The 247711-nt window shown below is 38.6% G+C and overlaps 1 long non-coding RNA gene and 1 other non-coding gene across 3 annotated transcripts; one reads left to right on the top strand and one right to left on the bottom strand.

Annotated features, from left to right (window-relative positions):
- Positions 1 to 17274: 17274 nt before the first annotated feature.
- LOC139186946 (uncharacterized) lies at positions 17275 to 240723 on the bottom strand. 2 transcript variants are annotated; one of them, XR_011570635.1, is made up of 7 exons: positions 240622 to 240723; positions 214459 to 214616; positions 78227 to 78467; positions 75322 to 77330; positions 63867 to 63978; positions 60967 to 61115; positions 17275 to 26253 (listed from the first exon to the last, which is right to left on the bottom strand). It is a non-coding gene; the product is annotated as an uncharacterized lncRNA (long non-coding RNA). The 2 variants fall into 2 exon arrangements; XR_011570634.1 differs by lacking the exons at positions 214459 to 214616; positions 240622 to 240723 and adding an exon at positions 95963 to 96101.
- On the top strand, positions 43433 to 43505 carry TRNAF-AAA (transfer RNA phenylalanine (anticodon AAA)). Its single transcript has one exon. It is a non-coding gene; the product is annotated as a tRNA-Phe (tRNA).
- Positions 240724 to 247711: the final 6988 nt, after the last annotated feature.

Below are 247711 nucleotides of genomic sequence, written 5' to 3' on the forward strand. Positions count from 1 at the left end.
CTTTAAACATGAAACACTGCAAATTCCCTAGCTCCTCTTGAGAATGTCACTCATGTGTTGGGATTTCTTTTCTATACTGAGGATATGGCAACAAATTCCAAGAGGAATCTTGACACTATTCAGTTCAGTTCAGTTCAGTTCTGTTGCTCAGTTGTGTCCGACTCTTTGTGATCCAATGAACCGCAGCACAACAGGCCTCCCTGTCCATCACCAATTCTCAGAGTTTACTCAAACTCATGTCCATTGAGTCAGTGATGCCATCCAACCATCTCATCTTCTGTCGTCCCCTTCTCCTCCTGCCTTCAATCTTTCCCAGCATCAGAGTCTTTTCAAATGAGTCAGTTCTTCACATCAGAGGGCCAAAGTATTGGAGTTTCAGTTTCAGCATCAGTCCTTCCAATGAATATTCATGACTGACTTCCTTTAGGATGGACTAGTTGGATCTCCTTGCAGTCCAAGGGACTCTCAAGAGTCTCCTCCAACACCAGAGTTCAAAAGCATCAATCCTTCAGCGCTCAGCTTTTTTCACAGTCCAACTCTCACATCCATACATGACCACAGGAAAAACCATAGCCTTGACTAGATGCACCTTTGTTGTCTCTGCTTTTTAATATGTAGTCTAGATTGGTCATGACTTTCCTTCCAAGAGTAAGTGTCTTTTAATTTCATGGCTGTATTCACCATCTGCAGTGATTTTGGAGCCCCCCCCCCCCCCCCCCGCCAAAATAAAGTCTGCTACCATTTCCCCATTTATTTGCCATGACGTGATGGGACCACATGCCATGATCTTAGTTTTCTGAATATTGATCGTTAAGCCAACATTTTTACTCTCTTTCACTTTCATCAAGAGGCTCTTTAGTTCTTCTTCACTTTCTGCCATAAGGGTGGTGTCATCTGCGTATCTGAGGTTATTGATATTTCTCCTGGCAATCTTGATTCCAGCTTGTACTTCATGTAGCCCAGCGCCTCTCATGATGTACTCTGCATATAAGTTAAATAAGCAGGGTGACAATATACAGCCTTGACGTACTCCTTTTCCTATTTGGAACCAGTCTGTTGTTCCATGTCCAGTTCTAACTGTTGCTTCCTGATCTGCATACAGATTTCTCAAGAGGCAGGTCAGGTGATCTGGTATTCCCACCTCTTTCAGAATTTTCCACAGTTTATTATGCATGTGAAAAGAAAAAGAAAAATCAATTTTCAAACTAAAATAACATTTTAGAGAATAGTTAACAGTGCTGCATATGAAAAGGTTCAAAACAGAAAACAATTTTATGATGAAAAGTGACCCCATGATAAAGTCAGTTTATTTCTTTTTATGACTAAAATAGTCCATTGTATATATGTACCACAACTTCTTATCCATAAAAAGGAACACATTTAGGTCAGTTCTAGTGAAGAGGATGGAACTAGAGCCAGTTATCCAGAGGGAAGTGAAGCAGAGAAAGAAAACCAAATAGCATATATTAATGCATATTTATGGACTCTAGAAAAATGGTACTGATGAACCTATCTGCCTGGCAGGAATAGAGCTACAGACAGAAAATGAACTTTGGATACAGAGGGGGAAGAAGGTGGGACGAATTGAGAGAGCAGCACTGAAACATATGCATTACCATATTTAAAATAGAATGCTAATGGGAAGTTGTTGTATAACACGGGGAGCTCAACCTAATGCTCTGTGACAACCTAGAGGGGTGGGATAGGGTGGGGGGTCAGGGGGAAGTTCAAGAGGGAGAGGATATATGTATGCTTACGGCTGATTCACTTTGTTGTATTGCAGAAGCCAATACAATATTGTAAAGCAATTTCCTTCCAATTAAAAGTTAATTTAAAAAATCAGTTTATTTCAATTTATTCCAAATGTTAAAACCACTTATAGTTTCCTTCCCAAGATATATACCCTGGCCCATTTCTCCTGTACTTAACACTGAAAATTAGTTACAACATTCCTCTTGGGCTTCTATTTCTCAGAGATTTTCAGTAGTCTTTATTTTGTATTAGCAATTTATCTCTAGTACTTCTTAAGAATATTTATCATTATATTAAATATCAATTAATTAGATTATATATGTATTTACAAATATATCTGAAATTTGAACCGTCTAAGTATACCAACATCTTTATGATTTTGCACAAATTTTATGTTTAATTACAAACATAAAGCTCTTCTGCTTCTAATACTCTTCTGGCAGCTAGCTTAGTATTTCACTTACTTGGAGTTAAATTTTCACTAAACAGATTTTTTTAAAAAATCCCAAACAACATCATTGTAATCTCTGTTATATGCTTACTTAGCAATGTGTCTGAGAGGTGGGACCGACTTTCAACAGCTGCATCAAGAGAACAATGCATTAAATCAGGTCTCTCTCTTTCTGAGGATGGCAGTGAGAGCTCAGCTGGGGCCCCGGTCCTCAACCCAGCCCTCGGCAGAAGCAGTGAATTCAGCCATAACTACAGCAGAGTCTGATCATTCTCCTGATGAAATTACACTGATCTAATTTGCACGCTGTGAAGACATTTGGCACTGGCTGGATCTGAGCCTTGACATCTTCATTGGAACTAAAAGTACACGAAGAAGTGACATTACATTTCACATTCTCTACTGCCAGGTTGCAGCATTTCATCCTCTTTAAAGGCATTATTTCAAGAACATTTAATTTGGCTTTGATATGCCTGCCATTTTGCTGGGTGGAACACACTGCACCAGAAAAGCTCAGCTGTAATAAAGCTTGGCACCAACAACCCACCATATACCTGCACCATCCTGTGCAATTTAATTGGCATTCAGTGGGTTGATAAATGGATTGGCTTAATGAGACAATATACTTGACATATGCAGGACTCTCCTGAGGAATGGGATTCATTTTTTCACTTCACACATCAACATGTTACAGATACCAACACAGTCACCTCTAGCGGTTGTGCTGGAGCCAGAGGCTGCCATCCACTGGGCTGACCAGTAACGCTGTCCTCTTCCAGCCATCTCACTCCTTTCTCCCCGAGCACCAAGCAAAGTATGGCTGTTCAATTTTATTGTCTTTTGTATTTTCCCAGACACAAGAAGAAGACGGCCTCCAAGCTTTATTTGTGTAAATCTGTATTTTCCAGGAGATCAAAGAGCCTTGTAGTCTACACAGATTAGTTTCACCTATGGCAGTACTATAAAAGACAAGTAATAATGGATTCTAGGTATAACCACTGGAGGCATCAACCACGTACAGGAGAAAATGGGTACCATGCTGTCTTCAGAAATTTTGGTTTCAAGAATGAATTAATTATAACAACGAAGAGACACCATTTTTCACTACTCAGATTAGCAATTATTAAAAAGAACCATAATGCTGAGTACTGGCAGGGGAACAGGGAAACAAGTACCTCATGCTCTGTTGGTGGGATTCTAAAGTAATGCAACTTTTCTGGAGGGCAAATGACAATATGTATCAAAAGCCTTGAAATGGCTATGGCCTTTTGCTAAGCATTTCTATTTCTGAAAATATATCCCAAGGAAATAAAGATATATCTAAGATGAATAGCCAACAATGCTGCTGCTGCTGCTAAGTTGCTTCAGTCATGTCCGACTCTGTGTGACCCCATAGACGGCAGCCCACCAGGCTCTCCCGTCCCTGGGATTCTGCAGGCAAGAACACTGGAGTGGGTTGCCATTTCCTTCTCCAATGCATGAAAGTGAACAGTGAAAGTGAAGTCACTCAGTCGTGTCCGACTCTTAGCGACCCCATGGACTGCAGCCTCCCAGGCTCCTCCGTCCATGGGATTTTCCAGGCAAGAGTACTGGAGTGGGTTGCCATTGCCTTCTCGAGTCAACAATGATTATCACATTAATTATAATGAGAAAAAATTTAAAACAATCCAGATATCTAAAGAAAATGAGATTGCCTAAATGAAATATAGAATGCCTATATGCTATAAAACTATAAAGCCGTTAAAATGATGTAGTAGAAATATTTGCCCTGAAAAAATGTTCTTGATGCCTTTTATGTCAGAAAAATATTGTAAAATATTAGATGTGTTATTAGTCATCTTTTTACCTGATGGCTCAGCGAGTAAAGAATCTGCCTGTAATGCAGGAGACACAGGAGGTTCGGGTTTGATCCCTGGCTCAGGAAGATCTCCTGGAGGAGGAAATGGCAACCCACTCCAGTATTTTGCCTAGAAATTCTCCATGGACAGAGGAGCCTGGCAAGCTATAGTTCAAAGGGTCATGGTGAGTTGGACACGACTGAGCACACATATACATCAATAGTCTTAATTAAAAAAGTCAAAGGATAAATGTCAAGACAGTAATGATGCTTGCCTTGTGAGGTAGGATCAATTAGAGTTTCTTTTTAATTTTTTCATGATGCTTATCCTTATTTTTAAGTAAGTGATTTATTTAAAGGATTTAATTAAGATGGCATTTTAAACTTCCCAAGGAATTGCTTTCTGACAACAATGTAGTTTTTGGAAATTCTTTTATTGTGTCATAAGTCAAACCATGCCCATGTAATTCAGTTCTTCTTATGGTTTCAGGTCTTTTAAGAATTCACCCCAGACAAATGGAGTTTCTTTCTACCTCCAGCTTCCTAGAATTTCTCAGTTTACTGGTAACAGCTCAGTAGTAGAAAGTAGCAAATTTTTAGAACAAAATTGACATTCAAAAGAGTTCTGGAATTTACATCTTCTAGTCACAGTCCTCATCAAATGAAAACTGCTTGGTTTATTCTGGTTCTGTATTTGGGTTTTTTTACAATGCTGAAGATCTCTAAAAAGATAGAGGGATACAGAGATGAAAAGTTTATATATTCAGATTTGCTAAAGACCCATGGGAATCAAGTTGCACCTGGCAACAGGAAAGTTAGGGTTTCTGCCTTTAAGTCTGCCCAGAAAAATAGAAAAGGAAAGATAATTCAGATGAGATGAAAGTGCTTTAAAAGGGAGATCAGCTTAGGGGAGCCAAAGTGCTCCGTGAAGACCAATTGGAGGGCTTGGTCAGCATTCGAACCAGGCAGGATGAGGCGCCATATGGACCGTAGCCAGGGCAGCTGCACCACTTGCCACTTAGCTGTCTTCTGCGCCTCGACAATACCTGCCTCTGGCTTCCTTCCTGCCTCCGAGGTGGGGAGGACGCCCACCAGCCGCTGCTCCTCATTTCACCTGGGTGCCAGTTTCATGCCCTCCATTTTGCTCCAAAGGAAGTTCCAACATGCAAATAAGCCCAAGGAAATGAAAAAATGAAACGGTGTGTGACAGTTTCTAATTACTGCATAAAAACAACATATGGAAACTTCATTGTCCATTTCATCTCCCAACATGTACTGTCAAGTCAGACTTCCCTTACTTTATCACACCCTTGAGCATTTGGACCTGATTTACTTCAATAAAAAGGTTTAAAAAAAAAACACTTTCTGATGAGGTAATAGTATTTAAAAGATTTTTTTTTTTTTTAATACCTTCATCACTGAGAGGTTTCCATAACCTTGCTCTATTTTCCATTAGAGTTTTCTCACTGTATTCTAGTTAATTCTAGTCCCTAGGGTTGTTTAAAACCTGGATTGGAGTTGTCCATGCTTCAAAAGTTTAAATTAACTATCCCTAAGTACCTTTTGGAGAAGGCAATGGCACCCCACTCCAGTACTTTTGCCTAGAAGATCCCATGGACGGAGGAGCCTGGTAGGCTGCAGTCCATGGGGTCGCTAGAGTCGGACACGACTGAGCGACTTCACTTTCACTTTTCACTTTCATGCACTGGAGAAGGAAATGGCAACCCACTCCAGTGTTCTTGCCTGCAGAATCCCAGGGACAGGGAAGCCTGGTGGGCTGCCATCCATGGAGTCGCACAGTCGGACACGATTGAAATGACTTAGCAGTAGCAGCAAGTACCTTTTATCAATGCTTGAATGGGTCCCTCATCACTTATTAAAGGAGACAGAACAGATTCAGCACTTATAGTCTGCTTGAAATGTTCTAAAGGCATTTGAACAAGAGGTCAAAAAAGAAACACCAAGCAATGTTTGATGAACTAAAAACAACAGTAAAGGCAAATAGAAAAGCAAAAATTAATAAAAGCAATGGGTTGAGGTAAAAAGATTGGACTGAGGTTCAAGAGACCTGGAGTCTGTCTCCCTTCTTGCCACTACTATACTTGCGTGATCCTGAGCAAATTCTTCACTTCCCCCATCCTCCACTTTAAAATAGGATTTAAGCTATTTTCTAAGATTCCTTTCCTCTTGGCTGCATTCCTGCATTCTCACAGTATACAGACCTAATTAAATACTATATATTTTATGTATGGGACAATATACTGTTCACCAAAGGTTGCTTGCATTTAAATGCTAACCTTAGGGTAAAGTTTAAAACTTGAGGCAAGTCCTGGGAAGCAAGGCATACATCAAGTGCCCATTTGCTGAAAGCAAAATCGTCCAGTTTCTCCTCTCATCCCTCCTGGCCACAGAAGCAGAGTCAGTTAATGAATCAGAAAAAAGCTGGTTACCAGATGTCCTGGCTTATTAACACACACATCGCATTCTGTAATGGCATTCATGGAGCAAGCTGTGTGGAACTGAGAGATGGCAAAGGAAAAGTCCACCTCTCAGATGAGCTGCAAAATGTGGGTGTGCTTTGGTAAATTTTAGGAACGGTGGTTGCACAAGTTCATTTAAGCCCTTGTCAGGCATTTTTTCAGGTGGAAACTTGCCTGGATTACAAAGAACCCTTTCTCCAAGGTCACAGGGTATCAAGCCCCTCTCAGGGCCTTCCTCTTTTTGCTGCTGCTGCTGCTAAGTCGCTTCAGTTGTGTCCGACTCTGTGCGACCCCAGAGACGGCAGCTCACCAGGCTCTCCCGTCCCTGGGATTCTCCAGGCAAGAACACTGGAGTGGGTTGCCATTTCCTTCTCCAATGAATGAAAGTGAAAAGTGAAAGTGAAGTCGCTCAGTCGTGTCCAACTCTTAGCGACCCCATGGACTGCAGCCTCCCAGGCTCCTCCGTCCATGGGATTTTCCAGGCAAGAATACTGGAGTGGGATGTCATTTCCTTCTCCCCTCTTTTCGCTAATCTTTGCAGAATTGCCGACATGAACTCTTACATGCAGAAAGAAAGACAACAATAATAAACTTAGCAGCAATGTAAAGGAAAAACCAATTCTGTTTGGTTTTCACCACAGCTAATTTTAAAGCCACCCATTGTTCAGCTCTGCAGTCTAATTTTATGTTAATATCCTGAAAGTTGTCAAATCTTGGCAAAACCTATGCATAAATTACACAGAAAGTAGCTCACAGGAGGGGGAAAAGTAATGACTGTCATGGTTAGCCAAACCCATTAATAGTCTGACAAGCAATAACCCAGGAGCTCTGGTCAACTGCTGCAGACATCTGTGAAACTTTTGCAATTAATATCATTTTTTCCCTTATTTTTGTTGTTGTTGGAAGAGGTATCAGCTGCCAAATAGCATGCAACTGACTGATCATTATCAGCTCTGCTGGTAAAGACTGGGTTTATCATCTTTCTTGGTTGACCACTGCTCTGCTTTCGGAAAAAAGCTACTTTTTTTTTTTTTTAAGTAATGACACATTTCTCAGCACTGAGATTGATAGTATTTAGAAGATGGATATCAGTGGTGTGTGGCTACTCAAAAATTAAAGAAATAATTTGCTTTGTGACAACTTAGAAGGGTGAGATGGGGAGAGAGGTGGGAGGAAGGTTCAAGTGGGTGGGGACATATGTATAGTTATGGATGATTCATATTGATGTATGGCAGAAACCATCACTATATTGTAAAGTAATTATCTTCCAATTAAAAAAAATTTAACAGAAAAAATTAAAGAAATAAGATGCTTCAATATCTAATTCACTACTGATTTTTCTCCCGGTGAGACTGGGAAGAAATACAGATGGAAAGACTTAAAATCTCTCTTCAAACCTTCACCGTCAGTCCTAGGCTTGTTGGCAGATCATTTCACTGTGTTTCCTCCTGCCTTTCTCCAGGCCATTCAAGCATACTTTTTTTGTGGGTAAGGACTTCAAGAGGAAAATAAATATACCCACCTGCTTGGTTAGTGTCTGTGCCCTGCTGGTGGTAAAATTTTTTTGAATATCACTTCATATATATATCAGATCAGATCAGATCAGATCAGTCGCTCAGTCGTGTCCGACTCTTTGCGACCCCATAAATGGCAGCACGCCAGGCTTCCCTGTCCATCACCAACTCCCAGAGTTCACTCAGACTCACGTCCATCGAGTCAGTGATGCCATCCAGCCATCTCATCCTCTGTTGTCCCCTTCTCCTGTACAGAGAGAGAGAGAGAAATGTATATGTGTATTATACAGACAGGCTACCCTGGGGGCTCAGTGGTAAAGAATTCACCTGCCATGCAGGAAACATGAGTTTGATCCCTGGGTCAGGCCGGGAGAAGGAAATGGCAACCCATTCCAGTATTCTTGCTTGAAAAATCCCATGGACAGGGGAGGCTGGTGGGTTACAGTTCACAGGGTTGCAAAAAGAGCCGGACACAACTTAGTGACTAAACAAAACAAACACAAAAATATACAGGCATACGTCATTTACTGCTCATTTCCTAAGGAATAGTGCTGGGAGAATTATTAATAGCTGAGTTTCCTGGTATGCCTGTAAAGGCTACTCTGTCTCTCCCCACAGTTGCTTAGCTGAGGCATCCAGAGTAGTACCCGGCACAGAGTAGATTCTCAAAAATGTTTGTTGAATGAATGGATAGATGAATGTTAGTAGGGTATGATCCCATTTGAAACCTTGCTGTCGGACAGAGGAGTGTAGTGGGACACAATCCCTGGTGTCACAAAGAGATGGGCATGACTTGGCAATTAAACAACAATGGTAGCTTCATTTGTTGATTTCGTGCAGAACTTCCTTGCTGCTAAAATTCATTGCCCACGTATAATGGTTTTCTCAGAGAACACTGACAGACAACTTACTCTTCTTAAAGCTTACAGCAGTCTGAAATGCCTGCCTTACAGAATCGTTTGGTAAACAAACTTTTCAAGCTCTTGCTTTGCACCAGGTCCTATGCTTGGAAATAGGAATCAGAAGATGAATAAAACTCCGTTTTTGCTGTCACAGAGCTCTCAGAATATCTATAGGCAGCCATGCAGAAAGGCGATTCCAACAAAATATGGCACACACTATAACACAGATTTCAACAGACTTCAAGAAGGAGCACACTCTACCTGATGTTGCAGAAACAGGTGCCATGGGAAAGAGACACTTGGGCTGAATTGCAGTGAAAAATGGACTGGCAGAGAATGAGGAAGGGATTTCAAGGCACAAGGAATGCATGTGTGAAGATACAGAATAGTTAAAGGCATAGAACTTTAGAGAACAGTGCCTAGAAGTACAGGGCATGGGACAATGGGACAATGCCTGCATGTGGCAGGAAATGAGGCTGGAAAGAGGAACAGAGGTAGGAAAAGAAGTCGCCTTGGTGCCTTCCAAGGGATTGTGGAGGTCACCCTCCATGCAACTGGGATAAATGGAAGCCTTTCACCAGACAAACAGCTCTGTAGGAATAGCCTATGATGGCTAATAGGAAAAGGGAAGGGGTGGATGGGGAAGAAGAAAGGGACTGCTGGGTCATGGCAGAAGGTCATTTCAGGGTATACTCCAGATGTATGCCCAGGAGTGGGGTTGCTGAATCATGCATAATTCAAAAGGACACACGCACCCCAAAGTTCACTGCAGCACTGTTTACCATAACCAGGACATAGAAGCAACCTAAATGTCTATCAACGGAGGAGTGGATAAAGAAGATGTGGTGCATATATACAGTGGAATATTACTCCACTACAAAAAAGAATGAAATAATGCCATTTGCAGAGATATGGATGGACATGGAGATTGTTACACTGAGGTAAGTCAGACAGAGAATGACAAATATCATATGGTATCAGTTATACGTGGAATCTAAAGAAATGGTACAAATGAATGTATTTACAAAATAGAAGTTGAGTCACAGACATAGAAAACAAATATGGAAAGGGTAGGGGGAAGAATAAATTGGGAGATTGGGATTGACATATACACGCTACTGTAAATAGAATAGATAACTAATGAGAACCTACTGAATAGCTCAGGGAACTCTATTCAATATCTTATAATGGCCTATATGGGAGCAGAATCTAAAAATGAGTAGATATGTGTACAACTGACTCACTTTGCTGTAGAGGGGAAACTAACACAACATTGTAAATCAACTATACTTCAACAAAAAAAAATTAAAGTCATTGCAGGAGCCTTATGGAGACAATCCAAAAGGAGAAGAAGCAACAGATTTTAAGACATCTCTGCAGCAGAACTGTCAAGGCTGGGTGATTGATTGCAGGTGGGTTAAAATAGCGATGATAGAGGATGACTCCTAGCTTTGCATAAATGGTAAAGACATTAATTAAGACAGGGACACAGAAAACAGCTGGCTGGGGTAGGTGTAGGAATGATGGGATTGCAAGGGGAAAACAACATGTAATAATAGAGACCAGTCTTTAGGAAATGATGAGTAGCTCCACAGCAAACCATTTCCAGCTACCACTGATTAAGTCAATGAATCAAAAGAGAACACATCTAAATCTTTGATGCTTATCAAAAGCAAACACAATTGAAAAAGATCTTCATTTTAAGGAACAATCAGGATGAAAAATAACTAAAACACACAAATAATAAATTAGTCCTTTGAACTTAAAGAAAAGAGCTCATTAACAGGAAGTTATTTATAGGTTATGAGTTCTGAGGTTTCTGAACTGATGACTGGACAGAATGCTCCACATGACCTATTTCTTCCTTTCCTAAATATTATAGTAACATTTATCAAATGAAAATGATAATCATAAAATACAAAACCCCCCAAAGAGTCATAGTCTTCAGTTTAGCAACACATGCGGATTTCTCTCCAGCCTTGTCAGAGCAGAACATATTCTGGACAATTCAAGAAAGAAGGAAGTCCTGGAGCAATCACAGAAATGAATGCCAATTGTCTGAAAAACAAGTTTGCTGTCATCTTGGGACACATCATTTTTAGAAACAATGACCCATTTGGCAGCTTCACACATGTTCCCATCTCTGAAAGCTTTCCAACATTCCAGGTCCTACTTTATTTAGGTTTGGGAATTTCTTCAGTATAAATCTTTGGTGAAGCAAGTGCAGAATCTTAATTCCATATAGTATTACTCATTCCATTCACACCTTTTTTCCCCCTCATTGTGTTACTGATCCTTGTTTCATTGTTGCAGAGACCTTGTCTGGGCACTGGATATCAAATGACAGCGCTGTGAATGTCTGAGTCGCTGCTGAACTTGGACAGCTGTCCTAGATGATCTGTTAACTAATGCTGCTCCTCTGACTTCTGAAAACAGCCTTTGTTACAGGAAGGGTTTGGCTTTGCTCATTAGAAAAAGTTTCATTTTGGATCAGTCAAAATCTGAAAGGCCCTTAGTTAGCATTATTCAAAATAACAAGTGCTACGTTTTTGGTTTCCATTGAGTTTTGATTGATTACTTAGATTACAAAGGGTAGGGATTTAGGTGTCCCTGAAATCAGGAAATACTCCACCTGTCTCCAAGCATCTGACATCATACCATGTTGAATTTTCAGACTTTAAATGGTTCTCTTACAATACAGTGGGGTTTCCAGAATATATGAACTCTAAGTCAAAAGAAATTTCCTGGAGAATTTCTAACCTATAGACCTAGGTTGAGAGAGATTCTGGGGAGCTAAGTGTCTTCCCTTTTGAAAGGGAGGCCAGACTGTTTGAAGGGAAGGATGTCAGGTCACAGAAGGAGAGTGCTGATGCAGTCAAAGGACAGCCTTTGTCGGGGGAGCAGAAAGTGGTGATGCTTTCAGAAGCAAAGAGCTCCTGTCTGTAGTGAAGGCCTCTGACTTCTGAATTCACAATCTCTTCATCCTTTATGAGCTTCCCTGGTGGCACAGAGGTTAAAGCTTCTGCCTGCAATGTGGGAGACCTGGGTTTGATCCCTGTGTCGGGAAGATCCCTGGAAGATCCCCTGGAGAAGGAAATGGCAACCCACTCCAGTATTCTTGCCTGGAGAATCCCATGGACGGAGGAGCTTGGTGGGCTACAGTCCATGGGTCACAAAGAGTCGGGCACAACTGAGCGACTTCATTTTCACTTTCGTCCTTTATGAGGTTTTCTTCAGTGTCAACTGCTCTTTTGTTCATGTTTGCCTCTTAACCTGACTTCCATCATAGGGTCACAATTTTTCCCCTCCCCATCTTTTGGATCTTCAGATACAAATAGTCAAAACAATGTCTTCAAGTTCTTTGTAGAAATAGGCCATTTTGGTTTTTCTATTGCTTTCAGACTCACAGCTTGAGTTCTAATTGTGTTGCTATGAAATGAATGCAATGTTTTCGCACATTATTATAATCAGAAGTAGCTGAGAATATGCACATTGTTCCTCATCTCATAAATACTACATTCACATCTCATTTATTAATTCATAATTCTTGAATAATTGTTAGCATGACACCACCAGAAGTAACAAATTAAAAAATCTGAATTACCCTTTCTCAGAAGAGCATGTAGGTATGTACTCAGGACAAATAAAAAGAATAAAATGTTAAAAGTCCTTTCTTATAATTAAATTAAAAAATCTACTGCTTGCTCCTGGTCCCAAATATCCTTGAGAAAAAAGGTAGAAATAAAATCTGTTTTCAGATTATATGTTTAAATGAAAACGAAGCAAACATTTTGCTTATGTTTATTTAATAAGAATTGAGCTAAATTTTTAACACATAAATATTTAGGAAAAAAATGATTGTTGATGGTATTTTGTAATTCCATCAGTTAATGTATATTCTTAATGTTGTGGATACTTTTAATATGCTGACAACCTAAACTGTGTGAATAAACATATTCTTTTTAAACATTATTGCTTTTCAGATAAAAAAATACATGGAATGTACTACATTCAAGTGACTATCACTTTTTCCTCCATAGGATGAATAGGCTAATTTATAACTCACTAAGGGTCAACAAGGCCAAATGCTCCGTACAATAGAGAGAAAAAAACCCACCATGACATAGCTGAAGAGTACAAAGGGGTCATTGATTTATAAAGTGCCCAATCCTCTGGTTCCCTGCTTTATATTGTGGTCATTCCTCTATAACCCTTTTATTCCTAGATCACTTAAGTCAGTAAAAGTGGTGGCAAGTAAAGAAAGCCTCAGATCACATTTGGGCCAAGGATCAGCTCTTGATTAGCTCAAGGTTGTACATCTGTGCTCAGACAGAACGTCTGACCCCTCCCACCGACCCTGAAGCAGGACTGAAGACCGTGAGATACCATCCGATATCTATTTTCTCCTTCCAGGGACACATTTTCACTTGGAATAGGAATGCAAGCTTCCTCCCTTGCAGTTAGGTGGCCAAATGATCAGGTTCTGATCCATGAGATAAAACAGATCTCTGGGTAGATTACTTTAAGGGAACTTACTTAGCAGGCATGTTTAACTTTTGTATTTTCTTCCTGATATTTGGACTGCAGATGTGAGGAAAGGAGTTCTGGTTCCCATCTGGAATTATGAGGTAAACCTGAGGATGGAACAGGAGTCAAAAAATGAAAGGATTGTGGATTCCTGATGACTGTGTTGCACTTATACCAGCTGGGCTGCTTAACTCCAGACTTCTATATGAGAGGGAAGTCAACTCTTATCTTTTCAAAGGAACTATTGTTATGGGTTCTCTATTAAATGGATCCAGTCCAAGGTGATAAGAGGAAAAGCATTACTTCAGTTCTGCTATTACTGGGAAAGACTGTATGACCTTCAGTTTCTCATTATACGTGGGATTACATATGACGGGACATAATGATAATAATGATATTATCACTGTTTAATAAAATCTTTACTCCAGTCACTGTTCAAAGTTCTTTTTTATGACTTTTATAAATATACATACTTTTATAGGCCTTTAACTTAATTTTATACATATGTATATAAATATATAGAGTGTAGGTCTAAGATGTATATATATAGGAAGAGTAGGTGCTATTATTATCTCTGCTTCATGAATAAGGAAACTTTTAAAGGGCAGAGCTAGGAACTGAGCCCTGCACCACAAAGTCTATGGTCTTAATCACGAAGTTATACTGTCTCCCAGTGAAGGAACTAGCCATCTCCTGAGCATTTTTCTCTTCTGAAAATATTGTATTTCCATCTTTTATTCCTCCACCATAGATGTTCCTTTGCTATGAAGCAGAAACTCCACATCCTAGAATATGTATGTATTGACTCTTAGTCCTGTCTTAACAGATTTAGTCACAGAGCCCTAGGGAACTAACATCTTAGCAAAATAGACCCCACCCCCAGACTCAACACTGCCAGTCATAGCTGAGGGTAAGGGGAGGAAAGGCCGAGTGGGCAACGCTCAGTAACACACTTACTCAGAAGAGTAAATCTCTTCTGAACTAGACTTTTTTTTTTTTAATTTTATTTTATTTTTAACCTTACATAATTGTATTAGTTTTGCCAAATATCAAAATGAATCCACCACAGACTTTTAACTGTAAAGTATAAGAGGGCGTGCTCTGATTCTTTTCTTTAAAATAAAAGCATAATTAATGCCATTTGCAACAATAGTTTCTCTTCTACTGTTGTTTTCACTTCAGTTCAGTTCAGTTACTCAGTTGTGTCCAACTCTTTGTGACCCCATGGGCTGCAGCGTGCCAGGCTTCTCTGTCCATCACCAACTCCCAGAGGTTACTCAAACTCATCTCCATTGAGTCAGTGATGCCATCCAACCATCTCATCCTCTGTCATCCCCTTTTCCTCCTGCCTTCAATCTTTCCCAGCATCAGAGTCTTTTCAAATGAGTCAGTTCTTCGCATCAGGTGGGCAAAGTATTGGAGTTTCAGCTTCAGCATCAGTCCTTCCAATGATATTCAGGACTGATTTCCTTTAGGATGGACTGGTTGGATCTCCTTACAGTCCAAGGGACTCTCAAGATTCTCCTCCAACACCACAGTTCAAAAGCATCAATTCTTCGGTGCTCAGCTTTCTTTATAGTCCAACTCTCACATCCATATGTGACTACTGGAAAAACCATAGCCTTGACTAGATGGACCTTTGTTTTCTGCTTTTTAATATGCTGCCTAGGTTGGTCATAACTTTACTTCCAAGGAGCAAGTGTCTTTTAATTTTGTGGCTGCAGTCACCATCTGCAGTGATTTTGGAGCCCCCCAAAATAAAGTCTGACACTGTGTCCACTGTTTCCCCATCTATTTGCCATGAAGTGATGGGACTAGGAAAGTTATGACCAACCTAGATAGCATATTCAAAAGCAGAGACATTACTTTGCCAACAAAGGTCCATCTAGTCAAGGCTATGGTTTTTCCTGTGGTCATGTATGGATGTGAGAGTTGGACTATGAAGAAAGCTGAGCGCTGAAGAATTGATGTTTTTGAACTGTGGTGTTGGAGAAGACTCTTGAGAGTCCCTTGGACTGCAAGGAGATCAAACCAGTCCATTCTGAAGGAGATCAGCCCTGGGATTTCTTTGGAAGGAATGATGCTAAAGCTGAAACTCCAGTACTTTGGCCACCTCATGCGAAGAGTTGACTCATTGGTAAAGACTCTGATGCTGGGAGGGATTGGGGGCAAGAGGAGAAGGGGACAACAGAGGATGACATGGCTGGATGGCATCACTTACTCGACGGACGTGAGTCTCAGTGAACTCCGGGAGTTGGTGATGGACAGGGAGGCCTGGCGTGCTGTGACTCATGGGGTCGCAAAGAGTCGGACACAACTGAGCAACTGATCTGATCTGATCTGATGGGACTAGATGCCATGATCTTAGTTTTCTGAATGTTTAGCTTTAAGCCAACTTTTTCACTCTCCTCTTTCATTTTCATTAAGAGGCTCTTTAGATCTTCTTCGCTTTCTGCCATAAGGGTGGTCTTATCTGCATATCAGAGGTTATTGTTATTTCTCCCAGCAATCTTGATTCCAGCTTGTGCTTTATCCAGTTCAGCATTTCTCATGATGTACTCTGCATATAAATTATATAAGCAGGGTGACAATATACAGCTTTGACATACTCCTTTCCTGATTTGGAACCAGTCTGTTGTTCCATGTCCAGTTCTAACTGTTGCTTTCTGACCTGCATACAGATTTCCTAAGAGGAAGGTCAGGTGGTCTGGTATTCCCATCTCTTTAAGAATCTTCCCATTTGTTGTGATCCACATAGTCAAAGGCTTTGGCATACTGTTGTTTTACTTTTTGTTATTGTTGCTGCTATTTCTTTGGCATGGAACACCATCAGAATATACACAGAATAACAGACCACCAAAACTGGATCAGTCCTCTTTATCAGTCAGGATATTGTAGGTTAGATACAGAAAAAAAAAAAAGAAGAAGAAAAAGGTAATGATCTGCAAATCTCAGAAGCCCCAGCTACGGATAAGAACTGCTGATGAAAATAATCAGACATTACACGTTAGTCAATGTTGCTTTTTGAATCAATTTGTATCAGTAACAGTCAAGTCTAAAGTCCTTTGGCCTCATATGCAGATAAAGTGAAACCAGAGAAAATGCTCATATTCCATGAAGCCCTCAAATATCAACTTAAAAATGTCTGCTGAGAGAAGCCTGGTTTAACTCCAAGAGACTAACCATTTCTGGCAACCGGATTTCAAAAGGGAGAAGGACATAAGAAGGAAGTCCTTCAGAGCAGATTATGGCTGAAATCCTTGCCCAGGAAAAGGAAGGTCACTGCCTCATTGTTTTTTGGCATGTGGAGAGCACAGCATCAACAACATCTCGAGTATGCAGAGAATGCTTTATGAGGATCTGAGACACATAAATAGAGAAAAAAGAATGTCAAAGCCTGACTAAAGCTTGAATGGCAAAATTAGACAAACACGTGAGTTGTGACCTGCTTCCTTCCACCTTCTTCATATACTATAATATAAACAGAATGAGAATGGCATTTGCCCTGATCACACTTTTTGATCAGCAATGTTTTCCTTTTTCTGTCTCAATAATTCTTTTTATGATATCTTATCACAATGTCTAGTATCCAAATATTTCAAAATATCCAGGTACCTGATGAAAGTGTGCATTCATCACACTAGGAAGAATAATCTAGGATATATGATTTCTTCCAGGATCAAATATAAACAAACATAATTGCTACTTTAATGAATCCACCTGCAATGCAGGAGACCTGGGTTCAAGCCCTGGGTTGGGAAGATCCCCCGAAGAAGGGCATGGCAACCCATTCCATTATTCTTGCCTGGAGAATCCCCATGGACAGAGGAGCCTGACAGGCTACAGTCCATGAGGTCGCAAAGAATCAGATATGGCTAAAACTAAACACACATAATTTTTAAAAATTATTTTTGTTACTTTTATACTTTTAAATATGGAGCATTTCAGAGACAGCTAGAGGTCATTTTTAGCTAGTTAGTTGTTCTAGACCTAGAAAATCCCATGGACGGAGAAGCCTGGTAGGCTGCAGTCCATGGGGTTGCTGAGGGTCAGACACAACTGAGCGACTTCACTTTCACTTTTCACTTTCATGCATTGGAGAAGGAAATGGCAACACACTCCAGTGTTCTTGCCTGGAGAATCCCAGGGACAGGGGAGCCTGGTGGGCTGCCATCTATGGGGTCACACAGAGCTAGACACGACTGAAGTGACTTAGCAGCTTGGCAGCAGTTGTTCTGGGCAGGTATAATGGCCCTGATGTTTAAAGTCTTATTGCTGATATATCTGTTTTCACTATTAGGATCATTTCTATCTGGCCAAGTTACTCATTCCTACCTTTGAGATGCCATAATACAGGCATGCTTGTCTGTTCCTCTTGAAGGCGGCATGGGACTGGAGCCAGCTTGGGACAGTGGTATGAAAGTGGAAGGAGTAACAGAGTTAAATTCTCTGCATCTCTGTAAATCTCTCAAAGGTTTTCAACCTTTGTTACCAGTTACTAGGGATTAACGTGATTATTAGAAACTACCACTGATAGCACAGAACTTTTACTCGTAGTCCTTTGTTTACACTTCATTTGTTCAAAGTTTATTATCCTAGGATTGTCTTCTTATGTCCTGTTAGAAGTTCTGATTATTTCTGACCCAGTTCAGTTCAGTCGCTCAGTCATTTCCAACTCTTTGTGACCCCAAGGACTGCAGCACACCAGGCTTCCCTGTCCATCACCAACTCCCAGAGTTTACTCAAACTCATCTCCATTGAGTCGGTGATGCCATCCAACCATCTCATCCTCTGTTGTCCCCTTTTCCTCCTGCCTTCAATCTTTCCCAGCATCAGGGTCTTTTCAAATGAGTTAGTTCCTCGCACCAGGGAGCCAAAGTATTGGAATTTCAGCTTCAGCATCAGTCCTTCCAATGAATATTCAGGACTGATCTTTAGGATGGACTGGTTGGATCTCCTGCAGTCCAAGGGACTCTCAAGAGTCTTCTCCAACACTACAGTTCAAAAGCAGCAATTCTTTGGCGCTCAGCTTTCTTTATAGTCCAATTCTCACATTCATACATGACTACTGGAAAAACCATAGCCTTGACTAGACGGACCTTTGTTGGCAAAGTAATGTCTCTGCTTTTCAGTATGCTATCTAGGTTGGTCATAACTTTCCTTCCAAGGAGTAAGTGTCTTTTAATTTCGTGGCTGCAGTTACCATCGGCAGTGATTTTGGAGCCCAGAAAAATAAAGTCTGACACTGTTTCCACTGTTTCCCCATCTATTTCCCATGAAGTGATGGGACCAGATGCTGTGATCTTAGTTTTCTGAATGTTGAGTCTTAAGCCAACTGTTTCACTCTCCTCTTTCACTTTCTTCAAGAGGTGTTTTTAGTTCTTCTTTGCTTTCTTCCATAAGGGTGGTCTTATCTGCATATCTGAGGTTATTGATATTTCTCCCAGCAATCTTGATTACAGCTTGTGCTTCATCCAGTTCAGCATTTCTCATGATGTACTCTGCATATAAGTTAAATGAGTAGGGTGACAATATACAGCCTTGACGTACTCCTTTCCCAATTTGGAACCAGTCTGTTTTTCCATGTCCAGTTCTAACTATTGCTTCCTGATCTGCATACAGATTTCTCAGGAGGCAGGTTAGATGGTCTGGTATTACCATCTCTTTCAGAATTTTCCACAGCTTGTTGTGATCCACACAGTCAAAGGCTTTGGCATAGTCAATAAAGCAGAAGTAGATGTTTTTCTGGAACTCTCTTGCTTTTTTGATGATCCAATGTATGTTGGCAATTTGATCTCTGGTTCCCCTGCCTTTTCTAAATCCAGCTTGAACATCTAGAAGTTCACGGTTCATGTACTGTTGAAGCCTGGCTTGGAGAATTTTGAGCATTACTTTGCTAGTGTGTGAGATGAGTTGCGATTGTGTGGTAGTTTGAGCATTCTTTGGCATTGCCTTTCTTTGGGATTGGAATGAAAACTGCCCTTTTCCAGTCCTGTGGCCACTGCTGTTTTCCAAATGCTGGCATATTGAGTGCAGCACTGTCACAGCATCATCTTCTAGGATTTGAAATAGCTCAACTGGAATTCTTTCACCTCCACTAGCTTTGTTCGTGGTGATGCTTCCTAAGGCCCACTTGACTTTGCCTTCCGGGATATCTGGCTCTAGGTGAGTGATCACACCATTGTGATTATCTGGCCCAAGAGAAAACTTATTTGGGGGTGGGGAGGTGGTGGGAATGGTTAACAGTATCCTTTTGTGATTTTATATGGTTTCAGTTAGAGTTCTTCAGTAATGACAGTAAAAAGGGAATTTTATGGAAGGATGGAGAGAGCTCATGGATTTGAGAGGTAACTAGTGAATCAGGTTTGAAACAACCAGGTCCCTGGTCCCTTTACCCAGAAGGAAATGAACCTTTACCATTTCTTCTGTGCGTGCAAAACTCTGACCAAAATTCACAGTCCTAGGAGAGAGATTTTTACTGATCAAACTCAGTTTAAAGCCTAATGGAATCAGGTGAAAGGAATTGAAGAGCAGGACCTAACTGTACCAACCACTAGAACTGCACACAGAGGAGAAAACACAGTTCCCCAGATGAAAGAATGATAAGAACAGAGAATGAAGGCTGGCTGACTAAGAAGCAATAAATGTCCACCTCCCTATTTTTGGTTTTGTGGGACAGAAGACAAGACTTGCTGACTGTCAGTAGGAACACACCACTAAAGAAAAGAAAAAGTATTAATAAAAACTGTAGCTGAAGAACGTGGGTATCCTCGTGCTAAAACAAAAGAAAAAAAACTAGTAAAAACAGACCAACCTCTGCCTCTGTGATGGAATAAGGCTGTTAAATGTTAGAAATGTGAATATTTCCCTATTTCTTTCCACTATGGTAAAAACAGATTTTTACCGTGAGATTCTGGAACTTGGCAGGGAGTGCCAGATGGTTTTTTTTTTTTTTTTTTTTGCTTACAACTTTTACACATCTATTTTATAAACATACACATTTTTAATGTATGCTATCAACAAATGGTTTTGAACCACTACACAGAGAAACTGTCTAGTGGGTGAGTTATATGAATTGTTAAATAGTGACTCACACTAACTACAGCCCATTATTTATTATTATCAATCGGCAGGAATCAATATGAATGAACAGTTATGTTAATAATTTAGTGAATATACAATTAGCTGTATATTAATGATTAATAGTCCTGTTTTCATCAACTAAAATATGAATATGATTTTATCCCCTTTGTTTTACCACTTTTCTCCAAGTTATAAAAATAGTATTTTTATGTTCAATAATATGAGAAAAATGTGACAAGTGAAAGATCGTTCTAAAGGTGCTATTAGTCTGCTTGTCCAGTTCAGCCACTGCCATTTCATCCATTGTTATTAGTACTTATTTATCTCTATCTCCAAGGCATGAGGATATAGTTTGGAAGATTGACTAGATTTCAGTTAAGTAGAAGACAGACAAGACTGGGTTTGGAAGACCCTTTGAGTTGCAGAAAGTTGGCACAGTTAAAAGGCATGGAGTAATTCCCAAAGTAATTTCAATTACTTTGAAATCAAGTAGTTCTTGATATCAAACTGACATGTGACCAAAGAAAGTAAAAGCACATGGAATCATCAGGGAAAAGGTATCATAAAATCATAAAATTTTACACTCATCACAGAATTTGGAATGCCAAATACTTCACTTATAAACTCACCTGATCTCACTCTATACTCAAGATATATATCACCCATCACTCAAAACACTCTGTTACTGATCAGCAGCAGTTACAAACTGCTTTGTCTCTTCCAAACCCATCTACTATAACTCTGCTCTCATTATCTTGCTAAAATTTCACGCTGGATCCCTAAGGCTCCTAATAGTCTTGATCCAAAAACATTCATTCCCCAAACCACACCCTCTATATCAAGCCACAGCGATCTTCTTACCATTTTCTCAGACACATTTCCATCTTTCACTATTTCATGACTTTATATATGCAGTTTTGTTTTTCTCAAACATGCTGACCTTCTAACACACTGATGAACTTCTCATCCTTCAAAACATTTCAGCCCTTTTTTATCTTTGACAACTTTTTGAATTCCACCAAACTGAGTTATTCTTATCTTCCGTATTCCTATAGCACTTTGCATTTCTCTCTCCTGTAAAATAAATATCATTTTGTTTTTTAGTGTTTATATGTCTAGGTCCCTCAGGCCTCATGTCACCTAAAGGTAGACCTCCATCTTATTCTTCTTTGGATCTATCCTAAACTTAAGAAAAATTTGGCCCATTGTCTATGCTCAACAAATAATTATTGACTGGGTAAATGAATGTCAACTGAATTTCTGGTATCCTGACATAATCCCTGAGAAAGGAGGGGTCTTTAACGTGTGTTATATCTTCCTTGTTACTAAAAGGTGTGTCTTTTGAGATTTGTGCATATACTGTATGATCTACCTTCACTTTAAACACTAAAATGAAATTTATAGTTTTCCATGTTTCATCTTGCTTTAGCTTAATTTGTGTACTGGTCTTTATAAGTGTAAATTAAAGTCTTATGCTATTTAGGGAAACTGAGATAATCAAAACCCCTGTGCTTTAAAAAGAATATCAATATTATTTGAATTCTATACTATTCTGTTTATTTTAACATTTTTCTGGATATATTTTTGAATCTCATTGACTAGATGTCCATTTTCAACACCATCACATCATATACTATTCACAGGAGTGTTTTGTTTAAAAATGCACAAAGGTATCTTATTAAATAATGTCACAAACATGAAGTTCATTATTATGCAAATGCCATCCTTGGAACAGATTTGTTAATTGAAACTCATTTGCATAATTAATGAACTCCCAAATGAATTATGCCTTTGCAGATTTGTGCAGCATTGTTTTAAAATAAATTATAAAATACATGTCAAAGGAAGAGTGCTTTCTGGGTTCCCATAGCATTGTTTGAAAATTAATTACCAAATGCTTGTCAAATTAAAATGAGTTTGTAGTTTTTACAATGTTATTTTAAAATTAATCACAAAATAAAATGTCACTGCATTAAAGTAAACAACTTGTTATTTTCTGCAAAAAGAACCACAGAAAATAGCATTTTAACTTCAATTATATTGTTTAGTATAGTGATTCTAGTGTTTTATTCATTTCATCTTTACACTGTGACTTAAAATTGGTAGTTGTTAGCATGTTAATGTTTTGATAAATTGAGATTTAATTTAATTTTATTAGGTGGCTTATTTTATACAGTTGATGATTAATGCATTGCATACGAACCAAGTATGGGTTTGTTCATGATAAGCTGGAGTTTAAAGAACATTCAAGGTCACTTAAGTCTGTTTTATGAATGGTATTTTTAAGGTTCATTTTATTGGAATTTGACAGCTGTCAGTAAGAATGATTAAAAGCATTTAGCATGGATATTTTTCTACCTATTCAACAAATATGGTGGTATGATGCCTTTCCTTGGTGCAGTAAAGGCTTTGGACCTCCCCACGACCTCCTTCACTCTCTAGGAATTCTCTATTTTATACAAAAACCATAGCTACTGCCAATCCTGGACTCCCCAGTCCACAGGGAACCTCCATCTACCATGAATTTAAGTGGGAAACACCAGTATATCTAAACAATGATTTGGCCAAAACGACTTTTGAAACAATATATTTGGTAAAGAGTTCCCAGGAATTAAGGTTGCCAATCAAATACCTTTTTAAAAACATTAAAATATAACAATAATAATCCTTTCCTAGATCTATGACAATATGTAACAGTGAAACACTCACTCAACAAATTTGTTTTAATAATAGTATCTCCTCTTTGCTTGTTTCCTGATCCTCCAAACTAAACCTACTGCTATGGTTTATATTCCTATTTTGTCAGTTCTTGACCATAGAATATAATTCCATGGTGAAAGTGCTTTGATGATCGCAACCATGCAAACCAGTCCATCCTAAAGGAAATCAACAATGAATATTCATTGGAAGGACTGATGCTGAAGTTCTAATACTTTGGCCACCTGATGCAAAGAGCTGATTCATTGGAAAAGACCCTGATGCTGGGAAAGATTGAGGGCAGGTGGAAAAGGGGACGACAGAGGATGAGATGTTTGGGTGGCATCACTGACACAATGGACCTGAGTTTCAGCAAACTCAGGGAGATAGTGAAGGACAGGGCAGCCTGGTGTGCTGCAGTTCATGGGGTCTCAGGGAGTGGGACATGACTTAGTGACCAAACAAGAAGACAATTAATTCTTAAGCAAACAGATAAAACATTTTACTTCTATTTTTATTGTATGAACAGCTGCCTATCTAAACCCCATGAACTATTCGATGTCGCCCTTTCTATAAAGCAGTAAACATAACAACCCTTTCTAAGAGGCAATATTCCTTCTACTTCATACCCGGTGTGTGAATAAGAACTCAAGAGGCTCATGCAGATACATGAATTTGACTTCTTGCCATTTCCTCTTCAATTCTGACACATACATTGCTCTTAAAATACTTTTTTTGGTAAACAATCAAGCCAAATATAACCACTACTGTCTAAGATATGATGCTACAATGTACGTATCTCTTTGCTTCAATACCTCGAAATACTTTAACTTGACATCCTTTTCTGAAATTCTCGATCACTATGCCCATACATACATGACAATAAAACATCCAGTGGAGACAAACGATCTCATTTGGACTAATAACCACATGCTGAAATTATAAGTTAATGTCTATAGAGGCAGGAACTTTCATGAGGATTATAATTTACTTTGAGAGAGCTTCCAATGAACTAAAGCAGACATGCTCTAAGTGGAAGAATTTGATCCATTTGTTTTTTTTAATGGACTGTAGTTGGCAAAGCAGTTGTAGACTTTCCAGTCTTTGGGAAAATGCTCATTTTGATGAGAACAAGAGTAAACAAAGACAATTTTTATTGATTGAATGTCAACCTTCTCTGAAGCTTTATAAGATAACTCGTCTACTTGACATAATCTTTTTTTTTTTAACACTGGATTCATTTTGTTATATGAATTTCAGAATCATGGGTAAGACGGCTATTCTATGAATTCGATCAGAATTCAAATTTTCTTTATTAAAACTATGACTTGTTTAAGCTGAGTTTTTATGTTGACTTTTACAGAATGTCTTATATATTGGGCTTGGAGAGGAAAGTGGAGGGTTTTTTTTTAAGTTCTCTTAGAGGCTCTTTCAGATTTGTACTGTTTTTTTTCAGGAGCCTTTGCCAGGCAGTTTTGTTGTCCAGATCAAGATCAGAACCAAATAACCCCAAAATACATACCCTTTATTTCTAAGAGTTTACCAAAGAGAAATTGATTTAATGCTATTTTGTAAGCTCAAGCTACTTCCGAGGCTGCAACATCTATGATGTTAGTTTCCTATGATTTCTGTTCTACCTATCTAAAATCCATTTCTATTCTGATATTATTTCTAGGCATTATATCTATGTTCTTCCAAATCTGCAAGCTAACAAAATATCTAAACTACAAGTTGGAAATTTCTCCCCAAATAAATGATGGATTATTTTGTATTAGCCCTCGGCATAAATAGAACATTTTCTTCATAAACAGTTTTGAAGAGTAAAATATCTTATTTCTAATCACAGAAACACTATCTCACATTAGACTTTTATAAAATATTGCATATATGTTAGTCATATATATGCAATATATAGAATGTTCAAACTACCACACAACTGCACTCATCTCACATGCTAGCAAAGTAATGCCCCAAATTCTCCAAGCCAGGCTTCAGTAGTACATGAACCGAGAACTTCCAGATGTTCAAGCTGGATTTAGAAAAGGCAGAGGAACCAGAGATCAAATTGTCAATATCCATTGGATCACAGAAAAAGCAACAGAATTTCAGAAAAACATCTACATCTACTTTATGGATTATACCAAAACCTTTGACTGTGTAGACCACAACAAACTGCAGAAAATTCTTCAAGAGATGGGAAATACCAGGTCACCTAACCTGCCTCCTGAGAAGTCTGTACGCAGGTCAAGAAGCAACAGTTAGAACTGCACTTGGACTATCTCATGGAAAAATGGACTATTTCCAAATTGGGAAAGGAGTACATCAAGGCTGTATATTGTCTGTATATTGTATATTATTTATTTAACTGGTATGCAGAGTACATCATGCAAAATGCTGGGCTGGATGAAGCACAAGCTGGAATCAAGAATGCTGGGAGAAATATCAATACGCTTAGATATGCAAATGATACCACCCTTAAACCCTTATGGCAGAAAGCAAAGAGGAACTAAAGAACCTCTTGATGAAAGTGAAATAGAAGAATGAAAAAATTGGCTTAAAACTCAACATTCAAAAAATGAACATCATGGCATTCTCTCCCATCACTTCATAGCAAATAGATGAGGAAACAATGGAAACAGTGAGAGACTTTATTTTCTTGGGCTCCAAAATCACTGCAGATGGTGAATGCAGCCATGAAATTAAAAGATGCTTGCTCCTTGGAAAAAAAAGCTATGACCAACCTAGAAGGCAATGGCAACTCACTCCAGTACTTTTGCCTGGAAAATCCCATGGACTGAGCAGCCTGGTAGGCTGCAGTCCATGTGGTCACTAGGAGTTGGACACGTCTGAACGACTTCACTTTCACTTTTCACTTTCATGCATTGGAGAAGGAAATAGCAACCCACTCCAGTGTTCTTGCCTGGAAGATCCCAGGGATAGGGGAGCCTGATGGGCTGCCATCTATGGAGTCGCACAGAGTCGGACACAACTGAAGCAACTTAGCAGCAACCTAGAGAGCATATTAAAAAGTAGAGACATTACTTTGCTGACAGAGGTCTGTTTAGTCAAAGCTATGGTTTTTCCAGTAGTCATATATGGATGTGAGAGTTGGACTATAAAGAAAGCTGAACACTGAAGAATTGATGCTTTTGAACTGTGGTGTTCGAGAAGACTCTTGAGAGTCCCTTGGAATGTAAGGAGATCCAACCAGTCCATCCTAAAGGAAATTGGTCCTGAATATTCATTGGAAGGACTGATGCTGAAGCTGAAACTCCAACACTTTGGCCACATGACGAGAAAAATGGGCTCCTTTGAAAAGACCCTGATGCTGGGGAAGACTGAAGGCAGGAGGAGAAGGGAATGACAGAGGATGAAATGGTTGGATGGCATCACTGACTCTATGGACATGAGTTTGAGCAAGCTCCAGGAATTGGGGATGGACAGGGAAGCCTGGTGTGCTGCAGTCCATGGTGTCTCAAAGTCAGACACGACTGAGTGACTGAATTGAACTCAACTGATGTTAATCCTGACATGTCTTCTTTTACTGCACTTTATCATGCTTCATGATATTGTGTTTTTTTACAAATTGAAGATCTGAAACAATCCTTTATCAAGAAAATCTACTGGTGCCATTTTTCTAACAGCATTTGCTCACTTCATGTCTCTGTGTCACATTCTGATAATTGTCACAATATTTAAAATATTTTCATTTTATTATATTTATAAGAGTGATCAGTGATTCTGATGTTACTATTGTAATTGGGGGTGGTGGTGGTTGCCATAAACTATGTCCACATAAGACAGCTTAATCAATAAATCTTGTTTGGGTTCTGACTGCTCCACCAATTGACCATTCCTGGTCTCTTCCCTTTTCCTCAGACACAGTAATAATGAAATTAGACCAATTAATAAGCACACAACACCTCTAAGTGTTCATGTGAATGGAAGAGTCAATGGAGGTAGCAAACTTCATTGCTGTCTTAAGAAATGACCATACCCACCCCAACTTTCTGCAACTACCACCCTGCTCAGTGAGCAGCTATCAGCATCAAGACAAGAACCTCCACCAGCAAAGAGATTACAACTCACTCAAGGCCCAGATGACTGCAAGCATTTTTCAACAGTACAATAGTTATTAAAGGTAATGTACTGATACATTATTATTTTGGCTACAACACTTTTACATACTTAATAGACTACAGTATAGTATAAACATGACTTTCATATGTACCGGTAAACCAAAAAGTTCTATGACTCACTTTATTGCAGCATTTGTTTTATTGCAGGGGTCTGGAACTGAACCCAGAATATCTTTGAGGTATGTATATAACTATAAACTTCTTTTTGATGAAGGAAATTTTCTAAAAACTGCTCAATATTATATGGGTAAAATCACTGAATTTTAATTTTCATTTTTTCAGTTAGATGTTTAGGTTTTATAGATTCATAGCCAGAAAGAAAAATAGGCATGCTATTACTTTGACAGTAACACAGAATTTCATTTTATTTTCTTATTCATCTGAGTACCTATCCATCTTTCTAAACCTTAACCTGTGATTGAATGATTCATAGACTTATTGCATATGCATGCATATAATTGGAGATCGTTCTTCCCTAGAGTTCAAGTTGAACATCACTGTTGATCTATGTCCACCATGGCATTATAGGTCATTTTTTTGCAGCTATTTATAATTGGACATAAAATATTAATCCATCTGAGTTTCTGTATAGAATGTACCTGGAGGAGGTAGGAACTTAGAGAGGAGGCATACAGAGACAGAATCTTAATTCATTTATTTTGAAGAGAAGTCACTTTATCTTGAAGGGCAGAAGGTCTGTCTCTAGTAGTCCCCTTTGTGATCTAGAGGAGAGAATTCACAATGACTACAGCTTACAGAGAAAACTGAAATCCCTTTATGGGTTTGACTTTTCTTACTAACCCCAAATGGGTAAAGGGTTTGTTTTATCCCAGGTTTGAAAAGCAAGAAGGTCAACATGTGACTCTCCTTTGGATCAGAGATTTCTGCTGGTAGAATTGCCACTGGGTACTGAGTTTTGGTGAAGAGAATGTAAAGCATTTAAAGAAATTCTTGATAGTTGATCCCTTGTTATTCATTTTCAGGTTCCCTAGTGAAAATAGGTCTAATTTTTTGAATTTACACGGGTATACCTGTGGCGGATTCATTTCGATGTTGGGCAAAACTAATACAATATTGTAAAGTTTAAAAATAAAAAAAAAAGAATTTGTCAAGATTCTCTGCTGAAAGAATGAAACTGGAACACTTTCTAACACAATACACAAAAATAAACTCAAAATGGATTAAAGATCTAAACATAAGACCAGAAACTATAAAACTCTTAGAGAAGAACATAGGCAAAACACTCTCCCTCATACATCACAGCAGGATCCTCTATGACCCACCTCCCAGAATATTGGAAATAAGAGCAAAAATAAACAAATGGGAAATGGAATCTAATTAAAATTAAAAGCTTCTGTACAACAAAAGAAAATATAAGCAAGGTGAAAAGACAGCCTTCAGAATGGGAGAAAATAATAGCAAATGAAGCAACTGACAAACAACTAATCTCAAAAATATACAAGCAACTCCTACAGCTCAATTCCAGAAAAATAAACTAACCAATCAAAAAATGGGCCAAAGAACTAAATAGACATTTCTCCAAAGAAGACATACAGATGGCTAACAAACACATGAAAAGATGCTCAACATCACTCATTATCAGGGAAATGCAAATCAAAACCACTATGAGGTACCATTTCACGCCAGTCAGAATGGCTGCGATCCAAAAGTCTACAAGCAATAAATGCTGGAGAGGATGTGGAGAAAAGGGAACCCGCTTACACTGTTGGTGGGAATGTAAACTAGTACAGCCACTATGGAGAACAGTGTGGAGATTCCTTAAAAAACTGGAAATAGAACTGCCTTATGACCCAGCAATCCCAGTACTGGGCATACACACCGAGGAAACCAGAATTGAAAGAGACACGTGTACCCCAATGTTCATTGCAGCACTGTTTATAATAGCCAGGACATGGAAGCAACCTAGATGCCCATCAGCAGATGAATGGATAAGAAAGCTGAGGTACATATATACAATGGAGTATTACTCAGCCATTAAAAAGAATACATTTGAATCAGTTCTAATGAGGTGGATGAAACTGGAGCCTATTATACAGAGTGAAGTAAGCCAGAAAGGAAAACACCAATACAGTATACTAATGCATATATATGGAATTTAGAAAGATGGTAATGATAACCCTGTATGTGAGACAGCAAAAGAGACACAGATGTATAGAACAGTCTTTTGGACTCTGTGGGAGAGGAAAGGGGGGGTGATTTGGGAGAATGCATTGAAACATGTTAATATTATATATGAAATGAATCGCCAGTCCAGGTTTGATGCAGTGTACAGGATGCTTGGGGCTGGTGCACTGGGATGACCCAGAGGGATGGTATGGGGAGGGAGGAGGGAGGGGGGTTCAGGATTGGGAAAACGTGTACACCCGTGGAGGATTCATGTTGATGTATGGCAAAACTAATGCAATATTGTAAAGTAATTAGCCTCTAATTAAAATAAATAAATTTAAATTAAAAAAAAAAGATAAAAAAAAGATTCTCTGCTGAGATTATTAGATGACTAATATTAAGGGGGAAAAGTGACTTCTACCTCAATGGCATTTAAGAAATGTGATTATTTAGAATCCTATTTTATCAGTATTGTTGCCTTCTTAGATCACTGAGGAGCATCCAGAAGTACTAATCTGACAATATATATACTATGAAGACTGTACTTATAAAGTAGCAGTGAAAGTTGATTCATATAATCTGGATCTTAAGGTTTTTTAGATTCTTCAGTTTGGTTCTACCAACTAAAAGGGCAGCGAGTGGAAGGAGCAGATGACAAATCGTTTCTTTCTTAGAGAAGCAGATAACTTGCCCCTAAATCTACATCCTTGTACTTGAATCTTTCTTGATTGGTCTTGATTGGTCTCACAGTTTCAAAATGGTTCACTGTTAAAAGTGAACTTAGAGACATCTTAGACAGTTCTCTAGCTGCTTACACTTTATGAATCTTAGAGCATTTAATTCAGTTCAGCTGCAGTTCAGCTCAACAATGGAGCCCGTACTCTGGGCCAGGTACTGTGCCAAGCACTGAGGTATCCATATGAGTAACACCTCCTTGTTGTCCTCAAGGAGCTGACAGTCTATGTCCCTCAACAGAAACAGGCAATTATCATTTCATCCAGAAAGTTCAATAGTGGTGTTGTATAGAAAGCCTGCTCAAACAGCCTGGAGGGAAATGGATCAGAGAAAAGAATGCTTCCAACTGTTCCAGAATCATTGGAATTTGCAGCTGCTTAATCCTTAGACATTATCGGACCCACCTGATCTCATATGGAAGGATAATAGCAGAAAGTTGATGCAAAATTGGGATTGCCCCATGCTACACCCCAGCATCTGGCTTGGTCAATATGAAATATCAATATCGTAGGTCAATATGGAAACAGGGTTATAGAATGTTACACTAGTTCATTAAAGACAAACTCAAAAATTCTCTACTAATCAAACTCTTAGGCGATCATATGTGCTGTATACTTTCATGCATGCTGAGTTGCTAAAGTTGTACCTGATCCTTCGTGACCCCATGCATTGCAGTCCACCAGGCTTCTCTGTCTATGAGATTCCCCAGGCAAGAATACTGGATCTTCCATGACCCAGTGATTGAACCTGCATCTCCTGCATTGGCAAATGGGTTCTTTACCACTGATAAACTAGGGAAGCCTGCTCTATACTTAAAGATCCTTAAATCATCCTGAGTGTAGTTTTATGGAGATTCCTGTAAATTACATCACTGACTTGTTTTTTACTATTTGGTCATCATTCCCACTTCTCCCCTCATCAAATGCTGAAATTTTTTCTCCTTTCACAAAATCAAGTAAATGCAGAGTTATATACTATTAGTGTTTAACTGAATCTCCACGACCAGAAAAACATAAATGCCACGTCATAAAACAATGAAGAGATAAAAATCTTTCTCCTTTAGTTCCTAAGAGTAAATGATAAATGCCTCACAAAATAACTGTTTGGTAATTATAATTACACCCAATTTAGAAAGGAAGAATCTGGTCTCAGAAAGGTAAATCATGACCAGAGTCATCAGTCAGTCTTACATCAGTGCTCTAGTTCTTTATCTATGATTTTAAATGTTGTGCTATGTTGGTTATACAAAATAGCCACATCAGACTGTGAAAACTTCTATGTCAGTACATGCTTCCCAGAGTTCTTTTTAGCCTGACCATTTTTTAGAATTTAATAATAGTAGAAGGATCCCCTTTATGGATCACAGTCTTGTCGTGGTGAAGGGGCTTGTGTAATTCAGTGAAGCTATGAGCCATTCCCTGCAGGGCCACCTAAGATGGATGGGTCATAGTGGAGACTTCTGACAAAATGTGGTCCACTGGAGGAGAGAATGGCAAACCACTCCAGTTTTCTTGCCATAAGAACACCATGAACAAAATGAAAAGGCAAAAAGATATGACACCAGAAGATGAGCCTCCCAGGTCAGTAGGTGTCCAATGTGCTTCTGGAGAAGAGCAGAGGGCAAATACTAATAGCTCCGGAAAGAACGAAGTGTCTGGGCCAAAGCAGAGATGATGCTCAGTTGCGGGTGTGTCTGGTGGTGAAGGTAAAGTTTGATGATGTAAAGAACAATACTGCATAGGAACCTGGAATGTCAGGTCCATGAATCAAGGTAAATTGGACATGGTCAAGCAGAAGATGCAAAAGTGAACATAGACATCTTAGGAATGGGTGAACTAAAATGGACGGGAATGGGCAAAGGTAATTTAGATGACCATTATATCTACTACTGTGGGCAAGAATCCCTTAGAAGAAATGGAGTTGCCCTCATAGTCAACAAAAGAATCTGCAATGCAGTACTTGGGTGCAATTTCAAAAACAACAGAATGATCTCAGTTCATTTCCAAGGCAAAACATTCAGCGTCACAGTAATCTAAGTCTATGCCCAAACCATTATTGCTGAAGAAACTGAAGTTAACTGGTTCTATGAAGACCTACAAGATCTTCTAGAACTAATACTAGAAAAAGACATCCTTTTCATCATAGGGGACTGGAATATAAAAGAAAGAAGTCAAAGAGATACCTGGAAAAACAGGCAAGCTTGGTCTTGGAGTATAAAATAAAGCAGGGACAAGGCTAGCAGTTTTGTCAAGAGAACTAACCAGTCATAGCTAACACCCGTTTTCAACAACACAAGAAATGACTCTACACATGGACATCACCAAATGTTCAAAACCAAAATCAGACTGATTATATTCTTTGGAGTCAAAGATAAAGAAGTTTTATAGAGTCCGAAAGAACAAGACCTGGAGCTGACTATAGCTCAGATCATGAACTCCTTATTGCAAAATTCAGGCTTGAATTGAAGAAAGTACGACCTAAATCAAACCCCTTCAGTTCAGTTCAGTTCAGTTCAGTTGCTCAGTCATGTCCGACTCTTTGCAACCCCATGAATTGCAGCATGCCAGGCCTCCCTGTCCATCACCAACTCCCGGAGTTCACTCAGACTCACGTCCATCGAGTCGGTGATGCCATCAAGCCATCTCAGCCTCTGTCGTCCCCTTCTCCTCCTGCCCCCGATCCCTCCCAGCATCAGAGTCTTTTCCAATGAGTCAACTCTTAGCATGAGGTGGCCAAAGTACTGGAGTTTCAGCTTTAGCATCATTCCTTCCAAAGAAATCCCAGGGCTGATCTCCTTCAGAATGGACTGGTTGGATCTCCTTGCAGTCCAAGGGACTCTCAAGAGTCTTCTCCAACACCACAGTTCAAAAGCATCAATTCTTCAGTGCTCAGCTTTCTTCACAGTCAAACTCTCACATCCATACATGACCACTGGAAAAACCATAGCCTTGACTAGATGGACCTTTGTTGGTAAAGTAATGCCTCTGCTTTTGAATATGCTATCTAGGTTGGTCATAACTTTTCTTCCAAGGAGTAAGCGTCTTTTAATTTCATGGCTGCAGTCACCATCTGCAGTGATTTTGGAGCCCAAAAACATAAAGTCTGACACTGTTTCTACTGTTTCCCCATCTATTTCCCATAAAGTGATTGGGACCAGATGCCATGATCTTCGTTTTCTGAATGTCGAGTTTTAAGCCAACTTTTTCACTCTCCTCTTTCACCTTCATCAAGAGGCTTTTTAGTTCCTCTTCACTTTCTGCCATAAGGGTGGTGTCATCTGCATATCTGAGGTTATTGATATTTCTCCCAGCAATCTTGATTCCAGCTTGTGCTTCTTCTAGTCCAGCATTTCTCATGATGTACTGCATAGAAGTTAAATAAGCAGGGTGACAATACATAGCCTTGACGTACTCCTTTTCCTATTTGGAACCAGTCTGTTGTTCCATGTCCAGTTCTAACTGTTGCTTCCTGACCTGCATACAGATTTCTCTAGAGGCAGGTCAGGTGGTCTGGTATTCCCATCTCTTACAGAATTTTCCACAGTTTATTGTGATCCACACAGTCAAAGGCTTTGGCATAGTCAATAAAGCAGAAATAGATGTTTTTCTGGAACTCTCTTGCTTTTTCCATGATCCAGCAGATGTTGGCAATTTGGTCTCTGGTTCCTCTGCCTTTTCTAAAACCAGCTTGAACATCTGGAAGTTCACGGTTCACATATTGCTGAAGCCTGGCTTGGAGAATTTTGAGCATTACTTTACTAGCATGTGAGATGAGTGCAATTGTGCGGTAGTTTGAACATTCTTTGGCATTGCCTTTCTTTGGGATTGGAATGAAAACTGCCCTTTTCCAGTCCTGTGGCCACTGCTGAGTTTTCCAAATTTTCTGGCATATTGAGTGCAGCACTTTCACAGCATCATCTTTCAGGATTTGAAATAGCTCAAATGGAATGCCATCACCTCCACTAGCTTTGTTCATAGTGATGCTCTCTAAGGCCCACTAGACTTCACATTCCAGGATGTCTGGCTCTAGGTGAGTGATCACACCATCGTGATTACCTTGGTCGTGAAGATCTTTTTTGTACAGTTCTTCTGTGTATTCTTGCCACCTCTTCTTAATATCTTCTGCTTCTGTTAGGTCCATACCATTTCTGTCCTTTATTGTGCCCATTTTTGCATGAAATGTTCCCTTGGTATCTCTAATTTTCTTGAAGAGATCTCTAGTCTTTCCCATTCTGTTGTTTTCCTCTATTTCTTTGCATTGATCCTGAGGGAGGCTTTCTTATCTCTTCTTGCTATTCTTTGGAACTCTGCATTCAGATGCTTATATCTTTCCTTTTCTCCTTTGCTTTTTGCTTCTCTTCTTTTCACAGCTATTTGTAAGGCCTCCTCAGACAGCCATTTTGCTTTTTTGCATTTCTTTTCCATGGTGATGGTCTTGATCCCTGTCTCCTGTACAATGTCATGAACCTCAGTCCATAGTTCATCAGGCAGTCTATCAAACCCCTTATGATTATCCAATAGAGTGATGAATTGGTTCAAGGGATTAGGTCTGGTAGACAGAGTGCCTGAAGAACTACGGACAGAGGTTCGTAACACTGTACAGGAGGCATTGACCAAAACCATCCAATAGAAAAAGAAATGCAAGTAGGCAAAGTGGTTGTCTGAGGAGGTTTTACAAATAACTGGGGAAAGAAGAGAAGCAAAAAGCAAGGTAGAAAGGGATAGATATGCCCACCTAAATGCAGAGTTCCAAAGAAAAGCAAGGAGCATTAAGAAAGGTTTCTTAAATCAACAATGCAAAGATATAGAGAAAAATGAAAGAATGGGAAAGACCAGAGATCTCTTCAAGAAAATTGGAGATAGCAAGGGAACATTTCATGCAAGGATGGGCACAATAAAGGACAGTAATAGTAAGGACCTAACAGAAGCAGAAGAGATTAAGAGGATGTGGCAAAATACACAAAAGAACTATACAAAAAAGTTTCTAATGACCCAGATAACCACTGTGTGGTTACTCTCCTAGAGCCAGATATCCTGGAATGTGAAGTCATGTGGGCCTTAGGAAGTATTACTGCAAACAAAGCTAGTGGAGGGATGGAATTCCAGCTGAGTTATTTCAAATTCTAAAAGATGATGCTATTAAAGTGCTACACTCAATAGGTTAGCAAATTTGGAAAACTCAGCAGTAGCCACAGAACTAGAAAAGGTCAGTTTTCATTCAAATCCCAAAGAAAGGCAATGCCAAAGAGTACTCCAACTACCAGACAATTGCACTTATTTTACATGCTAGCAAGATTATGCTCAAAATTCTTCAAGCTAGGCTTCAACAGTATGTGAACTGAGAACTTCCAGATGTACAAGGTGGGTTTAGAAAACACAGAGGAACCAGAGATCAAATTGCCAGCATCTGTTGGATTATAGAAAAAAACAATGAAATTCTAGAAAAGCATCTAGTTCTGCTTCAATGACTACACTAAAGCCTTTGACTGTTTGGATCACAACAAACTGTGGAAAATTCTTAAAGAGGTGGAAATACCAGACCACATTACCTGCCTCCTGAGAAATCTGTATGCAGGTCAAGAAGCAACAGTTAGAACTGGACATGGAACAACAGACTGGTTCCAAATAGGAAAAGGAGTACATCAAGGCTTTGTATTGTTGCCCTGCTTATTTAACTTCTATGCAGAGTACATCATGCAAAATGCCAGGATGGATGAAGTACAAGCTGGAATCAAGGCTGCCAGGAGAAATACCAATAACTTCAGATATGCAGATGACACCACCCTTATGGCTGAAAGTGAAAAGGAACTAAAGAGCCTCTTGATGAAGGTGAAAGAGGAGAGTGAAAAAGCTGGCTTAAAACTCAACATTCAGAGAAATAAGATCATGGCGTCCTCTCCCATCACTTCATGGCAAATAGATGGGGAAACAATGGAAACAGTGACAGACTTTATTTTCTTGAGCTCCAAAATCACTGCAGATGGTGACTGCAGCCACGAAATTAAAAGACGCCTGCTCATGGAAGGAAAACTATGAGAAACACAGACAGTATATTAAAAACCAGAGATGTCACTTTGTAGACAAATGTCCATATAGTACAAGCTAGCTTTCCAGTAGTCATCTGTAGATGCTGACCATAAAGAAGAGTGAGTGCAAAAAGAATTGATGTTTTTGAATTATGGTGCTGGAGAAGATTCTTGAGAGTCCCTTGGCCTGCAAGGAGAGAAAACCAGTAAATCCTAAAGGAAATCATCCCTGAATATCCACTGGATGCTGAAGCTAAAACTCCTATACTCTGGACACCTGATGAGAAGAGCCAAGAAATTAGAAAAGACCCTGATGCTGTGAAAGGTTGAAGGTAAAAGGAAAAGAGGGTGGCAGAGGATGCGATGGTTGGATGGCATCATTGACTCATGGACATGAATTTGAGCAAATTCCAGGAGATAGTGAAGGACAGGGAAGCCTGGTGTGCAGCAGTCCGTGGGGTCACAAAGAGCTGGACACAACTTAACGACTACCCTACAACAACAACAGAAGGACATGTCAAAATATTAAAGAAATTGAAATTCCTATAGTAAAACTGTATGATCTGACATATACCTCTGATAGAACTTCACTAGACAGGCTAGTCACTCATTTTTATGCTCAGTGAGAACAATAGCAACAAAAAATAAAATTGAAATCTCCAGCATCAGCACATTTTTCCCAGTAATTGGGCAAGATCTCTCCGTACAGTTTTCTTTGTGAGCCCCAGCCAGGACCCCAAGGGATAGCATGAGTAATGATTCATCACATACTCAGCACATACTTGTTAAGTAGCTATTGAGCATGTGATTTCACCAATGAACAGATGGTCCCTGCCTTCATGATCCTAGAGACTAGAAGAGAAGAGAGATATGAACAATGGGTATATAAACTACAGTATTTCAGTGGCAAAGCACACAAAACTGTGGTTGGTCTGGGCTTCCCTGGAGAAATAAAACATAAAAGTAGAGATCTCAGAAACGATTAGGAGTTAGGTACTGAAGATGGGAGTGATGTAGGAAAAAGTAGAAACTGTATTGAGAAAACTGGACTTTTGAAGACTCCACAGAGGGAAAAACAAAGATGCAACTATAGTCTAGAGTAGGTATGGTGTGGCTGGAACTAGGACATCCTACTAAGAAAGAGATTGGAGAAATATAATAATGATAAAGTTGATATTCATCTGGCACCTACCACAGTCAGATGCATTATCTTTAGCATATTATAATGTCCAGTTCATACAATATTCATAAAAACCCTAAGAAGGAGATATTATTATTATACCAATTTTACAAGTTCAGTAATGTTGTCATGGTTACACAGTGGTTAAATGAGTAGATGGCAAAACTTTGAACCTCTGGGTTTTGATTCCAGAGCTCACACTCATAATCAGTGATCTCTGCTGCCTCTGGACTATGATAAACCTGTTAGGACAAGAGAATTTTAGTCGTCATCTTATAGTCCAGGAATTAACGTATGCTCCTCATCCTAGAATGACTGAATTAGGAACTCTGTAGCAGGCCCAGCAATCCATAATTTCACAAGCTCTCTAGGTGATTCTAATGATCAATAAAATGTGAGAACCTCTGATGTAGACAGTGAGAACTGCTGCAACATTTTAAGCAGAGAAGTGACTTAGATGATGCTCCCTGAGAGTTGGTCATTCTTATCCACACAACCAAAGGGGAAACCATAAGTTTGGGTTTGATAGTTCTCACTTCAGAGGGAAGTAAGACTCAAACTCTCTCATTTTCTCCTTTGCACCTGCAAAGTCACATGCCTACTCCCCCTACTCACAGAGAATGAAGTTAAAAACAAAGGCTACTAAAAGTGGCAGGAGTAACGGAGCCTCCTTAACCCGATGGGTGAATCGAGAAAAATAAAAGTAACCTTTGTGATCTTATTGCAGGAAAAATGCCACTAATAAGGCATGACTTAGATAAATTTTAATCTATTAGAATTGCTTAGCTTTATGAGTAAAAATAGTGTACATGTAACAATTAAAGATATTTCTCATTCTTTTGACCAAAAAAAATTTTTCATTAGGAATAGCTGTAGTAATAACTATATTTATATTTTTTGCAAAATACACATCATAGTATTAGAGTAACATGAAATTTTCACTCATTTAGAAAGGGGTGGATAGGAATTAAAAAATACCTTTAGAAAGTCAAATTTAATGTCTACTAGAAGGATTACAATAGAACAGTAATCTTCAATTGGTATTTTATTTCTTTTCAACTAAGTTACATCCATTTCATTAACCTGCAGTAAACTTCTTCCACTACCAATTTTTACATTTAATGCTTTTAATGCCCTTTAATCTGATTTTCAAGGACTATACTTAGACTACTATGATTTACTTACTGAAACTCAATCAACCTAGAAATCAGAAACTGTTAAAAATTTTGTAAAAAATATGAAAATGACTAATAATATACATATTTTTGAGGAGAGAACAAATATTTGAAAAAACTAATAAAGCAACTAACTTGACCTTGAAATACTCTTAAGGATGAAAAAAAAAAAAAGGATTTAATCTGGTGCCCATTCTCACCTCAAATTCATGTGTGAGTAAAGAAAAAGAAATATCATATTTATTTGTGTGGCTAGGATTCAACATGTTGTGCTTGAAATCCAGGGAAGAAAATGCAGGATTTAAAATAAATATACAGTTTTATATAATCGTGCCGCTGTGTTTCTTGAGTCCCGTATCTTCAAGGTAACCTAGAAGGCAGTGGCACTCCACTCCGGTACTCCTGCCTGGAAAATCCCATGGACGGAGAAACCTGGTGGACCTCAGTCCATGGGGTTGCTGAGGGTCGGACACGATTGAGTGACTTCACTTTCACTTTTCACTTTCATGCATTGGAGAAGGAAATGGCAAACCACTCCAGTGTTCTTGCCTGGAGAATCCCAGGGACGGGGGAGCCTGGTGGGCTGCCGTCTATGGGGTCGCACAGAATCAGACACGACTGAAGCGACTTAGCAGCAGCAGTACTTTGATTAAAAGTTTTTTCATTCTTATTAACTGACAGACACACAGCAGCAGGGAGAAGAGAAGTGGCCACCCCCCTCCCTCTCTTTTCCTCCCCCTTTCCACGTTTCCTCTTTCTAGTGTGTGAGATGAGTGCAATTATGCAGTAGTTCGAACATTCTTTGGCATTGCCTTTCTTTGGGATTGGAATGAAAACTGACATTTTCCAGTCCTGTGGCCACTGCTGAGTTTTCCAAATTTGCTGGCATATTGATTGCAGCACTTTCACAGTGTCGTCTTTTAGAATTTGAAATAGCTCAACTGAAATTCCATCACTTCCACTAGCTTTGTTCATAGTGATGCTTCCTAAGGCCCATTCATATCCCAGGATGTCCGGCTGTAGGTGAGTGATCACACCACCATGGTTATCTGGGTCATGAAGATCGTTTTTGTATAGTTCTGTGTATTCTTGGCACCTGTTCTTAATATCTTCTGCTACTGTTAGGTCCATACCATTGCTGTCCTTTATTGAGCCCATTTTTGCATGAAGTGTTCCCTTGGTATCTCTAATTTTCTTGAAGAGATCTCTAGTCTTTCCCATTCTATTAGTTTCCTCTATTTCTTTGCATTGATCACTGAGGAAAGCTTTCTTATCTCTCCTTGCTATTCTTTGGAACTTTGAAATTCCCCAGGCCAGAATATTGGAGTGGGTAGCCTTTCCCTTCTCCAGCAGATCTTCCCAACCCAGGGATTGAACCCAGGACTCCTGCATTGCAGGTGGATTCTTTACCACCTTAGCCACAAGGGAAATCCAAGAATACTGGAGTTGGTAGCCTATCTCTTCTCCAGGGGATCTTCCCAACCCAGGAATCAAATTGGTATCTCCTTCACTGCAGGCAGATTCTTTACCAACTGAGCTATCAGGGCCATGTGAGAAGGCAACAATTATTTGGCAGTTCACTAAAACCTTCACTAGCTTCAGAGTAAATTATGTCCGCATCTGTGTATGTCCACAGTGGCAGGACATCTGACACCCAGAGCCAAAGGGGGAGGGATTGAGTCTGGACTGAGCAGAGGTTCGGAGGAGGGGAGAGGCGCTAATTACCTGGGTCCCTCTGCCTCCTCATAGGCCCCCATCCTGCACAGTGGACCAGGAAAGCCTGGAGAAGAATGAATGGAGGAAACACAGGGTTCCCCACTCTTCTGTTCACCTACTCTTTAGTTAGAACAACCCTGGTGGCTTAGAGGTTAAAGCGTCTGCCTGCAATGCAGGAGACCTGGGTTCGATCCCTGGGTTGGAAGATTCCCTGGAGAAGGAAGTGGCAACCCACTCCAATATTCTTGCCTGGAGAAACCCATGGACAGAGGAGCGTGGTGGGCTACAGTCCATGGTGTCGCAAAGAGTCGGACACAACTGAGCGACTTCACTTTCACTTTCTTTCACTCGTTAACAACTATGCATCAACCATCTACCTGTACTAAATACATAGTGTAAGTTAAACTTTACCATGAATCTTGACCGCTTGTGGTTTATAATCAAGTGATGGTAACAAACTTGAAATGATTATATGAGTTATTACATCACTACAACTGTGACAAAAGCTACAAGGTGAGAGAGCAGAGTGCTTTTAGGGAGAATGACTGGAGCACCATGCTGTAGCCATGCCCATCTCCAGAAAAGAAAAGAGAGCCAATATTGTGTAACAATCATTATCAGAATGAATTTCTATTTCTCAGGGCAACAGTGGTATAGGTGATAGCATTAATACAATAATGTCAAGGAATTTAGAAAATGCTGGCTACATGATAAGCCATATAATGAACTATGTATAAAATTTTGTTATTGTAAAGATGAAAAGAAATCCCTGGAATCTTCCCCTCCCCACCAGATTTTAATAATACACATTCCTCACAAAAAGAAGGAAACACATTTTCAATCTTATGCACCTGTGTGGCTAGTCAATTATTCACAAAGCATCATGGATCTGATACATAGTTTCTCTACCTAATTCTGTTGGACAGCCAATTTGTAATGCTAACCAAAATGTGCACAGGAACCTTAAAGGAACCATCACAGATATTTTCTGAGGATCCATTTAGTGGTAAATTGAGGGATATTTGGAAGAGTCAGATGTGGACAGATATCATCTTAGCACATGTTTATCTATCATCTGGAATTGCCAATAAATATAGTGTTTAAATTGCAGTGGTTAAGAATAAAGACCCTGATAATGAGAGAATCTAGCAGTAGATCATATAAATGATTACAGGGCTGTATAAAAATGACTACCAGACCAGCCACAAAAAGTATAACAGGAACAACCTTTGATTATTTGTTAATCATTCAGGCCAGTGGTTCTCAAAATTTAGGTGGGGGGCATAAGAATTGCTGGATGAACCTATTAAAATAAATACAGATCAGAGGCTCTGATTAGAGATTCTAAGCATCTAATAAAGGGGGAAATTCCAGAATCTGCTTGTTTAACAAGCATCCCAGGCAATCTAAACACTTCTCTTAGACAGTATTCTGACAAACAAAACTTTGAATAATTTTCAAGTTATCATCCAGGATCATCCCCCTCTTTTGACTCCAGTGGTCCTAGACTACCTTCAGTTCCTGAAACAAACTGTGATCAATCTCTCCCAGGACTTTTACATTAACAGCTGCCTTTCTAGGAATGATTTTCTGATACTTCTTGGGCCAACTCCAACTTCAAGTGTAAACATCACCTCCCCAGGGGAATTCCCTGCTTCTGCAGATCAGATTAGCAACTCTGGCCATACACTCCAATATGCCCTTTACCTCTCCTTCTCACACATGTATTTCTCCTGTTCAGTGTCTATCTCTTCCCATATGCCCCCACCTCCAAGTCAAGAGCTCCATGGAGGAAGAAATCACGTTTATCTTGGTCACCATTACATCCCCAACACTTCTCACAGTGCTGGGCAGAATGGCCACTCAGCACAATTTAATGAACAAAAAAATGAATGAATGTTAATATACAAACCTCCTCATGAGAGGCAGTACTACCTGCAATTTCTCCTTTATCTGTCATTTAGATCCATTTTTAAGAACAGCACTTAATAGGGAAAAAGATAAAGATATTTTCTTTGGGGTAAAAACAGGAGAATGTGAGATTAAAAATAGCTCCCTCTTCAGTCTGCCTGGACGTGAGTCTCGGTGAACTCCGGGAGTTGGTGATGGACAGGGAGGCCTGGCGTGCTGCGATTCATGGGGTCGCAAAGAGTCAGACAGGACTGAGTGACTGATCTGATCTGATCTGATCAGTCTGCTTGAAGTAAAATGCTACTGCCCATGTTGATCTGGGGTATAAAAAATGCTGCATGCACTGCTCATTTATGATCTGCAGATCATTGAGATGGCTACTTATCCTTGTCAGCACAACCTCTTACTATTAAGAGCTATTAAATATCAAGTATGTCAGGGACTGAGAGAGGCTCATGTAAATTATCCCTGGAGATCTTGGGAGGAAAAAAATGTGATGATTGATTACAGATTAGTAACTGAATGGACCTCTGCATTAGATTTTGTGACATTCAATTGTAGCTATTAGCATGATCTCTCAGAATATCAACACAAAAATTTGAGAAAAATTATTTTCAACTGATGGTTACTGATGAAGTCATGGGCTTTCCAGGTGGTGCTAGTGGTAAAGAACCCAGCTGCCAGTGTAGGAAACATGAGTTATGGGTTTGATCTCTAGGGTTGCAGATTGTACACAACTGAAGCGACTTAGCTAGCACACACCCACAAAGTCATTTAGGTGTATATTAGATAAGCCTTTACTGAGTGCTAGGCAAAATGAATAAAACAAAGGTTTTGTACCCATAAAAGATTTTTAACCTGGTTGGTGATTATATCAGCTTTTTTCTAAACATACCTATGGAACAATGACAAATCTCAATATTCATAGCAATAAACATCTGTTCTGTGTCTGCAAGATTCAGTTTATCTACACTGGGTTCATTCATGCATCTGAGGGTAAACTAATCTAGACTGATTTTAGCTGGGTCAGTTGGGTTCTGCTTCATATGTTTATTACCCTTATTCTGGAACCAGCAACCTAGTCTGAGGCTGGCATTTCATGGCAATGGCTGAAGCACAGGAGAATAAACACAGTTTGGAAGCTCTCCTTCAAGTCTCTGTTTGCATCACAGTTATGGACTTCCCTGGTGGCTGAGATGGTAAAGCGTCTGCCTAAAATGCAGGAGACCCAGGTTCGATCCCTGGGTCAGGAAGATCTTCTGGAGAAGGAAATGGCAACTCATTCCAGTACTCTTGCCTGGAAAATCCCATGGATGGAGGAACCTGGCAGGCTACAGCCCATGAGGTCTCAAAGAGTCGGATATGACTGAGCAACTTCACTTCATGGATATCTTATTGGCTTAAGCTAGTCACATGCCTAAACTCAGAATAAAAAGGCAGGGAAAATACTTCACCTCTTGATGGAATACTTCAAAACAAAGCACAGGGTGTGGATAAAAAGAGGGGAGGAAGAATCAGCAAGTAATGCAATCGATTATAGTAATATGAAGATGGGAACAAGAGAATAAGAGCCAGTAACAGTAAAGAATCTGCCTGCAATGCAGGAGACCTGGGTTCAATCCCTGAGTTGGAAGATGCCCTGGAGGAGGAAATGATAAACTTCTCCAGCATTCTCTTGCTTGGAGAATTCCATGTACAGAGGAGCCTGGCCAGCTACAGTCCATGGGGTCACACACAGTTGGACACAACTGAGGGACTAACAAACTTTGAGAAATGTCAGAACTGAGCAAATAAAATTTATTCCTTTATTTTCACTACAACTCTGGTGACTTATGTTAAAACCTTAGCAGCAAGCCAATATGTTTGCTTAAGTGTTTCTAGTTAGTGAAATTTAAGATTTATCTGAAGGATCAAGAACTCTCCATAAGTCCTTGAATCTAAAGTTTGCTCAACATTAGAAAAACATCAAGTAGCAATAGCCAGGACATGGAAGCAACCTAGATGCCCATCAGCAGATGAATGGATAAGAATGCTGTGGTACATAAACACAATGGAGTATTACTCAGCCATTAAAAAGAATACATTTGAATCAGTTCTAATGAGGTGGATGAAACTGGAGCCTATTATACAGAGTGAAGTAAGCCAGAAAGGAAAACACCAACACAGTATACTAATGCATATATATGGAATTTAGAAAGATGGTAATGGTAACCCTGTATGCAAGACAGCAAAAGAGACACAGATGTATAAAACAGTCTTTTGGACTCTGTGGGAGAGGGAGAGGAGGGGATGATTTGGGAGAATGCATTGAAATATGTATAATATCATATATGAAATGAATCGCCAGTCCAGGTTCGATGCAGGATACAGGATGCTTGGGGCTGGTGCACTGGGATGACCCAGAGGGATGGTATGGGGAGGGAGAGGGGAGGGGGGGTTCAGGATGGGGAACACGTGTACACCCATGGTGGATTCATGTTGATGTATGGCAAAACCAATACGATATTGTAAAGTAATTAGCCTCCAATTAAAATAAATAAATTTAAATTAAAAAACTATAAAAAAGTAAATAAATAAAGTTTGCTCAACATTAGAAAAACATCAAGTAGCAAGAGTTTTAATAGCATGGGATAATAGATATAGAATAAAAGTTCCTTAATGCTATTTGAAAGCCACTAAGTATTAGAATACTACAAGGAGGAAGTTCTGAATTGTGTTTCTATTCTTTATTAAGATGCTTTGTGTAATTAGCAATGTTTCTATCAGAATAAATAGTAATTTGGAATTCATCCAAATTAAAAGCCCAAATGAAACAGAAACATTAGTGGTCAGTAGAATGTTAAAAGAGTCAAACTTCTCTAGGGTAGATATGTCTGTGCAAGTCGGTGCAATTTATATCAAATCTATAGAATCCATGTGGAATAACACAGAATAAATAGAGAGGAAATTTGTGGGAGGAGGAACTAACAACCCAACAGATATCCAACCAGAAGAGAAATTCATTTCCAGTTTTCTGAAAACTCTAAAAATCAAATTAAGTTCTATACATACCATCATGAAATCTGCTTTGGCATCTTAAAAAATAAAAAAGGCAAATATATGTTTAAAAAGTCATCATTCATCCTTTGTTACTCAGTATCTTATGGTTCTGGTAAAGAAAAATGTTACCAAGTGGAAAGCATGACTTATTACAATACTACAATACTAGGACTATGGATGGTGCTCATGCTCAATTCCAACTGACCCTTTGAGCCCCCATGGACTGATAGTTCACCAGCTCCTCTGTCCATGGAATTTTCTAGGCAAGAATCCTACAGAAGGTTGCCATTTCCTTTCCCAGGGAAGACTAAGGATACCACCTTCTATAGAGAAGGTTTGAAAGCATATCCAACATGATTTACCATTAGTACTTAAGAGAAGCGACCAGGTCACGTCACCTGGATCTAATTTGTCATTGTGCCACCAGCATCATCTGCTTCAGTGTTCACTGTTCATATGACAGAGATGTGGCATGCACAGATGCAGTCAAGTTGAGTCTAGATAACTATAACTAGAGACATTCCAGATTAGTTACTTACAATGTCTAGGAGAGTCAAACAAGACAGTTCTGGTCTATGCCTACCATGGAAGCAAATGTTTTCTTGGGATAATATAAATAAGCATAGATATTAAGACCTTATCAGCTCCTACAAAACAGAGAAGATCCAGGTGTAGTGATGACCTGCAAAAAATGAACCTCTTAAGCAAAAATATTCATTTCTAGCATTATCTCAACACCTAAAATTATAAAACTTGTAGGAGTAAACATAGGAGAACATCTTCATGACCTCAGGTTGGGTTTCTGTTTTGTTTTGGGTGTGACTCCAGGCTTGTGAGATCTTAATTCCCTGGCCAAGGGTTGAATGTGAGCTCTCAGCAGAGAGAGTCTGGAGTCCTAACCTCTGGACACCAGGGAATTCCCACAACCTCAGTTTAATTAAGGTTTCTTACATAGGATAATAATAAATTGGATTTCACTATAATTAGAAAGTACTCTTTAAAGGACACTGTTAGGAAAGGAAATCAGCCAAAGTCTTGTTAGCAAAACACATACCTCCTCTTAAAGTAACTGATTCAGCATATATAAATAATTCATACAATTCAAAAAAAAGAAAAAAAGATAAATACCACATTCTTTAAAACAAATTATAAAATATTTGAACTGATACTTTACAAAAGAAATACAGGTGGAGAAATAAGCACATGTGAAATTTCTCAACGTATTGGTTACTAGTTAAAAGCACAATGATACACTACTGTCCATGTACTAATATCAGTTAACGTTAAAGAAAAGCAACCTGAAAATACCAAGTGTTGGGAAGAGGCAGCGCAAGTGAAACAATCATACACTGCTAGTGAGATTGCACGATGATACAGCAACTTTGGGACACAGCAGTTTCTGGCAGAAGTCGACATACACCTAACAAATAATCCAGAAATTCCACTGCTAGATGTTCACTCAAACGAAAAAAAAAAAAATCTGTCTCTACAAAGACGTGTATGAGAACGTTAAAGAAACTTTTTTATAAATAGTTATTTATTCTAGAAATAACCCAGATGTCTATTAACTGCTTAAGAGATAAACTGTGGTATATCCATAAAACATTATTCAGCACTGACAGGAACAAAATACCGCTACCTGCACCAAGACAAAAGGCTAGACACTTTAATATTTCACTTCTATAAAAATCTTAAAAAGGCAAAACTGTAGAGAAAGAGAACAGATCAGATATTAGCACTGATGGGGAGGGGGTGGGGGACTGACCACAAAGGGCCATGAGGAAACGTCTGGGGTCACAGAAATGTTCTGTGTCTCAGTTGTGGTGGTTGTTACACAGTTATTTACACTTGCCGAAACTTACCAAACTGCAAAACTAAATGTGAGAATTTTGTGCTATGTAAATTACATTTCAGTACATTAGACCTTTTAAAAAAGAGACAAACAATGGTAGCTTAAACCAGCTTAAGAGAGAAAATGGGAAGGTGAAGAAGCGTAAGTGGAAGCCTGACCAAAATGGTGATACAGGAGACTCCTGAGCATCCCTCCTTTTCACGGACATAAGTGTATAGCTATACACAGAGCAGTTACCTCTGAGAAAATTCCAGAAAGTAGCTGAACAACTCCTACACATAATATAAATGAAAAAAATACCTACAATGAAATGGAAAGTCTGAGACTCTTGCCGTAAAGCCCAACACACTAACATACAGTCAGTAGCAAACTCCCAACTGCCAGCTTCTCCCTGAGGACCTAAGAGTTTGGACCCCCCAGTTAGTGGTCCCAGCTTTTATGATTTCCATCCTGGGGGTGGATTCCCCAAACACCTAGCCCTGAAAGTCAGTGAGGCTTTCATCAAGAGACCCACGAGAATATAGCAAACAAGTGAGCAACTGTTAACATGTCCGTAAGCCCTCACCATGGCTCTTCTTCCTCTGCCAGCACAGACGGAGCAGAGAAAAATCACTCATTCCCCAGGCTTTCCCTAAAAGGAGCCCATCTGCATACTCTGGAAGCTGCTGCCTGGAGGTCAGGCTGCTAATTTAGCACATATCTAGGGACTTGCTGTGGTCATCACTGAAAACCAGGGGAGCCTGCAGACACTTCCCTTTCCTTCTAGCTGAAGCTGGCTCTAAGTCACCAGTATTTCCCTGAAAGGAGTTTGTACACATGTCTGCATCGCAGCTTTTGTGGCTGCTGCCCCATAGACCAGTCCCCAAAGTTCCTGGTTCTGCTGGCTAATAAGGCTACCATGTACAAGTCTCACACATGGGGTAATAAGCTGCTCAACACTGGTCTAATGGTTTGGGGGATATGATGCCAAAAGAAAAAGCAACAAAAGCAAAAACAAGTGGGATATATCAAACTAAAAAGCTTTTGATCATCAAGGGAAACCATGAACAAAAAGAAAAGGTAATGTGGAGAAGGAGAAAATATTTGTAAACCACACATCTAATAAGGGGTTAATATCCAAAACAAGGAACTGATAGAACTCAAGAGCAAAAAACCAAATAGTCCCCCCAAAATGGGCCAAGGATCTGAATAGACATTTTTCCAAAGAAGACCTGCAGATGGCCACCAGACACGTGAAAAGATGCCCAATATTATTAATCATCAGGAAATGCAAATCAACTCACACCTGTTCGGATGGCTATTATCAGAAAGATAAGAGACAACAGATGTTACTGAAGATGTGGAGAAAAGGGAACGACTGTACAGTGTTGGTGGAAATCTAAGTTGGTACAGTCACTAGAGAACACAGTATTAAGGCTCCTCAAGAAATTACAAAACAAACTCCCCTATGATCCAGTAATCTACTTCCAGGTATGTATCCAAAGAACAAAATCATGATCACAAAGAGATATCTTTACTCCAAGACTCACAACATTATTTACAATAGCCAAGGTATGGAAATAACCTAAGTACCCATCAATAGATGAATGGACAAATAAAGCGTGGCCTATGTATACAATGGAGTATTATTCAGTCTTTAAAGAAAAAGGCAATTGTTCCATTTGTGACCACACAGATGAACCTGGAGAGCATTACACTAAGTGAAACAAGCTTAACAAAGAAAAATACTACATGGTATCACTTATATGTGGAATCTTATTAAACAACTGAATGGAGAGAAACAAAGAGTAAAATAGTGCAGGCCAGGACCCAGGAGTTGGGGACTTAGGGGGAGGCTGGTCAAAAGACACAAACTCAGCTATACAGTAAATAAGCTTTGAGGATCTAATGTGTAGTTCAATGTTCTCAGCAAAAAAGGAGAGTACATATATGAGGTGATAGGTGTGTTAATTAACTAAGTAGGAGGAATCTTTTTCATAACACGCACATATATCAAATCCTCATGATATATTGTTTAAATATCTTACAATCTTGTCAATTATACCCCCCAATAAAACTGGAGAAAGAGGATTGGATGCCATGTTTTTCAACAGAGTAACTGAAATTAAATAGTGTTTGTAAAGAATGTAACACATTTGTAAAGAAAGTACCTGACAGATTGTAAGGACTTAATGAATGTTAGCAGTCAACATTTTTAGCTTGCCTGTTAAAGATTGTGAGCAAAGAAAGTCAAGTATGAATAATACCACAGAACTATCTACAAATAGTGTTAGGGAAGCTTAGCTGTATCTCTAGATATTAGCAGAGTTTTTGCTTTCTTTTTAACAAAGCTTTGTAGAAGAAAATGTCTATTATTAACTAACTCCTCCAAAAGATATTCACTGAGTGCCAGACCACATGCCACATGTTGGGATATAATCTAATGGTAAATAAGATACCATTTCGACTCTCAATAATGAACTTGTGAGACTTACAAGTAAATATACAATAACAATAGAAGGGGCACCTACTCTAATAAACCCTCCAATAAACCAAAGACTTAAGAACAGAAGTCAAGAAAAAGCATATTATGGAAAGTCTAAGTAAACCGAGGACCTGGTAGGAAATTATGACTATAGTGGGAAGGGCAGTGTGGGAAGACAGGGGGGAAGAACATTTTGTGCAAAAGGCAGAATTTGCTTGAGAACCCAGACTGCGGTGGAGGAAGGAAGAGGGCTGGAGCACCCAGAAAGGCAGGTGAGGCCAGAGAGGCAAACAGGTTCCGGGTTAGACTGGGCTTGGGAAAGCAACCTACGGATTTTAAACTTTATCCTTAAGATCATGAAAGTGAAAGTGAAGGTCGCTCAGCTGTGTCTGACTCTTTGTGACCCCACGGGCTATACAGTCAATGGAATTCTCCAGGCCAGAATACTGGAGTGGGTAGCCCTTCCCTTCTCCAGGGGATCTTCCCAACCCAGGGACTGAACCCAGGTCTCCTGCATTGCAGGTGGATTCTTTACCAGCTGAGCCACCAGGGAAGCCTGACAGAGTGGTAATAATTAAGAATGATGCCCACATTTCTGACTTAGGCAATGATGCCAATTATTAGAGCTAGGAAATACTGGACAGGGAGCATGATGGAAGGGAAGATGATGAACATATATATTTAGTCATAATATGAAAATGTTAAGTCATATAATATAGCTAGCTCTTTTTATAAATATTTGTTATATCTTGAACTATAATTCTTACAAAGTTAAAAGCCTTTACATTTTTCACTTTATGGATTATTTTCTTTCTATCACACATTTTTATTATTATAAATAGATATATAAAGAACAATGGAAACTAAAACTGCTTTTTGCAAAAATGATTAGTTAGTGACTCATTATTTTCCTTTTTGTGCTCAGGAAAGAAATCAAGCACATTTCTGAGCTTTAGGAGAAATTAAGTTTTACCTTCTTGTAAATTGCCCTTTTTCTTTCTTACCCAACTTTACCCAGGACTTTGTTTCCTTTCTGCATAGCTGTGTACTTACGTGTTTATATTATCTAATACCATGTCCTTCTATCTTGAGGACAGAGACTATGCTTAGTTATTTCAAAGTACCCAACTATCTTGGAAAATTTTGGGAATTATTTGAGTACTTAATTGATGAATTTGCTGAATGACTAGAGAGTACGAATCCATTAGTCCAAGTGACTAAAGAATCCTAACTCGCTTATCTAATAATATGACTTCAGAAGTCATTTCTTTTTCTCTACACTTTTTGCTAAATCCTTTAGCACCAAATTCTATTATTAGAACAGATGCTGAAGTCTTATTCTAAAAATCAATCTTTATTTAATCTGTTTGACCTTATTCCTTTAATTTTCTTTCTAATTGCTTAACCTTAGTCCTTTTAAAACTTTATGAGAAAAGATGATTTATCCTTCAAACTGCTTACTCACTCAGCCGTTGAAACACTTAGGCTAGAGTTTGTCCAGGGTGTAAATATATGGGTATCTTTTTTGACTGATGAGACCACAATATATTTTAGCACTTGTAAAAGCCCCACCAAACACATAAACCATAAAAACCAAAGCATTTGACCTTCCTCAACTGTCACATATCTATCATAAACAGTTAATACGCTCGATGCAGCCACAGTCTGGTGTTACCAGAACTGTACAAGAATGTTGTAATCGGAACTTGAACTCTGTGTTGGCATTGGCAATGAATGTGACTTGTGGTATAGTTCAAACTGGTTAATTTTAGATTCACTGCACCTGTATACTTTTCTGGTACCTAAAAGATTCTTGTTTCTTTTCTTTTTTTTTTAAATACAATTTTGCTATCTGATTAAGAAAGTTGTGCTTTGTGGTTTGGATTCTAGTAAAGAATTTATTCTCTTACTATACATGCTATCTGAGAAAAATCCGTATCCTCTCTCTTTGATGAAAGGTATAAAAGGCAAAAGGAAGGACACTGAAATGGTGTTCACCTTGAGTAACACGTGACACAGCACAGAAAAAGGCTGCAGAAGCAGCAAGATCATCAATGTTATCTGATCGGATCTTACTCGATGGCGGCATGGCAGAGCTCTCTACTCATGGAGGATTTCATTATGTGCTTGGGGGGAAAAAAGGAAATACATTCTTGAACTTCTACCTATCAGTATTTGTTTTAGAAGGGTAAGGTAGTCTAGGAATTAAGAACCTATGGGTAAAATTTGTTATAAAATGCCAATGAACATCTTCTTGTCTGGAAGCATCTCTTTTCAATATCACATAATTTTCTCTTATAACTTATTTGCCTCTGCATAGAAAAACATCAAGCATCACTTGACAGTATAATAGCAGTTATGAATATGGTCAGTTGGTATATGTGCTTTCTTCTCTAAAGTGTGTACATGCACAAAGAGGAACCCTGAGAAAAGTCTAATTCATGCCTTGAATCTCAAATAATTAAAAATTTGGTCCTATATCAAGCCCTTTTCTTTTGTAAAAATTGAATGTCCTCCAAACATTTCACATACTGGAATTTTTATACAATGAGATGTGTCCACTAATAAATGTTTTCATATTTTATAAATTATATATTTTAAATATGTGATTTAAAAGCACTGGTCTCCATCTGCAGATGAATGGATAAGAAAGTTGTGGTACATATACACAATGGAATATTACTCAGATATTAAAAAGAATGTGTTTGAGTCAGTTCTAATGAGGTGGATGAAACTGAAGCTTATTATACAGAGTGAAGTAAATCAGAAAGAAAAACACCAATGTAGTATATTAATGCATATATATGGAATTTAGAAAGATGGTAACTACGACTATCTGTGAGACAGCAAAAGACACAGATGTAAGGAATAGACTTTTGGACTCTGTGGGAGAAACCAAGGGTAGGATGATTTGAGAGAATAGCATTGAAACATGTATGTTACCATATGTGAAATAGATGACCAGTCCAAGTTCGATGCATGAAACAGGGCACTCAAAGCTGTGCACTGGGACAACCCAGAGGGATGGGATGGGGTGGGGGAGTGGGGATTGGGACGCGGGGACACACGCACACCCATGGCTGATTCATGTTAATGTATGGCAAAAACCACCACAATATTGTAAAGTAATTGGCCTCCAATTAAAATAAATTAATAATTTAAAAAAGCACTGGTCAACAATTGACTCAGGAATAAATTCCTTCAGATTTAACAGATGGAGGAAGCCTCTGAAGTAGGCCAAGGAGGGACAAAGATCTGGGTGGGAACTGTGTTCTCCTCAATGGCAACACTCCCAACAAGAATAAGAAGGGCACAGGAGACATGCTCCTTTGTGAAATAAATTAGGTGTTTACCTACCTCTCACTTGGCTGTCTATGAAACAGAGAACGTATGTCTATTATTTTCCTGTATCATTAATTATCCTCTGATAAAAAATTCAGGTTTCTGAAAATATGAAGTTTTGAAATGGCTCTGTGCCTGGGAAAATGAAATCTTTAGTATTAAAGTGAGCATGGAATAGACAGAAATACTTTCTTGATGATTATATGGAATGTGGGCTAATTGACAGGGTACTTTGTAGAGTAAAAGAATTATTTGATTGTGATATCTAAATATGCTGGACAGGTAATACAAAAAGCACGAACTTCTGGATTAGTTGGTATAAGTGCAAACAAGATGAGAAAGAGTAAAAACAAGGAGAAAATAAAACCCACAAATTATAGCAGTTGTGCAGTCTGAGGGACTCAGCCACTATTTGCATCAATACCAAGTCAGCAGCTCTTTAAGGTACAAAGAATCTCCACTGTGAGCGTGACTGTGTGTTGACACAGAAGCCTATCCCATAGCCTACATATATATATAAGTGATAGCAAAGACAAAACAATTAAGACAAACGTTTCAGCACATCAAGGGTAATAAAGTATGGGGTCTCATAAAGGTCAGCCACTTATCCTCAAGAGCTCTCAAGAGCTCTCAAGATAGTCTATATTTAACTGTATTTTTACTTCACTTGGGCTTCCCTAGTAGCTCAATTGGTAAAGAATCTGCCTGCAGTGCAGGAGACCCCAGTTCAATTCCTGGGTCAGGAAAATTCCCTGGAGAATGGATAGGCTACCCACTCTAGTCTTTTTGGGTTTCCCTGATGGCTCAGCTGGTAAAGATTCCACCTGCAATGTGGGAGACATGGGTTCAATCCCTGAGTTGGGAAGATCCCCTGGAGAAGGGAATAACTACCCATTCCAGTATTCTGGCCTGGAGAACTCCATGGACTATCCATGGGGTCACAGAGTCGGACATGACTGAGCTCACTTCACTTTAACTGGATTCAAACATTATATATATTTGAAATTCTGTTCAATTAAAATCATATGCAAAATATAACAACTAAAACTAGTAATAAAAGTGAGAGGTACGATTGGTGGCCCAAGGTCCCACCCACTAACAACCTTTTATTCCTGCCTTCCTTGGATGCTAGGTACCCAGGAAAGTTCTGTGGAATCTCTACGGTTCTGAGGAGTCATGTGACTGAAACACTTAAAAAGGCATTTCAATCATATAGACTGGAAATACTTTCTGTGCAAATTAGACCTACTGTTTGTTGACTCCCAGATCCCTGACAAAAAGACAAGATTTGACAAATGTCAACACCTAGTTAGCATGGCAGCCTCAACAAATCTGTTATCCCGGCTCTAGTCCTTCACACTGCTAAAGGGATGGTCAATCACCAACATCATCACTACCCAAAAAGACCAAAAGAAGAAAAATCCACAGCGTAACACTAATGTCAACACATTTTAAAGAAGAAAGGTGAAATCTGTAGGCTCCAGGAAAATGAATTGATTTGTGCCACAAAACCCCAGAAAGGCTAGGGAACTGGACACACCAGGTTCTGAAGATAAGAGTCAGAAGAGGGGCTATAAACAAGAAGATTTGAGTTAAGCAACTATTAACTTTCAATTATCTTTTTTTAAACTAACTTTCAATTACCCCTCAATTATCTTTCCAGGAAATAGAAGGTTTAATCTCTAGTAAGGCCTCTGATTCAAAGACAAATTTTGTAAGGAAAAGTAACAGAAAGTCGTACTTGGGGGCTGGGAGATTAAGTGGGAGATTAGGATTGACAGACATACACTTCTGATACTAGAGGTGGGAGGGGGGTTCAGGATGGGGAGCACGTGTACACCGTGGCGGACTCATGATGATGTATGCCGAAACCAATACACTATTATAAAGTAATTAGCCTCCAATTAAAATAAATAAATTTATATTAAAAAAATAAAAAATAAATAGATAACTAATGAGAACCAACTGCAGAGCACAGGAAACACTACTCAGTGCTCTGCGGTGACCTAAATGAGAAGGAAATCCAAAAAAGAGGCGATATGTGTATACACATAGCTGATTCACTTTGCTGTACAGTAGAAGCCAACACAACACTGTAAAGAAGCTATATTCCCATGAAAGGTAATTTAACAAAAAAGAAGGCTGTACTTTCTTTTAGCCCTCTGTCTCTATTTAGTTTTCAGAACCCTGGAAATGGGTGACTCCTCAGAGGTCAGAGGCAACAGGAAATGCTAAGGTGATGGCTCAGCACCACTCCTGGAGGGTCGGCAATCTAGAACGCAAGAGAGAGCAGAGGGCTACCGGAAAGGTTTCTCCAGGAAGCACGCTTCTCCTTATTAGCTTTACAGTACTTAAAAGAATTGTGTATTGGTGTTTGCATGACAACAATAAATGAAAAATGAATAAATAATAAATAAAGAATACTCAGTGCTTGATTACAATTCAAGTGGAGAGCAACAAACATAACTTTTGAAAAATAGATTTCTAAAAATAGTTTCTTCTTGCTTTGAAAAAATAGTTACCTTTTCAATTTGTATCCTATTTAAATTAATAAAAAAAAGTCATCCTCTGTTTTTAATGATTACTTTGGGAAGAGAGAAGTGATATGAAATCTTACAAGGAAAGTCAGGACTAGTAAGACATTGCCGCGGTTACGGATACTTTGTGCATACATACTCGGTCGTTTAGTTGTGTCCCACTCTGAGAATGCAGGGACTGTAGCCTGCTAGACTCCTCTGTCCATGGGATTCTCCAGGCAAGAATACTGGAGTGGGCTGCCATGTCCTCCTCCAGGGTATCTTCCTGACCCAGGGACTGAACCCATGTCTCCTCCATCGCAGGTGGATTCTTTACTACTGTTCCACCAGGGAAACCCCCAGAAATAATCCAGATCATCTTCATTATTCAAATATAATTCCTTTGATCATATATTGCCCAAATTGAATTTCTGGACACATTACACCCTTTTAGAGTATACTGTTTTAAAAAAAGGAAAAAAAGAAAGTCAAATTATTTTTCTTCATAAACAAAATCTGCCCTCTGTAAAGTCTAGAGTCATTACGAACTTTCTGGCATAACCTTCTGTAAAAATTTCCAACTGGAAATGTATTTTGCGTGATAACAGGTTGAAGTCATGAATCACTTGGTAACTCATTAGAGTGACGAGCATCAAAGCATCCCTCAGGAATTCAGGGGAAAGGTAGTTAAGCAATTAATGAAGTTATTTAAAATCCTGATATGGTTGAGGCTGCTTTGAAGACTGCTAGGGATTAATATTTATTTAATAGATTGTCAGTTTCCATGCCAAAGAAAGAAATGTGACAGAAGTCACCCTAGTCTAAATGCAAAAAAAGGTACCCCATTTGAAGCATATTTTATGGCTGTGGTTGACACCATTATATCACCATACAAAAATCATCATTCTCAAGCTGAAATTAACATTGCTATTGTTTTCGATTAGAAGAATTGGCTCTAAATCCAGCAATTCTCTGCAGTGATTTATATTTTAGAAGCTGCAATTTTGCACCAGGAGGGAACATGTCAGAGTATAACTGCTCTCTGATGAGATATAAGGTATTAAAATTGATATTAGATGACAAAATGGGAGAATACCAATGTAGGGTAAAGTTTTCACTTGAGAACAGTCTCTGTTATGGCTTCTTTCATGAGACTCTCTGCTAATCTTTATGGTCGATTCAGAACCTAGTTTTTCCCATGAAAATGTATAGGATGTGAGCCTGATGTTATGTAATTAGCTCTTATCTCTTGCATAAAATACTGAAAATACAATTGGTGCTAGAAAGATGTCTCATTTGTAAATATATGATGACTGAGTTTATTGACAGAATAAAAAGCTCCCAAAGACATTTTAGGATTTTCTTAATTATATCAAGACTTATTTTCATATGTGATAACCTCACTTACTTTTATCACTAACTTATTTACAGATTTCAGCCTGAAGTCCAGAACTATGGTTTCATAAAAAATCATTATTTTTACCATATTATTTAATTTTTAAAACTACCTTTATCCCTGAAAACAGAGGCCTCTAAAATCTCTATTTTGGTTTTCTTTTGCTCACCCATGAAGCACTCTGAAATAGGGCCACTGTTAGGAGATAAAATTATATGAGTTTAAATTTTGGAGAGCAAGAACTGCTTGCTCTTCATTTTCATACCCTTTATACAGTACTAGACACCTGAATTCATGAATAAAGTTCTTTAAGTGTTAAAACTTAAGGTAACATTATTATTATTATTGGGGCTTTCCTAGCAGCTCAGACTGCAAAGAACCTGCCTGCAAGGCAGGAGACCTGAGTTCAATCCTTGGGACAGGAAGGTCCTCTGGAGAAGGGCATGGCAACCCACTCCAGTATTCTTGCCTGGAGAATTCCCATGGACAGAGGAGCCTGGTGGGCTACAGTCCATGGGGTTGCAAAGAGTTGGACATGACTGAACAACTAACACTATTATTATACACAATTACTAAAAAGCAATAATTAGAGCTCTTAGATTTGATTTCTATATCTAGGTCTTAAAATGTCTTGTAGGGCTGGGATGCTCTGTATACCCTACTTCCAGGATGCCTTTTTACTCAAAGTGCTCATGCTTGCTCTCAAGGACTGGTTTCCTCTTCTCTAGTCTCTGACAGAATGAAGTTGCAACCAAAGGATCGTTAACTGTGTCATCCTACCTTCAGCTTGAACATCCCTTTTTTTCCAAGCAAAACAGGTTAAAAAATAAAAATGAAACCATCACCTTCTAACTTTGGAACAGTGGCATGGTGGCAGCCATGGTGAAGTAGAATGGTAAGGTTGGAGACAGGAGAATAGAATGCTTTTTTCATCAAAGACATTAGTCAAGTGATTGAGAAGGGGGTGAGACACAGAAACAAAACCTCTGGAAACAGAAGCTAAGCCCCAGTAAACCAGCTTGAATGCCTACATAAGGTCAGGATCTTGAAGTGCACGGTTAACGCCCTGTGAAATGTCATATATAATAATTTAAGTCAGACAAATACAGCATGTGAGCAAGGGGTCTTAGTTAAAACTTAATCAAAAGAAAGCATTTCAGTCCATAGCATCAATTTATAGCTTGGCGTCTAAGAATAATCCAATGCCCAAATGCCAAAAGAATGCCACTGGTTAATAAGTTAGCAACCTATTAGGTTCATTGCACAGCGATCACTTTTCTCACATGGAACATCAAAAACAACGAAGACGTGGGTAAGCCTGTGTATTCCATTCCCTTTCCCCCACTTCTCACCTCCTCCTTCCCAATCTGCTATTTAACAACAGATGAACCAAGAGCCTCATGCTATTGGGCTTGGAAGGTTGTTTTGTGCTAGAGTAAAAGTCATTATGTACAAAAATTATAGTATTACTGTATTCAAGAGAGAAGTTCTGAGTAGGATCTTCACCACACAATTCAGAGACCCTCTTCACATGCCTAGAAGCTTGATACTTCTCATCAGTGACTCTATAGGAAACATTTGAACCTTTCTCCCAGATATTTGAATGTCCAGGTCTTTTGGAGGTATATTTCCCTCTTGTTTATGGTTATTCCTCCCCTGATCATATCAACAGTGATCTGCTATATAACTTAGTCTGCTTTGAAGACCACCTGATATGCTTTTCCCACTCTCATTAGCCATACCTTGTCTCTTTATACAAAGCCAGTGTTTCTACTCAACTTCTGTGTCAGCTTGGAATTTTATGTCTGTGACTTCTTTCTGATGTTAGACATAATGACTCTGACATTAGAAATGTTGGACATTTTAAATCATGGTTTCTAAACTATTCTCAAGCTTACATGATCTCTTTCCTTCTGTGATTCTAATACTCTTCTGAAGAGCATCTTGGATTCTAGTCTTTCTTCTGCTCCCAACAATCTCTATGAACTCTCAGTACAATCTTTTCAAATTAATCTCTTGGTTATTTTACTCTTTGCATACCATAGCAGATACAATACGTGATGCTGTTTGTCACACCAGTCACGGAGAAGGACCACAAGTCACTAGATTGGAACCACATGGCTGTATTCCAGCACACGGAATATGATCTGACACAATCATCACATCTGGTGAAGGTACACGACAGCCACTATGCCTCAGCCGTCTCTCTTTTCCCTTCCATGGTGATTTGGGAAGCTGTGTCATCAGAGGGCAACACCATCGGATTAAGGGAGTCTGGATACCCAGCTGACTGCAGAGAAGAAAGACATAACTACTTCACAGCAGGTTTTTATGAGGAAGAAATAAATGCTCTTATACCTAGTCATTGGCTTTTCAGGATCTGCCTGTTGCAGAACTTGTGTGATATTCTTAATATTCTCTGAACCTTTTTAAACTTAATTTCCAGAAAACAACCTTTTACTTAGACAATTAAGGTTCTTCCTGATCTGCTTCTAACCAAGGCAAGTGCGGATCAGATGCCAGACCTTGAGTTTAGCATTATACTTTACATGCAACCTCTCATTCACCTTTATAACAACCTAACGCGGGAAACCTAATGAAAAAGTTGACTTAAAGCTCAACATTCAGAAAATGAAGATCATGGCATCTGGTCCCATCACTTCATGGGAAATAGATGGGGAAACAGTAGAAACAGTGTCAGACTTTATCTTTTTGGGCTCCAAAATCACTGCAGATGGTGACTGCAGCCATGAAATTAAAAGACGCTTACTCCTTGGAAGGAAAGTGATGACCAACCTAGATAGCATATTCAAAAGCAGAGACTTACTTTGCCAACAAAGGTCTGTCTAATCAAGGCTATGGTTTTTCAGTGGTCATGTATGGATGTGACAGTTGGACTGTGAAGAAAGCTGGGCGCCGAAGAATTGATGCTTTTGAACTGTGGTGTTGGAGAAGACTCTTGAGAGTCTCTTGGACTGCAAGGACATCCAACCAGTCCATTCTGAAGGAGATCAGCCCTCGGATTTCTTTGGAAGGACTGATGTTAAAGCTGAAACTCCAGTACTTTGGCCACCTCATGCGAAAAGTTGACTCATTGGAAAAGACTCTGATGCTGGGAGAGATTGGGGGCAGGAGGAGAGGGGGACGACAGAGGATGAGATGGCTGGATGTCATCACTGACTCGATGGACATGAGTCTGAGTGAACTGTGGGAGTTGGTGATGGACAGGGAGGCCTGGCATGCTGTGATTCATGGGGTTGCAAAGAGTTAGACATGACTAAGTGACTGAACTGAACTGAACTGAACTGAATGAGGGAAAATGAGCTTCTGAGAGGTTAAATAATGTACACCAACTCACAAAACTAACCCCAAAGCCTACACTCTTTGAACTACATCTAATTTTTCTATCTCTTTGCAAGTTTCTCTCCTGGAGATGTTTGAAAAACATGTCACCCAATACTTAAGACTGCTGCACCACCATACATGCTGTCTTTAGCTGTGGGTCTAGTTAGGAATAAGGCCTGGGTTGCCTGGGAGTGATTGCAAGCACTGAAGAAGTTCTTTCCCATTGTAAGGGTAGCTATTTTGCCACAGTAATTAAAGAACTGTAGTGCACCATGGAAAGGGAGGCAGGAGAATGCACCCATGCTAGTCTGGACAGGAGGTTTTCTGCAACAGTTCCTGGGGCTATAGCACATCTGTAAGCAGCAAATTCTACTGCTCTGTGAAAGGCCATTGAGAGTCAATGCACGTGAAGGAGCCTTGACAAGTTAGGTAGCCCTATGGCTCCCCAGGTGTCTCAGCAGTAAAGAATCCACCTGCAGCGTGAGAGCCGCAGGAGATGTGGGTTCAATCTCTGGGTCAGGAAATCCCCTACTAGGAGGAAATGGCAACCCACTCCAGTACTCTTGCCTGGGAAACTCAATGGACAGAGGAGCCTGGTGGGATACAGTCTACGGGGTCACAGAGAGTCAGACACGACTGAGCACGCATGCAAACATGCGATCAAGCTGCATGTTTACTTTCTCCCTAAGTCTGGGAGTGACATCAACTGGCCACTGCGGCAACAAGCATTAGGAGGCTTCCATCCTGACTTTCAAACTCACCTCATAGTATTTCTATTAATAGCTGGCAGAGCTCGGCTGAGAGCTGTCATAATCCCACGGGGCCGTGCGAGCCGTTCTGAAGAACACGTGTTAGTTCAGAAACAAAGCAGAAGCGAAAGCTCATCAACAGTCCTGGGCAGACCGAGCTCCTAGGGCAGAAATGAGCTTTGTGTTCAAAGACTTCTATCAGGTTAAAACGTTCTATTTTACTTAAACAGAAAACCTCTGTTGGTAGCCACACAACTTTGACCAGACAAAGATTTTCTGTGTGTTACTTGGCATAAGGACATGCAAAAGTTTCCTATTACAATAGTCTTATAACTTGGAAAAATTAGTAACTCCCACCATGCAACCCTTGAAGGATCATGTGCTAATGAAGAAGATGCTCTAATAATTAGGCCTAGAGCCCACTGAATGTAACACCTTCCAATTAGCACTCCCCAGCATGAATACTGCCATTATCATTAAACAACAAAGACAAAAATGGGTATCAATCCACATAATAGAAAATAATTGATGAAGTTGGAGGGCGTGATTATTTGTGATTACTTTACAGTCATGCACAGAAAGTAGGAGAACCACAGCTAGTGGTTAATCTCTGGCTACCTCTTTGAAGATAATGAAATTGGCTTCCTACTGATGATTATTCATTAACAATTAATTCTTTCTCAGTGATCTGCCTCATTTTCAGCTTCTCACTACAAACATGCAATGGAATAATTACAAGTGGAAATGAAAAAGCAATTAGTGGCAGATAATGCCAACATCTGATTAAAAAACAGTAGAACAGATTAGCAGTTCCGTAACTGCAAGTCTGCTGCCTTCGGTGGGGAGGTGTAAGTCACCCGGTTATACTGCACTTCAAGCTGTGCTTTCTCTTTTATTGCTTCCCCTCCATCATGGTCTGCCACATTAAATGCTCCCTTTTATTCTAGGGGGCATTAGCTTGTTGTAAATACTTTCTACAGATTAAGCAGCTTTGGGGATGATTTGTGATCCTACATGCTGAAATTCTAAAAGGCACTGTCTCATAATACAATGCTAAAATCCATATCTGTATACCATTCTTTGGGGATCACAGAAAATACCATATATTTCTTTGCTTTCCTTTCAGCTTAACTCTTGTTAAATGTTTCCAGAAGAAGAGCATCACTAAATCAAAAACAAGCACCTTCTTTAAGCACCCATGGATGCCTTGGTCTTACAGGTTGGTTTCTCTCCTTGCAATAAGGCGGGCCACAAACTGATGGTGGATTTTCACTTATCATTTACTAAGGAGTAAGATAGTTCTGGCTGCTGTAGAAATAATTCCTCAATAAAAGGCTTATAATTTCACTGTTCTCAGTGATCCAACTGGTGTGTCAGTGCTTCATATGATGTAGAACTATATAGGGAGTGTCAAAACCAACAATTCATAAGGCAAACAAAATGCAGTTCTCTTAAATAACTTGGCAGATGCTTTAATATGAAGATCTAATAAGATCCTGTCACTGAATTTGACACAGTAGGAGTGTAGACCATAGCTGTTTTAGGAAAACAGATTTTTTTTTGGGGAAAAAAAAAGCTATGTACTTAGCTATTGAATTATTGGCTGTATATTATCTTACCAGATCCATAAAGATCAAAATAATAAGAAGGTGTGAAATGGAAATAAAGCAAAATTTGATGAGCTGATATTTAGCTGATATGCACCAGTATTATAACTTAAATATCTGTTAAGATTGGTCATTTCTCATTCAGTAGGGCTGCTGAAGATTCTGGATATCATCTTTGCATATAATAAAATGCTACTAAGCATCTTCTATTACATTGAACAGTGTAGGGACATTGATATTAATTAGACACACCAGCTCAAAATCTAGTGTGAGAGAAGGACATGTAAAGAAAAGAGTGGAGTAAAAGATGATGATTGTTATGTTAGGGGCATTTACAGGGTTTGAAAGGGAGTTTGACAGGGTACAAGGAAGAGCAATAGTGACTGGAAAGACTTCCTAAGCGGATGATGTTTGGATTAAATCTTGGAAGGTGTTGTTCTTGCAGGGACCAACAGAGCAAAGAGCATTACAAGTGGGGAACATATGGATCAAGGCACAGAGGTAGGAGACAGTCTGGCATGTTAGGAGAACGCTGCTGATTAAGTACACAGCCAGACAGCAGGGTGTGAGGATGAGACCTGCAAAGAGAGAAGCTGGAGAGACAGGTAGCCTGCCCATGGAAGGTGTATATGCTGTGCTAATGAATTCAACCGTATGAAGTGAAAAACCCTTCCGTTCCTCAGGCAGGTATTTATCAAGATAAAATGTTTATGTCTCTATAGAGTTCAAAATTCGAAAGTCACATACATTCATGATGGAAAGTTCTCTACAAAGCCTAAGTGTCTTGACTTGAAACACGGCTGTGAATTTCTTAGAGTAACATAAATTAAGTCATAAAGACAACAACAGTACCTTGGTACTATCTTTTTAGTATCTTTATCCAGAAAACTAAAATTCTGTCACATCAACAGAAAAATATCTGAAGAGTAGGGATAGAACTATTATGCTTTTTATAAATTAATCACATACTTTGATTTTGTAGCATGCAAAGTCTAACAAAGTCTCCTTCACTGGCTATGTGATCTTAATGAAAGTTGTTTACCATCTAATGCCTCGGTTTTCTTACAAGTGGGATGTATCTATTAAGGAGTTTAACTAGAAAACAGGATTAATAAACCACAACTCTCATCTGCTTATGAAGTCTCTTCAAAATTAATGTGTCACAAACCTCCCTTTAGGAATTATACTTAAATATAGCAAAGACAGAAACAAACAGAATAAAACATCAATGCTCTTCTTAACAGAATGAGGGATTGTGGGTGAAAAGAAAGAAATACATTTTCATAAACTCTATTAAGTACTCACAGACATGCCTTGATTTGGAGGGGTGAGAGGTGAGACGAGGGCAGGCCATGGGAGAGATAGGGGCCGACAACACTGAAGAAACTTGCTCTCATTCTTAAACACCCCATCGGAGCTGGAAGGAGAGAAATGCATAGCCTTATCAAACTCCAAGTCAGGAGTGTCATGTACTGGGAAGGGTGCAGTTGACACTAGGAAGCTTTTTATGAATCATAAAGTAGCCTCTAATCTGGAGTACTAGCGACTATCAAGAAAGGCTCTGAAAGAAATGATGACCAAACTCCACTTAAAGACGAGTTTTCTGTCACAATACCAATATGAATCATAGCTGGCTGCCACACACACACACACACACACACACACACACACATCCCTTCCCACCCTCACACACACACACACACACACACATATAAGCAGTCCAATTTTCTTTCTTTCTTTCTTTTTACCAATTTTCTTTGCTCAGAGCTTGCGCTTCTCATCTGTAATTTACACTGGTCCCTCAAGTGGTTTTAAAGCTCATACCTATGCTGATGACTTTCAAATTTGTATCTGCAGTTCTGACCTCTACCCTGAACTTGATTTGTGAATCCCCTTGCCAACTCAAGTAGCTGATGTCTAATATGCATCTCATAGCATCACGTTTTAAACTCAACTCCTGATTCCAGTTGCTCTGCACCTTTGCCCTTCTCCAAATTTTCTTCATCAGAAAATGACAACAAAAACACAGAACTTGTACTGGATTCTTCTCTTTATCTTATTTTCTAAATCTAATCCATCAACACATGCCTGCATGCTTCAGTCACATCCAACCCTTTGTGACCGTATAGACTGTAGCCTGCCAGACTCTTCTGTCTGTGGGATTTCCCAGGCAAGAATACTGGAGCCCATTGCCATGCCCTCCTCCAAGAGATCTTCCTGACCCAGGGATCAAACCTGCTTCTCTTGGGTCTCCTGCATCAGCAGGTGTGTTCTTTACCACTAGCACCACCTGGGAAGCCAAATCCATCAACATATTGTTTAATTTACCTTGAAAGAGTATCAGAAATCTGACCACATTTGGTCTCTTCCACTGCTACCTCCTCTTACGGGCCTCTGCCAATCACCCAAACCTCTGCAACAGGCTTCTACCTGGTCTTCCTGTTCTGCTCTTGCCAACCCCCTCCATTGACAGAGGAATTCTTAAAAATACAAATCTTAATACTTCCCTATTTAAAACTCTGAGATGGCTTTGCATCTCAAAGTAAAATCCAAACACTGTGACCTCCAAGCCTGCTGGTGATTGGGCCCCAGACACAATCTCATTTCTTCCCATTCATTCTAGGTTCTCTCAAGGCTCTCTTTGTTGAGGGGACAAGAGCCTAAGTTGGTTCAGGGAGGACAGTCAAGAGTTCAGTTGTAGAGATACTGATTTTAATGTACTTGTGACATGTCCTAGAGACATGAAGAAGGCAGTTTCATCATGGATCTGGAATCCAAGCAGAAATGTCTGAAACTAGAGATATATATCTGCAAGTCATCTGCGCATGTGTCATTTGGAACTCTTGGCGTGGATGTCCTAGAAAGAGGAGATAAGGAACCTAGAACCACAGGAATATAACTTTATAAAAAAGACAGATAAGCAGCCACCAAGAGGAAAGAGGAAAATTGGGAGAGTGATTTGGTAGAAGCCCAGGAGATGAGATGGAGAAGGCAATGGCACCCCACTCCAGTACTCTTGCCTGGAAAATCCCATGGACGGAGGAGCCTGGTAGGCTGCAGTCCCTGGGGTCGCTAGGAGTCAGACACGACTGGGCGACTTCACTTTCACTTTTCACTTTCATGCATTGGAGAAGGAAATGGCAACCCACTCCAGTGTTCTTCCCTGGAGAATCCCAGGGATGGGGGAGCCTGGTGGGCTGCCGTCTATGGGGTCGCACAGAGTTGGACACGACTGAAGTGACTTAGCAGCAGCAGTAGCAGCAGGTGGTGAGAAATGGGAGTTGGTATCAACAGCTATCTTTTAAGAAGTTTGATAGTGAGGAAAGGAGAGGATGCAGTTGCAGGGAGAGATGTGCAGTCATGGAAAAAAGATTCCTTTTTATAGGTGAGATATGAACATGCTTAAAAGCAGTTAAGAATTATACATTTGAGGGGAGAATGATAATAAGTAAAACTTTTTTAAAGGAGGAAGGAAATAAAAGCATCACAAGTCTGAGAAGGTGGGATGCCATGATATCAGAAACACAGCTGATTAATTTTTGAAGTCAGTAACTTAGAAAATAAACATTTACAGAGTTTTTCAAGAAGCATTTAACAGATGTCTAAATGCAAATCTTATACATTAAAATTGCAAGAGAGAAATAAATGAAAGAAATCTTAGATAATACAGCTAAAGGAAAATAAACAAAAAACACTGAGAAGCAAAAAATTAAAAGATGAAACTAAAGTAAAAGAGAAAGAATGAGTGGGAAGGAGAGTCAGCCTAAAAATGACAAGATGAATAGGATAAATATATTACTGAAATAAAGAGATTTCCAATATTTGGTCAAAAAATTAAAATTTATATGCTACATACAAAATATCTATAAGCGATACACATAATGAAACTCAGTGAATAAAAGGAAAATGTTGGATAATCTTACTATTTATTTATTTAGCAGTTCAACTTGCTTTAAAGACAACCAAAGCCTAATATGACAGTATAATTGCTGTAATCATAAAATGCTGAATAATTTAGTATCAAAGTATTTATGAAGTAAAACTAAAGAAAAAACACAGAAAAGTAATGGGAAACTTTAGCTCACAGGTTTTTTTTTAAAGAACATCAGATAAAAATGATTAAGGTTATAGAGGACATGAATGATACCATTCCTAAAGTTTATTTAACAGTTATATCATGAGTTCTGTACCTTATAAGGAGGGAGTCTCCATTTTTCAACTGTCTTTGAAAAATTTACCAAAAAATGATCATATGTAATAACCTCAAAACAACCAATACAAGTATAACAGACCAATATAAGCCATATTCATAGATCATAGTGCAATAAAATTTCGTAAGTAACTTTAGGTCAGCACGCTTTTAGAAAGACCCATTTGCAGAATGTATGTTAACAGAATATGTCATGGTTGTGAAACTGTGGATTTACTTACTTACCAGTCATTTTCCATGGACAAGTGTTTATGGCGCTATTTATCAAAAGACTATTTCATAATTTTCAGAATATTTTCAGTGACTTCTTTTAATGAATGTTTACAAGGTTATTCAGATTAATATAATAATTTAGCTTACTCCAACTAGTAGTTATGTACAGACGTGAGAGTTAGACCAGAAAGAAGGCTGAGTACCAAAGAATTGATGCTTTTGAACTGTGGTGCTGGAGAAGACTCTTAAGAGTCCTGGGACTGCAAGGAGATCAAAGTAGTCCATCCTAAAGGAAATCAACCCTGAATATTCATTGTAAGGACTGATGCTGAAGCTGAAGCTCCGATACTTTGGCCACCTATGCGAACAGCCAACACATTGGAAAAGACCCTAATTCTGAGAAAGATTGAAGGTAAAAGGAGAAAGGGCAGCAGAAGATGAGATGGTTGGATGGCATCACTGACTCAACAGATATGAATCTGAGCAAATTCTGGGAAAATGTGAAAGACAAAGGATCCTGGTGTGCTGCAGTCCATGGGTCACAAAGAGGTGGGCACGACTTAGCAACTGAGCAACAACAACAACTCCAACCAAGGCATGTGTTCCATATCCAGATCTGCAACTGTCACATTCAGTACTGATTTCATGTGGAATAATAATAAATTTTGTTTACCTTGAAAGAATAAATTTAGTCTATTCAAAGGAGAGAAAATATATCACTGACGTGCTGATCTGCAAAGTCAATCTAAATTATGCATATGTTCCTACTCACTGTGTAGATCTTATCATGAAAGACATGAAATTTTTCTCCAAATTATCACAGAAAACAGTAATTGTTTGTCATCATTGCTAATACTTTCTCACAGCTGAGACAAAAATAGAGCATTCAATCTGTCTGTCCTTAGCACAATTGACAATCATTATAGCTTCATTTGGTTCTTTCCCTTAAATTTTAAAAACATCTCTGGTAGGGAGAGCTTCTGGGATGCACGACATAGCTAGTAGATCTTATTTTCAGAACAGCACCTTAAACATATGGAACAAGTTGTTCTCATTAGGTACCACTGCCTTAGCACCATCTATGCATAACCCAGTACATCACTTGTGTGCTATTGTTCACCTTGAAGTTATCAATAATTTTAAAATTTCTTTCCCAGTTCTAAGAGTTAATAAAGAATAGCCAAACAATATTTCTTCTTGGACTGCTTTATCCAAATTATGTTTCACAAACACCAAAAGATCAGCTGAGTGGCTATATCAGAGAATTCATCTTAGAGACTCCGGGGAGTATTATGGACTCTTTTGTAATCAACACAACAAATGGGTCCCCATATTTGGACTACCTCTGTCATTGTTTGATAAATTATTACATTTGACAGAGTTGCTCCACAGGACTTTTTTTTCCTTCGCTTTGTTCCAGAGAGCATTATTTGCATTTTATGGCAGCCAAACAGTAATGGGTGTCTCATCAATAACTCGAATAACTCTAACTTTGACGTTGAACACACTGTAAACAAGACTGCCGCAACTTCTGCAGTTTCATCTACCACCCTGCGTTGATGTTTCTGTCTATCCAATGCCTTCCTGCTTTGTTTTAAAAAGCTCAACATTTCCCATAGTAGTCCTTGTACATTTCAAAATTGATGTTTCAGATAGAATGCTTCCTTGCCACAACTGTGAATGTCCCTAAACATGCTTATTCTACTGGAAGAATTTATGTTCATTTTCAATCCACTAAAATCCAAATATAAAACAATTTTCACTATATGTCCATATTTCTTATTTACAGCTGGGGTTTTTACAACAGTAACAGGTGGTATCAGATGGTTCATCAATTTGACCTTCCTACTATTCTGAAAGCATATGACTCATTTCATTACAAACACCATTGCACCCATATTTCCATCAACCTCTTCAGGTATAATGCTTTAAAAGACTTATATATAAAGCCCAGAACTGTGTGTGATAGGTTCAAGGGAAAAAAAGGAAATCAAAGAATCCACAATCCCAAATACAGTTAATATTTACTGTTTAAAATGATAGGTAGGTGCCATCAATGAAAAAATGCCATAAAAACACAAAAATTCAGTATATGAGGATCCATTTTAGTGATCAAACAAGCTATTTCATACTAACATCCTAGGAGTTTCACTTCAAAGGGTCTTAATAGGTGTGCCTGAACACCATCACAAGACACACGAGGCCTAGGTACACAGTTGCCCCTTGGGCTAACTACATTAGCCACATCCCATGTGAAAATATTTTGAGAACACTGATTTCTCAGTGTTCTCAAAACAAAATAAGTTCTCAAAATAAGTCAAAATCTTAAAATACATATTTAAATAACTACGTAAATTATTTTAAATCCTGTAACATACATATTATACATTTAGAAATACTGTATGTTTACACTATAATGTAATGTATGATTTTCTGTGATTAACTTTCAGTTCTAATTAGTATTTCATACTGATAAACTTCAGGCCTTGGGGCAAGTTTATATAACTTCTCTAGTCTTCAGATCTTTGACCCATAAAAGGAAAAATAATAGTATACTTCTATCATTGAGTTATTGTGAAGATTAAATGAAATTACCCATATGGAGTGTCTAGAAGAGAGTAAATTTTTATAAATCTTGACTACTATGATGATATAAACACTAGATTCATACAGACGCTTTTGTTGTTAACTAAGAATATTAGGATTTGCATTTGTATATCAGCCCATTAACTCTATGCCCTCAGTGATTAAGCAGCAATCACTTCAGAGAACAAAAAACAAGTTAGCCCTGCTGTACTAATGTGATTTTTTAGCTGAAGAAATTAATGACTAAAGCTGGACTTTCTACTATTGTGAAGGGTAGTGCACAGTTCTGCTTGCACAAACAGTTATATAACTTCATATGGTCATGTAACCAATAATATTGATAGTGAATATTATATTAAATTGAATATTGGCTATATAAGTTCAGTTCAGTTGCTCAGTCATGTCCAACTCTTTGAGATACCATGGACTGACTGCAGCATGCCAGGCCTCCCTGTCCATCACCAGCTCCCAGAGTTTACTCAAACTCATCTCTACTTAAGAGTTGGTGATCCCATCGAACCATCTCATCCTCTGTCGCCCCCTTCTCCTCCCACCTCAACCTTTCCCAGCATCAGGGTCTTTTCTAAGGAGTCAGCTCTTCACATCAGGTGGCCAAAGTATTAGAATTTCAGCTTCAGTATCAGTCCTTTCAATGAATATTCAGGAGTGATTTCCTTTAGGATGGACTGGTTGGATCTCCTTGCAATCCAAAGGACTCTCAAGAGTCTTCTCCAACACCACAGTTCAAAAGCATCAATTCTTCGATGCTCAGCTTTCTTTATAGTCCAACTCTCACATCCATACATGACTACTGGAAAAACCATAGCCTTGACGAGATGGACCTTTGTTGGCAAAGTAATATCTCTGCTTTTTAATATGCTGTCTATGTTGGTTATAATTTTTCTTCCAAGGAGTAAGCATCTTTTAATTCCATGGCTGCAGTTACCATCTGCAGTAATTTTGGAGCCCCAAAAATAAAGCCTGCTACTGTGTTCACTGTTCCTCCATCTATTCGCCATGAAGTGATGGAACCAGATGCCATGATCTTTGTTTTCTGAATGTTGAGCTTTAAGCCAACTTTTTCACTCTCCTCTTTCACTTTAATCAAGGCTATATAGGAACTGCTTTATAGCTGTTACCTAAGTCATTTCTTACCACATCCCTACAACACTGTGTATCATTACTTTTCCTATTTTATTAAGGAGGGGTCTGAGATGCAGAGAAGTTATGTAACCATATAGCTATACAGCTAGTAACTATTGCTACTGCTAAGTCACTTCAGTCGTGTCCGACTCTGTGCGACCCCATAGATGGCAGCCCACCAGGCTTCCCCGTCCCCGGGATTCTCCAGGCAAGAACACTGGAGTGGGTTGCCATTTCCTTCTCCAATGCATGAAAGTGAAAAGTGAAAGTGAAGTCGCTCAGTCATGTCCAACCCTCAGTGACCCCATGGACTGCAGCCTTCCAGGCTCCTCCGTCCATGGGATTTTCCAGGCAAGAGTACTGGAGTGGGGTGCCATTGCCTTTTCTGTGGTTTCAGACCATAAATTTTAAATCATTATAACTAGGCTCAAAGATATCTTTATTAATCAAAATAGGAACCATTACAATCAACACATTTTTGCCAATGAGAAATAAGTTTATTCCTGTAGCATAAAAATACATGCTTTGGGATTCCATGAACTCTTGGAATGCATTTTCTGTCTTCTGCTGTTTGCAGAAGCGTTTTCCATGCAAAAAGTTGTCAAGATGCTTGAAGTAGTGGTGGTCAGTTGGCCAGAGGTCAGGTAAATATGGTGGATGAGGCAAAACTTCTCAGCCCAATTTGTTCAACTACTGAAGTGCTGGCTGTGTGAGGTGTGCTTGGGTGTTGTCATGATGAAGAATTGGGCCCTTTCTGTTGACCAATGCCAGCTGCACACACTGTAGTTTTCGGCGCATGTCATCAATTTGCTGAGCATACTTCTCAAATGTAATGGTTTCGCTGGGATTCAGAAAGCTCTAGTGGATGAGATGGGCAGCACACCACCAGTGACCATGACCTTTTATGGTGCAACATTGGCTTTGGAAAGTGCTTTGGAGCTTCTCCTCGGTCCAACCACTGAGCTGGTCATTGCTGGTTGTTGTATAAAATCCACTTTTCATCGCATGTCACAATCTGATGGAGAAATGGTTCATTGTTGTTGTATACAGTAAGAGAAGATGACATGTCAGAATGACCAGCTTCTTGATTTTCAGTCAGCTCATGAGGCACTCACTTATCAAGATTTTTAACCTTTCCAATTTGCTTCAAATGCCAAAGGATCATAGAATGTTCGACATTGAGTTCTTTCGTAACTTCTCACATAGTTGTAAGAGGATTAGCTTCAATGATTGCTCTCAATTGATTGTTGTCAACTTCTGATAGCCGGCCACTGAGCTCCTCATTTTCAAGGCTCTCGTCTCCTTTGCAAAACTTCTTGAGCCACCACTGCACTGTATGTTCGTTAGCAATTCCTGGGCCAAATGCATTGTTGATGTTGCAAGTTGTCTGCTGCTTTACAACTCATTTTGAACTCGAATAAAAAAATCATATGAATATACTTTTTGGCTACCATCATTTCTATAGTCTAAAATAAACATAAAATAAACATCAAGGAATAAGTTATTAACAAAAAACATAAAGTGAGAAGTGCACATTAAAATGATATATAGCATAATCACATTTAAGAATGTATTCTAATATCAAACAGCATAGTTCAACAATGCAAAACGGCTATTACTTTTGCACCAACCTAACAGAACAACCATGATTCAAAGAGAATTCATTTAGAATCCTGGCAAATGAGTTTATGACTTTTATATTTTGTTGCCATTTAACAGGATGCTGCATAACATAATCCTATTGTGCAGAACTTGTCTGCATAACAATATTTCCTAGGGATAATCTAGTAGAATCATATTTCCAGAATATTTGGGCTCTTGAAAAATTAAATATCGCACAATTGATAGAGATTAATTTTAGATTGTTTTAAAGTTAATATATGTATGAATTTTTATTTGCTGCTAGTTTTATTAACTTTTAAGCACATCTTTAAAATATATTAATGACAGATTAGAGAGAGGCCTGAAAAATTCTCAGAATCATTAGGATCATTTTGTTAAGGGTTTTGTACTTCTGGTAGGAGTTCTCTCTACAACATTTAACAAGGTTTCAGAAATGGTGAAGGTGCAAAATTCAGTGGTTAAATTACAACTTTACTCCATTCTTGTATCATAATGGGGTTATATTGTACCTTGAAATACTCCATCACAAATTTTTCGTTTTTCTTTTATTTAAAAATGCATGTGATAGTTATTCTTACTGGACTCTGGGGAGATGCACTGACTGAACAAGGTAGATAGATAGGTGCCTGGCATCAAGGAATTTATATTCTAGCTTGTCAATATAGCCAATTCGAAAAAGAATTTCAGAAATTTGGGAAAAAATAATCATACTGACAACTTCTCCAGTGGCTCAGCTGGGAAAGAACCCAGCTGCAAGATAAGACACAGTTTCGATCCCTGGGTCAGGAAGATCCCCTGGAGTAGGAAATGGCAAACCACTCCAGTATTCTTGCCTCGACAATCCGGTGGACAGAGGAGTCTGGCAGGCTACAGTCCATGGCGTTGCAGAGTCAGGCATAGTTGAGTGCACACACACATGCACATGTGCACACACACAATCATTCTGAAGGTTACTTTCGAACAGCTTGAATACTAATAAAACTTTGAGTCTTAGTTCTAGTATAAAGGTTCAGGTTCTGGTATATTACAAACAGAAAACAATTATGTAGCTAATACCAAAGAGGCCAGGAAAAAAAATCCAAGATCTTGTAAGTAATTTCTCTCTCCCTGAAAATAGATTTTTTTAAAAGTCACAATTTAATTTTCCTTCAGTTTCTTTTTTCAATCAGCAGGGTTTCATCACCACAACCCAATAAGCAATGGGAGTCAAAATATGGAGCAGAACACCGTGGCAGAAAAGGCAATCAGCTGTGAAAATGATATAAAAACTGAGAGGCTGAATACTGGTCCCATTGATGCATGATAAAGAATCGTCTTTCAGTGGCACTTATAAAACTCGGGTTTATCCAGAAGGGTACAAAAAATTCTATTTAGTATGTTTACCACAGTCTGTTTATATGACACTGAGAATGTTAGGGGACAGAAAACTCTGTTCTGTGATTTGTAAAGACATAATCTTTGACCCTGGAGAAGGAAATGGCAACCCACCTCAGTGTTCTTGCCTGGAGAATCCCAGGAACGGGGGAGCCTGGTGGGCTGCCGTCTATGGGGTCACACAGAGTCAGACACGACTGAAGCGACTTAGCAGCAGCAGCAGCAATCTTTGACGCAACACTGTTGGTCACATTTTGTTTTCGTGGTCACAATACAAACAGGTTTGCAACTTTTATTTGCTCTGTTTAAAGTGCTTTACCCTCCTGCACTGTTGGTGGGAATGTAAATTTGTATAACCACTTTGGACAACAACATGGAAGTTCCTTAACAATCTAAAAATAGAGCTATCATATGATCCTGCAGTCCCATTCCTGGGCATACAGTGAAAGAAAGTAAAAGTGTTAGTTGCTCAGTTGTGTCTGACTCTTTGCAACCCCATGGACTGTATCCCACCAGACTCCTCTGTCCATGGAATTCTTCAGGCAAGAATACTGGAGTGGGTAGCCTTTCCCTTCTCCAGGGGATCTTCCCAACCAGGGATCAAATCCAGGTCTCCCGCACTGAAGGCAGAGTCTTTACTGTGTGAGTCACCAGGGAAGCCCTCCTGGGCATATACCTGGAGAAAAGCATAGTCTGAAAGGACACATATATGCCAATGTTCATTGCAGCACTATTTAGAATAGCAAGAGATGGAAGAAACCTAAATATCTATTGACAAGGAAATGGATAAACAGGCGTGGTACATATGTACGATAAAATATTACTCATCCATTTAAAAGAATTAAATAATGTCATTTGCAGCAACACAGATAAACCTCTAGAGATTGTCATACTGAGTGAAGTAAGTAAGAGAGAGAGACAAATATTATAGGATATCACTTATATGTGTAATCTAAAAAATTAATATTAATGAACTTATTTACAGAACAAACAGACTCACAAACTTATGGTTACCAGAGGGGAAGGATGGGGGAAGTGACATTTAAGGAGTCTGGTATTGACATGTACACACTGCTATATTTAAAATAGATAACCAACAAGGATCTACTGTATAGTACAGAGAACTCTGCTCAGTATTGTGTAATAACATAAATAGGAAAATAAAAAAGGATAAACACATGTGTATGTATAACTGAATCACTGTGCTGTATTTCAGTATGTTTCAGTATATTTCAACTATACTTCAGTATAAAATACAAGTTAAACTATTAAAAAAAAATAAAAAAACATTAAAAAAACATAAAACATTAAAAAAAATGAAGGGCTTTAAAAACACTTAGTTTTCCTTAGGAAAGTTTGTAGAACAAACAGCAATATGGATCAGGCCTCTTTGTTTTACCAATAATTAAACAAATTTAATTAACCAAGACTCAAGAACATTTCTGAATATTTCTTTACTTGAAAATCTCCTATACTTTGACATGTTCAAAAAAATAAAAATCCCTACCTAGTTAAGAAAATGCAAACTTTAACTTTTCAAGCATTACTTGAAAAAAATTAAGTCCCTTGTATACTCTATAGGCACAGAGGGATAAAGCAGTAGTTCCTTACCTTGGTTTCATATTAGAATGCAAATCTTAAAAAGGGTGAGGATGCCGGCACCCCAGCCCAGAATAGCTAATCCTGAACCCCTGGGGCGGGGGTGGGGGGCAGGTGTGTTTTAAAGTTTCTCAGGTGATTCTAATGTACAAGAGTTGATAATCATTGTGCTAGAGAAATAATGCTGGAGGGGAAGTAAGTGAAGTACAATAAAACTTGATTGTATTTGATTACTGGTATTTAATAGAAATATAACTCAGTTCAGTTCAGTTAAGTCGCTCAGTCATGTTTGACTCTTTGCGACCCCATGAATCGCAGCACACCAGGCCTCCCTGTCCATCACCAACTTCCGGAGTTCACCCAAACTCATGTGCATCGAGTCAGTGATGCCATCTAGCCATCTCATCCTCTGTCGTCCCCTTCTCCTCTTGCCCCAAATCCCTCCCAGCATCAGGGTCTTTTCTAATGAGTCAACTCTTCGCATGAGGTGGCCAAAGTATTGGAGTTTCAGCCTCAGCATCAGTCCTTCCAATGAGCACCCAGGACTGATTTCCTTTAGGATGGACAGGTTGGATCTCCTTGCTTTCCAAGGGACTCTCAAGTCTTCTCCAACACCACAGTTCAAAAGCATCAATTCTTTGGCACTCAGCTTTCTCTATAGTCCAACTCTCACATCCATATATGACCACTGGAAAAACCATAGCCTTGACTAGATGGACCTTTGCTGGCAAAGTAATGTCTCTGCTTTTTAATATGCTGTCTGAAAGTGAAAGTGAAGTCGCTCAGTCATGTACGACTCTTTGCAACCCCATGGACTGTAGCCTACCAGGCTCCTCCCTCCATGGGATTCTCCAGTCAAGAGTACTGGAGTGGGTTGCCATTTCCTTCTCCAGGGGATCTTCCCGACCCAGGGATCGAACCCGGGTCTCCTGCATTCTAGTCAGATGCTATAACCTCTGAGCGACCAGGGAAGTCCTTTGGCTGTCTAGGTTGGTCATAACTTTTCTTCCAAGGAGTAAGCATCTTTTAATTTAATGGCTGCATTCACCATCTACATTGACTTTGGAGCCCCAAAAAATTAAGTCTGACACTGTTTCCACTGTTTCCCCATCTATTTCCCATGAAGTGATGGGATTGGATGCCATGATCTTCATTTTCTGAATGTTGAGCTTTAAGCCAACTTTTTCACTCTCCTCTTTCACTTTCATCAAGAGGCTTTTGAGTTCCTCTTCACTTTCTGCCATAAGGGTGGTGTCATCTGCATATCTGAGGTTATTGATATTTCTCCTGACAATCTTGATTCCAGCTTGTGTTTCTTTCAGTCCAGCGTTTCTCATGATGTACTCTGCATATAATTTAAATAAGCAGGGCGACAATATACAGCCTTGATGTGCTGCTTTTCCTATTTGGAACCGGTCTGTTGTTTCATGTCCAGTTCTAACTATTGCTTCCTGACCTGCATATAGGTTTCTCAAAAGGCAGGTTGGGTCGTCTGGTATTCCCATCTCTTTCAGAATTGTCCACATTTTATTGTGATTCACACAGTCAAAGGCTTTGGCATAGTCAATAAAGCAGAAATAGATGTTTTTCTGGAACTCTCTTGCTTTTTCCATGATCCAGCAGATGTTGGCAATTTGATCTCTGGTTCCTCTGCCTTTTCTAAAACCAGCTTGAACATCTGGAAGTTCACGGTTCACGTATTGCAGAAGCCTGGCTTGGAGAATTTTGAGCATTACTTTACTAGTGTGTGAGATGAGTGCAATTGTGCGGTAGTTTGAGCATTCTTTGGCATTGACTTTCTTTGGGATTAGAATGAAAACTACCCTTTTCCAGTCCTGTGGCCACTGCTGAGTTTTCCAAATTTGCTGGCATATTGAGTGCAGCACTTTCACAGCATCATCTTTCTGGATTTGAAATAGCTCAGCTGGAATTCCATCACCTCCACGAGCTTTGTTTGCAGTGATGCTTTCTAAGGACCACTTGACTTCACGTTCCAGGATGTCTGGCTCTAGGTGAATGACCTACAGTAACAAAATTATCTAATGGTTATATTATAAAGTTTTTAAAAGATAAATTTTATTTTAAGAATATATTTTATTTAACCTAGTTTAATTAAAATATTACTTCATAACATAATCAATGAAGTTATTAATAAGATATTTTATATTTTTTGGTGCTAAACCTTCAAAATCTGATGAATATTTCATATTTATAGCATATTTCAATTTGGAATAGCCATATATCAAATATTCGAGAGCTACATGTTGCTAAAGCTGTCTATTACATACTGCAGCACATACACTGCAATGTATGATGTATAAAACCTTTACCTTCATTGAAAAATATTTAGTTTCTAATATATAACAAATTATTATGTGCATTAACAAATAATATAATATTATAAAAAAGTATTTGTAAAGAATCATATTCTTTAGATAAATGAAGACTGTAGATTCTCTCCTTTCCCTTCTTTCCTTCCTTTCTAAATATGTATTTCTCTTACAAAAGGGTGCACACTCTATATACTTTTATAATTGTTTATGTAGTATAACAGTATAGAATTGGCTGGGTTTGTATAGTAGTCACACTACATTCTATCTTGGTCGTTAAAGGAAACTTTTCCACACTTCAGTTTGTTTTTTTTTTTAATCTGTAAATTACAGTATAAACATCATAGGGATATTATAAGGATTAAATGAATTCATACAAATGAACTGTTCAACAAATGATAAGCATTATTATGACTTTAATGGCTTCTTCATTTTATTTCATGTACTATTTTAATACTTCTTTGTCATCCCACACAATGAATGTAGCAAAACCTTTTTACCAGTTCTCTATTAAAGACTTGGCTTGTTTCTAATCATCATTATTGTACAAATGCTCCAGTGCATATCATGGTAGAAGTGTTACTCACTCAGTCATGTCCAAATTTTGCAAACCCATGGACTGTAGCCCTCTGGGCTCCTCTGTCCATAGGATTCTCCAGGCAAGAATCTTGGAGTGGGTTGTCATTCCCTTCTCCAGGGGATCTTCCCCACCCAGAGACTGAACCGGGTCTTCTTCACTGCAGGCAGATTCTTTGTCATCATTCTTTGTTGTTCTTTGAGCCATCAGCAAAGCCATATCATGGTACATGCAGCATTTTGCATATGAATCTGTATGTACAGAGGATAAATATCTAGAAATGGAACTTATAGATCAAGTATTACACACTTTAAAAATTTTAATGTATGTTGCCAAATTGTTCCTCACAGAGACTCTACCAATTTACTACCTAATAATAATGTACAACAATGTCCATTTTTCCTTTTATAGGATGTTAAGAATTTAAGGTATTTTTTAAATGACACCTCAAATGCAACCTAAGATATATATTTTGTGCTTTCTTTAAATATGCTTTAAAAAAAGCATATTTAACTGATTTGAATGAAAAATCAAAGTTTATTTCAGAAATTTTAAACATATATCTTAGAACTCTTAGAGAATTCAGAAGAGATGTGATATAGGAGAAAAATAAGAAGAGATATAATCACTTAATTTCTCCCATATTTTTCCTATCTGATTGGAGAGTACTAATATTTCAATGTCTCACAATAATTAACAAGTTAATTTCACTAATTTATCACTTTTAAAAGTTTAATTATTTCTATATATCATTTTGGATCACTTTACATTCAATTAGGAAATAAAAGTAGTGAACTGTGTTATTATAATTTAATTTATACAACATTATGGCTTTATAACTAACTCATATTATTAAAATAACGTCTCAAGATTGGACTTTTTGATTGCTGATCTGTAAATTCCTACAGACTATGATTATAAAGTACTAATGATGAAGGTCCTGGGAAGCACTTCTGTCCTTATTCTGGTTAGGCCCATCACCCCTGAGTCAGGGCATGAGCTGTGTCAAAGCAGTGTCCTGTCTGGGGCTCCTGTCTCATTAGTAAGAACAGGAAAAATTAGGATGTCCCAGAAATTTTCTGGCAAGGCTATAGCATGCAGTCACAAGTTAAGCAAATTGAATAAATCTGACAATATTATACTGAGGAAGGCAAATTGCAATATATACATATGCTTTAGACAGACTGAGGATAAATATGTATTTTTTCAATTTTCCTACTTGTGGTCACTGAAGCTTTTTCAAAACTGGGTTTCTCTCCTGGCTTTGTTACTCTCGGTAAAGAAAGAGGTTCTTGTTGAAGCTGAGTGAGAGGTTAAGTGCCCAGAAGTAATGCACCAAACACGATATTGCAAAGGGAGAATCTGCAACAACATGGGTGACTTTGAGGATATTATGCTAAATGAAATAAGTCAGACAAAGACAAATACTGTATGATCTCACCTCTATGTAGAATTAAAAAAGCAGTAACAAAAACAATCCTCATAGAAATAGAGTTCAGCCCTGTGGTTTCTAGAGGCAGAGGGTGGGGAAAGGAGGAATTGGAGAAAGGTGGTCAAAAGGTACAAACTGCCAGCTACCAGATAAAGGAGGACTGTGGGTGTAATGTACAGCAGGATGGTTGTAGTTAACACTGCAGTAAATCATTAAGAGACTAAACAAATCCTAAGAGCTCTCATCACAAGAATATCTTTCGAGTTCTTTCTATCTATATGGGAAGATGGATGTTAGCTGAACCTATGGTGGTAATTATTTTACAATATATGTAAATCAAACTGCCATGCTGTATGCCTTAAACTTATACAGTAATTATTTCAATTATTTCTCAAAAAAAAAAAAAAAAACTGGGGAGAGGGGGGAAAATGAACTATAAAATAGCTTCACTTTAGGAAGCAACAGTTTAGAAGAGATTTCATTCTGTACGTTTTCTAAATATTGTCTTTAATGGAAAAATAAAGAGGCAAAGATTCAACAATGTGGCTGGAAGCCTTCTTTCAGAATCCTCTTTATTATGATTAATATGAGCCTTATCATCTTATGAGTCCTTCCTGAATAAGATAGATAAATAAGAATAGATAGGTGGGATATATATTTTTTAAATACATATAAATATGGAAATATAAATATGTGTGAATGAGAGGGGAGAGGGTGCCAAAAATAAAAGACAAGGAGCTTCCCAGTGGCCCAGTAGCTAGGATTCCATGCTCCCAATGCAGGGGCCCAGGGTTGATCCCTAGTCAGGGAACTAGATCATCCCACAGGCCACAGTTAAAAAAAAGATCCTGATTGCCCAACTAAGACAGGCACAGCCAAACAAATAAGTTTATAAATAAATAAAAATAAAAGAGAAGCTCTGGCAACAAGATATGAAGAGAAAGGGAAATCTTCTGTGTGTTCATCTACAGAGTGATACCACTGAACAATATTCTATTTTCTGGGGAAAATGTTAATAGACAAACAAAGAAAGGGATATATATGACAGAGAATATGTACCATGACAAACTCCATTCAAAAGAAATAACATCTATTAGACTGCTCAGTCGCTCAGTCGTGGTGGACTCTTTATGACCTCAAGGACTGTAGCCTGCCAGACTCCTTTCTTCATGGGGAGAATACTGGTGTGGGTTGCCACGCCCATATACAGGTATCTTCCCAGCCCAGGGATTGAACCCAGGTTTCCCACATTGCAGGCGGATTCTCTACTGTCTAAGCCACCAGGGAAGACATAGAACACTTGAGTGGGTAGCCTATCCCTTCTCCAGAGGAACTTCTCAACCCAGGAATCAAACTGGGGTCTCCTGCATTTCAGGCAGATTCTTTACAGCTGAGCTACCTGGGAAGCCAGATATTTTTATATTTTACATTTTAGTCTTAATATGAGTATCCATATTCTCTAAGCCTATATTCATTTCTATAAGAATAGGAAAACATACTCTTGTTATGCTCTAAAATTGGATAAAATATTAGTTATGTATTATTTTCTTCATCATATATGTTGTTATTGTTCAGTTGCTCAGTTCATATCTGACTCTTTGCGACCCCATGAACTGCAGCACACCATGCTTTCCTGTCCTTCACTGTCTCCTGGAGTTTGCTCAAACTCATGTGCATTGAGTCGATAATGCCATCAAATCATTTCATACTGTGTCACTCCCTTTTCCTCCTTTCCTCAATTTTCCTCAGCATCAGGGTCTTTTCTAACAAGTAAGCTCTTTGCATCAGGTGGCCAAAGTATTGGAGCTTCAGCATCAGTCCTTTCAATGAGTATTCAGGGTTGATTTCCTTTAGGATTGACTGATTTGATCTCCTTGCAGTCCAAGGGACTCTCAAGAGTCTTTTTCAGCACCACAGTTCAAAAGCATCGATTCTTCGGTGCTCAGCTTTCTTTATGGTCCAACTCTCACATCCGTACATGACTACTGGAAGAACCATAACCTTGACTAGACAGACCTTTGTTGGCAAAGTAATGTCTTTGCTTTTGAATGCTGTCTAGGTTTGTCATAGCTTTTCTTCCAAAGAACAGGTGTCTTAATTTCATGATTGCAGTCACCATCTGCAGTAATTTTGGAGCCTAGAAAATAAAGTCTGTCACTGTTTCCATTTTTTTCCCCCATCATGAAGTGATAAGACTGGATGCCATGATCTTAGTTTTTTGATTGCTGAGTTTTAAGCCAACTTTTTCACTCTCCTCCTTCACTTTCATCAAGAGGCTTTTTAGTTCCTCTTCACTTTCTGCCATTAGGGTGGTATCAACTGCATATATGAGGTTACTGATATTTCTCCCAGCAATCTTGATTATAGCCTGTGATTTATTCAGCGTGTCATTTCACACAATGTACTCTGCATATAAGTTAAGTAAGCAGGGTGACAATATACAGCCTTGACGTACTCCTTTCCCAATTGTGAACCAGTGCATTGTTTCATTTGTGGTTCTATCTATGCTTCTTGTCCTGCACACACGTTTCTCAGGACACAGGTAAGGTGGTCTGGTATTCCCATCTCTTTCGGAACTGTCCGCAGTTTGTTGTGATACACACAGTCAAAGGCTTTTTCAATGGAGCAGAAGTAGATGTTTTTTCTGGAATTCTTTTGCTTTTTCTATCATCCAATAGATGTTGGCAATTTGATCTCTGCTTCCTCTGCCTTTTCTAAATCCAGCTTGTACATCTGGAAGTTCTCAGTTCATGTACTGTTGAAGCCTAGCTTGAAGGATTTTGAGCATTACCTTGCTAGCATGTGAAATGAACACAATTGTGCAGTAGTTTGAATAGTCTTTGGCATTGCCCTTATTTGGGATTGGACTAAAATTGTAGTTAAGGTAAAAAATTCTGTATGAGAAAATCAACTAACACAAAAAAGTTTTGTATGTGTTTACCTATGTGAAACTAAATACCTAAATTAGGAAACATGGGAAATGTGTTTTATAGTTGCTGTAAACCAAAAGCATAGTCAATGCTGAAAAATACAAATTCCCCCACTCTGCTACTTTCAGGAATTTTCCTACAAGCAAATACCTGATCTGTGCATTGATGCTGCACGACACACTGAGCTGTCAAATACCAGTTCTCATAACTGGCATCGCTCAAGTGCTCTTTGTTTCTCATGTGTAATTTCACTGGTCCTTTATCACAGTTAGACATTTCCCTGCCCTGTCTTACAGTCACCAAAAGATAAGACAGTGAAGCCAGAGTTTTTTTTTTTTTTTAATAAAAATTGTGTGTTAAAATTCAGGAGATGCCAAAGCACATTAGAAGGGAGAAAAGTGTAGAAGAATTTGACCACTGATAGCAAAGAACTTGCCCTCCTACTAGATAAAATAATGTTGAGGCAGTTATTTCATATTTTTATTTATACGTATGTATTTATTTAATTATATTGTGATGGGTTCTACCATACATCAACAGGAATCAGCATTAGGTATACATGTTTCCTTTTTTATTTTGTATTTAATGTGACTGTAACTAAAGGCTCAAATAGAGAAACTTAATGGAGGAGGGCATGGCAATGTACTCCAGTATTCTTGCCTGGAGAATCCCATGGACAGAGGAGCCTGGTGGGATACAGTCCCTAGGGTCAAAAAGAGTCAGATGTGACTGAAGCGACTTTAGCACAGCACAACTGCTCTGGTAATACTTTTAATAAAGTAAAGAAAAAAGCAAACATTGAAAATCAGTGTGAGAAAGAACTTAAAACATGCAGGCACATGTTTGCGTCTCTGAATCTTCAGCAGTGAGTACTGATTGCAAAGGTGGTGGCACAGAGCATGGAGCAGGTGTGATGCTGAGGGCATCTGCCATCTCCTCTTTTAGAGTCTGCAGCTGGTATCACTTTTGCTTTCCTATAACCCATATTCAATTTCCAGATTTATAAAGAGAAGGTATTTGATTGGGTATTTCCTAGAATCTTCTCCAGCTCTCACCCTCTTAACTCAACACAACAACATTTTGGAGGTAGTGTCAGTGTGTGGGAGGAGAGTTGAGTAGAGGAAAATATACCTCTGATGAGCATTTACTTAGATTAGTTCATTCCATACCCCAAACCACATTTGCACAATACAATCCTTCTTCTCTTTTTGCCAGATAAAGAATTGGTACTGAGAAGCTGAATAGATGTCATCACACAGCTAAAGGGAACAGGAAAGCTGAAAGTCAAATGATCAGTGACATTAAGCCCTAGCTCTTTCCTCACCAGCATGCTACTTAACACTTTATTTTACTTTGCTCCAAATTGTCTGGGAAGATCTGATTTGAACAATCTTTAGGTTAACAGAAACTCCTTTTCAAAATTCTAATCTTCCCCTTCTGTGGCTGTTGAGCCCTCCATCTGATGTTTTGCTCTTCTGAGACCAGTGTTTATGTAAACCGTTGACTGCATATGTTTCCTCAAAGACAAATTTCTCTATGAGCAGAGCTGAAAATATTACTTTAAGGAAGCTGTAGTTTCCTTAAAGCAGGTGAATAAATATACTTACATCTGCTTTTGTTTTTCATTCACTATCACATAAAAACAAGACCGAGTTTCCTGCAAATTAAAGTGAATCTTTCAAGCCTGTATGTTTAAGGATAAGCTAGTTTCTGATCAGCAAAGAGAAAAAACACTCAAGAAGCACCTATTACAGCTGAAGATCTCCTCCCTGACTGTGTACCATGATGGAGCTGAACATCAGGGTGCACCCGGATCTCTTGTCAAATATTTGTCATGGAATTAATATCGATTGGAAAAATAAAATCCAGTCAGCCCTCAGGAACCATGTTAGACACTAGTGTGAACTAAACAGATGTGAATCTGTCCTCAAAGAGCTTAGAATCTAAAGCGTGATCATTCAGTAGAGTTTCCACTAACCTCATGTAGCCTTTCAAATATAAATTAAAATTAAATAGACTTTTAAAGTAAGTCGGTTGCACTAGCCATATTTCAAGGGTTCAATAGCCAACTTATTGGACAGTCCAGATTTTATACCATTTCTATCAATACAGAAAGATACACAGTCCTGGTGTAGAATGAAATCAACATCTAGAAGTATGGTGTGCAATCAAAGTACACCTGCCAGGATGGCAACCCCACGCAGTGCCAGAGCGGAGTCAGAGAAATGGCAGACTTTCAGGTTGGGCAGAAGACTTGGAAATAGATATAAATATACAGATACGCACATAAACGCTGAAGTTCTATTTGTACCTGGGACTATTTTTGCTTCATCCAATCATTCCACTGGTCCATCTCTCTATGGTGCACCAATACCACACTTTTCAATTATTCACAACTTACCGTAAGGTTTTAACATCTTTTAGAGATAGTTCCCATTTAATGTTTCCTTTTTGCCCATGTCTTTGTTTTTCTGCTTATTTCTTTTTTAAATTGAAATTTAACTGACAGAAAATGTTGTATTAGTTTTAGGTGTATAGCATAATCATTTGACATATGTGTACATTGCAAAACTATTACTCCAACAAGTTTAGCTAACATCCATCACCACATGCAGTTACATTTTTTTCTTGTGATGAAGACTTTTAAAATCTACTTTCTTAGCAACTTTCAAACATGCAGTACAATATTAATTAGTATAGTTAACAACTATAGTCACTGTGTTGTTCACTACATTGCCAGATTTACTTACCTTACCTTGTACTCACCAATCTGTTCTCTGTATCTATGAATTCAGGTTTTTTTTTTTTTCTTTCAGATTTCATATACAAATGAAGTCATATGGTATTTGTCACTGTCTGATTTATTTCACGCAACATAATGCTGTCAAGGTCTACCCATGTTTTATATATGTAACATACATGTAAACATACAAACATATACTTTACCTATTCATCTATTACACTTGGGTTTTTTCCATGTTCTGGCTACTGTAAATCATGCTGCATTATTATAATGTTGTTGTTGTTGTTCAGTTGCCAAGTCATGTCTGACTCTTTGCAATCCCATGGACTGCAGCACACCAGGCCTCCCTGTTGCTCACCATCTCCTGGAGTTTGCCCAAGTTCATGTCCATTGAAGCAGTGATGTCATCCAACCATCTCATCCTCTGTCACCCCTTTCTTCTGCCTTCAATCTTTCCCAGCATCAGGGTCTTCTCCAGGCTCTTCACATCAGGTGGCCAAAGTATTAGAGCTTCAGCATCAGTCCTTCCAATGAGTATGCAGGGTTTATTTCCTTTAGGATTGACTGATTTGACCTCCTTTTGTCCAAGGGACTCTTGAGAGTCTTCCAGCACCACAGTTCAAAAGCATCAATTCTTTAGTGCTCTGCCTTCTTGGTCCAACTCTCACATCCATACATGGCTACTGGAAAGACCATAGCCTTCACTATATGGACCTTTGCTGGCAAAGGTTATGTCTTTGCTTTTTAATACATTGTCTAGGTTTGTCATAGCTTTCCTGCCAAGAAGCAGTCATCTCCTAATTTCATGGCTACAGTCACCATCTGCAGTGATTTTAGAGCCCAAGAAGAGGAAATCTGTTACTGCTTCCACCTCTTCCCCTTCTATTTGCCATGAAGTGATGGGACTGGATGCATGATCTTAGTTTTTTTAATATTGGGTTTTAAGCTGGTTTTTTCATGCTCCTCTTTCACCCTCATCTGGAGAAGAGCATGGGAACCCACTCCAATATTCTTGCTTGGAGAACCCCATGGACAGAGCAGCCTGGCAGGCTACAGTTGATAGAGTCACAAAGAGTTGGGCACAACTGAAGTGACTTAGCATCCACCCTCATCAAGAAGCTCTTTAGTTACTCTTTGCTTTCTGCCATTAGAGTGATACATCATCCACATATCTGAGGTTGTTGATTTTTCTTCCAGCAATCTTGATTCCAGCTTGTAACTCATCCAGCCCAGCATTTTGCATGATGTGCTCATGTATAAGTTAAACAGGATGACAATAAACATCCTTGTTGTACTCCTTTCTAAATCCTGAACCAGTCAGTTGTTTCATAAAGGGTTCTGACTGCTGCTTCTTGACCAGCATACAGGTTTCTCAGGAAACAGGTAAGGTGGTCTGGTATCCCCATTTCTTTAAAGAGTTTTCCACAGTTTGTTGTGATCTACACAGTCAAAGGCTTTAGCATAGTCAATGAAACAGAGGTATGTTTTTCTAGAATTCTTTTGATTTCTCTATGATTCATGGAATCTTGGCAATTTGATCTCTGGTTCTGCCTTTTCTAAACCTAGCTTGAACATCTGGAAGTTCTCGATTCATGAACTGTTGAAGCCAAGCTTGAAGAATTTTCAGCATAACCTTATTAGCATGGGAGATAAGTGCAATTGTCCAGTAGTTTGAACATTCTTTAGTACTACCCTTCTTGGGAATTGGGATGAAGATTGACCTTTTTCAGTCCTGTGGCCACTGTTGGGTTTTCCAAATTTGCTGACATATTGAGTACAGCACTTTGATAGCATCATCTTTTAGGATTTTAAATAGCTCTGCTGGAATTCCATCACATCCACTAGCTTTACTGGCAGCAGTGCTTCTAAAGGTCCACTTAACTTCATGCTGCAGAATTTCTGGCTCTGGGTGAGTGACCACACCATCATGGTTATCTGGGTCATTAAAATCTTTTTTGTGCAGTTCTGTGTATTCTTGCTATCTCTTCAGCTTCTTTTAGGTCTTTACCATTTCTGTCCTTTATTGTGCCCATCTTTGGCTGACACGTTTCTTTGATATTTTCAGTTTTCTTGAAGAGATTGCTGATCTTTCACCTTCTGTTGTTTTCCACTATTTCTTTGCATCATTCATTGAAGAAGGCCTTCTTGTCCCTCTTTGCTATTATCTGGAACTCTGCATTCAGTTAGGTATACCTTTCCCTTTCTTCCTTGTTTTTGCTTCTCTTATTTCCTGCGCTATGCTTAAAGACTCCTCAAATAACCCCTAATATGATTTTGTTTCTTTGGCATAAATGCTCACAGTGGGAATGCTGGATCATATGGTAGTTCTATTTTTAATTTTTTGAGGAACTTCCATACTATTTCCTGTAGTAGCTGCATCAGTTTACAGCAACTACAGGAACCCAAAAGGATGCAGGTTTCTTTTTCTCCACGTCCTCATCATCAGTTTTTATTTTTGATAACAACCATTCTGACAGGTATGTGGTGATATCTCACTATGGCTTTAATTTGCATTTTACCTAATGACTAGTGATGTTGAGGATGTTCAGCACCTTTCTGTGTACCTGCTGGGCCATTTGTATGTTTTCTTTGGGAAAATGTCTACAGAGGTCTACTAATTTGTAAATAAGACTGTTTTTGCTATTGAGTTAATCAGTTCTTTACATATTTGGGATATTATCCCTTATCAGAATCATGATTTTAAAATATTTTCTCCCATTCAGTAGGTTGCCTTTTCATTTTGTTGATGATTTCCTTTGGTATGCAGAAACTTTTTAGTTTGATGTAATCCCACTTGTTTATTTTTGCTTTTGCTGCCTCTTGGGGTCAAATTCAAAAAAATCATTGCCAAGACTAATGGTCAAGGAGCTTACCCACTGTCTTCTTCTAGGAGTTTTACAGTTTCAGGTCTTATGTTCAAGTTTTAAATCCATGAGTTGATTTTTTTGTTTGGTGTAAGATAGCAGTCTATTTCATTCTTTTGCATATGGCTGTCCACATAGCCTTTCTTTCTAGTGTTCTCTTTGCTATTCCTGTACGTTTATTTTTATGCATGATTTGGTGGCTCAGATAGTAAAGCATCTGCCTGCAATGTGGGAGACCCAGGTTCGATCCCTGGGTTGGGAAGATCCCCTGGAGAAGGAAATGGCAAACCACTCCAATACTCTTGCCTGGAAAATTCCATGGACAGAGGAGCCTTGTAGGCTACAGTCCATGGGGTCGCAAAGAGTCAGACATGAGTCAGACATGGGGTCGCAAAGAGTCAGAGTGACTTTCACTTTCACCTTGCTTTATAAAAATGTCTTTTGATACTTTTATCATACCTTTCATATTTATGTATTTTAAAAATATTTTGCATATTTTAACCTGAATTCTTTTTCAAACTATCTTCAATTTTAACAGAGACCATGGTTTCTTTAAAAAGTACAATTTTTGTAATAATAAATTAATGAGACCTATTTATACCTTTATGAAACAGTTATTTCAACTTCAGAATTATGTAAATAGCCTGTATTAAGCCTACCGTGTGTTAAGAATATTACATGCATTCTTACTTGATAAGATTCTTACACATATAAAGTACAAATTATTATCTAGTTTACATATGAGAAGTCTGAGGCATATAGAGATAATGAAAATTCTTCTAGGATTTTAAGCTGGGTCTACCTAAAATCAAAGCCTGCTGAAAATCATACTGAAAATATGAAACATTGCTTCCTTTAAAAACTAACATTAGTCAGAGTTCAAGTAATATGTAATTTGAAAAAGTGAATATACTTGCTTTCATTTGTGTTATATCAGGCTGACTAGAGTTTGTGATTTTAAAAGGTCAGTAACCACTGGAATGAATATGTTAGTATAAAATGAGATGTCACACAGAAACTCAAGAAGTTGTGTTCTAGCCTGGTCATTATGATTGCTTACTGAGGCAAGCCCCTCTTTGAAACTCGCCTTCTTCTATGTACAGTGGGATACCATATCCATCTCTCAGAGTTTGTATGGCAACAAAGTAAGCAAACATGAATAATAATACTTGGAGATAACAGAAATATTTAGGCCAATGATATCTAGAAGACATTTCAAAAGTCCATGTGCAAAACTAATACAATAGCTTCAGATTAAAAAGACAATATAAATACAGGTCAACTCTTCGCTAGATCACTCTGCCTCATTTAACACATTTTTTTCTTTTTAAACAAAAATGATGGTCATTCAATATGTTTCTAGGCAATCACATTTCTTTAATTTAGAAATAGCAGTATTAATATGTGCCTCCACATAGATATTATTCATCAGAAGGTCTAACAATTTCAATTACTTTATGTAGAAAAAAATCTACAGAAAGAATATGGAAGGTCAAATTCTTACAAAATGTATGTGGCTTTCATTTTCAATACTTCCTATTTTCATTTAGCGTTTTCTCACGGGACTTAAATACTTCTGCTTCTAATGTGAACATTTGAAACAGTAAGTAAACTTTCAAGAGGGTTATTTCTTATTTTGCCCAACCTGTTGTGCACAGCTCTAGTTTCATTTCTGAGTTGGTATAACCAGTTTTGAGAGGGAATTTATAGTGAGCAACTATGAGGAGGGAATTTACTTTGTTCCATAAAACAGAGATTTTCTGATCCACCATATATTGTACTTGGAGAGTTTTGGAAAGACAAATTTCTCTATTTATGAAGCCTTACAAATTCAAGAAGTATGTGACTTATTTTTGTTCCCTTTTTGGCCCCTTCCATTTTCCTGCCTGGCCATGACACACGGTTTTCCCAGTAACTTAATTTACTTAACTTAGTTCTTCCTTTCACTACATCCTTTCCACCTGCGCAGGGGATTTAAGTTGGGCCTGAAGTCAAAGCCCATGCATATGAGAAAGTCACATATCTGTCACTTCTATGTCGTCCATCCCCATGGAGGATGCTGTTACCTTAAACTAAGCTAGTCTAGCCTCAGCGCAACTCCCTTCTGTGTCACTGCACATCTTTTCACAGTCCTACACACAAATGCCGCCACACTACCATCTCTCTCCACGTCAGGCCTGCCCAAATGATATTTTCTGTGTTTTTGATCATTTATACCAGTGAGTCCCACCTTGACTGAATATTAGAATCATCTCAATAGCTTTTTTTTTGAAAAATATTTGCTAACTGTATATGTTGATATCAGATGCCTTCATATCAGATGCCTCAGTAGCTTTTAAACCATATAAATGCCTCCTGGGCTTCACATAAGTCAAATAAGATTTTCTTGGGATGGCTATGGATATTCACTATTTCAGTGTGCAACTAAGGTTGAAAAAGTGAAAAATGAAAGTGTTAGTCAGTGGTGTCCGACTCTTTGTGACTCCATGGACTGTAGCCTACTAGGCTTCTCTGTCCTTGGGATTCTCCAGGCAAGAATACTAGAGTATACCTCCAGGGGACCCTCCCATTGAACCTAGGTCCCCTGCATTGCAGGCAGATTCTTTACCATCTGAGGCCACCAGGGAAGCCCCAGGCTTGAAAATGACAAGCTTAAAATACACATTCTTTAAATATCTGCCTGAATCCTACTTTCAGAACTACATCAACTCATTTGGGTCTTATGATTGCCAGACTACCTATGTTATAATTCCTTATATTTCTGTTATCATTTAGAATTATTTCATATTTTCCCATTCATTCATTGAGTGAGTTCTTGAGTACTTACTGAGTGCTTACTACTTGCAAAGGCTTATCTTTTTTTTTTTTTTTAATTTTTCTAAAAATTTATTTAAAAATTAATTGTGATAGAAATATAGTTGATGTATAACATTATATGTTACAGCTGTACAATATACTGATTCACAATTTTGAAAGGTTATATTCCATTTATGGTTATTATAAAATATTGGCTGTATATTCTGTGTCATGCAGTATATCCTTGTAGCTTATTTTTTTTTCTTTTTTTTTTTTTTTTCTCTAAATTTTTAAAAGAAAATCCATCCTGAACCCTCCTCCCTCCTCCCTCCCCATATCATCCCTCTGGGTCGTCCCAGTGCACCAGTCCCAAGCATCCAGCATCGTGCATTGAACCTGGACTGGCATCTCGTTTCATACATGACACTTCACATGTTTCAATGCCACAATGTTCATCGCAGCACTGTTTATAATAGCCAGGACATGGAAGCAACCTAGATGTCCATCAGCAGATGAATGGATAAGAAAGCTGTGGTACATATACACAATGGAGTATTACTCAGCCATTAAAAAGAATACATTTGAATCAGTTCTAATGAGGTGGATGAAACTGGAGCCTATTATACAGAGTGAAGTAAGCCAGAAGGACAAACACCAATACAGTATACTAATGCATATATATGGAATTTAGAAAGATGGTAACGATAACCCTCTATACGAGACAGCAAAGGCTTATCTTATGTCTGTCATACATATATGTAATCTCTCTGCAACCAGCTGAAACAACCTTGAAGATATGTTATATCATATTTTCCCACTAACTAAAGTAGATCCAATATAGTTATAAGTGTGTATGAGATCTCAATAAATACTTCTGATGAGTACCTCCAGTTTCACATTTTATTCTCTTAACCACTCATCTTTTCAGTACATATTTATTAAACTGCTAACTATGTGGAAGATACTTTGATAGATTTTTTTTTAAAGAATAATAGTCACCTTGCATGACTACCAAACATATTTACTTCTTTTGTGGCTTTCTGTTTATATGTTGATGTGATTTTTTTTCTTTTCTATTGAACAACGCATCCTGATACCTTAAATTTATTGGATACTTCTTATACGTCAGACATTCTTCTGAGTTATTTGCACTTAATTATCCAATAGCCCAGCCTCATGAGACATCACCTGTACCTTCTGAGAGGAGAAATGACTGTTCCAAGTTACCCGGACAGTAAGAGACAAAGCTGGGTCTACAGCCCAGACAGCCTGGGCTCAGAGCCTACCACTGTGTCTTCAGCAAAGAGACAGTTTTCTAAAGAGAGTTTTTAAGATGATGTCTCTTAAATTCAAGGAATATAGTCACAGTTTCCTAACAGCTATTGGGTTATGTGTGTTTACTGACTTAATATAAAAATTCTAAAATAATTGTATAGCAAAAATGGCCATTTGTTGTTGTTGCTCAGTCGCTATGTCATGTCCCATGGACTGTAGCACGCCAGGCTCCTCTGTCCTCCACTGTCCTGGAGTTTGCTCAAATGCTTGTCCACTGAGTCAGTACAAAACTGTCACTACTGTGCTTAAATTGATTCTCAAGCAATGCCACTGATATCACTCTAATATTTTGCAGAAAAAAAAGTTCTAAGAACTTCAATAACCAAGAGAAATAGCCTGAGCATTTTAACAGTTTATCACTTTTATTATTAAAGTATATTTTGACTCTTTACAACTGCCCGTAGATGAGGTTTCCATTTCTAAGTGATTGGGAACAAACTTCTCCCTCTAACTTCATGATTTTTTTTTTTTTTTTGAAGAGAAAAAAAGCAAAGGTTCCAGTTACTAAGTAAACAATCTATAAATGTACATCCTGTGTAAAGAAGCAGAGACTATGAAACCAGAGGATTTTCAAGACTGAAGAGCAGAGGACTCACAGCTATTTTATAAATACCTTTGTTCTTCTAGACATTTTCTTTCACCATCTATGTATCATTTTTCTCCCTCCCACTCCCCCCCTTTCCCATTTTTCAATATCTTTTCTATGTTTCATTTCTGAATCTCTTTTGCAGCTGTGAACAACATTCTCTTAAATATTATCTTAAGTAAAGATATCACAGAAATTTTTCAAAATGTTCTTTTCCTTTCCTCATTTATCTGCCTTCTTTAGCAGTCGCTGTCTGCCCATCGACTCTCTTTTGTCCATCTTTGTGCCTTGGTAAATTCTCCACATCTCACTCTCCAAGTACGTGAGATCACAAAACAACTTTTTGCAATAAAAAACAACTCTTTATTAGAAACACTCAGTTTAGGAGTTAGGAATTAAGTTCTCCTTCCTTGGTTAGTTGTAAATACTTTTCAAAACTCAGTATTTACTGAATAATTTCAGTATCAAGCTTCTAACCATATTTAAGCACAAATTAAGAACAGTTTTTGAAGTCTGATATTTAGGCAGAACTGAGAATTAAATCAATACTGAAAGGGAAAAAGACAAATAATATGAAAACTCTCAGATATGTTTACAAACTATGTATTAAACAAGCAGGAACATTTTGACTGAATTTTCTGTAAGGGACTAGATATATCTTTCAGGTCTAATTAATCCTGCTCAGGAAATACTAAAATAGTTGATACTGGCAAAGAAAATTCAGGGTAGCTTCTTCTTAGACTCTATGAACTTGGCATTTAGGACAACCCTTTCAAAAGGTGGCTTGCTTATGGAAACTCAAACTATCTAGAAACACCACTGACGGTTTGTTCATCAGGCTCAGTAGTGAACATCCGTGGTAAACAAGACTTTTCCTACTCTTGTGGTCAAAGGCAGAAGATGTTGATTGCTAAGTCACAGGAAAAACAAGTATTCTTACCTTCCCAAATATGCAAGAGGTTCCTGGTTAGTGCCTCTGTGTGTGTGTGTGTGTGTGTGTGTGTGTGTGTGTGTGTGTGTGTGTGACTGGTATAACAAACAGTATGGTCACTTTGTCTGAAGTACTCAAGATCCTTGAAAGACAAACCTAAAACTATCAGAGATAAATATGTCCACTTCACACAGAGAAATGGAGATACAACTGAGAAGTGAGAACTCTCAGCAAGAATTGTATTTATGTATACTTACTTTTGGGGGGGGCCTTTAATATATGATTTGCAACACACCCTCAGGATCTAAAATCATGTTATCTTGAGTTTCCCTATTCAGTACTATGAACTGTTAAATTAATAAGATTAGCAAGTTTTTGCAACATTAGCTTAATAGTCTCTTTTCAGGGTGAAGTTATATTTGTATTTTATTTGTCCAGGGAAGTAATAAACTTGCTATACTATAATGGAACTTTAGAATAGCCTTGCTCACAGCTGTCAAGAGATAGAGAAAACCAGAAATAGTCCTATCCATAATTGATCATCTTTTAACTGATATCTTCTCATCTCCAACGGGCACTAATGCTGTCCTTTATCGACACTCACACTACCAACTGAACACTAACTATGAAGTGAGGAAATATCAAGACTTGATCTTTCCTTACAGACCCCATTTTGTCAACATACATCAACTGTTGTAACACATGCTCCTCAAGATAAGAAAGCATACCGCATTGCAGACGTATATATATATACACACACTCTGAATTGGTGAAACAGCTTCAACTGTCACCATGCTTTCCAAACCACAAACAGTGCCTCCACTCTGCAGGGAGAGCAACGGACATGTTTTAAGCAATTCTCTTGTACGATAGCTTCTTTTCTATTGGCAGTTACTCCGAGCCTCTGGCCTGCACTGACGGTAAAGGACACTGTTAGCAGTCACCTTTCATGCTTCTTACCTGCTGACTCCCCTGTAATCCCTCTGAGCAATCAGTAAGAAGACTCTGAGGAGCACACAACTACAACAAGTATGCGTTGGGTCCACAAGGAATCTCTTGTTTCCAAAGAGGCATTTAACTAAGTCCACCAGCACCTGTCAATTTAAACCAGGGCACTTACCAAGGTAAATCAGACTTCATATTCAGCATGATTTCTGCCTCCAATGATAACAGTAAATAGCTCACACTTTTTCTAGAAATGCACTCCTTCTTTAAGGTGCACTGTTGATACTGATGATTAATTTAAAGGTGAAAATAACCAGTATTTTTTAAATTCCCAATTCAAAGTAAATTGTAATGAACAAAGAACAATTTCTGCGGTCATGATAACTCTAGTTTGTATTCCATGGAAGACCCATTGTGGCCTTAGACTATTCATCTAATATCTCTGAGAGTTATTCTTTCAATAAAAACGGGAAGAAAGATACCCACTTCATACCTTTGGTGTGGGGTTTAAGTGAGGTCAAGCGTCTGCCGTACTGTGAATACACAGTAAATGTTGGCCCTTCTCCCTCATGTGGAAAAACAATACTAAGTTTACAAGCTGTATTTACCTTTGAACAACTTTTTTTTTTTAATTATTGAGGAAAACTACCAAGTTTAAATTATAAGGAAATAAAATTTTTGAGGCAATTTTGAGGGCTTTTTACTTTCTGAAATAAGACATATGATGATTTTACTGTGTTTGAACTATAATTTAAGACACAGGAATAATTTAAATCCAAACAACTACTTAAGTTCTATTATTCAAGGTTCAGTGGTAAAATGGGAAAAAGTTACATATTAAGTATAGTTGTCACTTAAAACCTTATTTTCTTTTCTAGTATAAGGAACCTACATTTAAAGTCACCCAAGCTCGTGAAAAAGAATCTAAAACTCATCATCACTACCCAAACAGAAAAGAGATTTTTTAAACTTTTAATTAAATTCTAGAAGACAGTGAAAAACATCCTATAGTAATAAAGAGCAGTCCTCAATATCTTGTTGAAGGAGCAAGCTTAAGCTGCAGTATGTAAAGATCTATAGCTAGATAAACTCACAAATTTATGTCACTAACAAGGGAAATGATATAAAGACTCAAATCTCTAGTTCTAGCAAAGGCTTCAAAGAATTACAAAAGTCAAACTTACCACAAAACCCAGTTCGTAACCATGGCTAACCGAATACTATAGCAGCTGTGGAGTCAGTAAAAGATAACAAGAGGTCATTTTTGTGTCACCTAAAGAGAAGGGCTACTACAGATGCCAGCTTTCCCTTTTTGCTGCCAGGGTGCTCTGCAGAGGAAGGCAGGTAAGACGTGGCTCTAACTCTTGGGTAACACACAGGCTGGCAACAGAAAGCTGAGACTCCAGGTATTTGGATGTCTTGCCACCAAGCTACCAAGGGTTGGGTAGAATTGTCTGTGCCCTTGGTGTCAAACCAATATCTGAGCACACAATGCTCAGATACAACTGTCAATCCTTTTCAAACTGACAGGTGGACTCTGGAGTACTTTTGTTGTTGTTGTTTTAATTTTAACTGTTGTGTTAGTTTCAGGTATACCTCCACTACTTTTTTAAGATTCTTTTCCCATATAGGCATTACAGAGTGGTGAGCAGAATGTAATAGGTTCTTATTAGTTATCTATTTCATAAATAGCAGTGTCTGTATATTAGTCCCAATCTCCCAATTTACCCCTCCCCGTTTTATTCCCTGGTAACCATGTTTGTTTTCTACATCTGTGACTCTCTTCTGTTTTATGACTAAGTTCATTTGTATCCTTTTTTTTTTTTTTTTTCGGTTCCACATTGAAGCAATATCATAAGGACTCTGAAGTAATTTTAAATTCTGATTCTGCCAATCAGCTGTCTGGCCTATAGTAGGTTACTTAACTTTCTTATCTACAAACTGGGCACTAGAGTAGTTTCTGCTGCTGTTCCCAGCATTGTCAGGAGGGTTAACTGAATTAGTATCTGTAGAGCGGCTGGAACGCTGGTGGCTTCAGGAGGCTCTTTGATAGAGTTTCTTAAATAAAAATAGTCTACCCCCCTCATGGACAGCACCAAGATATTCAGAAAAACAACATAAGATTTAGATCAAAATCTCAAGTTCAACTAGGTAAGAAGTCAGAAAGTTTTTTAATGATTGAAATATTATGTCACTTATATTAATAAGCATTAATTAATACATGTATATAAATAGTATATATTTTAATATTTAAATATATAAACCACATTCAATACACTATTTATTTTACTTAATATGTTAATGTACAGGGTTCTGCTTTTAAATGTGTTCAATTTCAAGATCAGATTAAAGAAGTATTTACTGTGAATATATATGTACACTATATAAACAATGCTTTTGTATAGTTCATAACATTTTTATCCTATAATGTATCAGTTAAGGTTATAATTGGCTCTTATCAACATGCCATGCATTATTGTTAAGTAGTAAAAAAATCAGATCTCAGAAAGTTGGCTGTGCAAAGTACAGTCATTGACTATACAACCTCTATATACAGAAATAAAATTATGATCCAGTCATAACTTGAAATAATGATATTTGTCATCTTCAATTTTTTTTTTTTACATTTTGTTTTTATGACAAAGCTTAGTGGTAAAGAATCCGCTTGCCAATGCATAAAACATGGGTTCAATCCCTTGGTTGGGAAGATCCACTGGAGAAGGGAATGTCAACCCACTCCAGTATTCTTGCCTGGGAAATCCCATCGGCAGAGGAGCCTCACTGACTGCAGTGCTTAGAGTCACAAAAGAGTCAGACACGATTCAGCGACTAGACAGAAACAATAATAGCTCTCTTATTCATTAAGAATATCATAAGAGTATGAATTATAATTAAACACAGGATATAGGCACTCTCATAATTTACACTAGAATTTGTAGCATGTCTTGCACATGTAAATTTCACAATTCTTCACTCTTGTCTGCAATTAGGAGTAGTGAAGAGCTGACAAGTGGATCCACTATTTCTCCTCTGTGAATGAGCATCATGTTTCTGTCGATGGACCTATGCTGGTGAATAGTGGAATATATATATATGTAAACCATCATGGGTAATATTTTATGTTTTTTAATATTATATTTGCATTTAGACTATGCCTAGAAAGAGAAAAATATATAGCCATAATCTAACAACCAATTGAACAAAAAGAATATAAAGTCAATGATTATTTTACTCAAAACTATTACCAACTAACCAGCTTAAATGATTATTTATGCTTTATTCACTGAATTTATTACAAATATAAAGTCAATGATTATTTTACTCAAAACTATTACCAACTAACCAGCTTAAATGATTATTCATGCTTTATTCACTGAATTTATTACACAGTTGATCAAACAGACCAAACAAACATAAGATGTTTATAATTTATAAAGCTATATGCTTCAAAAGCAATAGTTTTTCCTATGGCTTATGGTAATATTTACAGAAGTGAAAAGCACTGAAGAGCTGTGTTCTCATGTTGGTACTGAATGAAATCAACCAACCCAGAGGTTTGATTTCCTTCACATTAGAGGGCACATACTGCTAACTTACTCTTATTTGAAATCAATTTTTAGTTTCTTCCAGAGTAGGAGCCAAGTTTGGTTCATCTTCGATCTCTCCAGAGTGTTTATCATACATTACATGTGAGAAAAGTAACTCAAACGGGTCAAGCTGAGAGGCCACACATGCCGCTCACAATAGGACGAACTGAACCACACGGATGTGCTTAAGTTCTGATCCCATTATTTGAGATACAGGTGCATGATACTGAACATCTCTTTTTAATTACTGGAAATGAACAATTACGTTAAGAAAAGTAATGTTTTCTAATGCGGGGATACAAATTCTACTCTTACAAAATTATAGTGTTATTTTTCTATCTTCTCCAATAAGAAGTAGTTTTTTAAAATTATTATGACCCTCAGCTTGAGTAGACCCTTAGTAGCTCTTCACTACTTCACTACTCCTAATTGCAAACAAGAGTGAAGAATTTTGAAATTTACATGTGAGCATGTTCCTTAAAACATGCTCACACAAGGTGTTTCCTACCTATTTCCCTCTTGGTCTGGCATTCCTAGCATAAGCTGAAATGATTCTCCAGCTATCAAAGCAGCCTAATACTGGGTGAGAACTGAAGTTAAAATCAAAACTCTCAAATGGCGTATCTTGGGAACCATCAATAAGCTGACCTCACAGTTCAGATGAGGGAATCACTGAAGGGTAATAACTACAAATTACACATACACAGGTTTAGTCATATGCAGGGATAAGATCTTTATGCCCAAATTAGTCATTCACACTAAAGCCCAATGCCAAACTTTTGTTAATAACCACCACATAGGATGGGCTTCCCTGGTGGCTAAGTGGTAAAGAATTTGCCTGCCAATGCAGGAGATGTAGGTTTGATCTCTGGATCAGAAGATGCCCTGGAGAAGGAGTGGCAACCCACTCCAGTATTCTAGCCTGAAAAATCCCATGGATACAGGAGCCTGGTGGGCTATAATCCATGAGATTGCAAAGGCATCAGACATGCTGCTGCTACTGCTAAGTCACTTCAGTTGTGTCCAACTCTGTGCGACCCCATAGATGGCAGCCTACCAGGCTCTGCCATCCCTGGGATTCTCCAGGCAAGAACACTGGAGTGGGTTGCCATTTCCATGACTTAGCAACTAAACAACAAAGACATAGGATACAATCTGCTTAAGTATAATAAATATTATAATAATACCTGCTTCATTATAAGGACATCCTGAAAAAATTGTGCATAAGTGGTATTTTCAATAATTAGAAAACTGCTGCAGTAATCTAGAAGAAATTGAATGAGAGCCCGAACTACTATAATAGTACTGAGATTGGAGAGAAGTGGATAGTCTTTAGATACAGGTCATAGAATTGACAGGCCTTGGTGGTTCATTAGATGTAGGAAAAAGATAGGAATCAGGATAATGATGAAGTTTCATGTGCAACAGCATTTGTAGTTAGTGGTACTATTTACTGAGATCAGAGCACAGAAGGAGAAACAGATTTGTAGCTTGAAAGGAAGGAGAAGACCGAGAAGATAAGTGTACTTTGAGATGTGTTTGAGGTTTGCATGGGCCATCCAACTGAGGATATTCAGTAAGAAGGATGTCATGGATATGATAAAGGAACTAGACCAGGGCAATCACTGAAGCCCTGATTGTGTAAGATCAATCCAAGAGATAAGGTAGAGAAATGCTAAAGCTGAAACTCCAGTACTTTGGCCACCTCGTGCAAAGAGTTGATTCATTGGAAAAGACTCTGATGCTGGGAGGGATTGGGGGCAGGAGGAAAAGGGGACGACAGAGGATGAGATGGCTGGATGGCATCACTGACTCGATGCACGTGAGTCTCGGTGAACTCCAGGAGATGGTGATGGACAGGGAGGCCTGGCGTGCTGCGATTCATGGGGTTGCAAAGAGTTGGACACGACTGAGTGACTGAACTGAACTGAACTGAAGAAGAGGGAAGAGCAGAGGAACGTGGATCTCCAGACCATTAAACTGGTCACTGAGAGATATTGCCTTATTGAAAAACTGAAATACTGAAAATGCGTGATTTGATGGCATGAAGCGATGTTGTTTAACAACAGCATAGCAGTGGCAAGGATGTAAATTGATTTTGCTTTCTAACCTTTTCAACATCCTTTTGTTTCACAGTGTGGTTTCCTCAAGTTACCACACACTACTCTCTGGGCCAGTCAGTTTCACTTTATGCCATGCAAACAGCATGAGATATGAGGTTAAATCCTAACCACACATTTTGTTATTTACTTGTGATTCGAAAAAACAGATCTGCAGAACCAAGTTATTCAACTGAAATTATAAAAATCTAATTTCCTACAGATAAAATTACCTGTCAAGATGACTATGATTATTCATTTCACAATGGCCCATTTTTCAAGTTCCTCACCAAACAGTTTTTCTACACCAGCCAATAAAAAAAGAGATTACTGACTTGAGCTTTTGGTTTGTTTCTAACCTTTGGCAAGCCCTTTAAGGGCAAACAAGACCTCAATAACTGCAGTATGTCTGATCTTTGTATGGCTGTATCAGTTACAAAGGACATTCTGCAATCTTTAGACTCTGAATTGAACCTTACCAAAATAATAAGATTCCATGCATGTTTTGTGAATTAAATGTTAAACTAAAATAATATACCACTAAGAAAATAATCCCAGGCCATATATATTATTATACACAATTCTTCAAGTATTTTCCGAAACATGAGCACTTGTCACATTTGCTATATAACATTATGAAATTGGCCTACTTAATTGTGGTAAAATTTTCTAATAGTTCAAGAAATATGAGTTGCTTATTCATGTCTAATTTATCAACCATTCCTATCCCTTTTCACTGAAGCCAGGATTCCAAGTTAACTTTTTAAATTAACTTTTAAACCTGGTGTCCTTATGAAAATATCTAATCCCCATCAGCTTTGCACACACAGAATTAATCTTCATTTATGTTGGAATACCACTGAATCCAAAACTTCCTCAGACAAAATATCATTTACTTCTATGATGTAAAATATGTCTATTATAAAGTCAGATTGTTTCTGCATGAAGTCTGTGAGGGCATAATACTCATTATGACACAATAGACATAATGCACTTCTGTGATCTTTGGTGTCTTAAGGTATTTTTTACTTTCCCTGATGTAAAAAGGAACCAAAATGACATGCCCTTTCAGAATATTCAAGGTGGGAACAGACTCTCAAAGTCTTAGGTTACTCTAGAGTTAAGAAACCACATAAAGTTGGATCATTTGAAATTTACTCCTGGCCGTATTTCCAATACAGGGTAAAGCTAGTGGGAAATTTTCAGGAATTGTCTTTTTTCCCCTTAATATAGTAATATTCAGTCTCAGAAAAATGATAGAGAAATTAATACCTTTGTTGATCTCAATTTAAAAAAAAAAGTCAAATTGATCCTCCAAGAGAAATATTTCGCCTTGAATAAAAATAAGAGAAAAGCACATTAGCTATGTCCCATGCACCCCAATTGGCTTGACTTGTCTTCATTAGTCACTTTTCTGTACTGGAATGAGATGTGACCAGATAAACAATGATGATGAGTATGATCAAGTCTGATGCTCCAATATTTCCTATTAGGTCTGGTCTTAGTAGTTTCTTATTTTCTATTCAGTTCAAATTAAAGATAACATTTGCTCCATTCTATGTGTAAAATAATAAAAAGTACTTTAATATCTTTACATTCTATTTACTTTAACCTTGAACACTGATGGGCTAACGTGTCATAAATATTCAACCTCTATGTTACTGTAGGACTGTTTGTACTGCACTTGCTATACTGTAATTTAATAGTTTACTTGTCTACTTTCCTTTGAACTAGGAGTTCTTCAAGGATTAGAATGTATGCAGAGACCATGTCTTATTCATCTGTATAAACTCAACATCTAGAAAAGTACCTCACTCATAAAAAGCAATAACAGTAAGTGCTTCCAGATAAATGTACTGGACAGTCAAACTAAATGGATAACGATATGATACTAATTTAGAAAGGGAATAGAGCAGTATGTAGAGTTATTAGAATATACTTTCCAGCACAATCAACTATAGGTTTAGCTTTCAAATCTGTTACTTACTAGCTGTATTAATTGGACAAATTATCTGGCTTTCCTAACTTCAGTTTCCCTTCTTTAAGAGGGAAATGGTCATGCCTATTTTTGAAGATTAGTGAAAGTGAAGTCGCTCAATCATGTCAGACTCTTTGTGACCCCACGGACTGTAGCCTACCAGGCTCCTCCGTCCATGGGATTTTCCAGGCAATAGTACTGGAGTGGGTTGCCATGAGAATGTGTATAAAACATCTATCAATGAGTAGAGTTCACAGTAAAGCTTTCAAAATGACAACAAAAACTAAATAAACAAATATTTCTGAAAGAACTGTTTCTTTTCTCATACTCCCTGTTGTTAAAAAGAAACTAGAGGTGACAAGATGGCGGAGGAGTAGGTGGATGTGGAGTACATCTCTCTCCATGGATATATCAGGAAGATACCTTCAGAAACAGAAATGTATGCAGAACACCAGCTGAAACTGGACAGGAGTACCTGACCAGTGGAGAAGAATATACAGAACCAAGCAAAACTCAGTAGGACAAAGGAACTAGGGGAAAAAAAAGGAGTCTTAATAGGGCCGGACCTGCCCTTGGCCGGTGAGGGAAACGAAGCAAGGGTCCGATCCCCACATCAGGGCAATTGTCTGAGTCAGAGGGGAAACATTTAAGGTTGAGAGTGAAAGAGCTGATCTGTGGCAGCCTAAATGGGATGAGAATCAGACAGTCCTTGCCACAGCCATACACATCCCGGACAGGAAAGCTGGTCCCCTGGAAGGCACAGCAGCTGGGAACTGAAGTTTAGGGATTGTGAAGAAATCCCAGGGTGACACCCTGCTTTAGTTTTGTTTTCCAGTGTGTGTTTTACTTAGTTTTGTTCTTAACTGGTAAGTATAAGTTTTTATTTCCTTTGTTCATCAGGTCAGTCTACTCACTTTATTTTTGTTACACTGCTTTGACTTTGCTCATGGGTGTATATTCCATTATTTTAATTATTATTTGCCTGATGTTGTAACTGCCATTTGTCTGGGGTTCACCTTTCATTTCTCATTTTTGGATATTTGCTTTAATCTCTCTTAATGCCATAACAAACCACTTGTGAAATCTTCATTCTTGACCAGAGATCAAACTCTGAGCCTTTGGAGTGGGAGCACAGACTCCAATACCCTAGACTACCAGAGAACTAACTCTCAGTTCAGTTCAGTTTAGTCGCTTAGTCGTGTCCGACTCTTTTCGACCCCATGAATCGCAGCACGCCATGGTTCCCTGTCCATCACCAACTCCCGGAGTTCGCTCAGACTCACATCCATCGAGTCGGTGATGCCATCCAGCCATCTCATCCTCTGTCATCCCCCTCTCCTCCTACCCCCAATCCCTCCCAGCATCAGAGTCTTTTCCAATGAGTCAACTGTTCACATGAGGTGGCCAAAGTACTGGAGTTTCAGCTTTAACATCATTCTTTCCAAAGAAATCCCAGGGCTGATCTCCTTTAGAATGGACTGGTTGGATCTGCTTGCAGTCCAAGGGAGTCTAAGGAGTCTTCTCCAACACCACAGTTCAAAAGCATCAATTCTTCAGTGCTCAGCTTTCTTCACAGTCCAACTCTCACATCCATACATAACTACTGGAAAAACCAAAGCCTTGACTAGACAGAACTTTGTTGGCAAAGTAATGTCTCTGCTTTTGAATGTGCTATCTAGGTTGGTCATAACTTTCCTTCCAAGGAGCAAGCATATTTTAATTTCATGGCTGCAATCACCATCTGCAGTGATTTTGGAGCCCCAGAAAATAAAGTCTGACACTGTTTCCACTGTTTCCCCATCTATTTCCCATGAAGTGATGGGACCAGATGCCATGATCTTCATTTTCTGAATGTTGAGCTTTAAGCCAACTTTTTCACTCTCCTCTTTCACTTTCATCAAGAGGTGTTTTAGTTCCGCTTCACTTTCTGCCATTCAGACATTAAAAAGAAGGAAACTTGCTATGTGCAACAACATGGACAGACCTTGAGGTCATTAGGCTAAGTGAAATAGGAAAGACAAATACTAAAGGGTATCACTTATATGTGGAATCTAGAAAACAAAACAAAGAACAAAATAAGCTCATAGATAGAGAAAAGATGGGTGGTTGACAGAGGTTCAATGTGGGGGTGGGATAAATGAGTGAAGAAGGTCAAATGGTACAAACTTATGGTTATAAGTGAGCTGTGGGGAGGTAATTACAGCATGGCAACTATAGTTAACAGTACCATATTGCATATATAAAGTTGTTAAAAGAGTGGATCGTAAATTTACCATCACAAGGAAAAAATATTATGTAACTATGTATGGTGACAGATGTTAACTAGACTTACTATGGTAATTGTGTTATAATATATGGACTATAAAGAAAGCTGAGCACATCACAGAGAATTGATGCTTTTGAACTGTGGTGTTGGAGAAGACTCTTGAGAGTCCCTTGGACTGCAAGGAGATCCAACCAGTCCATCCTAAAGGAAATCAGTCCTGAATATTCATTGGAAGGACTGATGCTAAAGCTGAAACTCCAATACCCTGGCCACCTGATAGAAAGAAATGACTCATTTGAAAATACCCTAATGATGGGAAAGATTGAAGGTGGGAGGAGAAGGGGACAACAAAGGATGAGATGGTTGGATGGCATCACCGACTCTATGGACATGAGTTTGAGTCAACTCCAGGTTGGATAGGGAGGTCTGATGTGTTGCAGTCCATGGGGTTACAAAGAGTTGGACATGACTGAGCAACTGAACTGAACTGATATATAAAAATCAAATCATTATATTGTACACATGAATTAATACAATGTCTGTCAGTTATCCCTCAATAAAAAAAGGACTTGACTAATGAATTAATATATAACAATAAGATGAATGCTAAATATTCATTAAAACTTATAAGAGAAATCTATGACAATATAAACTGTATAAGAAACTACTGCTACGTTATAGGGTTAAATACATAAACTACAAATAAAATTTATAAAACCAAATATGCAATTATAATTTAGCTCACATCTATCGTATGCTTACCACATGACAAGCACTATGATACACACCAAGTGCTACAGGTTCCAGTACACACTCATGTAAGTACATATTCACAAATACATGTGAACATACGCCTCAACCTTTTATTATCCTGGGGGAGTGGGAGTACTGGAAAAGAATGGGAGAATAGAAGGAGGAGGTTTACAGGCAGGGGAGATCAAGAAGGATAAGATATTCTTTCTACTCCACAAAACAGTATTTGTTTGACTTGTTTTTATTATGGATGCTTTTTGCTTTATTATCAGGAAAATAACAATAATAAAGCAAAAAAAGTCCATAAGTTAATACAGAACTGTACAAAAGGTCTTAATGACCCAGATAACTATGATGATGTGATTACTCACCTAGAGCCAGACATTCTGGAGTGTGAAGTCAAGTGGGCCTTAGGAAGCATTACATGAATAAAGCTAGTGGAGGGAATGGAATTCCAGCTGAGCTGTTTAAAATCCTAGAAGATATTGCTATTAAAGTGCTGCACTCAGTATGTCAGCAAGTTTGGAAAATTCAGCAGTGGCCACAGGACTGAAAAAGGTCAGTTTCCACTCCAATTCCAAAGAAGGGCAATGCCAAAGAATGTTCTAACTACAATACAATTATGCCTATTACTCTCAAAATCCTTCAAGCTAGGCTTCAGTGGTATCTGAACCAAGAACTTCCAGATGTACAAGCTGGGTTTTGAAGAAGCAGAGGAACTAGAGATCAAATTGCAATGTTTGTTGGCTCATGGAGACAGCAGGGGAGTTCCAGAAAAACATTTACTTCTGCTTCACTGGCTATATTAAAGCCTTTGACTGTGTGGATCACAATAAACTGTGGAAAATTCTTCAAAAGATGGGAATACCAGACCACCTTAACTTTACCTGTCTCCTGAGAAACCTGTATGTGGGTCAAGAAGCAACAGTTAGACCTAGGCATGGAACAACTGATGGGTTCAAAATTGGGAAAAGAGTATGATACAGCTGTATATTTTCACCCTGATTACTTAATTTATATGCAGAGTACGTCAAGCTAAATGCCAGGCTTGATAAATCACAAGCAGGAATCAAGATTGCCAGGAGAAATATCTATAACCCCAGATACACAGATGACACCACTCATGGTAGAAAGTGAAGAGGAACCAAAGAGCCTCTTGATGAAGGTGAAAGAGGAGAGTGAAAAAGCTGGCTTAAAACTCTACATTCAAAAAACAAAGATCATGGCATCCAGTCCCATCATGGCAAATAGATGGGGAAAAATGGAAACAGTGACAGATTTTATTTTCTTGGACTCCAATATCATTGTGGATGGTTACTGCAGCCATGAAATTAAAAGACTCTTGCTCCTTGGAAGCAAAGCTATGACCAATTTAGACAGCATATTAAAAAGCAGAGACATCACTTTACTGACAAAGGTCTGTCTAATCAAAGCTATGATTTTTCCAGTAGTCATGTATAGATGTGAGAGTTGGACCACAAAGATGATTGAGCACTGAATAATTGATACTTTTGAACTGTGGTGTTGGAGAAGACACTTGAGAGTCTCTTGAACATCAAGGAGTTCAACCAGTCAAAACTAAAGGAAATCAACCCTGAATATTCACTGGAAAGACTGATGCTGAAGCTGAGGCTCGAATACTTTGGCCACCTGATGCAAAGATTTGACTCACTGGAAAAATCCTCATGCTGGAAAATATTAAGAGCAGGAAGAGAAGGGGTGACAGAGGACAGATGGTTGGATGGCATCATCAACTCAATGGACATGAGTCTGTGCAAACTCCAAGAGATAGTGAAGGACAGGGAAGCCTGGTGTGCTGCACTCCATGGTATCACAAAGAATTCCACATGACTGAGTGATTGAACAACAACAATCAGGGAAAAATCAAAGAGTTTCATTTGCAAGAAAAAGAAATAGAAAACATGGTATTTTGTTAAGTCTCAGAAAAATTATTCATTTATTTTAAAAAAGATTACAGTCTTACGTGTGCTACTTTCCAAATACAGTGCCCTGTTCATCTTTGTATCCCATATAGTTTCTTCATATGAATAGTATTAGTAAATGGTGGCTCCCCTGAATGACAGATTACTTTTATTGGAAAGTCTTGGGAATGATAAAGTTTTACAGAGCAGCTCCCACCACATTATGAACTTAATGCTATGAAATATGCAGTTTTAAAAATTAAGTGCTTCTCTATAACATACTTATTTCAAATAATAAAAGCACAGTTTTAGTTCTTGTGAGTAATGTCATCTCTTTGAACATTTAATATTTTCAAAGATAAACATAGCTCCTTTTGGTGAAGGAATGTTCAAGCAATTTATGAACTACATAATATAAACAAACATGTATGCATACACATAATTTGGGTATCTTTAACATATATATTCTGAAACTGGTGTGTTTTAAGATCATGTAAGAAAAATCATTTGTTTTACAAGAATGCCTCCAGCAAATGTTATACCATCACTTCTTTCTCCTATTTGAGGATATACGTGGGCTCACAAACACTATTAAAATGCTTGTCAAATAAAATATTTTGGCCCTCAGGGCAGAGTTATTCACCAAGATTGAAAATATAGAAAATGACCAAAAAAAGGGGTCTTAAATTCAACTTTAAACTTCAAAAAGAGTCGCAGCCACAAGAAACACTTATAACTGAAGATCTGACTTTCTGATTTTTGGTATTGCTACCTTTTGTACCCGTTATGCTGTAAAATATGACCACATCAACTCTGAGGTAGATTATTCCATTCTAACGAAATCAAACAACGTGAAAAGTTCTCACTCCTGCGGAGTGGAGAATTGTCCCCGAACTGTCAAGTGGCTATGTTTCAAGGATCCTCTTGATGAAGGCCTCCAGCAGCATTTGAAAAGAAATGTCAAAAACAAAATAGTACTGCACTACTGCCACATACAGAAATACGTGGATTTGAAAATCACAAATACAGCAGACTGAAGTTTCCATTATTCAACACCAAGTCAACCTTCTCAAAACAGTGACCTTGCTGTGGAAGTATGTGTTAAATAATAAATAGCAAAGTTTCCTTTGCAAATCCATGCATTCTTTCCCAGGAATATGCTGCTAAAATGATTCGGACTGAGCATTCAAGGATCTTAGGAGTCTGGTTTATAACAGGACTTTTATAAGAGCTTATTGTACTCCTAGGCTACAAGACAATTTCTAAATGAGTCCTCAAAAAGTGCCATTCTGACTCAGAATTCACATATTCAGTAAATATATCATGGAAAATTACATGAAATATAATCTTTCATCAATAAAAACTGTTATATCACAAGGTAAGAAGATACTGAGTAACTATTTAGCTATGTCCATCTTACTTAATATTAAATACAAGTATTCAAAAAAAGAATGAGTTCGGAGGCTTTCAGTTCAAGATGGTGGAATAGAAGGATGTGTGCTCATCTCCTCCTTCAAGAGACCAAAATTGCAACTAGCTATTGAGCAACCATCAAGAAGAGGATGTGGGATAGGTGTTAGCTCTTCTCTAAATTTTTGGTAGAATTCAGCTGTGAAGCCATCTTGACCTGGTCTTTTGTTTGCTGGAAAATTTCTTTCTTTTTTTAAGTTTTTCCTTTTTCTTTTTTTTTATTTTTTATTTTTAAACTTTACAAAATTGTATGTTTTGCCAAATATCAAAATGAATCCGCCACAGGTATACATGTGTTCCCCACCCTGAACCCTCCTCTGGTTACAGTTTCAATTCCCGTGCTTGTGGTGGGTCTGTTAAGATTTTCTATTTCTTCCTTGTCCAGTTTCGGAAAGTTGTACTTTTCTAAGAATTTGTCCATTTCTTCCACGTTGTCCATTTTATTGGCATATAATTGCTGATAGTAGTCTCTTATGAGCCTTTGTATATGAAATGAATCGCCAGTCCAGGTTCGATGCACAATACTGGATGCTTGGGGCCGGTGCACTGGGACGACCCAGAGAGATGGTACGGGGAGGGAGGAGGGAAGAGGGTTCAGGATGGGGAACACGTGTATACCTATGGCAGATTCATGTTGATACATGGCAAAACCAATACAATATTGTAAAGTTAAAAAATAAAATAAAATAAAAAGAAGAGGATGTGGGGACCCACCAAATAAAGATACCCCACGTCAAAAGACAAAGAGGCAACTGCAGTGAGTTGGTAGGAGGGGTGCAATCACAATTATATCAAATCCCAGAAATGCCAGGTGGGTGACCCACAGATGGGAAAATGACAATACCAAAGAAGTTCTTGCACTATTGTGAAGGTTCTGAACCCCATGTCAGGCTTCCCAGCCTGGGGATCCAACAGAGACTGGGAATACCCAGGGAATCTGGCCTTAAGGGCAGCAGGATTTGATCATTGACCTTCCCGAGGACTAAGGTAACCAGAGAGTCCAGTCTTAGAGGGCACAAACAAAATTCTGCATCCACCAAGACCCAGAGGAGAGAAGCCGTGACCCCACAGGAAGCTGATCCAAAACTACCCGCTAGTGTTGGAGGACCTCCTGTGGAGGCATGGCTTGGGCAGGGGCTCACCACAGGAATGGGGGCACTGGAAGGTCCCCCTTGGTGTAAACCCTCCAGTTCACCATTAACCCTACCATAGAGCCTGTAGACCCCTCAGGCCAAACAACTACCAGGGAGGGAGTGCAATCCCACCCATCAGTAGATAATTGGATTAAAGCGGTACTAAGCAAGGCCCTGCCCACCAGAGCAAGACCCAGTTTTTTCCATTACTGGTCCTTCCCATCAAGAAGTTTACACAGGCCTCTTAGCTTCATCTAGAAGGCAGAGAGCAGACAGAAGGAGCAAGAAGCACAGTCTCACAGCAGCTAAAACAAAAACCATATTATAGAAAGTTAATCACCATGAAAAAGAAGAAAGTTATGTCCCAGATGAAGGGACAAGATACAATCCCAGGAAAACAACTAAAGGAAGTGGAGATAGGCAACCTTCCAGAAAAAGAATTCAGAATAATGATAGTGAAAATGGTCCAGAATCTCGGGAAAAGAATGGAGGCAAAGATTGGGAAGATGCAAGAAATGTTTACCAAAGAACTAAAGAACAAACAAACAGAGATGAATAATACACTAGAAGGTATCAATAACAGAATAACTGAGGCAGAAGACAGATATATGACCTGGAGGACAGAATGGTGGAAATCTCTGTCCCAGAACAAAGAATGAAAAGAAATGAAGACAGACTCAGAGACCTCTGGAACATTAAATGCACCAACATTTGCATTATAAGGGTCCCAGAAGGACAAGAGAGAAAGGACATGAGAAAATATTTGAAGAGATAATAGATTAAAAATTCCAGAACATGAGAAAGGAAATAGTCAACCAAGTCCAGGAAGCACAGAGAGTTCCAGGAAGGATAAACTCAAGGAGGAACACACTGAGACACATAGTAATCAAGCAGACAAAAACTAAAGACAGAGGTAAAATATTAAAAGCAACAAGGGAAAAAGGACAAATAACATACAAGGGAAGTCCCATCAGGGTATCAACTGATTTCTCAACAGAAACTCTACAAGCCTGAAGGGAATGGCATGACATATTTAAAGTGATGAAAGGGAAGAACCTACAACCAAGAATACTCTACCCAGCAAGACTCTCCTTAGATTTGATGGAGAAATCAAAACCTTTCCAGAAAGGCAAAAGTTGAGAGAATTCAGCACAACCAAACCAGCTTTATAACAAATGCTAAAGGAACTTCTTTAGGCGGGAAACACACAAGAAGGGAAAGACCTACAGAAAAAAAACAAGACAATTTAGAAAATGGTAATAGGATCATGCTGCTGCTGCTGCTAAGTCGCTTCAGTCGTGTCAGACTCTGTGCGACCCCATAGATGGCAGCCCACCAGGCTTCCCCGTCCCTGGCATTCTCCAGGCAAGAACACTGGAGTGGGTTGCCATTTCCTTCTCCAATGCATGAAAGTGAAAAGTGAAAGTGAAGTCGCTCAGTCGTGTCCGACTCTAGTGACCCCATGGACTGCAGCCTACTAGGCTCCTCCGTCCATGGGATTTTCTAGGCAAAAGTACTGGAGTGGGGTGCCATTGCCTTAAATGTAAATGGATTAAATGCACCAACCAAAAGACATAGACTGACTGGGTGGATGAAAACAAGTGCATGTATGCACTTCCTCTTACCACATCACTCTGCTTGATCCCCTCCAAATTGTATGTGATTATTTTATATTGTTAGGTTAATCATGTTCCCATTATGGCTTGCAATTGTAATTATTTTTATCTTTTATTTTTCATCTGGCTATCAAGTATGAAAACTGATAAACATCTTTTACTATTGTGATTATGTAACTATTACTCACTTAATACCACTGTATCATGATTGGTCAACAGAAAAAAATAATAGAACTCTATATCACCAAAACTGGGACCTAATAGAAAAACCTGTAATTACTTTTAAAATCCAGATGCATATCAGAATTATCTTGAAATATTTTGAAAAATACAAATGCTCAACTATTGCTTTTTTCTCCAGAGCTTCAGATGTTTCTAATGAGCAGTCTTGTTTAAAAGCAATTGGACTACATGACGATCTTTTACTTTTATCTAGTTTGTTTCACTGGAGAAGGCAATGGCACCCCACTCCAGTACTCTTGCCTGGAAAATCCCATGGATGGAGGAGCCTGGTAGGCTGCCGTCTATGGGGTCGCACAGAGTCAGACACAACTGAAGCGACTTAGCAGCAGCAGTCTGTTTCATTTTTTCTATTTCATAATCAGTGCTCCCATTTCTTTTAGTTTATGTTCTCCAATTTCTCCAACTCTTTTTTTTCTTTGATGTTCTTTATCAAGCCTTTATCAAGTGTAGTGATAAAGCTTTTGTATACATGTATAAAAATATATATCAGTTCAGTTCAGTTCAGTCATGTCCGACTCTTTGTGACCCCACGAATCGCAGCACGCCAGGCCTCCCTGTCCATCATCAACTCCCAGAGCTCACTCAAACTCATGTCCATCGAGTTGGTGATGCCATCCAGCCATCTCATCCTCTGTCGTCCCCTTCTCTTCCTGCCCCCAATCCCTCCCAGCATCAGGGTCTTTTCCAATGAGTCAACTCTTCACATGAAGTGGCCAAAGTATTGGAGTTTCAGCTTCAGCATCAGTCCCAGGACTCATCTCCTTTAGAATGGACTGGTTAGATATGTATAATATATATATTTTTTAGAAAACTTATGAATTTTTGCCTAACTAAAATTCTATGACATTTTGATTTCACTTGTTGGACTTAGTATTAACAGAATGCTAGATTTTTAATTAAAAAATGGATATGCAACAAGCAAAAAGTTTTACTGTGTAGCATGGGGAACCATAGTCAATATCTTATAATAACTTATGATGGAAAATAATTTCAAAAATAATATATGTGTATTTGTATGACTGAATCACCTTGCTGTGCACCTGAACACTGTAAGTCACCTATACTTCAATAAAATATATATATATATATATATATATATTATAAAAAGAATGAGTTCATCCTCATTATTAAATAGGAAAAATTAATAACTGAGCACATCTACATTAAAAGATGCTATGGGGTAGAAATAGGTTTTGTTCTCCTGATATTATTTTGCAAAGCATTTTACAAGAATTTGTAAAAAGTAAATCTTGTTTTTTGTATGGTCAAAGATTACTTATGATTAAAGGCAGATCTTTAAAAGGAAACATCACTTTGAAAAAGAAAATGCTTCAGTGTTTATGCAAATACCTTGTTTGTGAATTTGAGTGATGAGACTTTACCATTTCTACATTGCTTGCTAACTGAGCCCACTGAAACATCATACTGGATTGGTAGTTGGTCTAAATGAAAGACCTAATAATGAACTTTACAATGTCATATTAAAATATTATCATATCTTTAAGAAACTTTAAAATGTGCAAGATTAACTAGAAGCCAAGAAGTAACTGTTTGATACTGGTAGTACTTAGAAAGATAAGAAAAATAAGACAGTTTGGGCAATTATTCTAATATCTTATGACCTATATCCATCTATTAAGGGGGAGAAATAATGGATATGCCTCAATGTGGAAAGTCAGAGTTACCCAGATTTTAATTTTCTACATTTTCTTAAAACTAAATGTAGAGTGTCAGCAACATGAATTCTAGACCATAGGAACTCTGAATGAAAAATGTTGTCACAAAATCCTGCTGCTGCTAAGTCACTTCAGTCGTGTCTGATTCTGTGCGACCCCATAGACAGCAGCCCACAAGGCTTCCCCATCCCTGGGATTCTCCAGGCAAGAACACTGGAGTGGGTTGCCATTTCCTTCTCCAAAAACCCTGCTGCTGCTACTGCTGCTAAGTTGCTTCAGTCGTGTCTGACTCTTTGTGACCCCATGGACTGCAGCCTACCAGGCTCCTCTGTCCATGGGATTTTCCAGGCAAGAGTACTCGAGTGGGGTGCCATTGCCTTCACTAGTATGACCAAAAAATAGCAGTTCAGTTCAGTCGCTCAGTTGTGTCTGACTCTTTGCAACCTCATGGACCACAGCACACCAGAATTCCCTGTCCCTCACCAATTCCTGGAGCTTGCTCAAACTCATGTCCATTGAGTTGGTGATGCCACCCAGCCATCTCATCCTCTGTCATCCCCTTCTACTCCTGCCTTCAATCTTTCCCAGCATCAGGATATTTTCAAATAAGTCAGTTCTTCACATCAGGTAACCAAAGTATTGGAGTTTCAGCTTCAGCATCAGTCCTTCCAGTGAATATTCAGGACTGATTTCTTTTAGGATGGACTGGTTGGATCTCCTTGCAATCCAAGAGACTTTGAAGAGTCTTCTCCAACATCACAGTTCAAAAGCATCAATTCTTTGGTGCTCAGCTTTCTTTATAGTACTACTCTCACATCCATACATGACTACTGGAACAACCATAGCTTGGACTAGATGAAGGTTTGTCAGCAAAGTAATGTCTCTGCTTTTTAATATGCTGTCTAGGTTGGTCATAGCTTTTCTTCCAAGGACCAAGCATTTTTTAATTTCAAAAACAGCAGAGACTTACACATAGTGTAATCTGATAAAATCTGTGAACAGAGAGAAAAGTAGCCCAGATGTTAGCAATGAGGTTTCAATGGAGAATATTTGGATTGTTTTGTGGTTCTGAAGGCTAAAGCAGTGGGGATGGAGAAAACAAATTTCTAAAGCAAAGTTCATCTCCAGAATGCTTCTGAGAAGGACTGGCTTCATCTGTTGTTTCAAGACTTGTCTGACGTAAGAATCATGTAGTATATTTGTTGCGCTTCCCAGGTAGGGTAGTGGTAAAGAATCAATTGCCAGTGCAGGAAACTCAAGAGACACAAGTTTGATTCCTGGGTCAGGAAGATTCTCTGGAGTAGGAAATGGCAACCCACTCCAGTTTTCTTGCCTGGAAAATTCCATGGACAGACGAGCTTGGAAGGCTACAGTCCATGGGGGTCACAAAAGAGTTGGATATGACTGAGCATATACACACAGAAATCTTGTTAAAAATATAAATTCCCAACAAGGTACCCCATTTCCTCACCTCACCCTAATTCTTATCCAATAGGACTGGAATGATATCACAATCTGCATTTTTTTGAAGAGACCCCAGGTTAGCCTTGAAAGTGAAGTCGCTCAGTCATGTCTTACTCTTTGTGACCCCATGGACTGTAGCCTATCAGGGTCCTCTGTCCATGGGATTCACCAGGCAAGAATACTGGAGTGGGTTGCCATTTCCTTCTCCAGGAGATCTTCGCAACCCAGGGATCAAACCCGGGTCTCCCACATTGCGAGCAGACGCTTTACCATTTGACCAGGGAAGCCCCCAGTCTCCTTAATTGTTCAGCCTTAAACATGACCAACATGCTTGATTATTAATCATTCAGCATTGAATAGAGAAAACTACCCTCATTCAAGTAAATGAGATCTAAGAGAGAACAAATTTCACTTTACTTTAATAGCACTAGTCAAAAACTAGAATGTTTATGTCTTGCTCCCTCAATTATTATCATCATCATTTTGTTAATGATAATGCTAGTAAAAGTTGATTACTAAAGTCATGGCATGTTTTCATACTGTTGTTATTTGAGATGACTGTGTTTTCATTTAAATAAAAGAATTAAAGAAATACATTTGCTTATTCTGTCTTTATTCCATTTTCCAAAATTGTTGCCAAAACAGCAATTTTAATAATCCTCAACACGCAGTACTGCCATTTATGTAGTTTTTCATCATGTGGCCCAGTTGTCTCATACTAAGATTCTGAAGCCACATATTCAGTTTAATAAAATATCCCATGCATCAGAAAAAGTTAGAAAGCAGTATTTCATAATTTTAAACATTTTTTAAAGAAAAGCAACTTCCAATACAAGCAGCTCTTCTTTCACATAATTATTAACAGTATTTTTCACTGAGGATTTTGGTTGACCTCCTTACATTATCACAAGGATGCATATCTACGTAATTTTTCCTTTATTCCTTAAGTGCGTGAATCTATTCCTAGTTCAGAGGATGAGCTCAGATTTTCTGCTCCCATTAGAAAGCCAACTGAAAGAATTGTCTGAAATAAGATGGTTGCATCTATCACTTCAGTTGCTCCAGGTTCTTCATTGGATTAATAAACTAGACCACAAAAAGGCTACATAATTAAACTGTATGAATTTTGTCCTTCATGTATTTGGCTTCATTTAATTGTCTTTTAGACTTCCCTGGTGGCTCAGACAGTAAAGCATCTGCCTACAATGCAGGCAACCCAGGGTTCGATCCCTGGGCTGGGAAGATCCCCTAGGAAGGAAATGGCAACCCACTCCAGTACTCTTGGCTGGAAAATCCCATGAATGGAGGAGCGTGGTAGGCTACAGGCCACAGGGTCGCAAAGAGTTGGACATGACTGAGCATGTCTTTTAATGATAAGATTTTTATTTTTGTCAAAAGATCAAACATGAGACCATACATTACTATTTTTGTGTCAGGCATACATTTTTGAAAATATGACCTACCCTTATCCTGAAATGCCCTCTTATAAATCCTAACAGAAGAAATCCCTTGAACAAATTACTGTTCAAGAAAAACTTGGCTTGATCTGAATAGTTACTATGCTTTTTCCATATAGATTATGGAAAATTACATAGCTGGACATATTCCTCTTTCAAATGGCAGATATCAATCTTAAAGCTGAATTTGAAGCTCAGATTAGAAAGGTCAAATGAAGTAATGTTAGTCCTAATGATATACAAAGACATAGCCCCCATATAAACCCACACAGATATATACACACCACACACATACTGACTTTGGCTTTCCTGTTTTTTCTTTTACATGTTAAAAATAAAGTCTGATTCTTTCCTTTTACTTATCATTTTTTAAAGTTTTTAAAATAATTAATCTAAAGTATTTTGTGGGACAAAGAAGGATACTCTACTTTTTGTTGTTCAGTCGCTCAGTCGCGTCTGACTCCTTGTGATCCCATGGACTGTGGCACACCAGGCTTTCCCGTCCTTCACCATCTCCTGGAGTTTGCTCAAACTTGTGTCCATTAAGTCAGTGATTGCCATGCAACCATCTGTTCTCTGTCATCCCTTTCTTCTCCTCTTCAATCTTTCCCCTTATCAAGGTCTTTTGTAATGAATCTGCTCTTCACATCAAGTGGCCAAAGTATTGGAGCTTCAGCATCAATCCTTCCAATAAATATTTAGGGTTGATTTCTTTTAGGATAGACTGGTTTGATCTCCTTGCAGTTCAAGGGACTCTCAACACTTTACTTTTATTCTAATTCAAACAGTACTTCCACTACTCTTGGTTTGTTATTAACCAATAATGATTTACTGAGCATTTACCTTGCATTCAATTATTGGGTGAGTTAGCTATGGTCATTTCTGTATTAAAAATGAAGCAAAGGGAGTTTAGAGGGGTTAAATAATTGATCCACAGAATCACCACTAGGAATTACCATCTGCAGGTTTTAAAGCTTGGTCCTAGGTCTAATTTAATCCTGTATACAAACCACTGTGGTATGTTGTAAACCTCAAACATTGTAATATTAAAGAAGCTAGAAAATTCTATCAATGCTAACAGTATGATTATTTGATATCATCAACAAATACTTGTTATAGGTCAGTCTTTACTTTCCATTTTCAGTCAGCGACATTTGTTTCTTATAAACACAGATTAATACTCATTGCACTGATTAGAGGCCATGCCCTTTTCTATGTTTTTACTTTATAACATAATAATTCAGGAGTTCAGTTCATAGTTGGGAGAAAGGAAATTGCTAAAATAACCATCAACCTTAAAAAAAATACACATTAAACAAAATACATTACTCACATATTACATACCTATTCTGAAACACAATACTCCAAGTCTCATTACTAACTAGGTCACACTGCTTTAGACTCCAAAGTCAAATGGCTGAGGGAGACGTTAGAAGATAGCTATAGTAAGTCTACCCTATGTGATTCCCCTCGGATCCTAACGCCTAACTCCAAGCTCCCATGTATAAGGAGTGCACTCTATTATATTTGCCTTAATGTACAGTTAGTTTCTTTGCAATGCCCTCCTTTGAAAAATGAAACTATGAGTGGCAAGTAGAAGGTAGCCATCTATATTTCCTGCTAGTGTTAAGCATAAATTAGCCAGTGGATTCTTGGAATACTGCCATGGAGACAGGTGGTCCTCTACATTTTTATTCAGGGCTCATATTTCTAAGTGCTGAGAAACTACAATGATAGATGACATAAAATGCATGGTTAGATATTCAAGGAATTCGTTTCAGTCAAGTATTCATCAATTCTATCTTCTAACACTTGCTCTCTGGAATTAGACACCAAATTTTCAGATTTCCTGGTCTATCAAGTTATGTCATGTTAGACCTCAAGGCTTTCTGTGGAATTTTCTTTAAGGTCTGTTCTTCATTTTCATAGGGAATGTTCATTCATTTGTAAGCTCTGTTCTTACAAATATGAACCAGAAAGACTGGCAATTTAGACCTGTTTTCTCATACTATTTATTTAGCAAAATTGAAACAATAGAAACCAGTTTTTAACCTTGCTTGCCCTACACATGTAGTAAGAAAATGTACTTTGTTGTCTTATATGTATTATTTGATAACAATTTTCTTCAACAGTCACTTTCAGTGTTATAAAAGTGAACAGAGGTTAGAAAGTTCCATAAATGCTCAGTTTGTATAAACCAGAAATCACTATCAATCACTCTATCATTCTATCAATCACCATTGAGTCATGCCTTTTTCTTAGCTTCCATATCTAATCAATCATATATGCTATTGATTTAACCTCCTAATGATATTTCAAGCCTACCCCTTTTCATCATTTTTCTCCTGGCCATTGTTCAGGCTACCACCACCTCCAGTCCAGTCAACTGCCATTATCTCCTCATTGGGTCCAGATCTTTCCTCTTTCCATCCATCCTATATACTACCATCATATTATTATTTCTAAGAAGCAGGCCTTAGAAATGCCTATCTTTTTAAACATAGTCTTTATTACAATCAAACTAACATTATGTGTAGAAATACTTGATAGTAACACTTGTTGCACGGCATATGGGATCCTAATTCCCTAACCAGGGTTTAAACCCATGCTCCATGCACTGGAAGTGCAGAATCTAAACCACTGGACTGCCAGGGAAGTCCCCAAAATGCCTGTGTCTTGATTAGAATCCTTCAGTGACACCTAACAGACTAAAAGGGATCTGGCCTAACTACTTAGAATGTCACAAAAGTCCCTTTACAAACTAGCATCTTCATACCCTGCCAGCCTCACCCTCATCACTGACACCACTCCTCCATAAAATGCTTTAGGATTAGTAATCAGTGTTTGTTGAATTCATAATTGAGTGGTCTAAAGATACTCATGCACAGTCACTAGTTTGCTATCAATACAAGCTGCTGTGGCTACCAAACATTTTTTTCCCCACTCTCTATATTCATCAAACCATAAAGGAGGTATGCAATTGCATTGCTGTTTACATAATCCATCTATTAACTCACTTTAAGGAGGCAAGTGCTTGCGGCCTTGAGTAACTTCTTCCTCTCTTCAATGAGACAGATGATAAAAAGTGGAGGAAAATGGGGCCAGGCTCTGAATCAAGTTAAGAAGTGATTCCTGTACTCAAATTCTCCACTAAAATTTTCCTCAATTTTGCATTTCACTGTAAGGGCACGTCTATTCAAACCACGTGCTGGGAGCTGCCTTTCATATGCTTCCCCTATGGGCTATTTCAGGAAAATTACCAGCTTTCAAGTGAGGTCTTGTAGTAATATGTGGGCTCCAAGCAACTGTGTGCTACTTTACTACGATCCCTTATGTCTTTGACAATTTGCAATTCTATAAATCACAACATAAACATAATTTTAAAATAATTTTATTCACATGTTCTAACTCTCATAGGAAATTTCACTGTGCTTAATGCATTTAATAAATCTTTAAATAAACCAAATGAAAGCAGGATGTGATATAAATAGACATGAAAGGCTTTCCCTGGATAAAATTTAAGTTTACAAATGAGTCAGGAGACTTGACCAATGGGAAGGCAGCCAGAATGTCTCTGGGGGGAGAAAAGGGAATATACAAACAATTGCATATGGTTTGACGTGAAAATATCTCTGGCTTATTTCCCCTGACATATTGATACAACTATTTAGCCTAATAAGTTTATGTTTCATTTACCCTGAATCTTAGAACATTTCCTTTGTCAAGGATCTTCATACAGTGAATTCATGTAAATTCAAAATAGTGAGTTATGATTCTCTCTGCCTGAGTATTTTAAAGCTCTCACTGCTTTCCTTCTGTTCTTGCCAGCATCCCCAATATTTCAAGCCATGTACAGTAAATTAAATATGATTTCTGCCCTTGGTATTCAGTGACAATACATGTTGAAAATTCAGGTTTGTCTTTAATCTTTTCTTCAACCTTGAAATTGCTAATTCTGGTTTTGAAAAAGTTAAAGATACAGCTAATTATGTCAGTAGGTATTGAGAGTATCCTTAAGGATATCACTTTGAATTAATTTTATCAAAAAGCATACACTATGCAGCACTTTGTGGTAAAAATAGAGTCACTGTAAACAAATGATAGAGTAATTTTCTCTAATTCTACAAACAGAGGAGAGTCAAGCCAATTTTCTCTTTCACATCATTAAATACTGTAATCATACTTATTATTACTGAGTGGACAATAATGCTTAATGAAGAGAGAGAGAGAATATGGAGAAAAGTTCTCATTTTCCTGAAATACTTTTTAAGTCAAGATTTTGCTATTTTGGTTGTATTTGGGATTGCAAGGCCCAGTCCTAGTTTAAATACAAACTATTTCTCAGAAAGCTACCTAATCTCCACTAATCTTTAACTTCTGAATCTGAAAATTTAAAAAGTTGGACTGGACCATTTAATCTCTGAGTATTGTCTAAAGTCCCTTCTACAGGATCTTTAGCATTTTGCAATTTCATTATTCTTCTTGAACAGTATAATTTCTCAATCCCACTGTGCTAATTTTTATGCTAGCTCAAGAGTGTCTTATTTATTTTATTTATGGTTCAATGTTAAAAGGAATATTTGCTTTGCATGAACACTGAGGGAATATAACATCTTCCTATTATTCAGGAGGATGAAACACAACCCCAGAGAGACAAGATGCATCAAAAAAAAAAAAAACCTCTTAAAATTATTGTCACATATTTATTATGCCCATCCATGTCTTGAGAATGAGGGATCTGAATATTCAATATTTTTAGATTGATTATTTTAATTGGAGGATAATTACTTTACAATATTGTGATGGCTTTTGCCATACATTGACATGAGTCAGCCACAGGTGCACATGTGCCCCCCCCATCCTAAAACCCCCTTCTACCTTATTCCCCACCCATCCCTCTTGGTTGTCCCAGAGCACCATCTTTGAGTGCCCTGCTTCATGTATCGAACTTGCACTGGTCATCTATTTTACATATGGTAATATACATGTTTCAATGTTATTCTCTCAAATCATCCCATCCTTACCTTTACCCATACAGTTCAAAAGTCTGTTCTTTACATCTGTGTCTCTTTTACTGCCTTGCATATAGGATTGTCATTATCATTTTTCTACATCTATATACATTAATATACTGTACTGGTGTTTCTCTATCTGACTTACTTCTCTCTGTATAATAGGCTCCAGTTTCATCCATCTCATTAGAACTGACTCAAATGTGTTTCTTTTTATAGCTGAGTAATATTCCATTGTGTATATGAACCACAACTTCCTTATCCATTTGTCTGCCGATGGACATCGAGGTTGCTTCCAGGTCCTAGCTATTGTAAACAGTGCTGCAATGAACATTGGGGTACATGTTCTCTTTCAATTTTGGTTTCCTCTGTGTGATTGCGGGGTCATATGGCAGTTCTATTTCCAGTTTCTTAAGGAATCTCCTTAAAAAGAGGCTTCCCTGGTGGCTCAGAGGATAAAGCATCTGCCTGCAATGCAGGGGACCCAGGTTCAATCCCTGGGTTGGGAAGATCCCCTGGAGAAGGAAATGGCAATCCACTCCAGTATTCTTGCCTGGAGAATCCCATGGACAGAGGAGCCTGGCAGGCTACAGTCCACGGGGTCGCAAAGAGTCGGACACGACTGAGCGACTTCACACACACACACACAAGGAATCTCCACACTGCTCTCTGTAGTGGTGGTACCAGCTTGCATTCCCACCAACAGTGTAAGAGGGTTCCCTCTTCTCCACACCCTCTCCAGCATTTACTGTTTAAGGACTTTTTGATAGCAGCCACTCTGATTGGCATGAGATGGTACCTCATTGTGGTTTTGATTTGCATTCCTCTAATTATGAGTGATGTTGAGCATATTTTCATGTGTTTATTAGCCATCTGTATGTCTTTGGAGAAATGTCTGTTTAGTTCTTTGGCCCACTTTTTGACTGGGTTGTTCATTTTTCTGGTATTGAGTTGCATGAGCTGCTTGTATATTTTGAAGATTAATTCTTTGTCAGTTGTTTCAGTTGCTATTATTTTCTCCCACTCTGAAGGCTGCCTTTTCACCTTGCTTATAGTTTCCTTCATTGTGCAAAAGCTTTTCAATTTAATTAGGTCCCATTTGTTTATTTTTGTTTTTATTTCCATTACTCTGGGAGATGGGTCATAAAGGATCTTGCTGTGATTTATATCCGAGAGTGTTCTGCCTGTTTTCCTCTAAGAGTTTTAAAATTTCTGGTATTACATTTAGATCTTAAATCCATTTTGAGTTTATTTTTGTGCATGGTGTTAGAAAGTGCTCTAGTTTTATTCTTTTACACGTGGTTGACCAGTTTTCCCAGCACCACTTGTTAAAGACATTGTCTTTTCTCCATTGTATATTTTTGCCTTCTTTGTCAAAGACAAGGTGTCCATGGGTATGTGGATTTATCTCTGGGCTTTCTATTTTGTTCCATTGATCTATATTTCTGTCTTCGTGCAGCACCATACTGTCTTGATGACTGTGGCTTTGTAGTAGAGCCTGAAGTCAGGAAGGTTGATTCCTCCAGTTCCATTCTTCTTTCTCAAGATCGCTTTGGCTATTTGAGATTTTCTGTGTTTCCATACAAATTGTGAAATTACCTGTTCTAGTTCTGCGAAAAATACCATTGGTAGCTTGATAGGAATTGCATTAAATCTATAGATTGCTTTGGGTATTATACAGATCTGAATACTCTATTAGTGATTGATAAGGAGACCAACTTTCCAAAGATTATTTTTTAAATTAGCCTTTCAAGACAGTAAAAAATTTGAAAGACTTACAATGGCCAAATATTTATGCAGTATTTATTACCAAAAGATTCAGTACTTTCAAAAAATATGACCTAAGTAATCTTTATATCTAGAGTAGGAATAGGTTTCTTATATATATGGATATGATAGCACTAAAGCACAGAGAGAGCTACTGATTCAACTGATTCAATGCTTAAAAACAGTAATTGAATCCAACTGCTTTTTACTGGGTAATAAAGAGAATACTGTCTAGTAGAAACTATTCAAGATGTCTGCCCAACCCAAATCTTCTTCGAAAAGACTCTCTACTATCACTTGGCAGCCATTTTTGTATTTGGCTCCCTGCCCACAGCTGATTGGATCAATACTGGAAACCCTCACATAGCATAGTAAATCCACTGGCTGAGCTGTTACAATCAATACTCCCAATAACTAGGTCAAAAAAGACACTAGGTCAAGACACTAACCATTTGGTCAGTGACATTCGAGCTGAAAGGACATATAACTTAGGAGTGAGTGCCAAATGCACCCTAATGTATCAAGAGATAAAGCCGGGAAGGAATGCTATATTTCTATTTCTACCCTTTAGGTTGTTTTAAATAAATAAATAAAACTACCATCACCAATAAATTCTCTTTAACTCAGTCAAATTTGAGTTAATCATTACTTCTAACAAATCCTTCCCTAAGACCTACTGACTCTCAACTTATTCCATGATTCTTTCCTTAAACTCTCTATTACTGGTATCTAGTGACTCCTATCAGAGAAGGCAATGGCAACCCACTCCAGTACTCTAGTATGGAAAATCCCATGGATGGAGGAGTCTGGTAGGCTGCAGTCCATAGGGTTGCTTAGAGTCGGCACGACTGAGCGACTTCCCTTTCACTTTTCACTTTCATGCAGTGGAGAAGAAAATGGCAACCTACTCCAGTGTTCTTGCCTGGAGAATCCCAGGGACAGGGGAGCCTGGTGGGCTGCTGTCTATGGGGTCACACAGAGTCGGACACGACTGAGGCGACTTAGCAGCAGCAGCAGTGACTCCTATCAACATTTGAAAAAGCAGATGAGGCTATAAAACAGTCATCAAGTCCCATAAATATAACTTTGACCAATTACATTTAATAAAATGTAATTTTTTTCTGAAAAAGATCAATGTCCTTCCTAGTCCACTTTGAGGAATAAAGTGTCCAGAGAGTGACTCTGTGTAGATCCTACATGTTCCCTTTCTCCATTTTCTCTGCAGAAAGTCAGCTTTGGCCCTACTCCTTTTGGAACCACCCCATATGATCTTCTCGAAAGCTCTCACTCTTAACTTTAAGAGTCTCACCTTCAGTATATGAAGGAGTTTCTGGCAAATTAGTATGTGGAACTAAGGTGGCAACCCCTGTTAGGTCACTGTTCTGTAATGTTGCTCTTTTAGCTGCCTGATCAGCTGCTTGGTTCCCTTGTGCCACTTCCGTGCTCCCTTTTTGGTGTTCTTTACAGTGGGAGACCGAAACCTTAGTGGGCAGATGGACCCACTCCAAGAGTATAAGGATTTGATCACCATATTTGGGGACCCTCAAGTGGTCAAGTGGCCTCTTTCTTTCCAAATAGCAGCATGTGCATATAGCACCAGAAAGACATACTTGGAGTCAGTGTAAATGGCTACTCTTTTTTCTTTTCCCAGCTCTAAAGCTTGAGTCAGGGCTATGAGCTCAGCTAATAGGGCTGAAGTACCTGGTGGCAGAGGCTTAGCCTCTATGGTCTCAAAATGGGAGACCACTGCCTATCCAGCTCTTCTTTTTCCATCCAAGACAAAGCTGCTTCCATAAATGTACCAGATTTCCTCAGGATTGGCCAGAGGACCTTCCAACAGTCCCTCTTGGGTTTTGTCCAGTGGTCCAAGGTTTCTAGGCAAGAGTGAAAGGGGAGAAAGAGCCCTCGGGGGTAAGCAGGAGGGTGGCTGGGTTAAGAACCTCACAAAGGGATATAGTGAGGCTTGGATTTTCCATCAGCACTACTTGATATTTGAGAATTCTTTGATCAGATATCCATAAATGGCCTCTCCCATTTAGGAGTTGTTTCACTTGGTGGCTGGTAAAAATAGTTAGTTTGCCCCCAAGAAAGAGCCAGAAAGAAAAACACCAATACAGTATAATAATGCATATATATGGAATTTAGAAAGATGGTAACAATAACCCTGTATACGAGACAGCAAAAGAGACACTGATGTATAGAACAGTCTTTTGGACTCTGTGGGAGAGGGAGAGGGTGGGATGATTTGGGAGAATGGCTTTGAAATACATATAATATCATATATGAAATGAGTCACCAGTCCAGGTTTGATGCACGATACTGGATGCTTGGGGCTGGTACACTGGGACGACCCAGAGGGATGGTATGGGGAGGGAGGAGGGTTCAGGATGGGGAACACATGTATACCTGTGGTGGATTCATTTAGATATTTGGCAAAACCAGTACAGTATTGTAAAGTTTAAAAATAAAATAAAATTTAAAAAAATAATAAAATTAGGAAAAAAAAAGAGTTTTAAAGCATCTTCTATCAGGACTGCAATAGCTGTAAGATTTGAAAGGCAGGAAAGATCTCTTCCCAATAAGGGAGTAGGACACTCAGGCACCACCAGAAACTGGTGGGAAAATATTTGTCAGCAGCAAAGAAGTGCTCGGGTGAATCTTTCATAATCGTCTTTCCTGTAGCACCCAAAATGGTACAGGTTTGGGAGGAGAAGGCTCTGGAGTAGGTGGTCAGGACAGAGTAGGTAGCCCCTGTGTCAACCAAGAAATTCTCAGACCTACCTGCCACATCCAGTTGCTACCCTTGGCTCCAGCCCCATGACGGTTATCCGTGACAGGCGGGCTGGCTGGAGTGTGCCACTTCAGTCCTGTTGAACCACCATGAGGGAAGGCTTGGTGCTTGACCTTGAGGGCAGAGTGCCACCCAAAGTCCAAATTGATGGGTGTTTGCTCTCAGATGGACCAGTGTTACAGCTCAGTTTTATTTGGAAAATAAAGGAAAATACATTCTCGAGGTGTGAGGGCATGCTGACCCAAAAGACACAAAGAGAAAAGAGAGATCTCTGGCCCTTTGGCTCCTCTTTTTATATGTTTTGTTTTTTCTCCTTCCCCTGAGCCTGCCCTATGTAAACTGGGCTAGCCAGGAGTGCTATTTGTTCTACCTGAGGTCCTCACTCAGGTCCTCAGACCTTCCTTTGTTCTATTTTCAAGGGCTTTTCCCTTCCTTTTCTTTTAGCCATTGCTGTTCTGGACTCCTTTTTCCTATTCTAACTACCTAACAGTATCAACCATGAAAAAGAGATGGAAGTTAGAACTGATTCATAAGAGTTTTTGTTATTTCTAATTATTTCCTAAGCCCAGAAGAGCACAGAACTACTTTGAAAATGCCTTTTGCTTTATAAATATTAACAAGTTAGTGTAAAAAATGGTTTAACTTGCATCAGTTTTGAAAAAGTATAGGATATCACTTCTGACTTCAACAATAAATTCCCTAATTTAAATCCTTTTTCAGTGTATGTCCCTTTAGTTATATCGGGTCATATGGGTATATGACATCAACCAGAAAAGCAGAACCAATAGGAATGATATAGAAAAGGGATTACAATGGATGTTTGCTCTTACACAGCTATGGAAGCGAGTTAAACAGTCCTTGTAAGACTGTTGCTTCTACATCCAGTGCTGACCTTGAAGTAGGCAGGACAAGAAGTAAGGAAGGAAAGATGGACCTGCATTAGGAAGGATAAGGTGAAACCAAAGTCAGTCTCCCAGAGCCTCTAAGTTTGATGATGTGAGGCAGCACAAGAAGCTAGTCCTCTGTATCACAGAGCTCAACACGCACCTGGCCAGGGAGCCAAAGCAGCTGAAGATCTGCCAATAGCTAAAGAAGCTGCAGGCCCACCACAGTTCCAGGTCAACAAGGTACACCAGCAAAGGAACAGCAATATTCAAGAGCTGCCAGCAGAGCATGGTAGACTGAGGTGACCTTCCAAGCATAACATAATATGCCTTTAATCTCACTTCCACCTACCAGATCTCATACACAATGTCTCGTGCATCCCATATTAACCTGGAAGTTGATAGGCACGGAACTCTGGGAAATTCATTTCCAGCTTAATTAAATTGACATAATGCAAATCCACCACAACTCTTATTACTGGCTAACATTCTCTTATCAATAAAGAGAAACAAACAAAGCTCAAATCTTAACTGCTTCATTTATCTGACAAGTTATTCTTTTGCTGAAACAAGAAATATTATGACCAAGTTTCAGGTTTCCAATTTTTTATCAAAGAATGTTAACCTATGTTGATATTAATAATTAATTAATGCCAATAATTAGTATTGCTGAGTCAATTAATTTGATTTAATTAGGTGTTCTGTAACCCATGACTTGGCACTTGATCCAAACTTTTCTGTTTATCTGTGTCAGTATCCCTTGATCATAAGGTTGAATCCATACTTATTTCTCATTTCCTTTTTCTTCCCAGATAATTCCTGAGTGATTGCCAAAAATGCACAATATGGTGCAACCTTATGGGTACTTCTCATGACTCTTCAGATCGTTCATACTGTAAGGAGACAGAAGAGAGGATGTCTGATGACAAAGAGCTTGGACCTACTTCTAAAACACATTATTTAAATGGAAACTATGTTACCAGAGTTGTATTTGAAGGTATAAACATAATGCTTAACTTTGTTTTACACTTTGGCTATTTGCAAAGTTTTTTATGTAAGATAAATCAAATTGTCTCCTACTATTAGTAGAGCTCTGTTTTTCAAACACAGATTCTTAATATTTGAGAAGCCATGAGCCCTCAGCAGAACATATGAAAGCTATCCACTCTCTCCTGATAAAAATACAAATAAATATACATTGTATACAATTTCAGCAGAGCTGGAGAGGACCCTCTGGAGCCCATCTACAGATCCTCTGAAATACTCAGAGATCCTAAAGTAGGAAATTCTATTCTTACTTAATGATGATAGTTATGAAAAGGAATGTTTGAAACTTCTAGGATATTAATTCAAATAAATCATATTACATTGAAATACCCTTTCAGGGGGATGCTTATATTACATTTTAAAAAGACCTATGAGCATATGCTGCTGCTGCTGCTAAGTCACTTCAGTCGTGTCCAACTCTGTGCGACCCCATAGACGGCAGTCCACCAGGCTCCCCCGTCCCTGGGATTCTCCAGGCAAGAACACTGGAGTGGGTTGCCATTTCCTGCTAGGCAACGATAATAATTCTGAAATTTGTTTTGGAGTTTAAAGTCTGACCACCTCCAACAGAACTGTGTCTTTTATATTTTCATTACCATTTGACCACCCACCTGGTGTTCTAACAAAGTGCTTTGCACTTAATAAATGCCCAACTCATGCATTTTAATATTAATACATTTTAAATTACCAAATAGTACATGGATATTTTATTCTCCTTTATGAAAATGTTCTCAAATTTTCTAATCATAATTTTCCATTTGATGCATAAGCCTCAAAATTGTTTTCATTCCCATGTGGTGCTGATCTAATATTCATGTTTGGACACCGCAGACAATTGCCAAACAAAGAAGAGATTTCTGTTTTCGTAACTGAGCCTGACTGCGTTTGGAAAGTAGGTTCCCACAATTTTTAAAATGTCCACTTTCACATGGAGAATTTTTTTCAGCCTACACACATCTGTAGAGATTGTCCAACCATCTAAATCACAAAGCAAGGTTCTAATTTTTTAATGTACTCTGGCATGAAATTGAGTGCAACATCTGTTTGCACATGCTTCACCATTTTACCCCTTTTGGTCATTATCACAGTTTTTCTACCCAAAGCTTCCAATTGCAAATGTTTTGAAATTTTGATCCTGTGTTCTTCAACATAAAGAATCTTTAAAAATCACTTTACTGTGCTTAAGACTCAATAAGAATGTTACAGTATCAAGGTGAGTAAACCCATGGATTTGAAAGAAGAATTTATATGGCTCTTTGTCTAAAACTGCTTCTCTTTAGCAAGCTAGGGAGATAAGATATAAATTATTACTAAAGTACAATTATACCCTCCTGAGAGTTGTGGTCCTGCCACACGGCATTGATCAGGAGATATGGGCACCCTGACTTCCTGCATGGACACAGTTTCAGGGGTCAGCCAGAGCTCTGTCCCCTTGAACTCCATCCAGAAGAGCAGAAAGGGGGAGAATGGGCTGAGAGGTTGGTACTGAGAGGCTGCAACCAGAAAGTGAAGATCCTAGAATATGATGCTATGGTAGGGACAGAGGATAGTACAAGCTACGTAATTTACTAAATCTCTGTTTCCCCCTCCCTTCTGCCCTCAGATTTCTAGCTGGTAAACAGCTTTTTACAATTCTTTGTCTCAAAGATTCTTGAAGCCATTTCCTTCACTCCCAGAAGAGGTTCTGCTGAATGACTGGGAGAGGAGGAAAGAGGTTGGCTCTGAGAAAACCAAAGTGGGAAGGGGAGATTCCTGGATGGAGAAGTGTTTGGGTCCCTCAGGAGTGAGGGGGGTCAGGGAAGGGGGCCTGCTCTTCTACTAGCTCGTATTATTGAGATTTTTATAAGCATTACTTTTGTTTTTTAATTTAAAAAATACATGTTAACAAAACAAAGATGATAACCCTTTTAGTTCTGTTTTTCAAAATAAGGATGATTAGAAGAGGGCCAGTTGGAGCCACATAATTGAGATGTCTCAAGCTGTCTTTCTTCTAATTACTGCAAGATTTCATCTCAACACCATTACATGGTAGCTTTAAATAAACCCACACATGCTAAAGCATTCCTTGAAGTGCAATCTTCTATGTAAAATAATGCTAGATGCCACAATACAAGATACCAACATGTGTTAAAATACGGTGAAAATTAATAAGAAAGAATTCTCAGACTATCTTTTTAACATATTCAATATAGTGCAAATTTATCAAACTTCTACTTTCTCTCTACATATATAACTGGAAAGCTCTAATTCAGCAAATGTCACCTTAAACAATTTTTAAATTGTCAATTCTTTGAGAAATTCCTGTAACTAAAAATATTAACTATATAGTAATATATATGGTGGATGAGGAAATTACTCATAAAGAAAAAACATCCTGAAATCCATTATAAAACAATTCTGTAATTTGGTTGAACTGTTCTTTGTTAAGCTACATTCAAAATTAACATTTAAGAAGGGTAAACTGTTAAGATAATACTCTTTTTGCAAAACAGTAAGTAACTATAGGAAACATAAAGCTTTTTAAACCTGCCTAATTATATCTTCATTTATATGCATTTTTAATAAAGAACTCAAAGTAATGGCTAACTCTGGAACAGTGGTGTCCATAAACCAATTTATTTTTGTTTATAAAACACACAACTGTCCCTCTGAGAGCCTTCAGGAGGTGAACTTATGATTCGCCAATGCAGGAAGTTCCCAGCCTTTATGGCTTACACACATAATTATATTCACCACTTGTTCTTTACATTTAGTAGCAAAAGGCTAAATTTGGAAAGGCTGTCTTTCCAAAGACTTCTTTCATATTCAGCAAATTTCTGAAACTCTGAGTGTCAGCATGGGTGTAAAAAAATCCCATGACAGCCAAGAATCATATCTTTTTGAGTAGCTCAAAAAAGAAAATAATAGCAAATGAAGCAACTGACAAACAACTAATCTCAAAAATATACAAGCAACTCCTACAGCTCAATTCCAGAAAAATAAATGACCCAACCAAAAAATGGGCCAAAGAACTAAATAGATATTTCTCCAAAGAAGACATACAGATGGCTAACAAACACATGAAAAGATGCTCAACATCACTCATTATCAGAGAAATGCAAATCAAAACCACTATGAGGTACCATTTCACACCAGTCAGAATGGCTGCAATCCAAAAGTCTACAAGCAATAAATGCTGGAGAGGGTGTGGAGAAAAGGGAACCCTCTTACACTGTTGGTGGGAATGCAAACTAGTACAGCCACTATGGAGAACAGTGTGGAGATTCCTTAAAAAGCTGGAAATAGAACTGCCTTATGATCCAGCAATCCCACTGCTGGGCATACACACTGAGGAAACCAGAAGGGAAAGAGACACGTGTACCCCAATGTTCATCGCAGCACTGTTTATAATAGCCAGGACTTGGAAGCAACCTAGATGTCCATCAGCAGATGAATGGATAAGAAAGCAGTGGTACATATACACAATGGAGTATTACTCAGCCATTAAAATGAATACATTTGAATCAGTTCTAATGAGGTGGATGAAACTGGAGCCTATTATACAGAGTGAAGTAAGCCAGAAAGAAAAACACCAATACAGTATAATAATGCATATATATGGAATTTAGAAAGATGCTAACAATAACCCTGTATACGAGACAGCAAAAGAGACACTGATGTATAAAACAGTCTTATGGACTCTGTTGCAGAGGGAGAGGGTGGGAAGATTTGGGAGAATGGCATTGAAACATGTACAATATCATATATGAAACGAGTTGCCAGTCCAGGTTCGATGCATGATACTGGATGCTTGGGGCTGGTGCACTGGGGCGACCCAAAGGGATGGTATGGGGAGGGAGGAGGGAGGAGGGTTCAGGATGGGGAACACATGTATACCTGTGGTGGATTCATTTTGATATTTGGCAAAACTAATATAATTTATAAAGTTAAAAAATAAAATAAAAATTTTTTAAAAAAAGCAAACTTTCAGAGAAATGCCAGATATTTTTCTTTGCAGCTTATACCTACAATCCTTTCATCAATATCAGAATGTTTTATTTTGAATTAATAGAGAATTATGTCCTGGGAAGTTACCAAGATACATGAGAGTATGTCTATAAAGAATGAAACAGATTTTCTCTACCACAAATGGGAATGTTGACATTCTACCCACTATAACTTGCATAGAAATTAATAATATTTCCACCAGTTAATTTGGCATGGTCAACAAGGACATAGAGCAAAGGACAGACAGCATCAGGAGGACAGGAGGACTGTATACTTGTGAGCCCTTACTGTTCCCACAGTCAGCTTACTCACTCTGAGTCTCAGTAGTGTAATTATATTAACTACCATAAATTTGACATGAAGATTGAATACTATTAAGCCTAAAAAGCCAGAGTCCAGTATCACGCACATAAGTCCTTGATAACACTGACATTATTGCGATCACTGCTAAGAGGCTGATAACCACTGGGGCACATTTCTGTCTGAGGTGTAGCCCACATGTTTTCAGAGCTTTTCCACAGGACTAAGACAAAGTTAACTTCCCTGGAACTTCGCTTGTTACTGAACCATCACTTGGCCTCCTCCCCATCCCAGTCCCTCTGTCTGTCCCTTTTCTGTTTTTTTCTTGGGGGCATTGCTTAGTAAACCATTTTCCCACAAACCGTCATCTGAGGGTCTGCTTCTAGGGAACCCCAATCCAAAGTAGTAATGAAAAAGGAGAGAGAGGGAGAGAGGAGATACTGAAGTGATGCTTATTTATGTGTCTACTTAATCGGGTCAAGAGTGCCCGGTATTTGGTTAAATTACTTCTGCATGTGTCTGTAAGGGTGTTTCTGGATGAGGCTAACATTTGAATCAGTAGACTGAGTAAAGCAGATTGCCCTCCCCTGTGTAGGTGGGCCTCATCCAATCTGTTGAGGTCTGAACAGAACACTGAGCAATGGAGAATGCACCCTCTACCTGCTGGTTTCCAAGCTAGGATATCAGTCTCTTCCTGCCTTTAGACTTGGACTGGAACTTACACCCCTGGCCCGCCTGGTTCTTGAAACTTTAGGCTGCAGATTCTGACTCAGTCTCCATAAATGTATTAGCCTATTCTTCACAATAAATCCTATTTATATGTATGTATACACACATATCTCAATATTGATTTCTTTCATAAACATACATATATATGTTTGTATGAGCTTCCCAGGTAGCTCAGTGGTAAAGAGTCTACCTGCAGATACAGGAGTCACAGGTTCAATCTCTGAGATGGGAATATCCCTGGAGGAGACAATGGCAACCCATTTCAATCTTCTTGTCTGGAAAATCCCATGGAGAGAGGAGCTCGGTGGGCTACAGTCCTTGGGGTCAGGTCGCAAAGAGTCTGGCACAACTGAGCAAGCACAGTTGCATATATGTGCGGGGGGTGGGCTTCTCAGGTGGTGCTAGTGGTAAAGAACCAGTCTGCCAATGCAGGACACATAAGAGATGTGGCTTTCATCCCGGGGTTGAGAAGATCCCCTGCAGGAGGGCGCAGCAACCCACTCCAGTGTTATTTCCTGGAGAATCCCATGGACAGAGGAGCCTGATGGACTATGGCCCATAGTGTCACAAAGAGTGGACATGACTGAAGACACTTAGCATACACAATATAGATAGAGGATACACACACACACACACACACACACACACACACACACATATATATATCAGTTCAGTTCAGTTCAGTCGCTCAGTCGTGTCCGACTCTTTGTGACTCCATGAATCGCAGCACGCCAGGCCTCCCTGTCCATCACCAACTCCCAGAGTTCACTCAGACTCAAGTCCATCGAGTCAGTGATGCCATCCAGCCATCTCATCCTCTGTCATCCCCTTCTCTCCTGCCATCAATCCCTCCCAACATCAGAGTCTTTTCCAATGAGTCAACTCTTCACATGATGTGGCCAAAGTACTGGAGTTTCAGCTTCAGCATCATTCCTTCCAAAGAAATCCCGGGGCTGATGTCCTTCAGAATGGACTGGTTGGATCTCCTTGCAGTCCAAGGGACTCTCAAGAGTCTTCTCCAACACCACAATTCAAAGGCATCAATTCTTTAGCACTCAGCCTTCTTCACAGTCCAACTCTCACATCCATACATAACCACAGGAAAAACCATAGCCTTGACTAGACGGACCTTCATTGGCAAAGTTATGTCTCTGCTTTTACATATATATACACACCTTCTATTGGTTCTGCTTCTCTAGAGAACCCTGACAAGTTCAGAAGAGGATTCCTAGGGATTCATAAGTACAAAAGTTTCTAACATTCTTTACTTCCCTACTGTGTAGCACAGGGAACTTAGCTCAATATTCCATGACAACCTAATTGGGAAAAGAATTTGAAAAAGAATAGATCTATAACTGAATCAATTTGTTGTACACCTGTACATTAATAATACAGCATTGTTAATCAACTGTACTCCAGTATAAGATAAAAAGTTAAAAGAAATTTTAAAAAAGAGTAAGAATGGGAAATAGGAGGCAATAAGATTGAATACAGAGCGTATTTCTGTGGTAGTTGATTAAGCCAGGACCAACCTTCCTCTCTCTTTTCCAGAGGAATATGTGGGGTGGAACACAAAAAATATGGAATAGAAGATACATTCCTTCCCCACTTGAATGCCAGTGTGTATAATTACTGACTGTTTTGCAACATTTCTTTGTACTAGTCTAGAATCCTGCTCTTGTGAGCTGTTTAAAGTCCAGGTCCATGTGGTCAGGGGCCACCTGTGAATATCCAGTGCTCACTGAATATGTAATGCATAAATTAGTGGCTGAGTAAATCAACCGAATGAACTTCAAATCATCTCGCAATGTCATATTTTGAGCATGATATTTAACATATATGTTTCTACAGCATGAGGAGAAGAACAGAGGACGGGAATCAGGAGCCCTGAATCTTAACCACTGTGTTGTCACTACATATTAATATATATATTTGAGTTGGGACAAGTTGCCGTCTTTCTTTCTGAGCTTCAATACCTTCACCAACATATTAAAATGTCTGAGTTTATAACATAATGTTAGTTTTAACATTGCAGTTTGCTACTAGAAAAAAAATCAGGTTGAGAAGGATAGAAAACACAAATTTTCTGTCTGAACACTATAAACATCAGAGTGATGCTAGTGACCAACCCAGAGACCTGAGGCACGTACATTTTAAAGTCCTCTTTAAGATTACAAAATTATAAATTCAAAGCTAGGTACAAACGCTAGGTACTATATTATTTTAAATATGAAAAAAGTCACAACAAATTACAAAGTTAACAAATAGTACACATATCAAAAATATGAAAATAATATATTTTTATTAACCACCTGACACTCTATATTCCTGAAGTTTTTGGCTGTATGCACTGTTCCACCATATGATAATAATTTTGTAATGTCTAGAGAGAATAAAAGATAATTTAGTCTTGCTTTTGCATGATGGAAAAATAATTTTTATTGATATTCTAGAAAAATGTTCATTGATTTTTGACATCAAAGTTTTAAAATTTCATTATGACACGCTAAGGAGGGTTTTGACATTCTGAAGCTTCTGCTACTCTCCTGTCTTTTACTTTTTTTGGCTTCTACCGACAGACTTCATTCCAGTTATATTTGAAGCTTGATTTGATTAACAATTATGAAAAATATACAAAATTATGCTGAAATTAAATCATACATGGTAAGTTAAGCCAAAATGCATTTTTAAATGAATGACCCACCATACTGAGCAGTATAATCAAGTTCCTCCTCTGTTATATACACCCATTTCCTCATAGGTTTGTGTCAATTTCTTCTCTTATAAGCTAAGTAGATTTTATATGGTGCTTTTTCTTTTCATTATGAGAACTTTCAAATATGCAATAAAAGTACAATAATCACCCAAGTTCCCATTACTTGGATTCGACAACTATTAACATTTTGCCAAATGAACTCCATTTGTGTATTACGTTTGTCATTTCATAGCATTGGTCACAATTTTGCACCATTCTAAACCTGACCCTGCCAGATTTCCTTAGGTAAAGATGAGTGAGATTCTCTAAGATGTGAGATGACATGGTTAGATGCATAAAATATTCAATTTCTCACCCGAAAGTATTCGTGGTGTAACACAGCAACAGGTTTTCTGATAAATTCTACTTTGTGTAATTCCCATATATGGTGCATATACTATGTATTTAAGTGCAATTCTTAACAAGAGATGATTTGCGTTTTGATGAGTTATGCATGAGATTCAAATTCTCAGCTTCCTAACTTACACATACTCTGATTGGATGCCTTTTCCCAGATTAAAGGGAATCTGGGAAATCTGGGAATCTGTGACTCCAGTCATTTTGTCCCAAATTTTCCCTCCTTTCCTCCTATATATTACTTTAAGATTTCTACCCGTGGACAGTAACAGTATTCCTAGAAGGCATTTGTACCTCTGGAGAGCTGGCAAAATCTTCACTTTGCACAGCAGTGACTGCAAGCAAGATTAGTTATCCAATTTTTAAAATGGAATCTCTAAAATGTTTACAGCCATTCCAATCTTACTTGATATGAGAGAGAGAGAGAATGTGTGTTTGCATGTGTTTATGTTTAGAGGAAGAAGAGAGATTTGTAAGGGACTAGAAGACAGATTGAAACTAAATAATGGTCTTAAGGAATTATGGCTAATATAATTTTTTTGGCAAATTTAATATAATTGGTATTAAAAGGAATGTATACATGAGAAAATCCAAAGTTGGAGCTGCGTGTACTTCACGGTATATCTGTCTCTGTTCCTACTTGTTCTCCCATATACTTCTGATGAAAACCAAATCCAGGCCTCCCAGAGCTTGGAACTCTGGGACTCACAAAATCATTCTATGACTTGGTTTATGATGAGGAAGGAACATGTCATTAATTTCTGAATATACAAACTGAAGTATTTAAGCATGAAATATCCTTACATCTACAATTCACTTTTAAATGACTTAGCAAAAGTATAGAGAGAGATACATACAATGGTTCCCTGACGACTCAGACAGTAAAGAACACGCCTGCTAATGCAGGAGACATAAGAGACACAGGTCTGATCCCTGGGTCAGGAAGATCCCCTGGAGAAGGAAATGGCAACCCACTCCAGTATTCTTGCCTGGAGAATTCTAAGGATAGAGGAGCCTGGCAGGCTATAGCCCACGGAGTCACAGAGTCAGACATGACTGAGTGACTAACACATGTGGCAAAATATTAGCAGCTAATGAACCCAGGTGGTGTGTACATGGATGTCTACTACACCAATTTTTCCATTTTTGTGTTTAAATTTGTTCATGATGAAAGTCTAAAAATAAGGAGCCATGTGAAACTCACTTACTCAGCAGAAGAGAAAACTGAGGCCCAATAAGAGTACAATAATCATCCATGTACCCATTACCTGGATTCAACTATTGTTAACATTTTAACAGGTGTTAAATGTGAGCCAAAGGACTTTCCCAAAGTCACAACACAAGCTGTTCCTCATTCTCTGTAACTGCTTCTCCTGATGAGAGGAGTCAGGACTCTCACTTAGGAGATTTTCCTATGGTAAAGATCAGCTTTGCATTTGACTTCTCATTCTGCAATAACACCTTTCAACACAACAGAAATGCACAGGGACTGTGATAACACAATGCTACAGCATGATGTTCCCACTGCCCATTGTGAGTAAGGCCTAGTCAGTAGAGGTGGCCAGGCCATGACTGCTGCCCACTGACAAGCCAGGGAGCTGATGCAGAGCACTTTACTCAATCTGCTCAGCTTATCTCCTAGAGGGGATTTCTTGGTTTCATGCTAATGCTGGTGTCTCCTTTGCGAGGTTTTCCCTGGGGCTTCCCAGGTGGCTCAGTGCTAAAGAATCTGCCTGCAACGCTAGAGTCTTGGGTTCGATACCTGGGCTGGGAAAATCCCCTGGTAAGGGAAATGGCAATCCACTCCAGTATTCTTGCCTGGAGAATCCCATGGACGGAAGAGTCTGGCAGGATACAGTCCACAGGGGTGCAAAGAGTTGGACACGACTTAGCAACTAAACAACAACAAGTGGTTTTATTTAACAGGTATATGAGGTATTATTCTCCCAGAGAAAGCAGATCACTCGGGGAAATAAGAGGCGGCTTTCTCCTTTAGGAGGAATTTTTGCAACCATATGAAAATGGACAAAGGAAAAAGGAAAGGAAAGACAGGTCTACTCAACCTCAGCTGCAATCTCTACAGTACTCTGTGATTCCATTTTTAAGAAACCTTCTTCACCGCTGGTCAGTTCACAAATATATGAGTATGTTTTCTGTGTCAATATCTATCTGTCCCAAGGTGGGCAGTGACTGATGAAAGGATGCCAAGAGCAAAAGCTACAGTCTAAGAACATAAGAATTCATCTCTGAACAAGCAGCTCCTTGGAGCTGGGGACAGAGTAGGCGATTCTAGTGCAATAACAAGCTTCAGAGCCCCAGAGGATGCACAATACCACCTGACTGCGGTGAGAAGCACTCAGAGATTTAGAAATGCTCTCTGTCCCCAGGACTGCTCTAAAGAAGCTCGTTCTATGCCTGCTTGCTCATCAGGTCAAACAATCAGCCTTCTAGACAAGCCAGAAAACATACCTCCTTTAATGAGAGACTGAGTAAAGAAGAAGCTATAGATTCCATACCATCCCTAGAGAAAAGGGGCTCTATTCATCCTTATTTTAAAATAATTTGCATGTGTTTTACAAGTATGATTCTAATATTTCTCCTGTTGTTATAGTTTAATTGTAAATTTTCCTATATTAAATTATGGTTATGTTTCCTAATCTCCAGTATGGTAAGTACTTTGTATGATAATATTTTTAGAGAACTGACAGTTATGAAGACACCGTGGTTCCCTGAATAAAGGGAAAGCATTTGAATCTGAGGAGTTCTGAAATAACACAATCAACGTTTCCCCCTTGGAGTTATTATTAGCAATTAGATTTATAGGAGGCCATAGGTAGTTTGTGTTTAATTGCTGTTTACAACAAATCACCTTCTCAAGGAGATTATATTATGGTGACATTGCTATTATTTTTAAAAGAAGATAGAATCCTCTTCCCCTTTTGATTATACAGTGATGTATTTTCCCCCATATTAAAAAGCAAAAATAATTGACTCCAGATATATGTAATGCAAGCAGAAGCTTTTCTTTCAGGGCATTCCCCTCATATGTCATTAATATCCTAAGCGTGAAAGCTTGCAAATTTGCAGCAAGGCCATTCTCTTTTCTCTCCAATACCTAAAGCATGCTTTTCCATGACCCCCAAAGATAATTCTTCCGCAAGATCTGTCAAAATGATTAACCTCTAGCTAGACTGTCATGGGAAAAAAAAAATAGAGAAGACATACTTTACCAATAATAGAACTAAGTGAAGGAGCATCTCTATAGATTTTAGATTATTAAAAGGATTATGTAGATGATGAAAATTTTAAGTCAATAAAATTGAGAATCTAAATGAACTGGATAAATCCCTTTATAGACACAATTAAAAATTACTGAAGAAATGCTAACCTGAATAGCTATATACACACATAATTTTTTTAATGAAATTAACATATAATTTAAAAATCTCACCACAAAGAAAACTTTATGGTTAGATGAGTCCACTGTTGAATGCCAACAAAAATTTTAAAAAGAGACTATACCAATTCTAAGCAAATTTTTTCAGAAAATTTAAACTTATTCTATGAGGCGAACATCTCCATGACATTCAAACTGGAAAAGACACTACAATAAAAGTACAGGTATTTTATAAATATAGACATAAAAACTTTAAAAATAATACTAAATCTAATGCAACAATATGTAAAAGAGAGAATATATCTTGATCAAGTGAAGCATTATCAAAAAATGCAAGATTGGTTCAAGAATCGATTAACAAAATTCACTATATCTACAGACTAAACATGAAAATCATATAATCATCTCAAGAGACATAGAAAAAGTCATTCACAAAATTCAACATCTGTTCATGATATAAACTCTTCACAAAATATGAATGAAAGGAAGCATCATCAATGTGATAAAGAATATCTAGGGAAAGTATAATCAACATTATATCCAGTGAGAGAAAAAGAATTTTCCCCCTAAGAAACAGAACAAATAGATTCAACGGATTAGAGCTGATAGAGTGCCTGAAGAACTATGCATGGAGGTTTATAACCTTTTATAGGAGGCAGTGATCAAAACCATCCCCAAGAAAAAGAAATGCAAAAAGGCAAAATGGTTGTCTGAGGAGGCCTTACAAATAGCTGAGAAAAGAAGAGAAAGGCCAAAAAGAAAAAGAAAGATACACCATCTAAATGCAGAATTCCAAAGAACAGCAAGGAGAGAAAAGAAAGCCTTCCTAAATGATCAATGCACAGAAATAGAGGAAAATAACAGAATGGAAAAAACTAGAGATCTCTTCAAGAAAATTAGAGATACCAAGGGAACATTTCATGCAAAAATGGGCACAATAAAGGACAGAAATGCTATGGACCTAACAGAAGCAGAAGATGTTAAGAAGAGGTAGCAAGAGTACACAGAAGAACTATACAAAAAAGATTTTAATGTCCCAGATAACCATGATGGTGTGATCACTCACCTAGAGTCAGACATCCTGAAATGCCAAGTCAAAGGGGCCTTAGGAAGTATCACTGCAACAAAGCTAGTGGAGGTAATGGGATTCCAGGTGAGCTATTCCAAATCCTAAAAGATGATGCTGTGAAAGTGCTGCACTCAATATGCCAGCAAATTTGGAAAACTCAGCAGTGGCCACAGAACTGGAAAAGGTCGTTTTCATGCCAATTCTAAAGAAAGGCAATGCCAAAGAATGTTCAAACTACTGCACAACTGCATTCATCTCACACACTAGCAAGGTAATGCTCAAAATTCTCCAATCTAGGTTTCAACAGTTAATGAACCGAGAACTTCCAGACATTCAAGCTGGTTTTAGAAAAGGCAGAGGAACCAGAGATCAAATTGCCAACATTTGTTGGATCATAGAAAAAAACAAGAGAATTCCAGAAGAATATCTACTTCTGCTTCATTGACTACACTAAAATCTTTGACTGTATGGATTACGAAAAACTGTGGAAAATTCTTAAAGAGGTGGGAATACCCTACCACCTTACCTGTCTCCTGAGAAATCTGTATGCAGGTCAAGAAGCAACAGTTAGAACTGGACATGGAACAAGGTTCCAAATAGGGAAAGCAGTACATCAAGGCTTTATATTGTTGCCCTGCTTATTTAACTTATATGCAGAGTACATCATGCAAAATGTCAGGCTGGATGAAGCACAAGCTGGAATCAAGGTTGCCAGGAGAAATATCAATAACTTCAGATATGCAGAGGACACCACCCTTATGGCTGAAAGTGAAGAGGAACTAAAGAGCCTTTTGGTAAAGGTGAAAGAGGAGAGTGAAAAAGCTGGCTTAAAACTCAACATTCAGAGAACTAAGATCATGACATCCAGTCCCATCACTTCATGGCAAATAGATGGGGAAACAATGGAAACAGTGACAGACTTTATTTTTTTGAGCTCCAAAATCACTGCAGATGGTGACTGAAGCCATGAAATTAAAAGACACTTGCTCCTTAGAAGAAAACTATGACAGACATAGACAGCAATTAAAAACCAGAGACATTTCTTTACTGACAAAAGTCCGTATAATCACAGCTATGGTTTTTCTAGTAATCATGTATGGTTGTGAGAGCTGGACCATAAAGAAGGCTGAATGATGAAGAATTGATGCTTTTGAACTGTGGTGTTGGAGAAGACTCTTGAGAGTCCTGTAGACTTCAAGGAGATCAAACCAGTCAATCCTAAGGGAAATCAGTCCTGAATATTCATTGAAATGACTGATGCTGAATCTGGAGCTCCAGTACTTTGGCCACCTGATACAAAATGCTGACTCATTAGAAAAGTCCCTGATGCTGGGAAAGACTGAAAGTAGCAGGAGAAAGGGATGACAGAGGATGAGATAGTTGGATGGAATCACCGATTTGACGGACATGAGTTTGAGTAAGCTTCAGGAGATGGTGATAGACAGGGAAGCCTGGCGTGCTGCAGTCCATGGGGTCACAAAGAGTCAGACCTGACTGAGTTACTAAACAATAACAATTACTGGTAGTCTTAGCTAGTGCAATAAAAAGGTAGAAAAGGTACCCATAATTGAAAGGAAGAAATAAAACCGTCTCTTTTCAGATCACATGATTGTCTTCATAAAGAATTCTATAGTATCTATTAACAACTCACTACAATGACTATGCAGATTTAGCAAAGTTGCAGGATATAGGCTAAATATCCAAAAATAAATCACAAGTTTTTATACTAGCTATGAATAATTAAAATTTTAAATAACAAGACAATTTACAATAGCTCCAAAAATATGAAATACCTTTACACAAATCTTACAAAATATACATTAGACCTGTCCACTGAAAACTACAAAACACTGATGGAAGAAATCAAAGGAGACATAAATAAATTGAAAGAATTACCATTTTAATGGATTGTAAAACTCAAGATATTTAAGGCATCAGTTCTCTCAAAGCTCATCTACAAAAATCTACAAATAGATGTAAATTAAACAACACAGTGCAAAATAACCAATAGGTCAAAGAATACATGATAAGTACAATTAGAAAATACTTTGAAATGAATGTAAATGAACATATCGCATACAAAAAGTTATGAGGTTTACCTTAAAAGGTGCTTAGAGGGAAATCCATAGTACAAACATCAAAAAAGAAGAAAGATCTCAAGTCAAGAATGTAATATTTCATGTTAAGATACTGGAAATAGAAGGAATTTAAATCCAAATCAGAAGAAAGGGAATGATAACAATTAGAGTGGAAATTAATGAAGTAGAAAATATAAAAACAATGGAGAAACTCAATAAAACCCAAACTGAGTGCTTTGAAAAGATCAATAAAATTGATAAAACTCTAGCCCAACTGATTACGGTAAAAAAAGAGAGAAAATTCAAATTATTAAAACTGAGAATTCAAGAGGGACATTACCACTGATTTTTTAGAAATCAAGTTGTAAAGGGAATCCTAAAGGCAACTGTATGATAAATTAAACCATTTAGATGAAATGGGAAAAATTATTTAAAGGATAAAAATTACAAAAAGTGACACAAGAAGAAAAAGAATCTAAATAGATTCAAATAAGAGATTTAATTAGGACTTTATATACAGTGAAAACTCCAGATCCAAACAGCTTCACCAGTGAATTCTACTAAACATTAAAAAAATTTTAACAAATTCTTCACAAACTCTCCCAAAAAATAAAAGAGGAGAGAACACTTTGCAACTCATTTAATGTGTTCGGCATTATCTTGATAACAAAACCAGACAAGGACATCATAAGGAATGAAAATTACAGATCAATATCAAAGAATCCACCTGCAACATGGGAGACCTGGGTTCAGTCCGTGTGTTGGGAAGATCCCCTGAAGAAAGGAGAGGCTACCCACTCCAGTATTCTGGCCTAGAGAATTCCACGGACTGTATAGTCCACGGGGTCACAAAGAGTCAGACACAACTGAATGACTTTCACTTCATTTCATCTCCTATCATTATAGACAAAAAAAACCCTCAATAAAATACTGGCAAATATATATATATATATATATATATATATATATATAATGAAATCTATCTAGGGAATGCAAGGCTGTTTCTATATTCAAAAATCAATTAATGTAATATGGTATATCAATAGAATAAAGGTAAAAAAACACACTTCACTTGATTATCTCAAAAGAAGCAAAATTGCACTTGATAAAAATTCAACACCCTTTCCATAATAAAAACACTACATACATAAGTACAGAAGGAAATTACCTAAACCTCATAAAGAGCATCTACAAAAAATAAATAAAACCTACAGTTAATATCATATGTAATAGTGAAAGACTGAATTCTTACCCCTAAAATCAGGAACAAGACATGGGTGGCTGATGTTACAACTTCTATTCAGTATTATGCTTGAGGTGCTAGCCAGGGAAACCATGCAAGAAAGAAAAATAAAAGTCATCTAAATTTAAGAGAAAGAACTGAAACTATCTCTTCTTGCAGATAATATTATCTTTTAGATAGAGAATACTAATGAACACACACACACCACATATATACATACACAGACAACTATTAGAGCTACTAAATAGGCTCAGTAAAATTGCAGAATATAAGACCTATATACAGAAATCAACTGCATTTCTATATGCTGTCAATGAACATTCTGAAAATGAAGCTAAGAGAACACATGCACATCAAATAATATAAAATATTTAACGATAAATTTAACAGAGGGAATGAAAATTAAAGAAAATTTAAATAAATGAAAAGATATTCTATTATTGTGGGTCAGAAGGCAATAATGTTAAGATGGCAATACTCCCCAAAATAATCTATAACAATGCAATCTTTATGAAAATGCCAAATTGTGTTTTTTGCAGAATTTGACAAGTTAATTCTAAAATCCCTCTGGTCTAAAATTGAAGGGGCCAGAATAGGCAAAACAATTGTGGAAAAGATCAAAATTGGGGGATGCATACTTCCCAATTTTAAAACATACTACAAAGCTAAAGTCGGAGAAGGCGATGGCACCCCACTCCAGCACTCTTGCCTGGAAAATCCCATGGACGGAGGAGCCTAGAAGGCTGCCGTCCATGGGATAGCTTCGGGTTGGACAAGACTGAGCGGCTTCACTTTCACTTTCATGCATTGGAGAAGGAAATGGCAACCCACTCCAGTGTTCTTGCCTGGAGAATCCCAGGGACGGGGGAGCCTGGTGGGCTGCCATCTATGGGGTCACACAGAGTCGGACACGACTGAATCGACTTAGCAGCACAAAGCTAAAGTAATCAAAACTATGTAATCAAAGTACTACTAAAGTAATCAAAACTGGCATAAGGATAAAGGATCAAAACTAGCATAAAGACTTATGGGTAAATGGAATAAAATTTAGAGTCCAGAAATAAGCCCTCTATGATCAACTGATTTTCAGCAAGTGTTTCAAGATAATTTAATGGAGAAAAAATAGTCTTCAACAAATGGTGCTGGGACAACTATCAGTTCAGTTCAGTTCAGTCACTCAATCGTGTCCGACTCTTTGCAACCCCATGAATCACAACACGGCAAGCCTCCCTGTCCATCACCATCTCCCGGAGTTCACTCAAACTCATGTCCATCAAGTCCGTGATGCCATCCAGCCATCTCCTCCTCTGTCATCCCCTTTTCCTCCTGCCCCCAATCCCTCCCAGCTATATACCCCTCAAAAAAGTCTGACCCTAACATCACACTATATACAAATATTTACTCAAAATGTATCAAAGACCTAAATGTAAGAGCTAAAACAATGAAACTTGTAGATATGCATGTTTATGACCTTGAGTTATACAAAACTTTCAAATCAGAGAGTTGTTTCATATCAACTTTCTTAGATATGAAACAAAAAGGATAAGCAACAACAAAAAGGTAAATTAGATACAATCAAAATTTGTGTTTCAAAAAACACCAAGAATAAAGTGAAAAGACAACCCATTACCCAAAATAGGAGAACGTTCTTCAAATCATTTATGTGACAAGGGGCTTGTATCCAGAATATATAAAGAACAATACAATTATACGATAAAAAGAAAAATGACCCAATGTAAAAAAATGGGAAAAGAATCTGAATAGACACTTCTCCAAAGAAAATATGCAGATGGCCAATAAACACATGGAAAGGTGATCAACCTCATTAGCCATCAAGTAAACACTAATCAACACCACAACCAGATATAATTTTAGCCCTAGACCTAGCTAAAATCGATAAGTGGAAAAAAACAAGTGTTGATGAGAATGTGGAGGAAATTGGAACCTCAAACACAGATAGGATTGTAAAATGAGGCAGCTGCTTTGGAAAAAAATCTGGTGATTTCTCAAAACAGTAAATACAGTTATCAGATGACCAAGCAATTCTACTCTTAGGTATAAACCCAAGAGAAACAAAAATATATATCCACACAAAACTTGTATGTGATATTCACAGAAACTTTATTCATAACAACTGAAAAGTGGAAGCAATCCAATGTCTATCAATTGATAAATAAATAAATGAAACATGGTATGTCCTTAAAGTCAAACCTTTGGCAATAACAAAAAGAAGTATTGATGCATTCTACAACACAGATGAAGGTTGAAAACATGCTAAGCAAAAGCCAGGTGGTCCAGTGGTAAAGAATCTGCCTGCCAATGAAGGATACACAAGAGGCTAGAGTTCAATCCCTGGGCCGAAAAGATCCCCTGGAAAAGGAAAAACAACCCATTCTGGTATTCTTGTCGGGGAAAAAAAACCCATGGAAGGAGGCTGGCAGGCTACAGTCCATGAGGTTGCAGAGTCGGACAACTGAACACACTCGCACAACACAGATGAATCTTGAAAACATGCTAAGTGAAAGAAATCCATAACAATGGGCCATCTATTATATTACTCTGTTTGTAGGAAATATCTAGACTATGAACATTTATAGAAGGCAGATTAGTGGTTACATAGAGCTAGGGAGTGGGAGTGTTGACTAAAGGGTGTCAAATTTCTTTGCAGCGTATAAAATGTTCTAAAATGTATTATGGTGGTGGTTGTCTAATTCTGAACATACTGAATTGATACTCAAATGGGCAAACGGTATGGTATGTATAATATATCTCAATAAAACTATTCTTAAAAACTGATTTGTAGATTAAGAACAATTCCAATCAACATCCCAGCATTTTTTTTTAAGAAATCAACAAGCTGATTCCAAGTTTATATGAAAATATAAAGGAATTAGAATAGTCAAAACTAGTTTGAAGAAAAACAAAGATAATGTCCTCATACTACTTTATTCCAGACCTACTATAAAGCTACAGAAATTAAGACAGTGTGATATTTTGGAAAGACACTGAGGTCCATGGAAATGAATCTGGAAAAGTATCCAGAAATAGACTTCATTTACACAGTCAACTGATTCTTCACAAAGCTGCCAGACATCAGCAGAGAAAAGAGTCTCTTCAACAAACAGTGTTGAAAAAATTGGATAATTCTTTACAATAAACAAATCTCATTCTGTGTCTCACACCATATATAAAAGATCTGAGCAGATAATTTCACCAAAAAATACACAAGTGGCAAATGAAGACCTACGTTACTCAACACCACTACACGCTAGGCAAAGGCAAATTAAAACCACAATAATATATCACTACATGCCTATTGCTGCTGCTGCTGCTAAGTCGCTTCAATCGTATCTGACCCTGTGCGACCCCATAGACGGCAGCCCACCAGGCTCCCCCATCCCTGGGATTCTCCAGGCAAGAACACTGGAGTGGGTTGCCATTTCCTTCTCCAATGCATGAAAGTGAAAAGTGAAAGTGAAGTCCCTCAGTCGTGTCCGACTCTTAGCGACCCCACGGACTGTGGCCCACCAGCTTCCATGGAATTTTCCAGGCAAGAGTGCTGGAGTGGAGTGCCATTGCCTTCTCTGACATACCTATTAGAATGGCTTAAAAGAAATGACAATACCAGTTGCTGACAATGACGCAAAATAAGTGGAATTCTCATATACTGGTGGTGGAAATTCAAAATGATATAGCTATATTAACCTACCACACTATCCATTCTTAGACATTCAACAAGTGAAATAATAAATACCTATGATTGCACAAAAACCTGGATCAAATGTTTACATTGACTTTATCAGTAATCAGCAAAACTAGAAAGAATCATTATAAATGCACACAAAGGAGGTTACTTCCATGTGATGAAATACTACTCCGCAGCAAGAAGGAAGGTATAAACGCAATAACACGGAGAACATTAAATGCACTATACAGGGGAAAGTATGTGAAATATGAATTTCCACCAATTCAAGCTGGATTTAGAAAAGGCAGAGGAATCAGAGATCAAATTGCCAACATCTTCTGGATCACTGAAAAAGCAAGAGAATTCAAGAACATCTACTTCTGCTTTATTAACTATGCCAAAGCCTTTGACTGTGTGGATCACAATAAACTGTGGAAAATTCTGAAAGAGATGGGAATACCAGACCACCTGACCTGCCTCCTGAGAAATCTGTACTCAGGTCAGGAAGCAACAGTTAGAACTGGACATGGAACAACAGAGTGGTTCCAAATAGGAAAAGGAGTACGTCAAGGCTGTATATTGTCACCCTGCTTATTTAACTTCTATGCAGAGTACATCATGAGAAACACAGGGCTAGCTGAAGTTCAAGCTGAATAAAGATTGCTGGGAGAAATATCAATAACCTCAGATATGCAGATGACACCACCCTTATGGCAGAAAGTGAAGAACTAAAGAACCTCTTGATGAAAATGAAAGAGGAGAAAAAGTTGGCTTAAAACTCAACATTCAGAAAACTTAGATCATGGCATCCAGTCCCATCACTTCATGGCAAAAGGATGGGGAAACAGTGGAAACAGTGACAGACTTTATTTTGGGGGGCTTCAAAATCACTGCAGATGGTGATTGCAGCCATGAAATTAAAAGACGCATGCTCCTTGGAAGGAAAGTTATGACCAACCTAGATAGCATATTAAAAAGAAGAGACATTACTTTGCCAACAAAGGTCCATCTAGTCAAAGCTATCGCTTTTCCCGTCATCATGTATGGATGTGAAAGTTGGACTATAGAGAAAGCTGAGCCCCAAAGAATTGATGCTTTTGAACTGTGGTGTTGGAGAAGGCTCTTGAGAGTCCCTTGGACAGCAAGGAGACCCAACCAGTCCATCCTAAAGGAAATTAGTCCTGAATATTCATTGGAAGGACTGCTGCTGAAGCTGAAGCTCTAAAACTTTGGCCACCTGACATAAAGAACTGACTCATTTGAAAAGACCCTGATGCTGGGAAATATTGAAGGTGGGTGGAGAAGGGGATGACAGAGGATGAGATGGTTGGATGGCATCACCGACTCGATGCACATGAGTTTAAGCAAGCTCTGGGAGTTGGTGATGGACAGGGAGGCCTGGCGTGCTGCAGTCCATGGGGTCGCAAAGAGCTGCATATGACTGAGCAACTGAACTGAAATGCACATGAAGAAACTGGGGATCAGAGTGATGGAACTATTCTATATCTTGATTTTAGTTATGGTTATACAACTGTATAAGCTTATCAAAACTCACTAAAAATTGTGGAATTTACTACAGTATATGTAAATTATACCTTACACATAAAAAAAGAAAATTAAGCTTCTAGAGGACTTTATGCACTAGAAAAGTTTTTCAAAAATATATTTTCAGTGTCTCTATAATTCTACAACCTCTGACTTATGTTATAAAAACGTTTATGACATAACAGATCCATGTTCTAAGTTTTGGCTTTCACAGGCTTCATTATATGACCAAAATCCTTAAGCTAGGTGATTTTTTCAAGATGTTAGACCACACGATAGACTTAATTGTAGAGGGGCTTGGAGAGCATGGAGCAAAATGGTGACATATTCCAATATGGTGGGACATAAATCTGCTATTGAATAAGTAACTTTCTCCTAACTTCCCTTAGTGTCTTGCGGGTTTAAAGAGCTGCTGCTTTGCTCCTGTTCACTCCTTAATACTTTAAACATACTTATGATGACAAAATCAACAAAGAATAAATGAATACACAAAATGCACATGGGTTTCCTTCAATAGAATTATAGTTCAATTAGTGAAGGAAATGGGGTTTCCCTGATGGCTCAGTGGGTAAAGAATCTGACTGCAATGAAAAAGACACAGGAGACATTGGGATTGATCCCTGGGACAAGAAGATCCCATAGAGGAGGAAACGGCAACCTACTCCAGTATTCTTGCCTGGAAAATTTCATGGACAGAGACTAGTGGGCTATAGTCCATGTGGTTGCAAAGAGTCGGACATAACTGAGCACAGGGCACAGTAAAGGAAATAACGTTCAGTGTATACAAGCCCTGTGCGTACAAATGTTCAGAGAGAGAAAAATATAAACTATATGGAGATGTCTGGTATTTTCAAGATTAAAATATTTTCATTTCCAACTTGACAGGTTTTTTTACTTTATATTTTAAACCAAAAAATAATATAACTTTCATGAAGAAAAATAAAATTTTATATGTAACTAAACTTTCTCATTATCTGTTTACTATTTTCATCTGATCACCAATAGAATTTTTTAGTAATAGAATTTCAAAAATGGGGAGAGCTTAGCTTAATAACTTTACCCTTTATATACAAGGAGTCTGAGATTCAGAGAAAATTAAGCTGGCAAATAGTTTGCCAATATTATGCAAAGATTATGCAAATAGTTTCAGAATTGCAACTAAAATTCAGGCCACCAGATTCTTCCAGAGTTTCAAATTATATTTTAAAAATTAATACTAGCTATCCTTGAAGCAGAGAAGGAAATGGATAGGTTGGGGAAAGCTTCCAATGTCTTTAATATCAAACTTATATGTTACTTAAGCAGGTGATTTAAGGCCACGTGTATAGAAACAATCAAAAAATTCATTACAGTAATATGTAAAATAAAGGATATGAAAATTCATAAAATACAAGATATATGTTATGTTATCTAAATTAGTGAAATTTTTCCTCAACAGTATTTCACATTTCCTTTTTCAGTTTTAATACAGAGGGTTAAAATACTTGAGATTTATTATAGGACAGTGTATCCAATTTTGAATTTTGCATAATCAATAGTATAGACATCTTCAAGTCAAGCACACTAATATCCTTCTAGAAAGTGTCTTTGGACACTTAATAATAAAACAGAGTGAGTTTATTTCTAAATGTTCACATAATTAAAGTTTAACAACTGGACATGAATTGTTTTTAGAATTTCATTTCTGTATTCTGGAGTACACATGGTGGGAAACTTTTAGTCATGAAGCATCTCTCTCTGTCTCAAAAAGGTAAATGCCGTTGACACTGCTGGATGAATCTGTCACGGAGGGAACAGGCACCATCTGTCCCTGCTTACTTGTGTTGAAAATGTTGGCCTGACAGCACAGGCGAAGCTAGAGAAGCCTGAAGGAGTACCTCCATTCCTTTTCAACTTGGCAATACGTTATCTGAAGTGCTACAAAGCCATATGAGTTTGGGTCTGTGAAATGAAGACAGTAGAATTATTGTCAGCCAGCAAAAGATTAATTATCAGAGTTTAGAAAGACAAAGAAGCTATCTGGGTTCAGAACCTTTTCCAGCTGTCACATAGTGGTAAAGGGGAGAGACAGAGGTTCTCTATTTGCTGAGGATCTAATTAAGACTGCTGAGTTAGAGACCCAGGTGAGGAAACACATGTGAGTAGGAGGAGGCTACACAGATGAGAGTATTGTAGGATTAAGACCATATTGTACTTAATTCTTAGTAAACTTGGGAGGATACGTTTGTAACTGTAATTCACCTTTCATTTTAATCGATTATAGTCAAACCCAGAAAAGTAGCAGACATGATATCAGGGAATTGCCAAGGTTTTATTTCCTCCAACCCACATATCTAATTTTATAGGTAATCTATTATCTCTACTTATATGACAAATGTGTAGCTGATCAATTTGTCATATTCTCCCTGAAACATTCTCTTCCTCCTTCTTCTGTGCTGTTTCCATCTATTAATGGAACTAGCATCACTTCAGTTCCGAAGCTTGGAATCATTTTAGTCACCCCCCCCTTTCCACTGCTGGTTACCTGGCAATTGACTCCACTTCCGGAATTTATCTCTGATTTGTTTCTTTCTCTTTGTTTTCAACACTGCAATCACAATTCAAGCCTTCCTTCTTACCATGTTAAAATATTCACTAGCTGGATTCCCTATCCCCAATATTCCCTCTACTGTCAGATTTATCATTTATTTTCCTAGAGATCAATTCTAGTCCTACGTCTATGATGTAAAATCTTTGCTTACCCCAAACTACCTGTTGAATAAAGCTCAAATGCAAGTAGACCACACTGATTTCTCATTCAGTGGCTATACTCACTCTATCCACCTTCCTGCTCTCTGCTCTGAGTGTGTGTGTGTGTGTGTGTGTGTGTGTGTGGTTTTGTTCTTGCCTCTGTACCCATTTATGAGGGTTCCTCTGTCTGGAATGCCCATTTACTTTCTATTTATCCTTTAGGGTCTAGATAAAATTTTTCATTTCCATAGAATTGTCTTGGGTCACACAGCTATGAATAATATTTTGCCACCTGAATGTTCACGGACTGAGACTGAAAGGCATCCACCTAAGAACATGATGAGTAGATAATGAAACTGTAGAATCATTGGACAATCTATGTATCCTTGCAGTTTAGAACACCATGTTATAAAAAATGATAAATGGCCAGTACAACTCCCAAACCTAAGATATTTCCAAGGAAAACTCTGGTAAATAAAAATTGGTGAGTCTTCTCTCCACATCTGAAAGTCTGGCTGAATCCATAATAAAAAGAAGCACAATTGAACATTTAAGCACTCACACACATATATGAAAAGTGGGAACATATTTTTAAAGGAAAAAAAATTTTTTTGAAAAACCCACTGGATTTCTTTGAAAGGATAGATAAGCCTAAAAGTGATGTGGGACACAATGGATATGACTGTTGGATTTCTGTGGTAAAGGGATGTCTGTTTCTTCTCACTCTACCGCCCATCACCCACAAGCTGTAACAATTATGCAGTGTTTTCACAATTCTCTCAATAAGCCATGCCCTTTCATATTTCCATGCTTGTTCATCCTCTTCTTGGTGCTTTGAGATATATTAAATGTTACCTCTTTTTTGAAGCCTCCCACACAGCAGAGAGATAAATTCACTTTTGCTTTCAATTTCCTGGGATTTTGGTCCTATCTCAATTATGATACCTTTCATAATAGTGCCCTAATTACTTTTTTACAATATACTTCTACATATGAATGAGTCCCTGCATTATAGGTACTAAGCTTTTTAAATCACTAGAATCCACTAAGGAGCTAACATATAATAAGAGTTCAAAATGTCTATTTAGTTCTTTGGCCCATTTTTTGATTGGGTCGTTTATTTTTCTGGAATTGAGTTGCAGGAGTTGCTTGTATATTTTTGAGATTAGTTGTTTGTCAGTTGCTTCATTTGCTATTATTTTCTCCCATTCTGAAGGCTGTCTTTTCACCTGCTTATAGTTTCCTTTGTTGTGCAGAAGCTTTTAAGTTTAATTAGGTCCCATTTGTTTATTTTTGCTTTTATTTTCAATATTCTGGGAGGTGGGTCATAGAGGATCCTGCTGTGATGTATGTCAGAGACTGTTTTGCCTATGTTCTCCTCTAGGAGTTTTATAGTTTCTGGTCTTACGTTTAGATCTTTAATCCATTTTGAGTTTATTTTTGTGTATGGTGTTAGAAAGTGTTCTAGTTTCATTCTTTTACAAGTGGTTGACCAGAAAAATAAATGATCCAATCAAAAAATGGGCCAAAGAACTAAATAGACATTTCTCCAAAGAAGACATACAGATGGCTAACAAACACATGAAAAGATGCTCAACATCACTCATTATGAGAGAAATGCAAATCAAAACCACTGTGAGGTACCATTTCACACCAGTCAGAATGGCTGCAATCCAAAAGTCTACAAGCAATAAATGCTGCAGAGGATGTGGAGAAAAGGGAACCCTCTTACACTATTGGTGGGAATGCAAACTAGTACAGCCACTATGGAGAACAGTGTGGAGATTCCTTAAAAAACTGGAAATAGAACTGCCTTATGATCCAGCAATCCCACTGCTGGGCATACACACTGAAGAAACCAGAAGGGAAAGAGACACGTGTACCCCAGTGTTCATCGCAGCACTGTTTATAATAGCCAGGACATGGAAGCAACCTAGATGCCCATCAGCAGATGAATGGATAAGAAAGCTGTGGTATATATACACAAGGGAGTATTACTCAGCCATTAAAATGAATACATTTGAATCAGTTCTAATGAGGTGGATGAAACTGGAGCTTATTATACAGAGTGAAGTAAGCCAGAAAGAAAAACACGAATACAGTATACTAATGCATATATATGGAATTTAGAAAGATGGTAACAATAACCCTGTATACAAGACAGCAAAAGAGACACTGATGTATAGAACAATCCTATGGACTCTGTGGGAGAGGAAGAGGGTGGGATGATTTGGGAGAATGGCATTGAAACATGTATAATATCATATATGAAACAAGTCGCCAGTCCAGGTTCTATGCATGATACTGGATGCTTGGGGCTGGTGCACTGGGACGACCCAGAGGGATAGTACAGGGAGGGAGGAGGGAGGAGGGTTCAGGATGGGGAACACATGTACACCTGTGGCGGATTCATGTTGATATATGGCAAAACCAATACAATATTGTAAAGTTAAAAAATAAAATAAAATTAAAATGCTGGAACATAAAAAAAATTTAAAAAAAGAGTTCAATAAATATTGGATAGATGAAAGAAAAAATGAATCAAGATATGGTAGGGATTACCAACCTCAAGTGTCAAAATAAAATGAGGCTCAGAATTTGAATTACTTGCTCCTAATCAGCCAACTGATGGTGACAAAGCTAAGATTCAAATCTAAGTTTTCTTACTACAGGTCAATGCTTTTTTCCTAAATTGACTCAGGAACTTGTTTGCCAAATCTTGAATATTCAAATCAGATGACATTCTTGGAGCTTTAAACTAGTGAGGTTTTTAAAAATCAAGAGGCACCCTTCTTTACCTAGACTGTAATAATACAAATAGCTGCATAAAAGCAATTACATTTATGTACACGGCACATCCACAAAAGATCATTAAGGTAAAGCAACATATACTAAAACAATTCTTAATTTTGAGAAAGCCAAGCTCTTCTTCACAAATTCGCCTTCATGTGACTGTCTTAGACAGGTAACTGGACCTGATAAATCTGGGTATGAATGAATATTTGATTCAAACAGGTTTCAGCATGAGAAAAGAATATGGATTGCCTCTTAATATTTATGGTTCTAAGAGGATATGAATTGATTAATGTAGCCTGCTAACTATCCCAATTTATTTCAGTCAACCAAAAGAACTGTGTGATGAGGTTTCAAAACAAATCGATTATTTCAGGTTACTTGAGATTGTTTTAAGCGCTTGTAAGCACAGCAACAGTGGTCAGATCTCATGTCCATACTGTAAGCTGATTAACTGTGTATCCCATTTCACGATTGATTCCAGCTGTGTCTAAGGCTTGGCTGCTAAGCATTTCCAAGAAATATTTCCAACTATCAACACTATCCCTCTCAACAGCAGGACTACTGGCAGCAGATAAGAAAAATTGGTTATTCTGCTTATACTAGTACTGAGAGAGAGAAAATATCCTAAGTTTGACAAAAATAAAAGAGAACATATCTAAAGGAATCATTCTGCCCCATTTGTAAAGACATAATTTCCTTTGTTATTTTTTTTTTTCTTATGAAAACATATGATACCAGCTACTGTGGGAATGAGTTCAGGCTATGTGGGTCATGGGTGTGATGCATTGTAGTCACATGTGGGTTCCTGTCTTATGCTCTCTGTAAGCACTCTTTCTGAAAGAAATTTTAAAGAAACATTATGCAATTTGCTGTCAATTTATGCAGAACTATTGAAGTGTGATGTCATTTTGGTCAAAATTAGATTGCATAAATTCAGAAGCCCTAACCTGAGATCATTCAATTTTCCGAATTACTAGATTTACATATTAATAACTCCTAGGGTATTTTTCTTTTCGCTAGCTCTAATTGTAACCAGAATTTATGGCTTGGACTCTTTTAGAATTCAATTGCAATGGCCAAGTGCTTAAAGCCTGGAACCTTGCCACATTATCACAGAGACCCTCGGTAGACACAAATCGAAAGGCTAAGGCTTTGCATTTCATTCTGTTCCCCCGCTTGGGATGGTTCTCACCACACTATTTAATATATACTCACACACTCTTACCAAACCCTACTGCCAAGTGACAGCAGCAAGAGAGCATTTATGGCCCATTGATTCAAAACGTGTTCACTTCCCTAACACATTCATTTTATCAGGGTGTAAACACAAAATTCAAGAAATTAGAATTTTTTCCCCTTGAATTCGTTTTGCTAATTTCCATAGTATCAATGGATTAGAAAAGAAATAAAAAGGTGAAATCTGATTTGGGTCTGTATGTGTGTTCTAAGCTAAGAGTTTTGGGTGTCCCACCTCCTTTGAAGTAACAGGATCTCCTGCAGAGGGAAGGATTTAGTAAAGATTCTGACCCACTCAAAATGTGCTTATTCCCTTGGTGACTGGGAAAAGCCAGTATTGTATGGTAGCATGTTTTTCAACTCACTAAAGAGGGTTTATATTTACATGCACATACTTAATGGTCAATTAAACACCCATTCCAAAGGCTATGGTAGGTTGGGTGTAAATTCAAAACTCTTCTGCCCTTATTTAACATCAAAATGAATGGCAGTAAGTCCCTCATTGGGCTTCCCTGGTGGCTCAGATGGTAAAGCACCTGCCTGCAAATGTGGGAAACCTGGGTTTGATCCTTGGGCCAGGCAGATCCCCTGGAGAAGAAAATGGCAACTCACTCCAGTACTCTTGCCTGGAAAATTCCATGGATGGAGGAGCCTGGTTGGCTACAGTCCATGGGATTGCAAAGAGTTGGACACGACTGAGCAGCTTCACTGGTTCAAGTTCCTCATTGAAGACTTCTCACTGAAGGTTTCTGCAATGCACAGGTTGCTTGGACACTGATTAACCTGAAACCAAGGAAGAAAGCCTCCAGCCAGAAGTCAACAGAACTGAGGAGCAGGCCAGAGACAGAGGGAACCAAAGCGGAAATTATATTTCTCAGGAAGAGAGATCTGTATTCCCGTGTTTAATGCAGTATTTTGTTTTTACAACCTCCTTTGTGGCATCCTTATTTATCTACCTGTTATATGAACAATGACCATAGGTCAGAAAAATCAGCTGCACTGAAACACTTCAGTCAACTGTAAAACAGAAGGGGTGTGGACATGGAGAGCTTTACTGCAGTATTATTCACAACAGCCAAGATGGAAACAGCCTGTGTCCACCAATGAGTGAATGGATAAGGAAGATATGAAAAAAATACATAAGTGTATATACACACACACACACACAATATACATAATGGAATGGATTTGGGGGATGAGTCAGTGGTTAATTAGGATTTAGTCTAATTGGGTCAAATTCCAAATCAATCCCAAATTTAACTAATTGAGTTCAAAATTTGAACCCCGCCTCTATTTGACAATAACAATAATAGTAATAATTAGAACAACTCTTCATTGAGTACTTACTATATGACTAGGATTTTACTTACATTCTTTCATTCAATTCTTACAACCACCTTATGAAGCAGATACGTATTACTATTTTATAAAGTAACAAACACCCCAAATCTATGTAAAATAACTAAGAAGCCTGGTCAAACTGACCAGACTCCGTGTGCTTGAGCATTCCTCTCTCCTGCCTCCCACCTGGACACCAGAAATCTTCTTCCCCCCACTGCTGGCAGCTGTTCAAGCACATCTGTCCACTCAGAACCTTAGATGGGCTTCACTAACACACTTCCTCCCAGACACCAGCGCTGCTGCTCTGATGAAGCAGAGAGTGTGTTACTAGCATTCTAGGTCTCCATGTCTAAGACAATCTGAGCTGGGTACAGCATGGGCTCTCGGGACAAGGTCAAAGCTCAAATGCTATCCCTGCCACATACCAAGTATGTGACTATGGGCAAATTCCCCTCTGCTCTGTGGTTTACTTCATTCAGAAAACAGGGTTATAAGGATATCACCCTCCCAGGTTTGGTTTAAGGATTAAATGAAGTAACACGCATGAAATATTTAAAGTTTATCTGGCAAATGGCATGTACTCCATAAACGTTAATTATTATTTTCCACCAAACACCAGACTCAGTCCCATGGTGCTGCAAAAAGGTGCAAGTAACACAGGAAACACTGATTCCTTTACTGGAGGCACTGAGAGAGTTAATTCCTAGGCAGGTTGATAAGAAGTCCAGGGTTCCCCAAGGAGAGAGGGGTCTAGAATTCTCAAGGAAGAGGAAAGGACAAATTTTTTTTCCTTCTACATTCTTTAGGATTATGTAACAATAATGTATCCTGCTTGAGGACAGTTTCTGGAAAAAAAAAATCTTCTGGCTAATCCTGTAATCTTAAAATGTAAATTATGGGAGTGGGTCTAGTAAGGTCTTTACAACCTCCAGACAGTCTTTTGATTCATTGTAATAACTAATTAAAAGGTATATAACTCCATTGCTAACACTAGCAGGGGGGTACTCTTTCTGCCCCCTTCTGATGTCTATGTCAGAAGCTTTCTCTATCCCTTTTATACTTTAATAAAACTTTATTACACAAAAGCTCTGAGTGATCAAGCCTCATCTCTGGCCCTGGATTGAATTCTTCTCCTCCGGAGGCCAAGAATCCCAGCGTCTTTCATGGTTCAGCAGCAACCTTTCAGCACCATGGTGCTCCTGTTTGTATCTCTGCTCCTTTCTCTGTTTTTGATTTCCTGCTCCTTATTTCTATGAAATTACATTCCCACATCAAACAAATGACTTTCCAAGAGACCCACAGAGAGCTAAATCTAGGCATCTAAAAACATAAACTTTTTCAGTCCAGTAGCCAGGAGATCATAGACCATTTGTAAAATACAAAATGAAGTTCAGCTGTCATTATAAAAGAGGAAGACCATAATTATGTTTTTAAAAGTCCACAAGTGCATTCTCTACGTCTCTGGAAATATTCTCTATTAACCCATCTGTATGGAATCTAGAAAAATGGTACTGATGGAACGCCTTGTACAACAGGAATACAGATGCAGTCCCAGCTTCTAAGCTCTGGTTACCACCACCTCCTCTAAATCCTTCCATCCCTAGGGGTCTGGTGGCTTTCTGCTGTGGTTAATCTCTGGGTTTATTCACCATTTTCTGCTGGTCTCCTGGGCCCTTATATCACCTGTGTAAACAGTGTCCAGTGTCAAATTCCCTGTCTGAAATAATCACACTGGCTCCTGTGTCCTCTGACTCTGACTGATAACCCTGTGTAACCCTTCAATTTCCATGTTATTGGTCAGGGTTTCTCTTGCCACAAGTGTGAAGTGGCACTTTGCTTCCTAATATGTCCTCCCTTTCTTTTTTTTAAAAAAGTACTTTATTTATTTATTTTTAAATTGGAGAAGAATTGCTTTACAATGTTGCATTGGTTTCTGTCATGTAACAATATGAATCAGTTATAATAGTGGCTCAGACGGTAAAGAATCTGCCTGCAGTGAGTGAGATGGGTTCGATTCCTGGGTTGGGAAGATCCCCTGGGGGAAGGCATGGCAACTCACTCCAGTATTCTTGCCTGGAGGATCACCATAGACAGAGGAGAGTGGCAGGCACAGTCCATGGGGTTACACAGCTGAGCAACTAAGTACACATTCCCTCCCTCCTAATCTTCCCTGCCGCCTCCCATCCCACTTCTCTAGGTCAACACAGAGCACAGGCTGGGCTCCCTGTGTTATACAGCAGCCTCCTCCCTAGTCATCTATGTTACACATGATAGTGTACATAAGCCAATGCTACTTTCTCAGTTTCTCCTAGCGTCTCTTTCACCCACTGTGTCCACACATCCATTCTCTATGTCTGTACCTCTATTGCTTCCCAGTAAATAGGTTCATGGGTACTATCTTTATAGCCTCCATATATATGAATTAATATAGAATATTTGTTTTTCTCTTTCTGACTTACTTCATTTTGTATATCAGGCAACCTATATGTCCACCAACAGATGAACGGATAAAGAAGATGTGGTACAATGGAATAATACAATGGAATATTACTCAGCCATAAAAAAGAATGAATCTGAGTCAGTGGTAATGAGGTGGAACCTTTCATTCTACATCTACATCCTAACTCAGTGCTTCCTTTCAGGGTCCCAATGACTCCAGAGTGTCATCACATGAGAACTCATCATTCTCCTTCCTTTTCTAGCCTGTGCCTTCTCAGAATGACATACTAGTAAGTAATCAGAAAGTTAGTCCACTATCTTAATATCTGACATCTTGATGTAGAACTCTTTCCAGGGTTATCTGCTTAAAATCACCACTTTCAACCAAAGCCAGAACCCTTCGAGTTAGCCTATTATTTTAAGTAGCATTTTCACTATCTTAATTTCCCTTACTCAAAATGTCATGGTACAGCTCACATCCACCCTCATAAGCAATCAGTTGCTGCCTCTAGTTAATCTTCATAATGACCCCTGGGTTTCTATGTCTCCTTCAAACACACGTCACCTTTACCTGGATGATTCTGGAGTTTTACCTGGACTTGGTTGTCTGCCTCTAAGTGCTGCCAGCTCTCATCAGCCCCATGTGAAGTTTAATCCACTTTTTTACCATCTTCCATTAGTTCTTTTTAAAACTTTTTATTTTGTATTGGGGTATAGCTAATTAACAATGTTGTGACAGTTTGGGGGGAACAGTGAAGGGACACAGTCATACATATACATGTTTCCCTTATCCCCAAATTCCCCTCCCATCCAAGCTGTCACATAACATTGAGCAGAGTTCCATGTGCTATATAGTAGGTCTTTGTTGGTTATCCATTTTAAATATATGTCCATTCCAAACTCCCTAACTATCTCTTGCCCCCTTCCATCCCCCCAGCAACAATTTACCATTAGTTCTTCATCATAAGCTTCAATTGTTTTCCTTGTATCGCTTATAAGACAAGTCAAATTTAGCCTGGCATTCATGATCCCCAAGAGCAAACTACACACTCCCCATAACTAGTTCTTATACTTCCCAATATGTAAAACCTCCTCTGGTCATTTTGAATATCTCAAGTTTATGATTTGTTTTTCTGCAAGATGGTCCCCAAGGAGACGTGACAGTCAGTGAAAAATATACTTGATTTTTTGAGTGTTCACACTCCACTCACAGAGTGTTTACAAGTTATAAAAATAGCTGTAGTGTTCTGTGGCTCCCAGCAGATTTAGAATCTTACCATGCCCTGTCTTGAATCTTCTGGGTTCCTGAGAGAACAAGCCTGAAGGAGGAGGCATGCTTACTAGGGACTGGATTTGGATTAAAAGAATCCATGGTACACATAACAGTGCTTTCTAAGCACCCTCTCAATTATTCATTTTCTTTATATTCCCTGACTTCTATATATTAACTGAGCTCTGAGAGGCTCTTTACACCAGGAGATAGCCTATAAAAAATTACATCCCTTGGGAAAAGCCACTCTAGTCTATACAAACCCAATGAGCTCCTTCAAGAACAAAAGGACCCTGGAGATGAGATGAGGCTCATCTGATGGGCTGGAGTTCCTGATTGCTCTGAACACCATCTGGCCAGTTAACTATTCTGACATTGAGAAGCATTAAAATATTGGACTTTGGTGTTACTGATACCCATAAGAACTTCCCAAAGAAAAAGCAAGCCAGCTGTTGATATTTATGAGACCTCTATAAAATGACCAAGAAGAAAATATGTACTTGAACAGTTTAATATTATCCATAAATATCCTGCTAATTTATCTCAACTAATGAGAACTTTCAAAACAGTTTCTAAACCTTCTGCTGAACATCTGTGTTAAATGTGGGTGGTTATGATAATAGCAGATAAATGCAGCTTTTGCTAATTTACTGCCACGAGTTAAAATTTATAACATAATTTTCTCATTAAAAATAACTGAGGGTGTTAAAACCACAGAACATAATCTTATATGAAGAATGTTATATTTTCTTTTTTTGTGAAATTCAATATTCTGAGGATTAGTGTGAAAGTATTTTAGATGAAAAAAGTCATAGAAGTTCTTATAGATGCATGAAACCTGAAATCATTTGCCTGCAATCAATGGCAGTTAAAGAGGGCACAGCCAAATCTGGTTCTCTTCAGGTGAAATTTCCCTTTGGTGGTCACCATTTTTTCTCCCTTCTAGTTTGAGTTAGTTCCTTCATCTCCCAGTACTAAGCCAGGAGTTTAGAGCAGTAAAGGGGTATAAGTATCAAACAGCTGGATTCTCTCCTTTGCTTATGAACTTAAGGCAGAATGGTTATAAACTTATATGGTCCTTACGATGAGTTTACAACACACCATTCATATCATCTGCCTCTTTGAATTCATTCAACTCTGTATTTGCCTTTTGCAGATCAAGCAGGATGAGAATGGCAAAGTAACAAATGTGATGACCTGGACTCTTCATGGTATAGAAATTCACTGGAGGAGCCTCTACAAAATCCAAGACACCAAGGTCCCTCCAGGAACCACGATATTCAATCTTCATTGCCAAGTTACAACCAAAGATAGTTTGTGAAAGAAAAGATTAAGTTCAAAAGGAATCTACTGATCTACCCATCCATTCATCCATTCTCACAGGAGAAGAATCTACTGATTAATCGTCATTTATATAAATTTAGGCCTGAGAGAATAATGAATATTGACTGAAACAGAATTCTACAATTTAGAGACAGCATAGAAACAAGTTAATATAATTAAAACAAGAAATGAGGGAGAAGAAACAAGACAAAAATACCTACTATTTAAAGGCTACACAAAGAAACTTTGATATAATTAAAACATTTTAAAAAGGAGAAACAAGGACAAAATTGATATTCAACCTCTACACTGTACTTGTTCAGTCTTTGAAATGGCTAAAAAAAGTTGGATTAAAGTCTTGGAATTTAAAAATTTTAATAAAAGAAACACATAAAATGTACATTACTCATCTAGATAATATAAAGCAAAACAACTCTTTTTGTAAAACTACCAATTATTTAAGCTGTGTTTTCCTGGCTCTTGTTATTTAGTTAAGCCTTGACACTTCATTCTACTTTGCAATTTTTAATTGTACTTTGGTTTTAACAGGATGAGGAGGAGAGTGAAGATAGAGGCAATTATTGCCATGCCCTAAATTAATGAGTGTTAACAAGCTCTGTGGAAGAAATAGATTGCATATTAGGGGATTTTTTTAAAGGTTATTGATTATCATCTTAAATTTTAATGAATGAGAAAAAGAATGACAATCAATTTGGAGAGAATAAAAACTATTCTAGAAATCATTTGAGTGAAATTCATGAAAAGGTCCAAGAAGATGCTTAAAAATAAGAACAATGAGGGAAATAACCTGAACAGATATTAAAATATTGCAGAGCTAGCCTTTAAAGTATATATTGAGCTAGTAAAGGAATAGGCAGGTATACCAATGGAACAGAGTAGAAGGTACAGAAACAAACAAATAAGAATCACCCACCACTTAGGTTCAAGCAAAATCCATCTTCTATAAATACAATAAATGAAAAGAAACAAACATACTTTCTTCCTGTGATGAGAACTCATTATTTATTGTCTTACCTTTTACATATCATATAGCAGTGTCAACTAATGTTGTACATTATATCCCTAACCTTTATAACTAAAAGTGTGTACCTTTTAACGACCTTCCTTGAACTCCTCTCCCCCCGTCCTCTGTATCTGGTAACCACAAGTCTGATCTCTTTTTCTATGAGTTTGGTGGGTTCTGTTTGTTTGCTTTTCTTTAAGGATTCATATACATGTGATATCATACAGTATTTGTCTTTCCCTGAGTTATTTCACTTAGCATAATGCCTTAAAGTTTCATCCATGATGTGGTAAACAGTAAAATGTCCTTGTTTTTTATGGCTGAATAATATTCCAATGTATTTATATATCGCTTCTTTATCCCTTCATCCACTGATGGACACTTAGGTTGTTTCCATATCTTGGCTATTGTAAATAGTGCTACTATGGACATAAGGGTACAGGTACCTTTTCAAGTTAGTGTTTTTGTTACTTTTGGATTTGACTACATGAAAATGTTGAGTTTTAAGCCAACTTTCTCACTCTCCTCTTTCACGTTCATCAAGAGGCTCTTTAGTTCCTTTTCACTTTCTGCCATAATGGTGGTGACATTTGCATATCTGAGGTTATTGATATTTCTCCCAGCAATCTTGATTCCAGCTTGTGCTTCATCCAGCCTGGCATTTTGTGTGATGTACTATGCATATAAGTTAAATACCAGGGTGACAATATACAGCTTTGATGTACTCCTTTCCCAACTTGGAACCAGTCTGTTGTTCCATGTCCATTTCTAACTATTGCTTCTTGACCTGCATATACATTTCTCAAGAGGCAGGTCAGATGGTCTGGTCTTCCCATCTCTTTAAGAATTTGCCACAGTTTTTTGTGATCCACACAGCCAAAGGCTTTGGCATAGTCAATAAAGCAGAAGTAGATATTTTTCTGGAATTCTCTTGTTTTTTCTATGATCCAACGGATGTTGGCAATTTGATCTCTGGTTCCTCTGCTTTGTCTAAATCCAGCTTGAACATCTGAAAGTTCTCAGTTCACATACTGTTGAAACCTTAATTGGAGAATTTTGAGCATTAATTTGCTAGCGTGTGAGATGGGTGCAATTGTATGGTAGTTTGAACATTCTTTGGTATTGCCTTTCTTAGAGACTGGAATGAAAACTAACCTTTTCCAGTCCTGTGGCCACAGCTAACTGTTGCAAATTTGCTGGCATCATATTGAGTGCAGCACTTTCACAGTATCATCTTTTAGGATTTGAAATAGCTCAACTGGAATTCCATCACCTCCACTGGCTTTGTTCATAGTAATGCTTCCTAAGGCCCACTTGACTTCACATTCCAGGATGTCTGGCTCTAGGTGACTGATCACACCATCGTGGGTCATTAAGATTTTTTTCGTATAGTTCTTATGTGTATTCTTGACACCTCTTTTTAATATCTTCTGCTTCTGGTAGGTCCATACCATTTCTGTCCTTTATTGTGCCCATCTTTGCATGAAATGTTCCCTTGGTATCTCTAATTTTCTTGAAGAGATCTCTAGTCTTTCCCATCCTATTGTTTTCCTCTATTTCTTTGCATTGATCACTTAAGAAGGCTTTATTATACCTCCTTACTATTCTTTGGAACTCTGCATTCAGATAGGTATATCTTTCCTTTTCTCCTTTGCCTTTCTTTTCTTTTCTCAGCTATTTGTAAGGCCTCCTCAGACAACTATTTTGACTTTTTACATTTCTCTTTCTTGGAGATGGTTTTGATCACTGCCTCCTGTACAGTATTGAAAGAAAGTGAAGTCACTCAGTTGTGTCTGACTCTTTGCAACCCCATGGACTGTAGCCTACAGGATCCTCCATCCATGGGATTTTCTGGAGTGAGTTGCCATTTCCTTCTCCAGGAGATCTTCCCAACCCAGGGATTGAACCTGGGTCTCCCACATTGTAGGCAGACGCTTTACCATCTGAACCACCAGGGAAGTCCTGTACAATATTACAAACCTCCATTGATAGGTCTTCAGGTACTATTTGCCACTTCCACCCTATAATCCTAAGGGATTTGATTTAAGTCATACGTGAATGGTCTGGTGGCTTTCACTCCTTTTTTAGTTTAAGTCTGAATTTGGCACTAAGGAGTTCATGATCTGAGCCACAGTCAGCTCCCAGTCTTGTTTTTGCTGACTGTATAGAGCTTCTCCATCTTTGGCTACAAAAATTATAATCAATCTGATTTTAATATTGACCATCTGGTGATATCTATGTGTAAAGTTGTCTCTTGTGTTGTTGGAAGAGGGTGTTTGCTATGACCAGTGAATTTTCTTGGCAAAACTCTATTACCCTTCGCCCTGCTTCATTTTCAACACTCAAAAAACTAAGATCATGACATCCAGTCCCATCATTTCAAGACAAATAAATGTGGAAACAATGCAAACAGTGACAGACTTTATTTTCCTGAGTTCCAAAATCACTGCAGCCATGAAACTAAAAGATGCTTGTTCCTTAGAAGAAAAGCTCTGACAAACCTAGGCAGCATATTAAAAAGCAGAGATATTACTTTGCTGACAAAAGTCCATCCAGTCAAAGCCATGGTTTTTCCAGTAGTCATGTATGGATGGGAGAGTTAGACCATAAAGAAAGCTGAGCACTGAAGAATTGATGCTTTTGAGCTGTGGTGTTGTAGAAGACTCTTGAGAGTCCCTTGGATTACAAGGAGATCAAACCAGTCAATCCTAAAGCAAATGAGTCCTGAATATTCATTGGAAGGACTAATGTTGAAGCTGAAGCTCCAATACTTTGGCCACTTGATGCAAAGAACTGACTCCTTAGAAAATACCCTGATGCTGAGAAAGATTGAAAGCAGGAGGAGAAGGGGATGACATAGGATAAGATGTTTGATTGGCATCACCATCTCAATTTACATGAATTTTGAGCAAGCCCCAGGAGTTGGTGATGGACAGGGAAGCCTGGCATGCTGTAGTCCATGGGGTTGCAAAGAGTCAGACATGACTGAGCAACTGAACTGACTGACTGACACGAAAATGTAGAACTTTTCTACTACAAGGACCATAACAATTTTTTTAAAAAAGGAAAAACTGGGGCATAAACTTTTGCAACATATATGACATATCTCAATTCTGTCTGAATCTGTAAGTCCATATATATTTATGAAACATGTAACATCTGCTGCTGCTGCTGCTTCTAAGTCGCTTCAGTCGTGTCTGACCCTGTGTATCCCCATAGACGGCAGCCTACCAGGCTCCCCCGTCCCTGGGATTCTTCAGGCAAGACCACTGGGGTGGGTTGCCATTTCCTTCTCCAATGCATGAAAGTGAAAAGTGAAAGTGAAGTCGTTCAGTCGTGTCTGACTCTTAGTGACCCCATGGACTGCAGCCTACCAGCCTCCTCCATCCGTGGGATTTTCCAGGCAAGAGTACTGGAGTGGGGTGCCATTGCCTTCTCCGAAGTAACATCTAGGGAATATCAAAACCATGCATCTTGTGCTGTGTAATCTCTGATTTGTAGTTACCCTGGGGTCCCTATTCTGAGTGCCAAGACTACTGGATTCAGCCTAGGGCTTTTTTCCCCATGCTTGAAACTCATTGTCCACAGGAACAGAATGTGGCTTATGAGGAGTTCCAGCTAGACAGGACGAGAAAGAAGAAAACACACCAATTCTACTCTAGTAGATATAGAAAAGTAGAAGACTCAGATAAAAGTATCCAAGCTCTTCCTTCCTGAGCCAAATCCAAGATAGCAGAGGGAATTCAAGAAAATGAAGAAAAAAAAAGCTGTAAGCAGGAGAGACTTATGCCCTACTCCCAATGTGAAACTTTGTAAAAGAAGGTAAAATGTCTACCTGAAGTCATTAGAAAGAGAAAGGGCCCCTCCTTTGGCTCTTTCTGAATAGGAAATGTTTCTGAGGCTGAAGAGTGGAGAAGCTAACCCAGAGCTAGCTGGAGGGGACAAGGCTGTAGCTGAGGCAGATAAGTGAGTCACCAGGCCCTGACTAAGCCAAGAGACCAGCCTCAGTAGAAGATGCCACCAGAGAGCTAAATACCAAGACAGGGAATAAGATACACAGAGAATTAATCAAACACCTTTGTATCCTTTATCAAAGGACCCCACGCTGCAGGGGATCACAGAATACCAGTTCTCGCCAATACATAAGTATGATTAGATATATCATTTGGTGAAAGACTAGGTAAAGGAAAGTACATCTTAAAGTCTAAATATTTATTTATGAGTGCATTATATCTAAAGAACAGGTCTGACCTACCTGAGATACATTCATTGAAAAGTTTAAGTTCTTCCTCTCCACCACTTCCAACCAACACCCTCCCCCAGGATTGGGGCTCATGAAAAAAGATTGCACTATTACAGAAAGTTAATAAACTAAATTTCTTTTCTTTCTGGCTAACCTAAGTAAATCTATGACTCTCTCACATATATAAAAGTCTCTTTTAAAGCAATAAAAAAAAAAACAGCTAAGATCACAATTCACAGAAGAAATTAAAAACCTACCATGATCCCAAGAATGAATTCTAGTGTAAATTGTGTGGGAGTAATAATGACGTGTCAATGTAGATTCAATTGTAACAAATATACCACTCTAGTCAGAGATGTTGATAGTGAAAGTGGATTACACATGCATGGGGGCAGGGGGTACACAGAGAACCTCTTCCTCTCAATTTCACTGTGAACCTAAAATTTCTCTTAAAAATGAAGTCTATATATTTAAAAAGCCTACCATAAGAAAACATTTACTCTCATTAATAATTTAAAAAAGAAAATACATTAAAGCAATATGCCTTTTACATCTATCAAACTACATCTAGTTTTTTAAATGCTCTCGACTGGGGACGGTGCAGGGCCACTGACTCTGGTATAAACTGGTATTTCTGGAGACAACTTATCAGTGTATTTTGAAAGCTTTAAAATTCCTTTTCTGGTGTTTGCCCCCGCAAATAACTAAGGAGCCATATGAGCACCTGCTCATGAGACCTTTCTCTGCCATCCGTTATAGTAATAAAAACATGGAAGCAAGTAACTGGCAAAATACAGCTCAAGAAGTAAGATATTAAAGATGAAAATATCATGGAACTATAGTTATTGGCTGATCTCCTTCAGAATGGACTGGTTGAATCTCCTTGTAGTCCATTCTGAAGGAGATCAGCCAATAGCTATAGTTCCATGAGATCAGCCCTGGGATTTCTTTGGAGGGAATGATGCTAAAGCTGAAACTCCAGTACTTTGGCCACCTCATGCGAAGAGTTGACTCATTGGAAAAGACTCTGATGCTGGGAGGGATCGGGGGCAGGAGGAGAAGGGGACGACAGAGGATGAGATGGCTGGATGGCATCACTGACTCTATGGACGTGAGTCTGAGTGAACTCCGGGAGTTGGTGATGGACAGGGAGGCCCAGCGTGCTGCGATTCATGGGGTTGCAAAGAGTCGGACATGACTGAGTGACTGAACTGAACTGAACTGAACTGACTGATAGCTATTGGCAAGGAGAACAATTTAATAACATGCTGTCATGAGGAGTAAGTTATAGAAAAGTGTAAACCTAGAGAAAACATTTAAAGCCAGATAAATAATGGATGGATGGATGGATGGATAGGCTGAGATAATGCAAACAAATTATTAATGATTAAGGGTTTTTATAAAACAGAAGAAGTGATATTCCAACATTACCAGAAATTTTTTAATTTTAGTGATGATATTTTTCCTTTGATTATTCTGGAGGGAACCACTTTGGGAAGCTCTCTTGAAGAGAATCACTGAAACAGTAATGGTTAACATCAACTGAGTACTCACTATGTACCAGGAACAATATTAAGCATGAGTTTATGTCCGTAGCCCTCATGAAAAGGTACAATTATTATCAGTCCTATATTACTGATGGGGAAAGTAAGGCACAGAGCTCTTGGGTAAATTTCACGTTATCATCAACCAGAAAATGACAGGACAGAGACTTAAATGTGAGTTATCTAGACAGAGTGGCTGTTTATTTAACCATTATGCCACAGACCTTCCCTAGAAGAAAGGTTACTTCAAGACAAGTACCTGCTCCATGTTCAGAGGAAAGGATGATAATTAGTTATACCTGGCATGGCAAGGCCCATCTTTTAGATGCTTTTGATGGGTGAGCACCTTCCCCCATATACTCAACTACATCTCAAAATTTACACAGGCCTCAAGATGACTTCTAGAATAAAAAAGTATCAAAATCAAAACTCAACTATTTTTTTCTGAGACTCAAAGATCAGCTCTTCTGAGCCAGGGAACCCTGGCTGAGACCTGACTAAAGGAAAGAAAACTGGAATCTAGGGAAAAAAGAAAAAAAGAAAACCTAAGCAATAGCCACAACCAGCAAATCTGAACTGGTGATCCTCTGTCAGCACTTTACCTAAGCCATTATAGGAGAGTTGGTTTTGAAGGTGGTATAACGTTAATGCCTGATCCAAACTCTGATTACTGAGAGCTCTAATTCTGGACCTTAACAGTTGGAAGAAGTGTATCCGAGACCGAACTTAACATCTGGGAAAGGCATCTCCTCTCCTGTATGCTAAGGAACTGCCCTGGGGAGTAAATGCAGTGAGGTAGATGGGGCGTACCGGAAATGGTCCAGGCCTGCATGAAGGTGAGGTACACAAGAGGAATCCTCTGGCTTGAGTCAGAACACTTTGGATTCTTGGCCACATCATTTAAAATTCTAAGGGAAAAGTAAAGGCCAGTGTTCCATAATTACAGGCACATGGGGACAGAAAGTGTTATAAATTTAATCTTGGAGAAAACATGGCCTCACGTGGATGTCACAGACTGTCAGTTGTGAAGATATTTGGTTTATGTGTATAGCTGTATGTTAGATGAGAGGTGGGGGTTGGAGGGTGAACAGGAGGCTGTCTATTGGTGAGTGTAAAAACCTGTATGAAAGGAGACAAACCAATGCACTAAGCATGGTTGTTGTTGGGTGGGTTGGTCTTCTTTTAAATGTTCTTTTGTCTATATTTTCTGACACCAAATACTGAGTTTTCAACAGCCAAAAAAAGCAACTTTATTTTAGGACAAATAATCTTAACTGAAATTCCAGTTAATGTTGATCTTGCTGATATTTCATTTTTTCCCATGATATTTAATAAAAGCAGGCACTTGGTGACTGATGCCTTATCCAAAATGAACACATTTTAATTCTTTCTTTGACAGGATGCATAATTGCAATGATATTTTATTCTTCAGCTCAGATGAATATCTCCATTCAACGAATATGGTAGAGAAAATTCACAGAATTTTCTGTAGAAGAAATATGTTGGAGATGAAACATGAAATATTGCTCAGGTCATTAGAGTTTTATGATTTGGAGCTTATATTATACTCCCAAACAGGTGACAAAATAGATAGATTAAATCAGATTTGTGAGACAGTAGCATTAAATGCTGGGCTGCAAGATGACCTATCGCTTTCTCAAGACATTAAGTTGTTGGCAAACAACCAAATTCCTATACAGGCAAAGCAATGAATGTAAATGAGAGAAATTTTATTCATGACCCAATTTAGTGATGAGGTCTTCTTTCCTTTATTCCCAAAGAAAAATGTGAAAAATATTTTTATCATTTATCAACTGTAAATATAATGAACTTCTATTGTCTCCAAGTTTTCTCTGCAGTGCCTACTGGGGAAAGGAAACACCTTTGATACTCAAAGAAACATCATCTTTGTATAAGGATAATAAAAAGTAGATTCTTTTATTTTCCTTTTAACCATATAACTATCAGGACTTGATGTATCCTACAGTATCACTGTCTTGGGAACTGGTTAGTGGAATCCATAAGATTAGTGATACATTCAGAATAACCACAGGAATGGGTTTTCAGAGGGAATTCCAGAATTAAGACATTGCACAATCAAAGAGACTTGAATGGTGAACTAACTCACATCTGTCATTTTAAGGTTGAAGAAACAGTTGGGGACCCTGATAGTTCAGAGGTCACAAAGCTAATGATAAGCAATGCCAAGACTAGAATGCAGACCTTCAGTTGTCTAAACTAGGGACATCTTTTCTAAACCTTTGAGTTTAATAAGGTGCAAGAAAAAGAGCCCTTTACTGGATTCAAAGGTACTAAGAATTCTTCTTTCCCTTAATATTTCACTTATTAAATGATTTTTTCCAAACAAAATTCTTGGTATATATTTATGTTAATTGAATCACTCAATAATTTTGGTTTTTCTCATGGGCCAGACATCATTTTGGTATATGTTTAAGCAATGGATCAGGGTTCTTCAGAGAAACAGAACTAACAGGATGTTTGTATACATAGATTTACTTTAAGGAATTTGTTCATACATCTTCAGAGGTTTGACAATTCCTAAATGTGATGGTGCAAGGAGATCCAACCAGTCCATTCTGAAGGAGATCTGCCCTGGCATTTCTTTGGAAGGAATGATGCTAAAGCTGAAACTCCAGTACTTTGGCCACCTCATGCGAAGAGTTGATTCATTGGAAAAGACCCTGATGCTGGGAGGGATTGGGGGCAGGAGGAGAAGGGGACGACAGAGGATGAGATGGCTGGATGGCATCACTGACTTGATGGACGTGAGTCTGAGTGAACTCCGGGAGTTGGTGATGGACAGGGAGGCCTGGCGTGCTGCGATTCATGGGGTTGCAAAGAGTCGGACACGACTGAGCGACTGATCTGATCTGATCTGATCTGATCTGAGAAGACTCAGGGAAGGGTTGCAATTCAAGTCCATTGCTAATCTGCTGGCAGAATTCCCTCTTGGTCCAGGAGGTCACTCTTTTAAGGCCTTCAGGTGATTGGATGACATTCATTCACATTATGGAGAGTAATCTACTTTACTAAAAGTCCACAAATTGAGATGTTAATCTCACTCATCTAAAAAAAAAAAAAAAAGAAGAATACCTTCATAGAAACATTCAGAATAACATCTGAACAAATGTCTGGGTACCATGGTGTAGTCAAGTTGACACAAAAAATTAATCACTGCAAGCACGGTCACCAACTGGGTTAGGAGTTGCCTTTAAACTGAAATCAGGTTTGACTTTAAATCTCAAGAACAAATTTCTGGTTCCTTTATCACTGAAGATATCTGACTGGATAACTGGTTAGTAGACTCATTCTCTTAGGCCCACCAACACGTAAGAGGATCAATTAGTCACTTTCAAGTACACATTTACAAATGACATATTTCACTACCTTCATACACAGAGAAGTCCTAAAGAGCTGTAATTGTTTTTACTCTGTCTTAGCACAGACTTCAGGAAAATTCAGAGAACCATGGAAATTGGAGGTGAAGTGAAACACTCAGGTACCCATCCTAAGTATCAGGGATAAATTATAACCCCTAGTGTAAAGTGCCTTCCTGATGAGAGTTAAAGTGGTTTTCTGGCTCCTCACTCTCAAACCAGAGTTAATCCTTCCATGGAAATTAGACACCCACAATGTCTGAGAGCATGGTGCTTTAGTGCCTTCCAAAAGGCCTGAAAGTTCAAGACAAAGTACCTAGTAGTGTCCAAGAACTTTAAAAGAAAAGAAAGTAAGGGGAAGGAGGAGAGGCCAGGGATGAAGCTCTCCTTTGAGGAGTCTTGGTTTATGTGACATACAGGTAAGTGTAGCCATTATTGCAGACCATCTGAGGCTAGAAGGCAGCATGCTTCAGACAATGGTCAACCACCAGGAAAGAGAGTGAAAAAGATGTCTTTCTTTCCTTCTGCCTTCATTCACATCAATAAAAGACTGATATTCTGTCCTCAAACCCAAACATTATAATACACCAGGTCAATTACACAGTTCTTTTAGACGGGGTTCAGTTCAGTTCAGTTCAGTCACTCAGTCGTGTCCAACTCTTTGCAACCCCATGAATCACAGCACGCCAGGCCTCCCTGTCCATCACCAACTCCTGGAGTTCACTCAAGCTCATGTCCATTGACGCGGTGAGGCCATCCAGCCATCTCATCCTCTGTCGTCCCCTTCTCCTCCTGCCCTCAATCCCTCCCAGCATCAGAGTCTTTTCCAATGAGTCAACTCTTCACATGAGGTGGCCAAAGTACTGGAGTTTCCTCTTTAGCATCCATCCTTCCAATGAACACCCAGGGCTGATCTCCTTTAGAATGGACTGGTTGGATCTCCTTGCAGTCCAAGGGACTCTCAAGAGTCTTCTCCAACACCACAGTTCAAAAGCATCAATTCTTCGGCACTCAGCTTTCTTCACAGTCCAAATCTCACATCCATACATGACCACTGGAAAAACCATAGCCTTGATTAGACGGACCTTTGTTGGCAAAGTAATGTCTCTGCTTTTGAATATGCTATCTATGTTAGTCATAACTTTCCTTCCAAAGAGTAAGTGTCTTTTAATTTCATGGCTGCAATCACCATCTACAGTGATTTTGGAGCTCCCAAAAATAAAGTCTGACACTGTTTCCGCTGTTTCCCCATCTATTTCCCATGAAGTGATGGGACCAGATGCCATGATCTTCATTTTCTGAATGTTGAGCTTTAAGCCAACTTTTTCACTCTCCTCTTTCACTTTCATCAAGAGGCTTTTTAGTTCCTCTTCACTTTCTGCCATAAGGTTGGTGTCATCTGCATATCTGAGGTTATTGATATTTCTCCCGGCAATCTTGATTCCAGCTTGTGCTTCTTCCAGCCCAGCATTTCTCATGATGTACTCTGCATATAGTGGTGGATTCATGTTGATAAGTGGCAAAACCAATACAATATTGTAAAGTTAAAAAATAAAATAAAAGAATTAAAAAAAAAAAAAGAAGCAGGGTGACAATACATAGCCTTGACGTACTCCTTTTCCTATTTGGAACCAGTCTGTTGTTCCATGTCCAGTTCTAACTGTTGCTTCCTGACCTGCATATAGGTTTCTCAAGAGGCAGGTCAGGTGGTCTGGTATTCCCATCTCTTTCAGAATTTTCCACAGTTTATTGTGATCCACACAATCAAAAGCTTTGGCATAGTCAATAAAGCAGAAATAGATGTTTTTCTAGAACTCTCTTGCTTTTTCGATGATCCAGTGGATATTGGCAATTTAGACAGGGTAAGTTTGTGCAAAATATGAATTGCTCACCTCCATAACTTTACTGAAATGAAAATTTAACTTTAATTTCTGAGTAATAAATCATATTCATCTTTAGAATATGAATATGAACTTTACTAAATATAAGCCACATACTAAATGATACATTTCAAGATGTTTCTAGACTTTTGGAAATGCTAATTGAACACAGATTAGTTTCTGGTTTCACACCAGGTTAAGAATAATCTTTCCCCCTGGCTTTGAAGAGCACAGCAGGTCATCCTGTTCAATATAGGCCTTTGAGCAACATAAAAGAGTGTCCTTGCTTTCACTACATTCCTTGTTTTCAAGTTTCTCAGAACCAAGATAGCATAAGTGTTACATGAACACTTTGAGCATTAGCAATATAATAAAACAATAATTAGTTCTTCAAAATGATTTATTGAAATAGCTTATCTATCTTGATGACTTCCATTCATGAAAAAAGAGATACTGTAGGATAACTAGATGTTTTTAACGCAAATGATGTCAAGATGAAAAACAAACTGAGTTTGCAGAGAGCAACAGTATGTGGAAAAATCCCTAAATTAGTCTAAAACTTGGAATGTCTCAAACATCTGTTGGTGATTCTTGGAAAAAATATGTATTTCTAGTAGGTACTAACTTTTACTTTGAAATCAAAAGACAGTCATTAAAATAATTCAGATGTGAAGTCTTTCAATCTTGTCAGAAGCAAGCTCATAGCTTCAATTCTCATTCATTCAATGGACATAATGTTTTTGTTACAATTCATTTTCACTGGCATAAACATGCACTTCAAAATTTCCTCTTATTTTTTCTTGGAATAATATGGTACAAGTTCTCAGAAATATTCTAATTTTATCACTTTATTCTTAGAACGTTAATCAGGACCATCTAAAACTAATATTTCTTATCTTAAACTTGAATGAAGAAGATAATAGATTTCTAAGAGCAATTACATTTTTTTCATAATATATATCCATTAATAGAAGAAAGTCTATTTGCACAGTATTCTTCCTTTAAAATTGGACAGTAACTGAACACATCACTGACAAAAATATCAATTACAATTGGGACTCAATGGCTAAGATTGTAATAAACACTATAAAGGATTCTCCCTGTTTAAGGAATAATGTGTGTAAACACAAAGCAAAGTTTGTCTATGTGGATAATGAAAGATGCATCTATTTTAAATAATTTTTGGATTCCAATGTCAAAAATAGTGATTGCAGTAATTTTTGAGTTTCTTTTAATTTGAGGTCTATATAAATTAGGCTAAAACTTCACTTGAGTCAATGTTAAATAAACTGAATATGAAAAATTGTCAAAAAATCTTTCTCCTTGTAATGTTTTGAAGTAAAAAAGAAAAATTACTTATAACAAGTGAAATGAGGAAGAATCTGAGATAAAGCTAGATGTTCTTGGGTGCCAGATTTGGCATTCATATAACACTCCATATAATTGTATAACAAGAGTGAAAGTTTCCACCAGAGCAGCACTGAAGAATCATTCCCAAATTAGAATACCATGTGCTTAGGTGTTATCATACCACGCCCTCATCCCTTTCCAGTAGAGACTGCACAGTTAAATAGTCCTTCACAAAGTATTTGTAAGTATACTTGTATGTGTTGTCTTCATTCTGAAAACACACACATATACCACCCCCTCTTCACAGTCCCATAACCTGAGAATCCTCATCAATTTGTTATTGCTATTATTTAGTCACTAAGCCATATCTAACTCTTTTGCAACCCCATGGACTTAGCCCACAGCCTCCTCTGTCAACAGGATTTCCCAGGCAAGAATACTGGAGTGGGTTGCCAGTTCCTTCTCCAGGGAACCTTCCCAACCCAGGGATTAAACTCGTGTTTTCTGCATCAGCAAGTGGGATTTTTTTTTTTTTAATCACTGAGCCACCAAGGAAGCCCTGCTCTTCTATTACTGCCCTTTACAATCAGAAGCAGACTCATTAGAAAAGACCCTGATGCTGGGAAACATGGAAGGCAGAAGGAGAAGGGGATGACAGAGGACGAGATGGTTGGATGGCACACCATCTCAATGGACATGAGTTTGGGCAAGCTCCAGGAGGTGGTGAAGGACAGGGAAGTCTGGTGTGCTGCAGTCCATAGGGTCTCAAAGAGTCAGACATGACTGAGTGACTGAACAACAACAATAGCTAAAATTAGAGTTGTGAAATCTTAACTGATTTACCTCTTATTTTCTCTTCAGGTTGGGAAGATCCCTTGGAGAAGGAAATGGCAATCCACTCCAGTACTATGGCCTGGAAAATCCCATGGACAGAGGAGCCTGGTAGGCTACAGTCCATGGGGTCGCAAAGAGTTGGACACGACTGAGCAACTTCACTTTCATATTCACGTTCTCTTCAGCAGAAGGCAATATGAATTCTCCCCCACATTTTAACCATAATTCTCACCAATTTTTAACAAGCTCTTTGTTTCTACCTTCAAGAAAATACTTTAGTGCTTATCTGTTTTCTCAGTGTTTGGCACCACTGACCACTTCCTCCCATTAAACACTAGACTTACATGACCATATACTCTACTGGATTATCCTGTGTCTCCAGTTATCACTCTCACTGATATACTTCTATGTCTCATGTCTGTATGTGAAATTCTAAAGTACCTCATTATTTTTTCCTTCTCATTTTACACTGGTGTGTGTGTGTGTGTGTGTGTGCTCACTCATGTATGACTCTTAGCAACCCCATGGACTGTAGTGTGCCAGGCTCTTCTGTCCATGGAACTTTCCAGGTGAGAATACTGGAGAGGGTAGCCATTTCCTACTCCAGGGCATCTTTCCAACCCAGGGATCTAACTTGCATCTCTTGTGTCTCCTGCATTGCCAGGTAGATTCTTTACCACTGTGCTGCCTGGGAAGCCCAAGGTTAGTCACAGTTTTTAATCATATGCTGAACACTTACAAATCAACACCTGCTCTCCAAATATGTGTGCTCACCTGCCTACTCTGAAATTCCAGCTCAAATCTCACAGACACCTCATACACATTCCCAAAATATCATCTCTCTACAAACAATTCTGTTCCTCCCCTTATACTGCCTATCAGTCAGTTCAGTTCACTTGCTCAGTCGTGTCTGACTCTTTGCAACCCCATGAATCGCAGCATGCCAGGGCTCCCTATCCATCACCAACTCCTGGAGTTCACTCAGACTCACATCCATAGAGTCAGTGATGCCATCCAGCCATCTCATCCTCTGTCGTCCCCTTCTCCTCCTGCCCCCAATCTCTCCCAGCATCAGAGTCTTTTCCAATGAGTCAACTCTTCACATGAGGTGGCCAAAGTACTGGAGTTTCAGCCTTAGCATCATTCCTTCCAAAGAAATCCCAGGGCTGATCTCCTTCAGAATGGACTGGTTGGATCTCCTTGCAGTCCAAGGGACTCTCAAGAGTCTTCTCCAACACCACAGTTCAAAAGCATCAATTCTTCAGCATTCAGCTTTCTTCACAGTCCAACTCTCACATCCATACATGACCATTGGAAAAACCGTAGCCTTGACTAGACGGACCTTTGCTGGCAAAGTAATGTCTCTGCTTTTGAATATGCTATCTAAGTTGGTCATAACTTTCCTTCCAAGGAGTAAGCGTCTTTTAATTTCATGGCTGCAGTCACCATCTGCAGTGATTTTGGAGCCCCCCCCAAAAAAGTCTGACACTGTTTCCACTGTTTCCCCATCTATTTCCCATGAAGTAATGGGACCAGATGCCATGATCTTCGTTTTCTGAATGTTGAGCTTTAAGCCAACTTTTTCACTCTCCTCTTGCACTTTCATCAAGAGGCTTTTTAGTTCCTCTTCACTTTCTGCCATAAGGGTGGTGTCATCTGCATATCTGAGGTTATTGATATTTCTCCCAGCAATCTTGATTCCAGCTTGTGCTTCTTCCAGCCCAGCATTTCTCATGATGTACTCTGCATATAAGTTAAATAAGCAGGGTGACAATATACAGCCCTGACGTACTCCTTTCCCTATTTGGAACCAGTCTGTTGTTCCATGTCCAGTTCTAACTGTTGCTTCCTGACCTGCATATAGGTTTCTCAAGAGGCAGGTCAGGTGGTCTGGTATTCCCATCTCTTTCAGAATTTTCCATAGTTTATTGTGATTCACACAGTCAAAGGCTTTGGCATAGTCAATAAAGCAGAAATAGATGTTTTTCTGGAACTCTATTGCTTTTTCAATGATACAGCAGAAGTTGGCAATTTGATCTCTGATTCCTCTGCCTTTTCTGAAACCAGCTTAAACATCTGGAAGTTCATTGTTCACGTATTGCTGAAGCCTGGCTTGGAGAATTTTGAGCATTACTTTACTAGCGTGTGAGATGAGTGCAATTGTGCGGTAGTTTGAGCATTCTTTGGCATTGCCTTTCTTTGGGATTGGAATGAAAACTGACCTTTTCCAGTCCTGTGTCCACTGCTGAGTTTTCCAAATTTGCTGGCATATTTATTGCAGCACTTTCACAGCATCATCTTTCAGGATTTGAAACAGCTCAACTGAAATTCCATCACCTCCACTAGCTTTGTTCATAGTGATGCTTTCTAAGGCCCACTTGACTTCACATTCCAGGATGTCTGGCTCTAGGTGATTGATCACACCATCGTGATTATCTTGGTCATGAAGGTCTTTTTTGTACAGTCCTTCTGTGTTTTCCTGCCACCTCTTCTTAATATCTTCTGCTTCTGTTAGGTCCATACCATTTCTGTCCTTTATCGAGCCCATCTGTGCATGAAATGTTCCCTTAGTATCTCTAATTTTCTTGAAGAGATCTCTAGTCTTTCCCATTCTGTTGTTTTCCTCTATTTCTTTGCATTGGTCGCTTAGGAAGGCTTTCTTATCTTTTCTTGCTATTCTTTGAACTCTGCATTCAGATGCTTTTATCGTTCCTTTTCTCCTTTGCTTTTCACTTCTCTTCTTTTCACAGCTATTTGTAAGGCCTCCTCAGACAGCCATTTTGCTTTTTTGCATTTCTTTTCCATGGGGATGGTCTTGATCCCTGTCTCCTGTACAATGTCACGAACCTCTGTCCATAGTTTATCAGGCACTCTATCTATCAGATCTAGTCCCTTAAATCTATTTCTCACTTCCACTGTATAATCATAAGGGATTTGATTTAGGTCACACCTGAATGGTCTAGTGGTTTTCCCTACTTTCTTCAATTTAATATAAGGCAGTAGAAAAGCACAAGTTCACCCAGATTCAAACTTTTACTTGATTCGCCATAAGGCCCATAAGACACATATTTTTCTGGCCTCCTACTTAAAATCTCACCCTCTTAAAATGTCCTAACTTGTTTCTGTTCTGTCCTTTCCTCAACAGCAGTTTGTAGCATCTAACACACCAAATATTAACGGATTCATCTTGTCTATCATCCATTTTTTTTTCTCTAAAATATAAGTTCCATGAGTTCAGAGACCTTTTTTTTGTCTTGTTTATAGCTGAGTGAGTGAGTGAAGTCACTCAGTCGTGTCCGACTCTTTGCGACCCCATGGACTGTAGCCTACCAGGATCCTCCATGGGATTCTCCAGGCAAGAGTACTGGAGTGGGTTGCCATTTCCTTCTCCAGGGGATCTTCCCGACCCAGGGATCAAACCCTGGTCTCCCACATTCCAGGCAGATGCTTTAACCTCTGAGCCACCAGGGAAGCCCCTATTTATAGCTGAATTAGTATCTAAACATAGTGTGTGATCAATTCAACTAGAGGAGCACATCCTGGGGAATTTCATCCTATATATGTATAGTCCAACAGTTGACCAAAGACCTAAGAAAAATTTCCACTCAGATACAGGTCTTCCATTTTAACTGTTCTGAACCCAAACATCAACCAGCTTAGCAGGTACAAACTCATCCTTCATTTGGCAAAACTGATGCTCTCTACTTGGGTTCTCTCTCCTTACATGACAGTCTGGAAACTTGTTTGTGAGAAAGCCTGTGAGAATCTGGGGCTTCCTTCTCATCGTCCTCAGGATCAAACTCAAACTCCTGTGCTCCTTTGTAGACTCGTATCTCCCCACCTCCCACCCCTCCAACATGCATTTTAAGTTACCTTCAGTTCCTATACATTTATGGTCTTCCTCGCCTCCAGGCTCTTGCACATGCTGCTCTGCTATGCCTGGACCAGTCCCATATCTGACTAAGTCTAATCATCCATTCACACGTCATGTCTCCAGTGACCTCCCTGAGCTGAATTAAGTGTCCTGTGTGTGCTCATTTTGCACACCCAACTTTTCCCAATCATCATGTATATTTCACAGTTTTATGATGATCTATTTACTTTTCCATACCCCCACTATACGATAAGCTTCTTGGGGGCAAACCCCATGTGTTATTTAGTGTTTCTTCTTCCTATTCACTAGGTTACTGAATAAATGTTTTTTGAAATTAATGCACAGTGGGATCTAGCAATTTGCTTGACAAGAATATTGCTTCTCAATCAATTATATGTCTCCATTCTGTGCAATAAACAAATTAAAACACAAATACACTTCACTCCAAGAGTAAGAAAAACAGGAGAAGGGAAACATATTTTAAAAGGCATGACACTGAAATTATACAAAATAAAAATTTTTTTTTTAAATTATACAAAACAGAAGGGAAAGCCTTGGTTATATCTGTGTCAGATACTGAATATATGAAAACCTCTATATTTTGGTTTTGTGTTATATGTACAAAGTAAACTCAATTTTAAGGAGTTAGCCATTCAATCTGTAATGTAACTGCTAAAGTCTCTACAGTTAGGCTGATTCCTAGTATCTTAACACCGTATGTTAGTTAGGAAGGAGAGTTTAGAACTATCTCATCCTCTTCATTCCATAGGTGAAAAGCTGAGTTTGAAGGAAATAAAGTGATTGTCTGAATTTCCACAGTCAAAGGTAGTACTATAAACCAAGTCTTTTATATCCCCTCAACTGTCCTCAAATTTATTATGTTCTGTATGAAAGATATATTGACCATTACTAACATTTACTAAAGTCCTGGTATGTGTTAAGGGAAACAACTCCTTATCTTAGGATCCAGTTAGATAACTATGAAAAAAAAATCACCACAAACACAGTAGAGGAACTGAAGATTGGGTGGGATCAGACAGAAGAGCCTCTTTTGAAGTGTCAAGGACTATGATAACCTGACCACTCACTGTCAACTTATAGTTAGTTCATAATTTCATAATAAACAATATGGATATTTAATCCTGAGCTCTCTAACAAGTGACTTTTCCTTAAAACAGAGTTTTTTACTTGGTTTCTATTGGATTTTAATGAATAACACATGTGGCAGTCAACGATACGTTTAAATGAAACTGGGAAGAAAAATATCATTGACCTCTTTCCACCAAGTAGTGATACTGAAAGCCACAAGACAATAAACGTTAGTGACTCCTATTTTCTGAACATATTCAACACGTGCTTTTCAGCAATCTTAAGTCCATTTTGAAACAAGGTGGGGCAACACAGAAATAAAAATGTGAGTTTTTGTTCTGTTTTTAATAAATGAGTACCAAAATAAAAATGCCTGAGTGGACATAATCTGAGAATAAGTTATATTTCAATAACATTTCTTATTTTCTAACTCAGGGATTTAAATTCTTTAATTTTTTTTCTATTAGAAGATGTCTCATATCATGGCACTTATGTTTCTTTTGGAAAAGTTTTGACGAGTAAGTTATTATACATATTTTCTGGTCCTGCTGTATACTCTTCCAGTGGCGTTGAATGTTTTTATATTTTTCTCCCAAGATACTTCTTTCATTGCTGTTGATGTTGTGCAGTCACTAAGTCAGTCTAGTTCTTTACATCCCCACTGACTGTAGCCTGACAGGTTCTTCTGTCCTGGGGGTTCTCCAGGCAAGAATACAAGAGTGGGTTACCACATAGCTATAAGCAGCACTGAATTAACCTACACTTTATAAACATGGACAGTTAGGTATGTGGGGGTTCACGCTCTTTACCTAGCATCACAGAATTACTTAGCACATGACTCAGAAGTGGAAAATCTATGGACAGAGGAGCCTGGTAGGCTATAGTCCATGAGGTCACAAAAAGTCAGACACGATTGAGCAACTAACACTTCCACTTCTTTCAGAAGTGGAAACTTAGATCAGGATCATAGCACCAACCTGGTTCTGAAAACAGATATTCACCTGCAATTAAAAGGAAATGCCAACATCAGCCTCTGTCCAAAGGACAGCAGCATTTACTAAGTGTGTTTGATGCACAAAAACTAATCACTTTACAAGCATTAAATCAGTCAATTTCTTGTCATCTTTGTCTTATAGGTGAAGACATTCAGGTGCACACAGTTGAGTTGTTTGCCAGAGATTTAAAGCAAGCAAGCAGTACAGTTCAGTTCAGTTGCTTAGTCATGTCCGACTCTGAAACCCCAAGGGCTGCAGTACACCAGGCTTCCCTGTCCAACACCAACTCCTGGAGTTTACTCAAACTCATGTCCATACATTCGGTGATGCCATCCAACCATCTCATCCTCTGTCATCCCCTTCTCCTCCAGCCTTCAATCTTTCCCAGCATCAGGGTCTTTTCAAATGAGTCAGCTCTTTGCATCAGGTGGCCAAAGTATTGGAGTTTCAGCTTCAGCATCAGTCCTTCCAATGAATATTCAGGAATGATTTCCTTTAGGATGGACTGGTTGGATTTCCTTGCAGTCCAAGGGACTCTCAAGAGTCTTCTCTAACACCACAGTTCAAAACAATCAATTCTTCAGCGCTCACCTTTCTTTATAGTCCAACTCTCACATCCATACATGACTACTGGAAAAACCATAGCCTTGACTAGACAGACCTTTGTTGGCAAAGTAATGTCTCTGCTTTTTAATATGCTGTCTAGGTTGGTTATAACCTTTCTTCCAAGGAGTAACCGTCTTTTAATTTCATGGCTGCAATCACCATCTGCATTGATTTTGGAGCCCCCGAAAATAAAGTCTATCACTGTTTCTCCATCTATTTGCCATGAAGTGATGGGACTGGATGCCATGATCTTAGTTTTCTGAATGTTGTGTTTTAAGCCAAGTTTTTCACTTTCCTCTTTCACTTTCCTCAAAAGGCTTTTTAGTTCTTCTTCACTTTCTGCCATAAGGGTGGTGTCATCTGTATATCTGAGAAATATTGATATTTCTCCCTGCAGTCTTGATTCCAGCTTGTGCTTCTTCCAGTCCAGCATTTCTCATGATGTAATCTACATATAAGTTAACTAAGCAGGGTGACTATATACAGCCTTGACGTACGCCTTTTTCTGATTTGGAACCAGTCTGTTGTTCCATGTCCAGTTATAACTGTTGCTTCCTGACCTGCATACAGATTTCTCAAGAGGCAGGTCATGTGGTCTAGTATTCCCATTTCTTTAAGAATTTTCCACAATTTGTTGTGATCCACACAGTCAAAGGCTTTGGCTTAGTCAATAAAGCAGAACTAGATGTTTTTCTGGAATTCTCTTGCTTTTTCTATGATCCAACGGATGTTAGCAATTTGACCTCTAGTTCCTCTGCCTTTTATAAATCCAGCTTGAACATCTGGAAGTTCACAGTTCATGTACTGTTGAAGTCTGGCTTGGAGAATTTTGAGCATTAGTTTGCTAGCCTGTGAGATGAGCGCAATTGTGTGGTAGTTTGAGCATTCTTTGGCATTGCCTTTCTTAGGGATTGGAATGAAAACTAACCTTTTCCAGTCCTGTGGCCACTGCTGAGTTCCCAAATTTGCTGGCATATTGAGTACAGCACTTTCACAGATCATCTTTTACTATTTACCATCACCTCCTCTAGCTTTGTTCATAGTGATGCTTCCTAAGCCCCACTTGACTTTGCATCCCAGGATGTCTGGCTCTAGGTGAGTAACCACACCATCATGGTTATCTGGGTCATAAAAATCTTTTTTGTATAGTTCTTCTGTGTATTCTTGCCACCTCTTCTTAATATCTTCTGCTTCTGTTAGGTCCATACTGTTTCTGTCCTTTATTGTGCCCATCTTTGCATGAAATGTTCCCTTGGTATCTCTAATTTGCTATCTCTCTAGTAAGTAGTACAGATAAGACTTAAAGCCAGGACATCTGGTTCCAGAATTCTTAGTCTTGATCACTACCTGGTCTACTTGGCCACAGACCCTGCCTTTCTAATTCACGCCACAAATGTTACCTTAATGAGAGAACAAGTTCTTTCTTGATATCCATTTGATCTTTGCCTTCTTTATCAAGGACCACTCAAACAGCTGAAAAATTCTACTTTTATTAAAATGAGTTCATTTCGGGTAGCAAGGACTCTAAAACTCAAGGCTAGCAATTACGCAAGTGGGAGACCTCACAGGAAATGTTTATTTGTCCCAAGAGAGTCTTTACAGACTCGGAACTTAAGAAAGTGATACAGTAAATGCTTTCGAGGATTCAACGTACTAGCTGCCCTAGCCAGTATTCACCAGACAATTCCATGTGTCTAAGGCCACGTACTCATGTTTTAAAATGTACTGACAGATATTAACATCATGATAATGCCAAAAATCAAGTTCCAAATACTTAGCCCAGACACATGGCTTTCATCAGCTCCACAAAACTCTAGAGATATTTTATCAGCAACTGATCAAAGGAAGCAGTAAGGACTGACACAAACACGTCAGGACGCATGTAATATCCTCCACTCAAGTACACCCCAGGGTCATGTCTCCAGGAATAGAGACAGCACATCAGCATACAGCTGAAGCAGAGCAAATGAATGGAGGTCTCTCTGAAGGCAAAGCCCTGAACACATCAAGCTGAAATGTCAGATCCTGGTTTAGCATGATGATGCCCTCACTTGGGTGTGGGTACTGCTGTAAGAGATATCTTACTCATGCGAAGGTCCTGTCAACTTGCTTTCAAACGTGAATGGAGCGAAGCATGAACATCACATGACTTCTCAAGTGTGCTTGGCTCTGCACAGACAGAACTGCTCTATTTGGAGTCATGGTGAAAGAAGGGGAAATGGCATCTGCAAACCATGAAGCTGATTAAACAAATTCGCTTCCCAAGTACTTGAGGTACTCTCAGCCCTAATTAATGTCTCCTGCAAATGCACCCTCATAGCTAAGATTCACTTTCCTAATCTAAGCCATATGTTCCTTCCATCGTCTTAACGATATAAATGGAAATTGTTGTTTTTCACTGAATATTTCTACTACAAAAATGCTCTTTCCAGGCTGATGCTCTGTGCTGAAATCAGTGGATAAGAAAACCCCTCTCTGAAAACAATTTCTCACTTTTTTGTTTTTTCCTCTTCTTATTACCCATATGCAGAGGTGAGGTCTTACGTGTGATTTTTAAATGCTGCACGAAGCACTTTGCCTGTATTAGAAACAAGCTTCTGCAAGCGTAGAACTTTCTGCATGAAAAACAGGTAAATTAAAACTGAAAAGGGGAAAGCTGCGTCCAATATATATCCTGCACAGTTGAAGAACAGATGTCACACCTCTCATAAGAAGAGAAGTTGATGGCTTATAGTGAGGATGAGGAAATGACTTGCTTTTTTCCAGAAGCCAATAGTTTCAATCAAATTCCTTGCTCCAGCTACTGCTCTGTTTTCATTTTAAGAAGCACCTTTTATTCTTTATGCATGACTGGAGGAAAGAGAGATGTATAGATCTATGAGACTTCAGAGTTTGAAGAGACCCTAGTGATCACTGAGTCAGGTGTTGGTGAGCCTCTCTGTATACCGGAAACCCCTGGTGAGCTTGGAGACTGGTTCTTCCCCAGCAAGATTATAATTCAATTGACCCCAGGTGAACCTGATGGGACCTGATACGTTATTTCTCCAAAGCACTCTCAGAGATTCTAACAGCCAAGCCCCAGGAGCTGTGATCTTGTCCACCCACCTCTTTGGGGCCTACTGCTGCTAAGTTGCTTCAGTTTTGTCTGACTCTGTGCAACCCCATAGATGGCAGCCCACCAGGCTCCCCTGTCCCTGGGATTCTCCAGGCAAGAACACTGGAGCGGGTTGCCATTTCCTTCTCCAGTGCATGAAAGTGAAAAGTGAAAGTGAAGTTGCTCAGTCGTGTCCGACTCTTTGCGACCCCATGGACTGCAGCCCACCAGGCTCCTCCGTCCTTGAGATTTTCCAGGCAAAAGTACTGGAGTGGGGTGCCATCGCCTTCTCCTTCTTTGGGGCCAGTGATATGAAATATTTATTCAGTGCCCACATACAATTGTTGGTGGCAGAGGACGAACTGTAACCTCAAGCTCCAAATCTCCACACCTGTGTTTTCCTCTACATTATACTATTTACCTCTTATAATCCATGCTTTTTAAAAGTTGAAATCAATTTGATGATAGAAATAACTTTTAAAACCAAAACAAAACCTAGATCTACTCTCCTACTCTCCCCTTTTCAAAGGCCTCTTCCTTATCTTCTATTTTTCTGTTATTGCAATCTCTCTTGAAAGCCAGATATAAATTGGTGTCACTATATAACTCCAGATTTAAAATGAAAATATTAGTAAGCCATTCTAGAATTGCTCCCCAAAAGTACTCCTTTTAACAGTGCAAACCACAAAGAAATCCCTGCTATTGGCTTCAGTATTAAAATCGTAACAATAGCAGCCAAATAAGCAGAGCCAGGCACCGTTCTCAGAGAGAGTGGCCTGCATCATCTCACCCAGTCCTCGTAACAGCTTTCTGAGATCATTATATACAAGCAAGAAAACTTAGCCACCAGAATTCAAGTCATTTCCCCAGGTAAATTCCCCCAATTTTAGTAATTTCGCATGGCTATGAAAGCCAGAAGCCACTCAGTTTAATCTCAAAAATCACAATGTGAAATTGTCCTTCAAAAGTAGCTTTCCAATCACGATCAACTAATATTTAGAAAGCATTTTTATTACTCATCTCTCATACAATCTCAATTAAATTTTACAAGATTGACTGACATCACCATTTGGTTGAAAGAGAAACCAAGGCTTGGAAAATACCCAGCGTCCTCACGGGTAGAAGGGGCCAAACCCCAATCTGAGCCTTCGTGACCCGTACAGGGCTGCACTCCCTCTGCCACACTGCTTTAAATCGAAATATGGTTTCTGAACTCTGGTAAGCATTTTGTATGACAGTCCTGCTAGGAAAATAGTATAAAACTGACCATAAACAGCCAAAAATCGAATGCCGTGCTGTTGATTAAATTGTTGATTTTACTGAAATTCACTGGTACACTCAGAAACAAAATAAATTGCAGCAAACCTCCCCAAAGATTTTTGTTGTGCATCCTTTTATTTTTATTCACACAATCCGTGTTTACTGAGCTGTGGTAAAGGATGCATGGGCTATTTTTATTCGGAGAAAGGCGATAACACCAGCCAAGCAGAAGGACCCATCCATGACCAGAATGCAATGGCCTTCATTATCCTCCAACTCCTCCTAAATGACTCACAGAGAGCCAGCAGATGGTGTTTTCTCTCACCCCTTGCCTTGCACTTATTTAATTATTTTAACTTAGTTTTTGTTCTGTCACCATGATGCCTAATAGGCAGACATATTTTGGGAGTTGGTTTCTACTTCTAATACTGAATAGGGCATTTGGAAATTTTCTTAGGGTCTAAATTCTGGATCAAGTAAGGGCAGAGAATAAGGATGACAAAAACTTACTATTAATAACAAGTAACACTTACTGAGCACATTACAATATGCCAGATACAAAAGCCAATAAATTTGCATGAACTCATTTACTCATCCAAAGACCCAAAAATGGGGAGGCTGGTGTTTAGAGAGGTTAAGAAACCTACCCCTACAGCTAATAAGTGGAGACAGAGAATCTGAACCAAGCACCTTCCTTTTTAATTTTTTTTTATTGAGAGAACACTGGTTTATACACTGCTTCGCGTGTACGTTACATTGCTACTTCTGTGTACACTACGGTGTACTCACCACCAAAAATTTAGTTTCCATCACCATACAGTTGGCCCTCCTTACCCATTTGCCCTCCCACTGCTTCAGCTTCTTCTCCTTTCGTAACCACTACTCTGTTCTCTGTATCTACAGGGGAGTGCTTTTTTCATTTAGTTTGTTCATTTATTTATTATATTCCACATATGTATAAAATATAGTATTTGTTGCATTTATTTCATTAGCATAATATTCTCAAGGTTCATCCATGCCGCTGAAAATTGAAAGGTTTCATTTTTTTAGGGATGAGTAATATCCCACTATGTATATATATAATATACTATATCTTATCAATTCATTGGTTGATGGGCACCCAGGTTGTTTCCAAATCTCGGCTATTGTAAATAACACAGCAACGATCATAGTTGTGGATATATTTTCTGAATTAATAATTTTGTATTCTTTGGATAAATAGCCAGAAGTGGGAAAGCTGGATCATTTGGTAGATCTATTCTTGATTTTTTTTTTTTTTTTGAGGACTCTCCATACTATTTTCCACAGTAGCTGCAGTAATTTGCATTCCTACCAGCAGTGAATAAATGTTCTCTTTTTCCCACATTCTTGCCAAAACTTGTTATTTCTTGCCTTTTTGATAACATCCTTTTTAACAGGGTAGAGGTAATGTTTCACTACAACTTTGATTTGCACTTCCTTAATAATTAGTCACGCTGAATGTCTTTTTGTGTGCTTGTTCACTAACTATATGTCTTCTTTGGGGAAAAAAAATGCCTATTCAACTCCTCTGTCCATTGTTTAAGTTGGGTAGTTTTTGTCATTGTTGAGTTGCATGAGTTCTTTGTATGTTTCTTATAGTCACCCCTTATTGAATATACAACTAGCAAATATCTTTTCATGTTTGGAATATGTCTTTTGATTTTGTGATAGTTTCCTTTGCTGTGCAGAAGCTTTATAGTTGTAGTCCTATTTGCTTATTTTTGCTTTTGTTTTCCTTGCTTAAGGAGACCTATCTAGAAAGATCTTGCTAAGAGAAATGTCAGAAAGCACACAATGGTTTCTTCTGTGAGTTTTATGGCTTTAGGTCTTCCACGCTCTTAAGCCATTGTGTGTTGACCCTTCGTATGCTGTAAGATAGTGGCCCTGGTTACATTTTCCCATGTGGTTGTTTTTCCAGTACTATTTATTGACCAGATTCTTTCTCCATCGTATGTTCTTTGCTTCTTTGTTGTAATTTAATTGTTCATATATGTGTGCATTTATTTCTGGGCTCTCAATTGTTTCATTGATCTAAATATGTGTTTTTCTGCTGATACCATGCTGTTTTGATTACTATAGCCCTACCATGTAGTTTGAAATCAGGGAATGTGACATCTCCAGCTTAGTTCTTTTTCCTCAGAATTGCTTGACTATTTGGGGCCTTTTGTGGTTCCATATAAATTTTAGAATTTTTTATTATATTTCTGTGAAAAAAATGTCATTGGGATTTTGATAGGGATTGCACTGAATCTGTGGACTGCTTTAGGTAATATGGACATTTTAGTAACATTATTTCTTCCAATCCATGAGCAGAGAATAATCTTTCAATTTATTTGTGTCTTCTTTAATTTCTTTCAATAATGTCCTTAGTTTTCAGTATATAGGTCTTTCAACTTCTTGATTAAATTTATTCCTGGGTATTTTATTCTTTTTTCTGTGATCACAAGTGGGATTTTCTTATTTTTTTTCTGCTAGCTTGCTGTTAGCATATAGAAACACAATACACATTTGTATGCTGATTTTGTATCCTGCAACTTAGTAAAATTTTATTTATTATTGCCAATAGTTTTTGGTGGAGCCTTTAGGGCTTTTTAATGTATAAAATTCAGAGAAGGCAATGGCACCCCACTCCGGTACTCTTGCTTGGAAAATCCCATGGACGGAGGACCCTGATAGGCTGCAGTCCATGGAGTCGCTCAGAGTCAGACACGACTGAGCAACTTCACTTTCACTTTTCACTTTTATGCATTGGAGAAGGAAATGGCAACCCACTCCAGTATTCTTGCCTGGAGAATCCCAGGGACGGGGGAGCCTGGTGGGCTGCCGTCTATGGGGTCGCACAGAGTTGGACACTACTGAAGTGACTTAGCAGTAGCAGTAATGTATAATATTATGTCATCTGCAAATAGTGACAGTTTTACTTCTTCCTTTCCAATTTGTATACATTTTATTTTTCTTTCTTGCCTAATTACTCTAACTAGGACTTCCAATACTATGTTCAGTAGAGTGCCAACCCCCTACACTTAATCTTTATGCAACATTCAAATGGTTGCAGTTATAAGCTCTAACACACCATATAATAAATGATAAAGAAAACCAAAAAGTTACTATTCAATCATTTGAAGAGATATCAGGTAGTGAATAGGCATCATGAAAAGGAAGTCCTGTGCAGTCAGCTCTTTCAGGGTCAGCTTTAACTGCAGATAGCCACCGTGTTTACAACCTTATGCTACCTGGGTCAGCCTGTATCCTCTAAGTTAGGCATCTTGGTCCAAGACCCTGACAGACAATGCTGTCTCCAGAGGTGCTCACCAGATTGGCCAAGGCTTTTCCAGGTCTCCTTCACAGTTTGACTTCCTCTTCTATCCGACCTTAGTTTCACCTCCTTCCCCTGCCACACAGCTGTTAATCCCTAACAATTTATTGACCAGAAATGTACTAGTAAGTCTTTGTTACCCGAACATTATTGACCAGAGTGTTTCAATGTTCACTTACATAACAAATTGCCAGCCATAGTTGTTAGTTTCTGCGAAAATCCCCATCAATAATGTGTTAATAAACCTCTTGCATCTCAAACTCTGAGGAATCTAAGCTGTAAAAATACTTCAAGAACTTTTGTAAATATTAATACATACATATATATATATATATAATTTTAATTGCTGGGAACTTTTTGAGTCTCAGGAATCCATACAAGCAGATGTACCATATCTTACATTTTTGAATAGTAGCATTGAGACACAGACACCCCCTACAAAGTGGGAGTGGAGAGCTGGCGAGGGTGGGGGGAGCTGTGACGGTAGCAAAAGGCAGGTATCTGCTTAATCTTTTTTAAGATTAAACTGATCAGATAATTCCGAGCTACATCTGGTTCTGGCACAAGGACAGGACAACAGTCAACAGCCCCAGGAAAGTCCCCAAATGAAGGCCTCTATAAACCACAATATCCTTATGGGTCTACAGTGTCCCTAGGTGCTGGGCACATATTATTATCCTAGGCAGTATGACCCATGTACCTATGACATCAGTTCCATGTCAGAAGAGTCCCATGAAATGACTTCTAAGACATTCTCAAATACAAAAGGGTTCTCTTCAATATCATAAAGAGTTAAACACTATGTTATAGATGAAATCAATATTCTGCATGAAAAGTGCTGACATACAATGCAGAATTACCTGAATGAGTTTCCATCCACACCTTTCCAACACTTTGGGTGGCCTCCCAACTGTTCAGTCTGTTCCAAGTACCATGTTACTCCCTGTTACTGTCAGCCGTATCCTAGTAAGGTAGTAATGATAACTAAGCCATCTCATGAGAATTTGCATTTTTAAATAAAGGGACTCTTGGAACCTAAGAAAACTTTCTAGACTCCACAGAATGAAATCATATACTGGAGTTAAAAGGCATATGACCCATATTAGGGGACAAAGGACTTTCTGCCACTCTCAGTTGAGACTGTGGCCAGGCTTCCAGAGGGACTGTGGTAAAGGAGGAAGTGAGAGTAGCAGAACTGTCTCCCCTCTGCAGCAGTCCACTGTGCCACCGCACCAGTGTAAGGGAACACTGGTGTCCTCCATGCACTTGGTAATGGTTTCAGATGGAAACCTGTGGTCATCATTTCTTATTAATGTTAACCACGTGTGACTTTTTCAGAATTTTACTCCAATAAAGAAGGTACCTTTATTTTAAAGAAAAAAAAAAAAAAGACAGGAAGGAAGGGAGGGAGGGAGGGAGGAAGAAGAAAGAGTTTCATCTTGATTAACTTAAAAAAAAAAAATTTATAGATATAGGATCCTGGAGATTTAGATACCAAATCAGACATCAAAAGTAAGAAGAGAACAAAAATATTTGGTAGTAATCTTACAACCAATCATTTGATTTTTAAATTGTATATTTTTTAAGTCATGAAACTTAAGCAAAGAAAAAAATATATATACTTAGAACGTTCATGATCTGTTGCTCTTAAACATAAAAAGCTCACAAGTTACTTCCAAGTCATTCCAATTTCACTTTTCAAACACTGAACTAATTTTAGCATTATCACTGTTATCAAATAATTTACAATAAAACTAATCTAGAAATCTACAGTTTAAGCAACTTTTAGATAAAATGGGTCAAAGGTACATGTTTTAGTGAAATAGCCTGTTTTGCCTGAAAGAAAATGACATTTTTGTTTAAAGAAAATGACAATAAAATCCTGTTTGGGATCTAGGTGCTTCTATTAAAGGGACAAAAGCTGTTTGGAGAATTTCTGCAGCATTAAATGGGACCCTCCTATGAATTACTGGAGCATTAATGCATATTACAAATGCAAAGCATAACTTTTTGAAGTTTTTTCTAAAAACTGTTGGAAAAGCTGTTGAAGAGGTCAGAAGAAAGAAATCTTTTTTTAATATAAATTTATTTATTTTAATTGGAGGCTAATTACTTTACAACATTGGTTTTGCCATACATCAACATGAATCCACCATGGGTGTACACGTGTTCCCCATCCTGAACCCCCCTCCCACCTCCATCCCTGTACCATCCCTCTGGGTCATCCCAGTACACCAGCCCCAAGCATCCTGTAACCTGCATCAAACCTGGACTGGCGATTCATTTCATATATGATATTATACACGTTTCAATGCCATTCTCCCAAATCATCCCACCCTCTCCCTCTCCCACAGAGTCCAAAAGATTGTTCTATACATCTGTGTATCTTTTGCTATCTCACATACAGGGTCATTGTTACCATCTTTCTAAATTCCATATATATGCATTAGTATACTGTATTGGTGTTTTTCTTTCTGGCTTACTTCACTCTGTATAATAGGCTCCAGTTTCATCCACCTCATTAGAATTGATTCAAATGAATTCTTTTTAATGGCTGAGTAATACTCCATTGTGTATATATACCACAGCTTTCTTATCCATTCATCTGCTGATGGGCATCTAGGTTGCTTCCATGTCCTGGCTATTATAAACAGTGCTGCGATGAACACTGGGATACACGTGTCTCTTTCCCTTCTGCTTTCCTCAGTGTGTATGCCCAGCAGTGGGACTGCTGGGTCATATGGCAGCTCTATTTCCAGAAGAGACAAATTTTATCTGAAATGTTCTTATGTGATGACAGGAAAGCCTTCCCAAAATACAGTGCCTTTAAGGAAATGGCAACCCACTCCAGCACTCTTGCCTGGAAAATTCCATGGACGGAGGAGCCTGGTGGGCTACAGTCTGCTGCTGCTGCTGCTGCTAAGTCACTTCAGTCTATGGGGTTATAAAGAGTCGTACACAACTGAGCAACTTCACTTTTTCACTTTAACCCCCTTCTGGGGCAGCTTCCAGCCTTTTTCCAAGAAGACTGTCCAACAGAACCTTCTGTGCTTTCACACTGAGGAACTAACCACATCCACCCAACACCCCACCCCTCACCCTTGTTTTGGTTAAACTGAAATATAAACCTCTACCTGTGGCTATTCTGCTAAATACTGAGTACTCCCACACACATAATAAACTTTCTTCCCGTTACTCTGTCTATTGTCAATTAATTTGTGTGCCCCACCACTGGAATTTAAGTTCGAATCTTTCACTCTGGGACATGAGATGAGGGGCAAAAATTCACCACCTTCACTTTATAGGCAACCTACTATAGACCTAAAAGCTAGATTTTAAAAAGTAATTTTTTAAATTTATATTTTCTTTTTTTTCCCCAGAATTTATGGGGTTTGGAAAACTTTGTTACAGAGTTGAATGCTACTTCTCTATTTTAGGACCAAATGAGCATGTTATGGTTAACACAAACATATTTTTTTTTTTTTTTTTTTGCTAGATACACCTAAGTTAAAATTTAAAATGCACTGAACAAGTAAAATCTGTTTCATAAGAAAACATCTCAGTTAAACTACAGCATGTCTAGAAAAAAAGCATGAACATTATTACAAGGGTGATGTGTGATCTTGGTTTCACATACTCAAATTTGAAGACTCATACACAAATTGGGGTGGTAACCACACCCAAAACAGTAATGTTGCCACAGTAACTGATCTACATATAAAGAAACGGAGTAATATGGAAAGAGAACAAAGAAACTAAAGTGAAAAATAGAAGTAACTGGCCCTGGGTCATAATGACAACAAGAAAATCACTAAGATAGGATATGGCAATAAAGGGGCTTATCCCAGGAAATTCCTAGGAACTTGGAAAATTCTGGAAGACAAGAGTCAAATCTTGGGTTCCTTTTGAATCTTTCTACAGTCTAAAAAAAACGTCACATACACACAATAGGCACTCAAATACTTACTTGGGTGGGGAAGGAAGGAAGGAGAAGAAGAGGGGGAAGAAGGAGGGAGGGAAGAATTTACAGAGGAAAGGAGGTAAAATGAGAATATCCAAGAAAATAATTCCGCACCATCAGATCATTAGGCATCCAAATATTAGAGCAAATATCAGTGATTACCTTTACCACCAAGTCTGACATAATGACCAACTGTGACTGCTACCAAAGAAAACATCCTTATTAAAACTTATGATTACAGGTGTCCATAAATACAACTCATGTCACTCTTAAACTCTGGTTGTCACTATGATGAGAAAGGCACAGCCTGAAGGTAAATTATTTTCCTAAGTTTGAGTTTAATTCATTCAGCCAGTTTGAATTTTGAGAAGAGGAAAACATATGCTTCCTTCCCCAGTGGCATTTTTACACTCAAATAAGTCAAAAGTAACTATTCTGTCAAAAACTCAAGTAATTTAAATAATGGATAATTTTGAAGATTCATACATTTAAACACACATGGATATTTCATAGCATGTTTGCAGGTATTTCGGGTTTTCAAATGTGACCTTGGGGTTTGATTTCATTTTATGTTCTCTGTTCTAAGTTTATCTATCTTTAAGCTTACAATAACAATTAAAAATTAAATTGGCCATATTGGAGAGATAATTTAACTGTGATGCAGATTGAAACAGAAATAATTCAGACTGTATTTATAAAGCAGTTTGCCTCTGTAAACGCCAATGCTTTATAAAAATACCATCTAGTGATAAGTTTGAAATTATTGTGTTGATTGCATAGAAACCAACTATATGCTTCTGTGACTTGAATGTTCACAGAAATCCCCCATGATCTTGTTAACATTCAGATTCTGATTTTGACCGTCTGGGATAAGGAGAAGGTTTTACCATTTCAGACATCCAGATGATGCTGAAATTGCAGGCCAGCAGGTCACATTCTGAATAGCAGAGGTTTAGAGAACTATAACTTTTCTTTAAGTATTTCCCTTTTTACTTCACAGTTTTTGACTTATTCATTTAGAATTTTAACCTTTAGAATAGCTAAGTTACGTAAAAAGATTGTACACTTGGAATTTCCCTTAGAAATCGATAAGAACTGCTCACTCCAACAGGCTCATTTTGTTTGTTCCTCTGTCTCTGGAACAGAGATAGAGAGCCCTGATTATTTAAAGACCAACTCTTGCAGCAAATTTTACGGTATTTACGAAATGTACTATTGTGAAAATCTAAAAAATAGTCACAGATTCAGAAGATATCTCCAGACCTGACCAACAATAACATTTTTGGCGACACATAGAGGAACGGGAAGCTGTAATGAGTTTCTTTTAGTCCCCAAAGCAACCACAAACTATATTTCATCTGTTATTGGAACAACAGAATCAATGTCCTCCAGATGAGCCAGCAAAAAAGACACCATTAAAATGCTATTGGAACCCATGAATTGAAAAATGGTGCAGACTAAGAGTGTAATGATACAAGCAGGACACTAACAGGAAGCCAGGAAATCTTAAGGTAGATCTTCCATAGCCTCAACTCTACTAAAAAAAGGATGCAAATACACATGGAAATAGTTTCTTCTGATTTTGTATTTCTAGTTTTAAATTTATTCTAGTGAAGAGCAAAAAAATCTACCTCAAGAGATTCTGACACTGCATAGCTGGGTTCCTGTTTTACAACCTTGATTCACTAAAAATGGTAAAACTAGGATAAACTTGCTCCTGTGAATAAAGTCAGAAAATACTCGCATCTGGTTCTTCTTAAAAGAGAGGAAAATGCAAGTTAAAACATGTAACTACTAACTATTGATCTCTATTTGTCCACATACTTTTAGTACAACCTTAAGTAGGTAATCAGGTAATTCTACCTGCTACTTGCTCAAGACTATACTATTTAATTTCTCTTACTTTTCTGGTTAATGTAGAATTCTAGTGAACTACTATACTAGTGAATCTACTATATAGATGGTCAATGAGAATATTTTATTAAGAAAAAGAGTAGAATACATGTGTTTTTAATCTCATACTAAAATCAAATAGAATTTCAGGATATAAAGTTAATGTGTAGATTTGACAGCAACAAAATTTTTTTGTTTTATTGATTTTTTTTTTCAATACTTGAATGTTTAGCTTCTTACACCACAGCTGTACAAACTTACCTAATTTTAGCTTTGTTAAAAGCTAGTGAACACTAAATGCTATTATTAAGCACTACTGCCGTTTTCCGATTTGTCTCATAACCGTGTCTCTTAAGATGGATGGGGCAACAGTACATGACTGATTAGACACACTTAGGCGATAGCACCCCATTCCAGTACTCTTGCTTGGAAAACCCCATGGACGGAGGAGCTGGTGGGCTGCAGTCCATGGGGTCGCTAAGAGTCGGACACGACTGAGTGACTTCACTTTCACTTTTCACTTTCATGCATTGGAGAAGGAAATGGCAACCTACTCCAGTGTTCTTGCCTGGAGAATCCCAGGGACGGGGGAGCCTGGTGGGCTGCCGTCTCTGGGGTCGCACAGAGTCGGACACGACTGAAGTGACTTAGCAGCAGCATGTGAGTGGAAAAGCAAATCAAGTGGGGTTTCAGTGTTTATCTCTGCTCAAAACATTACCTTATATACACTGAACCTACCAAAAATTAAATTATTTGATTTAAAGGGCTCAAAATATTTCAAAATATAGTCAAGGATACTGTATTGTATAGTATATGAGTATCTTATACACTAAATTGGCAAATATATTTACTCAAGCATTGATTAAGCAATTCCCCAAAGCCCAGAACTTTGATAGTCATCACCACTCTTTTTGATGTCAAAAGACAGATTAATCTTTTTCATTTGCTATGTGACCAAGGGTAAAGACAAATATCTCTAATCCATAAGGTTGTACAACCTCTGTTTTAAAGCACAGACTCCTGAGAAAGTAAGAAGGATGAATTTCTTTCACATTTGTTCCTAATACCTTAATTACTCACTTATGAGAAAATCATACCCTACTCACTAAGACATCTCACTACACACTCAGAATGGAACTTAAACAGCTGACATAATTTCTTGTATAATTCAAAATTTTCAATTTCATATAATGCATTTGTACTGACAAGTATAGAAATTGACTTATAATGCAAGATGCTAAATATATTCCCAAGCAACTAAGAAAAACGTCCATGGTTTACTTACAATGTAAATAAGAAGGAAAATATTTGTTGAACTTCCTGCCTTTTACATATGTAATGAATTGGTTTTTCAAAGATTATTACAAGGCTTAAATGATGTATACAAAATATGGTTCCTGGGACACAATAAGGCCTTAATCTTAAAAATAAGAGATCACAGTTATTTAAAAACTGCCCTCTCAGTTACCTTACATATCACTGGCTTTTTAGCAGGCCTACAGGACTAGTCCTTCCTCAGCCCAGAAATTATATCTCAGAGGCCATGGGCAACATTCAGCTTAATAACATGTGTGGCCTGAAGAGTATGTTTTGGTTTCAGTTCAGTTGCTCAGTCGTGTCTGACTCTTTGCAACCCCATAAACCACAGCACGCAGGGCCTCCCTGTCCATCACAAACTCCTGGAGTTTATCCAAACTCATGTCATTGAGTCAGTAATGCCATCCAACCATCTCATCTTCTGTCATCCCCTTCTCCTCCTGCCTTCAATCTTTCCCAGCATCAGGGTCTTTTCAAATGAGTGAGGTCTTCACATCTGACTCATTTGTGGCCAAAGTACTGAAGTTTCAGCTTCAACATCAGTCCTTCCAATGACCACCCAGGACTGATCTCCTTTAGGATAGACTGGCTGGACCTCCTTGCAGTCCAAGAGACTCTCAAGAGTCTTCTCCAACACCACAGTTCAAAACCATCAGTTCTTTGGTGCTCAGCTTTCTTAATAGTCCAACTCTCACATCCATACATGACCACAGGAAAAACCATAGCCTTGACTAGACGGACCTTTGTTGCAAAGTCATTGCAAAGTAATGTCTCTGCTTTTGAAAATGCTGTCTAGATTGGTCATAACTTTCCTTCCAAGGAGTAAGCGTCTTTAATTTCATGGCTGCAGTCACCATCTGCAGTGATTTTGGAGCCCCCAAAAATAAAGTCTGACACTGTTTCCACCGTTTCCCCATCTATTTGCCATGAAGTGATGGGACCAGATGTCATGATCTTCGTTTTCTGAATGTTGAGCTTTAAGCCAACTTTTTCACTCTTCTCTTTCACTTTCATCAAGAGGCTCTTTAGTTCTTCTTCACTTTCTGCCATAAGGGTGGTGTCATCTGCATATCTGAGGTTATTGATATTTCTCCCGGAAATCTTGATTCCAGCTTGTGCTTCTTACAGTCCAGCATTTCTCATGATGTACTCTGCATATAAGTTAAATAAGCAGGGTGACAATATACAACCTTGACGTACTCCTTTTCCTATTTGGAACCACTCTGTTGTTCCATGTCCAGTTCTAACTGTTGCTTCCTGACCTGCATACAGGTTTCTCAAGAGGCAGGTCAGGTGGTCTGGTATTCCCATCTCTTTCAGAATTTTCCACAGTTTATTGTGATCCACAGAGTCAAAGGCTTTGGTATGGGCAATAAAGCAGAAATAGATGTTTTTCTGGAACTCTCTTGCTTTTTCTATGATCCAGCAGATGTTGGATCATAGAAAACCATGTTTTGGTTTGGTTTTTGCAATTTGGCACCTTGAAGGCTGTTAGATGTGGCCTGTTTGCCATTGCACCCCACTTCTCACTCTTATTGTTTAACACTGTCAAATGCACTCATTTTTGCTACTTGTCTGATCTCTGTTCTAACCCCTGAATTATGAGCCAATGTTGATGGAAAAACCCCAAATAATATAGCATCCACTGCGATATCTTCACCGGTAAGGAAAATGCTCCTTCTCTTTTCCCACACACCATGATGGATAAGCATCCTTTTATTTTACACAATAGCAAGCCAATATTTGAAATGCTAGGGAATACTCAGCACAAACCAGTTTGGGCAGCATTTCAGCCACTCCTGTGACTGAGCATCCTGGAAAACTGCGTGCTGATCTGTATGCTGCTCAGCTTGGTCTCTGGGTCTGCTTTGCAACCTCTCCTTGTACCACTGAACGGAAACATGAGGTCTTTCCTCTTCCCTATTTCCCTATCCTCTCAACCCTCAGACAATGGAATTTTCCATTAGAAAGAGACAGTGCAGCCCTTGGAGGGGAGAAATCAGTGTTTTGTTCTCCTTACTCTGTCCACTATAATACAAAGCACTGCTCCTCCTCCCGGGAAAATGTAAGGCTGGCTGGCAGTCAGTTTGACAGAAGGAGAGCAGTGCAGCGGAAAATTGGATAACAGGATAAAAATCTATGGGGCCACAGGAATCCCATCAAAACTGGCTCCTCCTGTCAAAACCCAGACAAGTGACAAGGACAAATATAGAATGTTATTTATATTTAAATATTTCTAATGATATCATAATTATACTTCTGCCTCTGATAGGCAGCCATTTTCCTGTGAGCCACCATTCTGCAAACTAAGTGTTGTTTGTTGGAGAAAATCTACATAAGAATTAGACAGCTTCAATCAGACACCTGGGAAAATCCTATAAATTCCTCAAATAGCTATTTCTAAAGCACAGAAAATAAAAATTCATTTTTTCAAACATATTTTCCTTAGAGTACAATATTCAAGTTTAGTAAGGACAAATTATTCCTAGGTCTTTGGGCCTGGGAAAACCAAGTTATCTAGCACGTGGCTAGCTAATAGATTAATCTCACCTAAAATTAAGTCTGGTATTTTAGAAAATGTCTTCTTTTTTCTGAGTCATATTCAGTCATTCTATAGGTCAAGTTACTGACTGATGGACTTAATTTATTAAACATCAAAGTAAGCTCAATGAATTAAAATTTAATATGCCAAAAGATATCCATTTATTTATTTTAAAACTTGGAAAAAAGTCTTGATGTAGATATTCTATGCATTATAATTAATTCTATTATTAAAATCTGACATTTTGAAGTACTTCCTTAAGAGAATATACTATAAGTGATAACAAGGAATTTAGCAAAACAGAAAACATTCATATATATATATATATACACACACACACTCTACAGAAAATTGATTTCATATTAAACTTCTATAGATTTTAATTCTAAGATTCCTGAGCATATACCAATTATCTTTTTACGAACACACACACATACCTTTCCTCTTTCATGAAGGGACAGCCACATATATACACACATTAAACCTGTGCAATAGAAAGCAAAGTGAAAGACAGTTGGCATGCAAACCATTAATTTATATAAAAACAACATATTTATTGCCCATAATACACAAAACAACATGCCAAGTGCTAGAAGGAAAAGCAAATATAAAGGGGTATTTCAGTTCAGTTCAGTTGCTCAGTCCTGTCCAACTTTTTGCGACCCCATGGACTGCAGCACGCCGGGCCTCCCTGTCCATCACCAACTCCCAGAGTTTACCCAAACTCATCTCCATTGAGTCAGTGATGCCATCCAACCATCTCATCCTCTGTTGTCCCATTCTTCTCCCGCCTTCAATCTTTCCCAGCATCAGGGTCTTTTCCAATGAATCAGTTCGTCCTATCAGGTGGCCAAAGTACTGGAGTTTCAGCTTCAACATCAGTCCTTCCAAAGAACACCCAGGACTGATCTACTTTAGAATGGACTGGTTGGATGTCCTTGCAGTCCAAGGGACTCTCAAGAGTCTTCTCCAACACCACAGTTCAAAAGCATCAATTTTTTGGTGCTCAGCTTTCTTTATAGTCCAACTCTCACATCCATACATGACCACTGGAAAAACTATAGCCTTGACTAGACGGACCTTTGTTGGCAAAGTAATGTCTCTGCTTTTTAATATGCTGTCTAGGTTGGTCATAACTTTCCTTCCAAGGCGTGAGAGTATTAATCACTGCAGTCACCATCTGCAGTGATTTTAGAGCCCCCCAAAATAAAGTCTGTCACTGTTTCCACTGTTTCCTCATCTATTTGCCATGAAGTGATGGGACCCAATGCCATGATCTTAGTTTTCTGAATGTTGAGCTTTAAGCCAACTTTTTCACTCTCTTCTTTCACTTTCATCAAGAGGCTTTTTAGTTCTTCTTCACTTTCTGCCATAAGGATGGTGTCATCTGCATATCTGAGGTTACTAATGTTTCTCCCGGCAATCTTGATTACAGCTTGTGCTTTATCCAGACCAGCATTCTCATGATGTACTCTGCATATAAGTTAAATAAGCAGGATGACAATATACAGCCTTGATGTACTCCTTTTCTGATTTGGAACCAGTTTGCTGTTCCATGTCCAGTTCTAACTGTTGCTTCCTGTCCTGCATACATATTTCTCAAGAGGCAGGTCAGGCGGTCTGGTATTCTCATCTGTTTCAGAATTTTCCACAGTTTATTGTGATCCACACAGTCATAGGCTTTGGCAAAGTCAATGAAGCAGAAATAGATGTTTTTCTGGAACTCTCTGGTTTTTTCGATGATCCAACAGATGTTGGCAATTTGATCTCTGGTTCCTCTGTCTTTTCTAAAACCAGCTTGAACATCTGGAAGTTCATGGTTCATGTATTGCTGAAGACTGGCTTGGAGAATTTTAAGCATTATTTTACTAGCATGTGAGATGAGTACAATTGTGTGGTAGTTTGAGCATTCTTTGGCATTGCCTTTCTTTGGGATTGGAATGAAAACTGACCTTTTCCAGTCCTGTGGCCACTGCTGAGTTTTCCATCTTGCTGGCATATTGAGTGCAGAACTTCAACAGCATCATCTTTTAGGATCTGAAATATCTCAATTCAAATTCTATCATCTCCACTAGCTTTCTTTGTGCTGATGCTTTCTAAGCCCCACTTGAGTTCACATTCCAGGATCTCTGGCTCTAGGTGAGTGATCACACCACTGTGATTATCTGGGTCATGAAGATCTTTTTTGTACAGTTCTGTGTATTCTTGCCACCTCTTTAGTCACAATAGTATGCCATCTAGGAGTTAGGTTCAGAGTTGCTCCAGACAGAGAACAGAACAACTGAGGATCCTCCTGCCCCCATGTCATTTACAATCACGACACCCCTGCCATGCTAATCAGGCTCTCAACCACATAAATTCATTTCACTGAACACATTTAGTTTTCCCCCGCTGCCCACTTCTCCCATTCTGCTTAAAGAGCTCCCTTTCTCACTCTTGCTCATATGTGCTATTCCCATCCTGCCTTTGCTTACCCTTGATCCCTCCCTCTCTCAACCAAAGCCTAATCCTTTAAGGTCTAGCTAAATTACCACTTCATCTCAAAACTTTTTTTGACTAATCCAAATGACTGTTTACCTTTGTAAAGCAATGTCCAAGAGTTTAACATATATGATCTATAACTGTCACAACTCCACAGGGAGGTAGAACTCCATTTTAGAGATGCAAAAAGCTCAGAACAGTTAACCAATTTGCCTCAAAACACAGCAAAAAAAAAGCAGAGTCATGCCCCACCTGTCTGACTCAAAGACCTGTATAGTTAGGGAACTACTCTATTATTTTGACCCCTAATCCTTCCTTTTCTGAGCTCATGTTCTAAACAGTACCACTCGATCCACCATTTAATGGTTCTCATATTCATATATACTACTCTGGGCTCTACATTTAGACTGTAAGTGAGTAGAAGTTTATCGTCCCTCTCTAGCCTAATACCAGGCATTTAACTTGCTGAAGGACTGACTCTAGTAAATCAATGGCATTTTAATACATAAGAGAGAAAGCTAGGCTTCGCTGGCTTTTGCTATTTTACCTCTGGTTTAAGTTACTCAGTTTAGTTCTATATTGCCCTGGGGAACTATTTGTCTTGTTTTTGGTGGTATTCAGCCCTTCAGTCATGTCCAACTCTCTTGCAACCCCATGGACTGTGGCCTGCCAGGCTCCTCTGTCCATGGGGATTCTCCAGGCAAGAATACTGGAGTGGGTTGCCATGCCCTCCTCCAGGGGATCTTCCCAAACCAGGGCTCAAACCCATGCTTCCTGCATTGGCAAGCAGATCTTTAAAACTGAGCTACCATTTGTCTTCTAGGGCACTATGAAATGTCAAGTCACAAAAGAACATGATTTTTAATCAACAAGTCTTTGCTGAGTGACAATTACATGATAGCATTTTGCCAGGTATATGGGGGGAAACACTAAAGAGACTTAAGACTATCTCTGCTCTTTAGAACCTTATTTTTATAAAGACAGATTTTACCTATATACATTTTATATGCATCAGATCAGATCAGATCAGTCGCTCAGTCATGTCTGACTCTTTGCGACCCCATGAATCACAGCACGCCAGGCCTCCCTGTCCATCACCAACTCCCAGAGTTGACTGAGACTCACATCCATCGAGTCAGTGATGCCATCCAGCCATCTCATCCTCTGTCGTCCCCTTCTCCTCTTGCCCCCAACCCCTCCCATCATCAGAGTCTTTTCCAATGAGTCAACTCTTCGCATGAGGTGGCCAAAGTACTGGAGTTTCAGCTTTAGCATCATTCCTTCCAAAGAAATCCCAGGGCTGATCTCCTTCAGAATGGACTGGTTGGATCTCCTTGCAGTCCAAGGGACTCTCAAGAGTCTTCTCCAACACCACAGTTCAAAAGCATCAATTCTTCGGCGCTCAGCCTTCTTCACAGTCCAACTCTCACATCCATACATGACCACAGGAGAAACCATAGCCTTGTATATATTAAATATGTTACATTAAGTATATGATAGTGAAGGACAAGGAAGTCTGGTGGGCTTCAGTCCATGGGGTTGCAAAGAGTAGGACATGACTTAGTGACTGAACAAGTATATGATACATAATATATATGTGTGCGTTAGTATACATGAGTTTACCCATGAAATATGATTTAGTCCAGTGCCTAGTGGAAAGAATACACTGAAGAACTATACAAAAAAGATCCAAATGAACCGGATTGCTACTATGGTGTGGTCAACCACCCAGAGCCAAACGTTCTGGAGAGCAGACTCAAGTGGACCTTAGAAAGCACTGTTGTTAATAAAGCTAGTGGATATGACAGAATTCCAGTAGAACTATTAAAAACCCTAAAGGATGATGCCATCAAGGTGTTGCATTCAGTATGTCATCTAATCTGGAAGATTCAGCAGTGGCCACAGGACTGGAAAAGGTCAATCTTCATCCCAGTTCCCAAGAAGGGTAGTACTACAGAATGTGCTAACCATCGGACAATTGCACTCCTCTCTGATGCAAGTAAGGTCATGCTTAAAATCTTGCATGCTAGGCTTCAGCGTTATGCAAACCAAGAACTTCCAGATGTCCAAGCTGGGTTTAGAAAAGGAAGAGGAACCAGAGATCAAACTGCCAACATTCGGTAGATCACAGAGAAAGCTAGGGAATTCTAGCAAAACATCTACCTCTGTTTCATCAGCTATGCCAAAGCCTTTGACTATTTGGATCATAAAAAACTGAGGAAAGCTCTTAAAGAGAAGTAAACACCAGACTATCTTTCCTATCTCCTGGGAAATCTGTATGCAGGTCAAGAAGCAACAGTCAGAACCCTGTATGAAACAACTTATCAGTTCAAGATTGAAAAAGAAGTACGACAGGGCTGTCTTCTGTCACCCTGTTTAATTTATATACTGAGCACATTATGAGAAATGCCAAGCTAGATGAGTTAAAAGCCGGAATCAAGATAGGCGGGAGAGACATCAACAACCTCAAATATGTAAGTGATACCACTCTAATGGCAGAAAGTGAAGAGAACTAAAGAGCTTCATGATAAGGGTGAAGGAGGAGAGTGAAAGAGTCAACTTAAAAGTAAATGTTAAAAAAAAAAATGTTAAGATCATGGCATCCAGCCCCATTACTTCATGGAAAATAGAGGGGGGAAAGGTGGAAATGGTGACAGATTTCCTCTTCTTGGGCTCTAAAATCACTGTGGATGGTGACTGAGGTCATGAAGTCAGAAGATGTCAGCTTCCTGGCAGGAAAGTCACGACAAACCTAGACAGTGTGTTGAAAAGCAGAGACATTACTCTGCTAAAAAAGGTCTATATAGTCAAGGCTCTGGTCTTCCCAGTGGTCACATATGGTTGTGAGAACTGGACTGTAAAGAAGGCAGAATGCCGAAGAATTGGCACCTTCGAACTGTGGTGCTGGAGAAGACTCCCGAGAGTCCCTTGGACAGCAAGGAGATCAAACCAGTCTTAAGGGAAATTAGCCTTGAGTACTCATTGGAAGGACTGATGCTGAAGCTGAAACTCCAGTATTTTGGTCATCTGATGCAAATAGCTGACTCATTGGAAAAGCCCCGGATGCTGGGAAAGATTGAGAGCAGAAGGAGAAGAGGGCATCAGAGGATGAGATGGCTGGAACTTGGGCAAACCTTGGGAGATAGTGATGGACAGAGAGGACTGGCATGCTGCAGTCCATGGGGTCACGAAGAGTCAAATGTGACTGGGCAACTGAACAAGAACAGTGCCTAGTATACAGTAAGAGCTTAAAAAATGTATCTATCCGGTCAGAGCAAATGGCAAATAGTGAGCAAAATTTAATCTGTTGCTATTCATCATAAATGGTTATCATTTATTGCCAGAGACATCACTCAACAAACATTTAATGTGTTTCTACTCTGTGCCTTTCCAGAACATACAATGTGGGAAAGCCAATGCAGAGAAAGCATGGAAAACGTAACAAATTGGACTTTATCTTACAGGGCTCTCTCCTGGAAAATGCTTTACCAAGTCATTAGTGTGAGCTGTTTTTCCAGTATTGTAGTTTTTTTCCCCTTAAAAGTGAATGTAGCAAAAAAAGGATAATGTTTCTGTACATCTAGTTTATATGAAGTCTGGCTAGGATTTTATTCTAATATTAACATAAGCATACAATTGCTCTCTCTTATGATTGTTTTTATTACATAAATTTGGATACTTTAGCCTAGAGTGAGGTAAATTAAAAGGGGAAAATATCATCAATAGCTCTAAAAACAATATGTGGTTCTTTGATTCTGCAATTTATTTAATGGATTACAATGATGCATCAGCAAAAGGGTGGAATTTAAATTATAAGTAGAGGGTTCAAAGCCATGGCTAATTCATTACTGACACATCTCTAGTTGAGGTAGTAATTTAAAGTCATATGTGTCGCATTAATTGTAATCTTGTTTCCAAAGGACAAGATAAATATCTCAAGGAACATAATATATTATGGTCATAGGTCAAACTAAATGAATGTCTAAAGCAGATTAGCCCTAAGTGCATGCAATATGTCATGTTTATAAATTTTAAAAAGGATAAATTGTATTAACATTTAGCAGATTGTTCATTATACATTATCAATGCTTAACTTTTAGGTGCATAAGTACTCTGCTCAGTTATAGCATTCTCTGAGATGCTACAAAAATCCCTGACTGAAAATCTAATACTTGAGAAAAATCAGGACAAGTTAATTTGTACCCTTTCCTACCAAAGTTTGATTGCTTTGTTTAACATATATGTGAAACAGATATATCTCAGCCCTGAAGTGATTCAAATAAAGGCAATGTTACAATGAGCCAAAACCAAAAACAAAAAAAGAAAGAAAGAAAAGAAAAGAAACAAAGAAAACTGCCAAAGTTCCAGATGCCTACCAATCTGCATCAATATCTATGCTTATAATTTAAGCCTCTCCATCAGCTGGGACTCGGCCAGAATCCAGAGTGGAAAACATACTTTGTCTAGAGGAGAAAACCAAACTACCTCCTTAATATCAGATGGCAAAATAAGTGCAGAATAAGGATGTAGCCTGTTATCATAATCATAAAATAGTTGTTTTAAAGATTTGGAGTGAGATTTGTCTGTTTTGATTTCAGTATGGATTAACCCATCATCCTACTTACAAGCCCTGAGTCCACTGGTGGAGTATTTGTCCAGCGCTCTTTCTCAGACCACTGACAAGTCACTGCTGCTGCTGCTGCTAAGTCGCTTCAGTCGTGTCCGACTCCGTGCGACCCCAGAGACGGCAGCCCACCAGGCTCCCCTGTCCCTGGGATTCTCCAGGCAAGAACACTGGAGTGGGTTGCCATTTCCTTCTCCAATGTATGAAAGTGAAAAGTGAAGTCACTCAGTCGTGTCCGACTCTTAGCGACCCAATGGACTGCAGCCTACCAGGCTCCTCCATCCATGGGATTTTCCAGGCAAGAGTACTGGAGTGGGGTGCCATTGCCTTCTCCGACAAGTCACTATATACCGCTATTTTCTTAGCCTAGAATTCCTGCTGTGAAACAGCTTTGCATTACTTGAATACTGCGAAAAGGCACTTAGAGTAGAGTAAGGAACACTGGAGAAGGAATAGCAAATCAACCAAACCCAGCCACAGAAATCTTTTGTCTAGCTAGCACAGGTGTTCTTTGGGTTTTGTTTGTTTGGATGCTTGTTTTTCATTGAATCTGAGCATCTTTAAAGCAAGGCACACAGCTTCAGAGTCCGTCAACAGTTTGTTCTACTCCCCCCATACTTGCACGAAGCCTCAGCACACCTCAGTGGTACTTACTGGGAGTAGAGTTTGTCATAGATAGTTAGCGCGCCACTGAAGGGAGGGTATTTGTTTCTCCATGTGAACTTGGCAGTGGAGTTTGCACAGAACTAAAATAATCAACACAGGAAAGGGGGGTTTTAGGGACTGTGTAAGGGAAGGAGAAAGATGACAGTTGAGGCTATCGACAAGAGAAATTTTGAGAATGAAAACCAAATGATCTACTAGAGAATCGTTTCAAAAGTCTGCTGGGCTGTGTGTAATGGAAATCCTATCCTCTGAATAGAAGAGTTTCAGTGAAATAGTAATTTCTCAGGAAAGTGTTATAAAATTGGATGTGTTCTGAGGAATCAATCAAGTGCTAAGTGTCTTGGTGCAAGGCAAGGGCTGAAGATATCCCAGACCACGTGTGGGCTATGTTAACTCAGAAGGGTAAATCCTTGAACTGGGGCTTCTCTCTGTATCCAATTACCATGTGAGAGTTTCCTGTTATACAGCTAAGGACTGCATCTAGCTGGCAGATAGAAGTTGAGCTCTGCAATCAGATGCTTCTGCCTGCACTTGGAAACCTGAGTGAAAGGACAGGCACAGTGACAGAGATTATTTACAGTCCAGTGCATCCCAGCACACGTTTAGTCTAAACTGAAATAACTCAAATAGTTGAAGATTTTCATAAGGGATCTTTCAGTTACCCTGTTCTACCGGAGTCAAAATCGTTTTAAAACTTCTCATTAAATCCATCTAGAACCTATGTCAACAATCTCAGTTTTAAAACATGTACAGCATATAAAGTCCTTGAGGAAGTATAACTGTATTTATTAAGATGAAGCATAGTAGATTCATTTAGAGAGTTCAAATCCTGACTTACCACTTACCAGGTGTGTGACCACGAACAAGGTGCTTAACTTCTCAGCTCATTTCTTTATCTCTAGCCTCAACCACCAAAGGCAAGATGGAAGTGATTACCACAATGGACAGGAAAGTCAGAATAGGCTGACCCACCCAGACCTATGGTGCTGACTCTATTAGGACTTCCACAACAAACCACCACAGACTGGCTGAGACACAACAGAAAGCTATCTTCCTACATTCCACAGCTTGGAAGCCTACAGTCAGAGTTTTGATAGGTATGGTTTCTCCTGAGGCCTCTCTCCTTTGCTGGCAGATACTTTCTCTCTCTCTGTGCATGCACATGTCTGGCACCTCACCTTCTTCTCTGACATCAATCATACTGGATTAGGGTCCCCACACTTATGACTTTGTTTAACCTTAATGACCTCTTCAACAGCCTCATTTCCAAATTTAGTCACACTGGGGGTTGGGGCTTCGACATACTGATTTGGGAGGAATAAAATTCAGTCCAAAAGAGAAACTAATAGCACCTACCTCATAGGATTGCTAGGAGGATTAGGCGACTTAATATTTGTAAAGTATTTAGAATAGTGGCTGGCATAAAGGAAAGCCATGCAAATGTTCATTAAGTGATATGGGACAAAAATTAAAGACTTTTAAAATCTCAGTTAATATGGTAGGACTTCTCTCTCTGTCTTTTTGGCAGATTAGGAATCAGGCATGTGTATCAGTTATCTCTTTCTGCATAACAAACCACCCTGAAGTTTAGAAGTCTTAAACATTTGCTATCTCACAGTTTTTGTGGGATGGGAATTCAGAAAGCAGCTTAGCCAGATCATTCTGGCTCAGTATCTCATGAGGTTGCAATGGAGATGTTATCTGAAGGCTTGACTGTGGCTGGAGGATCCACTCCCAAGACGGTTCACTGACATGACTAACAAGTTGTTCACAGGAGGCTTCCATTCCTCACCATGTGAAAGTGAAGTCACTGAGTCGTGTCCAACTCTTTGGGACACCATGGATGTAGCCTACCAGACTCTTCCCTCCATGGGATTCTCCAGGCAAGAGTACTGGAGTGGGTTGCCATTTCCTTCTCCAGCTAGCCAGTTGGCTTCTATTAATTGGAACCATGAACCTTAATGGATACAATCTAGAATATCCCCCATTTGTCCTTTGCCACTATTCATCTTCCTCATACCTCAGACTTCATGTCCCAGGTCATACATTATTTCCTCAAGAAAGCCATCTCTAACCCCTCAAACTAGGACAGACACCTCACTCCATGTTTCAATAGCACTTTTTCTCATTCTCACCTCTGCTACTAAAAGTTATAATTAATTATTAACTAGTGTTATATAATCAGTTCCCCTCCAGTAGAGTTTTTCTCCATGGGGGAAGAAAATCTAACCATCTTGTTCACTGCTGCAGTGAACTCACAGAGTCTCTCAAAAAATGAAGACTAAAAGACAAACTATTTATTGTCCTTGTTGATCAGAGAGCTGACATCCTTGATCATCTATTTTAGTTTGACTTGTCAATGATGTGATTTATTTTTACATTTTCTAATGTATTTTTTCTATTAATTTTGAAATCAGTGTTTTTAAAGCTGTCTGATGTCATTCTCTATCACCAAAGATTCCAGTTTAATATATACTTTATTCAGCCAGTTCTTTCCCTATAGGGAGGCCAAAATATAATTCGAAGTTTGCTTCATGAACATGGAATTTGAAAATGAAGGGAGTTAATCATTTGATTTGACTGTTCAATGGCATGTGGCTGAGGAACTTGACTGAGAACGGAGATGCTCATGCCAAGGTGTCTGACAGGTCCTGGCCAGCGTTCCTGCTGCAGGAATGGGGAGTACCAATGCTCGCCTTGCTGGCCCTTATATCCACTGTTGACCCCTCTTCTCTTCCAAGTGCTCCATTCTTACTTTAGACATGCTATTACCATCCAAGCTGCCATGTGATGGTGTGAAACAGTTTGTTTTAAAGGTCAGATTTGCCTGATCAGGTTTGGAAGACAGAAAGCAGGAGGATGAGAGGCAAAATCCTTAAGAATGATTCTTTTTTTAAGTTGATCCAGTAAAATCAGAATGACTTGCATCACCAGCTTGAGGTATAATCAAGATAGTATATCTTTTGCATATTCAAATTAATCAGTCAATCCCCCACAGGACCAATTTCAAAGGAAGTTCAGAGACTACATCTTGAAACTTCTCCCTTAGAAGTTGTCAAGAACCATGGACCAGGGACGCTTACACAAGTCCAAAGGGATCATCTCTGTTTCCCAGTCCTTCATCTTTAGCAGAAGAACAGGAGGAAGCAGTAGGAGAGATGGAGGGAGGGAGAAAACTAAAGGAGGAGGAAGAGAAGGCACTTGAGCTGGTGACCAGCTTCAGACTAGCCCCAATATTCAGTCATCATTTCTGCTGTCACTGCCATGTAAATTCACCACGCTTGACTGATCTGGTCCAGCGCGCTCATCTGAGCCTTTGTGATGATGACTGCCCTCCCCAGTGATGCAGCACGAGATGAGAGGTTCACTGAAGTCACAGATTTCCTTTTTCCTTTCAGTCTAAGTCACTGTTCTCACAATGTCCTCTTGTGACAGCTGTCTTTTAGGCACAGAATGCCACGGAATGAATCTTCATGATTTCCTGCAATTCACTCATCAAATATCTGCCTTCCTTTGGGACAAATGTTCCTTTGGGGACACAGGTGAACTTGTTTGAAATCATCTCAGTCTCTCTGATATTTAAATAATGAAAATGAAATTAAATGAAAGTCGCTTAGTTGTGTCCGAATCTTTGTGACCCCATGGACTTTACGGTCCATGGAATTCTCCAGGCTAGAATACTAGAGTGGGTAGCCTTTCCTTTCTACAGGGGATATTCCCAACCCAGGGATCAAATCCAGGTCTCCCGCATTGCAGGCAGATTCTTTTCCAGCTGAGCCACCTATGATAAGGTGGTCTCAAATGCATTGGGAACATTTTATGTCCTCCTAGAAGTCTTTGACAATGCAGACTTAATCCATTTTTCTCCACGCTGACACAACAAAAGAAACATGAAGAAACCTTTTAAGGAGTCACAAAATATTCTTATATATACTTTCCCTGTCCCTGAGTCAATGGGATCTGATTTCTTCCATCTGAATAATAAATGACCTTCAAGAAATTCTTAGAATTAAGAAAGTCTGGTCCAAATTGACCCCTTGTAGTTACCTAGCAGAAAAGTGGCATGCACCTTTTTTCACCAATCAAGAAACAAAAAATTGTTTTGCCAGGTATCCCTCATACTTCTATATAAAAAAATAAAATAATGTAAAATAAAAATACAGCCCATAATCACTAGAGATACTATGAGAAAATGTGAAACTGAGTTGAAAGGTATAATATAGTGGATAACTGGACCATTTAGCACAGGAATGCTGAATGGCATTAATGCTAATTGGCTCTCTTGCTATATAGAGTACCTCTCTCCTGATTAGTACTTGATTAAACAACAACAAAAATAACCTCTTAGAAATAACAACAGCTTTCTGGACTCCAGTCTTCTTAGCAAGATAATGAGCATAGCACACTGTTTAGATGTTTTTAATTGGGTAAATCTCAGACAGACAATGGTTTTCTATCACTGATGCCTTGTATGCTAAGAATTTCATTACATCCTAGCATTACCATATAAAAATTTCCTTGTATTTGCCACAAACACTGTTAACCTTGGTAACAGTACCCTAAATTTTGTTCAAGTATTTATTCCTTCTAGAAGCAGCCTGTGGGACTTTCCAAGTGGCTCAGTGGTAAAGAATCTGCCTGCCATTGCAGTAGACATAAGAGAGGAGGGTTTGACCCCAGGTCAGGAAGATCCCCTGGAGGAGGAAATGGCAGTATTCTTGCCTGAAAAATCCCATGGACAGAGAAGCCTGGCAAGCTACAGTCCATCGGGTTACAAAGGGTCAGCAAGGACTGAGCAGGCATGTACGAGTGTGTTCAGAAGCAACTGGCTCTCCAGGCCCACATCCAAAGAAGAAGACTTGTACTGTAGGTCTAAACTAATTCTATTTCCCTGGTCACACTGATTGATTCAAGGATGGGTCCATGGCTCAATATCAACTTACCAGAATCAAGCGTTTGCTCTATTCTCAAAGGCAGAAGTTCTCTTTCCTGTTATGTAAGTAAATGCCACTAAAAACCCTGCCTTAAAATGGAGCCAACCCAGAGTAAGTAGAACTAGTAATAAACCCTAATCATAACAGATCCAGAATGCTCAATTAATGAAACAATGAGCTTCCTTTTTGGTTGAGTTATTTCAGTTTGGGATTTCTATTGGTGTCTATCAAAAGAACCTTATCTGATACACATGAATTAATTAACATTAGAAGGTTACAACAGGAGATGTTAGAAGGGGAAGTGTAGGGAAATACATTTTTTCTCTTTTCTTTAAATTTTTGCCTCTTACAACCACTGGAACAACAGGAAGTACAGTTTAATTGGAAGTAAAGCTATGTCTAACATAATTCTAAGAATAATAATCTAAGGCTAACTGCCTGGACAGTCTTGATGTCAGATAAATTGGCTCTCCTGCTATATAAAGTACCTCTCTCCTGATTAGTACTTGATTAAACAACAACAACAAAAATAATCTCTTAGAAATAAGAACAGCTTTCTGGATTCCATTCTTCTTAGCAAGATAATGAGCATAGCACATTGCTTAGATGTTTTTAATTGGGTGAATATCAGACAGACAATGTTTTTCTATCACTGATGCCTCGTATGCTAAGAATTTCATTGTATCCTAGAATTACCATATAAAAATTTCCTTGTATTTGTCACAAACATATTCCTACACATAAAGTTAGTAGCTACAACTTCACTGTCTATATATTAAATTTTTCTTTATCGAGAGTATCCACTTGAAGTCATGGAGCACCTAACCCAGTTGAAAGACTTTACTTTTGACCATGATTTGCTCTTTTCAAAATACTTTTTCTTTTTCTTTTTAAAGAGGAAACTTTGAGTAGAATTTTGTTTCACTACTAAGCAGTTACTGATTACCTACTTCATGTAGTTCTGTAAGAAAAGAAAAATGAAATTCAGAATGTGGCCTTTGCCCTCCAGAAGTTCATAAGCTGGTTTTAGTAACAAAAAGGGCAGAGTGAAAAATTTACTCATTAAAATACAAATGGATATAATACAGAATCATTAAGTGATGTGAAAATAGTTGGTAAAGGGGCTCTTAGTAAGTATCTGTGGCCTCATCAGAGAGAAACAGGATAAAAGGGAGGGGCTCTTTAAACATTCACCAGTCAATACCTGAAGGCTCACACAGTCCCCCAAATGAATGGCTGTTATCATTCATCTATTCAAGAAACGATTCTATACGTTCTCAGCATTAGACCTGTATTAGGTGCTCCTCTTGGTCCTTCTTACTTCAGTCTTGCTTTGGGTGCACACAGCTGGGCAGAATCATGATCCTTGGTTCACGACACTGTCACTGCTCCCTTCACGGATGGCAGCCGGGCTGTGTCCAGGTGTGGAGACGGCTGTTACAGACACCTGTTCACACACATACATAAGGGGGCAGAAATACCGAGTCACATGGTTTACAAATGCTCTAGTTCACAAGATAATGCCAAATTATAGTCTAAAGCAGTTGAAACTATTTATATTCCTACCAGCAATGAATAAGAAATTCAGTTATCTACATCCACTCCAATACTTGGTATATTGCTAGACTGTTTAATTTTTTCCAGCCTGTTGTATGTAAAAATGGTATCTCATTATGCTCTTGTTTCCCTAATTCATTTTAGGCTGAGCACCTTTTCATATATTCCACAGTAATATACTCATTCTTTCTCAATTTTTGACTCTGTTAATTTTCTTAACATTATAGGTTCAGATATAGACATAGATAATAGAATAGCAAATACAAGATTCTAGCAATTCAACTGGAGAAGGCAATGGCACCCCACTCCAGTACTCTTGCCTGGAAAATCTCATGGATGGAGGAGCCTGGTAGGCTGCAGTCCACGGGGTCGCTAAGAGTCGGACAGGACTGAGTGACTTCACTTTCACTTTTCACTTTCATGCATTGGAGAAGGAAATGGCAACCCACTCTAGTGTTCTTGCCTGGAAAATCCCAGGGACGGGGGAGCCTGGTGGGCTTCCGTCTATGGGGTTGCACAGAGTCGGACACGACTGAAGCGACTTAGCAGCAGCAGCAGTTCAGCAAAATACAAAGGATCATTTAAGAGGTCAAATCTCTCATACTATTTGATTCTTGGAGGATGTTGAAAGAAAATATGTGCTTCTTGTGAGAGAAAAGATGTACTTTGGCATAGTAATTAAAGGAAATATTAACTCCCGACTACTATTTACCTTACATAACATCAGGCAGGTTTTGCATCAAAATTCCTCAGTTTCTAGCCTTTCTCACCCATCATCTCACTCCCACAGAATTCCAATCAAATCAAAAGAAAAGAATGCGGACAGGAAAGGTCCCTTCTACACAGAATAATTCTGAGTGAGCGGAGACCAAGACCTTTTCAAACTGGATATCTCATGAGTTCTAGTCATGATCTGAAGACTAGCTGCCTGGCCAGGAACACAGAACCCTCAGGTCACCTGGAGCCACCCCTGATGACCACAGCCAGATGTCCTGTACTGTGAGACCACAGAAAACCCATTCAAACAAAAGTTGAACTGGAATATATGTTAAATTCAGAAGGGAAAGAGATCATTGCTTTGAGCACATGCCAGATTACCAACTAAACGAGTACTCTTGCGTCTTTTCCTTCCAAACAGGAAAGATGGAGAATGACTGCACAAAATCATTTGCTTTACTAGGCGCTTGACACTCACTGAAGAGCACAATGAAAACGTGGTGACCTTATACAACTATAAAGACAAACCGGAAATAATTTAACAAGATAACTTTTCCAGCTTTTAAAAGGTAGAAAGAAAAATTTATATATTCAAGACATATTCAGAAGTTCTAAATTTTTTAAGGCCATGGTTTTTTTCCCCTCAAATGAAAATGAGAAATTACAAAATTTCAGAATCCAGAGTTTCTAAGTAAACATAAGAGGTAGGAGAAGACTCAACTATAATGATCTTCATGCGCATTCACAGACTGTTCTCTCAATCCCTTCAGACTGCTATAACAAAATGTGATGGACTGGGTAACTTAAAAATCATGGAAATTTCCTTCTTCTAGTTTTGGAGGCTAGAAGGCGCCAGCATGGTTGTGTTATGGTGAAGGCCTGCCTCCTAGCTCACAGCCTGTGTCCTCACACAGCGGGAGAGGGAGGGATCTCTCTGGAGCCACTTTCATAAGGCGCTGAGCCCACTAATGAGAACTCCACCCTCGTGGCTTAAGCACTTCTCAAAGGCCCCACCTGTTAATACCATCACACTGGGCATTAGGACTTCAACACAGAAATACGAGGAGGAACACAGACATTCATCTATAGCAACTGTATCCCTAGCATATTTTCTTCCTCAACATTCCAGTGTATTCAGAATACACTGGTATTTAAACTTGCATTTTAACCAGTGGACAAATTGAGACAAAGAGAAATGAGGCAACTTTTTAAAAAAAATTAATTTTAATTGGAGGATAGTTACTTTACAACATTGTGGTGGTTTTAGAAAGGAGGCAACTTTCTGAAAGCTTCAAAGGGGTAGGCCTTGCCAACAGACCAAGAAGTCCCATCTCCTAAGTTCTCCTATGGCCTGCAACTGGGCAAACCACTTTCTGCTCTTCTCATGGTAACAGGTTAAAAAACATGTGCAATTCCAGCATTGCATCAGTTTAACGCTTCTTTTTAAGAACGTTTATTTAAACATGCCATGTGATCAACTATTTTAATTCTGTGTATATGTAAGGAATCTGTGGAAAGCTCATGAAACCAGTTACCAGCCACCTCAACTCTTTTGTGCGCCCTCATAAAAATTCCCAGATGTCACAATTGTCACACGTACTTGCTAAATTGGAGAAATTCTTGAACCACAGTAAGCAGATGCTCAAACAGATGGAAAATTTCTTTTTGGGCTGAGAAAAAGAAATTTCCAATTAAGAAATGCCTGGACACTATTTTATCTCCCTTCTAGTTGACTGAACTATGAGATGTCCTTATGTTGCAGTTTAGAATTAAAAAAAAAAAAAAAAAAAACTTTCCATTTCCCTCAATATTCTTTATTTCTTCATGTACCCATAAACATCAGCTTAAAATATGCTCATTTTTATGTTTCCTTATAAACTTGCCATGGTGCTTTTAAAAATGGAAAATTAATGAACTACTTTCATGTAATATTTATATTCAACACCTTTATTCTTACCCATCTCGCATTTAGTTTGCCTCTTTCATTTTTTCTCCATTTACTTACAACTTTAAACAGTATCTATTCTGTGCTGAACACACATTTCTTCACTATTTTATCCCCTACATACCCCAAAAGAACCAAAAATGTAAAATAAAATAAGTTCTTTTGCACAGGGATGAAAGCAGATGTGAGATATCATCCAGCCCCCACATGCAGCCCCACCCAACGTCTATCTTCCTTAGTATATCTCTCTAGGGGAAAGGTGAGTTGGCTCCGTCCAGAACCAGCCACCTGGCAGCTGCTTCTCTGACAGGAATTCACCCCACGCCCTGATTTTTCTTCTGAGCTTTTGCCATGCTTCTCTGCTGCCACCATCCCAAGTCCTTCACCCCCCCCCCACCCCAGATTACGACTAAGCTCAAGGACACGCAGCATTGCCTCCATCGAAGGTCTGTGGCCACAGAGGGAGATGTACAGCAGCTTGCAGCTGCTTGAGGTATCTTGGGATAAAATATCAGTCCTAGTCTTTAAATGTCCTCAGCCATTTATATGCACTTAATTTTTTGGCACAGTTATAATTTCACAGCAAAATTAAGCAGAAAGTACAGAGAGTTCCCACATACCCCCTGCCCCCAACACATGCACAATCTCTCCCACCAGCAACATCCAGGCACCACAAAGGGATACTTGTTAAAACTGATGAACCTAAATCAACACATCATTATCTACCCCCAAATCCATAGTTTTCATTAGTATTCACTCTTGGTGTTGCATATTATATAAATGTTGACAAATATTTAATGACACATATCCACCACTATAGTATCACACAGAATAATTTCACTGCACTAAAAGTTCTGAGTACTCTGCCTGTTTATCTTTCCCTTCTCTTAACCCCCAGCAGCACTGATCTTGGTCTCCATCAGTTCAGTTCAGTCGCTCAGTCGTGTCTGACTCTTTGTGACCCCATGAATCAAAGCACGCCAGGCCTCCCTGTCCATCTCCAACTCCCGGAGTTCACTCAGACTCACGTCCATCAAGTCAGTGATGACATCCAGCCATCTCATCCTCTGTCGTCCCCTTCTCCTCCTGCCCCCAATCCCCATAGTTTTGCCTTTTCCAGAATGTCATATAGTTGGACTCATACAGTATGTAGCCTTTTCAGTTTGGTTTCTTTCAGTCAGTGATGCTAATTTAAGGTCTTGCCATGTCTTTTCATGACTTGATAGTTTATTTCTTTTTAGTTGTTGAGTGACAAAGCATTCTCTGGAGGTACCACAGTTTATTTATTCATTCACCTACTAAGGACACCTTGGTTGCTTCCAGGTTGGGGTCATTATGAATAAAGATGCTATAAACATCCCTGAACAGGTTGTCTGTAGACATGTTTTCCATTCTTTAAGTAAACCCCAAGGAACACAATTGATAGTTCAGATGGTAAGAGTGTTTAGCTTTGTAAAAAACTGTCAAGCCATCTTTCAAAGTGGCTGTACTATTGGGTTGTCAATAAGTTCATTCAGGTTTTACATAAGATGTAACAGAAAAACCCAAACAAACTTTTAACCAACCCGGTATTTTGCATTCCACTAGCAATGAATGATGGAGAAGGCAATGGCACCCCACTCCAGTACTCTTGCCTGGAAAATCCCACGGATGGAGGGGCCTGGTGGGCTGCAGTCCATGGGGTCACTAGGAGTCGGACATGACTGAGTGACTTCACTTTCATTTTTAACTTTCATGCATTGGAGAAGGAAATGGCAACCCACTCTAGTGTTCTTGTCTGGAAAATCTCAGGGATGGAAGGGCCTGGTGGGCTACCATCTATGGGGTCGCACAGAGTCGGACACTACTGAAGCAACTTAGCAGCAGCAGCAGTAGCAATGAATGAGAGTTTCTGTTGCTCTTTGTCCTCTGCAGGTTTTGATGTTGTCAATGCTTGGGACTGTGACCATTCTAACATCTTATTGTTCTTTAATTCGCAATTTCCCAATGACATATGATATGTAACATCTTTTCATTCTCTAGACATTGTCCTTCATAGAGTAGGATTTTAGTTTTAATCAAGGCCAGTTTATCAAATATGTTTTTCATGGATGGTACCTTGATGTTATGTCTAAAGTCACTGTCATGCCCCAGGTCATTTAGACTTCTTTCTGATGTTATTTTCTAGTTTTACCTTTTACATTTAGGTCAAGGATCTGTTCTGAGTTAGTTTTGGTGAGTGTGTAAGAAAGACTTGGGTTTAGATTTACTTTTTTGCCTGTGGATGTCTAATTGTTCTAGTGCCTTCTCATTTTTTACTTTTTATTGGGAAATAATGTTTCTATTCTTCATCTTCTCAGCTTCCACACAGGGCCTAATTTTTATAACTTAACTCACTGATTAAGGTGTATCTAAATAAGCGAGATGCTCCCTTCCTGCGTGTCCTCGGTGAGAACATGAAAGGGAATATCTGGGTGGGAGGGGGGTGCTCACTGACTTGGCCATAATTTTACTCCAAATGCAGATAAAACAGACCCAGTATTATCATATAAAAAGTAATCAATTATTGTGCTTGACATCTTTGCAATTTTTATCTTGTGCTTTTTCTTTCTTTTTCTTCTTCATGTTTTGTGAAATAAAACCACAAATAGGCTTGATAACAATCCTGGTTGAAGTATTTAAGAAACAAGATTACTTACTGGGTTATATATATGATCTCTATATTTTACACCTAAGTACTTGTTTGCCAATATTTAATAAACCCTCCACATTTCAAATGTTCACTCTTCTAATTTCGGCAATTCTCAGCATCCTATTTTCTAAGATGTGTCTTAAGTAACTTAACACATTGTAGAAAACAGTTTAAGTGAATAAAGCACTTTATTTCCACACTTGCACTTGCTTTCCAAGGCAGCATCAAGGAATAATTCTTACATTTCTTACACTAGGTAAGAAAAGACTTAAGGGGCCAACTATTGAGATTTGTTTGCAAGACATAATAGAAAAGTTGCCTACAAAACATGTCTTCCTGATGAAGACATGAAATGTATGCAGAAAGATGAAGTAGTGGGTGTGTGGACAGTAATAAATGGCCGTCACGATATACACAAACTCAGAAAACGTGAGGATAGTGTTAAATCAAAATCAAAGTAGCTGTGTAATTAGAGAGGTGAGGATCACACAACGATACCCCTTTTCTTGGAATTCCAACTGCACCAGGACCCATTAATTTTGGGTAAATGAGGTTCCACTGATGTTCTTTAGAGCCTTTAGCTTTGAGCTTCTACAGAAACATGCTTTAATTGATCCTGGCAATGCAGGAACATTTCTACTCTAACACCTAATGACATAGGAATAATCATTATTATCCCTTTGTGTTACAACATCACTTGTATAGACTTTAGGACTATTGGGAAAGTGTAAGTATTTATAAAGACATTCCTCATATCCTGGAATTAACTTGGTGTTTTCTTGCCTTCTGTGAAAACAGGTAAACAGAAACACAGAGAAATTAAATGAAGTTTAAAGGCAAGTCAAAAGATAGGAAGGCAATCATTTGAAATTCTTTTCCCTAGAAACTGTCTCCTTACCTATCTTTTTAAAACAAAATAATCCCCCCTCCAAAAAAATGTCTAAAAATCAACAAAGGGTAACATATAAACATAAACACATTATTTTCTTCAGACACTACAAGACTGATCCTAAATAAAAGAGTAAAAAATAATAAAACTTTAACCTCTTTACAGATTTAGGCTTTGTATATTTACCTCTTGTCCCCCTTAAATTCTATTTATTATTATATCTAGTTTGCAGGTTTTATGCTCTGTCAATAATGTCCCTCTTTGTTTTCCCAAATGAAAGACATAATGATCCCATTAATTCTTTCTAAATTAAAGTTTTACAGTAAAACTGACATTACCTTTTTATGTTCTTTGCTTTTCTTCAGCAAACAAGTTTTAAAGTTAATACATCCATTACAAGCCAACAAAATAGGATCACTTCTTAAATCTGTGCCCAGGGCTGCATTTGGGTCCTCTTTTGCAAATGTGTGGTTACATTTTCATGCAATTGAAACAGTAATAATTTCTCTCCAAGTTACTCTGTTTCTCCCCAACCAAGTGGACTTTAGTATGTTTAAAAAAAAAAAGTTTACAGAGAGTTCAGGAGACTGTCCTATTCAGAACCTTGGCTGCTTTAATTCAACAGGAGTGTGTCTCCATCTTTTACGCACTGCAAAGAGCTCTGAGCTTTTTAATAGCAACAAAGACTAGAGAGTAGCTTTTCAAGTCATCAGCCCAGCTGAGAAATTGGCCATTGACAGCTGGCCTGACGGAATATGAGTCATCAAAGGAAGCCCACAAGAACCATATGGAGTGACATTCCAACACTTTCAACATGCCCATCAGAAACTCCCACAGCTGACGGTGTTCACACAGCTGTAGGTTATTAGGAAGGAGACTTAAAGGAGCGAAGGAGGGAGCCCTCTTTAGGGTCTTTCACCATCATAATAACCTTAACTAAAACCTGCTGGTGGTGAAGCAACTTAGTGCCGAAGAACAATGTATCACCGTTTCCTGATGGCTGCCACAAACCAAAGGGAGTTCTACCCTTTGTGTGCTGTAAGAAACTGATTTTACATCTGAGCTTTATAGTGACCTCCTTGGGCTAATAAATGTGGCTTTTTACCTCACTTGCAGTTCTTGAAATTCCCAAATGCCTTTATTAGATGAATAGAATTTAATTTGAATTACATTTAAAAAGTTATGGAAAAAAACAAAAAGAATATCTAAGTAATCTCTTGAATACCTCAAGTGAATAATCAAATAAATTTATAATTTACAACAAACATGAAAGTTTTGGAATACCATCCTGAATAGCCAAGACTCCGTGAAATGAAAATATAAGGGAAGGTGTTCTCCCCAAATTATTTACCATTATTGATAACATATTAAAAATATATTACTTATTAGTAAAAGTAAACTGTTAAGTAGCTTTAAGATAAATTTGACCTATGACTTTTCACTCTATTGTACAATGGAAAAACCATTTTCCCATTTGAATTTTAAGCATACCAATATTCAGAAAAACATGATAAAATAAGGATCACATCACAGTCTAAAAACAACCAGTGACTCCCTTTATTGTTCCTTCCACATTTAGTAATCACCTGTTGTATGATTAATGGCTGTGGCTCAGTTTAAGAGCTTCTGTTTCTGGACATGCCTAAGGGAAATTAAGTCAAATATCAAACCAAATCTACTGGCTTCTGTATGAAGCCAATAAGGGAATGCCAAAAAAAAAAAAAATCACTCATACCTCATTACAAGATAATGATCAGATTTTTCTCATCTGTGTAGATGCTTTATTCAACAAGGCTAGTATTGTTGAGTCAATAAAAGCCCTTCATCAAAAAATACAACCAAGAAACCTATTAAGTCAAGAAAGTGTTTTCAAGTTTCCCATTTCAGTTGTAGTGCTTCTCTATGAATGCAAAGCACTCGAATCAGGACCAGCTCTAAGAGTGAAGTGCGGCTTTGATGCAGCACCATTCCATTGTTCTCCTTACGGCATCGTTGCCACTCCTCATCCTCAGACCACAGCATGAGGCACTCAGGCAGCCGAGGAGCTGAGAGTCAGGGACAGGTGGAGCAGCTGACAGTCAGATGAGCAAATGTCTCAGGCGGGCACTGCTGCTGCTGGTTACAGAGCGACGCCCAGAGCACTTTGCTGATTGGCCGTAAGAGCAGGGGTAGCCGTAAGAACAGGACCGAGGAGAGATTCAGAAAGACAAAGTTCATTACACTCACAGGTCTTGGGAGGAGGCACAGCAGGGCCATGTGGAAGATCACCCAGGTGGTCACAGGCAGAAGACAGGAGGAGGAAAGTTTGGGCCTCCATCTTTATCAATGTGGGAAAAGCAAGATAGGACAGGTAAAGGGTCAGGATTGGCCAATTTGAATTATTTCAAAGGGCCTTGGACTAATAGGGATGGTCCTCTAGTTGCATGGCACCTGGCCTTGGGATGAGGAAAGTAGAGGCATATTGTACCTGTGGTGTATGGACCAGATAGAGGAGGTGCTGCTCTAACTGGTGAGGGCTTCCCTGGTGGCTCAGCAACATGGGAGACCAGTGGGGCTTGATCTCTGGGTTGAGAAGATCCCTGGAGAAGAGAATGGCTACCCACTCCAGTATTCTGACCTGGAGAACTTCGTGGACTGTATAGTCCATGGGGTCTCAAAGAGTCGGACATGACTGAGCAACTTTCACTTACATAACAAAGACATGGTTGCACTGCAGCCTCTGCTAGTTCTAAGAATTAGCTTGCCTCACAAGGGGCCATTTCTCCACAGCCAGAAAGGTTATTCTTTTTAACGTGTCAAAGTATAATAATATATAGAAAATTTTAAAATATATACAATACCTGACCTTGAAATGAGCCCAATTAAATAAGAGACAAAGAAAGAGAAACCTTAATTTATCTTTATACAACAATAGTAGTAAATGATGGTCGCTTTTCAGGATGCTTTAAGAAGACTGATGCTGAATTGTGCCCTGTCACAGATTTTTCTACACAGCAACAATATATAGGATGATAAAGCAACAATATATAGGATGATAAATCAGCAGAGATGCCAAATTAGGCCTTGGAAGCCCTACGGTCTCAGCTTCACTGCTCTCTCACTCTTGAGCTATATTTCAAAAACCCAGTATTTATTTCCTTCCTCTTACACAGCATGAAGGCCTAGATGTGTCATTTTTATTTCTATCTAAAAGAGGTCACAGTGCAAGGACCAATCCTTATGACACACAGATTTAGCATGGAGGCACCTCTGGCTGAGGTCCAGGACGTCATCGACAAGCCAGAGCAAGGAATCTATGAGGCCCACTCTGGCAGGACTCCAGATGCTGCGTCTTGCTGGGTGTTGGGGCCTCAAGGTGTAAATGACTCCTTAAAGCAAAAAGGCAAAGGACTAGCTATGTTCACATATTAAAGGATGTCAAAACCCACAAAGATTATGTGTCCAAAGGGATAAAAATCCTTGGAAGATGTTTCATGGCTAGGTGGCCACACAGATTGGTTGGTACCAACCCCCTGCCTGGTTACACCTATGGTCCAAGGAGTTTTGAGCAGTAGTCGCTTTTGTTTTCAGAAGTGTCCCAGTAAGCCTGTATTCAGATTCTAGCTCCAGTATTTTCCAGGACAATTGGGGTGAGTTGTTTGACCTCTGTCAGTTTTCTCATACATAAGTGGGGATGGGGGTGCGCACCTCATAGAGAGGTTGTGAGAACTATATAGATTAATGCCTGTGAGATGCTTAGAACAGTGTCTGGTAATGAGCCAGTGCTCACACAATGAGTGTTAGCTATGATTTTATGTTCTGGCATTTATGATGCGACTCAAAAGATATTATGAAGTGATTTCTTATATTTCGGATCCATCGCTAGTCATCTGACTATAAATGTCAAGTAATTATCATAAAATATTATCTAAGAGAGAATATACATTGTCATTGTGTATAAGGTGTAATTTTTTGGCCTGGGATAAACAGGAAAGTATCAGGAGAATCTTTGTAGTTGGAGTTTTGCATATAATAAATAAATGTAAAATGCACTATTTATTCAACATGAAGATTATTTTTTAGTGGACAAATCTGTACTCAGAAGATCACTTGCAATCAATGTGGTATAAATGTTTTGTTTTCCCCCGCCCCACAAATAATAGGCTTTTCAAATAATGAGGTTTAGAATCATAAAAATAACACTTAGAAATATGCATACAACTCACATGTATATTCCCTGGTGACTCACATCTGCCCACAATTCGGGAGACCCAGGTTCGATCCCTGGGTTGGGAAGATCTCCTGGAGAAGGAAATGGCAACCCACTCCAGTACTCTTGCCTGGAAAATTCCATGGATAGAGGAACCTGGTGGGCTACAGTCCATGGGGTTGCAAAGAGTCAGACACGACTCAGCGACTTCACTCACAGGTTAAATATCAGGTTTTAATATGTGTGTGCATGTTTATGTATAAATGGCTTAATTCATAAAGAAAGATATTGACAGTTAAAACCATATTACAATTAAAAGACACTTAAAGAAAAGGGCAAAACTAGCCACAAAAAGACAAAAGGCATGGAAGGGTGACAGTATCAAGAATGCACAAAGTCATACAAATCAAAGAGGAAAAAATAGAAAAATGGGATAAAGGAATAATTATTTTATACAAAAGAAATACATCTGGACAATAAATGGATGAAGTTAATCTCAGGAAAAATCTTGACAATGCATATCAGATCACAATATCGTTTTTCAAAATTTGTTTTGAAACTATTGCTGATGCCTTCAGTGATTCACCAAGGCTTGGGAAGCTGATAACAGAAATAACAAACACTTGTTTAAAAAAAAACTAGAGAAGTTATTTTCCTTCCTTTTTCTTCTTGCCAACAACCTTTATTGTGTGGGTCACCAACTACTGCACAATTACTTTGCTTTACAGATTACAAATTACTCTATTTACCAATTACTTTGCTGACAAAGGTCCATCTAGTCAAGGCTATGGTTTTTCCAGTGGTCATGTATGGATATGAGAGTTGGACTGTGAAGAAAGCTGAGCACCAAAGAATCGATGCTTTTGAACTGTGGTGTTGGAGAAGACTCTTGAGAGTCCTTTGGACAGCAAGGAGATCCAACCAGTCCATCCTAAAGGAAATCGGTCCTGAATATTCATTGGAAGGACTCATGCTGAAGCTGAAACACCAGTATTTGGCCACCTGATGCAAAGAACTGACTCATTAGAAAAGACCCTAATGCTGGGAAAGATTGAAGGCAGGAGGAGAAGGGGACAACAGAGGATGAGGTGGTTGGATGGCATCACTGATTCAATGGACATGAGTTTGAGCAAGCTCCGGGAGTGGGTGATGGACAGGGATGCCTGGCATGCTGCAGTCCACGGAGTCGCAAAGAGTCGGACACGACTGAGCGACTGAAATGAAGTTCTGCACAGGCCGTGTGCGCCATGTTCCTAGTGATAAGGAAAAATCAGGAAAAGTATAATGTCAAATTTTAAAATATAAGTACATTTCCATTTGTATAACTAATCAGAAAATGTACGCACAAAATTGCTTTTTAAAAGACTCAAGAAACTTTTGAAATTTGTTAATCTAATTGTGATTCAGTTCAGTCGCTCAGTCATGTCCAACTGTTTGTGACCACATGGACTGCAGCACACCAGGCCTCCCTGTCCATCACCAACTCCCAGAGCTTACTCAAACTCATGCCCATTGAATCAGTGATGCCATCCAACCACCTCATCCCCTGTGGTCCCCTTATCTTCCTGCCTTCAATCTTTCCCAGCATCAGGGTCTTTTCCAATGAGTCAGTTCTTCGCATCAGGTGGCCAAAGTATTGGAGTTTCAGCTTCAACATCAGTCCCTCCAATGAACACTCAGCACTGGTCTCCTTTAGGATGGACTGGTTGGATCTCCTTGCAGTCCAAGGGACTCTCAAGAGTCTTCTCCAACACCACAGTTCAAAAGCATCAATTCTTTGGTCCTCACCTTTCTTTATAGTCCAACTCTCACATCCATACATGACTTCTGGAAAAACCACAGCCTTGACTAGACAGATCTTTGTTGCCAAAGTAATGTCTGGGCTTTTTAATATGCTGTCTAGGTTGGTCATAACTTTCCTTCCAAGGAGTAAGCATCTTTTAATTTCATGGCTGCAATCACCATCTGCAGTGATTTTGGAGCCCCCCAAAATAAAGTCTGCCACTATTTCCACTGTTTCTCCATCTATTTGCCATGAAGTGATGGGACCAGATGCCATGATCTTTTGGCAATTATGGAATTATGATTATCCACACTGAAATTAAAATGTTATAGAAAAGCACAGCTTTAGACACATTATGCTCTGCACTTGGCAATTTTAAGTTTAAAATCGCTACTGTGACCAACCAAATTCCTGGAAATTGAACAAGAAATATTTAATTTACAATTAAATAAAAGTTAATATAGACTAACTAATATACAGAATATAAAGATATAAAGACAGAATATAAAGACATAAAGACAGAATATAAAGACATAAAGACAGAATATAAAGACATAAAGCTATAAATTAGAATCAACCTAACAAAAACCATTCATAAACCTGTAGCTAATGATTCACTCTACATAGTCGCTTAGTCATGTCTATCTCTTTGCAACCCCATCAACTGTAGCCCACCAGGCTCCTCTGTCCATGGAATTAACCAGGCAGGAATACTGGAATGGGTAGCCATTCCCTTCTCCAGGGGATCTTCCTGAACTGGGGATGGAACCCATGTCTCCTGTATTGCAGGCAGATTCTTTACTGTCTGAGCCCCCAGGGAAGCCCTCTACATAGTACAGCATTGACTAATTCAAGAAATGAAAAAGTAGAAATTTTCTCTCCTAGAACTTTTAGAAGGTAATGACAACAGACTCGGCATTTGATCATAATCTCCAAATTGGTGATGTCAAGAAGTTCAGCTGAGGAGCATATGTGTATCTGTTTCCTCACATGCTTGCTCTTGCAGCCATGCTTCATAACTCATCTGTTTTAGCCAGAGAGCTTCCTCATTCAAGAGAAGCTTGGAGTGGTGTATAATGAGGAGGAAAGAGGGAAAAGAACTATATTCCTCAACTTACACAAGAAATATTTATTCTCTATCCTCTACATGCCATGTACTGTGTTGGATGGTGGGGGAAATGTGAGCGAAATGGAGGACCAGGTTACAGAGTGGTGTGTGTCCTGATATGGGAATAGACTAGAAGAGAACGAGTCAGGATGCATGAAGACCAGTCAGGAAACCGCTGCAGTAATCCAGGAAGGACACCCTGGCCTGAACTAGAAACACGGGGAGAAGAGCGATATTCAAAGGCCTTCATAAGGTAGAGTCAGTTGGATTGGTACCTGAAAAAGAAAATAAAGGTTTACTCTTGAGGAAGTGATATTTTTAATCTTTACTCTGAGTATCTTCTACTTACAGGAATAGTGAGAAAGGATGTGCTGCCCAAGCCACTAATGTGTTATATAGTAAAGAAAAGAAAGATATTCAGATATTTCTCCATCCGATGCCTATGGACAGTCATGAAAAAAGGAGACATGAAAGTCATTCACTTGTGTCTGACTCTTTGTGACCCCATGGACTATATACAGTCCATGGAATTCTCCAGGTCAGAATACTGGAGTGGGTAGCCTTTCCCTTCTCCTGGGGATCTTCCCAACCCAGGGATCAAACCCAGGTCTCCCGCCTTGCGGGCAGATTCTTTACCTGCTGAGCCACAAGGGAATCCCTTAGTAAGTTTTCAGTTCAGTTCAGTTGCTCAGTCGTGTCCAACTCTTTGCGACCCCATGAACTGCAGCACGCCAGGCCTCCCTGTCCATCACCAACCTCCGGAGTTCACTCAGACTCACGTCCATCGAGTCAGTGATGCCATCCAGCCATCTCATCCTCTGTCATCCCCTTCTTCTCCTGCCTCCAATCCCTCCCAGCATCAGAGTCTTTTCCAATGAGTCAACTCTTCACATGAGGTGGCCAAAGTACTGGAGTTTCAGCTTCAGCATCATTCCCTCCAAAGAAATCCCAGGGCTGATCTCCTTCAGAATGGACTGGTTGGATCTCCTTGCAGTCCAAGGGACTCTCAAGAGTCTTCTCCAACACCACAGTTCAAAAGCATCAATTCTTTGCGGCGCTCAGCTTTCTTCACAGTCCAACTCTCACATCCATACATGACCACAGGAAAAACCATAGCCTTGACTAGATGGACCTTTGTTGGCAAAGTAATGTCTCTGCTTTTCAATATGCTATCTAGGTTGGTCATAACTTTTCTTCCAAGGAGTAAACATCTTTTAATTTCATGGCTGCAATCACCATCTGCAGTGATTTTGGAGGCCAAAAAAATAAATTCTGACACTGTTTCCACTGTTTCCCCATCTATTTCCCATGAAGTGATGGGACCAGATGCCATGATCTTCATTTTCTGAATGTTGGGTTTTAAGCCAACTTTTTCACACTCCTCTGTCACCTTCATCAAGAGGCTTTTAGGTTTCAAATAAACGATCACACTGACTTTCAGATTGCAAAACACTAGATTTTTTTTCTCCCTCTCTCAAAAATGTGATCTCCTCCTACCCACTACCCACCATCTACTTTGCTTTAATAGTTTATGATTTCCTTTTTCTATTCTCTGGATTTGCTCTGTCTTTCTTAAAGTCTATTGGCTAGAACTACACTAAATGTTTCAGAGCAGACATATGCAGTCTTTGTCAAAGATCAGGACAAGGTTTTATCTTCTATTTACTACAAGACTTTTCTTGATGATTGTAGAGATGATACTTGTCTTACTAGATTTGGTGTGACTGAAAAATTTACTTAAATATCTTTAGCCATAAATCCCAGAGCAAGGAGATTACATTGCTTCTATTAGAAATGTTTCTATTAAAAAATTTCCAGTTCTGTTTGCCTTTTGTTTGATATTGGAACACAATTACTTGCAACACAAAGAAAAATTTTAATTTCAAAACGTAATTTGATATTTGTAGTTCAAAATTAGTCATCAGGAGTAAGAGATCTTCCTGTTTGAAAAGGCACAGAGATGAGCTGTTTTTTATATGCTGACAGAACACTGGAAATGTTCTAAAATAGTGATTCCCAATCCTGCCTGCAAATTAGGATCACCTGGGATCTTTTAAAAATTGCACAGCAGAAACCAACACAACACTGTAATGCAATTATTTTCCAATTAAAAATTTAAAAAGAGATTACCTCAGAAAAAATTAGATAACCAACAAGGACCTACTGTATAGCACAGGGAACTCAGCTCAATGCTCTGTAATAATCTAAATGGGAAAAGAATTTAACAAACAAAACAGATATATGCATAACTGAATCACACTGTTGTACACTTGAAACTAACCCAACATTGTTAATCAACTCTACTCCAATATAAAATAAAAACTTTTTAAAAAGCAAAATTGCAAAGCACAGGTTACACCTCGGATCAGCTGAAATGAGTCACTAGCGATGGGATACAAGCCCTGGAAGTTGTCTAAGCTCCCCAGGTGGAACCAAGATGTAGACAAGTTTGGGAACCACTAGTGAGAACAGGACGGAGAAGACGATGGCACCCCACTCCAGTACTCTTGCCTGGAAAACCCCATGGACGGAGGAGCCTGGTAGGCTGCAGTCCATGGGGTTGCTAAGAGTCGGACACGACTGAGTGACTTCACTCTCACTTTTCACTTTCATGCATTGGAGAAGGAAATGGCAACCCACTCCAGTGTTCTTGCCTCGAGAATCCTGCAGACGGCGGAGCCTGGTGGGCTGCCGTCTATGGGGTCGCACAGAGTCGGACACGACTGAAGCGACTTAGCAGCAGAAGCAGCAGCAGGTTGAGCATCCGTCCTATCCCCAGCAGATGTCCCCCATGCCTGCTCCATGAAATCCCCAAGGTCCCCACTGCAGCTGCTGCACCCCATCCAAGGGTCTTTGGGGTCCCCAGATTCATCGCTCACAGCCTCAAAGCTCCTGGCCATAAAGGCAGACAGATATTCTGTGCTGCCCCACATCACAGTGAAGCTTGCGTTGGAGCAGTAGCCTTTAAAAAAACAGTAATTCCTGTAGAAAGGAATTACTGAGAATGAAAAATGCTGTTTAATAATACATTAAAATGAATCATCATATGTATTTCTCCTCCACTAAGTATGCCAGAGAATTTTTATGTTTGTTACAATGTGCTTGTTATTATCAGTATTATCTTCAACACTCTACTTCTTTTGTGAAATTTTAAGCTAATTGTCCATTGTGAGTTATTTTTTTAACTAAAAAATATAATCCATAAACCTACTTAACTGAGTGCACAAAATGCAATACTGTTCAATATATTGAAAGCCAACAAGGAAGGGAGATATCCCTGTGAGCCTCTCTGCTTCAGAAACGTCCCAGTATCCCCTCAGGAAATGCCACCTGGACCATGTAGGGCTCAGGACTGGCTGATAAGGCATCAGTGTCAATTATTTTTTAAGACTGAAATTTTTCATGCTGCTACTGCTAAGTCACTTCAGTCTTGTCTGACTCTGTGCAACCCCATAGACGGCAGCCCATCAGGCTCCCCCGTCCCTGGAATTCTCCAGGCAAGAACACTGGAGTGGGTTGCCATTTCCTTCTCCAATGCATGAAAGTGAAAAGTGATACACGTTAAACCCATTTAAAGATGAATACCGGCCAGCACCTGTCTCACAGGATTTTAGTTTCTATATGAATCTCTATTGTGCATACCCATCACAGGGTTGTGTTTCTAGCACTGGCAAATAACAAGCTATTGAAGTGTGAGGCTAAACACATATGGTTGGTGAGGTTATTGTTCCTTTATGACTTTTTTCTTAATCCCTCAAGGAACTAAAAACCTCAGAATATACACATGCAGGTCCTATTATAGCTCTAGATCACTTTCCATTAAAAGATGCAACAATTTACTGGCATATACCAGAATCATTTTTGTTGGGTTAAAAACGTTTAATATAAAACAAAATTGCAGTTCATAACGTGTGCTTACCGCACAAAGTATGCTTGACACTAGTTAAAATATATTTGCAGATTTGAAGAAATACTGAAAGGAAACAAGAAATCAAATTAATGATTACATGTTAGGTGGTTGGGAGATTGGTATTTTTCTTTTAGGTTTTCTTGAATACTGTTACACTGAATATTTTTAACAGTTTTTGATGTGTATTATGCTAAATACAAAGAGAACTACAACTCTGCTCAGGAGAATATAGTTTAGGGCATGTCCTGGCTTGAGCAAAGTTTCTTAAACTATAACTAAAACCCTCAAGCTGATTAGAGCACAAGAATCAGGATTATACAGGAGCACTGCTTTCTGTAAAGGCTTTTCTACACCTGAAAGCTGAGGATCTAATTGCAGCAGGTTTGCTTTTAAACTGCAGTATGATGCTATAGGTAAGTAAAAGCACCTATTATTCATCGATAAAAATGTGCTCAGGCTGAGTGCTTTTAAATATGCATGACCAAGTTCCCGATGTACTCTGTGGTCATTCACTGGCTATGTGGTAGCCCGCCTGCTGGTCTGTAGACGCAGTCCACAACTTGATGTGGCATAGCAGGGGAACTTCAGGTTCAGAGCACTGATTCTGAACATGGAGTGATACCTCACAGGGTCTGAAAGAATACATGTGCTCTAAATGAGAACAAGAATGAGCAAATCGGAAGCCTTATTATTGAGAAAGGAGTGGGCTAGGATCCTATTACTGAGAAAGGATCCTGGCTCGGATCGATGTTCTATATACCAGAAGATGTTCCTGCACAATGATGTTTTTTCTCCTTAAAGTAAGCAGATGCCATGTTACACTGTGGGTTACAAAGGTGAGTTTTCATAGATATGGTGAAATGCTATCTTGGCTGTGCAAGAAAGAAGAGGACAAGATGAACCCATCTTCTTTAGATGAGAAGTAGGTGACCTGCAGTTGCTAAATTGAAACAAAAATATCCGAAAAACACAGACTCTTCCTCCCATTCTTGGCAAGTTCAAAATAAGATTTGTTGAAGTTCAGCTATATTTAGAAGCTATTGACAAAGACTGTGAGGTTCCAGAGATGTCCTTACCTCATGCATTTTCCAGTCAAGTAGAAGGTCAGTGACAAGAGCCAATATGCATGGCAGAGTGAAGAAATGGACCACAGAAGAGATGACTCAAGTCTGTAAGAAAGGAAGATGCCTGGCTGAGAGGATCAGGAGAGACTTTGTGGAGGACATAGAAGTTGAGATAGACTGCAACAGTAGATAAGGCTTCAATAGACTGGATATAAAGGAGGTTTTTCTGCAGATAAGAACTACAAAAACAAAGGCAGAGAGACAAAACCACAGAAGTCAGGCTGGGAGAAAGGTCGGGAATGGAACATAAAGCCCACACAGGGGAGTGAGAGAAGCATACTACTTACATTTTCAGACCACAAACTGAATGCAGCTACCCGATGATTTATTTGGCCTGGTCAGTGTTTAGCTTTATTTTCTAACTGAAGAAAGAGAAAGACACAGAAAGAGGGAGAGGGAGCGAAAGCAAGCTGTATTTGAAGTAGCTACCAGTATTTTAAAAATGGGAGAATATCATAAAAAAGTCTAAGAGTTTAGCTTCTCTTGAAAAAATCTAAAGTTCTGGCAACAACATTGGGCCTGCCTTCCCACAGGTCAGTGGAGAGAGCAGACGTGGACCCCTGGACAGTGTATAAATTCTACTGATGCCTTCAGGTCCTCAGACTTCCTGTTGTCTCTGCAAGTGTCAGTTACCATCTATTATGTCCAGGCTGGCATGTGGTTATTGTTTGTAGTAAAGGTGAAAGCTCTGCTCAAACCTTTCTTCATATGTGTCTGATGAGGGCAGGTGTTTGAGGTTTGTTTGTTTTGTAATCTCTGCCAGAAAGGAAGACTGGTTTGATCCTAAAGAAAATCAACTCTGAATATTCATTGGAAGAACTAAGACTGAAGCTGAAGCTCCAGTACTCTGGCCACCTAATGTGAAGAGCTGATTCACTGGGGGAAAAAACCCCTGATTCTGGGAAAGATTGAGGGCAGGGGGAGAAGGGGGCAACAGAGAATGAGATGGTTGGATGGCATCATCAACTCAATGGACAGGAGCTTGAGCAAACTCCAGGAGATAGAAAAGGACAGAGAAGCCTGGTGTGCTGCCAGCAATGGGGTCTCAAAGAGTCAGACATGACAGCAACTGAACAATAAAGGAAGACACTGAATATCAGATAGAAGCATCTGTTCTTCATTTCGTAGCCAGTGATGAAGCTATGAAATATTCTGAGGATTTAAACGACTAATTGGAGTTGTGATTTAAGTTTAAGCTAGAAAAGGAAAATAAAATTAATTGCAGAGGAACAAGAGAGACGGGAAAAAAACAACACTAAATTAGAGACCAATTTAGCGTTCAAGTAAGAGGTAAAGATACTTGGGGTTTGCGGGCACGAGGGGCAATAGAAAGAAAAAGACACTGAGATCTCAGGCCAGACTGGGATGGTGGTTCCACTAAAAGAAACAGAGTTAAATAAAATCTGGAGCTGTTATCGATTTTCCCAAGGGAAATTATCATTTGCTTTGGAGTATGGTGGGTTTGTGTTGCCTGCTAAATATCCTAGAGGTGCAGCGGTTTCTGAAAGCCAACATAGCTTGGGTTTTGGAATCAGATATAGCTCAAATTCATCATCTATAGAACAAGGGTAATACTAGATCTTACATTCCTTGAGAGGCCTAACTGGGGAAATGTGTAATGTACAGTGAAGTGAAGTGAAAATTGCTCAGTCGTGTCCGACTCTTTGCAACCCCATGGACTATACAGTCCACGGATTTCTCTAGGCCAGAACACTGGAGTGGATAGCCTTTCCCTTCTCCAGGGGATCTTCCCAACCCAGGGACCAAACCCTGGGTCTTCTGCATTACAGGAGGATTCTGGGAAGCCCAATGTACAGTGACTGCCTACCAAAAAAATGGTTATATATTTGATTTGAGAATTAGCCACATTAGCTCATGGAAGCTGTGAAAATGAAAGAAATAAACAGACAACTGGAGAACACGTGACACGGATGCCACTAAAAAGACAACTGGAAATGCAGTGATGACTAAATCAACCATTTGGCAATTCTGGATGAACAGATTAGATTAGACAGAGAACATGCTGTATTGTGAAGTACCTCCTGAAATTAAAAAATATTTTGTCAAAATATCTTGTGTGTGTATGCTCAGTAATGTCTGATTCTTTGCAACACCATGGACTGTAGCCCACCATGCTCTTCTGTCCATGGGATGTTCCAGGCAAGAATACCGCAGTGGGTTACCATTTTCACCTCCAGGGGATCTTCCCAACCCAGGGATCGAACCTACGTCTCCTGCATTGGCAGGCGGATTCTTTACCACTGAGCCACCTGAGAAGCCCAAAATATTTTACACTAGGTTAATTTAGAGACACAGTCACTAAGTCGCTTCAGTCGTGTCCGACTCTGTGTGACCCCATGGCCTGCAGCCCACCAGGCTCCCCCGTCCATGGGATTTTCCAGGCAAGAGTACTGGAGTGGGGTGCCATTGCCTTCTCCATAGAGATACAGTAGACACCTGGTATTAGTAAAGTTAACATTTGTATTTTCAACCTCTCAAAATTCAGCAATACTCAGACCAAAGAGAAAACTAGCTAGTGAGTAGGCCTGACAAAGAGTCAGCATTTTGTAGACATTCCTCTTATTAAAAAATAAATACACACACACACACGTATGTACGTATATAGCTCCATTTCCCATTTCTCTTCTCCAAGATACTGAACCCTGGAGTTGGAAATAGAAGCCAATGAAAGCACAGCTTGTCTGTAAGATGAGAATGTTTAACTCAGCTGTGACTTAGTGTCTTAGAATGATATAAATATTTGACACAGAAATAAACGCAAGGGATAAACAGTTTTCACCTATACTCCAGTCAGAGTAAAAATCGGTCACTTGAGAGAAAACTTTATTGAAAGTTGAAAGGATTGCTAAAAATACTGAAAGTTGCAAAAACATCTCACTTGTTAATTTAGGAATTCATAAGATGTCATGTGTGAAGTGTGTGCAATACTGGGTTACGGGCATGTCTTTAATAGGTCTGTTAGGAAGAAATAATCTTCAAAAGGACAACTGATCATTAGGCAGGGGAATGGGAATTTAAGTTGCAGTTTGCCAGATGGCCACTCACTTCACCCTGCCACATAAACAAGCCTTGGCAATTACACCACTAAATCAGTCCAGTACTTAAGGCATAGGAAAAGCAGGTGATTGGATTAGACTAAATAATTTCTAGTTTTGTGAAATTTCCAGATCTGACAATTTAAGATACTCTATAGAAATGGTCCACTTTTTTTTTTTTTTTTTTAATGCTTCTCTAAATTGTATGTTTGGGATGAGTAAGAGTCTTGTCTGACTTCACAGAAGACCTTGATTTCTGTTCTTTTCCCCGAGTACTAGGTTCCAGAATGACTGATAAAAATGAGCCCCCAGGTGAAGGCCATCTTCCAAGGCTTCTCATCTGGCTATGCCTAGAGATTGCCTCTTAGGAACAAGATATGACTTTGAAGAATTTCTAACTAGTCAAGAGAAATCACCAGGGACCTCTTTCAGTTGCTCCTTGCACAGAGTTTTAGGGCCATTGCCTCCTACTGGTTTCTCAAGAGGGACCAGCATTTCCGTGGATTTTGCTGTGTTTGTCAAATTCCCCTATTCAAGCAAGAGGCAGTGACACAAAGTTTCTCCAAAACTCAAAACTGCCTTAAAATGGAATAATCTCTTTTGGGGGCTCAGATACTGCTCTTAACCAAATCTCCTTAGAGGAAGGACACACAGATTATGTGGGCCAGCATCTAGCTTCCAGACTCATAACTGCATTCTGCTGGAACAGGTCTAAATAAAACAAAATCCATCAGAAGTCTTTTCCTCAAAAGATACATTGATTTTTCTTCTTCAGCTGAACTCTGTTCATCCTGATATACTGAAAAGAGGTTTGTAGTAAGAAAAAATATTTTTAACTATATTTTTACAACTTCTAAAACTGAGGAACTAAACACATACTTTCAGATATTTGACCTAAATTTGTTAAGTTTTGACTGATTTTTAGAATATACAATTATAGGGCAAATCTCCCTTCTTTGTAGCTTTTACTACAAAAATATTCCCAGTCTGCAAAGCTCTGAACTAAAACCATTCAACATCAGACTCGGAAATCTGCTGTACTAGCTGGATCTGAACAGAAGTATGTTCAAAAGACAAAACATTTTATTGACTTGGAAAGATTACAAAGCATGCCAAACAGATTTCAGGCAATTAAGATCATAAGAAGCACATCCAGAATATCAAGAATTTGCAAAACAGAGAGGCATACTCTTTCTGATGACTTCATGGCATGTACTTTTCACAAGGTCTATTATTTCTTCCTTGGGAATGAAATGTTCATAACGAAACTGGATAATCAGAAGTACTCTTTACCTAGGTCCCACAGTACTTGTAGGAATCCTTAGAGTAGCATCTGAAAATGGTGATGTTACTAACTATTCCAAGATGCTGCTGCTGCTGCTGCTGCTGCTAAGTTGCTCCAGTCATGTCCGACTCTGTGCGACCCCATAGACGGCAGCCCACCAGGCTCCCCTGTCCATGGGATTCTCCAGGCAAGAACACTGGAGTGGGTTGCCATTTCCTTCTCCATTCCAAGATGAGCACCCTCTAATTTTAATACTTATCAAACTGAACCATTTGGAAGAACTTTGTTTTCTCTTGCTTCTGAAGCTTATTATATTCATTACCTCACTTCAATCAGGCTCTGGATGACTTGTTTCTATTGTAGTTAGACCCTTTGTAAGAATGGTTTAATCATACTAATAAGTATTGGCCTGATTCTCCCATCTCTATGCCCATGTAACTTCCAAAAAGTAAAACCCTTTTTAAAGTGCTTTAACCTTGAGAATTCATATGCTGTCTATATGGAAATATCTATACATCCTAATGATTGTCTCTTTGTTGCTATTATTATCTTCTCCTCAAAACAAACAGAACAGTGTATGCCATGCCCATCATTTTCAGAGACAAAATCTCCAGAAAGTACTCAATGGTCCAATTGGAAAATGTTCTAACAATACAGCCTTTTTTGGTTCTTCAATTTACTACAGGTGGATAATCTCTGAAAAACCCAAGACAGTGAACAGATTGAATCACTTGTAACAATTTGATTCTTGAATGAATTCCAAAGTACTAAGAGTGAAGTTGTTTTGCCTTAAACTATACCTCAAATAAAGATTAAATAATTTTTTTGTTGAAAATTGGCCCAAAGTACTGGAAAATTGTGTGCTTAGAAAACCACATTCATTATAAGATGAGCATTTGGGCATTAGTTACACTGATATTTCAACTGGTGTTTTTATAAATTTGGGGGTAGGGGATATCTCTTAAAATCTTACTTTGGTATGCCAAAGTTCTCTAAAAGAAACACAATTCTAATAAATCAAGAAATTAAGACATAGCTGGAATATAAAGGGGCTTTAAAAAGACAAGCTGCAAACTTTCAACTCTGAATACAGTAAGGTATTTTCCAATCTTATAGTGGGGTCTCAGAATTCTCCTTTGGTATAAAGTCATCACCACCATGATACAACTGTTCTAAATTTAGTACTAATTACTGTTTTAGGCTGAATTTGCCATCAACTAAAATAAAGGCCAACAAAGTCAAAGTGTCTATATGGCTTTAAAAGATGGCATGTGTTCTATAAAACTGTAACACATAACAAAATAAATCAAAATATAAAGTTTGCCCAACTAACATGAAATCTCAGATTTGATTTCAGTATACCCCAAAACAATCCCTCTTTTAAAAATATGTACATTAAGATGTTTTCAAAATTTACTTTAGATTTCCACTGTTGGTGAGCACAATCAAAACTACCTCTCCTGTGATTTAAATATGGCACATGTGAAAAAGAAAGATTACTGATTCTGGACATAAAGGAAACAGTACTAGCAACAATGCCCAATAGATCAATCACAGTATATGACAAAATGTACTTTTTATAGTCATCCTGTGTCAAGGAAAACCATTCAGTCGAGCCATCTCACTCTGCAGTGTGCCCAGGAAACGCTCACCGTCAAAATCACAAGGGTCAGTGACTATGGTAGAAACCCTGTAAACGAGCTCAGACTTTGTCCTAACTTTGGAGCCAACAGATTCCGGCCAAACTTTCACTGATGGAAAATATAAGCTATTGGCAAGGTGGCATAGAGATAATTTATACAGTTGCTTTTGAATTTGAACATTAGGGGAAAAAAAATCAAGATCAAAATTGGCACCTGTACTGTATAAAATGCATAGCTTCATAAGAAAATCGCATCTTTTTTTGTAAAAACTTCTGTTTCCCCAGTCGCACTGCTTGCAAGTGAATCTGTGTACCAGAAGGTTGTTCAGGATTATGAAACTTAATGCATTTTACCATAAGCAAATATAAACATTTTTAAGGAAAGCACAAGGCAAGAAACATGAAAGACCATATGTTTTCAATGCTCTCCATGTCAAAACAATACCAGTCTCCAAAAAATAACTGCTAGTCATATTGAATTATTTTGCCAGATATCTTCCAAAAGTTACTTGGAAGAAAGTACAGTGCACTCTATGTACTATGCAATGAATAAAAATAGATTTCACCAGACCAAACATATTACATTCATGAATTATCTTGTTAGCTGTAAAACTTCATAAGATTTCTGAGTTTACTGCTCATGGGTTAGTTGCAAAGGTAAAAACGAGATAAGAGAAAACAGCGGCTTATCTGGAAAATGTTTCTCAACAAGCTATGTAAACTCCTTTAGTTAAGCTAATGGGTTCAGTTCAGTTCAGTCGCTCAGTCGTGTCCGACTCTTTGCGACCGCATGGACTGCAGCACACCAGGCTTCCCTGTCTATAACCAACTCCCAGAGCTTACTCAAACACATGTCCATTCAGTCGGTGATGCCATCCAACCATCTACACAAAATAGGGTTTCCCCCGAGGCTAAGTTTATTTTTCCTCCTTCTACTGAGAGCCTTAAACCTTTCACAGGTTCATGCCACCCTTACCCTGTTCTACTTTGAAGTTCAAACACACACAGTGAAGAAATCTACCTGGGAAAATGTACACTGGGGTAATGGCACTTTAAGCAGCCTTTCAATTCTAACATTTCACAGCCACCTTTTTAATCTGTATCGAAACACTGCTCAGCTGACCGCACGGATGGAGCACTGCAAAAGATTTGCTAGATTTAGTGTCTTTTCTCTAACTGCTCTTGAAATCTTCAAGATCAAAGGAACAAACCACGCCCTAGAATTAGCCAGGGGTACTCATGATGGGGAAAGAAGAGCAAAAGTAAAATCAAAGGACTCTGCTCACGATTCTGTCAAGACTAGCAGTCCCTTCCAAAACTTCCCTCCTAATGTTTTTGTACTTTGAAGACGCCCAGTTTCCTTCCTAAGCCTTTTGTTTATCAGAACCCACCACGTTACCAGACGCTTTGCTAGACGCTCCCTATACCTAACCTCTTCAACAATCTAATGCATGTCTGACACACCCAGTAAGCCAAATAATTTGCAGGGCTCAGTACCTAATGAAAATATGGGGGTACCTGGTTCCAAAAGCCGGTATAATGTGTCATTATAGATACTAAAACACAAAACTTTTACCTTTCTTCCTTGGTCTCTCTCTCTCCGGGTATTTTTCCTTTGAGCTCCTTGAAGCGCAGGAGTAAACGTGCAGCCACCAGCCGCGCCCGCCCCGCCTCACCTGGCACTTTTCACGTGGCGCATGCGTACCTGCATGTGGGAGCTTATAGCTGCCAGGAGCCCAGCCACTCTTACCAGCCACTCAACCCACACACTAGGCCTATCTTAGGAGCTGGGTGTTGAGCCAGGCATCTTCCCCTCCTCCTAGCCCAACACTCCAACCCAAGTCCTCAGAAATGCACTTGTTACCTGGATCCCCAGTGGGTAAAAGGCTTGCCCCACCCTCAGCCCCTGCAATGCCCCGCTCTGAAATACCCGGGGCAGGAGAGACCCGCTTCGTGCCTGCGCCCAGACGCCTGCTAACGGGGGAGGTCCCAACCTGTTGCTGATAGAGCTAGAGGGAGGCTAGCGAGGGCCCAGAAAGGCAGGAGCCGAGGCGTGACCTAGGAAACAATCTCAGACTGGTGGGAAGGCAGAGCAGAGGTCCAAGTATGTCTCCATCCTCATATCCAGCTTCACGTACAGACCACAAAATCAAAGATAACGTTATTAAGGATTTTAGAATGGTGGCCACCATGAGTAAACCAGGCACAGGACCCTGCCGAATGCAAAGCCCAGTACGACTGCACTGGTCACGTGTCTGTGAAGCCTAGCACTGCCGTCACTGAGAAGACAATCAAATATTAGTTGCTTTCTCGCCCTCAACCATTCCCTCACTCTAATAACACTGACCACCCCCTCCCACCCATGCCATATAAGATTTCTTTGACAAAAATATAGCAGATATAGAGATATATTTTCACTAAGGGTCGATAAGAACCGTTTTGCCCTCTATGGCATTTTTTTTTTTTTTTTAACAAATTAGGAAACTGACACAGAGCTTAAGTGACATGCTAAGAGATAATCCACCTGGTATGTTTGTCTGTGGACCTAGATCTAAAACCAGGGTCGTTGATCTTTCTATTGTGTGCATCTGTCGGGAAACTAGAGTGGAAAATGCATAATGAACACTTCTTAATAAAATATTTTATATATGACAGGGTTATAACCCTATGTACCATTGACTTTTAGGGGAAAAAAAAATAACCAAAACACCTTGGCTCTTCTAGCAGATGTTTAGGAAATATCCTTTTGTGTGTTACAGTTTTAATGAGAATGCAGTGCTTACTTAGTAGAATAAGCGTCTTCTCCAAGTTGGTTATCATTAACTTGTTAATTACTCGTGTATGGTATAATGCATTAAAATGATTTATATTTTATAAGACATAGCTAATTGTAAGTTTATTCTTGTATTAGTCTTGAAATGCATTGTCAATGTCATCCTGTAATAGTCTTGAAATGTATAAGCATGTCATTACATAAGCCAATATATTTTAGATGATTTTTGTTTTATTCTTTAAATAAATTTTTATCGAAACATAAAAAAATCACATTATAGAAAATTTAGACTATGAGGAAAACAAAACAGGTCACCTATGATCTCTCCAGTCTCACACAACCCACTATTTATTTTGGTGTATTTTCCTTCCAATATTGTTATATCAGCAACAATACGCATACATACTACAGTGTTTTGCTTAAATAAAAGGAAAATCTAAAGCCAAAAATAAGAAAAGCCTCTCCACATGATTTTATTATTTTTTCTGAAGACAGAGACATGGACTAAATACTTTGTAAAGACTGTTCTATATTGGAATTAAAATCATAACTCTGTAATCTGTAAAATACTAAAAAGAAAAGTAAAAATCTTCCAAAGCTGACCTAAGAAGAATTCCCTTCCCTATTTCATCTAATTCCCTCCCCTAGACTTACTCTTGTAGTTTGGTGTATATCTTGCTTAAAATTTCCCAAATCTACGTTGGCATGTATAGAAATACATGAATTATTACAAATCTGAGTTATACTGTACATACAGGTCTGTAATTGTATTTGTATACTCAATAGTTTATCATCTACAGCTGGTACTACAATGTTAAATCGTAGTATTGATCTGCTTATGTTTATTAATGTCTATCTAAATGAGTAAAACCTAAAGGGTAAGATGTGTTCAGGTCAGAACATAATAAATCTCAATATCTTGTAATAACCTATAATGGAAAAGAATCTGAAAAAGAATAGATATAGATATATGTACAGCTGAATCACTTTGCTGTGCACTTAAAGTATTGTAAACCAACTGTACTTCAACAAATAAATAAAAGTTGTTGTTATACCAAGTAGTTAAAAAAAGAAAGAAAAAAAACATTTCTCACACTGGCATGTCTACAGGTCTTTTTAACGTGAAGATACTTTCATTGGTCCATCATCAATCGAGCATCCTTCCTATCTGGGCAAAAGTACTTTGCCCACCTCCTAGTCTTCCTTTATAACTCCTGCTGGGACAGGAAGTCTCTTTGTGTTTACAGTTAAATACGCAAGTGAAATCTTCTTAATTAAACTACAAGATGCTGAGGAAAGAACAAAACCTAATGTATCTTGCTTTTCCTGAAGTCCTTAGAATAGTGTCTTATATAAAATATGCCCTTAATGTTTGTTGTTAAAATAAGGGCATGAATGACTAATCCATTGTTTCACAAATGGTAGTATTACATTTGCACTGATCATTCCAAGCCCTCATGTAGTCTTTCTTGGTGGACAACGTTAAATGACAGATCAGATTCAATATGTGAGCAGTGCCAGAACTGATGGGTCCATGTAATAGCCAAACCTCAAATAACATTTTGAAATATCCCCTCACATTTATTTAACCATTTTAAACCTATTTGAATAAATCAAGATAGTGATAAAAGTCTATAAAAGCTTGACCTGTTTAGTCTCGAGGAATAATTTTCCAAGTAGATACTTTTTTGTAAGATTTTAAACTACCAAATTACACACACATGCCTTAATTTATTAATAGATACATCCATGCGTATCTGTGTTTCCATTTTAGTTTCTCTGGTTTTATACTCACTTAACCTTGTAAATAGTGTTTTCTTTCGTTTTGATTCTCTATTTCTTTTAGATTAATTTTGCAAAATTTCAAATGTACACAAAAAGAGAATAGTATAATAAACTCATCCCCAAACCTCAACAAATTATTTAGCCAATGTTTACAATCCTAAAAGTGACATAATTTGTTTCTAAAGCACTGTACAACAGTTCTTATCAGGCTCCCTTTCAAGCAATAAACAAGGCTCTATGCAAAAGTAAACAGGACAAGAGTCACCTCAAAACAAATGTTTCTTAGGAAGTGAAAACCAGAACCACATGTGCACCGTTAACTGCAGCTCTCCATGCAGGACAGGCCTTATACTTAAGTGTCTTGTTTACAAAATAAAGCAGGAGAATGCAGACTTAAGAGCAGACAAGGTTGCACCAGATGTCCAGAGTGCTACTGTGCACTCAGAAATTGCTGGACCCTGTAGAGTGCACAGGGTAAGTATGAGGCAAAGTCCTTGCCATCAAGGAATGCATGGATTTGTAGGGGATGATAAACCACATACTTACCAGAAAAACAGTGTATACATTTAATCTGATAATCCAGAAATGTCATTACAATTGTGTTGAATCATTTATTTGTATCCTATATACTTTTTTTTCCAAACCAAGTAATAATTGCACTTGTTTTCAAACTCAGAGAGATATTAAGGATAATAAACTTGCAGGTTGGTGGAGAATTCCAAGTTTCCTACCTTTATCAGCAAAACTACATGAAGCTTAAAAAAAAAAAAACAAACTCAGTGCATATTACCAATGATTTTGTGATTTCTATTGTAGCCCATGAGCCATCTTGACTGAAAAAAACATGTAACTTCTTTTCAGTTGATTTGGAAGCAGAAAAGTTTTATAAAAGTTATCCTTAAACTCATCCCCTTAACATCACAATCCACTCTGACCTGCCTCAGTTAAAAGATAGGTCAACTGTGGGAGAAAAAGGAGATAAAGAAAAATGAAGTGGAATCATAGTATGTTCTCCAGTTCCCCATCCACTTAAGGTGCAAAGATCAGGAACTCAGGCATTGCCTGAAACTCATTAGCAATGCAGACTCTAAGTCTTCACCCAGCTCTCCTAAGGCAGAATATTTATTTTAAGAAGATCTTCAGCTGCTTCTTTTTTGCCTATTATAGTTTGAGAAGCACTGTCTTCAGCTTTCTTCCATCTCTACATGGATCCTATACAATTTTATTGCTTTGCCACATCTCTGATGACATTTTCTCTTCCGATTAGAGAATCAGATTTCACTTAACCATTTTTGAATGATATATATGCTCACTGATACATTTGATTTAATAATCTTTTTAATATGAATCTTGGGTTTAAAGACTAGTCATATTAGCTGCTCTCTTTTAAAATTAAAGTTAACTTATTTGGAAGTCTTAACTAAAGCACTGAAGTGGGAGTTAGAACCTTTGATTTCTGGAAATCAATTAGAAGTCTCAGCTAGAAAAGAAAGACATTTCACATTTTCATAATTAACAGATTCATCCATGTCTCTATATCTTACCAAGAAAGAGTGAAGAAAGAATAAATATTAAAACAAAATATTAGGTAGAATAAATGGAAATACTACCATTAGCATGCTCCAACCCAGGCCATTATAAAAACAATTAAGTACAAATTTCATAGCATCTTCTATAATAATTTCTTACAGAGGAAATATAGATTTAATCTTTAACATTTTATTTTCTTAAAACCTGCAAAATAATTTTAATTGAAGATTTATGAGAAGGTTAAAGTGCTTTTCATTCTATTATATTAGCTATTTTTCATTTAAGTGGACTATACTCTGGCTTTTAAATTTATTTAAAATGTTGAAGTGTTAGTTGCTTCGTCTAGTCCAACTCTTTGTGACCCCATGGACTGTAGCCTGTCAGGCTCCTCTGTCCATGGAATTTTTCAGGCAAGAATACTGGAGTGGGTTGCCATTCCCTTCTCCAGGGAATCTTCCAGCCTAGGGTTCGAACCCAGTCTCCTGCATTGCAGGCAGATTCTTTACCATCTGAGCCACCAAATATTTGGTAAAATAATAATAATAGTTAATAATAAACTATTGGTTTCTACATACATTTTGATTCTAGCAATGATAAGTCTGTATATGGTCTCTTGTCTGGGTTAGAATATGTATGTCATGAATGTCCTTATGAATCCACAAAATATTCAGCAGATCTGCCCAAATGTACCACTTTTATTAAAAAAGCTTCATCTGAACTCAAAAAACTAAGTTCATTCTGAAAACTGCAATTTGGTAGGGCAGAAATGAGAGGAACTGATGAACCAGAGGGGAGTTTGGCTTTGGTTGTGGGTAAAGGGTCAGACCCAGATATTGGACCTGGTGAGTTCTAGGGTGGAGGTGTCGGGATAATGAACGTGAGACAACCCCCAATCCTCTTCCTTCTCTCTTCTTCCTCCTCCTCTTCCTGCAGTGTCACCATCGGCTCCTACACTTCTTTGTTTACAGATCAAAACATTTCTGTCCTCATCAGCTAGGAAAAGTAAAGAAACATCTTCAGAAACTGTTCCCATAATTTTCCACAGACATCTCATTAGGGATTGTCGCTAAAGCAGAGACATTTGGTAGTCTCAATTTTAAATTAATCATATTCATGCTTTTAACACAGAACATAAAATCACAGTTATGATTTTAGTAGTTAAGTACCCTCTTTAAAGTCTTTATTGGGCTTCCCTGGTGGCTCAGCAGGTAAAGAATCTACCTGCAATGCAGGAGGTCTCTCAGGAAACAGGGATTCTATTCCTGGGTTGGGAAGATCCCCTAAAGGAGGGCATGGCAGTCCACTCTGGTGTTCTTGCCTGGAGAATCCCATGGACAGAGGAGCCTAGTGGGCTACAGTCCATGGGATTGCAAAGAGTCAGACATGACTGAAGTGACTGAGCAGGCACAAGAATTCTTTATTGGCTTCCCTGGTGGCTCAGTGGTAAAGAATCTGCCTGCCAGGAGACAACGGTTTGATCCCTGGGTCAAGAAGATCCCCTGGAGAAGGAAATGACAACCCACTCCAGTATTCTTGGGAAATTCCATGGACAGAGGAGCCTGGTGGGCTACAGTCCATGGGGCAAAAAGAGTCAGATACAGCTTAGCGACTCAGTTCAATTCAGTTCAGTTGCTCAGTCGTGTCCAATTCTTTGCGACCCCATGAACCACAGCACGCCAGGCCTCCCTGTCCATCACCAACTCCTGGAGTTTACCCAAACTCATGTCCATCAAGTCGATGATGCCATCCAACCATCTCATCCTCTGTTGACCCCTTCTCCTCCTACCTTCAATCTTTCCTATCACCAGGATATTTTCAAATGAGTCAGCTCTTCGCGTTAGGTAGCCAAAGTATTGTAGTTTCAGCTTCACTATTAATCCTTCCAATGAATATTCAGGACTGATTTCCTTTAGGATGGACTGGTTGGGTCTCCTTGCAGTCTAAGAGACTCTCTAGAGTCTTCTCCAACACCACAGTTCAAAAGAATCAATTCTTTGGCGCTCAGATTTCTTTATAGTCCAACTCTCACATCCATACATGGAAAAATGATAGCCTTGACCTTTATTGGCTTAGCAACTAAACAACAACAAAAGTCTTTATTAGAATACATACCTATCCAATATGTTGGGACTTTACACAAAAGAGTGATTCAGCATCAGGCTTGCCAAGACCTAAACTGCCTGAAAAAAGGAAGATACTGGAATAAGGCAGACTTAGGGCTAAGAAATGAAATTAACTTCATCAGGGTTCAAGAGAATGTAGCAGAAGTCTAAATTAGGCCCTCCAAAAAGGACATGGAGAGACCAGTTCATCCCTGGTCCCTTTTCGCCTCCGTAAGCAAAGAGATCCAAACCTGTAGGGCAACAAGGGGAGCTGTCAGCAGGGACAGTCCTTGAGGACAGCCGGGTGGTAGGGTTCATCCAAAATCTTTCTCTTTCTTTGATAAAAGATAGTGTTTTGGAAATTGGAACATAGATAACTAAAGCCTCAAAAACAGCTTCTGATCACTCTTCCTGCTAAGAAATACTTGCACAATTCCTCCTTTGGCTTTCCTTATGCCAGATTCTCCAATTTCAGT

Source organism: Bos indicus, chromosome 2, assembly GCF_029378745.1.
Source record: "Bos indicus isolate NIAB-ARS_2022 breed Sahiwal x Tharparkar chromosome 2, NIAB-ARS_B.indTharparkar_mat_pri_1.0, whole genome shotgun sequence".
Classification (NCBI taxonomy): domain Eukaryota; kingdom Metazoa; phylum Chordata; class Mammalia; order Artiodactyla; family Bovidae; genus Bos; species Bos indicus.